General features: G+C 45.8%; 1 protein-coding gene across 1 annotated transcript; it reads right to left on the bottom strand.

Annotated features, from left to right (window-relative positions):
- Nucleotides 1-82007: 82007 nt before the first annotated feature.
- On the bottom strand, nt 82008-252027 carry gsg1l2b (gsg1-like 2b). The gene is made up of 5 exons (XM_080209224.1): nt 251721-252027; nt 250374-250421; nt 217989-218141; nt 86249-86360; nt 82008-82311 (listed from the first exon to the last, which is right to left on the bottom strand). The coding sequence occupies exons 1-5, from the start codon at nt 252019-252021 to the stop codon at nt 82008-82010; spliced, it is 918 nt and encodes a 305-aa protein (XP_080065350.1). The 5' UTR covers nt 252022-252027.
- Between the last annotated feature and the right edge of the window lie 36331 nt (nt 252028-288358).

The raw sequence follows: 288358 nt of genomic DNA, 5'->3' as shown, positions 1-288358 counted from the left end.
TATTTTATGGCTCACTCGTCTTACGTTTGAGCTTCTGGGGATTCCGTGAATGTCTTTATAAGTTTTGCATGTTGATTGATGTCTTTTTTTTCATCCACAGGAGATTCGGTCCGCCTTGTTGTCCAACAAGGGGCATACACGCGATGGGTCGTGCTAGGGCTGCTCTTGGATGTTGCTTCGAGAGTTGCCTAGTGCTTCACGTCGTTAGTGTTTGCTTAAACTGGACCAACTGAAGGGCAACATGACAGCTCAGTGACTATCACTGTTTGCTGTGCAGATACATGGATTTGGGCCGGTGTCTGTGGGAGTTTGCGCATTCTCCCCGTGCTTGCGTGGGTTTTCTCCGGGTGCTCCGGTTTCCTCCCACACCCCAAAAATGTGCTCTTAGGCTGATTGGTGTTAACAAATTGTCCCTAAATTAGGCGTCCCTCAATCTGGTTATGGTTCCTTTATTGTGGAGTCCAATAGGCGTAGACAAAGGTCAAAGGGAGAAGAGGGCATTCACAATGTTAAAATGGTGGCCCGGGCTTGTTGGGCCAAAGGGCCTGTTTCCTGTGCTGTGTTGTTCTTTGAAATCCCCTAGCCGCCACAGTCCGGCGCTTGTTCGGGTACACTGAGGGAGAATTTAGCATGACCGACGCACCCTAACCAGCACATCTTTCAGACTGTGGGAGGAAACAGGAACACCTGGAGGAAACCCATGCAGACATGGGGAGAACATGCAGGCTCCACACAGACAGTAACCCAAACTGCATATCAAACCTGGGTCCCTGGCATTGTGAAGCAGCAGTGCTAACCACTGTGCCACCGTGGAAGGAATTAATGACTAGGGTAAGCGGTGGGAAGTTGAGAGGGGGTGTGAGGAAAGCCTTTTTCGCTCAGAGGTTGGTGGGAGTCTGGAAGTAACTGCCTGAAAGGATGGGGCAGGTATTCTCACAACATTCAGTAAGTATTTAGATATGGACTTGCGATGCCAAAGCAAACAAGACTATGGATCAAGTGCTGGAAAATGGAATAGTTGGATGGTTTAGAAACATAGAAAAACTACAGCACAAAACAGGCCCTTCGGCCCACAAGTTTCACCGAACATGTCCCTACCTACTAGGCTTACCTATAACCCTCGATCTTACTAAGTTCCATGTACTTATCCAAAAGGCTCTTAAAAGGCCCTTTGTCTTTGACCAGCACGGACTTGAAGGGCTGAAGGATCTTCCTTTGTGCTGTACACCTCTGTGAATATTATTGGTTGGTCTGATGGACACTGAACAACAAGCAGCCCCTGATCATTTTGTAACAATGATACAAGCTCCTTCCAATTATCTTTCCCAGAATTTTCTTTTTTACTTACTCTGTTTACATTCTAGTTATTTAATGATTCACTGCGACTTGTTAGTTTCTTCAAAAGGGAATGTTTTTAAAAAATTCATTCAAGAGATTTGGGTATTGTCAGCTCGGTCAGCATTTATTGTCCATCTCTAATTGCCCTTGAGAAGGTGGCGCTGAGCTGCCTTCTTCAACCACTGTTGTCCATGAGGCGTAGGTGCGCCCACAGTGCTGTTAGGGAGGGAATTCCAGGACTTTAACTCAGTAAAGTTGAAGGAACGACGATGTGTTTGCAAGTTAGGGTAAGGAGCGACTTATGGGGAACCAAGAGGACACTTGGGGAGTGCTTAGGTGGTGGGATTAGAGAGAAGAAATTGCAGTTTATCAGTAGCTGGGTGTCTGTCCATGACTGGAGACAACAACTGTAATTGATATTTCCATATGATTAGCAACCCCACCCTCCCTCATCGGCCCGCATTGGAAGAAGTTTCCACCTGCGGGGTTTACAACTGCTCCTCACCAATGGGGGAGGTGGGGATGCTGGGGAACCATTGGAAGGCCAGTGATGGTGGAGGGGGGGGGTCAATGTATCTCCGTACTGATAGATCGGGACATGCGCAGTGGCCCCCTCAGCTCTATGCTGCCGGCCTCTCCAGCGGGACGAGGCCTTGCTTTCCAGCGCAAATCCCTCTGAGATTCAATCCATTAAGTACACCCAGAAAAAGGGGGCGGAAAATTCTCCCGTTTTCCCGCCTGTTGGGCACTGGTCTAGTCTGGCTGTCTATTCGTGAATGGGTGTCTAACAGTGACTTTATGACTATTGGAGACTCGGTGTCTGTCAGTATCCGGGTGTCCGTCAGTATCCGGGCGTCCGTCAGTATCTGGGTGTCTGTCAGTATCCGGGCGTCTGTCAGTATCCGGGTGTCCGTCAGTATCTGGGTGTCTGTCAGTGACTGGGTGTCTGTCAGGAACTGGGTGTCTGTCAGTATCTGGGTGTCTGTCAGTATCTGGGTGTCTGTCAGTATCCGGGCGTCTGTCAGTATCTGGGTGTCCGTCAGTATCTGGGTGTCTGTCAGTGACTGGGTGTCTGTCAGGAACTGGGTGTCTGTCAGTATCTGGGTGTCTGTCAGTATCTGGGTGCCTGTCAGTATCTGGGTGCCTGTCAGTGACTGGGCGTCTGTCAGGAACTGGGTGTCTGTCAGTATCTGGGTGTCTGTCCGTGACTGGGTGTCTGTCAGTATCTGAGTGTTTGTCAGGAACTGGGTGTCTGTCAGTATCTGAGTGTCTGTCAGTATCTGGGTGTCTGTCAGTATCTGGGTGTCTGTCAGTGACTGGGTGTCTGTCAGTATCTGGGTGTCTGTCAGTGACTGGGTATCTGTCAGTGACTGGGTGTCTGTCAGTGACTGGGTATCTGTCAGTATCTGGGTGTCTGTCAGTATCTGAGTGTCTGTCAGTATCTGGGTGTCTGTCAGTGACTGGGTATCTGTCAGTATCTGGGTGTCTGTCAGTATCTGAGTGTCTGTCAGTGACTGGGTATCTGTCAGTATCTGGGTGTCTGTCAGTATCTGAGTGTCTGTCAGTGACTGGGTATCTGTCAGTATCTGGGTGTCTGTCAGTATCTGGGTGTCTGTCAGTGACTGGGTGTCTGTCAGTATCTGAGTGTCTGTCAGTATCTGGGTGTCTGTCAGTATCTGAGTGTCTGTCAGTGACTGGGTATCTGTCAGTATCTGGGTGTCTGTCAGTGACTGGGTGTCTGTCAGTATCTGAGTGTCTGTCAGTGACTGGGTATCTGTCAGTATCTGAGTGTCTGTCAGTATCTGGGTGCCTGTCAGTGACTGGGTGTCTGTCAGTATCTGGGTGTCTGTCAGTGACTGGGTGCCTGTCAGTATCTGGGTGTCTGTCAGTGACTGGGTGCCTTCAGTATCTGAGTGTCTGTCAGTATCTGGGTGCCTGTCAGTGACTGGGTGTCTGTCAGTATCTGGGTGTCTGTCAGTGACTGGGTGCCTGTCAGTATCTGAGTGTCTGTCAGTATCTGGGTGCCTGTCAGTGACTGGGTGTCTGTCAGTATCTGGGTGCCTGTCAGTATCTGGGTGCCTGTCAGTGACTGGGTGCCTGTCAGTGACTGGGTGTCTGTCAGTATCTGGGTGCCTGTCAGTGACTGGGTGTCTGTCAGGAACTGGGTGTCTGTCAGTATCTGGGTGCCTGTCAGGAACTGGGTGTCTGTCAGTATCTGGGTGCCTGTCAGGAACTGGGTGTCTGTCAGTATCTGGGTGCCTGTCAGGAACTGGGTGTCTGTCAGTATCTGGGTGTCTGTCAGGAACTGGGTGTCTGTCAGGAACTGGGTGTCTGTCAGTGTCTGAGTGTCTGTCAGTGTCCGGTACGGTATAGTCTGTAAATACATGATTGTTTCCCTTCTGCCCTTGCAGATTGGTTAATGCAACATTAATTGACAGTAACAGAGTATATTTTGCAGATTTGATTACTGTGAAATTAATGCTGTACTGTGCAATTTCATGTCTCCTCAATGTGTGTGTGAGACAACTGCACATTAGGCATCAGAATTAATAACAAAGAAATATACCAAACCCGGGATGACATTGGTGGCATGTGATTAATGGGCTGACAGATCAGAGGAGGTGAAGAGAGACTCAATAATTGCACTTAAATTCAAGTTCGCTGACAATATTCATGCAAGCTAAACATGCTTTGTTTTGCCAAGTAAAGACATGTCAAATTGATAACCTTAAATCTGGGCTGGGTGTTTTTGTATACAAATTTCTGCAATGCTGTTGGATGTTGCTTCGAAAGTTGCCTAGTGCTTCACGTCGTTAGTGTGCTCTTAAACTGGACCAACTGACGGGCAACACAACAGCTCAGTGACTATCACTGTTTGCTGTGCAGATACATGGATTTGGGTCAGCGTCTGTGGGAGTTTGCACATTCTCCCCGTGCTTGCGTGGGTTTTCTCCGGGTGCTCCGGTTTCCTCCCACACCCCAAAAATGTGCTCTTAGGCTGATTGGTGTTAACAAATTGTCCCTAAATTAGTCGTCCCTCAATCTGGTTACGGTTCCTTTATTGTGGAGTCCAATAGGTGTAGACAAAGGTCATAGGGAGAAGAGGGCACTCACAATGTTGAAATGGCGGCACAGGCTTGTTGGGCCGAAGGGCCTGTTTCCTGTGCTGTGTTGTTCTTTATTCTTTGTCTTTAACTGAAAATGGACACTGGCGAACTGCTATGATGGCTGTCTAGGGTCAGGAGAACTTAGGAACTTCAACGCAGCCTAAACCGTGGTGGCACAGTGGTTAGCACTGCTGCCTCACAGCGCCAGGGACCTGGGTTTGATTCCCAGCTTGGGTCATTGTGTGGAGTCTGCACATTCTTCCCGCGTCGGTGTAAATTTCCTGAGTGCTCCGGTTTTCTCCCACAGTCTGAAAGACGTGCTGGTTAGGTGCATTGGCCATGCTAAATTCTCCCTTGGTGTACCCGAACAGGCGCTGGAATCTGGCAGCTAGGGGATTTTCACAGTGACTTCCTTGCAGTGTTAATGTAAGCCTACTTGTGACACGAATAAATCAATTTTAAACTACCTGAGTTTACTGACAGCTCCTAATTGCATAACCCTGAGTGTGGCCTCCTTTGGTGAATACGGTCTGTGAAATTCACATTTGCCACTGTTTGGGGTTTTACCCAAAACATAAGTACAAACTCTGGGTTAAATTTTATTAAGGGGAGGTCTGGAAAATGCAACGAGCCATTCAAAAGTCCGCTGACCTCGGCAGGGATGGAAAACCCTCCTGGTGGAAAATTCCACCCAGATGGGTCCAACTTGGAAGCACCCCCACCCCTCCTCCCACCCCCCAAACGAGAACTGGGCAGAAACCAATCCATTCTGTTGAAGTGTGACTGACACATCCATTATCGTCATTGTTTAGTCATGCCTAAGCCATTCTGGGTTGCATCCTAGTATTGGTCATGTGGATTGAAACCAGCTGGCTGTGACAAATTTATCTGAGGACCCAGGAAGGTGTGGGAAGTCTGCACAAACCACTGAGAGGTACAGAAACGGTCGCAAAAGACTTTGCCATCTTTACCTTTCTGGATTTGGAGACTACGCATCTTTCAAAGAGCCCCCCACATCCCCTCACCACATTGCCCCTCGCTGCCCGGCAGCCTGGTACTAAAACGCCGAACCCACCTGCAAAGAAATTTGCCCTCCTGATGCAAAGAGACAAGCATTGCGACCTGTTAAACGTTCACCTCTTTGTGAAAATCCCTACAACTATCCAGATATCTGACTTCAGATATTTGACCCCATCTAAGCTTCAATTTAAGGGTAGAAAAAGACCTCCTTCTTCACTGGGTCTGCAGCGACTTCCGTTCAGCTGTGTGGGTGGCACCGTGGCGCAATGGTTAGCACTGCTACCTCATAGCGCCAGGGACCCGGGTTCAATCCCCAGCTTGGGTCACTGCCTATGTGGAATTTGCATGTTCTCCATGTGTCTGCATGAGTTTCCTCCGGGTGCTCCAGTTTCCTCCCACAGTCCGGAAGATGTGCTGGTTAGGTGCGTTGGCCACACTAATTCACCCTCACTGTACCCAAACAGGCACCGGAGTGTGGCAACTAAGGGATGTTCACAGTAACACTGACAAGTAAACTTTAAAACTTAAAATGAACCAAACACAGGAACTATTCTTTTGGTCGGCAACTTGTAAAAGTGTGCTATTTTCCTTAACTGTATCTTTCTTGTGTGTGTGAGTGCTGAGTGGTTGACATTGTGTCTTTCAGGGTGAATTTGTGAATAAATAATCCTCTTTATTTAAACCCCTGGTAACTTGTTGCTGACGTTCACATTGACTACAAGAGCTGTGGGTCATGCACATACCTCCCTTACTAAAACTACAATGAACGATAAGGGAAGGGAATGGTGGTTTCCATTACCTCTCCTTCTTTGTCCATAACCTTACCCCAACCTGGAATGGTCAACTGTTGCCTTGATGGATAGAATCACAGATACCTACAGTGCAAAAGGAGGTCGTTTGGCTCATTGAGTTTGCACTGCCCACAATCCCACAGAGACGGCACGGTAGCACAGTGATTAGCACTGCTGCTTCACAGCTCCAGGGTCCTGGGTTTGATTCCCGGCTCAGGTCACTGTCTGTGTGGAGTTTGCACATTCTCCTCGTGTCTGCGTGGGTTTCCTCCGGGTGCTCCGGTTTCCTCCCACAGTCCAAAGATGTGCGGGTTAGGTTGATTGGCCATGCTAAGAAATTGCCCCTTAGTGTCCAAGGATGTGTAGGTTAGAGGGATTAGTGGGTATAATATGTAGGGATATGGGGGTAGGGCCTGGGTGGGATTGTGTTCGGTGCAGACTCGATGGGCCGAAGGGCCTCTTTCTGCATCGTAGGGTTCTATGATTCAAGACCCTATCCCCATAACGCCATGCATTTACCCTGGCTAGTGCCCCTTGACACTAAGAGGCAATTTAGCACGGCCAACCCACCTAACCCACTCATCTTTGGACTGTGGGAGGAAACTGGAGCACCCGGAGGAAACCCACACAGAGATGGGGAGAACGTGCAGACTCCACACAGACAGTGACCTGAGCCAGGAATCGAAGTCGGGTCCCAGGCGCTGTGAGGCAGGAGTGCTAACCGGTGTGCCACCGTGCCTCCCTTGGGGATCACTGACTGTAATCGATCAAGGTTCCCAAATTTCCACGTGGTTAAGAATTTTGGTGGTTTGACTTAAAAAAGCGGGTCCGCTTTTACAACAGTTGGGTCAAGTGACACTGAAAGGGTGACAAGCGGCAATGTTACTGTCATTGCCCAAAGCGTTTGGCAATAGGAATGTTAGAAGGACATATTATTTTGATAAGTTAGTCTCACAAATCATGAGTAAGTCTACATTAGGCACCATGGTGATGAGAGCACTCCTGAATGGTGTAATATGAGCAAATGAGAATACAATATCGCTCTGCATCATTTTCCCCTCATTTATCTTCCTTCCTGCTCTGGAAGGAAATAATTGATAGCTAGGCTGAAATTCAGATTGATAAGTTCAATCAGTATTCAGAGAAGATGCGTGTGAATAACGAGGATGAATAGTCTGGGGAATTTGTACAGCTGCCCGAGAGTGATGGGGACAATTTGCTGACGTTACTATTCACCCTGAACCCGAAGCTGATTCACTTGGCTGCTGTGTGAGAAATAAAGGAGCAAGACCACCTTCTTCGTTGCGTAACTCACCTTTCCAGAAGAAGGCCAATGCAATCCGTGCACCACGGTGGGAGATAAGCACGTTTCTCCGGCATGTCGCAGAGTCCTTTACAACCAGTGAAGTACTCTTGAAGTTTAGTCTAACTTCAAGATGTGGGTGGCACGGTGGTTGGCACTGCCAGTGCCAGGGACCCGGGTTCAATTCCTGGCTTAGGTCACTGCTTGTGTGGAGTTTGCGCATTCTCCCAGTGTCTGTGTGGGTTTCCTCTGGGTGCTCCGGTTTCCTCCCACAGTCCAAAGATGAGCGCATAGGTGGATTGACCATGCTAAATTGCCCCTTAGTATCAGGGAGACTAGCTAGGGTAAATGCATGGATTTGGGAGAGATTGTGGTCGGTGCAGACTCAATGGGCAGAATGGCCACCTTCTGCACTGTAGTTTTCTATGTTTCTTCCCACCGTCCGAAGGTTGGGCTGGTTAGATGCATTTGGCCAAGATAAATTCTCTCTCAGTGTACCCGAACAGGCGCCAGAGTGTGGCAGCTAGGGGATTTTCACAGTAACTTTGTTGCAGTGTTACTGTAAGCCTACTTGTGACGAATAAATAAACTTTTAACGTAGGAAATAGGATAACCAGTTTGCAGGTTGAAAGGTCTCACAAACCACATTCTGATAAAGTTCAGATAACCTTATCATTGCGATGTGTATTGGTGGATAAAAACATTCATACGAACATGGGAATTAGAAGCAGGAGTGGGGATTCCAGCCCTCCAAGCTCGCTCCATCATTTAAGATGATTGTGTCTGATCTTATCCTGGTCTTGACTCCACTTTCCTGCCTGCTCCTCATGGTCCTTTATCCTATTTTTCATTGGAAACTTATCCATCGCTTTCTTGAATCTGTTGATTGAATTCACAGGAACACCAGGGAGAACAAACCTACCCTACTTCACATTGGGTCCAGGGCATTTTTCATATCCAACTGTAGAATTCTAGGTTTGAAACACCGTACATAGAATCCCTACAATGCAGATAGAGGCCATCAGTCCCATTGAGTCTGCACTGACTCTCTGAAAGCATTACACCCAGACTCTCCCCACCACCCTATCCCCATAACACCAACCCACCCCCCCCCTCCACATTTACTGTGGCTAATCCTCATAACCCACACGTCTTTGGACACTAAGGGACAACTTAGCATGGCCAATCCACCTAACCTGCACATCTTTGGACTGTGGGAGGAAACCAGAGCACCCGGAGGGAACACACGCAGACACGTTGGGGGGGGGGAGAATGTGCAGACTCCACACAGACAGTGGCCCAAGCTGGGAATCGAACCCGGGTCCCTGGTGCTGTGAGGCAGCAGTGCTAACCACTGTGCCACCATGCCACCCCATTCTATGACAGTCATATGGCTGAACTTTCCAGCCCTTCCTGGTGGTGGGATCCGTTCGATCTGTCGATGGTGACACCCCAGGACAGCTTCCCCGGAAGTGTGGCCGGCAAACAACGCAAAATGGAATTGGTATTGGCAGATCCGGGAGATCCTGTCACCAGCCAATGGTGAGCCACCTCTGTTGCTGGGGGAGTAGGGGAGGTGAGGAGATGGGGGTGGTGTGGATCGGAAAATCCCATCCATAGTAAGATCACCATGGTGACAGCTTATATATTGGATGGGTTTGCGAAACTTCAACTCTGGCATATGTGAATTTGCCAAGGCTCTCGCTGCAGAACCATTACACCGGGGACAGCACGGAAAGACACCATGATGAGGTGAGAACAAGCTAAGGTTTGGAAAAAGTGGCAGAATTTTGGATGAATAATAGGTGAGGGAGTCCCATAATCTGAGACCCTGGAAATCGATTTGCCAAGTCTCGTTAGACCATAAGAAACTTACAAAATTCTAACAGGGTTAGACAGGGTCAATTCAGAAAGAATGTTCCCAATGGTGGGGGCAGTCCAGAACTAGGGGTCATAACTTGAGGATAAGGGATAAACCTCTTAGGAGTGTGGTGAGGAGAAATTTCTTCACCCACAGAGTGGTGAATGTGTGGAATTCACTACACGTCGTTGAGGCCAAAACGTTATCAGGTATCAAGAAGAAATGAGATATAGCTCTTGGGGCTAAAGGGATCAAGGGATATGGAGGGAAGGCAGGATCAAGATATCGAATCTGATCATCAGCCATGATCAAAGTGAATGGCGGAGCAGGTTTGGGGGGGCCGAATGGCCTGCTCCTGCTTCTATTTTTCTACGCATTCCTGGAGCTTTTGTCCCCAGAGCCCCACCCACCTCCAACTGATCCGCCACCATGTCTCTCCCATGCGTGCGTGAGCGTGCAAATCTTCACAGTTAGGTCAGTAATGGTAGTCACAATACCCAGAATCTCTGCACTCCAGAAACAGCTCGACCACACGCTTTTAGTAGAACATGTAAGGGGTGAAGGTACGGTGGGGGCGAGGGGTGCGGTTGCTATAGCTGCTTTGATTGATCGGAGTCTCACTGGAGCTAAGCAAAGGATAACCTGTGCATAATTTTTTCTCCTGGCCTCATTAATTCTTGGAGACGAATCTGTAATTCCAGGAGAGTCCAGGTCATGAAGGTTTGGCAACCCTAGATGGGAGAGAAAGAGTTAGCGCACAGCACAACACAATCAATCAACCTTAATTTAAACTTAGTAAGTGCACTGGCAATGTCCAGTTGGCTTCATAGGAATGGGAGAATAAATCAGATCTAAACAAAGAATTGCAGTTAACTCATTTCCCTATTGTGTTAAATTCTGAATCCAAATATAACACTCAATAAACCCAGCCCAAGCTTAAAGCATCTCCAATTATTTTGCTTTTATAACTTAGGAAACTAAATGTAAGTGTGCCTCGCCGCCAATTTACCTAGGGATGGTGCCATGAGTTAAAAAGCCAGTTACTTCTGCACCAAACACAAGATTATTTCTGTTTAGACTGTGATGGGAGTAGATGATTGATTGGTCAAAGTACAAATGTTACAGACTGACTATGTTTACCTTTGCAATCCGTGATCTAAGCTCACTCCTGATCCAAATGGAACATACATTTTGGGAAATCAGCTCTGTGTTTTTGTCGGGAATCAGTGCGACTGAATCTTTAAACATCTGCGGTCTCAGCAGTTCAGAGGGCATTTCACTGACTGTTGGGCGGCGCAGTGGCACAGTGGTTAGAGCTGCTGCCTCACAGCGCCGGGGAGCCGGGTTCGATTCCCGGCTTGGATCACTGTTTGTGCGGAGTCTGCACGTTCTCCCCGTGTCTGCGTGGGTTTCCTCCGGGTGCTCCGGTTTCCGCTGCTGGTTAGACCGTGCTGAATTCTCCCACAGTGTAACCTGAACAAGTGGCGGAGTGTGGTGACTCGGGGATTTTCACAGTAGCTTCATTGCAGTGCTAATGTAAGCCTACTTGTGACACTAATTAATAAACTTTAACATTAAGGTTGACCAATCACTTTCAATGCTGTGCTACAAAACACAAAACGTCAACGTATTATTCCAAGCCTCAGACACTGGCCAAAGCAATGTCACATCTTCCTCCTTAAACCCCCCATGTCTCATAGAAACATAGAACATTACAGCACATTACAGGCCCTTCGGCCCTCAATATTGTGCCGAGCTATGTCCAATCCCAAGATCAAGCTATCCCCTCCCTATCATTCTGGAGTGCTCCACGTGCCCATTCAATAACCATTTGAAAGTTCCCAAAGTGTCCGACTCCACTATCACAGCAGGCAGTCTATTCCACACCCTAACCACTCTCTGAGTAAAGAATCAACCTTGGACATCCCTCCTATATCTCCCACCATGAACCTTATAGTTATGCCCCCTTGTAATAGTTACATTCACCCGAGGAAATAGTCTTTGCATGTCCACTCTATCAGTCTCTCTTATCATCTAATAAACCTCTATTAAGTCGTCTCTCATCCTCCTCTGCTCCAAAGAGAAAAGCCCCAGCTACCTTCACCTTTCCTCACAAGACCCATTCCCCCAAACCAGGCAGCATCCCGGCAAATCTCCTCCGCACTCCCCCCAATGGCTCCACATCCTTCTTATAGTGAGGTGACCAGAACTGAACACAACACTCCACAACACTCATGGTTACAACTTTCATCTTATTTCTCCTTTGATCACGCAAGACGAAATGCCAAGGTCCAGGGTGCAGAATGAGATCAACTCTGCATCATGCCCAACATCCCCTCCACCCCTTCCTCCACCTCTTCTCCCTCCATCAATCTCAACGCCAAACCTCCTGTTGGCATCAAGAGGTGAAGGGTTTCATTCGGAGCTTCAGCTCACAACACTTTGGCTGTAAAATTTGAGTGCCCACGTTTTAGACGTTGTTGGTGCTAATTCGGGTCCAAAATGATGTTATAAGAACATAAGAAATAGGAGCAGGAGTAGGCCATCTAGCCCCTCGAGCCTGCCCCGCCATTCAATAAGATCATGGCTGATCTGAAGTGGATCAGTTCCACTTTCCCGCTTTCTCCCCATAACCCTTAATTCCCTTGTCTATCAGAAACCTATCTACCCGCGTCTTAAATATATTCAGCGAGGTAGCCTCCACCACTTCAACAGGCAGAGAATTCCAGAGATTCACCACCCTCTGAGTGAAGAAGTTTCTCCTCAACTCCGTTCTAAACTGCACCCCACCCCCCTTATTTTGAGGCTGTGCCCTCTAGTTCTGGCTTCCTTTCTAAGCGGAAAGAATCTCTCTACCTCTACCCTATCTAGCCCCTTCATTATCTTGTAAGTCTCTATAAGATCCCCCCTCAGCCTTCTAAACTCCAACGAGTACCAGCCCAGTCTATTTAATCTCTCCTCATAGCTAACCCCCTCATCTCCGGTATCAGCCTGGTGAACCTTCTCTGCACTCCCTCCAAGGCCAATGTATCCTTAAGCAAATAAGGGGACCAAAACTGCACACAGTACTCCAGCTGCGGCCTCACCAGTGCCCTGTACAGTTGCAGCAAGACCTCCCTGCTTTTATATTCTATCCCCCTCGCTATAAAGGCCAACATCCCATTCGCCTTCCTGACCACCTGCTGCACCTGCAGACTGGGTTTTTGCGAATCGTGCACAAGGACCCCCAGGTCCCTCTACTCATGCCACACATCTGGCATGGGTCATGCTGGGCACCATTTTGGGGAGGGCACTGGGAGCTTGCACCGGGATTATGTGGAGGAGGCAGATTGTGATACCTGTCAGCAAGTGATGCTGATTAGACTCTGGTGGTACCATTACCAGCCTCAACACTCCGACCGGCGCTCTCTCTGATTCGTGCGTCTCTGGAACAGGAGAAATCCCCACCCTGCATGATGCACAGGGCTCATCAACTACCTCCAAAACTTGATTGATTCTTGTGGCCTGCGGCCGTATTGGTTGACGTTTTTGGTGGACGGCACTGCCATTTGGGAGGTGGTCCTGCGGGGTGTGACCTTACCCAGTTCGTTTTGCAGGTCAATGCCTGGGGCAGCACGGTGGCACAGCGGTTAGCACTGCTGCCTCACAGCGCCAGGGACCCGGGTTCAATTCCGGCCTCGGGTCACTGTCTGTGTGGCGTTTGCACATTCTCCCTGTGTCTGCGTGGGTTTCCTCCGGGTGCTCCGGTTTCCTCCCACAGTCTAATGAGGTGCGGGTTAGGTGGATTGGCCATGTTAAATTGCCCCTTAGTGTCAGAGGGACTCGCTAGGTTAACTGCATGGAGTTATGGGGATAGGGCCTGGGTGGGATTGTGGTCAGTGTAGACTCAATGGGCCAAATGGCCTCCTTTTGCACCATAGGATTCGATGATTTTATCATGATTTGGTGCCAGTCGAGTGTGCCATCAGCATGAAGGCAGCTCCTCACCATCTTCTCAAGGGCAATTAGGGATGGGCAAGTGATGCCAACATCCCCTGAATGAAGAAAATAACTAGTTTTTAGCCAGTACAAGAAGAGGGTGGTTACTCTTTACCCAGTGACTGACTGGCTTATGACTCTAATGTGCAAACATATGTGATGATGTGGGAATGCCGGCGTTGGACTGGCGTAAACACAGTAAAAAGTCTGACAACACCAGGTTTTAGTCCAACCGATTTATTTGATACTACTCACAAGCTTTCGAGGGGACAGCCTCTTCGTCAGGTGAATGGAGAGAACTCTCCATTCACCTGATGAAGAGGCAGTCCCCTCGAAAGCTTGAGTGAGTATTATCAAATAAATTGGTTGGACTAAAACCTGGTGTTGCCAAACATATGTGGACAGCATGTGTATAATGAGAGCCATGGTGCCACACAAAATACCATTGAGCAGACCCTAGGAATGACCATAGCAGCCTTGACAAACACTTGAGACAAGACTGTTCCTTTCCTGTTGGCGAACACTTCAGCGTTCACGGGCATTTGGCCTCTGACCTTCGGGTAAGCGTTCTCCAAGGCGGCCTTCACAACACACGACAGCGCGGAGTCCCTGAGCAGAGACTAATAGCCAAGTTCCGCACACATGAGGACGGCCTCAACCAGGATCTTGGGTTCATGTCGCACTATCTGTAACCCCCCGTGACTTGCCTGGGTTCGCAAAACCTCACTTACTGTACTGTCGGGAGACAATACACATCTCTTTACCCTATGCCTAATGCTCTTTCCACTCACGTTGTCTGCATCTTTAAGACTTGAATAGCAGGTTAGGTGTAAAGATTTGCATTCTACTCAGTAATCTGTAAACTGTCTGTGCTTTATATGCTCTGTCTGAGGCCAGAACTCTCCATTCACCTGACAAAGGGGCAAACCCCAAAAGCTTGTGAGTTTACTATCAAATAAATTGGTTGGACTTTAACCTGGTGTTGTCAGACTTCTTACTGTGAACACATGAGTAGACAGGAAATAGTAGGATATGTACTACATAGAGGATAAAGGTCTTTAGAATGATGTCTGTGTTGGCACAGGGGTGATGGGTGGAAGGGCCTTTTCCTGTACTGTACTGTTCTTTGTCTTTTATTCTTTATTTAAGTAATGCTTCCACTCCCTGGGCTATTCTCAAAGTCCTGGAGGACTCTCCAGAAGGTTTGGCTTACATCTCGATGGTGTGCTGCATCATTACACAGACTGACCAACAGGAGGTGCTAGGTACGCAGTGAGCAGATGAGGAGGTGGAGGGAGGTTGAGGTAACTCATGCATCCCCTTTCTAGTTGGGCTGCCCATTACTAGCTCATCTGACTGTGGTAGGAGTGAAACCTACCCCGATTTTCGGTACAACAAGAGGCATGTAGTGACTCAGCAGCACGTTTAGTGTTGGTCTGCGTGTAACAGTCCTGTGCTGCCTCCATCGGGAGGGATGGGTAGAGGTTTAATTATACACCCAACTGGGGCGCTAGCCAATTTTATCTCCTTCCTGTTCCATTTTGTAACACCAGCATTGACCTCAATGTGTCTGGTGTTGTGTTCAATTGTTCTGTGCTCAATTATGTGAGTCTGTTTACTATTGATGCTCACTGTGCTTGATTAGTTAATCCTGGGTGTAGACTCAGGGAAAAGTAAAGTTGTTGAGAGAGCTGAAAGCGCAGAGTAGACATTTAAAAACACCGTGAATATTTTTAATTCATTCCTGGGACAAGGTTATCACTTGTTGGCCAGCATTTATTGCCCTTCCCTAATTGCCCGAGGACAGTTGAGAGTGAACCACTCTGCTGTGGGTCTGGAGTCACATGTAGACCAGATCAACTAAAGATGGCACATAGGACATTAATGAACCAGATGGTTTTTTTCTGACAATGATTTCATGGTCATCAGTAGATTCTTAATTCCAGATTTTTTTTATTGAATCCAAATCCTACCATCTGCTATGGAGGGATTCAAACTCGGGTCCCTAGAACATTAGCTGAGTTTCAGGATTAATAGTCTAGTCTACCATTAGGCCATCGTCTCCCCATCTCCACATCGATGTCCAAGTCTCGCTCCAGAGATTTTGTTTTAAGCATGAAATGTGGAGCTGGCAGTCTTACTCTTCAGAGAGAGTGCATCAGTGTCGTTAGTGTACACTTAAACTGGACCAGCTAACGGGCAACACGACAGCTCAGTGACTATCACTGATTGCTGTGCAGATACATGGATTTGGGCCTGTGTCTGTGGGAGTTTGCACATTCTCCCCGTGCTTGCGCGGGTTTTCTCCGAGTGCTCCGGTTTCCTCCCACATCTCCAAAAACATGCTCTTAGGCTGATTGGTGTAATAAGTTGTCCCTAAATTAGTTTCCCTCAATGTGGAATGCTGTAAGCATAGATAAGGTCATGGGTGGAGGGGGGACTGGTAATGTCAAAATGGCGGCGCGGACTCGTTGGGCCGAAGGGCCTGTTTCCCGGGCTGTTTTGTTCTTTGTTCTTAAATTGTCCCTAAATTAGTCTTCCCTCGATCTTCCCCAATAGGGGTAGACAAAGGTCATAGGTAGACGAGGGCACTCATGATGTTAGAATGGCGGCGCGGGCTCGTTGGGCCGAAGGGCCTGTTTCCCGGGCTGTGTTGCTCTTCGTTCTTTGTTCAGTGTCAGTGGTGCTGCCTTTCAGACAGGGTGTTAAATCAAGGCCCAGTCTGGCTTGGCAGTTGGAAGTAAATGGTCCCTTCACCCTCCCTTGAAGAAAGGGAGGCCCTTTCTGCAGGCCCTTGGCCAACCTCACCGATCATGTCTAACACCCTGGCCATTCCCTCGCTGCGGTTTGTGGGAGCTTGCCGTGTTTAACTTGGGTGCAGCTGCTCTGTTCAACCAGCCGACTGCACTATTTCTGTAAAACTGTTTTGAGACGTCTTGGGCTCGTAAGAGTTTCTCTATAAATATAAATGTCTTTTCCCTTTCATCACAAGCCAATCTGTAAATGTGATTAAAAAAAAACAAATTTTGCTCCTCGGGGGGGAAAAGGATAATATTTTTGCGAGTTTCCTTGTAAAATATTTCAACTGGCAATAGTTCTTCTTTTCAATGGCTGTTATTTAATATTATATAAGGAAAGCCTTGTTAGCAGTTTGTGTCTCCGGCATTCGCGAGCAGTGTCCCATTTCTTTCAATCTGCTATAAAATCTGACAAAATCTGAAATAAAAATCATTCCTTAAAAAAAAACCTTTCCTTCAAAATGCTCGTTAATGAAGCCACTTTGAAGTCTGAAGTTCTCTTGTTAATCTGCCTCACTGATAGTCAAATCCAAGTTGTCGGTGTCTCTATAGTGTCATCTGCTGACGACTCTTGGAATCACACCACAGTGCCTTTTTTGAGTCACATCCCAGTCTGGTGTGTGGGGCTCGATTAACTCAATTGGCTAGAGTGTCATGTAGCGTGACACCAATGGCGAGGCTTCAACGGAGCAAGAAGTCTCACAACACCAGGTTAAAGGTAGGGACATGTTCGGCACAACTTTGTGGGCCGAAGGGCCTGTATTGTGCTGTGGTTTCTCTATGTTTCTACGTTAAAGTCCAACAGGTCTATTTGGTAGCACAAGCTTTCGGAGTGTCGCTGCTTCTTCAGGGGAATCCACATCATAGTTCATGGAGCTTGCTGGGTGGTTCTCCTCATGCCGTGACTTACCTATTGTCTCTCTCCAATGGAGCTGGAGGAAGAGAGGGATGCCGACCGTCCTTTGAGGAATATGGCTTATTACTTCCAATTAGGCAAGGAAGGCTCAGCGATGGTTACAAGAAGGGCATAAAAACTCACATCAAGGTGAGGCGGAAATATCAAGAGAGAAGGAAAGTTTGCCGACGAACGGTTTTAGTGAAAAGTGAAGACGTAACGCAAGAATCATACGAACGAGGAGTAGGATTGGGCAGTTCAGCCCCTCCGCTATTCAATATGATCATGGTTGATCTCATCTCACCCCCATCTTCACTTTCCTGCCTGTTCTCCATATCCCTGCAACCATTACTAATTAAAAATCTGCCTATCTCCTCCTCAGATTTACTCAATGTCCCGGCATCCACTGTATGTTGGGGTGGTCAATTCCATAGGTTCACTACCCTTTGAGAGAAGTAGTTTCTCCTCATCTCTGTTTCAAATCCGCCAACCTTTTATCCTAAAACTACGACCTCTCGTTCTAGATTGCCCCACAAGAGGAAACATCCTCTCCACGTCTACTTTGTCAACCCCTCTTATCATCTTGGGCGCCTCAATTAGCTCCCCTCTCGTTCTAAACTCCAGGTAGTAAAGTCTACACTTCTCAATCTCTCCTTTCTCATTATTAATGTGTGGGACGTGGGCGTCGCTGGCTGGTGTTCATCCCTAGTTGTCCGAGGGCAGTTGGGAGTCAACCACATTGCTGTGGCTCTGGAAGCACGTGTGGGCCAGACCAAGTAAGGAGGGCAGATTTCCTTCCCTAAAGGACAATAGTGAACCAGATGGGTTTTTCCCACAATGGTTTCATGGTCATCAGTAGAATCTTAATTCCAGATAACATTTATTGAATTCAAATTCTACCATCTGCCATGGTGGGATTTGAACCCGGGTCGCCAGAACGTTAGCTGAGTTTCTGGATTAATAGTCGAGCGAATACTACTAGGCCAACACCTCCCCTCTTCATAAGACAAACCCCTCATTTCTGGAATCAGTCTGGTGAACCTCTTCTGAACTGCCTCCAATGTAACTTCCTCCCTCCTCAAGGGAATACTTCACTAAGGAGCCAGGTGCAGAGCTTCTTAAAGCAGCAGTAGTTCTGTGGTGAGTGTTATTTAGGAATGGTTCATTGTCAGAGCAAACACTAATTTAGCCTAGGTGAGGTGAATGGCCATTTGCTATTCAGCATGTTTTTCTGGTTCAGGGTAAACTTTGGAATAGGCAAGTTGGCTAAAGAGTGAAAGGCAATGGATTAGAGAAGTGAGCGTTGACAGAGAGAGAGAGACTGTGTGTCCCCAGGCCTCAGTGCTGGAATGGTCAGTGACTTGGAAGCTCAGTGCAGAGTGGTTACATTTGCAGATGACTCCAGATGGGCAGGTCTACTGGATCGGAGAGAAGCAGCCCAGGAATCCCAGAATGAACTAAATCAAAGCATTTCGTGTGGGCGGAACTTGGACTATAGGAACAGGAGTAGGCCATTCAGCCCCTCAAGCCTGTTCCACCACTCAATCAAACCCATGGCTCTGCAGCCGAAATCCAGTTACCCACCTTGATCCCGTATCCCTTAACATCTTTGCTCAACAAAATTCCCACTAACCTCAGTGTTGACATTTTTGGTTGATTCCCTCAGTTCCAGAGCTTTCTGTGGAGAGAGAGTTCCAGATTTCCACAACTCTTTGTGTGAAGAAGACTTTTCTGATTCTGGCCACACTGATGGTCTAACTATAATTCGGAGGTCATGCACTCCTTTATCTGGACTTGCCCCTTCCCCCATTTCCTCAATCCCTCCAGCCAAGGAAATAGTCTCTATCTATCACCATCTTTCATCATTTTAAATGCATTGCTAAGATCACCCCTTAATTCCCAATACTCATGGTAATCTACAGGAATCTGCAGATGTACATGGTTTTACAACATTTGTTATTGTTGGAATCCATTCACCACTGGTGATTTGGTGTTTTCCCCTCCGCAAGGCCAATATATATAGAAACAATGTAGGGCAGGAGTAGGCCATTCGGCCCTTTGGACGTGCCCTATCTATTCATTATCATGGAGTCAGTCATAGAATCATAGGCCATTCAGTCTTCGCCGACAACAATCCCACCCAGGCCCTATCTCTGCAACCCCATATATTCAAACTGTTAATCTCCCTGACCTGAAGGGGCAATATGTCATGGCCAATCCACCTAGCCCCCACATCTTTGGGAGGAAACCAAAGCACCCAGAGGAAACTCATGCAGACACGGGGAGAATGTGCAAACTTCCCACCGGCAGTGACCCATCACTAGAATTGAACCCGGGTCCCTAGCACTGTGAGACTGCAGTGCTAACCACTGTGCCACTCAAGTGTCCAGTTACGATCATGGCTGATCATCCAACTCGATAGTCTAGTCCCGCCTTCCTCCCATATCATTTCATTCCCTTCCCCCACATGCTATTACCAACTGCTTCTTGGAAACTTAATGAACAGGATTTAATGACCTTGGTCATCCTGAAACTGTAAAATCCTGCCCGAGGTTCAATGGACTTTTCCATGGTCTGCCCCTTGCCTGCTCCGATTCCCGTGGCGGACGGGACAGTAAAATTCCGGCCACCATGGTTTGGCCTCAATTGCTTTCTTTGGTAGCAAAATCCATAGGCTGACCACTCTCTGGGTGAAGAAATGTCTCCTTCCTCAGTGCAGTATCAGCATTCAATGCCAAACCTTACATTACAACTCTCCAGAAGTTTATTTCATTGTAAAGCAACTTCCATCCTTTTGTATTGCACCTCCCTTGGAATAGAAACCAACATTTCAATGACCCTTTCAATTATTTTTGCACCTGCTCACTCGCTTTTAATCGTTTTCATTCTCTGTTCTTCCCTAGTTGCTAGCTTTTTATAATTGAGGGAATAGTCTAGTCTTTATTTGTTTCCAAGTGGATAATCACAATATTTCCCACGTGGAACTCCGTCTGACATGGTTTTTCCTCGAACAACAGCAAATTAACTATACTGCAAGCTTTGCACAGAGAACAGAAACACTGTGTGACAGTCTTATTGTCTAAATAGTATTATAACAAAGAACAAGAAGAAAGAAAACTACAGCACAGGCCCTTCAGCCCTCCAAGACAATGTTGCCTGACTGAACTAAAACCCCCTACCCTTCTGGGGTCCATATTCCTCTATTCCCATCCTATCCATGTATTTGTCAAGATGCCCTTAAAAGTCACTATCGTATCTGCTTCCGCTACCTCCCCTGGCAACGAGTTCCAGGCACCTACCACCCTCTGTGTAAAAAAACTTGCATCGTACATCTCCTTTAAAACCTTGACCCTCTTATCTTAAACCTATGCCCCCTAGAAGTTGACTCTTCCACCCTAGGAAAAAGCTTCTGACTATCCACACTATCCATGCCCCACATCATCTTGTAGACTTCTATCAGGTTGAAAGACACCAGTGAGACTTGGTAGACTCAATGTTTAACATATGCAGCCAAATGAGAGAGCCTAGTTGTAAAGACCTCAACAAGACCCATGGGGAGGCAATGGCCTAATGCTATTGTCGCTAGATTATTCATCCAGAAACTCAGCTAATGTTCTGGGGACCCCGGTCTGAAAAGCGAGAATGGGTAACCCATCTTTACTATAGGTCAATCAATTGAATCCCTAAGCCAATGCATTGCTAATTGGTGGGGGTAGAGGAGGAGAAGGGGTCTAGGCATTGCAAATTGTGGCAATATTGGGGGTAACAATATAACAGTGGACAAATGCTTTAATCTCACGGGGAGGCGATGGCTCTGTGGTACTATCGCTAGACTATTAATCCAGAAACTCAGTTAATGTTCTGGGGACCTGGGTTCAAATCCCACCCCGGCAGATAGTACAATTTGAATTCAATTTAAAAAAAAAATCTGGAATTAAGAATCTACTGATGTCTACGAAACCATTGTTGATTGTCGGAAAAACCCATCTCGTCACTAATGCTCTTTAGGAAAGGAAAAGAATAGTTTAAAAACAAAGTTTATTTATTAGTCACAAGTAAGGCTTACTTCAATGAAGTTGCTGTGAAATTCCCCTTAATCGCCAGAATCCAGCACCCATTTGGGTCAATGCACCTAACCATCTGTTGCCCTTACCTGTTCTGGCCTACATGTGACTCCAGAACCACAGCAACGTGGTTGACTGTCAACTGCCCTCTGAAATGGCCTAGCAAGGCACTCGAGGGCAACTAGGGTTGGGCAATAAATGCTGGCCAGCTGGTGATGTCCATGTCCCAGGAATAAATTAAAAAAATGAGGTTGCCCTCTTAGAGTATGAGCTCCCTGATTGAGGTAATGATTGCCTGTCCAATCAGGGAGCCTCACCTGAGTATATATTGGGGAATATCAGGACTATTGACACTCTGGGTTCGGACTGTGCACCTGAAGTACTCTTCAGCGTGGAACTGAGTTTTTAAATAAAGGGAATGTGGTGAAGGGACACTGGCCTCTGAGAAGTTATTTCACGAGTCAACACTGGGTATCTAGTCAAGACAGTAGAGCATGACTGGAGAGATAGTTTGATAAGACTTTACAATGATCTCTCAGATTGCATCTTGAGTGTGGTTCTGTTAGTGAATAAACAAGGTAGACATTGAACCATTGAAGACAAAGTGGAGTACAGCAATGGTTCAGTTCAAAGGTTTGAGGCGAGGGCAAACATTGTAAAGAATTGGGTTTTGCATTTTGAAAACAAAAAGATGCTGATAGAACTTACAATGGTGCAGAGGCCATTGTGTTATATATGTGAGGCAGGTAAAGAAATGGTAATGATAAACCCAGAACATTATTTCAAATCCAAGTTTGACTAGAACAATGAATTCTGCTTTGTAAAACATAAATTTAATAATCATTCAAGGCTCTTTCTCTGAACCTGAACTGTGGTCAACACATCGAATGTGCTGTCAAATAATGTAATGGCAGTGATGTGCTGGTTAGGTTGGTTGGACTATGAAGAGAGACTAAATAGACTGAGTTTGTACTCGCTGGAGTTTAGAAGGATGAGGGGGGATCTTATAGAGACATATAAGATAATGAAGGGGATGGATAGGGTAGAAGTAGAGAGATTCTTCCCGCTTAGAAAGGATAGCAAGTCTAGAGGGCACAGCCTCAAGATAAGGGGGGGTGGGGGGTGGGGGGGGGTGCAGTTTAGATCGGAGTTGAGGAGGTCACTCAAAGGATGGTGAATCTCTGGAATTCTCTGCCCGTTGAAGTGGTGAAGGCTACCTCATTGAATATATTTAAGTCACGGATAGATAGGTTTCTGACAGACAAGGGAATTAAGGGTTATGGGGAGAAAGCAGGAAAGTGGAACTGATCCACTTCAGGTCAGCCATGATCTTATTGAATGGTGGGGCAGGCTCGAAGGGCTCGATGGTCTACTCCTGCTCCTATTTCTTATGTTCTTATTGGCCATGCGAAATTGACCCTAATTTCAGGGGGATTAGCAGGGTAAATAAATGGGGTTACAGGGATGAGGTGTCGGTATAGGCTTGATGGGCCAAATGGCCTTCCTGTGTACTGTAGGGATTCTATGATTCTAGGAAGATTGTACAGGGATTCTATGAATATCGCTGAAATACAGCTGTGCTAATAGACTCTGTGATAAACCTGGGATTACTGAAGAAACAATGAGGCAGGGGCTTCCTGCATTGCTGGATTAAGATGGACCAAGCAGCCTTTCACATCCGTCAAGGCATTGTGATCTCTTGTGCCTGAGATGGACTCAGATCCAAGTAATATGACAGGTTGGGAAATCTCATAAGTACAGGTGCTCAGTTCTGGTCCACCCCTGTGGGTTGTAGCTGCCATTTGGAAAGATTCCTACGTGCAATGAAGTTTGCCAATCTCCATCCTGTTTCCAGGACCAAGGGGGTTTACAGAACAGCACACCCTTACGATTTGGTTTAAATGGAATAGTAAATAAACAGCTTCTCCGAGAGACAGCACAAGCTTATGCAAGGTGCTTATGCAAGCCCAAAGATGTGCGGGTTAGGTTGATTGGCCATGCTAAGAAATTGCCCCTTAGTGTCCAGGGATGTGTAGGTTAGAGGGATTAGTGGGTATAATATGAAGGGATATGGGGGTAGGACCTGGGTGGGATTGTGTTCAGTGCAGACTCGATGGGCCGGATTCTGCACTGTAGGGTTCTATGATTCTAAGGTTTGGAATAGAGTTACTATCCCTGAAAATCCATCTGAGCTCCACTCACCTGATGAAGGAGCAGTGCTCCAAAAGCTCGTGATTCCAAACAAATCTGTTGGACTTTGACCTGAGGTTGTGAGACTTTGCACTGTAAGCCAAACTGACCTGGAAGGTATTGGGGTTACCCCTCTGTGCTACAATTGATGTCATGTTTCTGAGATAGTGTGTTGGATTCTCCAACCTCGCCAGCAGTTGGGAGTCTCCAGTCTCAGTGCAGTGAATGGAGTCTTGGCTGAGTGTCAAATTCTCTGTTCTCGCTGGCAGCGGCAGCGGGGCATGAACAGTCGGACAATCCCACCCAATATGTTAGAGACACATAGTACGAGGGGCCACGGGCTTAAGGTGAGGGGGGAGAGGTATAACACAAATATTGGAGGGAGGTTTTTCACACAGAGGGTAGTGAGGGTATGGAATGCTTTACCAAGTAAGGTGGTGGAGGCAGGCATGCTAGAGTTGTTTAAGAGTAACTTAGACAGGCACATGAGTGGGTTGGAGATGGGTGGATATAGGAGATTGTTTTAAATAAGGTTCATTAACATTGGGGCGTCCCTGGTAAGGTAAATGGATATGGTATGATAATAATGTTTTTTCTCTTTTCATTCACAGGTTTTAAGTCGGTCCGCCTTGTTGTCCAACGAGGGGCATACACGTGATGGGTCGTACTGGGGCTGCTCTTGGTTGTTCGAGATTGGCCTAGTGTTTCATGTCGTTAGTGTGTGCTTAAACTGGACCAGATACTGGGCAAGACGACAGCTCAGTGACTATCGCTGTTTGCTGTGCAGACACGTGGATTTGGGCCGGTGTCTGTGGGAGTTTGCGCATTCTCCCCGTGCTTGCGTGGGTTTTCTCTGGTTTCCTCCCACACCCCAAAGATGTGCTGTTAGGCTGATTGGAAGTAATAAATTGTCCCTAAATTAGTTTTCCCTCAATGTGGATTGTCATAAAACAATAGATAAGGGTCATGGGTGGAGGCGGTGACTGGTAATGTTAAAATGGCGGCGTGGGCTCGTTGGGCCGAAGGGCCTGTTTCCCGGGCTGTTTTTGTTCTTTGTGTGAATGGAGATTCCAACTCTTCCTTACTCACCAATGGGAACATGGCGGCACAGTGGTTAGCACTGCGGCCTCACGGTGCCGGGGACCTGGGTTCGATTCTGGCCTCGGGTCACTGTCTGTGCAGAATCTGCACGTCCTCCCCGTGACAGCTTTGGTTCCCTCCCACAGTTCAAAGGTGTGCAGGTTGGGTGGATTGGCCATGCTCAGTTGCCCCTTAGTCTCCAAAGATGTGTAAGTAAGATGGATCGGCCATGGTAAGTGTGTGGTGTTATGGGAATAGGGCGTGGGAGAGGGCCTGGGTTCTGTCAGAGAGTCAGTGCAGACTCAATGGGCCGAAAGGCCTCTGCTATACTATAGGGATTCTATGAGTGGATGTTACTGGGCGGTAGTCCATAGAAATGTGTGACTGTTGGGCAGAAGTTGGCTGTCTGCATTCAATCCAGGCCCTTGAACGACGGAAGGATACTTTGGAAAGGTACTTATAACAGTTTGCTCCTGTGAAATCTTAGCCCAAGCCTCAGCAATGTGGAGACCCAACCAGAGGAAGACAGTAGCAGGCTGATGGAATAAGGTGTTGCAAGGACTGTGCAAAGTCACTGACATTGTTACTGCTTAATGTGACACCGGCCCTGTGAATGCTACGTGGCAGACGGGAATTGGGAAATAGTCACAGATCCAGGCCACCCATTCTTTATCCTAATGAGCACCAAACTAGTCTTCAGGAATGATGTCTCCTCCAGAGGGGTTTGAACAAAGAGCTAATGGACCTCTAATTGCGAAATCAATAGCCATTACACTGCTGTCACTCTTGCTCTTTATAGATTGTTAAAGCCAATTTATCAAACACTCGATACATAATATATATAAATCTCCAAATAAAAACGTAATGGCTCCCCGCTATTAATGCGTTCGTTTCTAACTGATGATGATTCATGCCACAGGGACGTTTGATGGAGACAGAACATTGCTTCACTGAACTGTTGCTTTTCCTCAGACAGGACAGAGTTTATTGTAATCCAGCACTGAATAAACCAGCTTGGCAGTGAATTTCGCTGCTACGTTTTGTGGAGAAGTGACGGCCCCCTCACTGGATTGAGCTAACAATGGAGAAAGCAGGAGAGAGGACTGATCAGCAATGAATTGGGGCTTGAAAGGCCTCCCCATGGGCGTAGAATCCCTACAGTGTGGTGCATTCGGCCCATCGAGTCTGCACTGACCACAATCCCACCCAGGCCCTCTTCCCGTAACTCCACATATTTACCCTGCTAATTCCCCCGACACTAAGGGGCAATTTAGCATGGCCAACCAACCTATCCTGTTTGGACTGTGGGAGAAAACCAGAGGAAACCTGTGCACAGAGTCATAGAGACCACTTCAATAAGGATTGATTCTGGGTTACATATACCTGTATTTGCACTGCATTTGATGTTAGTTTGATTCAGATTTTAAGTGTACTCATTTCGAATACATCCTGGCTCCTCACAGTTCTTGCAGCTTGAAGGTTCTGCCGTGCCAATGGAGAACTTTCTCATCCAATTCAGGTGCACTTCTCCTGCTCTAGGCTTCAGATGCAGTTGTTTTGGATTGAATTCCTGACTCTGAAAAGTGAGAGTGGATAACCTCCCTTCAGTGTATGCCAATCAGTTGAATCTGAGCCAATACACTGCTAACTGCTGGGGGTAGATAGGGAGAAGGGGTCTAGGCATTGCAAATGTCTCACAGCAGTAATGGAGATAACGCTACAACAGTGGACAACTGTTTTCATCTCATTCTGGACAACCCGCCCTGTCTAAGGAAAGGATTGAAGAATGATCCCTCCAATTATCATGCAAAACTCCATTCTGCAGTGCAGGAGAGATCGGGTCCATGATCACTGTCCATTCATATTAGAATCACAGAATCCCTACAGTGTAGAAGGCGGCCATTCAGCCCATTGAGTCTCTCTGACAGAGCACCTTACCCAGGCCCTTTCCCCCATCGTATCTCCATAACAGAAAGGATATTATTAAATTAGAAAGAATGCAGGAAGGATTTGTTACTAGGACTTGATGGTTTGAGTTACAAGGAGAGGCTGGATAGACTGGGACTTTTTTTTCCTGGAGCGTAGGAGGCTTAGGGATGATTTCACAGAGGTCCATAAAATAATGAGTGGCATAGGTCAGCTAGACAGTCAATATCTTTTCCCAAAGGTAGGGGAGTCTAAAAATAGAGGGCATAGGTTTAAAGTGTGAAGGGACATATACAAAAGGGTCCAGAGGGGCAATTTTTTCATACAGAGGGTGGTGAGTGTCTGGAACAAGCTGCCAGAGGTGATAGTAGAAGCGGGTACAATTTTGTATTTTTAGAAGTATTTAGACAGTTACATGGGTAAAATAGATATTGAAGGATATGGACCAAACACAGGCAACTGGGACTAGTTTAATGGTAAAAAAGGGTGGCATTGACAAGTTGGGCTGAAGGGCCTGTTTCCATGCTGTAAACCTCTGACTCTACCCTATACATTAACCATGGCTAATCCTGTATGACCCACCCATACAACCATAGAAAATTACAGCTCAGAAACAGGTCTTTTGGCCCTTGTCTGTGCCGAACCATTTTCTGCCTAGTCCCACTGACCTGCGCCTGGACCATATCCCTCCACACCCCTCTCATCCATGAACCCGTCCAAGTTTTTCTTAAATGTTAAAAGTGACCCCGCATTTACCACTTTATCCGGCAGCTCATTCCACACTCCCACCACTCTCTGCATGAAGAAGGCCCCCCCCCCTCCGCGCCCCCCACTAATATTCCCTTTAAACTTTTCTCCTTCCACCCTTAACCCATGGCCTTCTGGTTTTTTTCTCCCCTAGCCTCAGTGGAAAAAGCCTGCTTGCATTCACTCTATCTATACCCATCAAAATCTTATACACCTCTATCAAATCTCCCCTCATTCTTCTACGCTCCAGGGAATAAAGGCCTAACCTATTCAATCTTTCTCTGTAACTCAGCTTCTCAAGTCCCAGAAACATCCTTGCGAACTTTCTCTTCACTCTTTCAATCTTATTTACATCCTTCCTGTAACTAGGTGACAAAAGCACTCTTTACGTCCCTATCCACATGTGACATCACTTTTAGGGAATTCTGTACCTGTATTCCCAGATCTCTCTGTTCAACTGCACTCTTCACAGTCCTACCATTTAGCCTGTATGTTCTACTTTGGTTTGTCCTTCCAAAGTGCAATACCTCACACTTGCCTGCATTAAACTCCATCTGCCATTTTTCAGCCCATTTTTCTAGTTGGTCCAAGTCCCTCTGCAAGCTTTGAATACCTTCCTCACTGTCCACTACACCTCTAATCTTTGTATCATCTGCAAATTTGCTGATCCAGTTTACCACATTATCATCCAGATCACTGATATAGATGACAAACAACAATGGACCCAACGCAGATCCCTGCGGCACTCCACTAGTCACAGGCCTCCACTCAGAGAAGCAATCCTCCACATCCACTCTCTGGCTTCTCCCATTGAGCCAATGTCTAATCCAATTTACTACCTCCCCATCTATACCTAGCGATGGAACCCTTCCTAACTAACCTCCCATGAGGGACCTTGTCAAAGGCCTTGCTGAAATCCAAGTAGACAACATCCACTGCCTTCCCTTCATCCACTTTCCTGGTGACCTCCTCGAAATACTCTAATAGATTGGTCAAACATGACCTACCACACACAAAGCCATGTTGACTCTCCCTAATAAGTCCCTGTCTATCCAAATATTTGTAAATCCTATCCCTTACCACACCTTCCAATAACTTGCCAACCACCGACATCAAACTTACTGGCCTGTAATTTCCCGGATTTCTTTTGGAACCTTTTTTAAACAACGGAACAACATGAGCCACCCTCCAATCATCCAGCACCTCCCTTGTGAATATTGACATTTTAAATATGTCTGCCAGGGCCCCTGCAAGTTCAACACTAGCCTCCCTCAAGGTCCATGGGAATACCCTGTCCTGTCCTAGGGATTTATCCACTCCGATTTGCCTCAAGACAGCCAGCACCTCCTCCTCTTTAATCTGTAAACGTTCTGTGACCTCCCTACCTGTTTGCCCTATTTCCGTATACTCCATGCCCATTCCCTCAGTAAATACGGATGCAAAATACCCATTTAGTATCCCCCCCATCTCTTTTGGTTCCATACACAGTCTACCACTCTGGTCTTCAAGAGGACCAATTTTATCCCTCACTATCCTTTTGCTCCTTACATACCTACAGAAGCTCTTTGGATTTTCCTTCACTCTGTCTGCCAAAGTAACCTCATGTCTTCTTTTAGCCCTCCTGATTTCCCTCTTAAGTAGCTTCTTGCATGTTTTATACTCCGAGCATCTGACCTGTTCCTTGCTGCCTGTACATTTCATACAACTCTCTCTTCCTCTTAATCAGCATTACAATCTCCCTCGAGAACCAAGGTTCCTTATTCCTATTTACTTTGCCTTTAATCCTGACAGGAACATACAAACTCTGCACTCTCAAAATTTCTCCTTTGAAGGCCTCCCACTTCCCATTTACACCCTTACCAGAGAATAGCCTCTGCCAATCCACACTTCCCATTTTCCCTTCTCATTTCATCAAATTTGGCCTTTTTCCAGTTCAGAACTTCAACCCGAGGACCAGATCTATCCTTATCCAGGATCAGGTTGAAACTAATGGCATTATGATCACTGGATCCAAAGTGATCCCTCACACTCACATCCATCACCTGCCCTAACTCATTTCCCAATAGGAGATCCAGTATTGCATCCTCTCTAGTTGGCACCTCTATATACTGATGTAGAAGATTCTCCTGTAAACATTTAACAAACTCTACCCCGTCTAAACCTTTAACAGCATGCGAGTCCCAATCTATATGTGGAAAATTAAAATCCCCTACTATCATAACTTCCTGTTTCTTGCAGTTGTCAGCTATCTCTCTGCTGATTTGCTCCTCCAATTCTCGCTGACTATTGGGTGGTCTATAATACAACCCCATTAATGTGGTCATACCCTTCCTGTTTCTCAGCTCCACCCATAGGGCCTCTGTAGACAAGCTCCCTAATCTATCCTACCTGAGAACCGCTGTAACATTTTCCCTGAACAACAATGCCACCCCCCACCTTTTATCCCTCCGCCTCTATCACACCTGAAACATCGGAACCCTGGAATATTGAGCTGCCAGCCCTGCCCCTCCTGTAGCCAAGTTTCACTAATATCTATAATGTCATATTTCCACGTGTCAGTCCACACCTTCATCTCATCTGCCCGCCCCACAATACTCCTGGCATTGAAATAGACACACCTCAAAAGATTATTTCCACCACACTCAACCCTTCCATTTGTGATTTTGCTAACCTGTCTTTTTACCCCCCCTCCACTATCTGCTCTGGCACTCTGGTTCCCATCCCCCTGCAAATCTAGTTTAAACGCTCCCCAATAACACTAGCAAACCTCCCTGCAAATATACTGGTCCCCTCGTAGTTTAGGTGTAACCCGTCTCTCTTGTACAGGTCCCACCTGCCCCAGAAGAGGTCCCAGTGATCCAAGAATCAGAAACCCTGCCCCCTACACCAGTTCCTCAACCACGTGTTCGTCTGCCCAAGCATCCTACTCTTACCCTCACTGGCACATGGTACTGGTAGCAATCCTGAGATTACTATCCTCGTGGTCCTGCTTTTTAACTTCCTTCCAAGCTCTCTATACTCTCTCTTTAGGACCTTCTCACTTTTCCTACCTACGTCATTGGTACCGATGTGTACCACGACATCTGACTGATCACCTTCCCACTTTAGAACGCTGTGCACGCGATCAGAGACACCTTGACACCCAGGAGGCAACAAGCCACGTGGGAGTCTCTGTCCCGACCACAGAACCTGCTGTCCATGCCTCTGATCATTGAGTCCTCTATCACTACCACCCTCCTCCTCTTCCTCCCACCCTTTTGCACTGCAGAACCAGACTCAGTATCAGAGTTCCGGCTGTCACAGCTCGTCCCAGGTAAAGCATCCCCCACGACAGTATCCAATTCAGTATACCTGTTGTGGAGGGGAATGGCCACAGGGAAATCCTGCTCCGCCTGTCTTTTCACTTTTCCATTTCCTCTCCTTACAGTAACCCAATTTCCTGGGCTCTGCTGCTTAGGTATAACTCCTCTCCATTCAAATTTATTGGGGGGGGAAAAAAAACCTTCCCAGGGGTCACTGGGGCTTACTTCCTGTTTTATACTCCCAGTTTAAAAAAAACTTCAAAAAAAGTAAGGTAAAAATCCCTTACACCTTCAAGATTTTTGTAATGAGTCTCCACTCCAACTTCTCTCTGAAAACAATGAGGTTGAACCCTCTAAGGCAAGCTCTTTTTAAAGGGGAAAAAAAAACCTTCCCAGGGGTCACTGGGGCCTACTTCCTGTTTTACACTCCCAGCTTAAAAAAAAACTCCAAAAAAAAGTAAGGTAAAAATCCCTTGTACCTTCAAGATTTTTGTAATGAGTCTCCACTCCAACTTCTCCTCTGAAAACAATGAGGTTGAACCCTCTAAGGCAAGCTCTTTTTAAAGGGGAAAAAAAAACCTTCCCAGGGGTCACTGGGGCCTACTTCCTGTTTTACACTCCCAGCTTAAAAAAAACTCCAAAAAAAAGTAAGGTAAAAATCCCTTACACCTTCAAGATTTTTGTAATGAGTCTCCACTCCAACTTCGCCTCTGGAAACAATGAGGAGAACGTCTTGAGGCAGTAAGGGGAAATTTATCATGGCCAACCTACACATCTTTGGAATGAGGGAGGAAACCAGCGCAGACATGGGGGGAATGTACAAATGCCACACAGACCAAGGCCGGATTTGAACCCGGGTCTCTGGTACTTCATAGTGGTTAGCTGTGCTAACCACCGTGCCACCATGCCGTTCATATTACCTTTGTGCCTTCGTTTGCTAATTTAATGTATTCACTTCTCCTGTTGGCTGCACTAATTGGTCTTGCCATGAGCTATGTAGAAGTGTGATGGCCTGCCTTTGCAGGTTTCGAGTTCCTGAAAGTTATCACGTATTTATCAAAGATTGTGATGCACTTGTGGTGGCGGGGCGATGGGAGAATAAAGTAAAAGTTTTATTTATTAGTCACAAGAAAGCCTTATATTAACACCACAATGAAATTACTGTGAAATTGCCCTCGTCACCACATTCTGGTACCTGTTTGGTTCAATACATCTAACTAGCATGCCTTTCAGACTGTGGGAAGAAACCAGAGTACTGGAGGGAAACACACACACAGACGTAGGGAAGAACGTGCAGACTTTGTACAGACAGTGACCCAAGCTAGGAATTGAACCCAGGTCTCTGGCGTTGTGAGGTAGCAGTGTTAACCGCTACGCCAACACGCCACTTCCTACAGATCTCGAGCGAGGACATGAAAGCTTGAGTGAGAGTTCATGCTCGGAGAGTGAGAGTGCAGAGATGAACTGTGGGTTTTATGATGAATCCCTGAATTGTTCTAGACAGGAATTTAAAAGCTCAAAGGAGTACATCTGTGCTGTTGAACATGTTTGAACATTGGATCGTCATGGAGGCCTGTCACTGTATAAAGGGGAAACTGAAGGAAAGGATTCAATTATGTTTCCAATTCAATTATGTTGAATGATATATTTTGAGAAATAAAAATGGAAAGTATGGAAAATCTCACTTCTGATACAGAGCAATTTGAAACGTTTTCAGGAATTCTCCGACTGTTCATGCACCCCCCCACCCGCAACCCCCCCCTCGCCGGCACTCAGCCAAATCTCTGCAGCCGGACTGGAGAATTCCAGCTGTGGGCAAGGCTGGAGAATCCAACCCATTGACTTTGTTTCTGTGTCCAATGACACTGCCTGACCTGCTGAGCTTATCCAGCACTTTCTCTCCGAATTTCAGATTTCCAGCATCCATGGTCATTTCCTTTTATTTTACATTTCTTTTATATTTTAGACACAAATGAGATGTGAAATTTCTAAGCTGTCAGAAGCTCTTCGAATAGTACGATGAGGTGGCACAGTGATTGGCACTGCTGCCTCACAGTGCCAAGGACTCAGGTTCAATTCCAGCCTCAGGTGACTATGTGGCATTTGCATGTTCTCCCTGCTTCTGCATGGGTTTACTCCGGATGCACTGGCTTCCTCCCACAATCCAAAGACGTGCAGGTTAGAGGGAATTAGTGGAGTAGATATATGGGGATAGGGCCTGGGTAAGGTGCTCTCTTGGAGAGCTAGTGCAGGCTCCGTGGGCTGAATGGTCTCCTGCACTGTAGGGTTTCTATGATTCTATATAGTTAGGAACTTGAACCTGAAGCTGTGAGTCCTCACGGATAAAATCACTATCCTTGAATGGAAAATCCTCAATCTTAATCCTTTTGCAATGGGTGAGAGGTTGATGTTTAACCTTAATAATAGGGTGAGTGTCTCATCAACACATCACAAGAAACCTTGTCATTTTCTATCAATGATAGTTTTCCAACTGTGACAATATCAAAGAATCAAAAAAATAGAGAAAATAGGAGCAGGAAGAGGCCATTCAGTCCTTCAAGCCTGTTCCACCCGTTCATTATGACCATGGCTGATCATCCAACTCAGATGTCTGACACTGCCTTCCCCACATATCCTTTGATCCCCAAGAGCTACATCTGACTGCTTCTTGGAAACACACAATGTTTTGGCCTCAGCTACTTCCTGTGGGATCAAATTCAATCGGTTGACCACTCTCTGGGTGAAGAAATTCCTCCTCATCTCTATCCCAGATGGTCTATCCTGTATCTTCAGACTGTGACCCCTGCTTCTTGACAGCATCAGAAAAGTCCTTGACGAATCTACCCTGTCTAGTCCTGTTAGAATTGTATAGGTTTCTACGAGATTCCCTCTCATTCTTCTGAACTCAAGTGAATACAATCCTAACCGACCTAATTTCCCCCTCGTATGTCAGTCTCGACATCCCAGGAATCAGTCTGAACAGCCTGCCTTGAAGGGATGGAACACTTTGTTATCATTTTTACTCAGCCTTCCACAATGTGAATTCAATTTCACAGCTGCTGGCTAGGATTCCCATATCCTTGCAGCGACAGGGAAGTTGGTGATGCTGACTCTGTAAGTCAAGTGGTTTTTTACAGCACAGTTTGTGGGCCAAGAGCAGTAGGCACACCTCTCCCTTCTGCTGACTGGGGCCTCTCTGTTACAATTGGTACCCTCCAACCAAACCCCCCACCCCCATCTCATCAAACCCTGACCTGTAGCCTGCCTCATAATTGACCATCTAGCATCAATTCCCCCACACCACGCCCCAAACATTGAACTCTATCTAGCCTGTCTCAAGATTATGGTCTCCTGGAACAGGATTTCCTGCCAGCCTGTCCATTTGGCCAGCTATCAGGTGGGGAAACTGAAGGAATGGATTACAGTGAAATTTGGCTTTTAAATGCGGCAGGACCAGTCTACGGTTCTCCCCCACCCATTCCCTGCTTTGCTGCATTTTCACTGCAATTCCATGCTCCCCTGCACCTTCTGGCAACATCAGGACTAAAGAGAATGAATTCCAGTACAGACTAATTAACTATAGTGGATGGCATGGTGGCTTAGTGGTCAGCACTGCTGCTTCACAGCTCCAGGGTCCTGGGTTCAATTCCTTGCTCGGGTCTGTGTGGAGTTTGCACGTTCTCCTTGTGTCTGCGTGGGTTTCCTCTGGGTGCTTTGGTTTCCTCCCACAGTGCAAAGATGTGTGGGTTAGGTTGATTGGCCATGCCAAGATTGCCCCTTTGTGTCTAGGGATGTGTAGGTTAGAGGGATTAGTGGGTATAATATGGGGCTAGGGGCTTGGGTGGGATTGTGTTCGGTGCAGACTCGATGGGCCGAAAGGCCTCTTTCTGCACTGTAGGGTTCTATGATTTCTATAGAACCATTATGGAGCAGGAGGAGACCAGTCTGCCCATCGTACCCACACTGGACACCTCCAGGATTGTACAGCTGCTTAGGCAATTGGAACAAGGCCATGGAAGCAAATGTCACCGCTTCTAAACAGAAAGATGTAGTTTGAATTCAGGTGGCATTTTTGAAACGAGGAGTTGTGGTAATGTAGTTGCTGAGCTGGCTTCCAGAAATGTCACAGCTTCATAAACAATGCAGTGTGGTAATGGTTATATAAGCAATTACAGGCAGCGATTTATGTCAAGATCCCATCTGCAGCATTGAAATTAATGACCAGGTCAAATCAGATTTTGATGGGATTAGTTGAGGGAGAATTTATTTTTTAGCGTAGAACAGCACAGCACAGGAACAGGCCCTTTGGCCCACAATACTGAGCCAATCATGACGCCAAACTAAACTAATCCCTTCTGCCCGCCCTTTGTCCATATCCCTCTATTCCTTGCAGATTCATGTGCTTATCTAAAAGTCCCTCAAACACCCGTATCATATCTGTCCCCACTACCATCCCGGCAGTGCATTCCAGACACCTACCACTCTCTGTGTTAAAAAACTTGCCCCTCACATCTCCTTTAAACTTTCCCCCTCTCACCTTAACTGCATTGCCTCTTAGTATTAGACATTTCTAATATTCTAAAATAGTATCTTTAATCTATTCCATTCTTAAAGTTACAAAGCCAGTGTGCAATGTTGACAGGGCAAATCCTTAATCCATCTTCTTGCTTACTCCACAAAATTCAAATTCAAATTGAATCCAGATCATGGTCCCCACTAAAAAGACAAATTAGGTCCAAGCCAACAAGGACACATGTTACACCTGATCTCGGGCTTGATCCTACACTTCACCTTAGCCACGTTGGGGTGGCACGGTAGCACAGTGGTTAGCACTGCTGCTTCACAGCCGCAGGGACCTGGGTTCGATTCCCGGCTCGGGTCACTGTCTGTGTGGAGTTTGCACATTCTCCTCGTGTCTGCGTGGGTTTCCTCCGGGTGCTCCGGTTTCCTCCCACAGTCCAAAGATGTGCGGGTTAGGGGGATTGGCCATGCTAAAATTGCCCCTGAGTGTCCTAAGATGCTTAGGTTAGAGGGATTAGTGGGTAATAATATGTAGGGATATAGGGATAGGGCCTGGGTGGGATTGTGGTCGGTGCAGACTCGATGGGCCGAAGGGCCTCTTTCTGCACTGTAGGGTTTCTATGATTCTATGTTGGTCAGAGCGGCAGGAAAAAGCATCCTGGTCTTTGTTGAAGAAGATAATGGGATCTGGAGCATGGACAGGCTTAACTTTGAATCATAGAATCCCGACAGTGGAGAGGGAGGCCATTCAGCCCATTGAGCCTGCAATGACTACAATCCCACCCAGCCCCTATCCCTGTAACCCCATGATAGGGGTGTCTGTGTGGGTTTCCTCCCAAAGATGTGCAGGTTTTAGGTTGATTTGCCCTGCTAATTCCCCCCATTTACAAATCTTGGGACACTAAGTGGCCATTTAACATGAGCAATCCACCTAAAACCCACACATCTTTGGACTGTGGGAGGAAACCAGAGCCCTCAGAGGAAACTCACGCAGACACAGGGAGAATGACCCACAGACGATGACCCAAGCCGGGAGTTGAATCTGTGTCCTTGACGCTGTGAGGCAGCAGTGCTAACCATTGTGCCACCGGGCTGCCCATTGAGTTTAATCTGCCGATTGGTGCATCACAGCGTCGGTCTATATTGTGTATTCAAGCTCTGGATTGAGGGGGTCAAGACACAAACCCTGGAGGCAGAACAGAAAGTGTTACCATTGAGCAAAACAGAAACTTTATCCTTGCTCATATAATGTATTGCTGAGGATTTTAATGAGGACATGTTGGTTGGGTGAACCAGTAAAAAGTCTGACAACACCAGGTTTTAGTCCAACCGATTTACTTGATAGTAAACTCACAAGCTTTCGAGGGGACTCCCTCTTCGTCAGGTGAATGGAGAGTTCTGGCCTCGGACAGAGCATATAACAGCACAGACAGTTTACAGATTACTGATTAGAATGCGAATCTTTACACCTAACCTGCTGTTCAAGTCGTAAAGTGGCCGACAATGTGTGTGGAAGGAGCACTGATCACAGGTTAAAGAGATGTGCATTGTCTCCAGACAGCACAGTGAGTGAGGTTTTGCAAACCCAGGCAAGTCATGGGGGTTACAGATAGTGCGACATGAACCCAAGATCCCTGTTGAGACCGTCCTCATGTGTGCGGAACTTGGCTATCAGTCTCTGCTCAGCGACTCTGCGCTGTTGTGTGTCGTGAAGGCCGCCTTGGAGAATGCTTACCCGAAGGTCAGAGGCTGAATGCTCGTGACCACTGAAGTGTTCGCCAACAGGAAGGGAACAGTCTTGCCTGGCGATTGTTGAGCGATCGGTTGGCGAACACTTCCTGTTGGCGAACACTTCAGTGGTCACGGGCATTCAGCCTCTGACCTTCGGGTAAGCATTCTCCAAGGCGGCCTTCACGACACACAACAGCGCAGAGTCGCTGAGCAGAGACTGATAGCCAAGTTCCGCACACATGAGGACGGTCTCAACAGGGATCTTGGGTTCATGTCGCACTGTCTGTAACCCCCGTGACTTGCCTGGGTTTGCAAAACCTCACTCACTGTGCTGTCTGGAGACAATGCACATCTCTTTAACCTGTGATCAGTGCTCCTTCCACACACATTGTCGGCCACTTTAGGACTTGAACAGCAGGTTAGGTGTAAAGATTTGCATTCTAATCAGTAATCTGTAAACTGTCTGTGCTTTATATGCTCTGTCCGAGGCCAGAACTCTCCATTCACCTGACGAAGAGGGAATCCCCTCGAAAGCTTGTGAGTTTACTATCAAATAAATCGGTTGGACTAAAACCTGGTGTTGTCAGACTTTTTACTGTGTTTACCCCAGTCCAACGCCGGCATCTCCACATCATGGGTGAACCAGCCAATGAAAAGGAGAAGGCCATTCAGGTTTGATTTCTGGAAGAATTTCTGTAGTTAGTTCAGGGGCCAATGTTCACATCCTTGATTTGAGAATGTAATTAATAAAAACATACAATCAGATACTGGTCCTCTCAAATTCCCAAATTAAAGATGTCAAACAGCATCCTGTAGACATTGCATATTGAGTGCCTGGTCTAAGATTAAATGGTTATCTCCTCCTCATTTCAGACACATCACAAATTTGAGGGGATTTGTCCATTCCAAATTGTTTATTTTTTGCAGAAGTCAATGTGTTCAATTCACAGCACTGATGTGCAGATGCACAAATGATTATCATGTCTTAAGCTTATGTTTATTTCTTAGTGTCACAACTAGGCTTACATTAACACTGCACTGAAGTTACTGTGAAAATCCCATACCCGCCACACTCCGGCACCTTTTCGGGTACACTGAGGGAGAATTTAGCATGGCCAATGCACCTAACCAGCATGTCTTTCAGACTGTGGGAGGAAACCGGAGCACCCGGGTTTGTGTCCTGATAGAGTCTCCCACGCAGACACAGGGAGAACATGCAGACTCTACACAAGCAGTGACTCAAGCTGGGAATCAAATCCGTGTCCCTGGTGCTCTGAGGCAGCAGGGCTAACCACTGTGTCACTGGGCAGCCCACTCAGTTACTTGCCTCTCACTTTCCTGATTTATTAGTTCTCTGTCTCTTCTTCCAGGCAAAGTCGTGGCAAATGATTCACTGGCTGACTGAATTTAGTACATAATTAATAAAAACATACCAGCAGATACATATGCCCGTAAATAGGGTGACACGGTGGCAAAGAGGGTAGCACTGCTGGTACCCCAGTCCAACGCCAGCATCTCCACATTATGCCCTCACAGTGTGTCAGAGATCCAGATTCAATCCCGGCCTTGGGTCACTGTCTGTGTGGAGTTTGCACATTCTCCCCATGTCTGCATGGGCTTCCTCCGGGTGCTCCGGTTTCCTCCCACAGCCCAAAGATGTGATGGTTAGATGGATTTTCTGTGCTAAATTGCCCCTTAGTGCCAGAGGACCAGCAGGCTAAATATGTGGGGTTACAGAGATAGGGGCCAGGTGGAATTGTTGTTGGTGCAGACTCAATGGGCCAAATGGCCTCCTTCTGCACTGCAGAGTAAATACACCCTGAAATGGATGCCACATTCCAATAAATATTTGTTATCCACACCATAAAAATTCCTACTGTGGGACGAGATATTAAAACAGCGAGACATAAGGCATGGTTAGCACTGCTGCCTCACATCGCCAGGGACTCAGGTTCAATTCCCCGTTTGGGCCACTGTCTGTGTGGAGTCTGCACAATCTCCCCATGTCTGCGTGGGTTTCCTTCGGGTACAAAGAACAAAGAACAACCCAGCATGGGAAACAGGCCCTTCGGCCCAACGAGCCTGCGCCACCGCATCACCCTACACCTATTCTACCCTGCGTGTCTACGAATGGAACCCCTAACTTAGCCAGATTCAGGGGAGAATAGTGTCAATTTGGTAAACCAATCAGCCTAAGAGCACATCTTTGGGGTGTGGGAGGAAACCGGAGCGCCCGGAGGAAACCCACGCATCCACAGGGAGAATGCACAAACTCCCACAGACACAGGCCCAAATCCATGTATCTGCACAGCTAGCAGTGCTAGTCACTGAGCTGTTGCGGCGCCCATCTACTGGTCCAGGATCAAGCACACACACCGACACAAAGTACTAGGCCACTCCCGGAACCTCCAAGAGCAGCCCACGCACGACCCACCGTGTGCATGCCCCTCGTTTGACAACGAGGTGGACCTCCACCTGCGGAATAAAAAGACAAAAACGTTAATCTTACAAGTCTGCTTTTCCGGTGTCTCCCGAGGTTCTAACCTTATTTAGTAGCCCCTACCAGAACCCTCCATCCTCGTTTCACTCATGTGTCTGTCTAACTGAACCTTCAACGAGTCCAACGTTCCTGCCTCCACCACCCTACTGGGTACTCCGGTTTCCTCCCACAGTCTGAAAGACGTGCAGGTTAGGTGCATTGGCCGTGCTAAATTCTCCCTCAGTGTACCCGAATAGGCTCTGGAGTGTGGCAACTAGGGGATTTTCACCGCGACTTCATTGCATTGTTAATGTAAGCCTACTTGTGACACTAATGAATAAACTTTAAACTTAAATAAACTAAGGCCCCATTGAGATTGGGGCACCCTTTAAAATGGGCACCCCATTACCTAAACAAAACTAATCTCCCCCCTTCACGATGAAGGTATCTGTGGAACCTGGCAGTGCCAATCTGTGCCGGATCAATGCCAGGGGACATTGTCAGGGCACCTCCAGCCATGCCCTCTCACCCAAGGGCTATAGTGACCTTTATGCCCCCCGGGGGGGGGGGGCGTTGGGGTGGGGTGGTTTAGAATCTCCTTGACAGTTTCACATTTGGATGAACTTATTTTATCACGTTGGCTACGATACAAAAATCTAGCAAGGGGGGAAGGTCAGGTCGGGGGTGGGGGGGGGTGGTTAATTATATTGAAATTTATTAAAATGAATGCAAATTAGATTCTCGCCCATGATGGGTGGGGACTGATTACATCACTGGTGAGCATCACCAAGAATTGGGATCTGGCCAGTGGGGTTCGTAATATTTGTGTTTCGTTGGATCTAGAGACCCTGCCAGCGATCTTCCAGGCGGAGAGTACAGGCTCAATATCCTATTGGGGGCAAGACATCCAGATTTTTACTAGCCTTTGCGCAAAGATGTGCACCATAGCTAGCACAGACTGGTTGGGCCGAAGGGTCTGTTTCCATGTTGTCTTGCTCTGTGACTCTATGGCCTGACCTCTGATTGGCTCCAACCTGATGCCTCCTTGTTCTGGGCCCTCCCACCAGAGAGTTCCTCTGTAACCAACCCCTTTGATCATTATCACTTCTGCAATTAGATCACCCTTTCATCATCTATATGCGAGGGAGTATGTGACACCCTGGGCATTGCATCAACGTGACACCCTGGCAAAGTGTCAATTCTGGTGAGAAAAATGGAATGGATCTTGCTGCTGGCTCCTGTAATAATTTCTGACCAAATCCTATCATCAGTGATGAAGATTTCCTGGCCACAAGGATCTCACTGAGCCCCGGTGGCCTCTCTCTAATTCACCCGCTTCTGAATTTAATTGCAACACTCAATGGGGAGCTCCATATAAACGGTTCCCCTGTACATGTTCCACAGCGACTGCAGGGAACGGCAGCCTGGAAGCTCGCACCGTGATTCTCAGAGGGAGCCCTCACACACTGCTGGATGGAGTGGAGCAGAAGTGGGGTGCACTTTACCCCCTGCTCCGGGAGAAGACCTCCCACCAAGGTCACCGCCCCTCCCCTGGTTGCCACCTTGATCGTGGCCCCTCCCTGATCATTGCCTCGCCCCCCCCCTCACTGGTTCCCCACCTCGTTCACCACCCCGGCCGATTGCCACCCCTGTTCACCCCCAACCCGTTGACTGCTGCCCCAGCGATCCCCGATTGCAGAGCGCGCAGCTCCCCATGTGCTACCTCGCCTCCAGGCCCTGCCCCCTCCCTTTAGGCCCAGCCCCTTTGCACTGCCTGGGCAGTGTAAGGGTGTCCAGTGGGCACTGCCAGCGTCTCAGGCTGGTGAATCATTAATAATTATTATTAATTATTGTGCTCTTGACCAGCCCCTGGGGGAGAGGGGGATGGCCAGGCAGTGCCCGTCACTGTCCCTTACACAGGTTTATGTTTATTTAATTAATAACAATTAATTAAATAAATTATTAATATTAATTAATTAAAATATTGATAATAATTAATAAACAAATTAATAATTATTAATAAGTTATTGTCTATATATTAAATTATTAATGTAATTAATTATTATAATATAATTATGTTTGTGCCCTTCTCGGGTGTAAGACTGCTGCCAATCCAGTGCCATTAGCAACACAAGAGGCAAGAAACCGGGCGCAAACCCAATTTTACGCACCTCTTGCAGTCCGACCAGCTCACCATGCTGATAACCTTCCCCTATGAAAGGTTAATGTCTGGATATTGCCCTGTAGCTGATCACGATCTCATTGCTGTCTGTGGAAGCTTGCTGAGTGCGACTTGTCCCCTTTCTAACAACAGTGACTGCCCTTCAGAAGTATTTTGTTAGCGGGAAAACTCTTTGGGACATTCTCAGGCCGTGAAGGACACTTCCTAAGTGCCAAACTTTCAGGTTTTTGACGCTAGTGGCTGCCGCAGTCAAGCTGTTGCCTCAGGGGATTCTTGCTTTACTTGGGTCTTTTTTTCAAAATATAGATTTCTCTCTCTCATGCTTTCTTGTCACGTGCACTTTTCTCAAGAGTGACAGCAAGTGACCAGCTCTTGAGGGGGCGGAGGACACAACCAATCTTGTTGACCCTTCCCTCTGTCTCTCTGGGCAAAGGCACTGTCAGCACTGCTGCCTGTTAGAGAGATTTGCTTTGGTTCCCTTGAAACGCAACACGGGGCCAAAGGCAATGCCTCCCAATGCCTATCACTCTGTGACCGACAGCATTTGCCCACCTGTCCTATTTGGCCTCATTTTGAAGAAGTATTTCTTTGTATAGTTTTAAAAGTCACTTAAAAAGTAGCTGAAGACAGGTAAGGGGAAAAAAATTGGCCCGTATTTCATCGTTGGAACTATCTCGAATAAGGGATCAGCAAGTTTATAACCACAAAGGGTAGTGAATGTAGCCCAGCCCATCACTCAAACCAACCTACCGTCCATTGACTCTGTCTACACTTCCCGCTGTCTTGGAAAATCAGCCAGCATAATAAAGCACCCCATGCTCCCCAGACATTCTCTCTTCCACCTTCTTCTGTCGGAGAAAAGATACAAAAGTCTGAGGTCACCTACCAACCAATTTAATAACAGCTTCTTCCCTGCTGCAGTCAGACTTTTGAATGCACCTACCAAAAATTAAATTGGTCTTTTTTCTACATCCTAGCTATGGCTGTAACACTGCATTGTGCACCTTCTCCTTTCCTTCTCCCCGATGGACTCAATGAACAGTATGTTTTGTCTGTGTAGCGGGCAAGAAGGAAGGCTTTTTACTGTACCCCAATACAGGGTGGCACAGTTGTTAGTACTGCTGCCTCGGACCTGGCTCAATTCAGGCTCGGATCACTGTCTGTGTGGAATTTGCACTTTTTCCCTGCGTCCAAAGACATGCAGGTTAGGTTGATTGGCCATGCTAAATTGACCCTAGTGTTAGGGGGATTTGCAGGGTAAATGTGTGGGGTTACAGGTATAGGTCGTGGGTGGGATTGTGGTCGGCACAGAGTCAATGGGCCGAATGGCCTCCTTCAGCACTGTAGGGATTCTATGATCTATTCTATGGGACAATAATAAATCAAATCAAATGACTTGTCTCAAGATGCAACACTTGATTAACTAACTATAGCTGGAGGTTCTTCTCCATAAGGCAATTCCATCTTATTCCACTAGGTGTAGGTAAAGGCTTTTGGATACAAGATAACCACAGAAACTATTGAATTATTACTCTAATCTTACTATGATCAGGGTGGCTGAGATTTACGACTTCTGCTCAATCGAACTGTGCTCAGTCTTAACCTTGGCAATAAATTATTGCCCATCATTACTCTTCATATTTTGTTTTCCATCAAAACCGTTGTCTAATTTAAGAATTACTGCCTTCCCCTGCTACGCTTGGTTTTAGCTTCCCCAATAACGGATTACCACTTGAGAGGAGAAACTTCTTCCTTTATTCTTTGGTGGGATGTGAGTGTCACGCACACCTAACGCCCATCGTCCTTGGACTGAATGGTGCGTTCAGGCATTTCCGAGGGTCTGAAAGAATCATCCACATTGGGGAAGGAGAGCAGGCTTCCTTGCCGAAAGGTTTTACAAAAGTTATGATGGTTGCCACAGTTTACTTTCCAGAGTAATTGAATTTAAATTTCATCAGCTGCCGTGTGGGATTTGAACTCGTGTCCTGAGCATTGGCCCCTGGATTACTAGTCCCGTGACATTACCACCAGCATTGACCCGGGCTTGCAAAATTCTACTAACTATCCTGGCTTGAGACAATTCACATCTCTCTAACCCTGTGATTATCCCTCTCTCCACTTGCACTGTCCGTGCCTGTGAAGGCTTGATTTCCTGAAAAGCCTTGCATTCCCAACCATTAACTTGCAATTATACCTCTGTCTGTATATGCCCTGCCTGTGAAACCTGTCTCTCCGCTCAACTGATGAAGGAGCAGCGCTCTGCAAGCTCGTGATACCAAATAAACCTGTTGGACTTTAACCTGGCGTTGTGAGACTTCTGACTGTGCCCACCCCAGTCCAATGCCAGCATTTACAAGGATGTTGCCTGGATTGGGAGGCATGCCTTATGAAGATAGGTTGAGGGAGCTAGGTCTCTTCTCCCTGGAGTGACGAAGGTTGAGAGGTGACCTGATAGAGGTTTATAAAATGTTGAGAGGTATAGATAGGGTGGATTCTTGGAGGCTATTTCCCAGGGCTGAAATGGTCACTATGAGAGGACACAGGTTTAAGGTGCTGGGGAGCAAGTACAGAGGAGATGTCAGGGGTAAGTTTTTCACTCAGAGGGTGGTGAGTGAGTGGAATCGGCTGTCGCCGGTGGTGGTAGAGGTGAACTCGCCAGGGTCTTTTAGAAGATTTCTGGATGAGTACATGGGATTTAATGGGATTGAGACTTATAGATAGTTCTACGGCCTGGTAAGTATGGATATGATTGGCGCAACTTGTGGGCCGAAGGGCCTGTTTGTGCTGTAGTGTTCTATGTTCTATCTCCACCTCATGATTACCACCACACCATCATCTGCCGGTGAGATCACTCCTGTTGTCTCTTAGTCTCCAAATAACTGAAGTTAAAATGTGATTGCCCCTGTGGAGAATCACATTTGTCTCTGAGCCAATCATTCAGATGATGTTAAAAGCAAAATACTGCGGGTGCTGGGAATCTGAAACAAAAACAGAAAATGCTGGAAAATCTCAGCAGGTCTGACAGCATCTGTGGGGAGAGAATAGAGCCAACATTTCAAGTCTAGATGACCCTTTGTCAGCTCTGGTGAAGGATCAACCAGAATCAAAACATTGGTTCAATTCTTTTAATCCACAGGTGCTTGCAGTCCGCCTTGTTGTCCAACAAGGGGCGTACACGTGGTGGGTCGTACGAGGGCTGCTCTTGGATGTTTCGAGAGTAGCCTAGTACTTCATGTCGTTAGTGTACGCTTAAACTGGATCAGCTACTGGGCAACACGACAGCTCAGTGACTATCACTGCTAGCTGTGCAGATACATGGATTTGGGCCGATGTCTGCGGGAGTTTGCACATTCTCCCCGTGCTTGCGTGGGTTTTCTCCGGGTGCTCCGGTTTCCTCCCACACCCCAAAAACGTGCTCTTAGGCTGATTGGTGTTAACAAATTGTCCCTAAATTAGTCTCCCCTCAATCTGGTTTCCAATGTGAGTGCCATAAGCATAGACAAGGGTCATGGGTGGAAGAGGGGACTCACAATGTTGAAATGGCGGTGTGGGCTCGTTGGGCTGAAGGGCCTGTTTCCCGTGCTGTGTTGCTCTTTGTTCTTTGTAGCTCTCTCCCTGTAGATGCTGTCAGACCTGCTGAGATTTTCCAGCATTTTCTGTTTTTGATTCAAGTAATATTGAGGCTTCTATGACAGACCAGGGCTGAACTGGGATCAGTGTTCTATTAAAACTTCCTATTTCTCATTCTAACACAATTCCCACAGATATATCATTGACCTTTAATGGTTTAGGGGCAGGAGTAGTTGAATCAAATGGAGTATTGGATAACGTTACCATTGGCAACAATGTATTATAAGGGCTGCCAAATCTGTCAGAAACCGCTCATTGAAGCTTCACTCCATCTCCATCTGTTTTAGAAAGCATTTCACAAAAAATATTTTCAAAGTGAAGAGAGGCATAAACAGGTGGTAATGAATGCTCAGAAGTTTCGTGACAAAAAGAGGTCGTGCTGGAAATCTCCAACAAATTATTAAATAGCTATAAAGGCAAGAGAAAGAAAAAAACATTTTACAATCACTCTGAGGAATGGCCTTATCTGACAAATTAACTCGTCCCTCTGCACATGTACACTGGCCTATTGAGTGTTTCCACCATCTTCTGTTTGCATTAGATTTCCTGCAATTTGTTGTTTCAGTGGCTTTTTTCTGTGGAATTCTCAGTTACAAGGGGCACAGGTTCCAGGTGAGAGGGAGGAATGTTTAAGGGAGATGTGCTGGGGAAGCTTTTCATGCAGAGAGTGGTGGGTCCCTGGAACGCGCTGCCAGAGGATGTGCTGGAAGCAGGCATGCTACCAACATTTAGGAGACATCTGGATGGGTACATGAATAGGGAGGGAACAGAGGGGTACAGATCGAGTAAGGACAGAAAGTTTTTTTATCTTAGTTAAGGCATCATGATTGGTACAGGTTTGGAGGGTCAAAGGGGCCTCTGCTGTACTTTTCTTTGATCTTTGTTCTCTTTAGAGCTCATTCATTCATTCAAATATTCAGCTTACATCTTAATCTCCAGTCTGAAAGTATGTTCTCATGTTCCTAATCAGGCTTCAATTAGTATTGTTGACCTTTGGAATGTACACTCTAAAATGAAAGTCACTCCATAGAGAAGATTCTGGTCATTCATAGTATTTTGTCAAAGGATTGTGACTTTTTGAATTGTCCAGACATGTAACTGCATTCCGTGATCTCATGTCCATGGCCATTTTGAGACACTATCTGTTGGGTAAGGTCATTGTGTCCAGATTACTGGATTTATTTAAACTACAAGGTTAATAAGAACATAAGAACTAGGAGTAGGTCATCTGACCCCTCAACATTAGCAAAGGTTAGGTCACATTGCCAAAAAGGCTTTTTTCATTCATCTTGTGATCATATTAGTTCTTATCATTTTTTATAATTAGAATTTGGCTCTGCAAATTAATAACAGATTGTATATGAGAGCAATTGTAACAAGAATAGCACTTGATCCAGTCACATCCTCCCACGGTCCAAAGATGTGCGGGTTAGGTTGATTGGCCAATGCTAAAAATTGCCCCTTAGTGTATAGGGATGTGTAGGCTAGAGGGGTTAGTGAGTGTAACACGTAGGGATGTGGGGGTAGGGCCTGGGTGGGATTGTGTTCGGTGCAGACTCGATGGGCCGAAGGGCCTCTTTCTGCACTGTAGGGTTCTATGATTCTATGAAGTCTGTCAAGCGACCTGGGATATTTTGTGCAATGCAAATGCCAGCAAACAGAAAAAGATCCCACACTGCAGGGAGTGTGGAAAACTATCCCTGAAGCCCTGATTCAATTCAGCATGTCCATGAATATGTGAGGCCATTTTGGCTTCGCCCGGATGAGCTGGCCATCTTTTCAGGCAGCAGCTCAGCATATGACAATCTTTCTGACCTGATATTCTGCAGTAACTCCGTCAGTCTCACCTGGGCACTGTTTAGATGAGAGGACCTGTAAGAGAGACAGTCTACAGAGAGACAGCCGGTTATGAACAATGACATTGAAGTTGTCATCAAGAAGTGTGAGGCACTTCCGGAGCATGTGCCAAGTCAGCACAAAATACCACTGATTCCACAAAAATTCTTCCGATCCTTGGCCCAAAATTGCGTCCGATCTTTTTCATTTCTATGATATTGAATTCATTGACTACTTCACCCAGTACCCCATTATTAAATACAGCACAATACCCCAAGTGCAACTGGTATGCACAATCTAAATGATATTTTCAGTTTATCTGATGTGTCTGTAGAGATCATTATATATAACAGTCTCCAATTTATTGGTAAACCATTTCAGGCTATCGATCACAAACATTAGTTGAGTTTCTGGATTAATAGTCTAGCGATAATACCACTTGGCCATCACCTCCCCTGTAAAGGTGAATATTGATGTATTAGATTGGACAGTAGAAGACAATAGTCTACTGCTCATTACCCCAGATTAACAGCCTAGCTGAATGAATTTTTAAAAACTTTTTTTGAAACTTTATTCCAATCCAATCGAGTCAAATTAAATCCAATTCGGAGTCCCGACAAGTTGGGACATTCCCGATCCAAGCTGACAAGACAGGGCTCTCACCTCCTGTCTTGGGCTTGACCTACACGATCCATGCTGATTGGGGATGGCATATCTGCTCCTCCAGGGCTTGATCTAATTTGCATCTTAGCCAAAAGGCCGAGATGCCGCTCGAAAAAATTGTTTCAAATAAAGCTGAATTGCAACCTTATGACTTCAACCAAGCACAGCATGTCAATACTACACTTGATCTGAATGAATGATTCACACAATGAAATTCCTACTTCTCCAATGTAGACAGTCCAAGCAACATCTACACATTGTAATGTTGGAGTGACACCTTTAACTGCAACTATTCCATCACTAGCTCATGCTTGAAAGGTCAATAGACCTCCTGTTCAGCAGATTGATGTGCTCCAGTTTACCTACTCTTACCAATTCTACTGTCTCGGAACCTAGGAAACAACTTGTGAAACTACAAGAGAAGATGACCAATATGCATGATAAAAATGCAAATCCAGATGCAACATCCAAGAATGACAATCCCACAGATCACGCTGAGCAATTAAAGAAACTTCCAGGCAAGGTAACAAAACCTGGGTGGATCAGCAGATTACTTCGATACCTTAGAGACTTAAAGTGGCACAGTGGTTAGCACTGCTACCTTACAGCGCCAGGGACCTGGGTTCGATTCCCAGCTTGGATGACTGTCTGTGTGGAGTTTGCACGTTCTCCCTGTGTCTACATGGGTTTCCTCCGGTTTCCTCCCACGGTCCGAAAGATGTGCTGGTTAGGTGCATTGGCCATGCTAAATTCTCCCTCATTGTACCCGAACAGGTGACGGAGTGTGGCGACTAGGGGATTTTCACAGGAACTTCATTGCAGCGTTAACGCAAGCCTTTTTGTGACACTAATAAATAAACCGTAAACTTAAACTTGAAGCAAGTATAGAAGTAAAATAAGCATTTCACCTTCAACCGTACGAACAGGGACATGGGTTTGATGTTCTTTGGAATAAAAATAATTAGGTGTTTGTCCATGAGGCTGCCCAATGATGTCTGCAGTGATTTGACTTGAATTTATTAGAAAAAATATGCTTGTCCACGTTGAATGTTATGTAATGACTATCACTGCAATTGTAGCTCAATTCCAGGAAGACCCAATGGACTTTTCTATCCTTTTATTTTCTGAATCTCGTCGATCGAATTGTTGCAATTATCAGCACAGATACCATTGCGGAAAATGACTTGGATTGCTAATAATGATCCAGCTCAAACATCATATTCTTCCTGCAAGTGGGTTGGAATTTTAGTGAAAGTACATTCACCATTAATGTTTTTTTTTATGGGCATCACGGTAGCACAATAGTTAACGCTGCCACCTCACTGCGCCAGGGACTTGGGTTCGATTCCGGCCGTGGGCAACCGTCTATGTGGAATTTGCACAGTCTTCCTGTGTCTGTGTGGGTTTCCTCCGGGTGCTCCGCTTTCCTCCCACAGTGTGAAAGGCGCGTTGGTTAGGTTGATTAGCTGCTCTAAATTGCCCCTTAGTGTCAGGAGGATTAATAGGGTAAATATATGGGGTTACGGCGATAGGGCCTGGGTGGTATTGTTGGGATGTAGGCTCGATGGGCTGAATGGCCTCTTTCTGCCCTGTAGGAATTCTATGAACAAGTGCAGACTTTCTAACAAAGCCAGGCAAAATCACTGAGGGCAGAATTGGACAAATATTGGATTACTTTCATTGTGAAGAACGCCAAATTAATGTCACAGTGGGGAAGACTGACAGTGATATGAACCTCCCAGTTTATGTGTTATAAAGGTTTTTTGCTTATTCATCCGGGGACATGGCTCTCACTGGCTGGCCAGCATTTATTGCCCATCCCTCGCTGTCTGAGGGCAGTCGAGAGTCAACCACATTGCTGTGGCTCTGGAGTCACGTGTAGGCCAGACCAGCTAAGGATGGCGGATTTCCTTCTCTAAAGTGAACCAGATTGGTTTTTTCCGACAATCGACAATGGTTTCACGGTCATCAGTGGATTCTTAATTCCAGATTTTTTAAATTGAATTCAAATTCCACCGTCTGCTGTGGCGGGATTCGAACTCAGGTCCCCAAACATTAGTTGAGTTTCTGGATTAATAGTCTAGCGATAATACCACTAGGCCATCACCTCCCCTATAAATGTGAATATTGATGTATTAAATTGGACATTAGAAGACATCCTCATGATTGTGCGACTGATACTATAGTTCAGTCCACGCACTGATTTCCACCCTATCCTTCTGGATCCTCTTGCTTTCCCACAGTGAACTCCCCAAACTGCTGAATGTTACTTCTTGTGTCTTTTTTTTCTATTAGTCCATTCATGCTAGGATCAGGGATTTAGTGTAGAGACTTCCGCCAGTTGATTCATCCATTGCTCAAATGGCTACAAAGATTGATAAAGAAGCATGCAAAGCGATGTATAACCTCGTCTGGGATGTAACTATGGTGTCAGCTGGGTTATTTTGAAATACAATGGACATCTTATTGTTCCTGATTCACTAGGCTTGGTTTGTATAAGCATAGACAATAGCAACTAACCAGTATAGGGATTAAACCCAGAACCTTGGGGTTATTAGCACCACGCTCTAACCAACCGACCAACAGCTTTAAGAGTCTGCATTGCGCTAATAATTTGTCTTCATCGAACATAACACCAGTCAGGATGGCACTGGAATAAACAATTGCCTGCAGCCACTACAGGGTTCAAACCCATGACCTTGGTGTTATTTACAGCACTCTCTAACCATCTGAGCTAACCAGCCGTGGGCCACAGATTACGAGTACTTTAAATTTCAATGCACAAATGGGTGTATAAAAATGCACTGCTCTTAAATACCAAGATTCAACAAGGGTTAGCTGCCCTGAATTCACTGTGAGGCTAGTCCTAGTGTACTCATAATGGGACCTACATTTCGAATGTGTGAAGGGAGAACACTACCCATCCAGCAAAACCAGTTGGCAGTCTTTCTATCTGGAATGACACAATCATGTGGGAAGGGTTTAACATTCCCAGGATCAGGGGCTGACTATTTCAGGCTGAGATGAGGACTGGAGACATTCCTTCACTTCCCAGGGTCTGAACCTTTGGAATTCTCTGCCCCAGGGCAGGCCTCCAAATATATTCGAGACTGAGATCAATAGGTTTTTCTAAATTGGGCACCAAGGAACTCTAAGGGATAGGGGGGATCAGATAATGAAGTGAACTGAAGTCAAACTTTACTCTGATTGTATTGACTAGTGGAGCAGGCTGAAGGAGCCATGCGGTCTATAGCTACCCTGATTTGTTATATAATCATGTTCTTATCTGGCACCATTCCATAAGAATTTGATAGGGACGGACAAAGTTGAACAAAAAGGTTGCCTGGATACCTGAGAATAGTTAGAAAAGAAGAACTTCTTCAACACTTTGATGAGATGATTATCTCTTGAGTCACACGTAATCTACGTTCTCCCCCAGTGATAACATTCACACCAAAGGATTATTTTTAGTGGCAGCATTCATAGAATCATAGAATCCCTACAGTGCAGAAGGAGGCTATTCGGCCCATCGAGTCTGCACTGATTGATAGAGTACCTTATACGAACCCTTTCCCCCACCCTATCCTCATAACCCCACATTTTTCCCTGGCTGTACCCATCTAATCCTACATGTTATTGGACACTAAGGGACAATTTATCATGGCCAATCCACCCAATCTGCATACCTTTGGACTGTGGGAGGAAACCGGAGCACCTGGCGGAAACTCACGCAGACATGGAGAGAGCGCACTAACTCCAGGCAGACAGTGTGGCTGGAATTGAACCTGGGTCCCTGGTGCTGTGAGACAGCAATGCTAACCACTGTGCCGCCTGCAAGTTTATCAAGAATTCACCTGTCGTTGAATGTCAGGAAGATCTACGGCCAACGTAAGTTATTAAACTGATAAAGGACAGGTTAGATACTTTATCAGAATACTCCCTTCCTCTCAGCTGATAAATAATACACTCTTTGGGTGGAAATTTGCAAATCTCTTTCCATGATTCATTGCCAACTGCAGCCATCTCTGAAAGCTGCTGCCTTACAGAGTTGAAAGCTCATTAACTGCGTGACTCAATGTTTTTTTTCCGAATATTTGTCTTTCAGCTTTATGTTGGGGAAAGGGACATTTTGACACCGCACCGCACCACATTTCAAAACACCTGTTCATCTTTCACGTTAGGTGAATTACTTTGAAATGGGCTATCGCAGAGTAGCCATTTTCCACACACTAAGACCCACAAAAAGCAAGGACGTGATTGGCTTTTGTATTCATGATTTAGATTGGGGGAGGAATATTAACCAGGGTACCAGCAGAACTCCTTGCTCTAATTCAACAAGGAACATAGGAATGGCCATTCAGCCCATCAAACCTATCTTGCTCCAATTCAACAAGGTCAAACTGTAGATATCCACTCTTGTCTTAATGCCTCTTCTTAACAAAAATCTATTAATTTTAAATTTTGTATTAATTGTGGATTTAACGTCATAGATTGGAGAAGTTAGGACTGTTAACCTCAGAGATGAGAGGATTGAGAGGGAATTTGATGGAGGTATTCAAAATCATGAGGGGTCTGCCCAGAGTAGACAGGGAAAAACTATTCCCACTGATGAAAGGTTCAAGAATGAGATGTTTGAAGTGATTGGCAAAAGAAACATGAATGACATAGAATCATAAAATTCCTACAATACAGAAGGAGGCCATTCAGCCCATTGAGCCTGTCCCAACCACAGTAGATCCAGGCTCTATTCCCTTAACCCCACACATTTACCCTGCTAATCCCCTGACACTAGGGTCAATTTAGCATGGCCAGTCAACCAAAGCTCCCAGAGGATACCCATGCAGACACGGGGAGAATGTGCAAACTTCACACAGACAGTGACCTGAGGCCGGAATTTAACTTGGACCCCTGGCGCTGTGAGGCAGCAGTGCCAACCGCTGCGCCACCATGCCACGTCCCCACACATGAGGGAGAACTTATTTAAACAGTGAATAGTTAAGGCGTGGAATGCATTTCTGAGAGTGTGGTGAAGGCAGGTTCAGTTGAAGTATTCAAAAGGAAATCAGACAGTTATCTGAAGAGGAAGAATGTGAAGGGTTACAGGGCGAACGAGGAGGAATGGCATGAATAGACTAGTTCATTCGGAGAGCTGGTGCAGACACAATGGGCCGAATGGCCTCCTTCAGCGCTGTAACAGCCCTGTGATTTGCAAAAGAGAATTTGAAATTTAAACACTCCTTCTTCAATACTCCCTGTAATGTCTCACACACATTTTTAGATTATGCTCTGGATTCCCAAACTAGCAGAAATAGTTTCTCTCTATCTGTTCCTCTTGATGTTTCAATAACACCCATCAAATCACTCTTGTATCTTCTGAAATCCAGGGATTACAATCCTAGTTTATGTAATCTTGCCTTTTAATTAAAACGTTGAAGTCCAGGTATCATTCTAGAACACAGAACATTACAGCGCAGTACAGGCCCTTTGGCCCTCGGTGTTGCGCCGACCAGTGGAACCAATCTAATGACCCTCTAACCTAAACTATTCCAATATTATCCATACGCCTATCCACTGACCATTTGAACGCCCTTAAAGTTGGCGAGTCCACAACTGCTGCAGGCAGGGCATCCCACGCCCTTACTACCCTCTGAGTAAAGAACCTACCTCTGACATCCGTCCTATAATTACCACCCCTTAAGTTAAAGCTATAAGTTCTGGTAAAGCTAGATGGCACTTGTTCCAAGGTTAGTATATATCCTTTCTGCTGTGTGATGCCCTGAAGTGCTCACAATGCTCAAATCGATTTCCCCACCCACCATCGATTGTAATAACTTTCAATCATCAGACATCAAGCTCTGAACAAGCTCTACAGTTCAACATTCACAGCCCTGTTGCCAGTCCAGGGTAGGAGGAGGGTGAAAGTGCTTGGTGATGCCAAACCCAACACACTTGAAATGGTAATTTTTCTTTACTCCAAAATGTGTGAAATTAAGTAGTCACTTTGGAGTGCCAGGCAGTGATGTTTTCACACCAGACATTCTTAACAGCACCTTTCCAATCCCCAGCGGCTTGACTGCGCTAGGTGTTAAATTCCAACCCTCCCTCGCCACGTAAATCAAATCGCTTCTCAGAACAAATCTGTGCAAACTGTCCTCAAAGCAAAACGCACCATTCTCCCTCACCTACCACGGTTAAAAATAAAGTCACCATAGTCCCGTATCCCTTCATCAGCCAGGACATTGAGTATAGGGTAAATGCAGAATGCTGCAGATGCTGCAATCTGAAATAAAACTAGAAGAAATCTCAGCAGGTCTGACAGCATCTGTGGAGAGAGAGTACAGCCCATGTGTCGAGTCTGGATGACCCTTTGGGGGAAGGGTCATCGAGATTCAAAATTTTGGCTCTATTCTCCCTCCACAGATGCTGTCAGACCTGCTGAGATTTTCCAGGCATTGAGTGGGGGAGTTGAGACATTATGCTATACTTCTATAAGCCATTGGTGAGGCCGCACTTGGAGTAGTGTGCACAGTTTTGGTCACCCCCCCCCCTGTTATAGGAAAGTCATTGATAAACTGGAAAGAGTGCAAAGAAGATTTAAGAGGATGTTGCCAGGACTAGGGGGACTAATTTATGGAGAGAGGTTGGCCATGCTAGAGCTTTATTCCTTGGAATGTAGGAATCATAGAAATCTACAGTGCAGAAAGAGGCCCTTTGGCCCATTGAGTCTGCACCACTCACAATCCCACCCAGGCCCTATCCCCATATCCCTACATATTTACCCACTAATCCCTCTAACCTATGCATCCTTGGACACTAAGGGCAATTTAGAATGGCCAATTAGTGTAGCCTGCACATCTTTGGAGTGTGAAAGGAAACCGGAGCACCCGGAGGAAACCCACGCAGACACAGGGAGAATGTACAAACTCCACACAGACAGTGACCCCAGCTGGGAATCGAACCCAGGTCTCTGGAGCTGTGAAGCAGCAGTGCTAACCACTGTGCTGCCCATAGGGGAATGGTGGGTGGAATCATAGAACCCTACAGTGCAGAAAGAGGCCCTTCGGCCCCATCAGGTCTGCACCGAACACAATCCCGCCCAGGCCCTACCCCCATGTCCCTATATGTTATATCCACTAATCCCTCTAACCTACATATCCCTGGACACTAAGGGGCAATTTCTTAGCATGACCAATCAACCAAACCCGCACATCTTTGGACTGCGGGAGGAAACCGGAGCACCCGGAGGAAACCCATGCAGATGCGAGGAGAATGTGCAAACTCCACACAGACAGTGACCCGAGCCGGGAATCAAACCCAGGACCCTGGAGCTGTGAAGCAGCAGTGCTAACCACTGTGCTACCGTGCCGCCCTGGAGGTGTACAAAATCATGAGGCACGTAGTTAGTATGAATACACATGGTCTTTCTTCCAGGGTAGGGGAATTGAAAACTAGAGAGCATGGTTTAAGGTGGGAGGGGAAAGATTTAAAAAGAACCTGTGGGGCACCTTCTTCATGCACAGGATGGTGCATCATTGGAATGAACTGCCAGAGAAAGTGGTTAAGGCAGGTTCAATAGCAACACTTAAAAAGCATTTGGATAAGCACATGGATGGGAAAGGATCAGAGGGATGTGGGCCAAACGCAGGCAATTGGGACTGACCTGGAGTGCACCATTGGTTCCATGAGGTGTTTCTCTGACTCTATGACCGTAGGCTGGTGGGGATTTAACCTGAGGATCACCACACCTCAGGGAAGGAACACTCTTTATGAATAATCTTAGCCCATTGCAGGAATTGAACCTGTGCTGATGACATTGCTCTGCCTCACAGACCAGTCCACCCAGCTAACAGCTAAACTGACCGCACTTTGGGAGTGCTTCATTGACTTAAAGAATATTGGGCTATCCTGAGACTACGAAAGGTGCTGTCCAATTGTCCACTGGTTTGTGTGGGGTAAACTTCGGTTGAGATTCTCCTGCTTATTCACCGTCCACTGAACAGTAGGAGGTGGAGAACGCATGGAGAAGGAAGGGGTGTGGGTGATGCCCTAGTGGTGTTATTGCTGGATTATTAACCCAGAAACTCTGCTGATGTTCTGGGCACCGGCATTCGAATCGAACACTTTGGTGAAATTTGAATACAAATACAATAAAAAATATCTGGAATGAAGAATCTACTGATGAACATGAAACCATTGTCAATTGTCAGAAAAGCCACCTGGTTCACGAACGTCCTTTAGGGAAGGAAATCTGCCGCCCTTACCTGGCCTGGCCTACATGTGACTCCAGAGCCACAGCAATGTGGTTGACTTTCAACTGCCCTCTGAACAAGGGCAACTAGGGATGGGTAATAAATGCTGGCCAGCCAGCGACACCCATGTCCCACAAACTAATAAATTTATGCAGATTATCTGGCTTCCAACATGTCATCCAAGAATTCAGTGGTTGGCTAAAAGAGCCGGTAGCACAGCAGTTAGCACTGCTGCTTCACAGCTCCAGGGACCTGGGTTCGATTCCTGGCTCGGGTCACTGTCTGTGTGGAGTTTACACATTCTCCTCATATCTGTGTGGGTTTCCTCTGGGTGCTCCGGTTTCCTCCCACAGTCCAAAGATGTGCGGGTTGTGTTGACGGGCCATTCTAAAATTGCCTGTTAGTGTCCTGAGATGTGTAGGTTAGAGGGATTAGCAGGTAAATATGTAGGGATATGGGGGTAGGGCCTGGGTGGGATTGTGGTCAGTGCAGACTTGATGGGCTGAATGGCCTTTTTCTGTACTGCAGGATTTCTATGATTCTAAGAGCACCTTCAGAAAGCTGTCCTCTCTGTTCAATTGGTCAGCCTCAGACGTCATCCTCTAAAGGCTGTTTAGTCATTTTGATGGGCTGCTGATTACAGCCAAGGTTCAAAGCTGCATCTTTGAGCCTGGATTTCAGATATTATACCTTGCATTTGAACTCAAAATTAGACATCTGCAGATACATATTCAGTGAAAAGAAAAAGAAAACATTTTATTGCCTGGCAGTTGGTTTAGATGATAGATTAGTGAAGTAATCATCTTTGAACTTTATATCCCCGAGGAAAGATATTCTACATGACAAAGTGTCAATATTACTTTCTTCCATGTTTGTTTTTTTGGTAATAGATTGAATAAAGATTTCCCGGAGTCTGTTACCAGGGTTCCTGGTTTCACAGCACTTTCCTACAACGCTGGGGAGATGAAACTCTGTTTCAGAGTCTCATTCATAGTCTGTACACGTTGGCCAAGGGATTGCATTGTCGCTGCGCTCACACGGCAGTGCCAGACATCCTTTATACTCTCTAGATGGTAAGCCTGCACTGACATACATTTCCTCAACCCACCCCCGACAAGAGTGCTGCTGTGTACTTGGCTGCTGTTGGATTACAGAGCGAATGTCAGCTCCAACCTGACAAACAGAGATGAAAAGGATATTGATCTGCATTGTACAAGTACAGCCGCTTAAGAGCTGAGCCAGTTGCAAGCATTAGCTGAACATGAACTCAGACCAGCTTAAAGTACCTAGTCTCTTGCAGTACACCCATTGCAAATCACAAATTCACTCAGCGGCCATCAGTATTTTGACTGCACCATTATTATGTTACGCTGATTTACAATTGGACTTATCTCACTAGACTGTACTTCAGCCGAAAATCCACATTATAGCGCCTACCTCATACATTAAGGATCTTCAATGCTTCCCTCCCTAGGAAAGGGTGGCACGGCAGCACAGTGGTTAGCACTGCTGCCTCACAGTGCCAGGGGCCCAGGTTCGATCTCCGGCTTGGGTGAGGTACATTCTCCCCATGTCTGCGTGGGTTTCCTCCGGGCACTCAGGTTTCCTCCCAAAGTCCAAAGATGTGCGGATTAGGTGGATGGGCCACACTAAATTGCCCCTTAGGGGGACCCACTAGGGTAAATGGATGGGGGTCTGGGGATAGGGCCTGGGTGGGATTGTGGTCAGTGCAGACTTGATGGGCTGAATGGCTTCCTTCTGCACTGTAGGGATTCTATAGCGTGTTGGAAAACTAGGATCAGAACTTCCCAAATGGTCAGACCGGTGGGATTTTCCCAATCTGCTGCAGTGAACAGAGAAATATCTTGTCTCCAAATTCCACATCTTCGCTGCAGCTGGAACGTGGTGTGAACAGGAGATATTGTCCTAGATGTTGGGCAATAAATTCCTGGTGAAACATTGGAGAGACTTTTGTTTTCATTAACTCTGTCCCCTCATTGTCAATTCCATTCTCTTTTCTAGCCGCTACCTGCGCTCTCAGACAGGTTATTCGCAACCTCGGCGACCCCTGAGCTGACCTTCCTATTCTGTACTCACAACACCAGAAAAACCGCCTTGTTCGACCTCTGCAGCACTGTCCCCAGACTCACCTTCCATCACTTGATCTTATCCAGAGCACTGCTGCTTACTGTTTGGATTGAAATGCAATGATGCACTAAAGGTCTTAGCTGGCTTGCCGTAGTCATGTGGCATCTCCATGAGATACTGAATAGGAGCAGCCAAATAATATTAAGTTCTAATAAAGAGCAAAAAAAAATACTGCACTCCTTCAGCTCATAAATCATACCCTAGCCTAACTCTGCCACACTCACCATCATTGATGGCCGACATTTCCTATGTTAGAGACACACAGTACGAGGGGCCACGGGCTTAGGGTGAGGGGGGAGAGGTATAACAGGGATATTAGAGGGAGGTTTTTCACACAGAGGGTAGTGGAGGTATGGAATGCTCTGCCATGCAAGGTGGTGGAGGCAGGCACGCTAGAGTTGTTTAAGAGTAACTTAGACAGGCACATGAGTGGGTTGGAGATGGGAGGGTATAGGAAATTGTTTTAAATAAGGTTCATTAGCATTGGGGCGTCCCTGGTAATGTATTAGGATGTGGAATGATAATAATGTTTTTCTCTTTTCATTCACAGGTTTTAAGTCGGCCTGCCTTGTTGTCCGACAAGGGGCATACACACGATGGGTTGTACTAGGGCTGCTCTTGGATGTTCGAGAGTAGCCTGGTGCTTCATGTCATTAGTGTGTGCTTAAACTGGACCAGATACTGGGCAACACGACAGCTCAGTGACTATCACTGTTTGCTGTGCAGACACATGGATTTGGGCCGGTGTCTGTGGGAGTTTGCGCATTCTCCCCGTGCTTGCGTGGGTTTTCTCCGGGTGCTCCGGTTTCCTCCCACACCCCAAAGATGTGCTCTTAGGCTGATTGGAGGTAATAAATTGTCCCTAAATTAGTTTCCCTCAATGTGGAATGCCATAATCATAGATAAGGGTCATGGGTGGAGGGGGGCTGGTAATGTTAAAATGGTGGCGTGGGCTCGTTGGGTCAAAGGGCCTGTTTCCCGGGCTGTTTTTGTTCTTTGTTCTTTGGCATTGATCCCAACTTATTACTACTTTGTTTTTAAAACTCAACAAGCTTTCTCTGATTTTACCACCATCCCCTCCCCCAATCTTCCTTGTGTAATGACTTTAACAAGGCCCATCAGGTTGGCCTCTTGGAGTATGAGCTCCCTGATTGAAACCCCGATAAAAAGAGTTCCCTAATTGAGGCCCCCTTTCTCAAAGCCTGGAACACGGTCGCCTCCTGCCGCAGCTCTCCCCCATCAGGAGAAGCGGCTCTCTCGCGTGTGAGAGCCGCTGCTCAGGAATCCACTCCTGCAACTGTACACCTTCGGGTGGCTGGCGGAGAGGAGGGCCGTGGACGCTGGGCTGACCAGGATCGGGGATGTGCTGGGTGGCGGAGGAGTGGGCTGAATGAACCCCACCCCCGGACCCCCCGAGCTCATTGAGTGTGTAGAGGTAGCCATCCAGCATGCAGCCAAAGCCCTCCAAGACCTTAGAATAGTCGTGCTTGGACCTCAGGGCACACTTGACCTCAAGAAGGCACAACTGTGCAGTGGGATCCGTCCTAGGCTGCCTCTGCTTGAACAGCATTTCACATTGGCCCCAAGTCTACAAACCCCCCCCCGGGTCAGGTGCCCCACAGCTTGTGTGTGTATGTGTACTTGTATTTGTGTGAATGGGTATTTGTGTGTGCATGTGTGTGTGCGTGCGTGTGTGCATGTGTGTGTGTGTGCGCGTGTGTGTGTGTGTGCATGTGTGTGTGCATGTGTGTGTGTGTGCGTGTGTGTGTCAGAGTGGTAGCACTGCCACTATTGTGGTGAATGCATACAGTGATTTCTCCAATTACAATCTTACGTATGTGGTAATTTAGTGGCCCTGTTACAGGATTAAGCATCCAGGGGCATGAGTTCAAATCCCACCACAGTTGCTGGGGAACCTTAATTCCTTTGAATAAATAGATCTGAAATAAAAAAAAACTTGGATCAGTATTGGGGATTGTGAAATTACCAGAATGTTGCAAAGACCTATCTAGTTCACCAATGTCCTTTAAGGAAGGAAATCTGCCATTCTCACTCCAGCTCCACTGCGACTAGGTTGACTCTCACCTGCTCTCTGAACTGGCCCTTCTTGCTGATCAATGGTTCAAGGAGGCAGCTCTCCACCAGCTTCTCAAGGGCAATTAGGGATGGGCAATAAATGCTGACCAAGCCAGAGACACCCACATCCCATGAACTAATAGAATAAATACATGCGTGAGATGGGGTACGTATATAAGGGGGAGGAAGCTTTGCTTTATAAGCTGGATAAATAGATTTTTTTTTAAATCAGGGAAACAAGGAATACTTTTCAAAATAGTTGAAACAATTTCAATTCCAGTGAAATGATTTTGCTCATATTGTTCCTGATACTCTTGCATGCACAGGATAAGGAATATAGCTGAAGTCACTGAAGTAGAGCTCATGTTTCAGATTGTTTGTTTGTATCTCCATGGCTTAGTCCTAATCAATTAGGACTTTAGCAAGGCCTTTGACAAGGTACCATATAATAGGTTGTTGCATAAGGCTAAATCTCACGCGATCCGGGGTGATACAACCAATTGGATACGAAGTTGGCTTGTTAACAGAAGACAGAAGATAGCTATAGAGGGTTGTTTTTAAAACTGGAGGCCTGTGACCAGCGGTGTGCCTCAGGGATCGGTGCTGGGTCCACTGTTATTTGTCATTTATATGAATGATTTGGATGAGAATTTAGGAGGCATGGTTGGTAAGTTTGCAGATGACACCAACATTGGTGTCATAGTGGACAGTGAAGAAAGCTATCTAGGATTGCAATGGGATCTTGATCAATTGGGCCAATGGGCTGACGAATGGCAGATAGAGTTTAATTTAGGTAAGTGCAAATTTATGCATTTTTGTAGATCGAACCGGGGCAGGACTTACTCAGTTAATGGTAGGGCATTGAGGAGAATTATAGAACAAAGAGATCTAGGGGTACATGTTCATACCTTCGTTAAAGTGGAGTCACAGGTAGCCAAGATAGTGAGGAAGACATTTGGTTTGCTTGGTTTCATTGGCCAAAACATTGAATACAGGAGTTAGGACATCTTGTCGAAGTTGTACAAGACATTGGTAAGGCTGCTCTTGACATACTGTGTAGAGTTCTGGTCAACCTATTATAGAAAGGATATGATTAAACTAGAAAGAGCACATAAAAGATTTGCTAGGATGCTACTGGGACTTGATGGTTTGATGGTTTGAGTTATAAAGAGAGGCTGGATAGACTGGGACTCTTCCTTAGAGGGTAGGAGACTTAGGGATGATCTTATAGAGGTCTATGACAAACACTTTTATAAGGGGCATACTCAACTTGTTTAAATCACCGTGAGGTCTCTTTACATCTTCCTTACCGCTCACGTTCCCACTGGCTTTGTGTTGAAAGGATTAGTAATCACAAAAGTTTAAACATCACATAAGTTGCTGTGAAAAAAAAGTCTTCTTCTAAGAGTCTTCACAGGTAAGCATCAAGGCCATTAACCTGAGATTTGTTATATCAGGTATCTGGAATGAGGAGAAGGGAGTGATATACAAACACAGGCACAAACTGGAACCATGGATAACTTGTAAAAACAATGATAGATTAAGTCTTCATGCTGATTGGATATTATAATGAAGCACAATTAAGGTGATTGTAATTAATTTTAATATCTGAATGATGTAACCCTTAATCAATAACTCTGAGTAGATAGAGACGACTGCTAAAACATGATTGGTATACACCAGTCAAATTTGAAACTATAATTGCTTGTGCATTTCTGAGCATGCACTCTGATTGGTTACAGACTGTGACTTTCCAGGGTCTGACCTTGATTAGAAAAGCTGTTTAAGAGAACTCTGTGATTTGGTCTGGTTACTTGAAGAGTAAAGATGTGATCAATTAAAAGGCTGACATCAAAGCCTGCCATCAGTGTCATCAGCAATCTTGAAAGTATTACATTTGGTTCCCTCATCCAAATCATTGCTGTATATTGTGAATAGCTGAGGCCCAAGCATAACGCCCTGTAATATCCCACTATTCATGGCTTTCCACTCTAAAAAAGACCCACTGTCCACTACCCAATTCTTAATCCTTGCCAATACATTCCCCTCAATCCTTGTGCTTTAATTGGGGAGGTGATGGCCTGGTGGTGTTATTACTAGACTATTTAGCCAGAAATTCAGCTTAGGCTCTGTGGACCTGGGGTCGAATCCCGCCACAGCAGATGAAGAATTTGAATTCTATAAAAAATATCTGGAATTAAGAATCTACCAATGACCATGAAAGCATTGTCAATTGTTGGAAAAACCCACCTGATTAACTAATGAGCTTTAGGGAAGGAAATCTGCCATCTTTACCTGGTCTGGCCGACATGTGACTCCAAGACACAGCAATGTGGTTGACTCTCAACTGCCCTCCTAGGACGACTGGGGCAATAAATGCTGGCCAGCCAGCAATGCCCATATCCCATGAATGAATAAAAAAAATTGTGCACCAATTGTGCATGGAACATTATCAAAAGCTTTCTGAAATCCGAATACACCACCCTCCACTGGTTCACCCTTATCTATTCTCCCAGGTATGCCCTCTAAAAGCTCAAGTACATTTATTGGACATGATTTCCCTTTTATAAATTCATGTTGGCTTTGTCTAATCCCGTTTATATTTTCCAATTGTACTTCCTGTTTCAACAGATCCTTTTAACGCAGCAAGAAAAATCTGAAATTCCCCTCATCTCCTTCCACCTTGCTAACTTTAACCTGCAACTCTTGGGTATTTGGACACTTCAAAGTTGCAAACTTTTGCCTGAATCAACTTTTACCAAATCCTTTCATAATGTTCCAGTTATTTTGTCTCAGATGGAATATGTAGGATATGCGGATTTGGCAGCCCCTTCCAAATAAGGAGAGTGGTTAGATATTGGGGCACAGTAGTTAGCACTGCTGCCTCATCGTGACAGGGGTCCTGGATTCAATTCTGGCCTTGGACCACTGTCTGTGTGGAGACCTTCTCCCCATGTCTGTGTGGATTTCCTCCGGGTGCTGCCGTTTTCTTCCCACACTCCAAAGTTGGTTGATTGACCATGTTAAATTGTCCCTTGGTGTCAGGGGGACTAGCAGGATAAATATATGAGGTTACAGGGATAGGGCTTGGGTGGTATTGTTATCGGTGCAGGCTCGATGGGCCAAATGGCCTCCTTCTGCACTGGATAATTCTACGATTGGGCAGGATTTCTGCTATCTATCAGTCACTGATGAAGATTGGATTAGCTCCAGTTGTGATACCTTAAATGATCAGCTCACATGTAGGTGGAGATTTACCAAATGGATGTGTTTGATGCCCATGGGGGTTACCTAGGCCAGCATGTGTATCCAAGTATGAGTCAGCAGCTTCAGGGAAACAGATTCTTAATGAAAGGTAAGAAAATTGAGAATGCGACCAATGAATTACTTTAAAAAAATGCTTTATTAACCTTACGGATCATTGCTCAAAAATATACAGTTGTACATAAAAACATTGAAACTTGTTCACATTAATGTTTGATCAATATGCAGTACAGTGATCTGTATTACTGAAAAGTAATCATTTACAATATTATAAACCATATTTAATATTTAGAAAGTACATACAATAATTTATGTCCATAAATATCTGTGGTGCTATTCAAATTTCTCCCCCCCCCACCCCCCCAAAAAGACGTGGTGGTGCAGTTTTTGTATTGATTCAGATAATCATTCTGTTTCGAAATAGAGGGTGGAATCATGGTTCATCACATTTCTCTGATGTGTGTGTCTGGGTCACTAGCTCCTGTGTGGGGGGCAGAGAACAAACAAAGAACAAAGAACAAAGAACAACCCAGCACGGGAAACAGGCCCTTCGGCCCAACGAGCCCGCGCCGTCGCATCACCCTACACCTATTCTACCCTGCGTGTCTACGAATGGAACCCCTAACTTAGCCAGATTCAGGGGACAATAGTGTCAGTTTGGTAAACCAATCAGCCTAAGAGCACATCTTTGGGGTGTGGGAGGAAACCGGAGCGCCCGGAGGAAACCCACGCAACCACAGGGAGAATGCACAAACTCCCACAGACACAGGCCCAAATCCATGTATCTGCACAGCTAGCAGTGCTGGTCACCGAGCTGTTGCAGCACCCGTCTACCGGTCCAGGATCAAGCACACACACCGACACGAAGTACTAGACCACTCCCGGAACCTCCAAGAGCAGCCCACGCACGACCCACCGTGTGCATGCCCCTCGTTTGACAACGAGGTGGACCTCCACCTGCGGAATAAAAAGACAAAAACGTTAACTTACAAGCCTGCATTTCCGGTGTCTCCCGAGGTTCTGACCTTATTTAATAGCCCCTACTATAACCCTCCATCCTCGTTTCACTCATGTGTCTGTCTAACTGAACCTTAAACGAGTCCAACGTTCCTGCCTCCACCACCCTACTCGGAAGCGCGTTCCATACCCCCACAACTCTCTGCGTAAAGAACCTTCCTCTCACATCCAAGTTATACCTCTCCCCCCTCACCCTTAAATCATGACCTCTCGTATTTGTACCCAGTCTAGGGAGCAGTCTCTCACTATTAACTCTATCTATTCCCTTCAGTATCTTATATACCTCTATCATGTCCCCCCTCAACCTCCGTCTTTCCAAGGAGAAAAGTCCCAGTTTCTCCAACCTTTCCTCATAACCCAGCCCCTCCATACCAGGCAACATCCTGGTAAACCTCCTCTGCACCCTTTCCAGAGACTCCACGTCCTTCCGGTAGTAAGGTGACCAGAACTGGACGCAGTACTCCAAATGCGGTCTAACCAACGTTCTATACAACTGAAGCATTAGACGGCAGCTTTTATATTCTATACCCCTTCCTATAAAGGCTAGCATTCCATAAGCCTTCCTAACAACCTTCTCCACTTGTGTCGCAACCTTCATGGATTTGTGAACCTGCACTCCCAGGTCCCTCTGTATCGCTATACTCCTAATCGGTCTACCTTTTATCACGTACCTCTTCTCTGCATTATTCCTTCCAAAATGCATCACCTCGCATTTGTCAGGATTAAATTCCATCTGCCACCTATCTGCCCAATGCACCAACCTATCTATATCCTGTTGTATCACCTGACAATCCACTTCAGTACCCACCAAGAAGGGGGCGAACGTTCAGTGACGAAGGTGAGACTTATCAAACCTAATCAGAGCACGGGGCCATCACTCTGTCCTGTATCAGGGGATGTTAGTAAAGTTCCGATGTGACTTTGTCCGGATGAATTCCACCAGAAAGTTGCTTCTTGCTGAATCTGAAAGCAGCTTCAACACGTTGACAATTTTTTCTGAAAGTAACAAACACAGAAAGAAACGCTGCAAATTTCCTGCCCTTCCCCCCTCCCCCGGGTGGGATCCCACTGACCACAACCCCTTCCCCGACACCAGGATGTGAAAACGGGAAAACCCACCCACAGCAGCAGGACCGGATGATCCAATGCCGGGCCACCTACACTGCCACAAGACACGTCACGGGGTCTGGGGGCAGAGTCGGGGGAGGTGGTTTGGGAGGGGGGGTGTGGGGGGTGTGCAAAGTTTCGCCCAAAGTTTTCCATCTGACATGACCTCACTGTGGCTGGATCAGAATCCTGGAGCTCCCTCCCTCACAGCACTGTGGGTGTACGGGCACCACATGGGCTGCAATGGTTCAAGGCAGTGGTTCTCCATTACCTGGGCAGCTAGGGATGGACAACCAATGTTGGCCTAGTTAGCAACAGCCATAAGCCGCGGAACAATAAAAGCAGGGAAATATACAAAACGTTTTCCAGCCAAAGTACTTTGGAAGTGTAGTCACTGTTGTATTGCAGGGAATGGCAATCTATCTGAGAATACTTAAGATCCACAAGCACCAATGTGGGGCTGGATTGTACACTCCTCCCCCGCATCACTGGCAGGTCTGAAGGCTGGGGGAATATAAAGCCCAGCGGGCACAATACCACCATCCACCCACCCGCCTCTACCCCATCACAATTATGTGAGTGGCAGGGAGCCTTGGGCCTACTTAGATTCCTAAGCAGCCAATTGATAATCACTTAAGGCTCTCGATCTGTCGCTAAGGCTGTTTTACCTGCGTTGGGGAAAGGCCTGCACCAGTCGGAAAGGTGGGTGGTGTGGAACAAGGTGGAAGGGAGGGCAGCCTCCTTTGTGGGTTCCCTGGGCCCATCGGAGGCCACCCATTCCCACTCTGCACATACATCACCCCTTATTCCCACCCCTTAGGCGGTACGGTAGCACAGTGGGTTAGCACTGCTGCTTCACAGCTCCAGGGTCCTGGGTTCGATTCCTGGCTCGGGTCACTGTCTGTGTGGAGTTTGCACATTCTCCCCGTGTCTGCGTGGGTTTCCTCCGGTTTCCTCCCACAGTCCAAAGATGTGTGGGTTAGGTTGATTGGCCATGGTAAGAAATTGCCCCTTAGTGTCCAGAGATGCGTAGGTTAGAGGGATTAGTGGGTAAAATATGTAGGGATATGGGGATAGGTTCCTGGGTGGGATTGTGTTCGGTACAGACTCGATGGGCCGAAGGGCCTCTTTCTGCACTGTAGAGTTCTATGATTCTATTCCTCCCACACTGGCCTCTTGAACCTGGCTCCTCAAGCCTGTCCTGATCCCATCACCGGGGTCTACCAGCCTGGCCCCTGCAACCCTGGACCCCAAAATTACCTTGATTTCCCTTTGTGATGGGACTGCCTGTAGTTCTGGCAGTGGCCACTATTTGCAGTGGCACTGCTGCAACTACAGAGCTATCAACCATCCAAAATTCCTCCCTATGGCAGGACTTACCCTGGAGAGAGGGTCGGAAGTCCTCCCTCCACGATATAACACTACTGCTCGTGTTAATTAGCTGCAGGGCAGCCATGGGAATGGCGAGGAGGCTCCCCCTGACTCTCCAGGTTGGCCTGGCTGGGTAAAAAGGTGCCCATTAAACCCAACCTGCATTCTTGAGCAGGTCATCTGTTTCACTGACATAGGTTGAGGAATAAATATTGACTAGATGTAGAAAACTCCCCTGCTCTTCCTTGGAAAACGCCAAGCGATCTTTTATATTTGCTTAAGAGGTGCCTCAATCTCGTGTCTCATCTGAAAGATGGCACCTCTGACAGTGCAGCACTCCCTTAGTGTTGCACTGGGGTGTCAGTGCAGATTATAGACTCAAGTTTCTGGAGGGGGGCCTGAACCTGCAACCTCCAGACTCAGAGCTGAGACGTCTATTACTGAGCTCTGGTTAACAGATAAAACTCAGCCCATCCAACACTCAGCGACCGGGGGGGGGGAGCGGGCCACCCCTATCTCACTGATATAGTTTCAATTCAATATTTAGCAAGCACATACATCGACATAGTCTGCTCAGGAAACCTTCGTCAGAAGAAAATGATCCCCCCCCCGCCAACCCTTCGCTTCACACTGATGGCTGAAATCCTGAATTCCTGCTAATTTGGAGCTGTCCAGGAATGGAGTAATGCAAGTATGTAAGAGGGTTAAACAATCACATCCTATTATAATGGCAACAGTCTAACAGGTGAGGACTCCACAAAGCTGCAGCATCTGTTGTGCATCAAACAGTAAAAGCCATTGCTGCTACTGAATTCATTTTGGATTACTGATTCACATTTTGGGTATATAACTATGGAGAATTACAATTGAACGGCAATGTGCTTCAAGGCTGTAAGACAGTTGAAGGGTTCTAGACAAATCAGAAATGTTCACGCCCTGTAATTTTGGACAACTCACGTCAATTTCTGTACAGTAAACTGATATGATTAAGCAGTAGAATTTTGTTAGGTATAATAGCATTACTGGTAATGTCTGCCTCTCTTTCTAATACACTCAGTAAAAATCATGTCCTGTAAACTTGTCAGCTCTTACGCAAAGTGTGCGGCCCTGGATTGTACAAAGCTTATCTTAATGAAGTCAATTGCAAAATATTGGTGACTTTTCTGGTCAGATAGCCCTTCAATGACAGCTGTGATACACGAACTTCAGCAGCAGGGCTGATCCAAACTCAAAGGTGAAAGGAAAGAAAAAGGAACATTTCTATGTTTTGTTGGATTGCAATATAGAAGTTCCCAGGTAAGGCATGAGTATCCCACTGTCCTCCAATGGTTCAGGTAGAGGCAGCAATGGAAGTGTGGAATCTAAAACAGTAACTCCTCATCAGTCAATGATGTCCACAGACAAGAGAAGAAACAAGAGGACCTGTTTTTGAAAGTGGATCCATCCCACCCCACGCTGGAGATGTAGCTGGCAGGGCACGGACCATGTTAAGGTCCTTTGACCTTGAGCAGGATTTTCCAGTCTTGGATGAGCGTGGCTGGAAAATCCTGCCCAATGAGTCCAACTCTTCCATTCAAATCCCAACTAAACATCAACCAAAGTGTTCCAGTGACTTCACATTATAATGCGGCTTGGGAAGAACTCCTGGTCTGACATGCTTGATCCGGAGTGGTTCCCCTCAAGCTTTAAGGCCCTGGCGACAAACTAGCGACCTGTTCCAGGAATGATCAGCTACAGAAACAGTTGAAAGTCTGCCTTACTGCACCACCAGATGTGGGGAGAGAATTGGACAGAAATATATTGGGAAAGAAAGAACAATGGATGTACATTTTGGTCTGGGATTGGAACTGTTTTGACAAAGGCTAGCACAGGCTGAAATGGTTGGCTTCTTTAAAACAAACAGTGAAGGAACATCACAATCAGCAGCAGAGGGTAGGATTACACTGTCCAGTACTTAATACCACTCACATATAGTTCTTCACAGATAATCACAAAAATATATTATTTGCTCCATTCTTCTGAAGAAAGGTTCAAGATGTGAAAGGTACAAAAAAACGATCTACGACAGCAAAGAACAGAAAGTTTGAACAAGTAGTCTTATGGAACTGGTGTTTTGCATATGTACAGTATGTCACACCGCCTCAGAATGATGAGACTTAAGAGTAAATGTTACTTAGCCCAAGATGTTCCCAATTTCCATTGGAGCTGTGTTAGGAGACATCTCCCCCGAGGGGCAGATGGAAAATGGTCAACTTGCACAGCCTACATGACCACCCTTAGCATATCGGCCATTCTGCACCATTGATGGGACAATGGGACCCAATTCTGTGGTCTGGAAAAATAATGGAAGATAAAAGGCCCTGTTGGTTATCCAAACCTCTCTGTTGCTCTTTGTTAGACTCATTGGGCAGCATGGTGGCATAGTAGTTAGCACTGCTGCCCCACAGCACCAGGGTCCCGGGTTCAATTTCCTGCTTCAGTTACTGTCTGTGTGGAGTGTGCACATTCTCCCTGTGTCTGCGTGGGTTTCCTCCGGGTGCTCCAGTTTCCTCCCACAGTCCAAAGATGTGCGGGTTAGGTTGATTGGCCATGCTAAATTGCTCCTTAGTGTTCGGGGGATGTCAGGGAGATTAGTAGGTTAAATATGTGGAGTTACCGGGATAGGGCTTGGGTAGTATTGTTATTGGTGCAGACTTGATGGGCCAACTGGCTCCTTCTGTGCTGTAGAAAGTCTATGGGCTCTATGATTCTAACAGGGCATATTCTATAGCCAGGTCCATGTGTAGCCGGCTGTAAACAGACTTTGCACGTGCAACTATTGTCCGGTGATTCGATTCAATGTTCTGAATGTGAACAAAGGGACTCTACCTGTGTGAGCTGCCCTACACCACACAGCAACACAACTGAGAGGCTGGAATTTACTGTTAATTCTGTTCAACGTATTTTCATGAGCAGCTGCAAGGTTTTGGTTTGCGAATGTGGAACAGGCACACTTAGGTAAAAGTTTCCTTTCTCACCAATGGTTGCTGAGGATCTCGCGTCAAATGAGACTGGACCATTTTGAAGCTGCCACAATTCTGCAGCATTTGGCACAATGTGTACGAATGAAATCTCGCTCAGAAAGGCCACGGGTACAGACAGCTTGGCAAGTGGAAAGGTTGAGCTGGCATAGTGAACTCTTTTTTGTGGAGGTTACTGTTTGGACTCTGTCTGAGTAACACAAATGCTGCATTGCATTTAACGCATGCTAACAGTCACCTGGGAGCACAACTCTTTTGCTTTTGCACGTAACAGTTCCAGTGTTGCTGTTCCATTCTTTGATTAGAATACAAAATAAACTCATAATCGCAACAAAGGTTTTGACAAATAATTGCATTCTCAGGAAAGTGAAGCATTATGAAATGTTTGCGTCATTGATGTACCGCTTTCCATTAACCATTTTTGGATGTATTCGATGTTGTAAAAAGTGCGATCAGAGAGATATGGAGCCTCCGTCAAACAGTTAGACAAATTGTTGGGGAGAGAGAAAGAAAAGTATTGGGCTAGGGGGCACAGTGGGTAGCACTGTTGCCTCACATCTCCAGGGATCCAGGTTCAATTTTAGTCTTGGGTGACTGTGTGGAGTTTGTACATTCTCCCCATCTCTGCATGGGTTTCTTCCAGGTGCTCCGGTTTCCTCCCACACTCCAAAGACATGGGGTGGAATTCTCCAGCTGTGTTGGTCTAAAAGCCGGAAACTCCTGCCTGACTGTCAATGATGTTTCACATTCTCTGCAACCAGCCCGCTAAAATTCTAACAGTGGGCAGTGGGAGAATTCCGACTATGCTGTTTAAAGTTTATGTATTTATTTATTAGTGACAAGTCAGGCTTACATTAATACTTCAATGTAATTACTGTGAAATTTCACCTAGTCGCCACAGTCCAGCACTTAAACGGCACATCTTTCAGAATGTAGGAGGAAACCGGAGCACCCGGAGGAAACCCACGCAAACATGAGGAGAACATGCAGACTCCACAGAGATAGTGACCCAAGCCAGGAATTAAACCCAGCTCCCTGGCGCTGTGAAGCAGCACGGTAGCACAGTGGTCAGCACTGCTGCTTCACGGCCCCAGAGACCTGGGTTCGATTCCTGGCTCAGGTCACTGTGTGTGTGGAGTTTGCACATTCTCCTTGTCTCTGCGTGGGTTTCCTCCAGGTGCTCCGCTTTCCTCCCACAATCCAAAGATGTGCAGGTCAGGTTGATTGGCCATGCTAAATTTGCCCTTACTGTAGGTTAGAAGGGTGAGTGGGTAAATATGTAGGGATACGGGGGGTAGGGCATGGGTGGGCTTGTGGTCAGTGCAGACTTGATGGGCCGAATGGCTTCTTTCTGTACTTCTGGGGTTCTTCTGTTCTCCTGCTGGCCACTGTGCTATGTGTTGCCCTGAGGTGCAATTAGATGCATTGGCCATGCTAAATTCTCCCTCAGTGTAACCGAACAGGTGCCAGAATTTGGTGACTAGCGGGTTTTCACAGTAAGTTCATTGCAGTGTTAATGTAAGCCTACTTGTGACACTAATGAATAAACAATTAAAAAAACTTTAAACTTTAGTGTCAGGGAGCGAGTAGTGTAAATAGGTGGGTTTACAGGATAGAGTTTGGGTGGGATTGCTGATGGTGCATGTTTGATGGGCCAAATGGCTTCTTTCTGCACTGTAGCGGTTCTATGATTCTATGAACCTATGATTCTTGACCTTGTGACAATGTGAAGCCACCCTGACCTTAAATAAGCTGCCTACCATCTAGCAATCCCTGTTATATGGACTTTCCCCAGTGTTACTTTGAATCTGCTGCCAAGCTAAGGGGATCTCCAGGCATCCAATAACAGTGATGTCATCAAGCAGAGAAAACAGCAAATCACATTGAAGGATTCCCACAGACAGCAAATCAGCAAGAAAAATGCATTATCTTTCACCTTTAATGGAAGAGCGAAGCAAATGATTAGGACACGCATGTCAGACTGAAGTAGATGCTAAAATATCCTAAACAAATCTAAAATAATTGTTTTATAATTGGGGTGGCCAATTAGTTTGGTTGGCTGGTTGGCAAGCACGTAGATCAAATAAATGGCAATGGCGCAGAGTTCAGTTCCCCTTCCAGCTGAGATAGTGTGGGGGCCTGCCTCCTCACCCTACCCATAGGAAATCAATCGCAGCTCAATCTTTTCACACAGAGTGTGGTGAGTGTCAGGGTCGAGCAGTCAGAGGTAGTAAAAGAACAAAGAACACAGCACGGGAAACAGGCCCTTCGGCCCTCCAAGCCCGCGCCGCCCACTTAAACACTTAGTGAGTGCCTTATTCAAGTCCTTCTTCTACCTACGACTTTTGTCTACATCTAGTGGACTTCACAATGAAGGGGTGCAAATGTGGGGAATTATATGTGCGCCAGATTAAAGGAGATGCAATTTAGGGACAACTTATTGACACCAAAGAGGTGGGTACAATTCTATCTTTTAAAAAGCATTTGGACCGAGACGTGGTAGAGATGGGCATAGAGGAATATGGGCCAAACGTGGGCAATTGAGACTAGCTTAGTGATAAAAACTGGGTGGCATGGACAGGTTGGGCCAAAGGGCCTGTTTCCATGCTGTAAATCTCTGTGACTTTTGATTATATCATAGCAAGTAATTGCCATTTGGCTGGCATCTGAGAAGGAGGCTTTGAAAATGTGATTGTTTTTTTCATCATAAGGGGAAAATTTGACATTTCACAAAGGTCAAATTTGATACTCAGATTCGGAAACAGCTTTCAGCATCAATTATGAAGTTAGCGCATTGACAAAAACCCAGTTACATCTCCGTCAACAAGAGTTTTTACAATGAAACTGATGGCATTAAAGTGTTCGTTCACCTCAGTTCACTGATTTCTAATTGACTGGGAGGACTTCAACAGATTGGCACAGTGGCATAGCGGTTAGCACTGCTGCCTCACAGCTCCAGGAAGCCGGGTTCAATTTCAGCCTCAGGTCACTGTCTGTGTGCAGTTTGCACATTCTCCCCGTATCTGCATGGGTTTCCTCCGGATGCTCCGGTTTCCTTTCACGCTCCAAAGATGTGAGGGTTAGGTTGATTGGCCACGCTAAATAGCCCCTTAGTGTCAGGGGGATTAGTGGACATAAACACATGGGGTTATGGCGATAGGGCCTGGGTGGGATTGTTGCCGGTGCAGACTCGATGGGCCAAATGGCCTCTTTCTATGAACAGATCACCTTCCGAAGAAGAAGCGAAACATTGGTAGCAACTCCTCCATCCCTGCGCAGGATTATGTCAGTTTTGGAGGAATAGTGTTAATGCACACTGACAGTTTCAAAGTTATTATTAATATAAAATGTGGGCTAATATATACATGTAAATCTCCAAGAATAAAAATTTGGGAAGAGTTAGGAAATGTATGGGTCTTTGAACCCAAATTAGCCTGCAACTCTCTGAGACATCTTTCTGGAAAGCTGCATTCATGGTTATTTGAGGACTCAAATGGGGTCAGCTATGGGTGCCTTTAATAGAATAGGGTAGTGGCACAGTGGTTAGCACTGCTGCCTCTCAGTGTCAGGGACCTGGGTTCGATTTTAGCCTCAGGTCACTGCCTGTGTGGAATTTGCACATTCTCCCTGTGTCTGTGTGGGTTTCCTCCAGGTGCTCTGGTTTTCCCCCACAGCCCAAAGATGTATAGGTTAGCTGGACTGGCCAAGCTAAATCTAGCTACAAGTCCTCAAGCAAAGAAGGTGGGTTAACAGCAATACCCTAACAGCGAGAAACTCCAGCAGAGATAAAGCCTCCACGTCAACCTGCTCCAGTTTAATGTTCACCTGAGAACCTGTCTCCAAGCTACTTAACTACAAGATACCTCACACCCTACAGTGAAGTCTTTGCTTAACAAGGCACACAGCGTCAGAGGATCTGGAGAGAAGATATGGCTATGCAGCTGAAGGGCTACACGCTGGTTTTCTTGCTGAATATGACATGCTTACAAATTATTGGAAGATTTTGCCATGTATGTGTGCTTTGTGTGTGTGTGTATGTGTGTCTTTGCGTGTGTATGTGTGCCTTGTGTGTGTCTTTGCGTGTGTATATGTGTGTGTGTGTCTTTGTGTGTGTGCGTGTGCGCGCATATGTGCATGTCTGAGAGATTGAATGGGTAATATTATGTTAATTTGGATCAGGGTAATATACGAGAATAAATAACGTTCTTTATTTTTTAAGCTTGTGGGTCAGGTAGATTGGTCATTCTCAATTGCCCCCTTCATGCCCAAAGGGGTGTAGGTTAGGGGGAGATTACTGGGATACATGTTTGAAGTTGTGGGGATAGGGCAGGGTGTGGGCCTGGGTAAGATGCTCTGTCAGAGAGTTGGTGCAAACTTGATGGGCCGAATGGCCTCCTTCTGCATTGTAGGGACTTCCGCCTACTTTTGGAAGGAAGTCCCAACCTCAAGAACTGTCAGCCAATTAGATTGACCGATAGCTCTGCAACCTGGGCAAGTGCCAGAGGTGGTACTGCAGAGCTCTGCCTGGGAGTAAGTGTCCCGAGGAGGTAAGCCCCCGGGGCTCCTGGAGTGGGAGGGTGAGGGACGCCTGGAGAGGGATGGGGAAGTGGGTGTCTGGGAATGCCTGTTCTCCAGTGACGACACCAGGAAATCCACCTATCTGACCAAAAGGCGCCTGGACTTAAATTGCAGTGGTGGTTAGTGATGGGTCTACAATTGAGCCAGTGTCCATTGCAGGAAAAGAGGTCAATTATCTCTTTCACTCTGCCAGTGGCCTGGTGGTGTTACAGCAAAGTGATTCTCATGTACAATTAGGAAATGTATCAGAGTGAGTGGAGAGGCAGGCTAAGTAGGAGATAGATTTCCTTGTTGCAGCATCAAACGTTACATGGGGCCCAGATGAGTGTGAGTCTAGTCAGGTAGATAAAGTAGTACCAGTTGCAGGAGAACGCCAGTATAGACCACCTATGCGGGGCGGGTGGGGGGCATTTATCTGTCACAGGGCCACATGCACATAAAGGGGTCAAATCATTCTGTCTACTTGCAGGAAAAACTTATGTTTAAGGAAAAAGAATGGGTGTGGACAAGTGGAGGAGTGGCCGGCATACAGATATGACCACTGCAGGGTTTGACGTCCCTGACCTTGCATCCATCATCTTTGACCTCCCTTCAGTAACGCTCGATTCTCCCCCAGGTCACACTTGACCTCCCTGCCATTAAGTTTGAATCTCCCCTTATTCAACCTTAACCTTGCCTCTGCTGTCCTGATCCCTTCCTCTGTCCCCAGTCATCTTTATGCTGACCATGGGTCTGTCTTGACAGACGGAGAGCCAATATCATTTCTAAACCAAGCGACTCAACCTCCCCTGTTCCAGCGACCATCCCCAAGTAAGACAATCAGCTCCTCCTCACTCCAAATCCACCTCAGAGAGATCATCTCACTCGCTCCTCGCTCGATTTAACAGTTGTGAAAGGAAAGACACGTGTTTCCATTCACTGTCTACTTAATCGCAAAGGTACAAGTTAATCTGAACAATTGATTTTTTTCTTAATGAGTTTTCATGAATTGCCAATGCATTATAGAGTCATAGAGGTTTACAGCATGGAAAGAGATTCTTGCAGCTGGATACTGGGACTCTCAATCTGTCTCCACTCCGCCACTCATTTAATTCCGCAAGTTCATCTCAATGTTGGAAATCTGAAAAATCTCCTCCTGTCCGATTAAGTTCCCCCTCCTGCCTCTTCCCCACATTAAAATCTGCTCTACTCTCTTCATTTAAACTTCAACCAAACTGCCCTGATCAATTTTCTTCACTACCTTCACAATCTATCAACCTGAAGATTCCTCGCAACCACGGCAAATCTACCTTAAACTCTTCAAATTCATATCTTTAACACAATAGATCTCATCAAGGCACTTGAAATGTCCCAGGTGTGTCTTGCCCAGTTCTCACCATGTAATTATCCTTTGTGATGCATATCAGTTATGTTGAAAGAAAATTTGGAAAGCACGTGATGATGATAATTTGCTCTGTCAACATCATAAAACTTACTTCCTGATGCAATGCTTCCACAAAGAACTGAGTTCACAGGGACCCGTGTAACTGGAATACAAGCTTGGTGTATATTTCATGGAATATAAGTTCCCCGAATGGATCCTTAATAATGAATTCATCTTTGGTCCCCAGTGGAGCTCTGCATTCTCGGTTTCTGAAAGCATTTGCTTGTCTCTCATTGCAAGCTGTTTTCAGCTGACTTAAGTTTGTCTTGTACAAGAATACGATGTAAATGAACCTCAGCCTCTCCTCTATCTACAGCCTTACAACTCATTGGAAAGGGAATGGTGGTGTCGTGGGAATGACCCTAGACTAGAGGTCCAAGCTAGTGCTCTGAGATTCAAAACCCGCCACGGCAGCTATTGGAATTTAAATTCAATTAATAAAGCATAGAATTGTAGAATCCTACAGTGCAGAAGGAGAACATTCGGCCCATCAAGTCTGCACCGAACACAATCCCACCCAGGCCCTATCACCATGACCCCGTACATTTACAGCAGCGAGTCCCCCTGAAACTAAGGAGCAATTTAGCATGGCCAATCCATCTAACCCGTACATCAGGAAGTAAAAACTAGTAATGATGTCCATGAAGCCATTGTTGTTTTAAAAAACCCATCTAGTTCACTAATGTTCTTTAGGGAAGGAAATGTGCCATCCCTTGCCCCAGGCCAATAGCGATGTGGTTCACTCTCAACTGCCCTCAGAAACAGACTAGCAAGCCACTCAGTTGAAGGGCAATTAGGAATGGGAAACAAATGTTGGCCAGTGGTGTGCACATCCCATGAAAGAAAGTTCCTGTTGGAAGGTCAATCAGTGCTACTAACTGCATAGGCAACCCAATGTTTCACTATTAACCTCAGATTGTCATCCTGTCCAACGCGTATCACTTCCCAAGCAAGCTCAATGGAACAAAAACAGCACTGCCATAAAGGAATTGAGATTCTATTTCCCACGTCACAGGTACCACCATAAGTACACAGCTGTATTGGAGGACAAAAGGTTGATCACCAAATAAGAGTGTGGTACTTTGACTTAGTGGTTTGACTGCTTATCTGTTTCATGTTCAGAATTAGACTTTGACACGGCGAGATTTAATATCAGATATGTCAAAAGAAACTTTGCAAAGTGTGCTTCCCTTTTTCAAAACTGAAAGGGAACATTACTCACAATGAAATGTGGAATAATATCAGAAATAGTAACAAATAAACAAACAGGAAGAAATAAGGCTGGTTCTGACTTTGGAGCTGTGTGGATTAATGGGATAGATTGTTCCTTTTGTAGACCCAAAGATCTCGGGGGTGGGATTTTATAGCCTCGTTCATCCCAAAACTGTAAAGTCCCGCCCGAGATCAACTGACTTTTCCATTATCCGCTCGCTCTGATTCCATGGCTAATGGGGCAGTAAAATTCCTGCACTCAGGTTCTGGACCTGTGCGTGCATGATGTACTCACCTTTGCTCTTCCTACACGCTAATTGACTTGTTGTCAATTTCCAACATTTTCTATTTGAGATTGCCACTTTAAAAAACTTCAAAGTTCCTGTTGGAAGGTAATACAAAATGTTCATTCCGAAAGTCCAGCAGAGAGAGAAAGCAAAGTTCCATCAGGAAGAGGCAACACTTCAGACCTTTGGTCACTGAGTGGAGAGATCAGCCATGACCTGACTGAATGGCAGAGCAGGCTCGAAAGGCTGAATTTGCCAACTTCTGCTCCTAATTCCTATGTTCCTATGTCGACTGAATCTATTAGGAGTGGTCCATCCATTCGTAACTACAGCACAATCTCCAGCTCAATCCTCAGTTACTGTTGGCTATTTTGCTTTTCCAGATGGATTGGAATCAATTTGAGGTCAACTATTGGCACCTCAGCGGAGAACTGACCATTTTTTTCACAGAGCCTACATGTTGGGATTTACTGATGCTGCCGCTGGGATACGCACCACAATGTATTGACAAAATTATATATAAAAAAACTCACCCAGTTTAACTCACAATAAATCTTCAAACTGTTGGAAGGTTATTTCCAGCACCCCTATGGCTGCATTCAACTTGTGCTTAACATTTGCTTCAGAACAGGAGCTTTGTATCCTGATGGTGTATTGATTATAGGGGAGCTGGAGAGGTTCAGTGGGTATCATCCCTAGTCTCTGAACCAGAAAGGCCAGAGTTCAAGCCCCACTCCAAGGCTTGCATGCTGTGGAAGGACCCAAGCCAGTGTGTATTGGTGCTGGCCCTCACTCTGTGTAAATGGCGAGTGTTTTTAGAATCGTAGAATCCCTACAGTGCAGAAGGAGGCCATTCGGCCCATTGAGCTGGCACTGACAACCATCCCTATCCCCATATCCCCACATATTCACCTGGCTAGTCTCCCTGACACTAAGGGCCAATTTGTCAAGGCTTAGCCAGCTAACCTGCACATCTTTGGAGTGGAAACCAGAGCATCCGGGAGGAAACCCACGCAGACACAGGGAGAACATGCAAACTCCACACAGTGACCCAAGCTGGAATTGAACCTGGGTCCCTGGCGCTGTGAGGTGGCAGTGCTATCCACTGTGCCACCGTGCTGCCCTTAAATATTAATGGCAAGGACAGCATTTGGCAGTGTAATCGCTTGCTAAATCTAAATCAGAATGATGATTTATATGAAAGATGACACGAGGAATTGAGTATAGCGATAGGGATGTTTTACTGTAAATGTATTGACAATAAGACCATAAGAATTGGAGCTGCGTTAGGCCATTCAGCCCATCAAGTCTTCTCTGCCATTCAATCACGGCTGATATGATTCTCATCCCCATTCTCCTGCCTTCCGCCGTAACTCTTGATCCCTTTATTGATCAAGAACCTATCTATCTCTGTCTTAAAGACACTCAATGACCTGGCCTCCACAGCCCTCTGTGGCAATGAGTTCCACAGATTCACCTTCTGGCTGAAGAAATTCCTCCTCATTTCAGTTTTAAAGGAGTGTCTCTTTAGCCTGAGGTTGTGCCCCCGAGTTTTAGTCTCTCCCACAGATGGAAACGCCCTCTCCCCTGCCACTCTATCTGGGCCTCTCAGCACTCTGTAAGTTTCAATAAGATCCCCCCTCATCCTTCTAAACTCCATCATGTATAGACCCAGACTCCTCAACAGCTCCTCATAGGACAAACCCTTCAGTCTTAGAATCATTCCTGTGAACCTTTTCTGGACCCGTTTCAAGGCCAGCACATCATTCCTTAGGTATGGGGTCCAAAACTGCTCACAATATTCCAAATGGGGTCTGACCAGAGCCTTATAAAGTGTCAGCAGCACATCCCTGCTCTTCTATTCTAACCCTCTCGACATGAATGCTAACATTGAATTTGCTTCCTAACTGACAACTGAATTTTCATGTTAACCTTAAGAGAGCCCTGAACCAGGACTCCCACGTGCTTTAGATTTCCAAAGCCTTTCCCCATTTAGAAAATAGTCTATGCCTCTATTTTTCCTACCAAAGTACATAACGTCACAGTTTTCCACATTATATTCCATCTGCCACTTCCTTGCCCAATCTCCAAGACTGCCCAAGTCATTCTGAAGCCTCTCCACTTCCTCAACATTACCTGTCCCTCTACATATCTTTGTATCATTGGCAAATTTAGTAATCATGCCCTCAGCTCCATCTTACAGATCATTAACGTCTATAGTGAAAAGTTGTGGTCCCAACACTGACCCCTGTGGAACACCACTCGTCACTGGTTGCCATCCTGAAAAGGACCCCCTTATCTCTGACTTCTGTCTGTCAGCCAGTTTCCTATCCATGCCAGTACTTTGCCTTTAACACCATTGTCTCTTAGTTTAATTAGCAGCCTCTTGTAAAGCACTTTATCAAAGGCTTTCTGGAAATCCAAATAAATCACATCCACTGGCTGGCTCTTCTTTGTCTAATTTCTCCATTACCTCCTCAAAGAATTGTAACAGATTTAACAGCTATGGCCTCTCTTTGATGAAGCCATGCTGATTCAGTTCTATTTTACTATGGGTTTCCAAGTACTCTTCAATTTCATTGCCCCAAGTGTAGAGCATTAGTGAGGCCACATCTGGTATATTGTGTGCAGTTTTGCGATCCTTATCTGAGGAAGGGTGTACTTGCTATCGATGGAGTACAGTGAAGGTTTGCCAGGTTGATTCCTGGGATGGCAGGTCTGACATTTGAGGAGAGACTAAGTCGGTTAGGGTTATATTCACAGGAGTTCAGAAGAGTGAGAGGGGATCTCATAGGGACTTAGGGATTTCCACCTGCACTCGCCATAAGGCTGGAAATTCCTGTCCGAAGCCAATGGACATTTGTAAGGCCCACTTACAATGATTCCTGTGGAGGGTGGGATGGGAAAATTCTACCCATAAAATTCAAACAGGATTAGACAGGGTAGAATCAGAAAGAATGTTCTCAATGATGGGGGAATCCAGAACTCGGGGTCATAATTTGAGGAAAAGGGGTAAACGTTTCAGGACTGAGGTGAGGAGAAGTTTCTTCACCCAGGAAGTGGTGAATGTGTGGAATTCACTACCACAGAATGTAGTTGAGGCCAAAATGTTGTGTGACTTAAAAAGAAAATAGATATAGCTCTCAGGGCTAAAGGGATATGGAGGGGAAGGTGGGAAGAGGATATTGAATTTGATGATCAGCCATGATCAGAATGAATGGGAGAGCAGGCTCGAAGGGCCAAAAGGACTACTCCTGCTTCTATCTATATATTTCTATATAACCAGCAATGTGGCAACCCCATCTAACATGGGAAAAGCCATTGATATAACTGATCCTTTCAAGTTTAACTTCATGATAACCTGCAGTCTGTTCTGCTATCCAGGAATCTAAAACAGGAAATATTCTGAAGGAAGAATGGAAGAGGAGAGACTGAAATATTTAGCATAGAAAATGAAATACAGAATGATGGATGTGTGATCTTATGAATATATTTTGTTACTTTGTTTATATTTTTGGAGCAAGAGTTTCCCTAAAGATCTATATTGTTCTGGGAGATCATTCAACCTTTAGTTTTTGATTCTTATGAAAGGGTCAATATTACTGATGAGATTACTGGTTACCATGAAACGGAACACTATTTCCATTTCAGAGAACCAGCCAGGCTCGAGTTGTGTACGGGGAAGGGAAATTTGCTACTCTGCCTCGGAACAAAGTTTCGGTCACAACCTTGGAAAACACAACCTTCAACCTTCTGCAGCCCGTGGCCTCTCTGGAATCTGGGTTTAGATTTGATTTAGAATTATAGAATCCTAAAGTGCAGAAGAAGGCCATTCAGCTCATCGAGTCTGCACCGACCACAATCCCACCCAGATCCTATTCCCGTAACTCCCTGTACTTACCCTAGCTAGTTCCTCTGACACTAAGGGGCAATTTAACATGGCCAATCCACCTAACCTGCACATCTTTCGGATTGTGGAAGGAAACCGGAACACCCGGAGGAAACACGTGCAGACATGGGAAGAATGTGCAAACGGCACACAGACAGTGACCCAAGCCAGGAATTGAAGCTGGGTCTCTAGTCCCGTGAGGCAGCAGTGCTAACCACTGTGCCACCGTTCTGCCCCTTTTCCAATTTTCCAGCATCGGAAAAACGTGGGTGTTTAGGAGGTCAAGTCCTTAGTGATAGACCGTCCCTACTTTGTGCTTTAGTTATGACCAAAGACAGTTTACATGTGACCTTCACGGAAAGCAAACAAAGAAGATATTGACCGCATAGCCTCGACTGGATTAGAATCCAGCTTCTAGAAATGGAAGACCAGTGACCAACACTCTGTCACTGTTTGTGTGTGTGTGTGTGTGTGTCTGTGTGTCTGTGTGTGTGTGCGCGCACATGTCTGCGTATGTGTGTGTGTGTGTTAGCACTTCCTCCATTGAGGTGAATGGAGCAGTGATTTCCCCCTCAAGTACACTCCGATGATCAGGACTAATTAGGCACCACTGCTTAATATTTTTTGGTGGGTTGTAAAACACGGTATTGAGACAGAACGCCTGGGGATCTCTCTTACACTGTGCCGGAACAAAGTCAGGAAAATCTGCCGCACCTATTGCCAGAGATTCTTTTGCCGATCAAAGTGCAACGGTACGGTTGGTCAGAGAGGCAGAGTGTAACAGAAATACTCGCCGCATCCTGTCATACTAATGCCTGATGTGCGACATTACAAACTTGGAGGAGAAAAGGAAACAGCAAGAGAGAACGTTCCGGAACACACAGGTGATAGCTAGAACCAATCTGGCGCAATGTCCCCGGAATCTCAGCAGTACTCTTCGCCCTGTGCATCCAGAATGTCATTGAGGTCCGCAAAGACGGAGCCACTGGACATCTTGCGGCCATTACTGGAGAGGTCGAGGAACTCCTCTGTGGAGCTGGGCACTGAGCTAATGTATCTGTCCCACACTCGTTCCGCCGGCACTTCGTGCTCAATCAGTTTGGGTTTTGTTTTTAAGCTTCGTTCCAAGTTCTTCCTTTTATGCTTGAACTCGAGGATGGTCTTTGTGTATGTGTTAATTGTGGTCACTGATGCAGCCATACAGCACGTAAATGATCCCCAAGCGAGACTGAGGGAAAATACATATCTTAAAAGTTAATGAATAAAAATAACAGTTCAACACGCGGATCGAAATTCAAAAAACATCTATTAGAAACGGCACATTTTTTAGAAGGAGATTATCAGATTCAACTCTCTCCGTTTCTTCACTATTCAGTAATTATTAATTATTAACCCATTACATTATCTGTATCACATGCTCTTAATACTGATTTTTCAACATAATAATGACTGTGTTGGGCTTGCAGTTTGCTATCCACTGTGAATGTGTTAAATGATGCCGTAAAAAATCCAAAAACGGGCAGCACGGTGGCTGGCACTGCTGCCTCAGGGACTGGGTTTAATTCTGGCCTTGGGTGATTGTCTGTGTGGAGTTTGCACATTCTCCCCGTGTCTGCGTGTGTGGTGCTCCGGTCACCTCCCACAGTCCACAGATATGTACTAAATTGTCCATCGGTGTTCAAAGATGTGTAGGTTAGGAGGATTAGCGAGGTAAATACGTGGGGTTACAGGAATAGGGTGTGGGTGGGATTGTTGTTGGCGCAGACTCAATGGGCTGAAAGGCCTCCATCTGCACTATGATTAATAGCACACATGCTGGAAGGGATTTAAGGCTTGGTTGGGAGTACGCAGGAAGGGGAGTGTTGCTGCACCTCTTGGTCTGTGATAATGGAACTTGTTGGTTATTGATGGAGACTGACAAAGAGGTTTCATGTCCCAAATCCTCTGGGGATTGAGGGTGGGCGTGGGTGGATGAGGGAGTCTTTCTTCTCCAGGCAGCTCCTGTGACCTTTGCCAGAGCTGCTGCAGGTTTCCTTCGCTCCAACAGTGGGGAATGTGAAACAGGAGGCTGGGGTTGTCATTTGTATGTTGGTTCTGCATCGAATGCAGACTCTGCTGTTCGTGGAACCTTTGGAAATATTGGCATCACATTTTGTTCACCCTAATTCTCTTTCCATTACACCCAAGAAGAAGTTACTCCCCAGGAACCAGAAAGAAGAAAATCCACCCTCGTCCATCTCAGGGCTGCAGTGATTAGATTGCAGTGCATGTAAAGACCTGAATTCAACATAATGTTGTGAACTGTGGAATCCAAATGATAGATGGCTGTACGGCCAGCCATCTAGGGAATGCATTCGATTAAAACAGACAGATGATTGATTCATCACAGTTTGCGAGGTCTCACCCAAGCAGTCACTCACTGTAATCAGGAGACTAAATGTAAGAGATCAGGGAAACTGAGGGTCAAACAAAAACAAAGGTCATGGGCTAATGAATGATCAGCTGGCAAGGAATTATTCCAACAGGAATTACAGAAAACAGGAATGAGGAAAGTGGGGCTGGATCGAAGGGGAGAGTAACTGAATTCTTGGAACATTCAATATCATTCACTCTCAGACATTTGATACCCAGTGGCAAATTGAATATGAAGTTTCAATGCTGAGGTGGCTGGACTGGACCTGTGATCATCTTCACAATCAGAGGACCCCCTCACCCACACTTTCCCCTGAGGAGTCATTCCCATCTCCAATCATCTCTTCCCTACTCCCTGTGTCCAAGAGAGGGATTCACTATGAAAGACTCACTATGAAGGGGACTCACTATGAGGGGGAGTCACTATGATGAGGACTCACGTGGGCGGCAAGGTAGCACAGTGGTTAGCACTACTGTTTCATAGCTCCAGGGTCCTGGGTTCGATTCCCGGCTCGGGTCACTGTCTGTGTGGAGTTTGCACATTCTCCTCGTGTCTGTGTGGCTTTCCTCTGGGTACTCTGGTTTCCTCCAAAGATGTGCGGGTTAGGTTGATTGGCCATGCTAAGAAATTGCCTCTTAGTGTCCAGGGATGTGTGGGTTTGAGGGGTTAGTGGGTATAATATGTAGGGATATGGGGGTAGGGCCTGAGTGGGATTGTGTTCGGTGCAGACTCGATGGGCCGAAGGGCCTCTTTCTGCACTGTAGGGTTCTATGATTCACTATGAGGGGGACTCACTGTTTACATCACTGCCATGAGCAGTGCCATTTCTTCAACATATTGGCACATTCTAATGTTTCATGTTCTTGTGGAAATGATCAACGTTTATTGATTGATATCTTCTGTGTCGACTCAAAGAACTGTCACAATCAGGAAAGCTGGAATAGTGTAAACATTGTCAATCTCCTCAAATTAGTCAGTGCAAAATAGTTCAAAATCAGATCCTAACTCCATTAATTCCCAAACGGTCATGGTTGGGGTAGAGAGAGATGAAGGTTTTTGTCTAGTATCTACCAAGGGCATAGGGTACAGGAATCCTTCATGCTGAGACATCAGTAAATGAGACCTTTAAACCATGGTTTTGATTCTAATGTAGTTTTACTGTGCCACCAAGTTTGGAATTTCCTACCATGTCCCAGATCCAAAACTTGGTTTATTTGTCGATTTTTAAAATATGCCTTTGAGAGTTGTTTTCTACATCGAAATCTTGCTGCTGGTCCCATTGCCGTGAGTCTGTAATGTCCATTCTCATACAGGACTCAATGTCCCAAGAATAATTTTAACGTTATCAGTAGTTGCATTACCTCACTCTCACCGGACACCAAGCAGCTTCTGACTCCACCACATCCGCTACTTATCTCTCTGAGTCTTTGAACTGTGGATCCCCAGAACTGTCAAAATGTCTCACGTCTACAGACTTGGCATGAGTTGGCCTATGAAGAGAGACTAAATAGATTGGGTCTGTACTCGTTGGAGTTCAGAAGGCTGAGGGAGGATCTTATAGAGACGTATAAGATAATGAAGGGGATGGACAGGGTAGAGGTAGAGAGATTCTTCCTGCTTAGAAAGGATAGCAGGACTAGACGGCACAGCCTCAAGATAAGTGAGGGGCAGTTTAGAACAGAGTTGAGGAGGAACTTCTTCACTCAAAGGGTGGTGAATCTCTGGAATTCTCTGCCCATTGAAGTGGTGGAGGCTACCTTGCTGAATATATTTAAGTCACGGGTAGATTGGTTTCTGATAGACAAGGGGAATTAAAGGTTATGGGGAGAAAGCGGGAAAGTGGAACTGGTCCACTTCAGATCATCTTATTGAATGGCGGGGCAGGCTCGAAGGGCTAGATGGCCTACTCCTGCTCCTATTTCTTATGTTCTTAAATCTTGTTCGGGGATCTCTGTCCATTTTAAAAGGAGCAGTTGATTCCAAAAGGAAAATTACCGAAGCAAGCATTGAGTAATATAGCTGTGGCGCTGCCAATCATTAGGGAGCAGGAGTTAGCGCTGGCTGAAGTGTTGGCCCCGAGTCCACAGCCAGCTTGCCATCGCTAGCACAGCTGAAGGTGAACTCATGTGTTAACACACTGGCTTACCGTGGGCACTGGGGACTATGGGGGTGAGCCGTCAGCAGATGTGAATAAAGTTGTCTGGGATGAAGTCTCCACTATCTAGTGCTGAAGAGTTTACTGCAACAAGAACATTCTTACAGCTGAATTTAATACCATTGGAACAATGTGATAATGTTCTGAAGCTGCCTTATCATCAAAATATGTACCGTCCCTGAGAAAGGCAGAGAATCAGTAATTATATCTTAAATAAGTTTTCTGCATCTGAAAAAAATGTAATTATCTGTGAATGGGATAATTTTGGAATTTAAATGCATAATAAACAGTATGCAAATGCTGTACACAGCCCAGAGAGTGGTGTGAATGCAAGACTCACTACCTCAAACAAGTGTTGAGGTTAAATAGTGTAGATGCATTGAGAGGGAAGTTGGATAAATATGACCAAGGAAGGTTGACCAGTCGGGTGAAGGAAGGATTGTTTGGAGCATAAAAACACCAAAGCAAACTAATTGGGTTTGTTTTTGTACTGCATTTTCTATGCAATAAAACAGCAGGCATTCAGCTGTCCTTTAACTGAAGGAGAACGGATGTGAACTGTTAACTTTTCACACAGTTTTGGGCAATGTCGCTTACCAGTACGACCATCCATAATCCCAGGTCTGCGGTCGCCAATCTTCTGGGCCGAGGTTGACAGTCATCTGGAACACGGTCGTGTACATCATATGGGCCACCATCCCCAGGAGACCTGCAACACCAAGTCACAAGGACGTCAGACAGCGAGCAAAGCTCAAAAAGCAATACATTAATCATTTATTCTTCCGTTTATTCCAGAATTTAATATTCCGATGCCGCATTTTCTGTTTATCGCAGGCGCATCGAACCAATTCTGAGCAGAATCAAGTGTTTCTCGCAGTCAGGGGCTGTCTGGATTTGGACCATCACAGTGTTTGATGGCAGTGTGGATACAGTCTGTGCATGTGGTTCTCCCACTGTTAACATTGGCAGATGCCTGGATTCAGTCCATCTGCAGTCTTGCTAAGTTAACTGCCTGAATCCAATTCACGTGTGATCTCCCAGTGTTCATACTGACAGCTGGCAGCATTCAAGTCACTGTGGTGTCCCTGGGCTGGTGCTTGGGATCGAAACGCCATGCGACTGACCGATTCAGTGCTGGCAGATGGCTGGATTCACTCAATCACTAATCATGTCCGATTAATACCGAGACCTATCGGAATCCAATTCATATTCAATTCATAACACTGACAGGTGCTGGGGGCTCAACTCACGAGCCTGTGAGTTGATACGGAATTGGGAATATGTACGGTTGACCTGTTCATCCTGGCAGACGATTGGATTAAGTTTCCTGCAACTTCCTGGGGTTCATGTGGGAGAGGTGCCAGGATTACCCTGTGTTAATTCCGACAGATGCTGTGTATCAGCTCATGCATAAACTTCAGACAAGCAGCCGGACCGTCTGAATACAGTTCCGATGCAGTCTCCGGAGGGCTGATATCGGGAGATGCGCCCAGGGACAGAAAGCAGGAGGCGACTGGCAGGTTCTGAAGCGATAAAGAATGCTATAGAAAAAGAGCGGCTAAGATAGAAGGCAGGGGATCAAGTGTGTGAGAAAAGAGAGGAAAACATATTGGAGATGTCTGATAGTCCGATCGGCTGCTGTGAGCCAGGTTAAACTACAATTAAACTTCTCGCACACAAGATTTACACCTGGCAGCTCGATATTTTTCCAATTTACAAAAGAATATCAAGGGCTTCTTTAAGATAATTGAGCATCCGTGGTTAATAGCTATGCTTGTGACTATTTATCTATGTAAATAAGATTCCTTTATATGAGACGTAATCTTCAACGTCCATTGCTTTTGGTGAGAAATCCTGCAAATCCTCTTGCTTTCTTCTGGAGACTGTTATTGGACAATAAGTCCTGCCCATCTACCATCCATGATCCAAATTGGCTCCTGTTCCTCCAAGGCCTCAAACTGATCATTATTATCCTTGTGTTGAAATCCCTCCATCATCTTGCTCCAACCCGTTTCTGTAATCTCCTTCAATGCCAGAAGATCCCTCTCCACTCCCGCTACCTTCTTTTTCCCTCATGCCTCTGAGGCCTTCCTTAGATGATATTGATATGTTAAAGGTGTCAGTGGTTGTTTAGGGGGAGCTTCCTCACCCCTTGAGTTGGATGTTCTGGGTTCTAAGCCCCACATCAAATTATCTCGTTGATCTACACTGTCATTCCTATTCATCAATGAGGGAATTTCGCACTATTGAAGATGCCATTTAGATAAGACTGTGCTCACCCTCTCAGACAGATGTGAAAGATCCTATGCACCCATTGAAAGAGAGCAAGGGAAGCTTTCCAGTCAATTGTATTCATCAACTAGTACCACTTCTCCACCCAAAGCTGCAAGGAACTACAGAAGGTCATGAATGTAGCCGAATCCATCACACAAACCAGCCTCCTATCCATTGACTCTGTCTACACTTCCTGCTGCCTCAGAAAAACAGCCAACATAATTAAGGACTCCATGTACCCCAGACATACCCTCTTTCACCTTCTTCCATCGGGAAAAAGATATAAAAGTCTGATGACATATACCAACTGACCCAATTTCTTCCCTGCTGCCATCAGACTTTTGAATGGACCTACCTCGCATTAAGTTGATCTTTCTTTACACCCTAGCTATGACTGTAATACTATATTCTACACACTCCTTTCCTTCTCTATGAATGGTATGCTTTGTCTGTACAGCATGCAAGAACCAATACCTTTCACTGTATAATAATACATGTGACAATAATAAATCAAATCGAATTGGAATAGATACCTGGACATTTATCTCATTTCTGTTTAATGGATCATGATGCAGACAAATTGTTTATCAACACTACAACAGTACTTCAAAAAATATATTTATTTATCTTGAAATCACTTTGGGACATCACAAGTGTTTATCATAGAATAGATGCAGTGCACAAGGAGGCCATTCTGCCCATTGAGCCTGCAACAGCTCTTTGACAGAGCATCTTATCCAGGCCCTATCCCAGTAACCCCATATATTTACCATGGCTAATTCATCTAACTTACACATGTTAGGACTCTAAGGGGCAATTTAGCATGGCCAATCCACCTAACCTGCAAATCTTTGGAGTTAATGCCAACTGTTAATATATAATGGAGGAATTATACTGCAACTTGTCTTTACTTTCAGCAATTTTATTTAACTTAGAAGTGTTGATCCACCAGGAGGAACTCTTCAGTTGTAGGCAACAAAATAGGACAAAACTTACTTATAAATCAAAGAAAAAGGTTTAATAAAGAAACTTCATTACTCCAACACTTGAGGCCTCACCCTGGGCCTATCCTGCAAACCCCAGCAGCTTTCCACACCATGAAGCAGTCAATTATCCTTCACTGCACAAGTCTTGACTGTTTATGATTCATCTAGTGAGTACTGCAACTTTATGCATCTATGAGAATGCCAGCGGTCTATGTGAGGCATTGGTGTAGTGGAACTCCTGGAAAAGTAAGACAACAATCTTTGATTTCAGCATGTATAGATGCCAAAAATTGCTGTCCGGTTTGCTAATAAATGATGGATAGTCTCACGATTAGTCCTGCCAAAACTTGCAGACTTGGGCGGGATTCTTCAGCCACAAGCATCCCAAGACTGGAAATTCCTGCCCGATCTCAACAAACCTTTAAATGATCTGCCGAATGTTCTGTCTCGCCCACTACGATTCCCGCAAGGTGGGAGATTTTTGGCCATTGTGCGTGAGTTCTACTGGGCTAATACTGTGTACTATCTGTAATTCATTCTGTTATTGCTAATAGGCTAACAGCTCAGAGTCAAAAGATTGTTCTTCATAGTCCCACTCCATTTGAGCGCAAAAACCGGGTTGACACATTGGTACAGCGCTGCGGGAGTGCTGCACTGCTTGAGGTGTGTTTTTCTGATAAGATTTTAATCCAAGGTCTTCTCCGCACTCTCAGGTGGATATATAAGGTTGCTGTTTCAAATGGGAGAGTTCTATCTGATGTCCAAGCCACTACTCATACTTCAGCCAATATCACTGGAAATTAGATTTTCATGGTGTTAGAGGACTTCAAAATACTCTAGACTATTAGATCAGAATGGATTAGCTTAGGATAAGAATCGTAGGCTGCCATATATATATATCTTACAGACGTACTGTCTGCATAGAAACACATATAACCACAGTAGAGAATTTAAACATGTATTTTTGGAGGTGTTAAAGTTTATTTATTAGTCACAAGTAAGGCAGTGAAGATACTGTGAAATTCCCCTAGTCACCACAGTTCAGGACAATGCACATAACCAGTACATCTTTCAGAATGTGGAAGGAAACTGGAGCACGCAGAGAAAACCCACTCAGACATGGGGAGAATGTGCAAACTCCACACAGGCAGTGACCCAAGCCAGGAATTGAACCCAGGTCCCTGGTGCTGTGAAGCAGCAGTGCTAATCACTGTGCTGCCGTTCCGCCGTTATTGTACAGGCATGGATTTTGATTAAAGGTTCTAAGATGTTATGGGAAATAGGCCAGTGAAGTGAATCACATTCCTTATAACAATAAACCCACAGAAGCATGAGTACCGGGCAGCTCAGTGAATGAAGCATTCATTGAGCAAGGACAGACTAGTGATTCCAGACAGCTAATGAATAGGCCGAGTGTGGGACCAGATAAAGAGTTTAGACCAGGTGGCTATGGGAAAGTCTGTCAGTAACCACTAGAACGTATTGTTAGCATGATGTCAGATAATATCTGTGATTGGCCGAGGTATATGACATTCACTAACGATGACCGACTTGTAGTAATGAAGATTGATTCATTAGCCACTGGGGGTGAGCCAGTGGGTGTGTAAAATAACTTTTGGAAATTGTATTGCCAACTTCAGAGGAGAGCTGGAGTGCCCAGCCCTTCTCTCCCGGCATGCGCTGATCGATAAAGGAACGTCTTTCACTAGGATACTATGGTGCGTGTCTTTGTATTTGTTAAAGTTAAGCTCAATACTTAGCCTTTGAAAAAACCTCCACCCATGGCCTGCAGCCCATTGCTATTTGTCATTCCTTGTTATGTGTAAAATTGGCTGCTATTTCCACTACGCTTGCCTACTCTTCACAAGTACTGGATTGACAGTGAGCAGCTTTCGGACGTCCTGTGGCTATCAAAGGTGCTGTATAAAAAACAGACCATGTTCAGAACAAAACAGGTTCTTTTGTCCTGAGCACAGCCTTTTCCATTCTATACAATCTCCAATGGTTCGATGCCGAGGGACATCTAATGCAATATGTGTGATTGAATCTAGTGCCTGAACATTCGTTCAGGGTTACTCCTCAACCTGGGATCAACCCAAGTACAGTCTGCTGGGATTAGTGCGGGGAGCTAACTGAATTCATCTCATGCATGACCTCCCGGAGTGACCGGTGAGAGGTCTCTGGATTTATGTTGGCGCGCAGTCAACCTGGGGTTAGTCATGAGACTGCCTGAATTCCATCCATGCGTGACCTGGCGCTAAACTACCAGCCCCATTAACGCACCAAATTGTCCTCTTCCGGAGAAATGGTTTGCATCAGGTGTTTGATGCGAGGCTGTCCAACAGCCCAGAGGGTCAGGCCTTATCCGTTTGAGCGGTGTTCAGTCTAAGTATCTCTGTACTTGGTAACAGCACAGTGCCAACTAATAGCAAGTCACTCAAGTGTAGCTGGAGCTTTGATCAGGTGGACACTCCTCACTGGCACAGTAATGCATTTGAAGCACATCGCTGTACTTTCTCTGAGAAAACACCATTGGAGCAGCTGAACGTAAGTCAAACTTTATTTCCCCAGTCTAAATATGAAATGAATGCTCCATATTTAGCCTTGAAGGTTCTCTAGCTAGTCAAGGCTTCCTCTTCCCACATTCAGTTCATGCACTGGGATAGGATTACATTAAACTCCCCAATCTTCTTCTGACAAGAATCATCAGAAAATTGCTTTGGGTTGTTTGTGCCAAGGCTGATGCTAATCTTGTCACATAGGAATTCCCTCGCGGAGGAACACAGAAACATCGGAACAGAGGAGCGTCAGAATTAGGAGCAGAAGTAAACAAATTCAGCTCTTTGATCCCGCTCCGCCATTCAATCAAATCATGTCTGATCTCTCCCTGCTTTCAAATCCACCTCCCCACCTGTTCCCCATATCCCCCTTTCCCATTTTTTTTCTTAGCAATATATCTATCTCCTTGAAAGCATTCAACGATCCAGATTCCACTGCGTTATGGGGCAACGAGTTCCAAAAATTCACCACCCTCTGCAAGAAGTAGTTCCTCCTCCTCTCCACCCTCAACCCACTCCGCTCCAAGGTCCTGTGGCCTACTCTGGGCTAATCCCCAGTCAAAGTCTCTCAAACTCTCTCCCTCAAAAGGCAGTGAGAGCAGAATCTTTCAGCAATTTTAAGGCAAAAATACATTGATTCCTGAGGGAGTAGAAGATTATCGGGACTAAGCAGGAATATGGGGTTGAAGTTACAATCGGATCAGCCACGATTTTACTGAATGGCAGAACAGACTCAAGGGGCAGAGTGGCTTCCTCCTGCTCCTAATTCCAGTGTTTAGATGTCAACAGAAGCCTGACCTCCAGATGGGGAGCCTTTCAAGGCCAAAGGTCATACCTACTGTGGTAGAGTGGCCCCTTCAATGGGCAACCCTTCACTGGCCACATGACAGACCAGAACCATTGGAGCATAAGCGCATGAATGGGGCCTATTGGGATCGAGGGTGAGCATTCCCAGGCCTGAGAGGCTGCAGTTGGAGTCAGAGTGTTGTTAGGAGTCGGCCTGTAGAGTTGTGCTGTTAAATCCTTCATTGTGTATCGTTCTTCTCACTCAAACAATCCTTTATTTTATTAGTTACCACATCGAGTTGTCTCTAGTTACTACACCAGTGGCGAGAAAAACCCGAACAGTCATTGAAGGAGCGCACTGCAGAGTTAGCGAGGGAAGAGAGTGATCGCTCACAGTCAAAGTTTGAAGTTCAAAGTTCAGAGGAGAAAGGTTCAGATCCTATTTTTAAGAGGCTGCTGTTTGGAAAGGTAGAGCCATTAGACCTGTGACTGAGAGTTGGGCACAGTTAGGAGTCTCACAACACCAGGTTAAAGTCCAACAGGTTTATTTGTAGCAAACGTCACTAGCTTTCAGAACTGGCTGTTCCTTTGAACATAAGAACATAAGAAATAGGAGCAGGAGTAGGCCATCTAGCCCTTCGAGCCTGCCCCGCCATTCAATGAGATCATGGCTGATCTGTCGTGGCTCAGTTCCACATTCCCGCCCTCTCCCCATAACCCTTAATCCCCTCTCTTATCAAAAACCCATCAACCCGCGTCTTAAAAATATTTAGCGAGGTAGCCTCCACCACTTCAACGGGCAGAGAATTCCAGAGATTCACCACCCTTTGAGTGAAGCAGTTCCCCCTCAACTCCGTTCTAAACCTCCCCCCTCTTTATCTTGAGGCTGTGCCCCCTAGTCCTACTATCCTTTCTGAGCGGGAAGAGTCTCTCCACCTCTATCCTATCCATCCCATTCATCATCTTATACGTCTCAATGAGATCTCCCCTCATTCTTCTAAACTCTAACGAGTACAAGCCTAGTTTATTCAGCCTCTCCTCATAGCTCAACCCTCTCAACTCCAGTATCAGCCTAGTAAACCTCCTCTGCACTCCCTCCAAGGCCAAAATATCTTTGCGCAGGTGCGGCGCCCAAAACTGCACACAGTACTCCAGTTGCGGCCTCACCAATGCCCTATACAGCTGCAGCAAGACCTCCCTACTTTTATATTCAATCCCCCTCGCTATGAAGGCCAGCATCCCATTAGCCTTCCTGACCAGGTTAGGTGGGTGGGAGTTCCCAACCACTCCCACCCATCTGATGAAGGAATAGCCAGTTCTGAAAGCTAGTGGTGTTTGCTACAAATAAACCTGTTGGACTTTAAGCTGGTGTTGTGAGACTTCTTCCTGCATTTACCCCAGTCCAACGCCGGCATCTCCGCATCATTGAGAGTTGGGGGCAGCACACTGAGAGTCTGCATTTTGTTTTTGCATGGCAGACAAAATAACGTCTGAGGATAAGAGGAGGTGATACCGCTCACAGTCCGCAACCCGCAGGCTTACAACCTGGTGAGGAGGTGACACCCGGACACAAAAAACCTTCAGCCAGTTAGTCAAACGAGCTTTACAATTGTCGACACTTTGACCTGAGCAAGCTATTCATAGTCAGCTGTGATTTAACAGCACAACTCTACAGGCCGACTCCTAACAACACTTTGGTTCTAACTGCAGCCTCTCAGCCCTGGGAATGCTCACCCTCGCTCCCAATAGGCCCGCATTCATTCACTTGCACTCCATCGGTTCTGGTCTGTCATGTGGTCCAGTGAAGGGGTGCCCATTAAAGGGGCCACGCTACCACAGTGGGTGTGACCTTTGGCCATGATAGGCTCTCCATCTGGAGGTCAGGCTTCTACTTACATATGAACACATGCAATTAGGAGCAGGAAGAGGCCACTCTGCCCCTCCAGCCAGTTCTGCCGTTCAGCAAAACCATGGCTGATCCAATTGTAATCCTGGAGTTGGAGCAGTTCAGTCCCATAGAATGGGGTGGAAAGGCCAAATGCACTTACTTTGAGGACTTTGTCAGAAGCTGAGAAGAAGGACTCACAAATCGACAAAGAAAGCCAAGCAGTCACCTACACAGTGAAGATGTTTCACCAGTACAGCTATGTACCTCACTTCACTATTGTATCAAACTACAAGTCATTGTTGGGGCTTTTCCAAGAGGATATGCCAATGCCAACTATTGCCTTGGCCAGGGAGCAGAGATGGCAGGATACAGGTAGGCCTTCCAGGCCGGGAACACAGATTTCACTTTGTCACCTGTCACTGCCACAGACCGTCACCGCCTGTATGGTATTGAGGCAGTAATGGCTCTGTATATTTTGGACACCCTGCCTGTTTCAGCAGCCCACATTAAGTCGTGGACAGATAGGGACCCATTGCTTTCAGAGGCCAAGAAAATAGTACGGACATGGTGGCACTTAGACAAGTCAGAACAAATGAAGCCGTATTTGCAACACAGAGACAGGATAACCTGTGAAGGTGGAGGGCTACTGTGAGGGCCTGTGTCATCGCATCTTCCCCAGGGTGATGGCCACTGCTCCAAGAGTTAAATTATGTCCATCCTGGTCAGAGCAGAATGACAATGTTGGCCAGGAGCCTGGCATTGGCAGAGACATTGAACAAATGGCTGGGCAGTGCATGTGTTGTCAGGCTCAGCAAGCATTACCCCCACCAGCGAACACGGACCCCTGGGCCAACCGTGGGTTCCTGTAGATTTTGCTGGGCCTTTTTTAGGGCGCATGTTGCTGATCTTAGTCGATGCCCATTCCAAGTGGCGGGATATTCAGTTAATGAGATCCATTACTGGTAGATAGTAGGGGGCAGCAACGGTGGCACGGCGGTTAGCACTGCTGCCTCACAGTGTCAGGGACCCGGGTTCAATTCCTGGCTTGGGTCACTGTGTACGCAGAGTCTGCACATTCTCCCCAAGTCTGCGTGGGTTTCCTCCGGGTACTCCAGTTTCCTCTCACAATCCAAAGATGTGCAGGTTAGGTTGATTGGCCATGATAAATTGTCCCTTAGTGTCTGGGGGATTAGCTAGGGTAAATGCATGGGATTATGGGACTGGGTGGGACTGTGGTCGGTGCAAACTTAGTGGGCCGAATGTCCTCCTTCTGCACTGTAGTATCAATCTACTATTGACAAATTGAGACAGATCTTCATGATCCATGGTCTTCCTGAAATGTTAGTATCAGATAATGTAACTGCATTCAAGTGGGCTCTTTAAGGGGGTGATCCCATGCCGGCCATGTGACCAGACTGGAACCGATGGAGCATAAGTGCGCGGACCTGGATCAATCTGGAGTGAGGGTATATATCCCCAGAGCTGAGAGTCTGCAGTTGGAGTCAGAGCGTGGTTAGGAGTAGACCTGTATAGTTGTGCTTCCAAACCTTTTGTTGTATACGGTTCTCAATCAATAAACCCTTTAGTTTGCTGCTCGCCACATCGAGTCGCCTCGAGTCACCGCGTGCATGGGAACTCAGACTTCCCCCTCAGGCCTCCACACTCTTCTCCACGGGAACTGCCATGGCCATTGTAAGAAGTCTGACAACGCCAGGTTGAAGTCACACACTGCTGAGCATTTCCAGCATTTTTCTGGTTCTGTAAATGGCAGCTCCTTTTTCTTTTCTGAAAGGTGGACCTTCAGTTTGTCAACAACTCCAGGGGTGATCACCCCTGGACTGAACTCACTGTGATACTGAAATCCCCTTTGATAAATAATAACTGCAGTGAAGTTGCTCTTCACTGGCATTGATGTCGAGTAGTTTCATCGAAAGCCACTGACCCGATAGAACTCAAAAAAAAAGGATTGTTTTAATTAGAAGGACAATCTCTGACAGTTTGTCCTCTCTTTCATCGCTGCTCTCCCTTACTCAAAGTGATTTTACATCTCTCTGTGTTCTATTTCAATGGATGGGAACTCCCCTCCTGAGCTGTTCTCCTGCCTTGTTCCTTCTTCTTGGGTCCCATTTCCCATTTTCCTACTTTTTTAGCCGTCAGCTTTCATACCTGCGCTGGCCACTAATTGGGAGTAAGAAGTCTGACAACACCAGATTTGAGTCCAACCAATTTATTTGATAGTAAACTCACAAACTTTCGGGGTTTGTCCCTTCGTCAGGTGAGTGGAGAGTTCTCCATTCTCCAGAGCTCTCCATTCATCTGACGAAGGGACAAACCCCGAAAGCTTGTGAGTTTATTCTCAAATAAATTGGTTGGACTCAAATCTGGTGTTGTCAGACTTCTCACCGTGTTTACCCCAGTCCAACGCCGGCATCTCCACATCATGACCACTAACTGGGAGCCCAAAGGTTACGGCCAACCAGGGATCAATCTCTGACGCGTTCTATACCCCGGGCACGCCAGGGGTCACCAAACGCATCACTTTGGCAGCATGCAGTTACGGGTTGGCTCACCCAAGTAAAATCCACTCTCGTGCTGGACGTATTAGCTTCGGCATTTGAGAAAAATGAGGCTGGAATCAGCAATTAACTGTGTGCGCAGACTGCAAAACTGCACGCTTTGCTGAAAAATCACCCATATTATCGAGCACTTAGTAGAGTGGTTTCCATGGAAATGAATCTGAGCCACTATTCTGATGCGTAACACGTTGAGTTAACCTTTCATACAGGTGAACACTCTGACTGTTAAGTGTTTAATCCTGATGCTTTCCATCGCATTCTCCAATGCAGCTTCTTAGAAATCATATTCTGAGAAACGTCTGTTTTGTTGGCGAGAGAGAGAGAGACTGTGGTGGTCACTTTCTGACATCAACAAATTGGATAGTCCTGTAAGTGCTTCCATTAAACCCATGTGTTATTCTGTTACAATTAGTGAATGCTTATCTATATGTCTGTACACGTGTACAATTCCGAGTGCATGTGTACATGTACCTGTCTCTGCCTGTATACAGGTATGGATTTTTATATTTGTAACTTTGTTTGTTGATGCATAGAACTTACATATTTATAGATAACACTTAATACGAACAAAGTTGGAGCTGAACTAGACCATTCTGCCCCTCAAACCTACCCCACTATTTGATAAGATCATGAACTGATATGTCTCTGTTTCAAATTCCACATTCACATCTACCCTGAAAGCCTGCAATCCCCTCACCTAATGCAAATCTATCTCCTCCGCCTTCAAATATTCAATGACCCCCACTTCCATCACCTTGCGAGGCAGAGGGTGGGGTTTTACGGAATTGCTCAGGCAAGGTTGTAAAGTTCCACCTGAAGCCAATGGAGATTTCCGTTCTGGGAACGTCGCCCGCCCCGGAGGTGGTAGAGTTTTGACCAGAGAGTTCCAAAGTCACACAACTCTCTGAGGGTAAAAGGAATCTCCTCAGCTCTGTCCCAAAAGAGTGAACACTAATTTTAAGACAGTGCTCCCTAGTTCTGGACTCACCCACAACAGGAAGCATCCTTTCCATATCCACCTTACCAAGATCGTTCAGGATCTTATACACTTCAATCAAGTCACCCCTCAACCTTCTAAACTCCAGTGGAAACAAAACCAGCCTGTCTAACCTTTCCTCATAAGACAACCCACTCATTCCAGGTATCAATCCAGCAAGCTCCTCTGAACCGCCTCCAATGCATTTATATCCTGTCTTAAATAAGGAGACCAAAACTGCGTAACTGAAGCAAAACATCCTTATTTTTATGTTCAATTTCTCTCATAATAGAGGATAGCATTCAAAGTCGTCTTCATAACTTTCTGTACCTGCAGAGCTAACTTTTTGTGACTCATGCACTCGAACACCTAGATCCTTCTACACCTCAGAATTCTGTCGTTGTTCTCCATTTAGATATGCATATTATATATGTATATTAATACATATATATAATTACTGTAGACTGTCCCATTATTGATCAAGAACTCATTCCTTTCAATGAACTCCCTCCACTTGCTGTCTTAAAGATAGTTAAAAGCAAAATACTACAGACGCTGGAATCTGATACAAAAGCAGAAAATGCTGGAAAATCTCAGCAGGTCTGACAGCATCTGTGGGGAGAGAATAGAGACAATAATTTGAGTCTGGATGATCCTTTGTCAAACTGAGAGCAAAGAGAATCAGCAGAGATTTATATGAGGGTTGGGGCGGGGAGCGGTTTGGAATGGGACAAAGGGAATGTAAATGAGGATACAGAAGGCCAAGAAGGTGCTAAAAAGTGTCCATTAAGTGATCAGAATGTGTGAATGGCAGAATACAGGTACAGATAAAGGTTAATGGACTACTGGGGAATGTGGCAGTTGCCTTGTAGGCATGGGGCGGGGAGGGGGGAGAGGTAGGGGCAAGAAGGAGCGCTGGAATGGAAAGTGGGAAGGTGAGCTGAGAAAGCAGGGTGATAAAATAGATGAATAGGAAAAAAGAAAATAAATGGAAATGGGGTGAAGGCGGAGGAGAGGGTTCATGGTGGGGTTCGAACCCAGGTCCCCAGAGCATTACCCAGAGTCTCTGAATCAAAGCCACTGCATTCCAGTAGTGTAGTGGTATGGACGCTGGCTGTGGGTTGACCGAGGGTGCGTGCTTAACTGTTCCTGACACCTAAAGTTTATTTATTAGTCACAAATAAGGCTTACATTAACGCCGCAATGAAGTTACCTAGATAGAAATCTACGAGATTGTGAGGGACATGGACAGAGTGGATAGTCAGAAGCTTTTTCCAAGGGTGGAAGAATCAATTACTAGGGGCATAGGTTTAAGGTGCGAGGGGCAAGTTTTAAAGAAGATGTATGAGGCAAGGTTTTTTACACAGAGGGTGGTGGGTGCCGAGAACTCGCTGCCGGGGCAGGTAGTGGAAGCAGCTATGATAGTTTAAGGGGTGTCTGGACAAATACATGAATAGGATGGGAATAGAGGGATACGGTCCCTGGAAAGATGTTACTGTGCTGCAATTTTCTTTGTTCTTTGTTTATTCACAAGCTATATTGTACTTAAGAACATAAAGAGTCCTTAGCAGCAAGAGAAAGGCAGTGGGTCCATCAAGCTTTCGTGATAAATCACAAGTCCATTTGCCTATCTCTTGATATATTCTTCAATCCTATCTTCCTTGACCGTCCACGCCAGTGGGATTTTCCCATCCCGCTGCAGTGAATGGAAATTTGGCTTGTCACCGAATTCTCCGACTTGGCTGCTGCAGGAGTGTGGCTTGAGCGGGCAGTAAGACTGCGCCCATCCATTTGTTCCTTTGACATCAGTTCCCTTCCCTTCCTGTTCCCTCTCATTTACCCCTCAAGTCTTGTGTACAATGAGGTTTCCCTTTCTCCTAGCTCCAGTTTAAATTTGTTACTGTGGTGAATGTTTTACTGGCATCAAACTTTGCCAATTCATTTCACTGCAGGAATGCAGGTTTCCTATAACTGGTGACCAAGAACTTAGAACAACAGTGCTTTATTCACGTGCTGAGCAGTTAGTCCATGATTGTATTCTATCCACACTCTGGGAAGAATTCCCCCACTCCATCACATGACCCTTAGTCACATCATCACTAGATCACTCGGTCTATATCGTCCCTGTTTAAGTTGGGTGACGTTGAGATGTGGTGTTGAGATGTAACTGATGATGCTGAGATGTAACAGTGCGCTCGAAGAGTAACTGTGCAAACCATTTTATAGCATAAAGATTGAACGGGTTGACGGAACATAACTATTAACATTTGGTGAAACACATTAAGCTATTGCAGTGGGTGCATAGCCCATCACGTCTCCTGCCAAGAGGTGGGTTTACACCATGCCCAGGCACAGGGCCTCGGCCAGATGGGCGGGCTCCATGTTGGCTGGTGTCTATGGGCAATTCTTGGTCACCAATCGGAGCCTAATGTCACTCTGTTCCCTGTTGATAGGCTCACCAAATACAAATGAGCCTATCAGCGGGCAATGCAGAGTGACATCAGCCTCTAATTGGTCGATTCCCCTTAGCGTGTGAAAACACTGATTCAAAGTCACAGCCAATCACACCAGGAGGATGGAAAGCTTCACGGTGACAGGTCTTGGAAGGCTTTTGTCCACGGTAGAGGGGAAGTGGGCCACCCCATACTCCGAAAGAGCAGACAATCCAGGAGCTGGGACGGAAATGTGACCTGGGGTGTGGAGGCTGCATCAGTGCCCGCAGCCTGACACTGAGGACTGGCACCCAACGCCACGGGCAAATGTACAACCTCATTCAATCTGCAAGGCTGAGTGTCCATCATCACATCCTGGCATCAGTCCTGTCCGTTACACCTGGAATGTCCACATCAATCCACTCCCTGACACCCCACAGCCATGCAGCACCCAACCCCCCCCGACATGGTCCCCATATCCCGCTGGCACCCGCCCAGTTAAGGCACAGCGCCGACATTCCGGTTGCCATCACTCACACCATCCACCAGCGCAGAGATTCACACCTCAGTGGGTGGAATTAGCAGATAGGCTTCAGAGTCGGAGGCACAGGGTCTGCACGCAGTTTTCCTGACTTAGCACAATCTTCACTGGGAGTAATGTGGCTGGAAAATCTTCCCCCACCTCCCCGCCAAGTGTTAATGTTGCGAACAGTTCTTGTTTGGAGCTAAAATCTCTTACGAAGAGCCAGCAAAGAGAAATGGCAGCATCTCTTTAAGTTATTTTGCCAACATTCACGATTGCCAAAGAGAGTCAAGGTGGTACAGCGGTTAGCACTGCTGCCTCACAGTTCCAGGGACCTGGGTTCGATTCCCAGCTTGGGTCACAGTCTGTGTGGAGTTTGCACATTCTCCCTGCATGGGTTTCCTCTGGGGACTCCAGTTTCCTCCCACTGTCCAAAGGTGTGCGGATTAGGTGTATTGGCCATGCTTATTGGCCAATAAACCTAATATTGGCTGTGCTAATTGGCCATTCCTCCCACTGTCCAAAGGTGTGTGGATTAGGTGTATTGGCCCCTTAGTGTCCCAGGACGCATAGGTTAGAGGGATTAGCGAGGTAAATATGTGAGGTTACAGGGATAGGGCCTCAGTGGGATTGTTGTCAGTGCAGACTCGATGGGCTGAATGGCCTTCTTCTGCACTCCTGCTATGTTGGGTTTCTGTGATTGCTATGAGACCCTTTGCAAATGATCGACAATTTTGATCCTGAACCAGAGCTCCCTTTCGTGTCCTGAGTTTGACAGGCTTCTAAGAGGCCAGTTGAGGTCTCAAGTCTGGATCATTTATAGTTTTGAAGTGTATCGCTGCGATTTCAAGCAAGTACCAAGGGAAGCCGATTCTCTACCCTGGATCATGTTTCATTAATATGTCCATCAGGTTAATATGCAGCTGCTGATATTCTCCCTCACAGCTGGCATACTGAATATTGAAACAGGTGGAAGTAGTTTCCAGAAATAACAGGGAAGTTAGAGTGGAAGAAATTAAAAAGTCTGAAGTTATTAAAGTATATTTCCAAATTATGGAACAAAAAGAGACTACTCAGCCCATCTGTATTATTTTGTGAAGTTGTCACTTGAATTGCAAGTTTGTGATGGAGAGAAGGCTCGGGCCAAAATAATAAAATAAAAATTCATCACCCATTCAAATCCCATCCTCCAGCACCTGCTTCACAGCAGGTTTTCTGTCTTACTATCCCTCTCTCTCTCCTCCCTCCCCCTTTTTCTCTCTCTCTCTCTTCTCCCCTCCTGTCTTTCCCTCACTGCTTTCCCCTCTCTCTCAATCCCTCCCACTCGCTTTCCGCTTCATCCCGATTTCCTCGCTATTCCTCCCCTTTTGTATACATATCCCGCAGGAATCGTAGCGGGCAAGACAGAAAACTCAGTGCGCCATTCAAAAGTCTGTTAACCTCGGGTGAGTTGTTTTCATTCCTAGGGTGTCTGGGTGGACAATCCCGCCAATAATCTTTCTGTTTTCCGTGTTCCCCTGTTTTGTCTCTCTGTATTGTAGCAGAAGATGTGAAATGGAGATCAATTCTGTAGAAATGGATGGGAAGGCTGGGGTTTGTGTGGTTCCATTACAGCTACTGTCAACATCTTTTTAACATTCATTTGTGGGACTTGGGCATTGCTGGCTGCCCAGCATTTATTGCCCATCCTTGGCTGCCCTAAGGCAGTTGGGCGTTGACCACATTGCTGTGGCTCTGGAATCATGTGTCGGCCAGACCAGGTAAGGACGGCAGATTTCCTTCCCTAAAGGCCATTAGTGAACCAAAATGAGTTTTTCCGACAATCAGTAATGGTTTCATAGTCATCAGTAAATTCTTAATTCCAGATTTTTTTTATTGAATATTCCGCCAACTGCCACGGTTGGGATTTGAACCCAGGTCCCCAAAGTATTAGCTGAGTTTCTGGATAATTAGTCTAGCAATAATACCACCAGGCCATCACAAGTGAGATAAGACAGTCCTGAGTGTATCAGCAATGAGTGTTAGAAATAATGCAGCAGAAACTGGGGGAGATGACCTGTCCAATTCAGATTTCTTATGTTTAAAGATCACTCCCTCTATCACAAACTTGCAATTTAAGTTTGCAAAATAATGCAGATTTTCCAAAGGATGCTAGCAATTATTTTTACATTTTGTGCCTTTGTACAGTTTTATTGCAATCAGTCTGTGTCATCATGTCTGTCTGGTTTTTGTAAGCAGGTCCCTTTCCAGAAGTATTCTTCCTTGAAAATTTTCCTATTTGTTCCTGCCTCGGTTCTTGCCTGACTGTTACCCCTCAGAAAGCAGTGACTCAGGCTGCAGTACACCCTGCAGATAGTTGCACCATCCCAGTAACTTGTCCAGGTGACCATTCAGCTGATGTGCGCCTGGACAGCAAAGTACTTGTCCATAGGGGAATCGGACAGTGCATGCGGTCCTATCTTCCGTTAACAGCATGGTGTTAGAACTGCTGCCTCACAGCGCCAGGGACCCGGGTTCAATTCCCACCTTGGGTCACTGTCTGTGCATTCTCCCCATGTCTGCATGGGTTTCCTTTGGGTGCTCCCACAATCTGAAAGATATGCTAGTTAGCTTGATTGGCCATGCTAATTTGCCCCATTGTGTCAGGGGGAATAGCAAGGTAAATAATGGGGTTACGGGAGTAGGGCATGGGTCAGGGCAGACTCAATGGGCTGAATGGTCTCCTTCTGTACTGTGGAGCTGCAATGGAATCTATGGAACTGAACTTTACATGGACTTCCATTGTGGTCTGTTAACCATTTATCAGGAATGAAAATCCCAGCCCAGCGTCACTAAGCTCAATAGTAGCCAATCTTTCTGTGTCAATAACTACCCGCCATATCCTGTGGCCATTGCTATTTCAAGTGAAATGTTTCAGGTCAATTTTCTTGGCTGTTTCCTCCTATGCATAGGATGCCCTGGTGATAGAAAACTGACAGTGAGGGCTACCTCCAACTTCAGCAGTCAACTCCAATTTACTGAACTGTTTGAAGACATGTTCCTTCTAAAGGTTACAAGAAAAGACACCAATGAAAAATGGCTGCCATGAGTCACCTGATGTCTGACACCTAAGATTGACTACTTCTCTGGAAGGTCAGTATAAATTACACTGCAGGTCTGTTACATGGAATTTGATATCTGGGAGGGGGGGTAGCAGGTGTAGGGGCTCTATATCCACTTCAAACAGAGACTCTTGAAAGGGAAGCAATTAAAAATGCAAAGTTTCAGTCCACTGCACTTCTATGGAAATGATGGACACTGCTACCATGCCAGTTACAACCCACTAGACACTTAAAAACCCCCATGGAGAAAGAATAACCCGTCTCCTGTTGATATACACTTCAACAAGTGTCAAAGGGTTTCTGAGATAAAAGGTCCACAGACTTAGATCATTACAGCAATGGATGCGAGACATGATAATTGAATTCCTTTTAAGGAATATATCGAAATGAGTTTAATAACTGGTCCTGTAAGCAGAGAGAGGGATAAGCAGGAAAGGAAGAAACATGTCACTGCTCTAAGGAATCTGCGAGGTAAAGCAGGAAAGATCTCTCTCTCTGAAGCCAAAGTGTCTTCAACAGAGTGCAGACCTGAACAATGCCAACTCTGGATTCCTACCAGAAACTAACTTCAACAGGCTGCAACATTCCACAATCTACATCTCAAGGACAAGGAAGGACTTACTTATATATTCATTAAAAATATAAGTTTTGTAACCTTACACCTATGTCTTTCACTATTTTTCTCAGTTGTATTGCTAAGAATAACAAATTCATTCTTTGACCCAAAAACCTAGTTTGATTGGCTTCTTATTAAGAAATTAATGCTCTTGGATCTGTGGAGCAAATCTATTTTTTAAAAAAATAGGTAGAGGGAAGAAGGGCCATTCACGCATCCCCTAGGCAGTCGGGAGAAATGGAGTGGGGGGGGGTGGTTTGCTCCTGAGGCAGTGCCAGCCTAGCAGTGCCAAGGAGACAGGGCCAGTCGGGGACCAGGTCTATCAGTTTGGGGGGTGGGGTGATTGGTGGGTGGTCTCGTGGGGGTCCCACTACCATTCTGCACTGGGATCGTAGGTAGGGAGAAGGAGGTGATTGGGCCTGGCCATCAGGATGGGGAGGGTGGCCAGGGTTGCTGGGTGGGGGCTTACCTGGTCTTGATCCAAGAGGCCAGCGATTTGGGGTGGGTGGAGGGCTTTGCAAGGCCAGCAATGGAGGGGGGGGGCGTTGCTGAGCTGGCCAGTGATTCGGGGTGGGTGGGGAGAGTTGGAGTGGCAGCGATGCGGGGTTGTGGGGCTGGCCAGTGATTGGGGGGCCAGCATTACACAGCCATTGAGCGTGCGTTGTGACCTAACAAGGGGGTTGAATAAAAAGGGGAATCAACTCATCCACCCTCATTAACATTGGCCAAACGCAATAAGGAAATCTAGAGTGCAGAAAGGTCAGTTGGTCAATCATTTTGCTCTAGTTGCCGTCCCTTTCTGATCCATTCTGGTCATCACTTGTTCTTCAGTAAATGCCATCAGGTAACCGATGAAGGGAGATGGGATTTTCTGTGTGAGAATGGCTGCTTTAAGGTGGGACTGATTAGGGATCAAAAAAAAATTGATACGTGGAGCCTGGGAGCATGACTGAGGCATCAAATAAATAATTTACATCTTCACAACTTTACACAGAAACGTAGAAAATAGAAGCAGCAGTCTGCTCTTCGAGCCTGCCCCCCCCCCCCCAATCATTTTGATCATCAAATTTAATATCCTGATCCCACCTTCTCCCACATATTCCTTGATCCCTTTAGCCCCAAGAGCCATATCTCATTTCTTCTTGACATCACATTGTGTTTCGGCCTCAACCACTTTCTGTGGGAACGAATTCCACACGTTCACCACCCTCTGGGTGAAGAAATTTCTCCTCCCCTCAGCTCTAAAAGGTTTACCCCTTTATCCTCAAACCAGGACCCTCTAGTTCTGGACTCCCCGTCTGCCTTTAATAAGGGAGAGGATGTTGCCAAATTCATTGTGGGAGGTGAGGTGGTTGAGTTAGGGGATGGGTGAAAATTTGATAAAAGAGAAGGTTGTGTGTACTTAAAAGTTAAAAGGTCACCTGGATTGGATGGGATGCATCCAAGAACACTGAGGGGGAAATGTGTGGAGGCGCTGGCCATAATTTTCCAGTGCTCCCGACATACAGGTGTGGTGTGAGATAACAAGTCAATGGCAGTTGTCACACTCTTGTTCAGGAAGGGTATAAAGGTATACCCAGTAACTCCAGCCAGCCAGCTTCACCTTGGTAACGGGAGATATTTTTGGAATGATAATCCGAGGTAAAATTAATTATATTTGGAGAAGTCTAGTTTAATTAAGGAAAGCCAACACGCATTTGATCAAGGCAAATAGCGTTTCATCTGGTTGGGTTTTTTAATGAGGTACCGGGATGTTTGCTGAGATGAATGTGATTGATGTGGGGTGGGGGGGAGAGGCGGTTCTCCTCACCCGCTGTGCCGCTGGAGTAGTGTAGCGGGCCAGCGGACGTCAGCGGGGGCCAGCTTCCCGTCACGTCCTCTGAGAGTCTCCTGCCAGAAGATTCCCAGCACTGTCACCTCCGTGCCAGTAATCGACGCAGAGCTGGTTTCAATATGGAAAACCTTCATTTCCTGCTCACTTTCAGCTAGGAGTGGTTCATCACTTTAACGGGGTTTACAACTGCTCCCCATTAATGGGGAACAGGCATCCTGATCCTTCTGGACGGCCATTCATGCGTCCCCTAGGCGGTCAGGGGAAGGGGAGAGGGGGGTTGCTCCTTAGGCAGTACCAAGGAGACAGGGCCAGTTGGGGCAGGGCCTTTTTGGGACCAGGCCTATCGGGGGAGGTGGTTGGTGGGGATGGGGGTGGTCCTGGAGGTCCCACTACCATTCTGCACTGGGATCGTAGGTAGAGAGAAGGAGGAGGTGATTGGGGCCTGGCCATCAGGATGGGGGGGGTGGTCAGAGCTGCTGGGTGGGGGCTTATCTGGTCTTGCTCCAGGAGTAAGAAGTCTGACAACACCAGGTTTAAGTCCAACCTGATAGTAAACTCACAAGCTTTCGAGGTTTCCCTCTTCGTCAGGTGAATGAAGAGTTCTGGCCTCAGACAGAGCATATAACAGCGCAGACAGTTTACAGATTACTGATTAGAATGTGAATCTTTACACCTAACCTGCTATTCAAGTCTTAGAGATGCCGACAATGTGAGTGGAAGGAGCATTAAGCACAGGTTAAAACCCCGAAAGCTTGTGAGTTTATAGTCAAATAAATCAGTTGGACTTAAACCTGGTGTTGTCAGACTTCTCATTGTGTTTACCCCAGTCCAATGCCGGCATCTCCACATCTTGTTCCAGGAGGCCAGTGACTTGGGGTGGGTGGAGGGGCCTTGCAAGGCCAGCAATGGGGGAGGTTTCTGAGCTGGCCAGTGATTCGGGGTGGGTGGGGAGAGTTGGAGTGGCAGTGATGCAGGGTTGTGGGGCTGGCCAGTGACTGGGAGGCCAGCATTACAGAGCCATTGAGCATGCACAAGTCTCAGTGCTGACAGATCGGCACATGCGCAATTGCCCACTCAGTGGTATACTGCCAGCCTCTCGGGCGAGAATAGACCCGCTCCCGATTTTCAGAGTGAATCACACTAGGCACACTTTGCTGCATAGTGTCGGAGATCCATTCTGGAAATCACACTGAAAAAACTAACGGCATTTTACTCCCATTTTCCTCTAAATTTAAGACCTGGAATTGTTTTTGGAGAATCCTGGCCATAGACTTCCTAAAGGTATTAGATAAAGTTCCACGTAATAGCCTCACCAGCTGAGGTGAAACTTATGGAACAAAGTGATCATTGGTGTAACGGATACAAAGTGGTTGAGTAGAAGTGAGTGGCTATTATTTGCACTGGAGCAAAGAATAAAGTGGGGACACTAGTTTTCTCGATTTATTTTTAAATCCATTTGTGGGACATGTGGTCACTGACTAGCCAGCATTTGTTGTCCATCCTTAGTTGCCCCTTGGAGGGCAATTGAGAGTCAACCACATTGCTGTGGCTCTGGAGTCACATATAGGCCAGACCAGGTAAGGACGGCAGATTTTCTTCCCTAAAGGACATTAATGAATCACATGGACTTTTCAGACAATCAACAATGGTTTCATGGTCATCAGTAGATTCTTACTTCCAGGGATTTTTTAATTGAATTCAAATTCCGCTATCTGTTGTGACGGGATTATGAACCCAGGCCCTCAGAATATTAGCTGGGTTAATAGACTACTGATAATACCATTAGGCCTTTGCCTCTTCTCAGACCTAGGATTGGGTGTACAGCTTCAGAATTTGCAGATGACTCAAAACTTGGAGATACTGTGAACTGTGAGGAGGATAGTGAGATTTCAAGAGATCATATACTGATAGATGGAACGGACAGATTTGTGACTGGTGAAATTTAATGCAAAGAAATGTGCAGTGATCCATTTTGGCAGGTGGAATGAGAAGAGGAAATGCACAATATAAAAGGGTGAAATTCCAAAGGGGGATTCAGGAGCAGAGGGACCTGGGGTACACACGGACAAGGCGTTGAATGGGGCAGGACAGGCTGGGGAAGTGATTATTAATAATGCACATGGGATTTGGATTATTTTAATAGAGGCATGGAGCTGAATTTTTCTAATGCTGAGTTAACCCACATAAAGGAGTTAGGTTCAAACTGGAGGCGTGCGTACTCTAATAATATATAAAGATTTAAGTATGTTTTCAATACAGTTGATAATCGGGTTCTGTCCTTAAAAGATAAGTGACCACTATGTTGATACCCTAGTTATGACTGTAACACTACATCCTGCACTCTCTCATTTCCTTCTCTATGATTGGTATGCTTTGTCTGTATAGTGCACAAGAAACAATACTTTTCACTGTATACTAATACATGTGACAATAATAAGTCAAATCAAATCAAGGCATTGTGTAAGTATTCCATACAGTGGAACACTTTATCCAGTGGCTAACGTTCTCTTTTGCATTCAGAGGCACTGAAAATGTGACATAAATCTGGATGCCATTGATGGAGTTTTGCAGTGATTTCAATCCAGAGATGTTTTCAGACTTTGAAAAAAAGCCCAAACAGGTACCAGACTTCTTTGACTGAAACTCCATTAAACCATTGCACAAATGGAACAGTTGGCTGGAGATCTGGTCAGGCAACTTTAAGGCATCAATTGTATTGAACGTTTCAAGTTCTATTTATTTTGCTGTGTAAGAAAGTCACATTAAGAATGCTTGTCTGAGCTCTAAGCTCCACTGATGGATTTAGTGCTGCAGGAGTTATTTATACATTTCTATGTTGCAAATATATTTGATTGACAGATTTATGAGAAGTGAACCAAATGCAATGTTTGGAATGGTTGTTTATTTATTTTGACAGATTAATGAGTATTTGTGACAAGAGAGTGCTTTTCAAAAGCAGTTTCAATGGTCTTATGCTTATTAGTAGTTTTATGAGCTTTATAAGAGGGGCAATTATTTTCAACTGTATTTGAATAGCTGACTTTTAAAAAATTCCTGAACATTTTAAAGATTTCCCAATGATATTGTATCATTATAAACAGAACTGTTTATAATACATACTGGGTAAATGAGTAATGGTGAGGAACATGAGAGTTGAAGGATGCATGTGGGAGTATAGGATGAATGGAGGTATGAAGGGGGCAGGGAGGATGCATGTAAGCATGGAGGGTTATAGGGAGTATATGAGAGGTAGGTTTGACGACTATAAGAGAGCCTAACAATCATGTAAACAGCTGGACCAATATCCATGTGATTGAAGGTGGGCCTTGTAAACTGCTAGCCTCGATATCCAACTGTTTCCATCCCTGCCTTGGGCATGCAATTTGTAGTGGTGACCTCTATATATTTAAGTGGTTGCACGATTGCTTTAAGAGCCGGTCACATGATTTGATGGTGACATCATTAGAGTATTTCACAGGCTCCTGTTTAGTTTTAATTTCTACTCTGTATGGGCAGCGGCTCGTGTAATAAACCTGTTGATGTTATTTTGAATCAATGTGTGCAATCCCCAGCTTCCTCCTTTTGTTTAAAACCCACAATTTCTAAATTGGGACATTGCAGTGGGCAGAGCTGAATTTTTCTAATGCTGAGTTAACCCACATAAAGGAGTCCCAATTTGGGAAGGTGGAAATCCCAGCTGAATGTGCTAACTTTCCAAGATCAGGAACTCAATGTTGGGAATTGGCCCAATTTGGGCGTTGTGGTTTGAAGGAGAAAATTCAACCATAGAATGAAGGAGGGTGGAGATTGGCGAACCTTCATACAACATTGGTTTAGCTTCAGCCGGATTATTGTGTCCAGTCCTGGGACCACACTCCAGGAATGATGTGAGGGCATTAGAGAGGGCGCAGAAAAACATCATGAGAAAGGATCCAGGGATTAGTGATCTCAGTTACGGGGGCAGATTGGAGATGTGTGGGTTAGGTTGATTGGCCAGGGTAAATTGTCCCTTAGTGTAAAGGGGACTAGCAGTGTAAATACATGAGGTTATAGGGATGGGGCTTGATGGGATTGTTGTCGGTGCAGGCTCGATGGGCCGAATGGCCACCTTTTGAACTGTAGGAATTCTATTACGGGGCTGTTCTCCCCAGAGAAGCAAAGGATAACAGAAAGCTTCATAAAAGTATTCAAAATTATGAGGGGAACTGGACAGACTAGGTAGAGAACAACAACCGGTAGGCAGGTTGATAACTAAAGGGCACGTGCTGGTGTGAGGTGATTGACAAACATACTGAAAACAACATGACAAAACATCTTTTTAGGCAGTGGGTTGGCACGGTGGTTAGCACTGCTGCCTCACAGTGCCAAGGACCTGGGTTCAATTCCGGCCTCGGGTCACTGTCTATGTGGAGTTTGCACGTTCTCCCCGTGTCTGCATGAATTTCCTCCAGGTTCCTCCCACGTTCTGAAAGATGTGCTGGTTAGGGTGCATTGACCCGAACAGGCGCCAGAGTGTGGGCGACTAGGGGATTTTCACAGTAAATTCATTGCTGTGTTAACGTAAGCCTTATTTGTGACTAACAAATAAACTGGGTCACTTGGATCTGGAATGCGCTGCTTGCGAGTGGAGTGGAGCCAGATTCAATCGGGGTTCTCAAAAGAGAATCGGATAAGCCAGTGAAGAGGGAACAAGTTGCAAGTCCGTGCAGGAGGAGCTGGAAACTGGGACAAGATGGTCTGATCTTACAGTGAACAAAACGGCTGTAATCACTCTACAATTCTGTGATGCACCGGCCTGCACATAATGACTGTCACCACACTTCTCGCATCCAAGGCAGAATGAGAGGTGTCACCACCACGTAAAGGCAAACGTGATTCTTACTTTACCAGTTGGTGTTCATTTCCCACAGGACGCGCCTGGTTTGGTCGAACAGTGTCACGGCGAGGGACCGGAGCAGTTGCAGGAGGAAGCAAGGTGTGACAGGGAGCAAACGGGTGGCACTTCTCTCTGCGTTACATTTTCTGGCTGCGTCCCAAGCAGACTCTGTGTGGTTGGAGTGCTGCTTAGGGATGCCAGCCCATTAAAGGTGGCAGGCATCATTTAAATTAAACTGCAGGTGTAATGAGACTAGCGCACAGCAGCAGGGAGCTGAGCTCGGATTATCACCTGCGTGCTTCTCACTCATTCAGAGGATGGAAAGTAAGCAACCACATTCTGGTTAATTTACAAATAAAAACCCTGCGTTTTCATTTTGCTTCTGCCTGTGATTTGCCATTTGAGGGTGCTGGTTATTAAAGATCCTATGATTATTTTTTACCAGCAGGAAATCAAACCGAGAATCTGCAATATTTGACCGATACTTGACCCAGCTCCTTGTCCTCCCTGACCAGTTTTATCATTAGTTACTGGAAATATCTTAACCACAGCTGCTGGCAGCTCCTTTTGCCATGGCAAGATTCGCATTCTAATCAGTAATCTGTAAACTGTCTGTGCTTTATATGCTCTGTCTGAGGCCAGAACTCTCCATTCACCTGGTGAAGGGACTAACCCCGAAAGCTAGTGAGTTTACTATCAAATAAATCAGTTGGACTTAAACCTGGTGTTGTCAGACTTTTTACTGTGTTTACCCCAGTCCAACGCCGGCACCTCCACATCATGACTCAATGCAGCAGCAGTCCTGGGGAACTGAATAGTTAAAAGTGGGAGACTTCACACCGCCCAACTTAAATAGGGATCCATCCCTGCTTTAACGTCTATATTTACAGTATTCTGTAAATTGTGTGTGCCTTTATATGCCCTGTTTCTGAGTCAGAACCCTCCACTCACCTGACGAAGGAACAGCGTGTTCCGAAAGCTTGTGGCGATTTACTATCAAATAAACCTGTTGGACTTTAACCTGGTGTTGTGAGACTTCTGACTGTGTTAACGCCTGCAGGTCACACTCACTCACAGTAGATGGGGCTGTTGAGGTACAGGAAATGAGAGATCCCAGAACGTGTCAATGCCAGGGTCCATTGATCCTGACTGCAAGGGTGCGGGTGGATCGATGAGTGACAATTGTGCAAGACATCAATCATTACCACGGAACAGCATAGCACAGAGCGCTCGATAATAAGAGGACAGGAGATAGAAGAAGATAAACTCAAATTTAAAATCACAATTACATAATACTAATGCAAAAAAACCCCATAAATTAATCTTCAAATCAGAACAACAAATCTTCAAACCCATTTATATATACTTAACATTTACAAGCAAGGACATGCATGTATGCAATGTGTTTGATATATATGTGTGAATTTATATATTATGTATAAATACATGGAATTACTTTTCTATATAATGGGTGGGATTTTCCAGCCTTGTTCCTCCTGAAAGTGTAAAATCCCATCCCAAGTCAATGGACCTTCCTATTGCCCATCCCTTGCTCACTCCGATTCCTGTGGCAGGCAGACTGGTAAAATTGCAGCCCATATATATTTATATTTTCTGTATAAAGATACATGGAATTATTCTGATATGTAATATCTAGACATGTTTGATCTGATTTATTATTGTCATAGAACATAACAGCGCAGTACAGGCCCTTCGGCCCTCGATGTTGCGCCGACCAGTGGAACCAATCTAATGACCCTCTAACCTAAACTATTCCAATGTTATCCATATGCCTATCCACTGACCATTTGAACACCCTTAAAGTTGGTTAGTCCACAACTGTTGCAGGCAGGGCATTCCACGCCCTTACTACCCTCTGAGTAAAGAACCTACCTCTGACATCCGTCCTACAATTACCACCCCTCAATTTAAAGCTATGTCCCCTCGTGTTAGCCATCATCATCCGAGGAAAAAGGCTCTCACTGTCCACCTTACCTAACCCTCTGATCATCTTGTATGTCTCAATTAGGTCACCTCGTAACCTTCTTCACTCTAATGAAAACAACCTCAAGTTCCCTCAGCCTTTCCTCATAAGACCTTCCCACCATACCAGGCAACATCCTGGTAAACCTCCTCTGCACCCTTTCCAATGCTTCCACATCTTTCTTATGTATTGGGATACAGTGAAAGTTGTTGTTTGTAATAGACTACATAGGGGAGAAGGAAAGGAGAGGGTGCAGAGTGTAGTGTTACAATCATACTTAGGGTGTATTGAAAGACCAACTTAATACATGGTAGGTCCAATGCTCTACCGGCTAGCCCAGCTAGCTTAGTCAATAAAGCATGAGACTCTTAATCTCAGGGTCATGAGTTTGGGCCCTACGTTGGTGCCATTATTTATGGGCAACACGGTGGCATAGTGGTTAGTACTGTGGCCTCACAGTGCCAGGGAACTGGCTTCAATCTCAGCCTAGGGGGCTGTTTGTGTGGAGTTTACAAGTTCTCCCCATGTCTGTGTGGTTTTCTCCGGTTTCCTCCCACACTCCAATGATTGCGGGTTAGGTTGACTGACCATGGTAAATTGCATCTGAGTATCAGAGGGACTTGCAGGTCAAACAGTGGCTTTACGGGGATAGGGCCTGGATGGGATTGTTATCGGTGTAGGCTCGATGGGCCAAATGGTCTTCTTCTGCACTGCAGAGATTCTTTGATTCTATACGTATATACATATATATGCATATATAAATATATAGATTTGCTTTGATGGAGAAGTATTTCTATATATATGTATATATAAATATTTTCAGGTAATCTACAGAGTCTTTCTATTTCCACACCAGAACTAATAGAAAACTGTTCAGCCTTGTTGACCTGAGATCCAAGACAACAGTGCACCAAGTCCTCAGCAGATCCACACTTGCAATGCCACACTAACATTCCAAATTGTGGAACCCTGAAGTGGGAAATGGAACTATTCCCTCAGATTGGTAGAGTTTGGTTTGACCATCAGCGTCGGGAAGAGAAATGTTGTGGCTCAGGGTATTGCCTTACCATCTTCTATCAGCATTGACAATGTGTCAGTAGAGGATCTTGGTAGCTTCACATATCTGCGCACCACAATTACCAGCCATCTGCCACTTACTGCTGAAATACCACACGCATCGCAAAAGCTGCTGCTGTTACATGCGAGCTGAGTTGCTTCCCAGGTTACATGCAACCTGGGGAGGCAACGGCCCAGTGATATTATCACTAGACTCTTAATCCAGAAACTTAGCTAATGTTCTGGGAACCTGAGTTTGAATCCTGCAATGGCAGATGGTGGACTTTGAATTCAATAAAGAATATCTGGAATTAAGAGTCTACCGATGACCGTGAAACCATTGTCGATAGTCAGAAAAACCCATCTGGTTCATTAATATCCTTTAGGAATGGAAATCTGCCATCCTTATCCAGTCTAGCCTACATGCGACTCCATAGCAATGTGGTTGACTCTTAACTGCCCTCGGGCAACTAGGGATGGGCAATATATGCTGGCCAATCAGCATGTCCCATGAATTAATAAAAAAAAAATGACTGAATATAAACTGTGAGTCTACCAAGCCTGTCTCCTCAATGCATTCCTCTACAGTGGTGGGGCCTAGACAATATATTCTGGGCAAGAGAGTAGGCTGAACAGCTTCCACTTTCACTGTCTCAGACAAGGGAGGTGGTGGCATAGCGGTATTGTCACTGGACTAGTAATCCAGAGACCCAGGGTAATGCTCTGGGGGACAGGATTCAAATCCCACCACAGCAGATGGTGAAATTTCAATTCAATAAAAATCTGGAAAGGTTGAACGTGTGTGAAACCATTGTCAATTGTCGTAAAAAAAAACCCCATCTGGTTCACTAATGCCCTTTGGGGAAGGAAATCTTCCCTAAATGGCATTATCTGGTCTGACCTACGTGTGACTCCAGGCCCACAGCAATGTGGGTGACTCTTAAATGCCCTCCGGGATGGGCAATAAATGCTGGCACAGCTGGCAAAACCAACATCGCGCGAACAAATATAAAAAATACCCTCAGCATCTCCTGGCAGGACAAGGTTACCAATTCAGAGGCCCTGGAGTTAATCCCACCAGCGTACTGTCACAAGTGTGTAACTAAAATTTGATGGATTTGAAAGACAACTGTTTTTAAGGTATATTTCTGTCTTCAACCTTTTAGATTGAGATTAAAAGCTGCTTTCCCAAGTTGGAGTGTGGCGAGACAACAAGGCATCTTTCTGTGTTGTTCAAACTTTGTCAGTCTCTTATCATTCAAACTGGCTACAAAGAGATAAAATAACGCAAAGGCCTCCTCCAGGGATGTCCACTTTATTCTCTAAAGGTGTGAAACCCCTTGGCTTGGTACATTGGTTAGCACTGTTGCCTCACAGCATCCAGGTTCAATTCCCGGCTTGGGTCCCTGTCTGCGTGGTGTTTACACATTCTCCCCGTGTCTGCGTGGGTTTCCTCCAGGAGCTTCAGTTCCTTCCCACAGTCCAAAAACGTGCGGGTTAGGTGGATTGGCCGTGATAAATTTCCCCTTAGTGTCAGGGGGACAAGCAAGGAAAATACATGGGGCTTTGGCAATAGGGCCTGGGTGGGATTGTTGGCAGTCCAGACTCGATGGGCCGAATGGCCTCCTCCTGTGCTGTCTATGATTGTATGAGAGAATGTGGCTTCAAAGGACTGCAGTGGAATTAACTTCACTGCTTGGTGAAACAATGGGTGGAATTTTATCCTGAGTTTCTTACGGTCCCGTCCGAGGCCAACAGGGAATGCCGTCCTCCGAGCCTCACCCGGCCCCGGAATCGGGGCAGGCGTGCCGGTAAAATCCTGGCCAATCACTCTGTGAAAATTCAATTAGCACTGGGAAGTGTTTCTTGAACTGTATAAAGAAGGCTGTAAGATGACAGTGTGAGCAACAATACAAAATGCAGCTCTTGGCCGAAACAGCGAGGAACTCCCGAGAATAACAACTCTGAGAGGTATCAGAGGGGGTTTCTCTCTGCCGCCAGGAAGCAAAGAGGAAGATATTAAGAAATCAACTGCTGTTCTGTCCAAAGAGTCCAAGGAATCTTCAAGTGCTGTTAACTGCAGAAATACTAAGGGACAAGGAACCTTCTCTATCTCTCCTAGGCCTGCTTGATCTGCTGAACCCACCTGAAAAAGATGAAAACTGACTAGTCGACTACAAAAGTCATCGCAGCTCAGAAGCGAACATCAAGTTTCAACCCCTTCACTTCAGGAAGAAGGAATTCAAACAATGAGCCCACACTGAGATCTCACAGAGACTGATTTGAAATCTTATATTTAATTATCCTTTTAGCCTTATGCGTATTTGAATCTTCATATATGTGTATTCTAGTTATCTATTCAACATCATCGCTTTTGCAGAAATAACTTCCTGCAGTAGATTTGTAACAAACTAGCTATGATTTAAGACTGAAGAGTTTTTGCCGGGTTACTTTTAAATTGAACCACTCACAGCTGCAAATGCACTCATGAACGTATGCATACACACACACACACACACACACACAGACACACACACACATATACAGGTGCACAAGCATGCGCACACACCCAGGTGCACACACATGCACATACATGCAGACACACACGTGCACACATGCACACAGTTACATAGACACAAACATATGTACACACGTGCACATAGACGCACACATGCACACATAGTATATGATATACATTATATATATAATATGATAATCTGTGTGCAAAAGTTGTTATGTGTGTCAGCTTGATTCAGTGGATAGCATTTTGTCATGAAGTTATGGATAAGTTCCTTTTATCAGGATTGTGAGTTCACATCCAGGTTGTCAGGCCTGTGGAATAGGAAGGGAACATTGCATTATTAACAATGTGACAGAGTCATACAGTACAGAAGAGGCCATTCAGCCCATCGTGTTACTGTTGTCCTTCAAGTGAGATGTCGCCCCACTGTGGGCATTAAGGATGCTCCCGCATGACCTGATGAGAGACAGGTGACCTCCCCAGTCCCCTGGCCAGCATTCATCCCTCAAACAAATACTCAGCTGGGAACCGGCCACGGAGGTGTGTGTGTGATCTTTCTGTGCAAAATGGTTACTGAATTTGCTCACACAACAGCCCGCTGCGTCGGCGAAACAGCTTGTTGTACATGCGGTGTGAGAGATGTGATAAGGAATTACATCAGTGTGAGCCTCCCTCTTCTGGAGCAAGTTGACTTTCTGATCAGAATGCAAATACTTCAGCCAAACAAGAGTCCGCGTCCTGCTTACGCATGCATAAAACTTCACTCCTAAATATTCTGGTCTTGGTGACGAACAGATATCGTCTGCACTAAAATGTCAAGGGCACAGCAGAGAAAGTGGCCAGCTTTTAACAGTCATTTTTATCCTTTCTCAGCTGGAGTGGAAGCTGGAAAGTGTGTGACAGCAGAGGGCAGTTGCCCTTTTGATTGATTGATTCATTCAAATGATTCGAACACAAGTACAACGCACCACTGTGAGACCAGTCATCTGAAAGATTGCAGAAAAAGTGTCTGTCTCACTTACTGTGTAACGTCTGAGCATTATATAAGGCCACGAGTCGTAAGAATGAGATTTTACCGTAGGAGCTCCAATACACTCCAGATAAGGTTCAGACAATTCTAGCTGATGTAAAGACACAGGTGCTCGGCTAGTGATATGGGCTGCAATGGATGCGGGGCATAGCCCCTTTAAGGGGTCAGGTCGGATGACCCAGGGCGTGGGGATGACCTGCCTGGGAAACCGCTTCTACAGTCACTCGAGGTCTGGACAGTTCACCAATAAACCCTATTATTGCTGAGACTTGCTTGTCTGTGTGACCTCTTTGGAACCACCTCCCTGGTAGTCTCAGACTTAACACAGGTCGGTTCATGCACATCTGGTCAAAATCCTTGGCCGGAATTTTAGCGCTCCGCCCGCCATGGGAATCGGAATGGGTGAGGGGAGGGAGCGGACCATGGGAAGGTCCTTTGACCTCTGGTGGGATTTTATGGTTCTGAGACAAGCGAGGCTGTAAAATCCCACCCCTATACTTTGCCCAGATGCTCACAAAATGTACTGAAGTACCATATATGTTACTCACACACACATTAAACCTGCACAAGTCTGATGCCTGAGTTGTACAGTCTGAACTCAGCACCCAATCTACCATGGTGACCTGCATTTGGGATTAATTTACTGTAGACATTTTTTTCTGAAATCTCTCCAAGATATACAGCACAGGAATAGGCCATTCAGCCCAAACAGTCCATTACAATGTTCATATTCCACTCAAACTTTATCCCATCTTTACTACTTACCTACATCTGTCACACATTCTATTTGCTTTAACCACTTACACTGATAGCGGGTTCTACATTCTCACCACTCCTTGTGTAAAGGACTTCCTACTGAATTTCCCTATTGGATTTCTTAGCCACCGTCTTACAGAGATGGCCTCTAATTATGTTCTTCCCCACACGTGGAAAAGTCCCCTCCGTATCCACGCAATCAAAACCTTTCACGATGTTTAAGACCTCTATTAACTCGCCCCTCAACTCTCTTTTTCAAGAGGAATAGGGCCCAGCCTGTCAACCCTTTCCTGAAATCTACACCTGTGTGCCTTCCTTGTAAATCTTCTCTGCTGCCTCTGCGGTGTCTCCATTATCCTCTTTACAGTATGGCGACCAAAGCTGCACTCAGTGTTCGAAGAGTTGTCCAGTTAAGGCTCCTTTACAGGTTTAGCATGATGACCTGACTTTACAACTCAAACCCATTAGGAAGAAAGCCAAGTGCCGGGCTTGCTTTCTCTCTGACCTTGCCAACCTGTGGCACAACTGTTACAAATGATGTATTTGCACACTGGGGTCTCTCGCCTCTCTTTCCCGCCTCAACTCACACCTTCTGAGTGATAAATTACTTCCTTATTCTTCCTTCCAAAATGTACTACATTTAACTGTGTAGTTTATCTCTGCCAGATAAATAGCCACTGTACTCCAACATCTGTCCTGTTGGTAAAATGTATCCTGGTGTAAACACAGCTGGAAATATGGGTGGGGGGGGTAGAATTTGCACCCATGATAGTCAAGAGTGCAAATGGCCACTTGGGCACAAAATCTCGGAGGGCCGGCAAGATCTCAATTTCAGATTTCCAGAAAGTGGCATAACAAGGTTCCCACCTCACTTCCGTATCTTCAAACATAATCAGCGGGCTTTCCGCTGTCTTGTCCTGCCATATTCGGAATTCTTCCCTCGCCGGTGTGCCATCACGCCACTGAGAGTTTCATCTGGTTTTTGTCAACGTGAAGCAGGAGAAGGGAAACTGGCAGGTAAATATAGCCCCCCACCCCCACACCCCTTCCCCTCACACAACCCCCTCCCCCTGCCTGCAACCCCCCCCCACACCCTTTTCCCCCCACACTCACCCCCCAAAACACCCCCTCCCCCCCACCCCTCCCTCACACATCCCCTTCCCCCAGCCCCACCCCTCCCTCACACATACCCACCCCCCACCCCTCCTACCACCTCTGACCCAAGGGCCAAGCAGTACTACCTTCTAGTGCCTGCCACCTGGCACTGCCATCTGGTAATCTGGCATTGCACCCTAGCACCCCCCACCACAGGGCTAGTGCCAGGGAATGCACTGGCTATGCTAAATTCTCCCTCAGCTTACACACCACACAGGTGCAGAGTGTGGCAAGTAGGGGATTTTTCACAATAATTTCATTGCAGTGTTAATGTAAGCCTACTGGTAACACTAATAAACTTTAAACATTGTGTGAAATGGAAGGTTTGAAGTTGCCAATAAATTTTTACTTGGGTATAAGGAGCACACTATTCAGGTATGCTGAAGACACAAAACGAGTGTGTTTGGCAAATAATGAGGGAGGTATAATCTTCAGGCAGGCGTACAAAACTCATCTCCAAACTCCGTGGCCTGGGGCTTGGCTTATCCTGAACTTCCTAACCCACAGACTGCAATCAGTAAGGATAGGCAACACCTCCACAATCAGCCTCAACACTGATCTACATCAATAAGGACGAAATGGAAATGGTCGAGGGCTTCAAGTTTCTAGGTGTCCAGATCACCAACAATCTGTCCTGGTCCCTCCAAGCCAAAACTATAGCTAAGAAAACCCACCAGCACCTTTACTTTCTCAGAAGGCTGAGGAAATTTGGCATGTCCACTATGACTCTCACCAATTTTTACAGACGCACTATAGAAAGCATCTTTTCAGGTTGTATCACAGCTTAATATGGCTCCTGCTCTGCCCAAGACAATGTCTTAGATTTTCGTACATTGAGAATGCAAAGGATAATAAGGACTGTGAGGGATATTGTGTTGGGGAGTGAAGATTAGAGGCACAAATTATAATGGCATTGATTAATATAGGAAAAGACAGGGATGGTTACAGTGAAGAAAAGAGACAGGTTGCACAGCAGAGTTGATAGTATCAGCATCCGTCAGATACTGTGTTACCCAGCAGTTTTACTCGTGAGCCATTTGAAATAAAAGCCTTTCCGTCACTTGTATTCAATAATATTTTACTTCTAAAGCGCCCCCACTCGCAGTCTTAATAAACTTCACGTACCTGTCTACTATATTGCAACATGTTGAGAGGCTTACTCACCAGCTTATGATAACACCAAATACCTACATTTAATTACTTTTTAAATTATCTTTTCTGATGGATTTTGTGTTCATTAAAGTGAAGGTTCTGGGTGTTAAGGAACTTGCACGAAAATATCTGGCCATAGAGAGGAGTTATAAGGCGAGAAAGTTACTTACCTTGAAATAAGAGCTAAACAATTTGCAACAGTTCATGCTTGTGAAAGGGTAAATACAATTCACAATACCTGACTGCAGGATTCTATACATATAAACTCCTTTGAACAGTAAATAATCAAAAAACACACAAAAACTGCACAGCAGCACATTATTTGGCAAACTGCTCGGTACAACATCGAGGCCCGAAGGCCCTGTACTGCTCTATGTTCTATTAAACCTGCAATGAAGTTACTGTGAAAATCCCGTAGTCACCATGCTCTGGTGCCTATTTGGATATACTGAAGGGGAATTTAGCATGACCAATGCACCGAACCACACGTCTTTCAGGCTGTGGGAGGAAACCTATGCAGACACGAGAGAATGTGCACACTCCACACAAACAGTGACCCAAGTCGGGAATTAAACCCAGGTCCTAAAACATTGTGAGGACGCAGTGCGAACCACTGTGCCACTCATGGTGAATGGTAATTCAAGGCCACATTCAACTGGATATTTTTACAACCTAGAACTATTCATAATCATAAAACACAAGAGTCCTGACGAATGAAACTTGGCCATCTCAATCCGCGCAAAAATGGCTTCCTCAAATCAGTGTTGCCCAGAGCTTGCACAGAGTGTGTAAGTTATATAAATTTCCCTAGATTTACAAAAGGTTGCCCTCAACAGTGAGCAAAACCAAATTTGGAACATACAGGGTCAGAATTTGGCACCATTGTTGGGGTGGCATGGCAGCACAGTGGTTAGCACTGCTGCCTCACAGCATCAGGGACCCGGGTTCAATTCTGGCCTCGGGTCACTGTCTGTGCAGAGTTTGCGCATTCTCCCTGTGCCTGCGTGGGTTTCCTCCGGTTTTCTCCCATTGTTCAAAGATGTGCAGGCTAGGTTGATTGGCCATGCTAAATTGTCCCTTAGTGTCTGGGGTAAAAATGTGGGGTATGGAAATAGGGCCCGGGTAGGATTGTGGTTGCTGCAGGCTCGATGGGCCAAATGGCCTCCTTCTGCACTGTAGGGATTCTATGATAACCTCAGTACAATATCATTCCCGTACATGAAAAATGAGATATGCAGCCTCAAGCAACATCATTAATTTTGAAACAGATATCATTCACTGGACTCAAACAGGTGCCCTTCCAAACACAGAGCTTCAATTGCTGGAGTCCAGTGAAAATGCTTCTCTCCCTAACCAGGTCACTAACTCTGTAAGCTAACACAGTAACTCTAAGCTTCACTCATGGAATTAAAGCAAACGCTACTTTAAAATTGATGGGTCGCCCACTCAAAATATTTTACTGTAAGAATAATTAAAATTCAAAACTGGACTCTCCTCCAGAAGTAAGACTGTATTTTCTCTCCTTTTATGAGAATCTAATTAATGTTGCATTCAACTGTTTTCCACCTGAATTTAAATTGCGTGTTTGCTTCTTTAATAAACATTTCTACGTTTTCAAATTAATATTGTCTCACATGGTCTTCTGTGCTGCCAACTTGACAGCGTGACTCTGTACTCACGGTAGGGGAATATATTATTGAGGAGTAGCAAAGCCGTAATAATATCTGGGATATTATAATCTGTCTTAACAAGGCTATCCTGAGGACATTTATACTGCCAGCTTACTCCTTTCCTATTTCGAGAGGTTAATCAGTCCTTTGGACACATTTAGTTTTGCTTTTCCCAAGCTAAAGTCGGGAGGAATTGAATGAGAGGTATTCCTGATCTGCGATTGTCCCGGAAAGGGGTTAGGGTTATCATCCAACAAATGGGGAATGAATGGGGCACTTTCCATTTCAGGGAATGAACAGTCTCATGTTAAGTATGTTCTTCCCCAACACTGTGTGCCTCTGCCTTAGCCCCAGGACAGCAACAATGGGATATTTTCCACTTCCCACACTCGCAACCTGCAACCTCTCTGGACAAGCTAGCTGATCCTGGATAATCCTGGTTATTTGTCAAAGGGGACAAGGATGGACTTTGGGATTCCTCCAGGCAGCAGGCAGAGGAGGTTCTCGTCCCCTGAGCGTAGACCAGTTACTCTGCTGTTTTGTGAATGATCTATGACCTGACGTTTCCAGTGAGCTATCCTGTGGTCAGATATTCATGGGAATTCTCCTCCATCATCTGTCATAATCCTATTGGAAACCATGGGAAAATGGGGATAATGGCTGCTTCCCTCTGCTTGCCACTGATTTTTGGTGCCAGCTTTTGATTGCCTTGGCTTCTGAAAATTTGTGAATTCATGCACTGTTCCATACACTCTAGGCTTGAACTTCAATGAAATGCTGAGGAAGGGCACATGATGGAAGGTGTCATCTTCTGCAGAAAACATTATGGAGTAATGGAGATAAGGCAGTAAAATGGACCTAGTGAGTGTTAGATTATCCATGGTCTTATTAAAAGACAGAGCAGGCCTGAAGGGCTACTCCAATTTCTATTTCTTATGATCTTAGGGTCTTACCAAGGTCTCATCTGTGCTAAAGATTCCACAGCATTATTCAAGGATGAGCATGCAAGTCCTATGCCAATATTCCAATCAATATTTATCCCCCAAACAACATCATGTTTTGGGTGTCCTAAAATTGCAAAAGGCACTAAGTACCTTTGTGCCTTTTTGCCAAAGATATAAGGAGGTGTGGAAATTGCAGATATCTGTTTGTAATTTCTTGACCAATCAGGGTATAGCTGCCTGGTTTAAATTTCAAAGAATGCTTGACAGTTAACAGTCATTCACCTTCAACTAATGCTTTCTCCATGGCAACATCTCTAGCATTCGGAGTACACTTGCCAACCAATCAACACTCTCTCCTCATACGGCATATACGTTGCTGTTTTCAGCTTGTGTCGATATTGGAGCAAAGCGCCCTGAGGAGTGCAAGATGAAAAACTTCAACATGCCTCTTTTTTTTTAGTCATGGTCAAGTTCTGTACTACCAAGTGACTATGCCTGTCTTTAATTAACTCTGGGGTTGTTATAGTTTTGTGCCAGTCCCACGGGTGAGTACAAGTTACATTTAAAGTAAATAGAAGATAATGGATGGTTGGTGGTGAGCTGGAGCGGTAATTCAATTGTCCTGGTCCAATGGCTTCATCGGAGTGAGAATTCACGAGATTAATGAATATCAGGAGCGCCCTGTGATTGAATTATTCCCCAAACTCAATGTAATTTATTTTGTCATTGTTAGTAATTATACTGTGCCTCAGTTATAATTATAAAATCCCACATAGCACAAACGCAATCTCAAAGTCAAACTATCAGCTCAACCAAGGCAAGAACAAAGCTTCCATTCTGTGCGGCACAGCGTCCAAAGAAAATCTGCTGGCGTTAAGGTGGGAGAGATCAGTATTCTGTTGATATGATCAGATTCTAGTACTTTCTGTGGTACTACTTAAAGGATTTCACACATGATCAGTGAACCAACACGTTTTACATTGTAGATTGTGTACTCTGACATATAATTAGGAAACCTATTCCGCGTCAGTAGTTTTACGCTGTTTTCTATGGTGCTACTGGCTCCCGATGCTGATGGACTCATAAGAACGTAAGAAATAGGAGCAGGAGTAGGCCATCTGGCCCTTCGAGCCTGCCCCGCCATTCAATAAGATCATGGCTGATCTGTCGTGGCTCAGTTCCACATTCCCGCCCTCTCCCCATAACCCTTAATCCCCTCTCTTATCAAAAACCCATCAAGCCGCGTCTTAAAAATATTTAGCGAGGTAGCCTCCACCACTTCAACGGGCAGAGAATTCCAGAGATTCACTACCCTTTGAGTGAAGAAGTTCCTCCTCAACTCCGTTCTAAACCGCCTCCCCTTTATCTTGAGGCTGTGCCCCCTAGTCCTATTATCCTTTCTGAGCGGGAAGAGTCTCTCCACCTCTATCCTATCCATCCCATTCATCATCTTATACGTCTCAATGAGATCTCCCCTCATTCTTCTAAACTCTAACGAGTACAAGCCTAGTTTATTCAGCCTCTCCTCATAGCTCAACCCCCTCAACTCCGGCATCAGCCTAGTAAACCTCCTCTGCACTCCCTCCAAGGCCAAAATATCCTTGCGTAAGTACGGCGCCCAAAACTGCACACAGTACTCCAGCTGCGGCCTCACCAATGCCCTATTCAGCCGCAGCAAGACATCCCTACTTTTATATTCAATCCCCCTCGCTATGAAGGCCAGCATCCCATTTGCCTTCCTGACCACCTGCTGCACCTGCAAGCTGGGTTTTTGCGACTCATGCACAAGGACCCCGAGGTCCCTCTGCACCGTCGCCTGCTGCAGTTTTTCGCCACGTAAGTGATAATCCTTTCTACCATTATTCCTACCAAAGTGGACCACCTCGCACTTGCCAACATTAAATTCCATTTGCCATTTCCTGGCCCATTCGCCCAGCCTATCTAGATCCTTCTGCAGACTCTCCACACCCTCCGCACAATTTGCCTTTCCACCAATCTTGGTGTCATCAGCAAATTTCGACACCCTACACTCGGTTCCCTCCTCCAGATCATCTATATAAATGGTAAATAGCTGAGGCCCCAGCACCGACCCCTGGGGCACTCCACTAGTCACCATCCGCCAATCCGAATAGCACCCATTGACCCCTCAGTCCAGCCACCACGGTAAACCTCCTGAGTCTGTGAGGAGTGCCACGCTGTTTGTTTTTTTTTAACTGGGACTTCCCGGTGTTACGAGCTCCCGTAAGTTGTCCTTGGTGGTGCAAGTGTCAGTATTGTGTGCACCTTCATGTGGCAGTAAGGGAAGGTACAAAGGGGTTCTGAAACTGGGAGTGATGACTAGGGTTTCACTGCAGTCCGACAAACAGGCCACTGGATGAACGCAGGCCCGTGTGTCCCACATAGATATCCAAGGGCCTGGATTTACCAAAGGACATGAGTTCTGTCGCCCACCAAACGCTCTAAAAGTGAGTCAGTGAGAGGAAGGTGTCTGCACTGGACAGCCTTCGCCCATGTGGGACTATGTCCCATGGCAGGAGTAGGGATAGGGACTGTTTCCTGTTGCACAGGCTGCTGGGAAATCACGCCATAGCCTTCCAGTCCCGAACTCATTCATTATCCACCACGGGTTCAGCACCGTGTTCTGCGGCACTGATCCACCGTGGCTGGCATCAGTGAGAGACTCCGTGGAAAACCCCCATTGGTGTAAAACAGGTCTCGCCTTCATATCAGGCCACCATATTCAAAAGGCCCCCAACATCATTGACCCACTGTTGGAGAAAGGAGATAGATCTTCTGAAGGAGATGGATCTCCAGGAATAAAGATGTGCAGGTTAGGTTGATTGGCCATGTTAAATTGACTGTATAGTAAGGAGAATTAGCAGGGTAAATGCGTGGGATTTCTGGAATAGGGCCTGGGTGGGATTGTAGTTGGTACAGACTCGATGGGCTGAATAGCCTCCTTTTGTACTGTAGGGATTCTATGATTCTAACACCATGAGGCTGGTAGATGGACCTCCTCAATGATATTAAACCTGGAAGATCCACCTGTAGATGTTCCCCCTATCCATTGCTGTGGTGTTCCGGGGTCCAGGATTGCTGGCAGCCTCCATCCTGAACTCCGGAGGCAGCACCGTGCATTGTTCAGTTGAGTCCCCATCTCCGTGCTCAACGTTGTTCCAGAGGTGTTCCAGATTGTTGTGTTTTCCTGTTGACGTCACGGCAAACCGGGCGTGGGTGGAAGATTCCAGTCAGATCTCCATCTGCATCCCATGAGCGGGATGCAAGATTGATTTCACACTGGCCTTCAGCTGGTTTCCTGATCCGCTGTGGCGGGTATCAGTGGGAGACCCCGTGGAAAATTCCCATTGGTGTAAAACAGGTTTTTGAACGGAAGGGGATTGGTAGGGTAAACGTGTGGGGTTACGGTAACAGAGCCTTGGTGGGATTGTAGCCAGCACAGACTTGATGGGCTGAATGGCGTCCTTCAGTACTATAGGAATTCTATGATTTTAAAATGAGGTTGCAGAAATATTTATTAATGGAACGTGAGTGGTTGTGCTCCAGTAACCCAGAGGGCTGGCCTAATAATCTGGAGAGTGTGGCCAAGAGGTGGGGCTGGTAAGCAGCCTTTGGATATTATGACTGCCCTGTGAGTTCCGAGATGCCCTCAGCAGCAGTGTGTGTGTGTGTGTGTGTGTGTGTGTGTTGTGGGGGGTGGTGAGTCATGCCAACTGTCATACTGACGAAGGTGCTAGTCCGCATGTAATCAATGTCTGCTAGAAACACGCAGAGCAGACAGATCCTGAAGTGAGTCAGAGTGCAACGCTGATCTGATGTCAGCTCAGTGCTCAACCCAACAGCATCTCTTTGCCTTGTACAGCTGCACATGCATTCGGAGCAGGGAGGATGCTTCACCCCCACCCCCTACTCCCACCCTCTTACCCACTTCCAAGGGATCATCAACATTACTTTAATTCATTCATGGACAGTGGCATCACTGGCTGGGTCAGCATTTATTGTCCATCGCTCGTTGCCCAAGGACAGTTGAGAATCAGCCATGTTGCTGTGGATCCCGGAGCCACATGTGGGCCAGGCCAGATAAAGGTGGCAGATTTCCTTCCCTAAAGAGCATTAGTGAACCAGATGGATTTTTCCAAAAATCTGCGATTGTTTCAGTAGATTCTTAATTTCAGGTTTTTAGTTTAATTAAATTCAAATTCCACCATCTGCCGTGGCAGGATTCGAACCCAGGCCCCCAGAACATTAGCTGAGTCTCTGGATTAATTTTCTAGCAATAATACCACTTGGCCATTACCTCCCCAGCAGCTGGCGGGATAATGTTGGTTGAATTCTTCTGGCTGTTGCTATAATTCCGTAAGTGTTTGGTACTTTCTATGGTTGCTTCGAGTTGGAACGGTTTGCACAGAGGGGTCAGATGGGTGCTGAAGGAGATTTCGCTGACTTCAGGACTCCTGCTTGAATCACTGTGCACAGTATCATTTGAGGAAGCTATAAAGGCATTGGACGCAGTTCAGGGAAGGTTTATCACACTAATACCTGGAATGAGCAGGTTATCTTACGAGTAAAGCACGGACAGGCTAGGCTTGCATCGGCTGGAGTTTAGAAAAGCAAGAGGCGACTTGATTGACACATGTAACATCCTGAAGGGTCTCGACAAGGGGCCGGGGGATGTAGAAAGGATGTTTCCTCTTGTAAGAGAGTCTAGAACTAGGGACAGCTGTTTAAAAATAAAGGGTCACCCATTTAAAACGGGGATGAGGTGAAATTCTTTCTCTTAGAGAGTTGTGAGCCATTGGGACTCTCCTTCTGAAAAGGCAATGGAAGTAGGGTCTATGAATACTTTTAAGGTAGAGGTGATATACTCTTTGTAAGAAGGATGGTAGAGTATGGGGGTAAGTGGGATGCAGATTTCAGGTCACTATCAAGTCAACCATAATCTTATTAAATGGCACAGCAGGCTTGAGGGGCTGAGTGGCCTACTTCTGCTCCCTATTCATATATTGGTACGTATATAAATTTAACTAACCCTCAGTAAAGATAAAACAATGATGTCTTGTGGTGCAGGGGATTGCATCCCTCTTTCTGAGCCTGAAGTTCTGGGTTCAAGACCCACACCAGGACTTAATCTGCCAACTGTTCCAACATTGTTCCAAAAATGTTTGTCATTTTTATAAATGACCTAGATGACGGTGTAGAAGGATGGGTTAGTAGATTTGCTGACGTCACCAAAGTCGGAGGAGTTGTAGACAGTGAGGATGGATGTTACAGTTTGCAGAGGGACATAGATAAGCTGCAGAGCTGGGTTGAGAGGTGGCAAATGGAGTTTAATATGGAAAAGTGTGAGGTGATTCACTTTGGTAAGAGTAACAGGAATACAGAATATAGGGCTAATGGAAGGACTCTTGGTAGTGTTGATGAGCAGAGGGGTCTCGGTGTACATGTGCACAGCTCCCTGAAAGTTGGCAGCCAGGTTGATAAGGTTGTTAAGAAGGCGTACGGTGTGTTAGCTTTTATTGGTAGAGGGATTGAATTTCAGAGCCGTGAGGTCGTGTTGCAACTGTACAAAACTCTGGTGCGGCCACACTTGGAGTATTGAGTATAGTTCTGGTCGCCGCATTATAAGAAAGCTGTGAAGGCAGTGGAAAGGGTGCAGAGGAGGTTTACCAGGATGTCGCCTGGTATGGTGGGAATGTCTTATGAGGAAAGGCTGAGGGACTTGAGGTTATTTTCATTGGAGAGAAGAAGGTTACGAGGTGACCTAATTGAGGCATACAAGATGATCAGAGGGTTAGATAGGGTGGACAGCGAGAGCCTTTTTCCTCGGATGGTGATGGCTAACATGAGGGGACATAGCTTTAAATTAAGGGGTGGTAATTATAGGACAGATGTTAGAGGTAGGCTCTTTACTCAGAGGGTAGTAAGGTCGTGGAATGCCCTGCCTGCAGCAGTTGTGGACTCGCCAACTTTGAGGGCGTTCAAATGGTCAGTGGATAGGCATATGGATAACATTGGAATAGTTTAGGTTAGAGGGTCATTAGATTGGTTCCATTGGTCGGCGCAACATCGAGGGCCGAAGGGCCTGTACTGCGCTGGAATGTCCTATGCTCTTTCTATTCAGTGATAGCAGGTGGTAAGAGCAGGAGAGATTCCTGGTCAGCTAAGTGAGGAATGTGATTGAACCTCTACCATCATAATCCATAGCTCCAGGCTATAACATACATCACTCCACGAGTTACCTGCAACACCAATCCTAAAGTTGATCATGGATCTTTTTCTATTCCATCCATTCTAATTAATGAGATGAAGCAAACTGTTGATTTTGATTGCAATTCTGTAACAGTTCAAACCCAGGCGAGACACAGCCACAAAATGAGGACAGCGTTTTAATACCTTTGCACTGCTCCAAGTCCTGCAATACCGTGTCCTCACCACTCTGTACAAACTGTTCCAACTTGATGCAACCATAGAAAGTACCAAACACTTACGGAATTACAGCAACAGCCAGAAGACATCAACCAACATTATCCTGTCAGCTGTTGGGGAAGTAATAGCCAAGTGTATTATTGCTGGACAATTAATGTTCTTGGGGGCCTGGGTTCGAATCCTGCCACAGCAGATGGTGGAATTTGAATTTAATTAAACTAAAAACCTGAAATTAAGAATCCACTGAAACAATTGCAGATTTTTGGAAAAATCCATCTGGTTCACCAATGCTCTTTAGGGAAGGAAATCTGCCATCTTTATCTGGCCTGGCCTACATGTGGCTCCGGGATCCACAGCAATGTGGTTGACTTTCAACTGTCCTCGGGCAACCACGGAAGGGCAATAAATGCTGACCCAGCCAGTGATGCCACTGTCCATGAATGATTTAAAATAATGTTGATGATCCCTTGGAAGGGGATAAGGAACTGGGAGTGGGGGGTGGGGGGTGCAGCATCCTTCCTGCTCCGAACGCATGGAGCCTGTTGTCTCGCCATTGCACCATTCTTCACACTTTCCAAGGTCAGATTCTCTTGAAACATAACTGCCAATAGCTGTTCCAGCCTCCCTTTTAGGAGTGGCAGGCTAGTTGTCCAAAGGTGTGCGGGTTAGGTTGATAGGGGCAATTTAGCATGGCCATAGTGTCAGGGAGACTAGCAGGTTAATTAAGTGGGGTTACGGGGATAGGGTCTGGGTGGGACTGTTGTGGGTGCAGGTTTATGGGTCTTCCAAGACACTGGCCCCAACACTCACCCTCTGCTGGTACATCCAGCGAACCAACAGTACGATTCATGTTGGCTGGGCACAATGTTCACGGGAAGGAGCAGGTCACATTGAGTTGGCGTGTTCCTACATTGCCATTAATGGACGTGGGTTAATCTCGCATCGGCATCCCCACGTTCGTTTTCAGTCAGCGAATTTAAATGCAGTTCGTAAAAAGCCTATAAATAAAAATCTGGTACAACTAGATTTTGTAAGAAGTCTGACAACACCAGGTTTAAGTCCAACCAATTTATTTGATAGTAAACTCACAAGCTTTCGGGATTTGCCCCTTCGTCAGGTGAATGGAGAGTACTAGCCTCAGACAGAGCATATAACAGCACAGACAGTTTACAGGTAAACCTAGTGTTGTCAGACTTCTTACTGTGTTTACCCCAGTCCAACGCCGGCATCTCCACATCATGACAACTAGATTTTACCATGAAGCTGTTGGATTGCAATAATAGCCCAACCGGTTCACAAATACCCTTAATGAAAGTAACCTGCCACCCTTACCCAGTCTGGTCTATATGTGACTCCAGGTCTATTACAACATGGTTGATTCTTAAATGCCCTTGTATGCCACAGCCAATCACTCAGTCATATCACATCTTCAAAGGACAAAAGAACAAAGAAAAGTACAGCACAGGAACAGGCCCTTCAGCCCTCCAAGCCTGTGCCAATTATGATGCCCTAACTAAACTAAAAAAAACCTTCTGCCCTTATTCTGTCCATAACCTCTATTCCCTCCCTATTCATGCGCCCATTCAGATGCTTCTTAAAATGTTGCTAACGTGCCTACTTCCACCACCTCCTCTGGCAGCGCATTCCAGGCACCCACCACTCTCTGCGTGAAATACTTCCTTCGCACATCTCCCTTAAACTTTCCCCTTCTCACCTTGAACCTATGCCCCCTTTGTAGGTGACACTTGTACCCAGGGGAAAAAGCCTCTGACTATCCACCCTTTCTATGCCTCTCATAATTTTGCTCTATCGGGTCTCCCCTCAGTAAGAAGCCTCACAACACCAGGTTAAAATCCAACAGGTTTAATTTGGAATCACGAGCTTTCAGAGCGCTGCTCCTTCATCAGGTGAGTCACCTGACACAGACTCACCTGAGAAAGGAGCAGCGCTCTGAAAGCTCGCGATTCCAAATAAACCTCTTGGACTTTAACCTGGTGTTGTGAGACTTCTTACTGTGCCCACCCCAGTCCAACGCCGGCATCTCCACATCAGGGCTCCCCTCAGCCTCCACCTTTCCAGCTCAAGAATTAGGCCCATCACCACCTTCTCAGGCAATGACCCTTTGTCAGAGCTAAAAACTACAGAAAATGCTAAACTCTTGAAGAATCAAATCAACAGCAACAGGCGGTAATTAATGATCACTTGTTATTAATAAGGAGGTGGCTGGCAGGTGGACAAAAATATTGCCAGTGATGTAAACCTCCCAAAAATGATTGAAAATTACACATAAATTCCATTAGGTTTGAGTAAATTGTGTTCATTTTCTCTTTTCCATCAGTTTCAGTTGAAGAGAGTGAAAAAAAAACTGCTGAATTTGATTACAATTCTGTTCTATTTCAGCATGAAGTAAAATACAGCCACAAAATGAGATTGGCATTTTAATATCCCCGTTCTGCTACGCTATCTGCTGAGGGTGTGTAGCTTCATTCCAAACCTTGTCTCTCATACTACAAAACAAGTGCTTTATCCCACCACCCCACCTCTCATCCGCTCAGACTGCTGACTCACATTAGTCATGTTCAGGTGGCCTAGTCGAGTCACCACATCCCCTCCCCACCTCGGCACCCTCCCTTCCCCATCGTTTGTGCTGTGCCTGCAGTTCAGTTTGTGGGGGTGGGATGGGTGGGGTGGGGGGGGGGGGGGGGGTACTGTGTAGGTGCAGAAGTCAAGACATCCGTTGATCTTGAGATGGACCTTGAATTAAGGCCCCAGGTATTTCCTGTGGCAGGGCGATGAGGTGACTAATGCACTGCCTCATCAAAGAGCAACAAATAAAGAAAATGACAGCACAGGAACAGGCCCTTCGGCCCTCCACGCCGGCACTGACCATGCTGCTCGACTTAACTAAAACCCCCTACCCTTCCAGGGACCTTATCCCTCTATTCCCATCCTGTTCATGTATTTGTCAAAAGTCACTACCGAATCCGCTTCCACTACCTCCCCCAGCAACCAGTTCCAGGCACCCACAACTCTCTGTGTAAAAAATATGCCTTGTACATCTCCTTTAAACTGTGACCCTTGCACCTTAAATCTGTGTCCCCTAGTGATTCAACCCTGGGAGAAAAGCTTCTGACTATCCACCCTGTCCTTGCCTCTCATAATCTTGTAGACTTCTATCAGGTCTCCCCTCAACCTGTGCTACCAAATAAACCTGTTGGACTTTAACCTGGTGTTGTGATACTACTTACTGTGCCTACCCCAGTCCAACGCCAGCAACTCCACATCATGAACCTTAGACTGGAACGATATGTGAAGCATTTGTACTCGAGTAACGATGGCCTGACTGAAATCTGCCAATTGTAGCAACCACAACTGGAGACTCAGAACAGGTTAAAAAAAAAACTGTATTTTTAGTGCCCATGGACCGTGGCAATGAACCTTTACATATCTGGTTTGATCCAGGCTGGAGCTGAGCTCTGCACAAAACTCCCAGTTTGTAAGAGGGATGCCATTGAAGTCCATTATTCAAAGAGTGCTAAATACATTTTGTTCTCTCTTGCTGGATAGAAGCAGGCAGAGTGCTTTCACAAGGGTTGCAGGCTTCTTCATGTCATTGAGTACAAAGTAAAAAGTCTGACAACACCAGGTTTTAGTCCAACCTATTTATTTGATAATATACTCGCAAGCTTTCGGGTTAGCCCCTTCGTCAGGTGACCTGACGAAGGGGCTAACCCGAAAGCTTGCGAGTATATTATCAAATAAATAGGTTGGACTAAAACCTGGTGTTGTCAGACTTTTTACTGTGTTTACACCAGTCCAATGCCGGCATAACCACATCATTGAGTACAAACACATAGAGGTCTGGGTGCTGAGTGTCGACGCTGCCCATCTCACAATCAAAAGGGATTCCACACTTTCAACGTCCCATTCATAGTTAACTTAAAGGGAGACAGTGGAGCAGTGATATTGTCACTGGACTGTAATCTACACTGAGGTTTGGGACCTGTGTTCGAATCTCACTATGGCAGATGGTGACATTTGAATTCAATTTTAAAAATCTGGAATTAAAAGTCTAATGGTGACAACGAAACCATTTTGATCATTGTAAAAAGCCATCTTATTCACTGATGCCCTTTAGAGACGGAAATCTGCCATCCTTTACCCAGTCTGGATTGCATGATGGCACAGTGGTTAGCATTGCTGCCTCACAGCACCAGGAACCCAGGTTCGATTCCCGGCTTGGGTCACTGTCTGTGTGGGGTTTGCAAGTTCTCCCCGTGTCTGTGTGGGTTTCCTCCCACAGTCCAAAGATGTGAAGGTGAGGTGGATTGGGAACACTAAATTGACCCTTAGTGTCAGGGGGATAAATGTGTGACGTTACGGGAATAGGGCATGGGGCAAGATTGTGGACAGTAAAGACTTGATGGACTGAATGGCCTCCTCTTGGACTGTGAGGATTCTATGGGCTACATGTGGCTCCAGATCCACAGCAATGAGACTGACTCTGAAAGGGGCAGTTAGGAATGGGTACTAAATTCTGGCCCAGCCAGTGACACTCATGCTCTGTAAAATTATTTCTAAAAAACTCATGCCAGTCAACGGGCAGTATCCTGGCAGCAGGTACAATGCCTTCATTCTGTGGCAGTGAACTGCGCACTGTGACCAGTGACAGAACGGCTCCTGGATAACAAGGAGTTTCCATATGGCTCATGAGTGAGGTGGACAGGTCAGAGGCACCTTGCACAGCATGCACTCAATGAAAGCTACCACAGAAAATGGGCCTATTAGTGTGCTGAACCTTAGGCAGGAACGACATGTGAAACATTTGTGCTTGAGTAAGGATGGTTTGACTGAAATCTGCCAATTGCAGACTCAGGACGGGTAAAAAAAAAACTTTTTTCCCTTCCACTGCTTGCATTCCTCTGGTAGACCCTGGAGTGTTCAGCAGAGCAGTGGACAAGACATGTGGCAGGCAGTTGCTCCCTGTACAACCTCGACACCATGAGGCCAGAACTATACAGAGAGGAAGCTGGGGAGCAGATGGAGGAGGAGGAGAAAGAAGAAAGAGGGCAACACAAATAGTCACTTTCTGCCTGCGATGTCCATGAAGAACTCGGCCAAGTGTGATACCAGTGAGTACAACCTCAGTTCCCCACTTACCATCAGCTCTACAGCCTACTGTCCCTCTTTCACCACAGAGTCCGCTTGACCACAATACTAAAATTAAAGCAACCACAAGATAAACACTTCACATCAAAGTTCCAAATCAAATCTTTCCAAATTGCACATCAAATTCAAAAAATCACCTTGATGCATTCCCTGAATGTCTCAGTTTTTGTCTATCCTCATGTTTCCTAAGCAGTACAACCCCAGCATGTTTGGCAGAAGGATAATTGAAGGAGACACTAGTCTTAAAAAAAAAAGCAAAATACTGCGGATGCTGGAATCTGAATCAAGAACAGAGGATGCCTGGAAAACTCATCAGGTCGGGCAGCGTCTATCAGGAGAGAAACACAGTTAATGGCCAGAACTTTATCATCCCGCCTGCCACGGGAATCGGTGTGGGTGAGGGGTGCACAACAGGAAGGTCCACTGGCCTCGGGTGGGATTTTACAGCTTCAGGACGAGCGAGGCTGTAAAATCCTATCCTTTGTGTCGAGTCCATAGACACTTTGTCAGAACTGACGGGAGGGTGATTGTGTTAGAGCTGTAGAAACTGCAACAAAAAGTTTTAAGAACAAAAGACAGATGGCCTGGTGTGGGGGAGGGGGGGGGAAGAGGGACGTTTTGCATTGAGGCAACGTGCAGTCGCTGTGACGGACTCAGTCATTGGCCTTGAGAAGCTCAGACCATAGAAGACATGGACAAGGGCTGCACCATTTCAGCGTGGGGCTGGCAGCAGTCTGTACCGACTGACGAACACTCAACAGCGAGAACACTGGCAGCGTGCAAACGGTGGCAGGGTGAATGTTGTCTGCCTAGGAGAGGCCAGCAAGTTCATTATCCATGGCACTCCTCCAGGACAGTAACCTGTTGGAGGACAGATTGCTAGACTGCTGTGACACACTGTAATGCACAGGCATGTCGGCAGCAAGCTGACCTTACAAGATGGCAGTGGTCTAAGCATGCGCTGCAGAACCCATACCCCTGCAATGGAAACCCAAATATTTGATCACCAGATCCTGCCCCTATATATCCTCTAAATTAGGTTTCAGCTTCTGAGCTGCTGGCTACAAGTGAGAAATCCAGTGATAGCACTGTGTCTTCTTGTTGACCTTACCCTGTGTGGGCAGGTTGCACCATGTGGATATATCAATGGAGACAGGCACATGGATAAGGTTGTAGTATGAGAGATTGGGGTGCTTAGAGATGCCTGCTTCCACCATGTGCAACTCCTAATGGATAAGAGAGTATGGGGTGAGGGGAGGTGAAAAGGAAGATTTGGTCACCCTTATTGATTTCAGCCTCTCTGTCTCCCGACACCTTCAGGAACAGCCATTCCCACAACGGCCGACCCCTGGCTCTTCCATAAAGTATGGCTTGTTGGACCCTGCTGCCTCTGTTTGTACACCATCTTATCCTGCAAGGGGGGGGGTGGTGGGGAGTGTGTCCCTGAGCGTGGTGCAGTCGCTTTGGGTGATGGCTGTCATTGTTGAATAGCTGGCAGTGGGTGAAGTGTGGGTGTGAGGCGATAAGTGTGAGAGGATGTGGGGGGAGACATGTGAATATGAGGTACGAGTCCCGATTGATAGAGATCGTTGGTAGGCAAGTGAGGGTGGGAAGGCTGGGTGGGGGGGGTAGGTGGGCTCAGGTGGCGGTGTGGTGACTAGGGCAGTGGCTAAGGTCAGCGGTACAGTTGACAGGACATGGCATTTCAACATGCACTCAGTAACCTTGACTGCTCAGGTGAATTTATTGAACTTTTTGCAGCACAGGAACAGGGACCCTGGGACTAAACTGCTTCCCTTAACCATGATGTGGAGATGCCGGTGTTGGACTGGGGTGGACACAGTAAGAAGTCTCACACCAGGTTAAAGTCCAACAGGTTTATTTGGAATCACGAGCTTTTGGAGCGCCGCTCCTTCATCACGCTCCATTAAGCATGATGGCTTACCACTCCCAGTGATTCACAGTGCTTGGCTGGATCACCTTCTGCGCCTCTTTGGATACAGGAACACTTTCCTCTCGCCCACCAAGGTCTCTGGTGATGCTTTGGAGAGTCTTGGAGTCCACACGCTACCAAATGTTCCATTCTCCTGTCTTTCCCAGGTCAGGTTCAGCTCCAGCTCCCACAAGACTGCTGGCACCAACTCCAGCCACAGCGCCCCTCAAAGAGTCGGAGGCTTGCTTTATGTTGCGCAGGCCAGCTTTGACTGCTGCTAGCCACTCATAACCGTGTCCAGGGCGGCACAGTGGTCAGCATTGCTGTCTCACAGCACCAGGGACCCAGGTTCGATTCCCGGCTCGGGTCACTGTCTGTGTGGAGTCTGCATGTTCTCCCCATGTCTGCGTGGGTTTCCTCCGGTTGGTCTGGTTTCCTCCCACAGTCCAAAGATGTGTGGGTTAGATTGATTGGCCATGCTAAATTGACCCTTAGTGTCAGGGGATTAATATGGGTTTTGGGCCTAGGTGGGATTGATGTCAGTACTGGTGAGGTGGGCCGAATGGCCTCCTTCTGCACAGTAGGATTCTATGATTCAATGGCATGGTTAGCACTGACCGAACAGTTGGCACAGGAGGTTTGTGTGCTCCAAGCTGGATACAGATTAATCACACTTTGCAGTCCCTGTGCCTGGTTTCCAGGGCAATTGATTTGAACCTCCAGGTCACTTGCACTTGGGAATGCATCTAGAGAGCAAATAAAGGGTTCACTTAATCACAACTGGCCTCGTACTGTGACAGCAGAATTTTACTGAAATTCAGGTTTGCCCAGGAGATGTGTCTGCGGTATCAACATTTTAATTCGTCAACACTTTAACCTGGCAAAATTGCTGATTTCTAAAGTTAGTTTTAAAGTTTATTTCTTACACTTACATTAACACTGCAATGAAGTTACTGTGAAAATCTCCTCATCTCCACACTCCAGGGACGCTGAGGGAAAATTTAGCACGGCCAATGCACGTAACCAGCACATCTTTTGGATTGTGAAAGGAAACCGGAGCACCTGGAGGAAACCCACTCAGACATGGGGAGAATGTGCAAACTGCACACAAACAGTGACCCAAGCTGGGGATTGAACCTGGGTCCCTGGCACCGGTGCTAACCACTGTGCCATTGTATCTTTAAGCCAATTGCAAACAATCGCCTTCCTCAGTCACCAATTGTTCTTTGACAATATGGTCAGGATGCTAAACCAAGGTTGAATTAGCGGTGCTGACTGTGGGAGTAATTCAGCTGGCTTGACTCAGAGCTGCTGTCTCTCAAAGAATTAAATCCCCATGTCCCGTTCTTCCGACAGTCCAGCTTTTTGATGTGAGTTGATATCCCGCTTCGCTCCTCGAGATGCAACCGGTTCCACTTTCAGTTCAACACTCAACAAACTCCTGTCAATAAAATGACTACCAGCACCCAACCAACCACGGCATACACTGGGGATCTACAGGAGTTGAAAGGACTTATCAGCAGAAGGGTTTTGCAGTTTTGAAAGCAATCCCTTTTATTTCTGCTGCAGAAACGCAAAATAGAAGTAGAACGATCTTACAAATCTCAGACAGAAAAGTCAAGTGCTAGGAGACAATAGGTTTAAAGTGTGTGGGGGAAAGTTTGGAGGAGGCAAGCTTTTTACACAGAGGGTGGTGAATGTCTGGATCACGCTGCCCGATGGAGGTGGTGGGAGCAGGAACGATAGCAGCAATTAAAGAGGCGTCTAGACAAATACATGAATAGGATGGGAATGGAAGAATATTGACTCTGAAAGTGTATACAATTCTGGTTTAGATAGGATCACGATCAGTGCAGGCTTGGAGAGCAAAGGGCCTGTTCCTGTGCTGTAATGTTCTTTGTTGTTATTGTAGTCTTACAGCAACTCTGGGTACGAAACAAACCTGATGCATGACAAAACTCCCCAGGGTTGGATCAGAAGTGAACTGCAGATAGCAGGGCCCACTGTCTAGGTACTTGAATCACAGGTGTTGGTTGTGCCTCACGAGCTGTGATACTCTTAATCACTGTGGGAGAATGGTGCGAGCAGCGAGCTTTATTGCCACAAGTTTTATATTTTCACCTTTCTACTTGTGGAATCAAGTGCCTCACCACTCCACACACAGCTTACTCACCGCTTACACATCCTCCCCCTCGCGTTCTACCCACTGCAGGATTTGCACAAGCAGAAACGGCATCTAGTTTTGCCAGCAGCTCCGCGCTCAGCAATCGCCTCTACCAGACAATGGCCTCGTGGTATTATCGCTGGACTATTAATCCAGAAACTCAGCCAACGATCTGGGGACCTGGATTCGAATCCCACCACAGTGGATGGTGGAATTCGAATTCAATAAAAAAAAAATCTGGAATTAAGTATCTACTGATGACCATGAAACCACTGTCAATTGTTGGAAAAACCCATCTGGTTCACTAATGTCCTTTAGTGAAAGAAATCCGCCATCCTTATCTGGTCTGGCCTGCATGTGACTCCAGAGCTACAGCAATGTGGTTGATTTTCAATTGCCCTTGGGCAACTCAGGATGGGCAATAAATGCTGGTCAGTCAGTGATGCCCAAGGCCCATGAATGAATTTTTAAAAATCTGCATCTGAGATGTCCCCGTGTATACTAACCTCAGCAACTACAGTCCAAGCCTGTCCAACACTGGCTCTGGAAATTACTCTGCTGGACACATTCCCTATGTGGTTCCCTGCACCAGTACAGCGCCACCTTACTTCAGGATCCAAACCCACAAAGAGATTCTTCCGATGTTGTATTTGTTGCCTTTGTTTATCACTCAGCACCATGTACGGACAGCTAAACTCTGATCTTCTCTTGGTACATCAGGAATAAGTATTTTTCTGCTGCTCCTTCACCCTAGCCCGGGACCTGCCCCAATAAGATTTTGTTTTTAGAACATAGAAAAACTACAGCACAAACAGGCCCTTCGGCCCACAAGTTGCACCGATGATATCCATACCTACTAGGCTTACCTATAAGCCTCAATTCTATTAAGTTCCATGTAGTCATGTCTGAGAGCAGCCACTCAACCAGCTTTGTCCAAGCTGACAGTCGGATCCATCCCTCCTTCCCCTTTATTCTGAAGTAGCTCACACAGGGAGCACACCTCAATGCTGGTTTGTGACCCAGTTTCTGTCACTGCGATGTATTTTTCTTGTCTTTTGGTTCCCAGATATTGATCATAATCACACTTTGAGCTTGGGAAAAGGTCAGAAACTCTTTGGGGGAGATTTTCCTCCCCAAAAATCGAAGGCTGGGATTTTGCGACCTTGCTCGGGCAAAGCTCGTGAAATCCCGCACAAGGCCAATGAAGAATTCCGTTCAGCGAGCCTCGCCTGTCCCGATTCCAGGGTGGACATGCCAGTAAAATTCCAGCCCAAGTATCCAATGGGTGGGAAAACGGAAGGTTTTCTGGGTGAGCCGAGTCTCGGTGACATACGACTGTGCGATATAGAGACCCAATAAGAAATCTCACAACACCAGGTTAAAGTCCAACAGGTTTATTTGGTCGCAAAAGCCACTAGCTTCTGGAGCGCTGCTCCTTCGTCAGGTAAGTGGGAGTTCTGCTCACAAACAGGGCATATAAAGACACACACTCCATTTGCAAAATAATGGTTGGAATGCGGGTCTTTGCAGGTAATCAAGTCTTAAAGGTGCAGACAATGCGAGTGGAGAGAGGGTTAAGAACAGGTTAAAGAGAGGTGTATGGTCTCCAACCAGGACAGTTAGTGAGATTTTGCAAGCCCAGGAAAGTCGTGGGGGTTACAGATAGTGTGACATGAATCCAAGATCCCTGTTGAGACCGTCCTCATGTGTGCGGAACTTGGCTATCAGTCTCTGCTCAGCGACTCTTCGCTGTCGTGTGTTGTGAAGGCTGTCTTAGCCTTCACAGAGACAGTCAGACGATTCATGCTGGGGTTGGGGTGGTCTAAACCCACTGGAGAGGCCGGCAGCAGAGGGCAAAGGGGGCCATTGGGCACGCGCCGATCTCCCAGTGTACTGGAAGATTTGTTGACATTCTATCCTCGCTCAATCGCTGGCCTCCTGATCGCTAGCCCTGACTTCCAATGGCCAGCCCTGGTTCCTGATCACCGGTCCTATCACCAGCTCCGCAACCCCAATGCAGAGATCCCACCTTCCCTCCTCTCCTTTCTCCCCCCAGACTGACACTGCCCCAATAGGCCCTGTACAGTGAGGCCCCACCCCTTCAGGCCCTGTTCCATTGGCATTGCCTGGTGCTCAGTGGGTACTGCCAGTGTGCCAGGCTGGCAGTCCCTGGGTGCCAGGTTGGCAGTGCCAGGGTGCCAGGTTGGCAGTGCCAGGCCCCCAAGAGGCACTGCTCCTGACCTTGGGGTCGGGAGGTTCAATGTTCTCCGGTCCCACAAGCGATGCCATTGCATCTGGTTCTTATAGCTATGAACCTTCACCAGCGAGGGTGGAGAGTCAGGTGAGCCTGGACAATCTCATCTGGAGCTCGCTGAAGAGATTAAAATTGGATCATGAATATTTAAATCAGGCTAATCACACAAAAAAAAAGGCCCAGGAGGCTGCCCGCCGAGCGGGAAATCTGATGCTGAATGACGCAAGGATGCTCAGCGCGAATCAGCCCTGCTACAGTCTCCCGGCAGTGGGCTGGGAGAATCACCCCCAATGTCTGCAGTACGATGTGCGCACTGTTTACATTTTAGAAAACTTTGAGCAGAATTTTCCAGCCACGCTTGTCCCAAGACTGACAAATCCCATCAATGGATCGTTGTATGGTCTGTGCCCTGCCCGCTACTATTCCCGGGGTAGGGCAGGGTGGGAAAATTCTGCTCCTTGTGTCCAGTGAGAAGATTATTTATTTGCTTGTCTATAGTTGTGTTGACAACTGAGTGGCTTGCTAGATCACGGCAGAGGGTACGAATATCAAGAACATATCAGCCCAGATCTTTCACTCCCAGTCGTGGAGGGTGTTGAGATGGTTGCAGCTATTATAACTCACAACGGTATGTAAATTTTCAGGAGCTGACTTACACTGTAACCCAGAGCTCGTGGTTTGTCAGAATTGGCTCCATGGGAGGTTACACTGATTGTCCCACTGGGAGCTGGTAGACTATAAATCTGGACTGTTTACTCAGTTACTTCCAATTCCAAATCTCTTCCCACACCTAATGGTACATTAAGACTTTCATCTCTTTCCCTTGCTTAGTGATTCCCAGATCTTGTTATTCTCTTGGCAGGGGCTTAGAGCTTGAGGGGCACCACTCCACTTCAAATATAGCTGAACAGGAGTCTTCCCGCTCTTAGCACCAGCCATTGACATGTTTGGAAGGACTTGCAGGTTGAGACTGCAGGGGACTCGAACCCTGACCTTCTGGCTCAGAAGCAGGAATGCTACCTATTACGCTACAAGACACTCTTACCCAATTATTTGCACTGATTTATTTAGGATGGCTTCTAGCAGACGCTCCAAGCATGCAGCTCTTGTAATCAGAAGGAATGCCAATGCATTGCAGCAATCCAGCAGCACCTCTTTGGCCTGTCCCGGCTCATCTCCCTCCCCACACTTCCTCAGCACGCCATCACCCATTGCCAGGTACCACGGTTCTGTTCACCACACACCTACTCCACTGGCATCACTCACATCCCCTACTCAACCTGGCACAGCTCATCCCACCTCCCCTGCCCCCATTCTGTGCCCTTCCACTCCGCCCAGAACCCCTGGTTCCTCAGTCCTGCCTGTAGAATAAAGGGTTAATATCAGAAGAACATGGTGCTGATGTAGTAATGTTGCAACATGGCCTAATGGAGTAATAGAGATGCGGAGGAAGGAGGAATTCTAACCTTGTACAGAGGTCTGAATATATACATCGTCCCTATAAATAAAGAGCTATGCTTTTCACAAACTATAGTTTTAAGCAGCTTACCTGGGGAAATAGAGAAACCCCAGAGAACCCCGTCTAGACCCTGAACACAGGACTAAGTATGGTGGCAGAGGACAGCAAGTAAAAGGCCCAGAAAATAAATATTCCAAGTAGCCATAGACCTGGCAAGTCAAGATGTCCTTAAAAGAAGGATAAAAGGAACAGGTTCAAAACTCATCAAAAAATAGTATTGCGGATGCAGTAGATGCAAATTGTGACACAGTCACTGTGTCTGGGCAACAGTGAGAACTGACCAGAATCAACAATCACTCCAGTAAAGCAACAATTCCAGGACAGTTAAGCATGGAATTCACATCCCCACTCCCAGATCCGTACTGGAGCTCTGAAGGCTCACAACAGGTCCAGCACTCAGACAGCTGGAGAAAGAGCTTTACCAGACATAGAACCGCTTCTGGTTTGCAGACTGGTCAGCACGCTACTGCAGACAGTCGGAACTATTAACAATGGTGTAATAGTGAGTCGATGAGACTTCAGCTTCTTCTTCCTACATGCATTTGATTCATATTTCAGCATCCACAAAAATGTAATCACGGAAAGGGGAAAATTGAGGGGAGGTGATGGCTTGGTATTATTACCTCTAGACTATTAATCCAGAAAGTCAGCTAATGTTCTGGGGACTTGGGTTCAAATCCTGCCACGGCTGGTGATGGAATTTGAATTCAATAAAAGCATTTCTGGAGTTAAGAATCTACTGATGATGACGAAACCATTGTCGAGCATCAGAAAAATTCACTAATGCCCTTTAGGGAAGGAAATCTGTCGTCCTTACCTGGTCTGGTTTATATATAACTCTAGAGCCAGGGCAATGTGGTTGACACTCAATTGCCCTTTGAAATGGCCCAGTGAGACACTTAGTTGCATCCTCACCACCTTCTCAAAGGCAGCTAGGGATGGGCAATAAATGACAGAGATGCCCATGACCCATGAATGAATAAAAAAATTGAACAGGTCATAGAATCATAGAACCCTACAGTGCAGAAAGTGGCCCTTCGGCCCATCGAGTCTGCACAATCCCACCCAGGCCCTACCCCCACATCATGCTCATGAATCCCTCTAACCTACATCCCTGGACACTAAGGAGCAATTTCTCAGCATGGCTAATCAACCTAACCCGCACATCTTTGGACTGTGGGAGGAAACTGGAGCACACGGAGGAAACCCACACAGACACAAGGAGAACGTGCAAACTGCACGCAGACAGTGACCCGAGCCGGGAATAGAACCCAGGACCCTGGAGCTGTGAAGCAGCAGTGCTAACCACTGTGCTACCGTGCCGCCCCTTTGCTTCCAATTCCAAATCTCTTTCCACACCTAATGGACTTTCATCTGTTTCCCTTGTTAGTAATTCCCAGATCTTGTTATTCTCTCAGCAGGGGCTTATAGCTTGAGGGTGAAAGCAAAGATGAGGTGAGTATATGAATTTGTTCACCAATGATCTATACAGGCTGTCAGAAAATTGTAACTGCAGAATATCGAGGAATTAATTGATTTGTGATTGAATAGCACTTGGAGACTTTTCTGAAACTCTGCCTTGCAAATAAGGGAAGATTTAACTTGAAGGAAGGCAGTATGAATCATGACACAAACTGAGCTCAGAAAACAAAACAGAATGTGTGTAAGTGTGGAAAGTCAGATCCCATGGAAAAGAATGCTTGAGACTGTTCAATACATAGGAACAGGAAAGAGAGAATGTACCAAAGCGTAATTGCCATCTAGAAATGCCCTGGATGTGGTGGTAAACTGCTGCACAAGTGGGAGGAATGTCCACAGGGTGCCACAGCCGTGGTAAAATAGGACATTTTAAAATTGTCTGCTGATCTAAAATACCGATAGCCTGCAAAATGAGGGAAACTGTATTAAAGCCAAGTCACACACAAGAAGAACCACAGAGAAAAGAAATAACTTTCCCAGGGAAAGTAAAGGAAATGGATAACACCTACTGGAGTAGTAAACTTGAAGTGGTGGCACCCCACAGTGTTTAAATTAGACACAGGGATAGTTGTTTCGGTTTTTTCTGACTCAGTGGAATGGGTTTGGGATTTAACACCACAGCCCTTGTCCAACAAGTTTCAGGGAGTTGCCTTTCAATAAGAAGTTACACTTTTAACAAGTCTTAAGCAGATGGGGGAAGTAGATAATCAGTAGGGAACCCCATCTGGACTTCAAATACATGTAACATTGCTGATGATGGAGAAAAGCCAGGAATTCCAGGAGGGAAAGGGATCTATGAATGCAGGGACAGAGCTGGGAGTTGGGAATGGGCGCTGGGAGCAGCAGTGAGCAAAATTTGACTTTTTGAATTACAGGGAGGAGTGGTGAGCAGAGTTGGGAGCAGCGCGCGGGAGCTGGAGATGCTGGTGGGAGAGTGCTAGAATTTAAATCTGAATAAAGTAAACCTTCAAAGTCATGGAACTGAAGGCAGGCCTCAAGAGGCTGCTAACACCAAAGCGGCCGTTTGCTTTGCTTGAATACGCTGTGCCATGAGGCTTCCTGATTCACTTTGAGAAAGGCCCAATGTTGGAGCAATGGAAAGCACATTGCTGCCATGGCTGACATGAAAAACATTGTTACAAATGAAATCATGTTTCACCATGAACAGGAAGATCTGGGCCATTATGTAGCCGGGACAAAGTGTTGTCTAAGCCAGTTGTGGGGGATGCTTCATGACCAGTGCAAGTGAATCAATAAGGGGCAAAGGAATTCACTGAAGAAGAAAGTTCAATCTAGCTGGTTTGATATGGAATGTTTGGCGGTATCTTTGTCTTGCGAGTTGTCTGCTGCTGATTGGGGTATTTGGGACACATTAATATGTCTCCCGCTCATTACTTTTTATCCAAAAGGTGAAAGAGGCATCCAGACGCTGCTGACAAAATACAGGAATAAAATCTAGGTCCAAACGCTTCCCCGAGCTCCCTGAACATTTGCCTGGTTCGGTTTCTGAAGGATGATTGTGCGAACGAAGGAAAGTCAGTCAAAGGAGTGCGTCTACAAAAGACAAATGATTGCCTGTCGGAACATTACAGCCGAGAGAGAGAGAAAGCTGTTCACCTTCTCCAGCTTGGCAGCTTTGTCATGTGCTGGATTTCTGCCCAGTCTAATAGGTGCTGTTACCTTTGAGATAAATCAGCAGGCTCCTGCTTCTATTCAACATATCTATTCGCTTCTGACTACCATGTGTTAACTGGGTAAAAGTCATGATTGGTGTTATTCACATGTGATTTGGCACATTCATACTGAATATCTCTCAGTCCTGTGTTAATGCTCCTATTTACTTTCACTCCTCTGACTTAACCAGGTTAACTTCAGAAATTTGGATGCTTGACATAACTTGGTACTGTGCAGTGCTGAGGGATCATTGCATTGGGGGGTGGGGGGGGGGTGATTTAACTGATTTGATTGATTATTGTCGCATGTATTTGTATACATAAAGAACAAAGAACAACACAGCACGGGAAACAGGCCCTTCGGCCCAACAAGCCCGGGCCACCATTTTAACATTGTGAGTGCTCTCTTCTACCTATGACCTTTGTCTACGCCTATTAGACTCCACAATAAAGGAACCATAACCAGATTGAGGGAAGACTAATTTAGGCAAAATTTGTTAACACCAATCAGCCTAAAAGCACGTTTTTGGGGTGTGGGAGGAAACCGGAGCACCTGGAGAAAACCCATGCAAGCATGGGGACAATGCGCAAACTCCCACAGACACTGGCCCAAATCCATGTATCTGCACAGCAAACAGTGAGAGTCACTGAGCTGTCATTGAATACATTGAAAAGTATGGTTTCTTGCATGCTATACAAAATATGCCATACACAGAGAAGGAAATGCGAGAGTGCAGAATGTAGTGTTACAGTCATAGCTAGGGTGATCAACTTAACACGAGGCAGGTCCGTTCAAAAGTCCGATGGCAGCAGGGAAGAAGCTGATCTTAAGTCAGTTGGATACATGTTCTCAGGCTTTTATGACTTTTTCCCGACAGAAGAAGATGGGGGAAGGTGAGTATGTCCTGGGTGCATGGGGTTCTCGATTATGCTGGGTGCTCTTCCAAGGCAGCGGGAAGTGTAGAAGAGTCAATGAATGGGAGGCTGGTTTGAGTGATGGATTGGGCTACATTCACAACCCTTTGTAGTTCCTTGTGGTCTTGGGCAGAGCAGGAGCCATACGAAGCTGTGATACGTCCAGAAAGGATGCTTTCTATGGTGCATCCGTAAAAATTGGTGAGAGCTGTAGTGGACATGCTGAATTTCCTTAGCCTCCTGAGAACGTAGAGACGTTGGTGGGCTTTCCTAACTATAGCGTCGACGTGGAGGGACTTATTAGCCAGAAGTTTACCATCCCTCCCACCACGGGAATCCGGAGCGGCCGAGGGCTGGACCACCGACAGGTCCGTTGACCCCAGGTGGGATTTACAGTTTTGGGACAAATGAGGCCGTAAAATCCCATCCATCAAGCGAAGACTCCGTACGGCCTCTTAGGAGGGAATATGAGGACCCTCCACACTATCTTGAAGACGAGCTGGGAAATTCAACTTGGTGACCTGGGTAATACTTACCTCTCCGTGAACAAGCAGGTGAATTGATTTAATTTCTACCTGTGGGAGCTTCCAAGTTTGCAAATTGGTGATTGCGTTTTCTACATTACAACAGCGACTACACTTCAACAGTACTGCGCTGCCTGTAAAACACTCTTAGGTTTTGAGAGCTTCAGTACAAATCTTTATCCTTCTAATAAAATGCCGTATAGATAAATTTAGTATTCAGTCATAGGAGAACAGTGATGATCAGAACACTTCCCATTTGCAGCTGCTTCAACACACTTACTTTAATATTTATATCTCATGTCCCGGTGAGACTTAAATGTGGAGATGCCGGCGTTGGACTGGGATAAAGAAGTCTTACAACACCAGGTTAAAGCCTAACAGGTTTATTTTGGTAGCAAAAGCCACTAGCTTTCAGGCCTCTGACCCTTCGTCAGGTTCGGATCACAAACAGGGGACGTAAAGGCGCACACACAGTTTACAGAATACTGATTAGAATGCACGTTTTTACAGTTAATCAAGTCTTATAGGTGTTGTCTCAATACACATCTCTTTAACCTATGCTTAATGCTCTCTCCACTCACATTGTCGGCACCTTTAAGACTTGATTAGCTGTAAAAACTCACAATCTAATCAGTCTTCTGTAACCTGAGTGTGTGTCTTTACATCCCCTGTTTACAATCAGAACTCTCCACTCACCTGACGAAGGGTCAGAGGCCCGCAAGCTGGTGGCTTTTGCTACCAAATAAACCTGTTGGACTTTAACCTGGTGTCGTGAGACTTCGTAATATGAGATATAACCAGAGCAATATTCTACCCTGGTCGCAGGTATGCAGAGCATCTCAAAATATCCATGCGCAAAGCAGGCAGCAAGCCACCTGCAAGGATAATCGAATGTGTTGCATGTTTATATTGCAATTGCTACTAAGAGGTTATAAGCAATTAGTGGATGGTTTAATTAAAATGGAGAAGTCTGATAGATTACCCAGTGGGACACTAATTCCCACTGAAATCTTAGTTTGCAAAAAAACCTCACTTAAAAACTAAAGCGATATCATCCGCATTCTTAAAGGCGTCAAACTTCACTGGAGCTACCCCAGCAGGAGTTTGGGATTGTGCATGTTCAACGATGGGTGGATCAGTGGTTAGCACTGCTGCCTCACAGCACCGGGGACTGGGGTTCGATTCCGGCCTTGGGTGATTGCCTGTCTGGAGTTGCTCCGGTTTCCTTGCACTGTCCAAAGGTGTGCAGGTTAGATGGACTGGCCATGCTAAATTACCCTTTGATGTTGACAAAAAAAAAGGTGTAGGTTAGGCGGATTAGTCATGGGAAATATGTGGGGTTAGGAGGATAGGAAGGGTGTAGGGCTTGTGCAAGATGCTCTTTCAGAGAGTCGGTGCAGGCCCGATGGGCTGAACGGCCTCCTTTTGCATAGTAGGGATTTTATGAATGATGAAATCGAGGACTTTGGGTACAGCTGCAGAACTTGTCATTTTATTATTTCCAGGGTCCTTGTCAAAATGAAGCATACATCCATAATCAAACCCAACTGTGGTTCCTAATTCATCGTATGTTACTGGCCACTGTATGAAGTTCCAATCTTAGGCAGACAACTCCTTGCACTAGATTCAGAGCATTAGAAAGAATCCATACAGTGCAGGAGACCATTCAGCCCATCGAGTCTGCACTGAACAAAATCCCATCCGTGCCCTATTCCCATAGCCCCACATATTTACCCTGCTCATCCTTCTGACACTAGGGTTAATTTAGCGTAGCCAATCAGTCTAACCTGCACATCTTTGGACTGTGGGAGGAAACCCACGCAGACACGGGGAGAATGTGCAAACTCCGCACGGACAGTGATCCAAGCCAGGAATCGAACCCGGGCTAACCATTGTGCCACAAAGCAGAAATGGACACAATGGGCTGTTTTAGTTGTTTGGTGGTGCATCAGAATTCGATCCATTCCTATTCAATTTCCTCATCCTCAATCTCTCTCTCTCTCAACCACATGTTGGCTGGAATTCTCTGGCCGTTCACGTTGGCAGGATTCTCCAGTCCTGCCGACAGCACCGCCTCCCCTGTCCGCAGGTTTCCTGTCATTGGGGGGGGGGGGGGGGGGGGGGGTGATGTCAATGGGAATTCCCGTTGATAGCGGAGGGACCAGAGAATCCTACCGCTACCAAACAATGTGCCACCTCCTGTCGATGGGAAACGTGGGGGCTGAGAGGTGGAGAACCTCACCCATTAAGTTCTGTGGGATACAATCGCCATGATTCTTGTCCAGAATTGGAACAGGAATAAGTCATTAAACACCCACCGAGTCTTCCAAATCATTCCATTAGATCATGGTTGACTTGTACCTTAGATTCATTTCAATGACTTTAATCCAGATCTCCTGGATCTGGCGGCCAAGCTCCAGGGTCCTGGGTTCGATTCCCGGCTCGGGTCACTGTCTGTGTGGAGTTTGCACATTCTCCCCGTGTCTGCATGGGTTTCTTCCGGGTACCCCAGTTTCCTCCCACAGTGCAAAGATGTGCGGGTTAGGTTGATTGGCCATGCTAAGAAATTGCCCCTTAGTGTCCAGGGATGTGTAGGTTGGAGGGATTAGTGGGTATAATATGCAGGGATATGGGGGTAGGGCCTGGGTGGGATTGTGGTCGGTGCAGACTTGATGGGCCGAAGGGCCTCTTTCTGCACTGTAGGGTTCTATGATTCCTCATGAACCAGCCAATTACTGACCACCTAAAGGATGTTTTCTGCCCAGTCTCAATTTTTAGGCTGGTGGCAGAATTTCCTGAGTGTGAGGGAAGCCTGAAAAGGATCAGGTTTAGACCTCGGATGGGATGAGGGATGGGGCACATGTCACTCTTGGAAGCCCCCTTCTAACAGACACCCACCCATTCCTTGGTATCCAGCATCTACCTCCCCCCCCCTCAAGCCTCACTCCAACCCTACTATCCCAGGCCTTCTCTTCTCTGCCTGCCCTGAGCTGCTGAATATTAACTTTTCCATCCTCCTCCAAGATTTTGGTTCTCTTATCTGAGAACCATAGAATAGATAAAGCACAAAAGGCGGTCGTTTGGCCCATCTTGCCCGAGGACGCCCAGGTGTCTTTTCCAATCCCACCTTCCTGCACCCGACCCTGTAGCTTACAGCACTGAAGGTACTGATCTCTGCCACCGCCACCACCACCAACCCGGGCTGCAAATTCCACACACCCACCACCCATTACACTTCTACACCTTCTGCCACTTACCTTGAATCTACATCTCCTGGTTCTAGAATTCTCCACCAAGGGAAACACTTTTATCTTGTCCACTCTATTTCTTTCCCTCATAACTTTGTACAGCGCAATCAAGTCACCCCCCCTCAGCCTTCTTTATTCCAAGGAAAACAACCCCAACCTATCCAATCTCTCCTCATAGCTACACTTTTCTGACCCTGGCAATATTCTTGTACACCTCCTCTGCACTCTCTCCAGAGCCATTACATCCTTCCTGTAATGTGGTGACCAGCACTGCACACAATACTCCAGTTGTGGCCTCACTGGTGTTTTATACAATTGCAACATTATGTCCTTACTTTTATATTCTATATCTCTGCCCAGGAAGGAACGCGTTCCATATGTCTTCATGAAGGTCCACTTCTCGTCTGCTGAAGCTTCTGTCACTGCAGGCACCAGGGAACTGTGGGTCAATCGGATTGGCCGGCAGCTCTCTAAGGCAGGACTTCCTCTCACGCGAGGGGTTGAAGTGCCGTCTGCAGCCAACTGATGCTCAAATGGCAGCGAGGTACGCAGTGCCGGCGGGGATGTATTCTCACCAAAGTTCTGGGTGACTGGGTGGGAAATCTCGCCATCCCCCTGGCCTTTATAGCGAGGGGGATAGAATATAAAAGTAGGGATGTCTTGCTGCAACTGTACAGGGTACTGGTGAGGCCGCAGCTGGAGTACTGTGTGCAGTTTTGGTCTTATATCCTTGCGCAAGGATATATTGGCCTTGGAGGGAGTGCAGAGGAGGTTCACTAGGCTGATACCAGAGATGAGGGGGTTGGACTATGAAGAGAGATTGAATAGACTGGGTCTGTACTCGTTGGAGTTTAGAAGGATGAGGAGGAATCTTATAGAGACGTATAAAATAATGAAAGGGATGGATAGGGTAGAGGTAGAGAGATTCTTCCTTCTTAGAAAGGATAGCAGGACTAGAGGGCACAGCCTCAAGATAAGGGGGGGAGGGGGTGGCAGTTCAGATCAGAGTTGAAGAGGAACTTCTTGACTCAAAGGGTGGTGAATCTCTGGAATTCTCTGCCCATTGAAGTGGTGGAGGCTACCTCACTAAATATATTTAAGTCATGGGTGGATAGGTTTTTGATAGACAAGGGAATTAAGGGTTATGGGGAGAGAGCGGGAAAGTGGAACTGATCCACTTCAGATCAGCCATGATCTTATTGAATGGCGGGGCAGGCTCGAGGGGCTAGATGGCCTACTCCTGCTCCTATTTCTTATGTTCATCCAAAATATCCCGATCGTGGTCCTCACTTCCTGACACAAACATCTGCTAAACTCCAAACCTGTCTGGGAAAAGTTGCAGGAATTGGGCCTTTAATAAGCCTATAACATGGTTAATTGGCCTCATAATAGGCATGGCGAGTCTATTCCCAGAGCCCTGCTCTCTTCTTTTTTGTTATTTATTCATGGGACATGGGTATCACTGCCTGGTCAACATTTACAGCTCAATCCTAGTTGGCCTTGAGTAGCTTGCTAGGCCATTTCAGACAGCAGTTAGGTCAACCACATTGCCGTGGCTCTGGAGTCACGTGTTGGCCAGATCCGGTAAGGACGGCAGATTTCCTTCCCTGGAGGACATTAGTGAGCTTGACGGATTTTTCTGACAATTGACAATGGTCATCAGTAGATTCTTAATTCCGGGAGTTTTATTACTGAATTCAAATTCCACCATCTGCTGTGTCGGGATTCAAACCTGGTCACCAGAACATTAACTGAGCTTCTGAACAGATTAATAGTCTAGTGATTATACCCACTAGGCCATCGCCTCCCCCTGCTCTCAGGTATATTGGGGAGGGTGGGCACTGAGGTCGGATATCTGGTCACGAGGTGTCACTGCTCATTTTTCTTACTGGCCAAGGTTCTGGCCCAACTCACATAAGAACACAACATAAGAAATAGGAGCAGGAGTAGGCCATCCAGCCCTTCGAGCCTGCCCCGCCATGCAATAAGATCATGGCTGATCTGTCGCTGCTCAGTTCCACTTTCCCGCCCTCTCCCCATAACCCTTAATCCCCTCTCCTATCAAAAACCCATCAACCCGCGTCTTAAAAATATTTAGCGAGGCAGCCTCCACCACTTCAACGGGCAGAGAATTCCAGAGATTCACCACCCTTTGAGTGAAGAAGTTCCTCCTCAACTCCGTTCTAAACCGCCCCCCTTTTATCTTGAGGCTGTGCCCCCTAGTCCTATTGTCTTTTTTGAGCGGGAAGAGTCTTTCCACCTCTATCTCACCATAGCAAAATGCAGCCGGTGCGGAGAAACACAAACACACGACAGAGACACTGGAATTATCGAAGATACAAGCAATCATCAAGGAGACAGGCTGATAACAAGGAGAGGGAGAGATGAATATAGACCAGAACTAAGCAGAAAAGACAGAGGCCGAGCCAAACAACAGAAGAAGTTATACATCAGAGAGAGGGAGACACGAAAGCAACAAGATGAATTAAATTCCAGCGGGGGAAAAGAAGAAAGTCAATGACAATAAAGAGAATGAGAGATGGAAATCATACAAGCAAAAAGCAGAGACATAAAAGGAAAAGAAAATCCAACAACAGAGAAGCTGTTTTCAAATAAATACAATTCTCACAGAGTCACAGAATCTCTGCAGTGCAGAAAGAAGCCATTTGGCCCAAAGAGCCTACACCAATCACAATCTCAGCTAAGCTCTCTCCCCGTAATACCAAATATTTACCCTGCTAACCCCCTGACACTAATGAGCAATTTAGAATGGCCAATTCACTTAACCCACACATCTTTGGAGCGTGGGAGGAAACCAGAGCACCCTGAGGAAAGCCACACAGACACAGGCAGAACGTGCAAACTCCACGCAGTCAGTCACCCGAGGCCGAAATTGAACTCGGCTCCCTGGTGCTGTGAGGCAGCCATGCTAACCACCCAGCTCCATAAAACTTACGAATACCATCAGATCTTATAGGTCCATCCTATGATGTCCATCCACGGGTGACAAATGAAGTTGCATTGCCTCCTGTCATTTACTGGGTCAGATTAGGTTATCAGCATTCCCCATTATTGGGCACTGACTTTGAGAATCTGCACATATGAAGATTGAATGTGGAAACCTGGAAATTGCTATCGGACATCACATGCCCCTTCACAAGCTATCTGCCAATAAAATCAGCAATAGGGACAAAGTAGAAAGGGTCAAGAGCTTCAAATTTTTAGGTGTCCGGATCACCAACAACCTGTCCTGGTTCCCCCATTCTGATGTTATAGCTAAGAAAGCCCACCACGCCTCCACTTTCTCAGGAGACTAAGGAAATTTGGCTACAACTCTAACCAATTTTAAGGAAATTTGGCATGTCCGCTACAACTCTAACCAATCCTACAGATGCACCATAGAAAGCATTCTTTCTGGTTGTCTCACAGCTGCTCTGTCCAAGACCACAAGAAACTACAAACGGCCATGAATGTAGCCCAGTCCATCACGCAATCCAACCTCTCATCCATTGACTCTGTCTACACTTCCCAATGCATCAGAAAAGCAGCCAGCATAATCAAGGGCCCCATGTACCCCAGACATTCTCCCTTCCACCTTCTTCTGCAGGGAAAAAGCTACAAAAGTCTGAGATCACATGCCAACTGACTCAAGAACAGCTTCTTTCCTGCTACTATCAGACTTTTGAATGGATGTACCTCGCATTAAGTTGATCTTTCTCTATGTCCTAGCTATGACTACATTCTGCACTCTCTCATTTCCTTCTCTATGTACGGTATGCTTTGTCTGTATTGTTCACAGGAAACAATACTTTTCACTACGTACTAATACATGTGAGAATATTAAATCAAATCATTGAAATCAACATAAGGATGTTGCTGTAATTTTGAGGTTTCTAAGATAGGCTTGCCTTGGGACTGTGTCCTTAATTTGAGGTAAAAATAAAGGGGGGGTCATGTGACTTGATCTGCACTCTACCTGATAGCAAGCCTGGGTAATTTGATTGTTAGAGATTAAACCCAGATTGTTTTACTGGAAAGGATGCGCAAGGTATTTACAGTCAGAGACAATGGCAGCAGCCTGTGTGCTAACAGTGAGAGCCTCCAACATCCCAGAAAAGAGCTGAGAGTATCAGATGTTTTGTTTTAAATGCCCATTTGCTTCCAAGATAAAGCAATATTGTGGTCTCAAGAATAGCTGATCAGAAATGTTCCACCTGGTTACAAGGCCCATGTGATTTGCTTGACCGTAGAAATGGGCTTTGAAAAGGTTAATAATCACGCAAGTTTAAAAATCACATAAGCTGCAAGCTGAACCTCAGTCATACAGGGAAAGCTACATGTAGAAGGCAGGCTTTGATTAAAGTAAACCCAGTTAAGAATCAAGGGCCATTTAATTGAATAATGTGCAGCTACAGCTCCTGTTTCTCCATTAGAACACGGAAGAATGGAAAGAGGTTGATGTAGCATTGGTCAGATATAGCTATCATTTCTTTATGATATAATATGCACAAGTTTTAATTGAACAGTATATCCTTATGTATGCATGATGTAACCTTAATTAATAATTCTGATTGGATAGAGATAATTCCTTACTTTAATTGGTATATGTTAATTACTTGTAATTGAAGTTGAGTCTATAATTGCTAATGTATTTCTAAACTTCTCGCTCTGAATGATTTCATTCAGAGTCTTACAGCTGTGGTCTTTTAATAAATCCATCTTGAAACTACTTTGTAACTTTGCCTGGCTACTTGAGGGGAACAATGGTTTTAAAGACAATAAGAAAACCGTCGTAACAGTCCCAAAGCAGGCTTTGAGAGGGGGAAGGTCTAAGATAGCTCTGAAAACTCACACACAATGTTAGTCTACCAGGATCTGAGAGAGGGAGAGAAGCTCGAGGCATAAAAATGCTTTTATTCACCACATATAGAAATGCAGCAGGGAGCTTGTGCCCAGATTAAAAACAGGAAGAAATTCATGAGGAGTGAAAACAAGGCTGGAATATTTGCTTAGTTTACATCAGAGGAATCATCTTAGTGGGGGGAGGAGGCATGGAACCTCAATGTAAAGGATAATTCCAAAATCAAAAGTTCCCAGTCTGAGAAAGGAAAAGAAAAAAGAAAGTAACTTCTCAAAAGCTAAGAATTATCTTGGGCTGTTTCCAGGAGAACTGAATGTCCATTTAAAGCACGGTGCCAAGTAGATCAATGAAACGTGTTCTCACTTGTGTTGGGAAAAAGGGAACATCAGTTTTGTGATTTAACGTACAAGGTGCCTACAAAGATGGTGGCCAGGATTCTCCAATCACATTCATCCCACTGCCAGCAAAAATGGGGAACTTGGCGCTCAGCCAAAACTCTATTTACTGCAGCGGGAGCAGAGAATTTCGCCGGTGTGAACGGCCGAAGAATTAGATGGCCAGCATATGGGTGGGATTGTTCACCCCACTGTAGCTGCCAGTGAGAACGGAGAATTTGGCGCTCAGCCAAAACTTCATACCCTGCAGCAGTATCCTAGCCACGAGCGAGATCATTTAGTTGATGGTGCTTTTAGTCCTTTGTTACAGTTAAAAGGTGAAATCTTGCTGCGTCATCTTCTGACGCCAGATTCAGATTCAAGGGTTTGAGGGGCAGGCAAACCCAGGCAATTGTCCAAGGCTACAGAACATGGACAGGAGTCTAGCACCAATTGGCCAACGCTATCAGCAGGAATGTTCCAGATTATGATTGGGTGGGTTGCGGGGGCGGGAGGGAAGAGGCCGATGTTTTATCCGCATTTTGGGAAGCACTGGGGCCTAAATCGGAAGCTGAAACTTGTCCCTAAATCTAAATCTCACAACCATTAGAAATAGCTGGGGCTTTTTTTTTCTGCTAATATATTCCACTCCTTGTCCTCTGTCAGCGTAGTAATTGCACACAATTTTACATTATGGTCGTGCCTGAATGTTTTAATTATTTTCAGTGATATGCTTGTTATGAAAGTGATATCTGCATAAAACATTTCCAAAAAAAAAATCAAAGTAATTAGATATTTTACTCAAAATTACTTCATTTGCGAAGCGGTGATTGATCAGGTTGTTTTCTAAGCAGATGAATTACAGAATGATGCTCATTTGCCGTCACACGGATTCGAGCTGGGTCACATGCTTGATGCAATTAAATCACGAGTGGATTTTTTTTTCCTCTCTTCGCCGCCTGAATCTGAGCTTTCTGAATCAAAATTAAGTTCGAATTAAACCAGGATCTCCTTGTGAGCGCAACATCAATTTGAAAACAGAAGAGAACTGAAACAGTATAAAGAAAATTCACTCAAAACTAATCTGATTTTTTTTAAACACTGGGGGGGGATTTCCTTGCCATTTTTGGGGGCTGAAATTAGTCTTGCAGGGGATACAAAACCAGGACTAGTTCTCACCTCTTTTACATGTCTCTGATTCGACTCACATTGCAGCCAAAGGCCATTCTTGAAGAAAAGAAAAACGTTTGATAAGCTCAATTTAGCTGCAATCGGGGTGCCTGCAATTTGCCGGACTTGCCTTCCTATTCCACGTTCCTTTTTACATCACTGAACGACAGAGGTCTTTTTTAAAAATTACTTTTTTATATTTTGGGGAAACAATCTGGGGTATTGTGCCCCTTTAAGGGGCAAGATCTCAGGGGGGTCATGTGACCTCTTTGGCGAATCAGGCCACAGCGCGCTGATCCCAGAGCTGAGCGTGTGCTTTTCTTGACAATTTTGTAAATTGAGTGTGTGTCTTTATCTGCCCTGTTTGTGAACTGAAATCCCACTCACCTGATGAAGGAGCAGCGCTCCGAAAGCTAGTGGCTCGTGCTACCAAATAAACCTGTTGGACTTTAACCTGGTGATGTGAGACTTCTTACTGTGTTTACCCCAGTCCAACGCCGGCACCTCCATATAGAGGCAATCATACTCCACGTCTGTGTGGGGTTTGCGCATTCTCTCCATGTCTGTGTGGGTTTCCTCTGGCTTCCTCCCACAATCCAAAGATATGCAGGTTAAATTGCCCCTTAGTGTCCTAAGATGTAGGTTAGGGGAATTCGCAGGGTAAATATGAAGGGTTATGGGGATAGGGTGAGGGGAGGGGCTGTATAAGTGGGGGTGGGGGTGTGCCTGGATGAGATGCTCTGTCAGAGAGTTGGTGCAGAGTTGATGGGCCAAATGGCCTCCTTCTGCGCTGCAGGGATTCTGTGATTAAGATACACCACCCAATAAAAGGAAACAGACTGTTTTTCCAATGGTTCAGGGGTCTGGCATGAGGTGGGGGGGGGGGGCACAGGTGGAGGACTGAATGTAGGAGATTGAGAACAGAGAGGGAAAGAAGCTATTTATAGGCAGGGAGTACAAGACAAGATCTGTCATCTTGTGTACAAGATGACAGATCCACAGGGCAGCTTACGCTGGAATTGGAATTCAATAATTAAAATCTGGAATTAAAAGTCTAATGGTGACCATGAAGCCGTTGTCCATTGTTATAAAGACCCACCTGGTTCACTGATGTCCTTTAGGAAAGGAAACCTGCCGTCTTTACCTGGTCTGACCTACATGTAAAGTTTAAAGGTTTTATTTATTGGTCACAAGTAGGCTTACATTAACACTGCAAAGCAGTTACTGTGAAAATCCCCCAGTCACCACACTCCAGCACCTGTCTGGGTACACTGAGGGAGAATTTAGTATGGCCAATGCACCTAACCAGAGCATATTTCAGACTGTGGGAGGAAACTGGAGCACCCGGAGGAAATACATGCAGACACCGCACAGACAATAACCCAAGCTGGGAATTGAACCCGGGACCCTGGCATTGTGAGGCAGCAGTGCTAACCACTGTGCCACCGTTCCATCCCATTTGTGACCTCATCTGGTTTTGGTGTCTCAAACCAATTTTTAAATGATGATTGAGCATTGAATTTTATACGATTCTTCCTTGTCCTTCGCTAGGTTTTAGAAGCGCATTTTCCTTCTCTCTTCTCAACCTCAGAGATTGTCTGGCTGATAGCTCCTTTGGAAGAAAAAGGTCCATTTCGACATTAATTAACTTGCTGATGCTCCTGAAGTGATTCAGTAGCTTTGCAGCAGCGTGGCGGTAAATCAATTTTCAATCTTAAGCCGGGAGTTAATTAATGTCACAGCACTAAGTTAAGGCAATGGCTCGGTGTAATAACACAGAACATTCACACTTTGAAGTAGACGTAACTGATTCTATTCGGCAGTGAACTCATTCCTGCAGGATTTGCTGATCTGGGTACATTTATTCCCAAACTGTTTCCACAAATTCTGCTTGTAAACATCTTTGGAATATTGGCAAAGTAAAGGTGAAAGGTGTCTCACACAATAACGGCGATTGTGATAGTCCCCCCTTGCGCCTGTTCAGTCAGGATGAGTATTTAGGATTGACTATGTGTTCAGTAACAGAGGTGTATTGTCGGGTCTGTTAAAGGACTTCATGCATAAATCAAACGGGCAGTAGTTTATTAGTCTTTTGCAAAGATAAATCGGCTCGATAAGACCATAGGACGTGTCACGTCAGCAGTAAACCATACATGCCAGCTTGCAAAAGTTAACCAACTGCTTTAGAATAGCTGTCTGAAAAGTTATTGCTTTCAGAATGATCCTGATTATAAGCCGAAAGTACGCAAAGACAAGCAGTCACATGGGCTTTAAAACTTGGGCTGTTGGCTGATCAACCTGAGATGCAGTGGCGTAGTGGTATTGTCATTAAGGTGAGCAATTCAGAGACCCAGTGCCATGCTCTGGGGATCTCAGTTCGAATCCCACTACGGCAGGTCAGATGGTGAAATTTGGATTCAATAAAAATCTGGAATTAAAAATCTAATGGCGACCATAAAGCAATCATCGTAAAAACCCATCTGGCTCACTAATATCCTTTAAGGAAAGAAATCTGCCATCCTTAACTGGTCTGGCCCATATGTGACTCCAGGTCCACAGCAGCGTGGTTGATTCTTAAATGCGCCCAGCAAGCCACTCAGTTCAAGGGCAATTAGGAATTAGGGGCAACCATATCATTGAAACATAGAACAGTACAGGCCCTTCGGCCCTCAATGTTGTGCAAGTCCAAGATCAGGCTATCCCACTCCCTACCATTCTGGTAATAACATATCTGCTAAAAGAATAAAATGAAATTCTACACTCACATTGGAGGAACAAAAGATTCCAAATGAAAGTTGGAGAGGAGAATTCCAACTTTTGGAAGCTTTAATTCATGGTACATTTCTCAGGAGTTCTCGGGGAATATATTCCTGGAAATTTCCAAATGCTGCATTCTGATAAACCTGAACCATCTCTCTAGCTCACAACTGCAATTTGCAGTCACTCTGTGCCTCCCCACTTGATGCCAGTGCCCCCATCCCTCATGACCCCACAGCACTCGCGCAGGCTCTTCTCTGAACCAACCCTGCTCAGGGGCAAAATGTCTCCACAGCTTCCCCACTCCCTCAGCACCCTGAGCCTGGGCTTTTGCAAATCCTTCCTTTCCTCTCAGTGCTGCTCTTACCCGTAAACCAGCCCGAGAGCAAAAGGGTCTGGTCTCAAAGACGTGGGCACTGTCTTTGGCTGCCAGGCACTGACCATCCTCGTCTGGTGTCTGTCCAAGGCCACAAGAAACTACAAAGGGTCGTGAATGTAGCCCAATCCATCACTCAAACCAACCTCCCATCCATTGACTCTGTCCACACTTCCCGCTGCCTCAGAAATGCAGTCAGCATAATTAAGGACCTCACACACCCCGGACATTCTTTCTTCCACGTTCTTCCACTGGGAAAACGATACAAAGGTCTGAGGTTGCGTACCAACCAGCTCAAGTACAGCTTCGTCCCTGCTACTGTCAGACTTTTGAATAGACTTACCTTATATTAAGTTGATCTTTCTCTACACCCTAGCTATGACTGTAACACTACATTCTACACTCTCTCCTGTCCTTCTCTATGAATGGTATACTTTGTCTGTATAGCACGCAAGAAACAATACTTTTCATTGTATACTAATATGTGTGACAATAATAAATCAAATCAAAAAATCAACAGGAACTTCCACCATTTTAGTTTACATGCTGTATGGAATCCACTTCACAAGGAAGGATTAATTTGTGGACGGCACAGTGGTTAGCACTGCTGCCTCAGTGCGCCAGCGACCTGGTTCGATTCCTGGCTTGGGTTAATGCTTGTATGGAGTTTGCACGTTCTTCCTGTATCTGCATGGGTTTCCTCCCACAGTACAAAGATGTGCGAGCTAGGTTGATTGGCCATGCTAAATTGCCCCTTAGTGTCAAAAGGATTAGAAGGGTAAATATGGAGGATTGCAGGGATAGGGGCTGGGTGGGATTGCGGTTGGTGCAGACTCGATGGGCTGAATGGCCTCCTTCTGCACTGTAGGGAGTCCACGATTCTATCTCTTAGGGTGGCATAAAATGCTCGAAGGTCCAGCCTCTGTTGTAATCGTGATAATTTAACCCAGATTTGCAGTCTAGATGTACAGATGGATTCAATTTTTTTGAGCAAAGTTGGTGAACAGGGGAAATGTCCTCTTTTCTTCTTTGAACAGACTCCCCATGTCTACAAGACAAGGCACAAACAATGGAAAATAAAACTGGGATCACTTCCGAAGGATCAGCTACATATTTCGCCATTCTGCGAGGAACTTACTGGGAAGACAAAGAGCAAGGCGTCGTGTCCATCTGGAGGAAAACATCTTATAGAAAGACCACGCAACGTTCGAATGGTGAAATGCTGCAGATGGTGGACGTGGAAATAACTCAACTGGCCGGACATTGTCTGTGGAGACAGACACTGAACCCTCTCTCTACATAGGCTGCCTAATCCTCCTAGTATTTCCAGCATTTTCTCTTCATCTTACCAAGTACTTGAAGATATCAAGTTCAGAGCCGATCCAATACAACTAAAACTGCATTTCCCCAGTTTGGCTCACTTCCAGTTTGGTTTTTATCCCAATCATACTTCCATTTGTATGATTATTTTGCTCAACAGAAGCATTTTGCGGGTCTCTGTGGCTGGATAACTGTTGGGTGGCACTGTAGCACAGTGGTTGGCACTGCTGCCTGACAGTGCCAAGGACCCGGATGGTGATCCGCCATCAATTTCCAGCTTGGGTCACTGTCTTGTGAAGTTTGAACATTCTCCCCATGTCTGTGTGTTTCCTTCGGGTGCTCCGGTTTCCTTCCACACTCCACTAGGGGGCGGCACAGTAGCACAGTGGTTAGCACTGCTGCTTCACAGCTCCAGGGACCTGGGTTCAATTCCCAGCTTGGGTCACTGTCTGTGTGGAGTTTGCACATTCTCCTAGTGTCTGCGTGGGTTTCCTCCGGGTAATCCGGTTTCCTCCCACAGGATTATTACTTACGTGGAGAAAAACTGCAGCAGGCGACGGTGCAGAGGGACCTCGGGGTCCTTGTGCATGAGTCGCAAAAACCCAGCTTGCAGGTGCAGCAGGTGGTCAGGAAGGCGAATGGGATGCTGGCCTTCATAGCGAGGGGGATGGAATATAAAAGTAGGGAGGTCTTGCTGCGGCTGTATAGGGCATTGGTGAGGCCACAGCTGGAGTACTGTGTGCAGTTTTGGGCGCCATACTTACGCAAAGATATTTTGGCCTTGGAGGGAGTGCAGAGGAGGTTTACTAGGCTGATACCAGAGTTGAGGGGGTTGAGCTATGAGGAGAGGCTGAATAAACTAGGCTTGTACTCGTTAGAGTTTAGAAGAATGAGGGGAGATCTCATTGAGACGTATAAGATGATGAATGGGATGGATAGGATAGAGGTGTAAAGACTCTTCCTGCTCAGAAAGGACAGTAGGACTAGAGGGCACAGCCTCAAGATAAAGGGGGGGCGGTTTAGAACGGAGTTGAGGAAGAACTTCTTCACTCAAAGGGTGGTGAATCTCTGGAATTCTCTGCCCGTTGAAGTGGTGGAGGCTACCTCGCTAAATATTTTTAAGACTCGGGTTGATGGGTTTTTGATAAGCGAGGGGATTAAGGGTTATGGGGAGAGGGTGGGAATGTGGAACTGAGCCACGACAGATCAGCCATGATCTCATTGAATGGCGGGGCAGGCTCGAAGGGCTAGATGGCCTACTCCTGCTCCTATTTCTTATGTTCTTATGTGCGGGTTAGGTTTGGTTGGCCAAGCTAAAATTGCCCCTTAGTGTACTAGGATGCTTAGGTTAGAGGGATTAGTGGGTAAAATATGTGGGGGTTTGTGGGTAGGGCCTGTGTGGGATTGTGATTGGTGCAGACTCGATGGGCCAAAGGGTCTCTTTCTGCACTGTAGGGTTCTATGATTTCCAAAGATGTGCAGTTAGGTAGATTGGCCATGCTGAATTTCCCCTTAGCGTCCAGGGATGTGTGCAGGTTCAGGGAATTAATAGGGTAAATAGATGAGGTTAATCGGACTAGGGTATGGGTCGGTGCTGACTCGATGGGCCAAATTGCACTGTAGGGATTCTAAGATTGCTCGCTGACAGGACTGAATGGTCCATTAGGTCCACAAGAGCCTTATGATTCTATGTTCAAAATAAGCCGTGCAACATTTAGAGGGCAGGTTTTTCTATTGTAACACCATTTCCTCTGTCGGATAAAACGAGCCTGTCTCATGGTGGTCTCGGGAGAGGCAGCCTCCTGATCATAGAATTGGACCAGTAATGCAGAGTCCTTGAACCGAAAGCCCACCATGGTGAGTTGAATTCATTGGTCACTTAGGATCAGAAATTAACAGAGCAAGCTATTGGCTTGTTGTAATACTCTCACTTCAGGGAAGGTGACTTGCTCCATTTAGCTGGTCAATGGCTCCAGCCTCACTCTGTGGTTGCAAGTTAATGTTCTCAGAGCACAGAGGCCTGGGCAATGAATATGGGCCGCGATTTTCCCAGAAAAGGTAGCACAATGGTGGCATGGTCTGGACTGTAATCATCCCAGTCTTAGCCATTTTTTTGGGAGAGTGGTGAGTTACACACTGGTTCTGGCGGGGGAACCAAACCATGCAGGCGAACCTGGCTGCAAAGCAATCGGGTGCCATCTTGAAAGGAGGCCCTGATCTCACAGTGCACTGGGAGACCTCCTCCCTCCATCGGGGGCATGCTTTCCCACCCCCTCCCCGACACAGGTCACAGGCATGGGGAATCACAGCCTTCCCAATGGGTCTCCCTTCAAAGTTCCCGATATGTCACCCCTTCAGTCAGACTAGCTGTATGAAGCAAATCGCCTTGCCTGAACAAGCCAAAAACATTCACTGCTATTATCTACCCCACTTCCTCATGCCCTGTCCCTTCATGACCCCCCTCCCCCCCGCCACATCGTAGCCCCAGCTTGGGTCCCATCCCTACCCAGCCGCCAACCCCTTGACACTGTCCCTGGCACATTGGCAGTGCCAGATGAGCAGTGTCAGTGTGCCAGGTCAACACAGACATAGAATCTTACAGTGCAGAAGGAGGCCATTTGGCCCATCGAGTCTGCACCTACCACAGTCCCAACCTGATCCTATCCCCATAACGCCAATGTAATCACTCTAGCTAGTCCCCAAAGCACAAAGGGTCAAATTAGCATGGCCAATCAACCTAACCCATGTATCCTTGGACTGAGGGAGGAAACCCATGCAGACATGGGGAGTATGTGCAAACTCCACACACACAGCTGAGAGGTAGCAGTGCTAAACACTGCGCCACCGTGGTGTCTACTAGGTGCACACTGCCAAGTGGGAACTGCCAGATGGACACTGTCCAGCCAAGTCCCTGAATGCGTAGGGACTTCAATGGCCCTCGAATCCCCCTGATATGGCCATCACCCCTGGTCTCTACAAGTGGAGGTTAGTAATGATTCTCACAGATCTCACCTGAGGATCAGGGGATCCTGGGAGCTGGGTGAATCCGGTGCTAAATGAGCGAAACCTATTTACATGCTTCAATTAGCCTCGAGCATTTTCAGGGCCAGTAGAAAGGGATCGGGACAACTGGAAACCATTGGGCGCCTGGCGCAAAACCCATTCTAACCCCAATGTGCAATTTCCCAGGATCATGCACCAGGAGTGACGAGGCTGGAAAACTGCCCCTTCGTCTCGCCGGTCATGTCTACAGCCCCAGAGAAATAGAAACATATTCCACAAGCTCTTGTGTATGATCACCTGGAGGGTAGTGGGGTTAGGTGGACAATCTGGTTGGGTCGGGGGTGGGGGGGGTTAGTTAGGTCAGGGGTTGCAGTCAGGTCAGGGGGTGTAGTCGAATCATGGGGGTATTTGGGTTGTTGGATCGGGGGAGGGGGTGGGTGGTCGGTTAGTCAGGTTGGAGGGTTAGCAGGTTGGGGTTGATGGATAGTCGGGGATGGGTAGCTGGATTGTGGTGGATGACGGGAGAGACAGTCAAGTCTGCTTGGAGTGGGTGATTTGCAGTGCTTAAGTTCAGTCATGCTGGTTAGTCACTGAGTTGGGTCAGGTGTTCACCAGTGCTACATTTCCAGGCTGAGTGCCCAGGTATAGCCTACATACCCGAGCTGAGTGCCAGAGACCTTCACCGAGGATCCCAGGCAGCACAGATCAATTCAAGAGAATTTCAGTGCAAGCGTGCACATCATGGGTTGGATTTTCCGAGCTTATTTGTATTGGATTTGGAGCCAAAACTCCATTCACTGCAGTGACACTGGAGAATCTGAGCCATGGACAAGGTCAGAGGTTGATGGCACAAGATTTCTGCAGAGTCCCGACACGCAACAGCATTAAGACCAGATCTCACTGCTCAGATCTGGACCATTGTGTTGACAATGGTGCTGAAGATATCGTCTATCAATAGCTAACATTCCTCTGAGATGGTGTCAAAATGTTCCATGCCGTTCCCAACATTCTTAGCATTTCCTTACATAGGAGTCTCCCAAGTCTCTCAGAATTCTGCATGGATAGAATGGGTTGACTCTGCGTTTTCCTTCATTTAACTCACTTCATTCTTGGAGTCAAAGTGAAGTTAAAGTTAATTTATTAGTCACAAGTAAGGCTTGCATTAACATTGCAATGAAGTTACTGTGAAATTCCCTTAGTTGCCACACTCCGGCACCTGTTCGGATCAATGCACTTAACCAGCACATCTTTCAGGCTGTGGGAGGAAACCAGAGCTCCCGGTGGAAACCCGTGCAGACATGGGGAGAATGTGCAAACTCCACACAGACAGTGACCCAAGCAGGGAATCGAACCCGGATCCCTGGCACTGTGAGGCAGCAGTGCTAACCACCGTGCCACCCCATTGGTAGAGGTGAAAGTAGGCTGCATGCTGAATGAGCATTCAAGATGAGATGCGCTGCCCTGACTCGGAACCCAGCCCTGCCACCGCCTGCCTTGAAAATCAGTTGAACAGGAGAAGACGGCAATCGATATAGAGAGTAGGAAGAAAGGAGATCAGAGGATACAAAAAGTAATTAGTTAGATACCGGGAGAGACACTCTTTTACAGAGACTGAAAAGCACCTCGGATAGCAAATGAGAAGGAGAAATTGATCCGGGGGCGATAGGAAGAAAAGGGCTGGTGAAATTAAAAAGTGAGTGAGCTGACAGGAGACAAGGCGAATAATTCATTACTGACAGGGAGAGTTACACAAAGATACAAAAGAAAGGCAAAGGCTGAAGAGACCGTGATTCACGGAAGGGCAACAGAGTTATAGCAACACACAATCTGAGGCATTACAAGCTTAAAAAGAGTCTGACAGATCACCAGGTTTTAACAGTTTTCATAGAATCCCCACAGTACAATGGAGGCCATTTGACCCACCAAGTCTGCATCGACCACAATCCTGCCCAGGCCCTATCCCTGTAACCCCACATATTCATCCTGCGAGTCCCCTGACACTAAGGCACAATTTAGCGCGGCCAAACAATCTAACCCACACATCTTTGGACTGCGGGAGGAATCCAGAACACCTGGAGGAAACTCACACAGACACGGGGAGGACATGCAAACTCCACACTGACAGTGACCCCAGACTGGAATCGAACCCAGATCCTTGGCGCTGTGAGGTAGCAGCACTAACCATTGTGCCACCGTGCTGCCCAGTAGGTGGGCATCGCCCATAAAGAAAAGCTGGATTCTCTGCCCAGTGACCAAACATGAAAAATTGTTTTTACAACATCTTGGAGGTCTTATGTAACCAGAATTGCGAGAAGTAATACGGCAAAACAGGACGTAACAATTGACTTGAAGGCAGATTCAATCACGGCACTCAGAAGGGATAACTTTCTGAAATGGATAGATTTGCAGGGCCTCAGGGATGGGTGGAGGGAGTGACACCAGCTGCAGAAAGCCAGTAACAATATCATGGACCCATGGCCTCCATTCAATGAGTTTACACCAGTTTAAAAAACTGCAATGCATTACCACAAATGTACCTTAGCTGTAAATAAAATCACAGCTAAGTCACACTCAATAAGGGCACTGCAATAATGGCTCCTGACGTGGGGTACGTAGAAACACAGACATACAAAAAAAATTGATGACATAGGAGGCCATTCAGTCCCTCTATGCCACCAGAAAAAGAGCGGTTTGTTTTTATTCCACGTTTTCACTGTCAATCTGTCGCCCTGGAGGTGAAGGCGTTTCAACTGCATATCCAAAGAATATTAAAATGTGAAGAGGGTTTCTGCCTTTTGCACCCTCTCATGCAGTGAGTTCCACGCCCCGACCACCCTCTGGATAAAATAATTCCTCTCAAGTCACCTTTGATCACCAACTACTTCAAATCTGCCCTCTTGAGTATCGATCTCTCTGACAAGTGAAGGTACGGTGGCACAGTGCTCGGGACCCAGGTTCAATTCCGGCCTCGGATCAGTGCGTGTGTGGGGATTGCACGTTCTCCCCGTGTCTGCGTGGGTTTGCTCCGGTTTCCTCCCACACTCCAAAGATGTGCCGGTAAGGTGGATAGGCCATGCTAAATTGACCTTCACTGGGGATTACAGGGTAAATATGTGGGGTTATGAGAATGGGGGTTTGGGTGGGATAGTGACGGGTGCAGACTCAATGGGCCAAATGGCCTCCTTCTGTACCGTAGGGATTCTATGAATTAATGAAATATAGATCCTTCCGATTGGCTCTTTATTCATGTCAAATCTACCCTCAGATTCACTGCTCCAGAGGACGGTTAGCTCAGTGATAATGTTCCTCTTTGGAACATTGCCGTGGGTATTTTTTTTTACATCTGCCTAAGAGAACAGAGTGTTTGTTTTTAATTTTTCCTGGGATGTGCGTGCCGTTGACTGGGCCTGCATTTGTGGTCCATCCCTATTTGCCCTTGAAATGCCTGACTTGCTGGGCCATATTCAGAGGGCAGCTAAGAGTCAGCCACATTGCTGTGGGTCTGGAGTCACATGTAGGCCAGGTGGGGTAAGGACGGCCGATTTCCTTCTCTGAAGGACACTAGTGAGCCAGATGGGTTTTTCCGACAGTTAATGATAGTTGTCATGGTCACCACTACGGAGGCTGGCTTTCAGTTCCCGGTTTGTTAATTGAATTTAAGTTCCACCAGCTGCCATGATGGGATTTGAACCCATGTGCTTAGGACATTAACCTGGGCCTCTGGATTGCTGGCCCAGTGATATTATCACTGTGCTACATCTCCCCTGCAGTCTCATCCAAAAGCCCAATATGGTGACCAACCCTCTGTTCTGTACGTCAGTCTTGATTTTTGTGCTCAGGACTTGAATCCACAATCTTGTTACTGAGAGATGAGAGTGCGACTGACTGAGTCATGGCTGAGACCACTCCTGATAGAGTCATAGAAGTTCACAGTGTGGAAACAGGCCCTTCGGCCCAATTTGTCCATGCCACGCTTTTTTAAACCGCTAATCTAGCTCCAATTTCCTGCGTTTGGCCCATATCCCTCTATATCCATCTGACCCATGTAACTGTCTAAATGCTTTTTAAAAGACAAAATTGCACCCATCTCCATTAATGTCTCTGATAGCTCGTTCCAGGCCCTCACCACCCTCTGAGTGAAGAAATTGCCCCCTGGACTCTTTTATGTCTCTCCCCTCTCACCTTAAACTTGTGCCCTCGAGTTTTAGACTCCCCTACCTTTGAGGAAAGATATCGGCTATCTAGCTGATCTATGTTCCTCATTATTTTATAGACATCTATAATATCACCCCTAAGCCTCCTACGCTCCAGGGAAAAAAAGTCCCAGTCAATCCAACTTCTCCTTATAACTCAAACCATCGAATCCCGATATCATTATTGTTACTTTAAATTCTTTGCATTAACTATGAGAGGAAAGTGTCCTGTATGCCTTCTTACTTATCTGTCCTGTTATCTGTGAATTCTCTGCTCCACTACATTTCTCAACAAAATACTATGGCTACCAGAGCAGGTCAGATGCTGGGAATTCTCTGGTGAGTAACTGACCTCCTGACTTTTCAAGGCTTATCCACCATCTACAACTCAGGAGTGCAATGGAATATTCTCCACTTGCCTGGATTGGTGCAGTTCCAGCAACACACAGGAAGATGATTACAAGGGGCCTGTACAATGAGGTGAGAGATTCCACAAGCTGGCCAAGGAACTATGTTGTGCTTGTAACTCCTGTTGATAACTCCAAGAACAAAAGGCTGTAGTCATGTGACTTGTAGCAGCCATCTTTCCTTGGTTCAGCAGAAAGTCCATTTTTTTATATTAAAAAAAAACCAAAATAATAAAAGTTTGGATTTCTTTTTATGGACCCTAGCAGTTCCTTCACCGTCACTTGTTCAAAATCCTGGAACTTCTTCCCTAACAGCACTGTGGTTGGACCTACACCTCAGGGAGTACAGCAGTTCAAGAAGGGATGGTTAGGGATGGGCAATAAATGCTGGCCATACCAACAATACCCACGTCCCATGAATGAATAAATTTTTAAAAACCCTATGATTTAATGTGTAATCCTTAGCCTTATTAGCTGAGTTTATTTTTAATTTATTTTATTAGTGCCACAAATAGGGTTACATTAAAACTACAGTGAAGTTATTGTGAAAATCCCCTAGTCGCCACACTCTGGTGTCTGTTTGGGTAACATTGAGAGAGAATTTAGCACAGCCAATGTACTTAACCAGCACATATTTCAGACTGTGAAAGGAAACTGGAGCACCTGGAGGAAACCCACACAGACACGAGGAGAACGTGCAGACTCTGCACGGAGAGTGACCCAAGCTGGGAATCGAATCCAGGTCTCTGGCACTCTGAGGCAGCACTGCTAACCACTGTGCCACCCTATTTGAGCTCCTCAAATGCATTACCTCACACTTTCCTGGATTGAATTCCATTTGCCATTTTTCTGCCCATCTGACTAGTGCATCTACTATGGACAGCAATGGACTCAATATCTGTGGAACACCATTGGAATCAGCCTTGCAATTGCAAAACTCTCTCTTCATTTTCTGCTACTATGCCAATTTTGGATTTAACTTACCTTTTGACATGGTAAAGGTAAAGGGTGGCACGGTAGCACAGTGGTTAGCACTGCTGCCTCACAGCTCCAGGGTCCTGGGTTCGATTCTTGGCTCAGGTCACTGTCTGTGTGGAATTTGCACATTCTCCTCACGTCTGTGTGGGTTTCCTCCGGGTGCTCTGATTTCCTCCCACAGTCCAAAGATGTGCAGGTTAGGTTGATTGGCCATGCTAAGAAATTGCCCCTTAGTGTCCAGGGATGCGTAGGTTAGAGGGATTAGTGGGTATAATATGTAGGGATATGGGGGTGGGCCTGGATGGAATTGTGTTCGGTACAGACTCGATGGGCCGAGGGGCCTCTTTCTGCACTGTATGGTTCTATAACATTAGATCTCATGGATATGTCTTTTCTCACTAGTCTGTCGCCTGGGACCTTGCCAAAAACCATGCTGAGATCCATGTAGGCTCCATCAACTGTACAACCTTCATTGACTGTCTATGAAACCTTCCCAAAAAATTCAGGCAAGTCAGTCAAACATGACATTCCCTTAAGAGATTTGTGCTGATTGTTCTAGATTAATCCATGCCTTTCCAAATGATGATCCACACTAACACTCAGATGATTTTCCAATAATTTACCAAGCAGTCATTGACTCACTAGTCAGTAATTATTCTGTCTGTTCTCTCTCCCAACTTAAATAACATTAATAGTCCTCAAATCTTTCATCACCATGCCTTTAGCCAGAGGGATTGGGAAATAATAGAGCATCTATTATTTTACACTTGTCTTCTCTGAAAAGCCATGGATACATTTCATTTTTGCCTGGCTATTTATCTACCTTAATATTTCCTGTCCATATTTATTTCATGCAAGATTTCGCACTCCCCCTCTTTAAGCTACAATGTCAGTCCTGCTCCTCTCATTTACAATAGAATCCTATAGTGCAGGAGGCCATTCAGCCCATCGAGCCTGCACGGGGGGGGGGCATGAGTCGCAAAAACCCAGCCTACAGGTGCAGGAGGTGGTCAGGAAGGCAAATGGGATGCTGGCCTTCATAGCGAGGGGGATTGAATATAAAAGTAGGGAGGTCTTGCTGCAGCTGTACAGGGCACTGGTGAGGCCGCAGCTGGAGTACTGTGTGCAGTTTTGGTCACCGCACTTACGCAAAGATATTTTGGAGGGAGTGCAGAGGAGGTTTACTAGGCTGATACCGGAGTTGAGGGGGTTGAACTATGAGGAGAGGCTGAATAAACTAGGCTTGTACTCGTTAGAGTTTAGAAGAATGAGGGGAGATCTCATTGAGACGTATAAGATGATGAATGGGATGGATAGGATAGAGGTGGAGAGACTCTTCCCGCTCAAAAAGGACAGTAGGACTAGGGGGCACAGCCTCAAGATAAAGGGGGGGCGGTTTAGAACGGAGTTGAGGAGGAACTTCTTCAAAGGGTGGTGAATCTCTGGAATTCTCTGCCTGTTGAAGTGGTGGAGGCTGCCTTGCTAAATATTTTTAAGACGCGGGTTGATGGGTTTTTGATAAGAGAGGGGATTATGGGTTATGGGGAGAGGGCGGGAATGTGGAACTGAGCCACGACAGATCAGCCATGATCTTATTGAATGGCGGGGCAGGCTCGAAGGGCCAGATGGCCTACTCCTGCTCCCATTTCTTATGTTCTTATGAACACAATCCTATCCAGTCCCTATCCCCGTAACCTCACCTATTTACCCTGCTCATCCCCTGACACAAGGGTCAATTAACTTAACCTGCACATCTTTGGAATGTGGGAGGAAACTGGGTCATCTGGGAGGAACCCCACACAGACATGGGGAGAGTGTGTAAACTCCACACAGAAAGTGACTCGAGGCTGGAATTGAACCTGGGTCCCTGCTGCTGTGAGGCAGTAGTGCTAACCATTGCACCACTGTGCTGCCCTGTGAAGAGAGATGTAAAATTTTCATCAGGAATCATTGCCACATTTTCCTCTTCACCCATGGGTTACGGTTTTGTCTTTAGAGGGCAGCACGGTGGCACAGTGGTTAGCATTGTTGCCTCACAGTGCCAGGAACCTGGGTTCAGTTCTGGCCTTGGGCAACCATGGTACTCCCTCAAAAACTCAATCAAATTAGTTTGACGCGACATTCCCTGAAAAAGTCAGGCTGATTATTTTAGATTAATCCGTGTCTTTTCAAACGATGATCAACACTAATGGGCGCCGCGGTAGCGCAGTCGTTAGTGCCAGGGACCGGGGTTCAATTCCAGCCTCCGGTGACTGTCTATGTGAAGTTTGCATGTTCTCCTCGTGTCTGCGTGGGTTTCCTCTGGGTACTCCGGTTTCCTCCAACAGTCCAAAGGTGAGTGGGTTAGGTGGACTGGCTATGCTAAATTGACCATTTGGGTCAAGGGGTGACATTAGCAATTAGCAAGGGTAAATACATGGGATTATGGGGATAGGATCTTTGTCGGTGTGGGCTCGATGGGCCAAATGGCCTCCTTCAGTACTGTAGGGATTCTATGACTGTGTGGAGTTTGCACATTCTCTACATGTCTGCGTAAATTTCTTCCAGTTTCTTCCCACAATTCAAAGATGTGTAGGTTAGGTGGATTAGCCATGCTAAATTGCCCCTTGGTGTCCCAATATGTGTGGATTAGGGGGATTAGCGGGGTAAATTTCTGGGGTTATGTGGAGCGAGCCTGGGTAAGATACTCTGTCAAAAAGTGGGTGAAGACTGGATTGGCCAAATGACCTCCCTTTGCCGTGTAGGGATTCTATGAAATTTTAAATTAATTATCCACTTGTTCCTGATATATTCCTTGCACAACATCTTTAGATTTTCCTTGATATTATTTATTAATATCCTTTCGTGCCATTATTCTGCTTTCCTACTTTCCATTTCACCCTGGTACTTTCAGTCTCTCAGTACTGAGTGCTCAGTATAAGACATAAGCTTGCATTTTTTTTCTAACACTGTATGATCTTTGACATCCAGGAATAACACCACAAGGCACTGAGCAAATAGCTAATCTCACACCTGTAACACAGATTGTCACAGGCATTGCTAAAACTTGAGATACACAGCACAGAAGGCATCTGAAGATGTCTCAACTAGAGTGTAACATTTCACTGATATGAGTTTCCCTTCTGGAATTAATCTGCACTACTCGCACAAATTTTACTTTGAAGGAAAAATCTGTTAATTGTTGAAAAGCAAACTTTTGATTGATGATACATTAAGAATTTTCCAACACAATGACATTGTGTGTGCTCCCAATGTCTTAACTCACAAACCTCCTCCACTCAGGAATTCACACATACAACCTCTCCTACTCCGACCTCGTGTACAAAACGGGCGAAATTCTCTGGCCTTCCAGCCACGTGGTTCCCGCCAGCGGGAGGTGGCGCGTTGTTTGCTAGCAGCGGGATTCTCTGGTCCCGCCACTGTCAATGAGAATTCCCACTGACGTCACCCCACACTGGCAGGAAACCCGTGATGTGGAGATGCTGGCATTGGACTGGGGTAAACACAGTAAGAAGTCTCACAATACCAGGTTAAAGTCCAACAGGTTTATTTGGTAGCGAACGCCACTAGCTTTCGGAGTTCTCTCCGCTCACCTGACGAGGGAACAGCTTTCCGAAAGCTTGTGGCGTTTACCACCAAATAAACCTGTTGGACTTTAACCTGGTGTTGTGAAACTTCTTACTGGGGAAATCCGTGGGCAGGGGTGTGGGCATTGCCGGTGGGACTGGAGAATCCCGCAGGTGTGAACGGCCAGAGAATTCCAGCCAGCATCCTTCCCTCATCTCTGCCACCACCTGTGTCTGAGGACTTACTCCCTGGACTTTCATCTCTCTGCTCACTTTCAAAAATCAACTCAAAGGCTATTTTTCTGAGAAGCTTTGTCCAAAAAGTTTTCGTCAGTGAAGCATTGGCCAAGTTAAAGTCTTAGGCAGAAATGTTGAATTAGCTCCTGTTTGGTGCCAGTTTGGTAAAAGGGTTGAAGACAGCATGAGATGCAGCCACCCAAAGATTAGATTTGATTTATTATTGTCACATGTATTAGTATATCGTGAAAAGTATTGTTTTTTGCGTGCTATACTGACAAAGCATAGAGAAGGAAAGGAGAGGGTGCAGAATGTAGTGTTACAATCATAGCTTGGGTGTAAAGAAAGATTAACAATGCAAAGTAGGTCCATTCAGAAGTCTAATGGCAACAGGGAAGAAGCTGTCTTTGAGTCATTTGGTACGTAATCTCAGACTTCTGAATCTTTTTCCCGACGGAAGAAGGTGGAAGAGAGAATGTCAGGGGTGCGTGGGGTCCATGATTATGCTGGCTGCTTTGTCAAGGCAACGAGAAGTGTAGACAGAGTCAATAGATGGGGGACTGGTTTGTGTGATGGATTGAGCTACATTCACAACCTTTTGTAGTTTCTTGCGGTCTTGGACGGAACAAGAGCCATAGCAAGCTGTGAGATAACCAGAAAGAATGCTTTCTGTGGTGCATCTGTAGAAGTTGCCAAGAGTCGTAGCTGACATGCCAAATTTCCTTAGGCTCCTGAGAAAGTAGAGGCGTTAGTGGGCTTTCTTAACTATAGTGTCGGCACTGGGGGGACCGGGACAGGTTGTTAGTGATTTGGACACCTAAAAACTTGAAGCTCTCAACACTTTCTACTTTGTCCCCGGTTCATTAAATGACTGATTGGCATGAGGAACAATTGCAGGCACATATTCAAGAGACTGATCTGCATTCTTAATCTTCAACTAACATTCACTCTGAACAGCAATCGGCCAATGCAGAGTGGCAACATTGTGCAAACTTTATGCAAAGTTAGCACCGATTTAAGTTAGCCTGAACTTTTTAAGACCAATGTGTGTCGCTTAAAGGGAGGTGCTCTTCGGCAGTAGTGGACACTAGAGGTCAATGGGAAGGACGTTCTTAAGAAGGAGGAACTGAAGGAGGTGGGGCAGAGCAGAGAGAGAGGGCTCATAGATTTTCATCACAGCTCAAGGGAGCTGCCACAATACTCCAGTAGTTGGCGCTGCAGCAGGAGGGTTGAGTCCCCATCCCGAGGAGGTGGCACCCACTCCATTGGGCACCAAACTCTACTGTTACTGTTCCCACTACAGCCACTCCACCAGTGCAATTATTGTTGGCTCTCAGCTACTCCGGTGCTGAGAAGCTGCAGTTCAAGACTGAGACCTCAAAGGCCCAGAACTGATGGAGCGCATCCGACAAGACCGTCTGCAGTCTTCCCCAATGCCAGTCAGCCTCACCAGCCACGCTACAGTGACTGGGGTACCACTGTGTAAGAGCATTCAGCCAGGTAAAGGCATCCACAGGTGGGCACTGGGGGGGATACACAAGGGTGAACAGTTGAGTATTCCATATATTATTAGAAAACTTGTTGGATATTGTAGTATGGAATTTTTTTTATTTCAGGATTCTGGCCAAGAGGACACAGAGGTTTTGATTTGATTTGATTTATTATTGTCACATGTATCAGGACTGCTAACATTATACTCCATCAGCGAGTGGGCGAGGACCTGGCAGATGGAGTATAATGTTAGCAAGTGTGAGGTTATCCACTTTAGTAGAAATAGTAGTAGGAGGGATTATTATTTAAAGGGCGAAAAGCTGCAGCATGCTACGGTGCAGAGGGACCTGGGGGTCCTTGTGCACGATTCGCAAAAACCCAGTCTGCAGGTGCAGCAGGTGATCAAAAAGGCGAATGGGATGCTGGCCTTTATAGCGAGGGGGATAGAATATAAAAGCAGGGAGGTCTTGCTGCAACTGTACAGGGCACTGGTGAGGCCGCAGCTGGAGTACTGTGTGCAGTTTTGGTCGCCGCACTTGCGAAAGGATATATTGGCCTTAGAGGGAGTGCAGAGAAGGTTCACTAGGCTGATACCGGAGATGAGGGGGTTAGCCTATGAAGAGAGACTGAATAGATTGGGTCTGTACTCGTTGGAGTTTAGAAGGATAAGGGGGGATCTTATAGAGACGTATAAGATAATGAAGGGGATGGATAGGGTGGAGGTAGAGAGATTCTTCCCGCTTAGAAAGGATAGCAGGACTAGAGGACACAGCCTCAAGATAAGTTGGGGGGGGGGGGGGGGTGCAGTTTAGATCAGAGTTGAGGAGGAACCTCTTCACTCAAAGTTGGTGAATCTCTGGAATTCTCTGCCCGCTGAAGTGGTGGAGGCTGCCTCGCTAAATATATTTAAGTCATGGGTAGATAGGTTTCTGATAGACAAGGGAATTAAGGGTCATGGGGAGAAAGCGGGAAAGTGGAACTGATCCACTTCAGATCAGCCATGATCTTATTGAATGGCGGGGCAGGCTCGAAGGGCTAGATGGCCTACTCCTGCTCCTATTTCTTATGTTCTTATGTTATGACTCAGTGAAAAGTATCGTTACTTGTGCGCTACACAGACAAAGCATACTGTTCACAGAGTACACAGGGGAGAAGGAAAGACGCAGCATGTGATGTTACAGTCATAGCGAGGGTATAGGGAAACTTAATATATGGTAAGTCCATTCAAAAGTCTGATGGCAGCAGGGAAGAAGCTGTTCTTTTGACAGTTAGTACGTGATCTCAGACTTTTGATTCTTTTTCCGAATGGAAGAAGGTGGAAGAGAGAACGTCCGGGGTGCGGGGAGTCCTTGATTATTCTGGCTGCTTTACCGAGACAGCAGGAAGTGCAGACAGAGTCGATGGGTAGTAGGCTGGTTTATGTGATGGATTGGGCTTTGTTCACAATCCTTTGTAGTTTCTTGTGGTTTTGGTCAGAGCAGGAGCCATACTAAGCTGTGATACAACCAGAAAGAAATGTCTTCTGTAAAAGTTGGTGTGAGACGTAGCAGACATGCCAAATTTCCTTGGCCTCCTGAGAAAGTGGGAAGTGTAGAGCAGCGATGATCTGTGGATTCCTTCAGGGAAACAGGAGTCTGAGAAAATATTCACAGGCAGCCTATCCGGAGCGCTGATGTGCTGCCAGCTTTCTTCATTCCTCATTTTTATCATCCTTCTCCTCTTCCTCCTCCTGAGTTGGTCACCGGTGTCCGGGTGGAAAAGGCTGTGTCCTCTCGATGGCCAACCTGTGGAAGACGCAGCAGTGGTGTGGAGATGCCGGCGTTGGACTGGGGTAAACACAGTAAGAAGTCTCACAACACCAGGTTAAAGCCCAACCAGTTTATTTGATAGTAAACCCACTAGCTTTTGGAAACACAGGTGTGTGGAAAGTTCTGATACAGCAGACCAGGATAAATTGGGAGACGTGCTCCCGAGAGTACCAGAAGGTTCCTTCGAACAGTCCAGACAGTGGAACTAATATTTCAGAAAAGCTAATGGTCTGCTTCACAATATTACTAATTACAGGATGCCTGTCCTTTCAGGATCACAGTGCACCCGTGATCAGGAGGTGGAGGGGAGTTATTAGTCATGCCCTAGTCACAGGCCATCCTCTGGTTCAATATAGTGGCTCAAAGTCAGCTTACTGACTCAGCAGTACTTCCTGATGCCTGCCAGTAGTCATGATGTGGAGATGCCAGCGTTGAACTGGGGTTAACACGATAAGAAATCTGACAACAGCAGGGTTAAGTCCAGCCGACTTATTTGATAGTAAACTCATAAACTTTCGGGATTTGTCCCCTCGTCAGGTGAATGGAGAGTTCTGGCCTCAGACAGAACGTATGTCTGTGCCGTTATGTGCTCTGTCTGAGGCCAGAACTCTCCATTCACCTGACAAAGGGACAAACCCCGAAAGTTTGTGAGTTTACTATCAAATAAATCGGTCGGACTTAAACCTGGTGTTGTCAGGCTTCTTACTGTGCCTGCCAGTATAACAGGCATTCACCAACATGATGGACTGTGTGTGCTCACATAGCAGAGGGAACCTTTGCGATTGCAACATGGCTTTTTGTTGAGAGCTGGCTCCTGAACAGCCATGAGTGTACAGCCTATAGCTCCATATAGCATTGGGAATCCTGCTACTCTTGCCTATCTCTTAGTGAGAACACAATGACAGTGCCACAATGGCAGTGCCATCCTGGCACTGCCCCTCTGTTAGTACCACTATGGCAGTCCCAACCTGTGCCACGTGGGAGCCTTATCTCGGAAGGGGGGTGGTGGGGGATTCATGCGTGCTGTTCATATGTGCTGTTTGGTCATGGGCCGAGAGTGGGCAGGTGAGTAGTGGATGCCAGGATGCCAGCGATGGCCACTGTGGGGGTGGGGGTGGGGGTGGGGGTGGTAAGTGCTGGGGCCAACTGTGAATTGGAAGAGGCCAATGATCGGTGGTTGGGGTGAGAAGGTGTTGATGATTGGGGTGGTGGTGGGGAAAGGGGGTCGTTGAGAAGTGCCAACTCCGATCGGGAGGGGGGGGTTTCTGAGACCTTTAAAAGATGATGCCCCCGTCTCTGTGCAGCCAGAATTTGCTGGGGGGGTTTAAACCCCGCCCCCCCACCCCACCCCTCCCTGTATAACGGCATCAGAACACATCCCCTCACAATCCCAAGCTTTAATCTTGCCGTGTAAAATCCACAACCCCTAACGTAGGACATTGCACTCACTTTCGGACGCACGTCTAAGAAGGAGCGTTAACCGCCAACGAGGTTCAAAATGGCAGATTGGATGTGAGATCAATGTGGGGCACTTCACGATGTGGCCAGCTGCATGCCCCCCGACAGGTGTACGGGGCACCCAGGTTATTGTGCTCTGCAACGTGGTGGCAGCCTGGAGTGGACCTCACCATTGATTTCATTGATGGCCGAAACCGAGGGCTGTTGCAGCCCAGTTGCGTGACTCGTACCTCCGGGCAAGCTCAAGTTACGATCATCCGTAACTGGGATCAAAACCAAGTGATAAACGCGGTCATTTAAACCGACATGTCTTATTAACGCAGCACCCGTCGAGCTCACATTTCCCCCCGTTGGCCAAAATAACCCCCGGCGTCTTTTCCTCTGTGAAAAGTCCTGGAACACTTTTGAAACTTGTCATCCTAAGAATATAAATTCTCCAATTATAGGAGACGTTTATGAGTTTCTGTTCCTCGGGATCGCTGTGCCCGGAGTCACAGCTTGAATTGCAGCTCCGATTAGGAAACAGACAAAATATTGAGAGAGTGCAAGAGCTGGGAGCTGCAGGCTGCACAGTCAGAGCATCACATTCCCGCGTGCCTGTCAGCGTGTAACACTGGGTTAGGCGCTGGCACTTTTCTTTCATCTGTTGTTATCTCAAGTATTGCTGCATTAAAAAGCAGAGAACTGGCACCTCTCCTGAAGTGTCTGGGAAGATGTGATATCTCACACTTTCAGCAGAGCTGTCAACGCTGGAGAAAGGCCAGGTGTGGAGCTCTCGACTTTGTAATAAGCCCTAAATCTCGCACTTCTGACTAAAGTGAAGCTGGAGGTGACCAACTGTGTCTGTCGTTTGGTCTATGGGAATGGCCAACTTCTCTCCTCTGCATTTTCTTATCCCCGTTTCCTGGTCTCTCACCTCTGGCTCCTGATAAAAAAGCGATCGATGAGAAAGATGTGCAAGTTAGGTTGATTGGCTGTGCTAAATTGACCCTAGTTTCAGGGTCAAACTAGGATCTGCACTCTCTCATTTCCTTTTCTATGAACAGTATGTTTTGTCTGTGTAGCACACAAAAAAACAACAATAATAATCTGACAATAATGAATCAAATCAAAATCAAATCAATGTGAGTGTTTTGTCTGGGATTCTGATTGGGATGCTACTGAGAGAATTACAGTAATCAATTGTAGGATTGATTACTACTAATCAATAGGCTGGGTATGTGGGATTAGGGCCTAGGTACGATTGTGGGTGATGCAGACCTGATGGGCCAAATGGCCTCCTTCTGTACCGTAAGGATTCTATGAATTCTAGGATTATCTCGAAAACCTTTCATTTTTTTTTGTCCTGCTCTTCATTTTACATTATGCTACTCACCTCATAATAAAAGTCAAAGGTTTTGTTTGGTCCATGGTGGGGGTGAATCACTCAACTGAGGAAAATGCAACAACATCTGCAACTATGTCATACGTAGAAGCATCACACGAGCAGTGGCGGATGGTCAAATCTCCAGGTGGTCAAATGTCACATGATCAAATCTCCCAAAACCACCAAATCAGAACTGAGATCTACATCTCACTGTCGGTAAGGAGAAACTGTTTGCATTGTCTGCGGGGTCAGTAACAGATGATTACTTCGTTAAGCTGAATCTAGCTGTGACCAGATCACTGCCAAGCCTGATCGCCACTGGGCTTCCTGCTGCATGCCTATGCCTGAGTTTGAGCTTCTTGAATTTGAATGGGGCGATATGGTGCCCCAGTGGTTAGCACTCACAGCGTCAGGAGGCCCAGGTTCGATTCCCGGCTTGGGTCACTGTCTGCGCGTCGTCTGCATGTTCTCCCCATATCTGTGTGGGTTTCCTCCGGATGCTCCAGTTTCCTTCCACAGTCCGAAAGATGTACTGGTCAGATTATTTACCCAAATTTTTCTCTTTTAAAGTAAAATCTAATTCAATCGAACTATGTATTTTTTTTTAGACACTATTATTGTTTATAAATTAACACTTTCACATTCTTCAGCATATTCATACATTTAATGCAAGGGAAAATATTTATAATGAGCATCAGTGAATTTTGTTTTCTCCCTCGGTGTACCTGAACAGGCCCCGCCCGGAGCATGGCGACTAGGGGATTTTCACAGTAACTTCACTGCAGTGTTAATGTAAGCCTGCTTGTGACACTAATATATAAATTTTTTAAAAAAAACTTATTTTTCTGGATCTGAAGGTCTTTTAAGGAAACAGGATGCTGTAATGGCATTTGTAGCAATAACATTTGTTGCTGTGAAACATCTCATTGCACAAGGTCCATAACCGATGCATCTGAATGAAAACTACAGTGGGCTTGTGTTTGCATTAGTTTTTCACACAGGCCACTTGCAGCCCTTGTGAGTGAGTCATTAACTTTCCTTCCAAGGCCTGGCCTTCTGACTGTTTTACTGAGTTACTGAGTCAGCAACAATGACGTGAGAAATCTGCAGCTCTTCAAGTCACCGGCCCATATCCCCATGATCCTTCCACAGTACAGTTCCTACAATTGATTACTGTAATTCTGTCAGTAAAATCCCAATCAGAATCCCAGATAAAACACTCACATTGATTTGAGTTTGATTTGATTCATTATTGTCAGATTACTAGTATACGGTGAAAATTATTGTTTTTTGCGCGCAATACAGACAAAACATACTGTTCATAGAAAAGGAACTGAGCGCGTGCAGAATGTAATGTTACAGTCATAGCTAGGGTGTAGAAAGATCAACTTAATGGTCAGAGTTGGGGAGGAACTTCTTCACTCAAAGGGTGGTGAATCGCTGGGATTCTCTGCCCGTTGAAGTGGTGGAGGCTGCCTCGCTAAATATATTTAAGACGCGGGTTGATAGGTTTCTGATAGACAAGAGAATTAAGGGTTATGGGGAGAAAGCGGGAAAGTGGAACTGATCCACTTCAGATCAGCCATGACCGTATTGAATGGCGGGGCAGGCTCGAAGGGCTAGATGGCCTACTCCTGCTCCTATTTCTTCTGTTCTTATGTTCTTAATGCAAGGTAAGTCCATTCAAAAGTCTGACGGCAGCAGGGAAGAAGCTGTTCTTGTGTCGGTTGATATGTAATCTCAGACTTTTGTAGCTTTTTTCTGATGGAAGAAGGTGGAAAAGAGAATGTCTGGGGTGCATGGGGTCCTGAATTATGCTGGCTGCTTTGCCGAAGCAGCGGGAAGTGTAGACAGAGTTAATGGATGGGAGGCTGGTTCGTGTGATGGATTGGGCTACATTCGTGACTCTTTGTAGTTTCTTGTGGTCAGTTTCGAGGGAATAATGGTGTTGAAGGCTGAGCTGTTGTCAATAAATAGGAGTCTGACATAGGTGCCTTTGTTATCTGGGTGTTCCAGGGTTGAGTGCAGGGCCAGGGAGATAGCGTCTGCTGTGACCTGTTGTGGCAGAAGGCAAACAAGTAGATCCAAACAGTTTTGGAGGCCAGGAATTGATTCATGCCATGACTAGCCTTTTGAACACCTCATAATAATGGATGTCAGAGCCATCGGACAATAGTAATTAAGGCACACTTCTTGGTTTTTCTTTGGTACCGGGGCGATGGTCATCTTCTTGAAGCAGACAGGGACCTCAGATTGTTGTAAAGAGGGGTTGAAGATGTCTGTGAATATCCCCTGCAGATGATCTGCTCAGGATCTAAGTGCTCGTCTGGGTACCCCACCTGGCCAGTCGCTTTCTGTGGGTTGACCTTTGAGAAAGCTACAATGGTGATGACAGATTCAGGTTCATCCAGGACTTCCAGGGTGGAGGGGCATGCTCTCGCTGACCTCTTGCTCAAAACGGGCATAGAATGCATGGAGATCTTCAGGGAGGGGTGTGTTGGAGCCAGCAATTTTACATGCCTTCATCTTGTAGCCTTTTATGTCTTGCAGACCTTGCCATAATTGGCGGGGGTCCGTGTGGCTAGCCTAGGACCCTAGCTTGGTCCAGTACTGTCTTTTAGCATCTTTGATGGGTCTCCTTAGATCGTATCTGAAACTTTTAGGCTGATATGTGACAAGTAACACTTGCACCACACAAATATCAGACAATAACCATCTCCAACAAGAGGGGATCTAATCATCGCTCCTTGACTTTCAATGGCATTACCAACACTAAATCCCTCACTATCAACATCCTGGAGGTTATCATTGGGCGGGATTTTCCAGCCACGCTCATCAAGACCAGAAAATCCCACCCGAGGTCAACGGACCTTTGTACATAAGAACATAAGAAATAGGAGCAGGAGTAGGCCATCTAGCCCTTCGAGCCTGCCCCGCCATTCAATAAGATCATGGCTGATCTGAAGTGGATCAGTTCCACTTTCCCGCTTTCTCCCCATATCCCTTAATTCCCTTGTCTATCAAAAACCTATCTACCCGTGACTTAAATATATTTAGCGAGGTAGCCTCCACCACTTCAACAGAATTCCAGAGATTCACCACCCTTTGAGTGAAGAAGTTCCTCCTCAACTCTGATCGAATCTGCAACCCCCCCCCCTTTATCTTGAGGCTGTGCCCTCTAGTCTGTTGTGATTCCTTTAGTGGATGGGATGGGAACATTCTGCTCGTTGACTGGAAACTTAACTGGACCAGCCACGTGAATACATTGGGTGTGATCTTACCAGCCGTTCATGCCATTTCCCACTACAGTGAGATCAGAGAACATGACGGCCAGCCAAATCTCTGTTCACTGCAGAGGAATGGAAATGGTGATAAGGTTTTGGCTATTAGCCGTAAAAGCAGGCCAGAGACCGGGAATTCTCTGAGTAACTCACTTTCTGACTCACCAAAACCTGTCCACCATTTACAAGGCACCAACCAGGATTGCGACGGGATAACTTCCACTTGCCTGGATGATCGCAGCTCAAGAAGCAATCAACTTGAAGGCAAGTTGATGAATGGGATGGATAGGATAGAGGTGGAGAGACTCTTCCCGCTCAAAAAAGACAGTAGGACTAGGGGGCACAGCCTCAAGATAAAGGGGAGGCGGTTTAGAACGGAGTTGAGGAGGAACTTCTTCACTCAAAGGGTGGTGAATCTCTGGAATTCTCTGCCCGTTGAAGTGGTGGAGGCTGCCTCGCTAAATATTTTTAAGAAGCGGGTTGATGGGTTTTTGATAAGAGAGGGGATTAAGGGTTATGGGGAGAGGGCGGGAAAGTGGAACTGAGCCACGACAGATCAGCCATGATCTTATTGAATGGCGGGGCAGGCTCGAAGGGCTAGATGGCCGACTCCTGCTCCTATTTCTTATGCTCTTATGTTCTTAAAACCGTCGCCTCAATTGACACTCCATCTTACCACCTTAAAACTGACTGCCTCCACTAGCACAGTTGCAGTAATGCGTGTACCGTTGACAAGGTGCGCCACAGGAACGCAAGGTGCATGTTCCGACAGCACCTTCCAGGCCCATGACGTGTACCACCTCAACGGACGAGGGTAGTACGTGCATGCAAACACCAGTACTTGCGAGTTCCCCTCTGAGCCACACACCGTCATCACAACTCCCACACCCTGACAGGGCTAAAGATTTGGAACCTCCTTGCCATCACGGGATGGGCGAGGTTGCTTCACAAGACTTGGAGCGGTTTAAGAAGTGGCTGACTAACACCTTCACAAGGTCAGTTAAGGGACGAGTAACAAACGCCGACCTTTCAGCAATGTTCGCTTTCCATAAATGAATTTTCAAAGTTCTCAGAGAGGTGATGAGCTGCGCTATAAAAAATAATTTACTGCCCATCGCAATAATGAGGTAATGCCCACAAATGCACTCTCTAAAGTGACCACCAAAGTCAGGGCTCCTGATGGCAAGGTAGGTGAGAAGCAACTTAATAGTTAATATTCCAGAACCTGGCTTTTAATGATAAAAGAGGAGACTCTGCATTTCTATAGCACCTTTCACGCATGCTGCAAAATGCTTTACAGCTGATGAGGCACCTTTGAACTGCAGGAGAAAGTGTGGCAATTTATACGCATCAAAGCCTCGCAAAAGGCATCGAGGGAATGACAAGATGCCCGTTTTTTATGGGTACAGTGGCAACAAGGGTGAGCAGAGAGCTATTGATAACAATAATGAATCTTCTTTCATGGTTAAGTGGCCACTTAGAGGAATTCTTAAGTCTCAAACCTGTCTGTCGATTCAGCCCCGCTCACCGTAAAATCCAAGCATTTACACCCATTTGTAATCCATCACTGTTGCCATACATCTGCTGTTTTGACACTACAGCTTGGAAGCAGTGCCACTCCGAAGTATTATGCTTAGCTGTGTCCTACAGGCTCCCAAAAATAGCATAATTAGCCAACAAGTGCGTGCACGATAATGTTAACTCTCTCTCCTGTGTGTCGGAGCTGTATTAAATGGGAAAGACTGGGAATTGTAGAACTTAACAAGTAGCTGGCGCCAGCAGTGCCACTTGTTATTGCCAACTAAATTATTTCAAAAAAGATGTAATTTGGGAGCTGAAATTGATTTTCAATTATGGAAAAATGTAAATGCATCTCGGCAACCCGAGCTTCGTGGCAGTAGGCTGCACATCATAGGAATCATAGAACCCCTACCGCACAGAAGGAGGCCATTCAGCCCATCGTGTCTGCACCAACAGCAATCCCACCCAGGCCCTATCCCCGTAACCCCACTTGCTAATCCTCGCATCCTGGGACACTAAGGAGCAATTTACCCTGGCCAATGCACCTGACCCCGACATCTTTGGGCTGTGGGAGGAAACCGGAGCACCCGGAGGAAACGCACGCAGACACGGGGAGAACATGCAAACTCCATACAGACAGTGACCCGAGCCGGGAATCGAACCCAGGTCCTTGAGGGTGCGAGGCAGCAGTGCTAACCACCGTGCTGCCTTATAACTCTAAAGACAATTATTCACTGCAACTCAAAACACATTCTACTCCTAAAAGTCTGGTGTGAGTAAATTAATGAGGATAGAGCCATTGGGGTTGGTGGTGGCTCTGTGCGATAGTGTAACATGAATTGAAACAGCAGCAAGTTTGACATCTCCACCAATTCTTAATTTGCTCCTGAAGTTTGTTGCACCTATGCTAATAGATAGCAAATTAATTAGAACTAAAATTCATTAAAATCATGATCTTGTCCGTGCAGGTTGACAAGGAGACAACACCATCCCACCTTCCTGCACACAAGCTCTGTGGCCTTAGCTGTCACTGCTCTTCAAATAGGTGACTGAGTACCTTTGGAACATGGTGAGGGTTTCTAACTCACCACCCCTTTTGGGTAATGGTTTCAAGATCCCCACTATTCTGAGTGAAGAAATGTTTCCTCATCAGCCTCTAATCCTGCTCATAATTAGTTTAAACCTGAACATCCTCATTTTTAACCCCTCTGTTAAGGTAAATAGACTGTCCCTATTTACTCTTTGTGGGCAATCTTACTGACATATTCCACCAGTTGACGGGCAGGGGTAATCTCGCACGAGAGGCAGACAGCTGGGTTTGTGCCCAGTTTCTGGTCTCTCGTGATCAAATCAATTTAAATGTTGATTTAAATATCATCAATGAGCCCGGAACGGAACTGTCCACGCTCACTTGCTTTAATGGCCTTGCCTGTGAATGTCCTCGCCGGCGAGGAACCTGTATGATCCCCATCAACGAGGACTTGATGTGATGGTCTCGCCGGTAGGACCAGTGGCTATTGAGGCACCCTGGAAGGTCGTGAGAAAGGGAGGCAGTGCCCCCTGGGCAGTGACCACCAGGAACTGGTAGCCTGGCATACTTTATTTTAATGATATTTAAATTTATTCAAAATTACTGAAATAACGTTCCCCTAAATGGAATTCAGACAGAGAGATTTTGAGGTTCTTGAGAAAATTGACATGGAGTAGGACAATTTATTGGAGGTGAAGGCAACCTTAAAAGAGGATAAATCTCCAGGTCCAGATGAATTGTGCCCTAGGTTGCTATGGGAGGCAAGGGAGGACATTGCAGGAGCTCTGACCCAAATTTTCAATTCCTCTCTGGCCACGGGGGAGGTGCCAGATGACTGGAGAACAGCTAATGTGGTTCAGCTACTTAAGAAGGGTTGTAGAGATAAACCAGATAACTACAGACCAGTGAGCCTCATTTCAGTTCTAGGGGAACGATTAGAGAAACTTCTGGAGGAGACCATCTATCTCCACCTAGGGAAGCAAAGCTTGATCAGGGATAGTCAGCATGGCTTTGTCAGAGGGAGGTCATGCCTAACAAATCTGATTTGTCAGGAGGAGGTGTTTTGAGAAGTGAGTCAATGTAGTTTACATGGATTTCAGCAAAGCCTTTGGCAAGGTCCCACATGGGAGACTTGATTCAGGGTAATTTGATAAAGTGGATTCAAAATTGGCTCAGTTGTCAGGAAGCAGAAGGTGATGATAGGCTTTAGTGACTGGAAACCAGTGTCCAGTGGCATGCCACAGCGATCTGTGTTGGGCCCCCTATTATTTGTCATTTATATAAATGACATGGATGACTATGTGAGGGCTAGGATTAGTAAGTCTGCAGATGACACAAAGATTGGATGGGTGGTGAACAGTAAGGCTGAGTGTCTTGAGCTACAAGAAGATATAGATGGGATGGTCAAATAGACAGATAAATGGCAGATGGAATTAAACCTTGAAAAGTGTGAGATGATACACTTTGGAACAATTTATTTGACAAGAAAGTTCTCAATGAATGGTAGGACACTAGGAAATACTGTGGAACAAAGGGACCTTAGTGTGTTTGTCCACAGATCTATGAAAGTGGAAGGGCGTGTCAGTAGACTGGAGAAAAAGGCATATGAGACACTTGCCTTTATCAATCAAGGCATAGATTACAAAAACAGAGAAGTTATGTGGAAGTTGTATAGAACTTTGGTGAGGCCATAGCTGGAGTACTGTGTGCAGTTCTGGCCAGCACACTAGTGGGAGGATTGTACTGGAGGGGGTGCAGAGGAGATTCACCAGGTTGCCGCCTGGGATGGAACATTTAAGTTACGAAGAGAGGTTGGATAGGCTTGGGTTGTTTTCGGAGAAGACTGAGGGGTGACCTGATTGAGGTGTACGAGATTATGATGGATGTGGGCAGAGTGGGTAAGGAGCAGCTATTCCCCTTATTTGAAGGGTCATTCACAAGAGGACATAGGCTCAAGGTGAGTGGCAGGAGGTTTGGGGGGTGGGGGGGATGTGAGGAAAAATCCTTTTAGCCAGAGGGAGGTGATGGTCTGGAATGCACTGCCTGGGAGAGTGGTGGAAGTGGGATGCCTTACATCCTTTAAAAAGTATCCGGATGAATACTTGGCACAACATAACATTCAGGGTTAAATGCCAAGTGCTAGCAGATGGGATTAGATGGAAGGTTGGGTGTTTCTAGTGTGTCGGTGTGGACTTAATGGGTCGAAGGGCCTTTTCTGTACTGTATGATTCTAAAAGGAGGGGAAAGCCATGAGGTCACTGGTGAGGGGAATGAAAAATCAGACAAAGGAAACTTGGCCGGCCACATTCCTGTTTTCCCATTCTTGAGAGGTTTTTGGGCTGCATTGCTATTTACACTAACAGCTAACACAGCTCAAAATTGTCCCCAGTGTCACAACAATGTGTCGTTTGCAATCTGGAACATTAATTATTAGTTTCCTTGGCTGGAGTGGATTGTCTTTGAAAAAGAAACAGCTGGAACTGCAAAGATATTGGATGGGATTTTCTATCACAGAGACGGGGGAATTTTAATGGAAAGGAACTTCAAGAATCAGAGCTTCCACTTTAGAAAGGGATGCATTACCAGATAAAAGGAACTATTCGCCATAAAAATAACCAGCTTACAATGGATGAAACACTTGGAGTTTCAAGGCCACAATAGGAACTTCAAAAGGTACATTTCCTTTTTTCTTACAGATTTGTACTCTTGACAATTTCATCTCCTCCACCCTGTAATTTAATCTATTTTACATGCTAGCATGTGCGGGTGTAGTGTGTGTATGTGTGTATACATCTGTGTGTGGGTATGTATATATTGTATATCTCTTTATGTGGGTACGTGTGTATACGTCTGTGTGTATGTATGTGTTTACGTGTGTGTGTGTATGTGTGTATGTGTGTGTTTACGTGTGTATGTATATGTGGGCATGTGTGTGTGTGGGCATGTGTGTGTGGGCATATGTGTACATGTGTGTATGTGTGTGTATGTGTGTTTATGTGTGTATGTGTGTATGTATGTGTGTGGGCATGTGTGTGGGCATGTGTGTGGGCGTGTGTGATTGTGTGTGTGATTGTGTGTGTGATTGTGTGTGTGATTGTGTGTGTAAATGCGTTTGAGTGTGGGTATGTCTGTGTATGTATGCGTCGAATGAATCAGGATATGTTTTTATCTTTTCAGTAAGACTTATACTGTTACCTGAGTGAGTTTTAACAATAAAACTAACTTTTTGCTTGTAAACCCAAGAGATCTGGCTGGCTTATTTCTTCAGATAGCTTAACACGCGATCAAGTACATAGTGAATTGAAAAATTATGACTTGTAACAGATACAAACTCTGTTCTAACCAACCTCAAGGGTGGAAAGAGAGGAATTGATTCATCACTCTGGACTTAGTCATGGCATCAGTGATACAGAGTGTGATTAGGACAGAATCACTCACACCCCCAACTGTCTTTTGAGATATGGCTTGTTTAAATTAAAAAAAAACAGTATTTATATGATCTCCACCACCCCAAAGCTCTCGACAGCCAGTATCTTTTTAAATGTAGTCATTGTTGTAATATGTACAGATAGACAATAGCAAATGTCCAGAGGCCCTCCTGTTGACCACTGAAGCTGGGCTGCTCCTGAGTTACTGACGACCTTTTTCTTCAACACATTAGGGCTCCCTGATCTCTGAACAGCGGGGCTTACTGCCATGATTCGTGGGATACGTTAATTTGTTTCCATCAGGTGGGATTCTCCCACTAAGGGGCAATTTAGCATGGCCAACCCACCCAATCTGCACATCTTTGGAGTGTGGGAGGAAACCCACGCAGACATGGAGAGAATATGCAAACTCCACACAGACAGTGACCCCAAACCGGGAATTCAACCCGGGTCCCTGACGCTGAGACACAGCAATGCGAACCACTGTGCCACCATGTCACGAGAATGTGAAGCAAACATGAATATTACAGCTCAAACTCCGCTCCAGAGACCCAAGTACATAATCTAGGCTGGCATTCCAGATGCGGCATCAAACTGGAGCTCCATCTGCCCTGTCAGGTCGACGTAACAGAACCCGTTTCGACGAACATCAAGGAGTTCTCCCTAGTGCCTTGGCCAATATGTATCACTAAAACACACTGACCGCGATTCTCCTCAATCGAGACTAAGAGAACTCGGGTGTTTCCCGTTGGTGCTGGAAGAGTCTGTCCAGGATTCTATGGAGTTTGCACGTTCTCTCTGTGTCTGTGTGGGTTTCCTCCGGATGCATTTTGGTATGAATAACAGCAAAATGGACTATTATTTAAATAGCAAAAAATTGCAGCATGCTGCTGTGCAGACGGACCCGAGTGTCTTTGTGCAGGAATCTCAAGGAGTTGGTTTGCAGATGCAACAGGTAATTAAGAAGGCAAAAGGAATTTTGTCCTTCATTGAGAGAGGGATGGAGTTTTAAAACAGCGAGGTTATGTTGCAGCTGTATAAGGTGCTGGTGAGACCACACCTGGACTACTGTGCACACCTTTGGTCTCCTTACTTGAGAAAGGATATACTGGCACTGGAAGGGGTGCAGAGGAGATTCACTAGGTTGAGAGAGTTGGCTTATGAGGAGAGACTGTGTAGATTGGGGCTACACTCATTGGAATTCAGAAGAGTGAGAGGAGATCTTATAGAAACATATAAGATTATGAAGGGAATAGATAAGATAGAAGCAGGGAAGTTGTTTCCACTGATGGGTGAAACTAGAATTAGGGGGCATGGCCTCAAAATAAGGGGAAGCAGATTTAGGACTGGGTTGAGGAGGAACTTCTTCACACTAAGGGTTGTGAATCTGTAGAATTCCCTGCCCAGTGTAGCAGTTGAGGCTACCTCATTGAATGTTTTTAAGGCAAGGATAGATAAAGTTTTGAACAGTAAAGGAATTAAGGGTTATGGTGAGCAGGCGGGTAAGTGGAGCTGAGTCCACAAAAAGATCAGCCATGATTTTATTGAAAGGCGGAGCAGGCTCAAGGGGCCAGATGGCCTAATCCTGCTCCTAGTTCTTGTGTTCTTATGCTCTTATTGTGCTCCAGTTTCCTCCCACACTCCAAAGATGTGCAGATTGGGTAGATTGGCTATGTTAAAGTGCCCCTTAGTGTCCAAAGATGTGCACGTTAGATGGATTAGCCTTGGGAAATGAGAGAGATTTTGGGGATAGGAAAGGCCCTGAATAAGATACTCCATCTGAGGGTTGGTGTAGACTCAATGGGCCGATTGTTGATGAGTTAAAGGCTGAAAATGGAATTAAATTGTGCCATAAAATAGAAGTCCTGCTTGATGTGAAGTGACAGGGAGAGAGAAATTAACAGCCTCTATCTTCTTCCCCCAGTTTCAAGTTTATACCTTGATATATTTTCACACTGTAATTATGGTAATGATAGTATCCAGGAACCAATCGTGAAATACTTGCGCAATTTCGTACCATTGCATCTATAAACAGCTATCAACTCATTTTTGTGCTGAATGCATAATTATATTAATTTCCATCAAGTGGCAGTGGTTCTTTCTGAAGGTGATGTGCCCTTCATGTTTTGAAACTATTTCGTTCCTCTGTAAACAGACAGACTATCTGCTCTGTAGATGAATCATTTAGATCTGAAACGTTGGCCAGAATTTTACTGCCCTGCCCAGCACGGGAATCTGAGCTGGCGTGTGTCAGACACTGGGAAGGTCCATTGGGCAGGGTTTTACAGTTTCAGGATGAGCGAGTCCGTAAAATCCTGGCCTGTTAACTCTGTTTCTCTCCACACGTGCTCCCAGGCCAGCGTGTTCTGTTTTCGTTTGATTTCCAGCATCTGCAGCCATTTCAGGGTATTTCTGATGCACTGTGAAGACGGGGTGTAAGTTTTAGGGGAGCACACACGATTGTCCCAGCTTAAAGCCCCTTTCAAATCGTTGGATTGCTGTTGGGCCTGAGATTTAAAGGGACCCAGAGACTGAGCTGCTTAGCGCTAAGGTAGCTTCAACTAAGTTGTCCAGGGAGTATGCTAGGATGTCACACAGTGTGTAATGCACCATGGAAAGGCAAAGAAGATGCAAGAATTGCATCCATACATACGCACACATCCTGGGGGCGATCTTATCAGCTTATCCCACCTGTCGATTGAGTGGAGTTCGACTGGGGCAGAAATCAGGGGGGGGGGGGGGGGGGTTATTGGGAGATGGGGACAGAGCTAGAGCAGTGATTGGGGGAGGAGGGGCGATGTGTCTGGAGCAGCAATGCCTGGGGGGGGGGGGGGGGGGGGGGGTGTGTGATTTGGTGATTGGGGGGGGGGGGGGGGGGGGCAATGTCCGTGCAGGGAGTGGGGGAATGACAGATCTCCCAGTGCACTGACAGGTTGGGGTGCCTGCGCAATGGCGTCCCCTAGAACTCAACGCCAGCTTTCCAGTGTGAATAGGCTCCATCTTGCCCCCTACTGGTGAGAATCGCAGCTGGGCTCTTTTTGTTCTAAGTGCCATATGATTGTGCCTGGGAACTTGCTCAAAGAATGGGTGCGATCTTAAACATAGAACATTACAGCGCAGAACAGGCCCTTCGGCCCACGATGTTGCGCCGACCAGTTTTTTTTTTTAAAAAACACTGACCCACTAATCTAAACCAATCCCTTCTCGTCCATAAACCTATCCACAGATCTCTTAAACGCCCCCAAACTAGGCGCATTTACAACCGCAGCAGGCAGGGCATTCCAATCCCTCACCACCCTCTGGGTAAAGAAACTACCCCTGACATCCGTCCTATAACTACCACCCCTTAATTTAAAGCCATGCCCCCTCGTGCTAGCATTCTCCATCCGAGGAAAAAGGCTATCACTATCCACCCTATCTAAACCTCTAATCATCTTATATGTTTCAATAAGATCCCCTCTTAGCCTCCTTCTTTCCAGCGAAAACAACCCCAAATCCCTCAGTCTCTCCTCATATGACCTCCCCTCCATACCAGGCAACATCCTGGTAAACCTCCTCTGCACCCTCTCCAAAGCCTCCACGTCCTTCCTGTAATGTGGGGACCAGAACTGCACACAGTACTCCAAGTGCGGCCGCACCAGAGTTGTGTACAGTTGCAACATGACGCTGCGACTCCTAAATTCAATCCCCCTACCAATAAACGCCAAGACACCGTATGCCTTCTTAACTACCTTATCTACTTGATTCCCAACCTTCAGGGATCTATGTACACATACACCTAGATCCCTCTGCTCCTCCACACTATTCAAAGTCCTCCCGTTAGCCCTATACTGAACACATCTGTTACTCCTACCGAAATGAATTACCTCACACTTCTCCGCATTAAACTCCATCCGCCACCTCGCGGCCCAGCTCTGCAACCTGTCTAAGTCACCCTGCAAACTATGACACCCTTCCTCACAATCTACCACACCACCGACTTTGGTGTCATCAGCAAACTTACTAATCCACCCAACTATACCCTCATCCAGATCATTAATAAAAATTACAAACAGCAGTGGCCCCAAAACAGATCCCTGAGGCACACCACTTGTAACCGAACTCCATGACGAATATTCACCATCAACCACCACCCTCTGTCTCCTATCTGCCAGCCAATTCCTGATCCAAGTACCTAGATTACCCCCAATCCCATACATCTGCATTTTCTGCAGAAGCCCACCATGGTGAACCTTATCAAACGCCTTACTAAAATCCATATATACCACGTCAACTGCCTTACCCCTATCCACCTCTTTGGTCACTTTCTCAAAGAACTCAATAAGGTTAGTAAGGCACGACCTACCTGCTACAAAACCATGCTGACTGTCTCTAATCAATTCATTACTCTCCAAATAACTATAAATCCTATCCCTAATAATTCTTTCTAAAACCTTGCCCACAACAGAAGTAAGACTCACCGGTCTATAATTCCCGGGGAAGTCTCTGTTCCCCTTCTTAAACAATGGGACAACATTCGCTGTCCTCCAATCTTCCGGTACTATACCAGAGACCAACGATGGCCTGAAGATCAGAGCCAGAGGCTCTGCAATCACCTCTCTGGCCTCCCAGAGAATCCTAGGGTAAATCCCATCCAGACCAGGGGACTTATCTATTTTCAAGCCCTCTAGAATATCCAGCACATCCCTGGTTTCAACTGCAATACTTTCAATATTTTCTCCTATGTTTACCCTCGATTTGCACTTAGAATGTTTTGGTAAGATCGTCCTCCCGCTGCCCTATCTTTTTCTCTCCCGTTCTCTGTGTGGGCACACCAACACTTTTATATCTTTTCTAAACACACACAAACTGTCAGAATCAACAGCAGGCTGCTGTGTGGTCTCAGACTGGCACTGCATGTAAATAGGGCCAATCGTGAATTATGTTGGGTTCGTTCCACTTCTGCTGTGAAAGCTGTCAGTTTAATAACGTAAGAAGTCTCACAACACCAGGTTAAAGTCCAACAAGTTTATTTGTAGCAAACACCGCTAGCTTTCGGAACTTGCCGTTCCTTCGTCAGGTGGGTGGGAGTTCTGATCACAAACAGGGCACACAAACGCATAAACTCAATTTTACACAGACAGTGACCCAAGCCGGGAATCAAATCCAGGTCCCTGGTGCTTGTGAGGCCATGATGTGGAGATGCCGGCGTAGGACTGGGGTAAACACAATTAGAAGTCTCACAACACCAGGTTAAAGTCCAACAGGTTTATCTGCTAGCACAAGCCACAAGCATTCGGAGCACTGCCCTTCGTCAGGTGAGTGGGAGTTGTGTTCACAAAAAGGGTATATAAAGACACAAACTCAATTTACAAGATGATATATATAGACACAAACTCAATTGACATGAATAATGATTGGAATGTGAGTCTCTACAGCTAATCAAGTCTTAAACGTACAGACAATGTGAGTGGAGAGAGCATGAAGCACAAGTTAAAAAGATGTGTATTGTTTCAATACACATCTTTTTCAATACACATCTTTTTAACTTGTGCTTCGTGCTCTCTCCACTCACATTGTCTGTACGTTTAAGACTTGATTAGCTGTAGAGACTCACATTCCAATCATTATTCATGTCAATTGAGTTTGTGTCTTTATATACCCTGTTTGTGATCAGAACTCCCACTCACCTGACGAAGGAACGGCCAGTTCCAAAAGCTAGTGGCTTTTGCTATCAAATAAACCTGCTGGACTTTAACCTGGTGTTGTGAGAATTCTTACTGTGTTTACCCCCGTCCAACGCCGGCATCTCCACATCAGTTTAATAATGGTCAAGGTTTAGCCAGGTTTAAATTTCCTAATGGAGAAACCGGACTCTGTGAAGGGTACAAGCACTTTATTTATTGGTCAGAAACCTACACCTGGCCTGCCCTGGACTCAGGATGGGTCCCAGAATGGAAATCTCCTTTGGCCTTGGGCAGGATTTTATAATCTCGCCTGAGCCAGGCGGTAAGATCCCACCCATCGTATCTGCAGCCCATTCAGGAGAAAATTACTTTTTGGATTGAAAAGTAGAATTCCAATAGATGGCAAAGCTGGTGTTGAAATAAAAATCCTCTAATGCTCAGAACTTGTTCAGAAATATCGAAAGCTACTTTCTTTTTGAAAACTGCAATTTTCTGCAGCAAAATTTCATTTCCACTGTATCCCTAACAGCAAAAAAAAAAGATCAAATGCTGAGTGAATCTATAGCTCATCAGAAGCCTTCTGCACTTTCAGTGCACTATGGGTGGCACAGTGGTTAGCACTGCTGCCTCATAGTACCAGGGACCTGGGTTTGATTCCTGGCTTGGGTCACTGTGTGGAGTTTGCACATTCTCCCTGTGTCTGTGTGTGTCCAGATGCTCCAGTTTCCTCCCACAGTCCAAAAGATGTGCTGCTCAGTAATATTGGCCATGCTAAATTCTCCCTCAGGGTACCCAAATAGAGAAAGTGTGACAACTAGGGGATTTCCACAATAACTTCATTGCAGTGCTAATGTAAGCTTACTTGTGATACTAACAATGAAATAAAAATTCAGTGTTAGCTACTTTCTTTTACTGTCAGGGTCATTTTGGAGTTGGTAACACTTCTGGGTGTGTGCTATCTTTTCTGAAACCTTTGATTAGGTGTTGCTGGTCTTCCAGATCAAAGCGTGCAAGTTATCCAAGCAGGGAAGGTAAGATTCATGAGAGTTACTGAGGTGGAATAAATGTATTACTCCTGATGAAAGAATTGAGAAGTAATAAGATATAGATTTGTTCTTCTTGTGCTTTCTTAAATACTTTATGAATTAAAAAGAAAAATCTGTCCTCGGGACATGGGCAATTGTTGTTCGTCTCTAATCGCCTGGTGATGGGTCTCCTTTTGAACTGCTGTGTTGCAGTTTGATATGAAGCCGGTTGAACAGGCAGTGAAGCATGTCTATTTGACCCAAATTCATGCCAGGCTGGGTAAAGATGGCAGAATGTCCTTTCTGAAGGGACATTAATGAACCAATTGCCTTTTTAATGAAACTTTTGACAGCTTCACGTTCACTTTTAGTGCCATCAGCGTTTTATTTCAAATTTCCAATGAATAAAATTGAAATCTGATTCTTTAATTTGCCATGGTGGGATCTGGACTCATTTTCCTCAAATTACTGCTCCAGGTGCTGGCATTACAACACTGCAGCATCTTAGACAGGGGAGACGTCCCACTTTGAAGGGTGCATGAAGCAGATAAATCACATGCTCGTGACTGTTCTCGTGGCTTGCTTTTGCTGGAACAGGTTGCGAGCCATCAGCCAGCAGCAATAGCCTGAGGGGCATTACTCTGTATAAAGCATGGCCTTCCAGGAGACTCACCCACTCTTACCATCTATCGTCATTGCAAGCATTCTCAACTGCCAGTCTGTTTGGCCGCGTTATGAACATACCTCCCATGACCATCAAGTCCTGGGGTGGGACTTGACCCTGGAGCATCTGGCTCAGAGGTAGAGACACTACCCACTGCACCACAAGACCACACCCCCATCCCCTCCTTATGTTTCTTTAACTTTCTCTAGCCCTTTTGTCTCCCGTTTTTTTCCTTTCTTTCCAATGGCAGAACAGGCCTTTAGCATTAGAGCAAAGACTGATGCAACTACCAAGAACCACACACTGATCCAAACAGAACGTACAAAGCAGGTACCTTCAAGCAATAAAGAATGCCCATTCGGTATCCCATCAGAAACATGTGTATGAGATGACTGACAAACTATGAAATGGCAATGAAGTGCACGATGAGATGAAGAACAGTGAACGTGTTTTTGAAAGACAGGCTGGTTAGCTGCAAAGTACCTCAGTGTACCCGAACAGGTGCCAGAGTGTGGTGACTAGGGGATTTTCACAGTAACTTTGTTGCTGTGTTAATGTAAGCCTACTTGTTACACTAATAAAAATGAAAAAAGTTTCATACTGCCAATCTTGTGGAAAACATAGATGCCATCTCACCAACCAAAATGCTTTCCAAGATTCAAATCACCCACTCTAATAAAGTTGGTAACCATTTGTTATGGGTCGAGGTTGATACAGGGACAAGAGTGCCACCATGGGCAACAAGGTGGCACAGTGGTTAGCACTGCTGCTTCACAGCTCCAGGGACTGGGTTCAATTCCCGGCTCAGGTCACTGCCTGTGTGGAGTTTGCACATTCTCCTCATGTCTGCGTGGGTTTCCTCCGGGTGCTCCGGTTTCCTCCCATGGTCCAAATATGTGCGGGTTAGGTTGATTGGCCATGCTAAGATTGCCACTTAGTGTCCTGGGATATCTAGGTTAGAGGGATTAGAGGGTAAATATGTAGGGATATGGGGGTAAGGGCCTGGGTGGAATTGTGGTCGGTGCAGACTCGATGGGCCGAAGGGCCTGTTTCTGCACTGTAGAGTTCTATGTAATAGCTATGTAACATAATATCCCTGTGAATTATTAAACGACGTGTATCCACAGACATAGAGAGCCATGGCAAAACCTAACTACTGCAGAACTTAAGCCATACTAATTCCATGCACAGGCTCCATAATCCTGGAGTGCAAGCACAACCAATCCTCCTGGACATCAGAGATGTCCCACATCATGAAGACTAAAGGCTCAGTGATCGTAGGTGGTGTGCCAGCAGACTATGATCTCATACTAGTGACAAATAATGGAATTAGCCAGTCTTCATATGGTGAATCAACCTCCAAAACCACTCCAATCACCTCAGTTATAGAGTGATAGGGAGATACAACATGGAAACAGACCCTTTGGCCCAACTCATCCATGCCAACTAGGTTTCCTAAACTGAACCAGTCCCATTCGCCTGTTTTTGCCCCGTGTCCCTCTTAATCCTTCTTATCCATGTACCAGTCCAAAATGTCTTTTTAAATGTTGTAATTGTACCCGCCTCTACCACCTCCTCCGGCAGCTCATTCCATTCATGATTTAGCATTGAAATACCGGGAATGTTCCGACAGAATTGGCAGTTTCGGGGGGGGGGGGGGGGCGGCGGTGGTGGTTGCTGCAATGTTACACTTACAGGAGAGTGCATGTCCATCAACTGCTCTGATACATTTTCCACAATGCAAATGCCAGCAGCTACAAGAAGGAGACAGCAAATGATTTCACAGAAACTGTGGAAAACTAACACTGAAGCTTGATTCAACACAGCATGTCCACGAAAATGTGAGAATATCTCAGCTTCACTGGGATGAGTGAGGCACCTCCTGGGGAGTCAATGTTAAAGCAAAACAGGTCATCACACCAGAATCTTTGCTCCTTGATGTTATTCAACAGCTTCACCGCTCATACACGGGCATAGATTGGAGGAAAAGACTCGCAAGAGAGAGTCAATTGGCCAGGTATGACCAATGACATTGGCATGTCAGGAGCATGTGACAAGCCAGCACCAAAAAAAACACTGATTGCACATCAAGTTCCTCTCCATCCATGGTCCAAAACTGAATCTGATCTATTTTATGTCCATAGCACTGACTTCATCGTCATCATCAAGTACTTTACCAAGTGCCTCATCATTTGACAATTGCACAGTACATCAACAACCATCATCATGCACACTCTCTGTGCTATTTATAGAGAGACCATTATGGATCACAGTCAGCAAGTGATTAGTATCCATTTTGATGATGTGTGTGAAAAGTGGTATATTGATCACACTACATTTTCTTTTCATTCCCCTCGGTCCAACAGTCTAGCTAAACAAATGATTTGCACAGTGAAATTTCTAATTCTCAAATGTAGACTGACCAAACGAGAGCTAACCATTGCAATGTTACATACGAGAACACCACCAGAAACTGTCCCATCTCTGTCAGAGCTTACGTTTGGCAGACCAGTACATACTAGTTCACCTACGTTCACCAACTTTTCTTGCAGCAAGTGAAGATGACAATCATGCACAACAAAAATGCGGGTACAGGAATGCTAAATTTACAGTTGGAACAATCCAGGCTCCCACACGAGTACGTGGTAAACCAGCCGAGGTGACAAGGATTAGTTCAAAATCAAGTTCCTGTGAAGTCATCACAGATAAAGGCATAACAATGAGATGTAACTGAGGATAAACCAAATCCATTCCAGCCCCTCAACCATTGTACAGTCTAACAAGGACAAGATTTCCAATGCAGCTCGGAACTCAACCCGAAAGTGACATTCCCAGAAATCACTGAGCTTTTAAAAACACTTCCAGACAACATTGCCATTACAATGTCTAGGTGTGCCAACAGATTACATTCATGCTTCCGAGGCTCCTGGAGTCATTGCTAAACACAAATCTGTATTATGAGTAGCTATGCTATCCAAATACGCGTGGGTTAGGTTGATTGACCAACTAAATTGATCCTAGTGCCAGGGGGATTAGGAGGGTAAATACGTGAAGTTACGTGAATAGGGCCTGGGTGGGATTGTAGTTGGTGCAGATTTGATAGGCCGAATGGCCTCATTCTGCATTGTAGGAATTCTCTGTTAGAAGAGAGGGAGTATCTTTAAAAGGAAAAGGGGATGTTGTAACATTAAGGAATAGCAGCATGCCATCACTTTAAGGGAAATGTGTCATGTTATTGAGCCTCTGTTTCACTTTGGTCTGGTGCAATATCTCTGACATTGTCAACACTTCTCCCCCTTTTTACGTATGTTCACATGTTCCTGTTCTTGAACACACACAGTGTGTGGTTTTCTCATTTTGTAACCACCATGCCCATTGGGAAATAGGTAAGATTGGCTTGTTTTACATTCCTGCCTGATCTTATCCTCCAAACAAATATTGGCCGGAATGTACGACTCATATCCCACCTGATTTGGCGAAGATAAGTCAAAATTACCACCCCCATCCCTGGCAATCGCCCGAAATCAGGATTGCCATTGTTCGTTTCTGAACCCACTCTTTTGCATCAATGTGGTTTTGGAATAATGTACTAGTCTGCATGTAATGGTCTGGAAATTCTGTTTCACTTACAACATGGGGTTGAATGTTGCACTGTGTTCACATGACCGTGTACTCTTGGTGTTTGAGATTTGTACATATAGCAGCTCTACATTGCACAATGTGGGTTCAAACCCTTATGAGCGATCATTATTAACATACACATCAATAACACAGATTGCAGCACTTGGCCTGAAAAGCATGACTGCTACAGACTTAAGAGAAAGAACTGATGTTGGTCTGTTAGAATTGGGGGAGACTGTGGTATCGTAACTGTAATCCAGAGACCCAGAACAAGATCGGGGGGGGGGGGGGGGGGGGGGGGGGGTGGCACGGGTTCAAAACCTATTACAGCACAGGGTGAAATTTGAATTCAATACAAATCTGGAAGTGAGAGTCTAATGATGACCATGAAACCATTACTGATGATGGTAAAAACCCATATGATTCACTAATGTCCTTTGGGGAAGGAAATCTGCCATCCTTACCTGGCCTGGCCGACGTGTGACTCTAGAACCACAGCAATGTGGTGGACTCTCAGCTGCCCTCTGAAATGGAGGGCAGTTAAGGACGGACGATAAATGCTGGGCCCAGCCAGCGACGCCCACATCCCGTAAAAATGAAGTTTTTTTTTTACAATGTCCAAATATAGCATTCTGCCTTCAGCAAGGGTGAAGAAGAAAAACATGTAAAAATCATCCCATCTTGTAAGGATTTCTTTTTTAAGGAGATGTGGCATTGAAAGATGAAGAAACAAGCCTTCTCATCTCCCAAGGACGAGATCATGATTACATTCTTGATTTGCTGCTGTGGTTTTCTTTCTGATATAAACCGGCTCATGCCTGAATGTCAAATAAAAGTTACAAAATAGCTTCAGTGTCCGTGTGATCCTTGACCCTCCACACTCTGAACGCGAGGAGTTTCTACACTAGTGTGCTGTAGCACCTACAGTGTCAATGAAACGACCTCTCGACAATGTAAACAGTCTCGGCCTCGTGCCAGTCCAGTTTGCCTGCTGCTACATCCAGTCAAATACCCGGCATTATTACCCAGCTATCCCGAAATGCAAAACTTTTAATGGAAAAGTTCTAGTTATTATTTGAGGACATCTGCTTGGGCCACGGGGTTTAAACGAGGTAAATGGCCCTTGATGTTGGCTGTTGCGCGCTCACTCCGTACGTGGTGCTGTGGACCATGATTGGGTAGATCCCTATCACCACTCATTGTTTCAAATCCGGACCTGCCGCTGTGCGTTGTCCATGGGGGCGCCTAACCAAGCAGCCTGCCAAGTATCAAATAAGAAGCGGCTATCCAGCTGAGGCAAGTGAGTTGATGTCAGATTAGATATTTAGTTTAAAATCTGCTGAAATTGGTGCTAGCAGTTTCCATCCCGGGGCTGAACTGAGACATCGACGCTGCTGAGTTAAAATCAGTTATTTTAATATCCTGGTGGTTAAAAGTCACTGTTGTTTTTGTACAGTAAGAAGTCTGACAACACCAGGTTTAAGTCCAACCGATTTATTTGATAGTAAACTCCCAATTTTCGAGATTTGCCCCTTCGTCAGGTGAATGGATGAGTGAATCTGACAAAGGGACAAACCCTGAAAGCTTGCGAGTTTACTATCAAATAAATCGGTTGGACTTAAACCTGGTGTTGTCAGACTTCATACTGTGTTTACCCCAGTCCAACGCCAGCATCTCCACATCAGTTTTTGTACAAAGCAGAAACGTTCATCTGGCTGCATCGAAATTCACGTGGGTCTAACAAGAGGTTGTTTTCCTTTCAGAAACTGAATGGGCTGGTGGCACAGTGGTTAGCACTGCTGCCTCACAACACCAGGGACCTGGGTTTGATTCCCGGCTTGGATCGCTGTCCGTGTGGAGTCTCCACGTTCTCCCCCCGTCTCTGCGTGGATTTCCTCCAGGTTCTCCGGTTTCCAACCACAGACCAAAAGACGTGCTGGTTAGGTACACTGGCTAAATTCTCCTTCGGTGTACCCGGACAGGCACCAGAGTGTGGCAACTAGGGGATTTTCACAGTAACTTCATTGCAGCGTTAATGTAAATCTACTTGTGGCACTAACAAACAAACCGGCCACCAACCTCAACCACCATAACTTGGGCCAGATTTTGCTGCCCTGATAGAGCTGGGTTGGGATGGCAAAAAAGAATGTGGCTGGTGGTCCTTTGTGTTTATACAGTGCCTTGTACGGTTTGCAGGATAGTTAGCAAACATTGACTTTAAAGCATGCTGAGAGTTATTAGGACAGGTGGTCGAAAGCTTAGTCAAAGAATTAGACTTTAAGGGCCATCATAAAGGAGAGTGGAGAGGTAAATAGGCTGGTACCCAGGTTGGCGGGGCTGTGCGATGAACAGTGATTAGTTCAGCTGGGCCTGTACCCACGAGAGTTGAGAAGGATGAGAGGAGATCTGAATGAAATATATAGAACAGGGCTGGACAGACGAGTGTGGGTGTTTCCTCTGGATGTGGAATCACGCTATCTGTAACCCCCATGACTTGCCTGGGTTTGCAAAATCTCACTAACTGTCCTGTCTGGAGACAATACACATCTCTTTAACCTATGCTTAATGCTATCTCCACTCACATTGTCTGCACCTTTAAGACTTGATTAGCTGTAAAAACTTGCATTCTAATCATTATTCTGTAAACTGAGTGTGAGTCTTTACATCCCCTGTTTGCGATCAGAACTCTCTATTCACCTGGCGAAGGGTCAGAGACCCAAAAGCAAGTGGCTTTTGCTATCAAATAAGCCTGTTGGTTTTGAGAGACTTCTTACTGTGTTTACCCCAGTCCAACACCGGCATCTCCACATCATGTGGAACTTAGAGCCAGGGGACACATCTCAAGATGAGCGGTCAACCATTTAGGACTGAGATGAGGTGAAAGTTCTTCATTCAGAGGACGGTGAACCTGTGGAACTCTCAATATAAAAGGTTGCCAAGGCCAAGTCACTGACTTGTTTTTATTAATTCAGTCATGGGACGTGGGTGTCATTGGCTGGGCCAGCATTTATTGCACATTTCTAATTGCCTTGAGAAGGTGGTGGTGAGTGACCTTCTTGAATCGCTGCAGTCCATGTGTTGTGGGTTGGACCACAATGCTGTTAGGGAGGGAATTCCAGGATTTTGACCCAGCGATGGTGAAGGAACGGCGAGATATTTCCAAGTCAGGATGGTGAGTGGCTTGGAGAGGAACTTGCAGGTGGTGGTGTTCCCATGTATCTGCTGCCCTTGTCCTTCTAGATGGAAGCGGTTATGGGTTTGGAAGGTATGTATTCAAGAAAGAGATAGATAATCTTATAGATTTCAATGGTACCAAGGGGCATGGGTAGATAGCGGACTTTGAGATTGAGGATCAACCACAATTGAATTGAATGGTGGAACAGGCTCGAAAGGGCGAATGGCTTACATCTGCTCCTAATTTCTACGCAAAGAGGTGGAGAGGTTTAGAGAAGGCATTCCAGCTTTGGGTCTAGGCATCAGAGATACAACAGTGGAATGAATAAAATTATGGATGAAAAATAGGTCAGAATTGCAGGAGCAGAGACCTCAGAGAATTATCAGGCTGCAGGAGATTGCAGAGATATGAAGGGGGAAGTCATGGAAGGATTTGAAAAAAGAACATGAATTTTATGGAGGATGGAGGTCTTACCCTCATGTGGTACAAGGTAAATGGATCCATCGGGGGTTAATTTTGTCTCCTGAATGGGAGTAATCAGTTGATGATAGATCTCATATCCAGTCTGTTTCTGTATCACAGCAACCTTTCAGCAAGACTTCACACCCGGAGTGTAACTGTGCATAATTTATCCACCACTCTTGAATTAACACATCCTAATTAAACTTTTCACCCTACCGGATGCTGGTCAATTGTTAAATAGCTAAATGGCCTAGTTGGTGCACACTAGAAGTGCTGTAGAAATAACATGCTTGAGGTTCCCGAAACATTTGCAGCTTTTTAAGGAACATTAAGCTCTTGAATTAACTGTTCACATAGGAGCTCGTTGCAAGTATCTACCAGTGTGCGGGGGGGAAGTCTTTTCTCTTTCTCTTGCTTGAGGCTAAGTTTAATTTTGTAGCCATGTTCTCCAGTTCTGTGATCACAGTTTGAGTTAAATAACTTGCTCATATTCACGTGTTTTGCCATGTTAAGAGTTGCAGCGTATTTATGCTTAACCGTCATTGCTCCAGTGAAAGTCCTCTGCTTTCTCATTTTGTAACCACTATCTCACTGGGAAACCAGCGAGATTGGCTGGTTTTACTTACGCTCCCGTCTGATCTTATCCTCCAGACGGGGAGGAACATTGGCCGGAATCAAGTAGGACAATCAAATTACCCACTTGTTTCCATAGGTTTCCCACCCAAGAAGATAAGTCAAAATGACACGCACCCCACCCCCCCCGCCCCTCCCCGATTCCAGGATTGCTGTCACTCTTTTCTGAACCCTCTTTCAGGCATCAATGTGGTTTGGGGTAATGTTCCAGTCTGCATATAATGGTCCGGAAATTCTGCTTCACTTACAAAACGGGGTTGACAATTGCACAATCTGTGTTCACATGGCCATGGAAGGTAAAGTAAAATTTATTTATTAGTCACAGGTAGGCTTACCTAAACACTGCAATGAAGTTATTCTGAAAATTCCCTAGTCGCCACATTCTGCCTCTTGCTCGGGTACACTTAGGGAGAATGTCGCATGGCTAATGTACCTAACCGGCATGACTTTCGGACTGTGGGAAGAAACCAGAATACCCGGAGGAAACCCACACAGATACAGATAGGACTTGCAAACTCCACAAGACAGTAATCCAAGCCGGGAATTGAACCTGAGTCCCTGGCACTGTGAGGCAGCAGTGCTAACCACTGTGTGTTTAAGATTTGTACATATAGCAGCTCTACGTTGTTGCGGATTGAAAATGGCATTTTTCTACTATACCTGCATGTACCAACAGAGGGAGTCTAATAGGAAGAGATAATAAAGGATCTATCCATTTTCCTAGGCACTAGGAGACAAGTACTTGAGAGCCATGTTTAACTGCTCAAGCAGACAAAAGTCTGTCTTGGGCTGAATATATAATTGTTCTGTCCCAAGGACTTTACATGCAGGACTTTGTTTCACTTCAGTAACTTAATGGGCTCCAACAGTCATTCAAATGGCTACATTTTTGTTTGCAGCAGAAGGAAAATATGTTTGTGTAGTCAAACTCCTGAAGGATGGAGACGACTTAGAACCACAGAAGTATAGACCCATAAAAATATTATAGTGCAGAAGGAGACCATTTGGCCTATTTTGTCCATGCTAGCCCAAGGACATCCATGTGCTCTTTCTAATTCCACCTTCCTACACTGGGGCCATAACCCTGTAGCTTATAGCACTTACGGTGCAGATCCAGATGCTTTTTAAAAGTGTCTCTATCTCCACTACCAACTTGGGCAGTGAAGTTCAGACACCAACCAACTTCTGCACAAGAAGGTTTGCCACTTACCTGCCATTTACTTTGAATCTATATCCCTGGTTCTCGAATTTTCCACCAAGGGAAACAATTTTATCCTGTCCACTTATTTCTTCTCGTCGTAATTTTGTACATCTCTACCGAGTCACCCCTCAGTCCTCTTTGTTCCAAGGCAATAACCCCAACCTATCCAATCTCTCCTCAGAGCTACACTTTTCTAACCCTTGCAACATTCTTGTAAACCTCCTCTGCTCTCTCTCCAGGGAAATTATGTCCTTTCTGTAATAATGGTGACCAGATCAGCGCACAGTGCTCCAGTTGTGGCCTCGCCAGTGTTTTATACAATTCCAATATTATATCCTTATGTCTATACCTTTGCCAATGAAGGAGAGAATTCCATATGTTTTATATGGGGAGGTGGTGGCACAGTGATATTGTTGCTGGAGTAGTAATCCAAAGACCCAGGATAATGCTCTGGGGATTGGGGTTCGAATCTCACTACTGTAGATGGTGAAATCTGAATTTAATAGAAATCTGGAATTAAAAACCTCTTGATGATCATGAAACCACTGTTGATTGTCATTAAAAAGGAAAACACCTTCCTTTGGTGAAGGAAATCTGCCATCATAGAATCATAGAATCCTACAGTACAGAAGTCCATTTCGCCCATCAAGTCTGCACCAACCACAATCCCACCTAGGCCCTATCTCCTTACCCCCATGTATTTACCCTACTAGTCTCCCTGACACTAAGGGGCAATTTAGCATGGCCAATCCACCTCACTCAAATATCTTTCTGTGACTCCACAGAAATGTGGTTGACTCTTAAATACTTTCAAATGGCCTAGCAAACCACTCAAGGGTAATTAAACACATCCCATGAATGAATTTTAAAACAAACACAGCACCTTATTTACCAATGCAATGCTAGAAATTGTGATGCATGAACTGATGAGCAAACCGCCATCTCCTTCACTTCTGAATGAAACCCACCAGAAAGAACGATGCGTCAAGGCTATGGACACCATCAGTAATTTCCAAAGGACCTGTCTCCTAGTCTCGAAGGTATGGGTAAGTCTGAAGAAAGCTGTAAAGGTAAATCTCCCAGCAGCTTCCTATATCCTGGACACAGGCCATAGTCTTCCTTCATGCTTTATTACTCTTCAGAATTTGCACAGATCTTTACCATGAATTATTACCATGCAGGCAATAATGCAACATGAAAGGTGAAGTTGGCATAGTCCCAGATGACCATAGGCTGCTCTCCCCTTTGATGGGGAGAGCTGACTGGTGGCGATTTAACCTGAGGGTCACCACACCTTAGGCTAAAGTTGAGAAGGCAGGGCCTTCATGAATAACCTCAACCAGTTTGGGAATTGAACCCACACCGTTGGCGTCACTAGCCAACTGAGCTAAATCAACACAGCACAAACATAAAAACGCACAAATGAAACCGTGGTGGGGATTTGATCTAGCAAATCTTTTTAACATTTTCTTGTCACTAATACAAGTTAATTCATTGCAGAATGTGATTGTCTGTTTGATGGGAACTTGCACCACCTAGTATATAAAACCCCTGAACTAGTAGCTAGATTGGCCATGTTACTGCAGGGTAATATTCACACCACACCAGTGCCAGGCAAAAGCCATCTCCATTAAGAGATAATCCAACCACTACTCCTTGACGTTCAATGGCATTACCATTACCAAATCATAGTACCCCTATAGTGTGGAAGGAGGCCGTTTGGCCTATCAAATCTGCAATGACCACAAGCCCACCCAGGCTCTCTTCCCATATTTACCCTGCGAATCGCCCTAACACTAGGGTTAATTTAACATGGTCAATCAACCTAACCCCCACATCTTTGGATCTCTTCACCATCAACGTCCTGGGGACTATGGTTGACCAGAAACTGAATTGGACTAGCCACGTAAATACTGTGGCTATAAGAACAGGTCAGAGGCTGGGAATCCTGGTGGAAGTAACTCACTTCCTGACTTCCCAAAGCCTGCCCACTATCTACAAGGCACAAGTCAGGAGTGTAATGGAATACTCTCTACTTGCCTGGATAAGCGCAGTTACAACAACATTCAATAAGCTTAACACCATCCAGAACAAAGCTGCCCTCTTGATTGGCACCCCATCTACAAATATTCACATTTTCCACCATTGATGCATAGTGACAGCAGTGTGTACCATCTAGAAGATGCACTGCAGGGACTCACAAAGGCTCCTTAGGCAGCACCTTCCAAACCCACAACCTCCACCAGCTAGAAGGGCAGCAGACGCATGGGAACACACCCACCTGGAAGTTTCGGCCAAGTCACTCACCATCCTGACTTGGAAATATATTGCCTTTCCTTCATTGTTACTGGGTCAAAGACATGCAACTCCTTCCCTAACAGCACAGTGGGTGTACCTATACCATATGGATTGCAGAGATTCAGGATGACAGCTCACCAGCACACCTTCTCAAAGGCACAGTGAGAAATCTTACAACACCAGGTTAAAGCCCAACAGGTTTATTCGGAATCACAAGCTTTCAGAGCACTGCTCCTTCGTCAGATGAGTCCCTTCTCAAAGGCAATTAGGGATGGACAATGAATGTTGGCCTTAACAGTGCCATTCACAACTCGCAAATGATTTTAGAAAAAAAACTCTAGAAATCATCAAAATGGCCCTGAGGCACTCAAAGATTCATCTCTCATTTGATGCGTTACCAGTAGGCAAACTCTCTCCAGAGATACAGCAGACCAACCGCTACCCAGGACTTCACACTTCTTTCCGAGGTGGAAGCAGTCTCTCCCACTATCACAAAATTCTTACTGATCTTCGCCACAAAATTGCAGGATGTCCAAAAACAACAATAAGTTTACATGGACTATGCCCAAATCCAAGAACTCTGGCAAGAAGGATGTCCAAATATTGCTCTACTAATCAACAACTTTATAAATATCATAAACAGTGCAGGCATGGAGATCCCAAGGATACATCAAACGGCTTGTGAGATGCTGACTCACCCCCAGATTCAGTACAAGACCACCTGCTCCCACTTAGTAGCCACAAGGTAAACAGAGTGAGTGGTGAAGACACCACAGTGATTCATAGAATCATCGAATTCTACAGTGCAGAAGGAGGCCATTCAGCCCAATGAAGCTGCACCCACCACAATCCCATCCAGGCCCTATCCCCAAACACTTACTCCGGCTAGTCCCCCTGACACTAAAAGGTCAATTTTAGCATGGCAAATCCACCTAACCCACACATGTTTGGAGTGTGGGAGGAAACAGGAGCACCTGGAGGAAACCCATGTCGACAATGTGCAATCTCTGCACGGGCAGTGACCCAAGCTGGGAATCGAACCCAGGTCCTGGCACTATGGCACAGCAATGCTAACCACTGTGCCACCGTGCTGCCCCCAACTCAACCTCTGACTTTGAGCTGACATGGCGATAGAACCAATATAATGTTAATGGTTTAAAACGACCATGACGTAAATAGTTTAAATAAATAGCTGACATTGTTATTAAAAGAGTTGATAGTGCACTTGATTTGATTTATTATCACGTGTATTAACATACAGTGAAAAGTATTGTTTCTTGCGCGCTACACAGACAAAACATACTGTTCATAGAGAAGGAAATGAGGGATTGCAGAATGTAGTATTACAGCAATAGTTAAAGTGTAGAGAAAGATCAACTTAATTTAAGATAGATCCTTTCAAAAGTCTGACAGCAGCAGAGAAGAAACTGCTCTAGAGTCTTTTGGTCTGTGATCCCAGACTTTTGTATCTTTTTCCCAATGGAAGAAGGTGGAAGAGAGAATGCCCGGGGAGGGTGGGGTCTTTAATTATGCTGGCTGCTTTGCTGAGGCAACGGAAAATGTAGACAGAGTCAATGGATTGGGGGGGGTGGGGGGTGGGGAGCGGTGGTGGAGGGTAATGGGTTAATTGAATAGTTACGGTACTAAGTGATGCAGACCACGATGCAGCAATGACCTCAGCAGTCTTGTGCTAGAGACTCTTGTACAGCAGTCAGGATTCAAGAGAGATATGCTGATGTAATTCATTGTCTATGTAGTGTACACAGTGTAAATAAATCCATTTGAAGTACCTACCTGAGTCAAACTGCAGTCTCTCTCAATAAGGTAGACCACACCACCAGCATAATAAAACACAGACGGCTTATCAAAGGATGACGTTATTGGCACACTGGATTTACCTCCATGGTTACTGCAACCTCTACTGCAATCTAACCTTGTTCCTTTGCTTACTTGTTTAAAAAAAAAATCACTGTGTGGATCACTGCTTCCTGGCTTTATTGATGTCCTCATATTAAAAGGGAGTAATTACAGATATTGCCTTAGGTATGAATTCCACAGGCCTATTTCAAGACAGGATCTAATCACTGTGTATTATGGCTGCTCTCTAATTTGCGCCTAGATTTCACAGCAGGAACTGCAATGTCTGCCAGCCTTTTAGATGCTTTCTCTCGCTGCCGGGGCAGGACATGATCAGATTGATTTCCTTGCTGAGAATTTTGTTTCATTCGTGTCTTTGACTTGTCCAGCCCTGCCAGAGATTATTGTGATATCGTCACCTGTAACGTGAAAGGTGTCTGGTGCTTGAATGTTCTCAACGTGGGATTTTGTGCCTGCGTTTCCCGTTTCCCGCTCCAGTGTTTGTATCGAAGCCAGCCATTGTTCCTGGCTTTCTGATGCCCCAATCTGTTTCAATTTCCTTTGCAATAATCGCCATTCTTTCATTGTCACGAGGTCAAAATCCTTGAGCTCCCTGTTACACAGTGGGAAGTTGACTCCCACTCTGAGAGCTAACCACTCAAAGGAGGAGTACCTCGCTTTATAATCTGTTAAAAGTGTGCGAGAAGTAGCACAATCTGTCCTTCAGCAACTTTTTGTCGTTAAATCAAAATAACTACCTGAGATAGTCCAAAATAAACAAGTAACAATTTATTTATCTAACAGTGAACAGGTTAACTAAACTATTAGCAAACCCAATAAAACACTATTCTAATCGAATGCTGTTAAGATAAATGTAATTCTCACTTATTAACAAAAAAAAACTTTTAGTCACTCTCAAAATTACAAGATAATGAAGGGGCTAGATAGGGTAGAGGTAGAGAGATTCTTTCCGCTTAGAAAGGAAACGAGAACTAGAGGGCACAGCCTCAAAATAAGGGTGGGGGGGGGGTGGGGGGAGCAGTTTAGAACAGAGTTGAGGAGGAACTTCTTCTCTCAAGAGGGTGGTGAATCTCTGGAATTCTCTGCCCATTGAAGTGGTGGAGGCTACCTCTTTGAATATATTTAAGTCACAGGTAGATAGGTTTCTGATAGTCAAGGGAATTAAGGGTTATGGGGAGCAGGCAGGAAAGTGGAACTGATCCACTTCAGATCAGCATTGATCTTATTGAATGGCGGGGCAGGCTTGAAGGGCTAGATGGCCGACTCCTGCTCCTATTTCTTATGTTCTTATTTCAACCAGGTTTGTCATCTTCCAGAATCTTCGGGTCTTCTCTGTTCATTTCTTCTGTCTGGACTTCTTTCTTCTCTGCTTTCTTTGGTATCTTCGCTATCGAGATCAGACTTTGACTTAAGACATAAATGGGACTCTTATGCTCTCAGATAGCCATTGCTGTCGCTGCCTATTGTCCCACTGCCTATTCTTTTATATCTGTGGTGACATATCCACATCCCCACAATAGGATTGGTTCTCAGCTTATCAAAACATCAAAGTTAAATCTAATAGGTTGCTTGGTATCTAAGTGCCTAATATAAATTGATTTGTTAAATTCAGAAGCCTGTTCTGATTCAAGTTTTTGAAGCCTGTTATCAAGGCAATCCTGCTGCCTGGCCCTCCAATACAATACTTCCATCTGGTTCTCCATGTACCTTTTTTTAGACTCTAAGTATAGAAAAAGCACCACCTATTAAAGGGACCAGGCACTGCTTTCCATTCTAGCATTTTACTCAACTTTGCGACACTCCCTATTGTGTCAGCATTGGGAACACTCTGCCGCATGGACTACAATGGTTCAACATGATTGCCCATCACTTTCTTCTCAGAGGCAACTAGGTTTGAGTTTAAGTTTATTTATTAGTGTCACAAGTAGGCTTACATTAACACTGCAATGAAGTTACTTAGACCAGGGGTAAAATCTACTTTGGAATGACAGAAAGTCTGCAGTGTAGAAGGAGGCCATTCACCCCATCAAGACTACACCGACTCTTCGACAGGGCATCCCACCCAGGCCCTATCCCTGTAACCCCACATATTTACCCTGCTAATCCTCCTAACCTAAGCATCTTAGGACACTATGGAGTAATTTAGCATAGCCAATTCAGCTAACGCACACACCTTTAGAGTGTGGGAGGCAATCGGAGCACCAAGAGGAAAGCCACGCAGACATGGGGAGAACATACAAACTCCACACAATGACGCAGGCCGGAATTGAACATAGGTCCCTGGCGCTTTGAGGCAGCAGTGCTAACCACTGTGCCAGTGTGTCGCCCCGATCCCGAAATGGGATTGAAGAATTTTGAAATAAGGATAGACATGAGGCCATCAATGTGATGCAAAGATCCTTGCATTGTGGGGTTGGTGGGCTGCCATTGTGCAGTGTTGAATAATGTAGCCTGTCCTATCAGGCTGAGATCAGGCAGACATTGCAGGATTATTCATTGGACAAGCAAAGATCTTCCGTTCTGTGGAAGTTACGCACGTTCACTCATTTCCCACAGGAAATTAAATGTTCGTTTCAGCTGTAGAAGAGCTTCACAGCTTCACTCAATTTTTAATGTGTGCACTTCCTACGAATGCGCCCTGCATAGTTATTAGAAGGGGAAACCTCAGCTCCCTTTTCATTCAGGACTTCGAGGCACCATGAACAAATGGTGCAATTTCCAAGCAGAGGAGGTGAAATTGGAGTGCACTCCATGGCCAGAATTTTACTAGCCCATGGGAATTGGAGCAGGCAAGGGATGGAGCATGGGAAAGTCCGCTGACCTGGGGTGGGATTTTCCGGTTTCCGAACGAAGGTGGTCATAAAATCCCGCCGAACCTGGTTTTCAGGCTGGAATTGGGGTGCAAAGGGGTCCAATTTAGGTGCTGAACCCTCATTGCCTGAAGTGTCAGAAAGAATCTGATTAGAGGCTTTCCTGATGGCTACTGAGCTCCTTAAATAATACCAGTAAGAAGCTGACATCTGTGTTACAACCCAATCCAGAAATTAGTTTGCCCTGAACACATTATTACTCAGTCTATATCTAAACTAACCACCACGTATTAAAGGTCCATTATAAAACTGCTGCCCATTACCAGTCACTGTTTACCCTCCCCACTGAACTTGCCTGTGACCTCAGATACCATTCCATTCATTCAATCATACTACCGCCTACCCATTTGGGACAGTGATTGACTCAGATACAGAGTCGTATCAATGGTTTTACAACAATGTTAACATTGCACCAATCTTTCACGGAGCTAATAACAAGCCTTTAGACCACCTTGCTGACCCAACCTATTGTATCTTTAATGCTTTCTTTTCAAACATTGCAGTTGCTCTCCATTCACTTTGTACAAGTTTAAATCGTTACTTTTTGGGAGTTGATTTTAAGCTTTCCTGATGTCAGAAACACATGAGGTGAGGGTATTTAATGTGCCCTGGAGCTGCTGATTTTACACATGCTGCACTGAACAAGTGGCATGAATTGTCACTCATAAGAACATAAGAAATAGGAGCAGGAGTAGGCCATCTAGCCCTCTGAGCCTGCCCCGCCATTCAATAAGATCATGGCTGATCTGAAGTGGATCAGTTCAACTTTCCCGCTCTCTCCCTGTAACCCTTAATTCCCATGTCTATCAGAAATCTATCTATCCGTGACCTAAACATAGTCTCCACCACTTCAAAGGGCAGAGAATTCCAGAGATTCACCACCCTTTGAGTGAAGAAGTTCCTCCTTAACTCCATTCTAAACTGCCACCCCACCCCCCCCTTATTTTGAGGCCTCTAGTTCTATTTTCCTTCCTAAGCAGAAAGAATCTCTCTACCTCTACCCTATCTAGCCCCTTCATTATCTTGTAAGTCTCTACAAGATCCCCCCTCAGCCTTCTAAACTCTAATGAGTACAGGCCCAGTCTATTTAATCTCTCCTCATAAGCTAACCCCCTCATCTCTGGTATCAGCCTGGTGAACCTTCTCTGTACTCCCTCCAAGGCCAATATATCCTTCTGCAAATAAGGGGACCAAAACTGCACACAGTACTCCAGTTGCAGTCACACCAGAGCCTTGTACAGTTGCAGCAAGACCTCCCTGCTTTTATATTCGATCTCCCTCGCTATAAAGGCCAGCATCCCATTCACCTTCTTGATCACCTGCTGCACCTGCAGACCGAGTTTTTGCGAATCGTGCACAAGGACCCCCAGGTCCCTCTGCACTGTAGCATGCTGCAGCTTTTCGCCCTTTAAATAATAACCCCTCCTACTACAGTCAAAGTAAACTGAGAGGTTGTAAATCTGTACGTGAGGGGGGTTGCTTCTTCTATGGGTGGCGTGGTGGCACAGTGGTTAGCATTGCTGCCTCACAGCACCAGGGATCAGATTTGATTCCTGGCTTGGGTCACTGTCTGTGCGGAGTCTGCACGTTCTCCCCGTGTCCGCGTGGGTTTCCTCCAGGTGCTCCAGTTTCCTCCCACACTACAAAGACGTGCTGGTTAGTTGCATTGGCCATTAGTGTGTCCGAACAGGCGCCAGAGTGTGACGACTAGGGGATTTTCAGAGTAACTTCAGTGCAGTGTTAATGTAATCTACTTATGACACTGATAGAGTTTAAAATCATAGATCATTTCAACAATCAACCTGGATACAAGTTCAAGCTGCCACACTAATTCAGGGGAAGAGTTTTTCTCCCATTTGTCCTCATCCTTCCAGAATATTATTTCCCTGACAACCACCTGGACAAGTCCAGGATCCCATCGCTCCAAAGACCATTCCTGTTAACCTGCTAATCGTTCCCTGTGGAAAGAAGCCTTCCTTTCATAACCCTGAGTCTGTGGCCCCTCATTCAGTGCCTTTGGCATATTTAAAAGCAGCTTTATCGTCCCCATCACTTCATCATATTCTTCCTCATGACATTTATTGTTGAACCTGAGCAGTTACAGCAGTGACAACCAACATGTTATGCGGGACTCCAGGGACTAGCCAAACAGATTGCTGTAAAACTTCAGCATGACTCCTGTCATTTGAAGAGTCATTATCTAGGGCACAATGATTTTTGTTATTCCTACTGTGTGTCAACATTGCTGATATTGTTGGACTCAATAAGTCCTCCAGGCCAGGTTTGCTCAATTATGCATTCTTCGGAAAAAAAGAACAATCCCAACTTGAGTCAAGTCGTATCGTCTCCCCAAAATTCATCCTTTACAAAGTGACACAGTCGTTAGGAAGGATGTGATTGCCCTAGAGGGAGCAGAGAGGAGGAGGTTGCCTGGGATGGAGCATTTGAGCTATAAAGGAGAGACTGGATAGGCCTGGGTTGTTTTCTTTAGAGCAGAAAAGGCTTAGGGGAGAACAGGATTGAGGGGTATAAGATTATTAGGGGCATGGACAGGGTGAATAGGAAGAAGCTCTTCCTCTTGGTTGAGGGAGGGCAATCACAAGAGGGCATAATTTTAGGGTGAGGGACGGGAGATTCAGAGGGGATTTGAGGAAGAAAATTCACTCGGAGGCTAGTGGGAATTGGAAATGCACTGCCTGGGGAGTTGAGGCCAAAACTTGTGAAAATATTTGGATGAGCACTTGAAGTATCTTCATATTCTAGGGTACGGGAGAAGTGCAGGAAAATGGGATTAGCACATCGTTAGTGGTAGATATTGTCAGTGCAGATGGGCCGAAGGGTCTGTATGACTCTATGGGCAGAATTTTCCAGTCCCATCTTCCACAGGAATCGTAGAGGGGGAGGGGGGGGTTGGTGGTGGTGGGATCCATGTTCCTTGACCTCAGCCAGGAAATTCCGGCCTTGGGGTGAGCACGGCCGCAAAATCCCACCCTATGATTCCATTAAAAGTTTCACGATTTGATACTTTCTACCTGCTAACTAAGCAGGAAGAAACTGAATTGGCTCAATGAGGAAGGAATGAGATTGAGTCTGACTTACATCCGTTATTTATTCTGAGGGATGAGTTTCGCAATCTCCACCGTGTTATGAACGGCGAGTTTTATGAGATTGCTCTGTTTGAAAGTGTAAAATGGAAAGGTGGCCTGTTACGAATTCTGCCCAACAATAAGCCTGGGTTAGGTGGTTGCTGTAGGAGGGGCCCTGAGTCAAAAGGTTTGCTGAACAAGTTTTCACACCTAGAAACAAAGGCACGGGGCAGCTGTGCTAACAGTGAATAGACTTTCATCTTCCAGCGTTTCGGCAGAAGAGGAAGTAGAGAGAGGGGGAGAGGACTTCTGTTAGCGTGGTCAGCAGAGAGAAGAAGCTACCCAGTTTTCAACGCAATGTCAAAGATGGATGCTGAAGGGAGAGGTGCATCCTGTGGCCAACTAAACTCCTGGATGCTTTGTCCTGTCAAAGCCAGACCAGGTGGGGGGAACCACTGAGCAAGCTTCACTGTCCGTAGTTGACTTTGAAACATTCCAAACACTGAGGGGTCTTTAGATGTTACCATATTCAGCAAACTGGAGAAATATGAATGCATTGGAAGCTGGCAGTGGCTGTGTACTGTTTCCTATTAGGTCAATAATACCAGGGAGGCATAATGCATGCCTGAGGCATGGGTTCCATGAACGCACTAACAGGGATCAACTTTTCTGTCGTCTGACGATAAGCTAACTGCAAAAATAATCATCAGTCCATAGAACCAGCTCAGAAACAGGCCTTTTGGCCCTTCTTGTCTGTGCCGAACCATTTTTTGCCTAGTCCCACTGACCTGCACTTGAACCATATCCCTCCACACCCCTCTCATCCATGAACCCGTTCAAGTTTTTCCTAAATGTTAAAAGTGACCCCGTATTTACCACTTTATCCGGCAGCTCGTTCCACACTCCCACCACTCTGCGTGAAGAAGCCCCCCCTAATATTCCCTTTAAACTTTTCCCCCTTCACCCTTAACCCATGTCCTCTAGTTCTTTTTTCTCCCCTAGCCTCAGTGGAAAAAGCCTGCTTGCATTCACTCTATCCATACCCTACAGTCAATGTTATATATAACTATAGTCAACTGTATACAACTATAGACAACGTTGCTTTTAGTTTGTTTACCACAGTAAATGCAGAAAAACCTCGAAGATCGGAATTATACCACTGCGCCTGCCTCGGGAATCAGAGTGGACGGGGGAGTGGGGTAGACCATGGAAAGGTCTGTTGACCTTGGGTGGGATTTCAGAGTTTTGGGACAAGCGAGGCTGCAAAATCCAGCCCGACACCTTATTGTCTGATCCTTCATTCGCTGGGAATGCAAGAGTGCTTATTAAAGTTTTCGGTCTCTGTGGGTTCACCCTGAAGAAACAAACTCCTGAATAACTCAAGTGGTTTTTCTCAGATCTAGACATGCCCAGATGAGTCACCAGGTTATTCTCATGGAGACTTTCATGTCCTTATTAAAAGGGGCTCACCTATATCTTATCCTGATTAATCCTATTGACATTGTTTCCCTATTAAGCATTTAAATACACATTTTGACATCATCATTAACCAGTTATGTGTATGTCTTTTTTGAGGGCAGCACAGTGGTTAGCACTGCTGCCTCACAGCATCAGGGACTCAGGTTCGATTCCCGGCTTGGGTCACTGTCCGTGCGGAGTCTGCGCATTCTCCCCGTGTCTGTGTGGGTTTCCTCTGGGTGCTCCAGTTTCCTCCCGCAGTTGGAAAGACGTGCTGGTTAGATGCATTGGCCATGCTAAATTCTCCCTCAGTGTATCGAAACAGGCGCCGGAGTGTGGCAACTAGGGGATTTTCATAGTAACATCATTGCAGTGTTAATGTAAACCTACTTGTGTTACTAATAAATAAAGTTTAGAAAAAAAAGTTTAAAACAAATTTACATGCTAGTCCCAGTGTTTCTGTTAGCAGGGTGAGCCAGGACGCACAATCCTTATTAACTTGTTGACAGGGATGGTTATGCAAACCGCGATTCAGAGTAATCGCTTCAACATATTGCTTTAAGCTGTGCAAAGCTCCGTCATTCCAACAAACACAGGTCATAAATAAGCTGGGATCCATTGTTTTGCGAGAAACAGATACTAAATAATGAAATAATTACCTGATAGGACGGTGAAGATGGCAGCAAAGGCGTTCAGTTTTAAGCCATCGATCACGTTTGTGTAGTGACAGATTTCAATGCACATGAGACTGAGGCCAACTACTAGCAAGAGGATATAAAGAATCTCTGCCACGATGGACAGCCAGAGGACACCTAGAGGAAAAGATAAATGAAACAAATAAATCAAGGTTGAGTATCAGAATCATCTGTGTAACAGCAATGCTTAATAATGAAAGATTTAGGCTTCTAATCAAAGAATTCTTAATCCATTTGTTAAATTATATTGGTAATTGATTTTTTTTCCCAATAACAGCTAAGTTATGGAGTTAATCTTGGCTCCAATACCCTCCCCCAGCCTTATAAACCATCAGCTCTAACTGCTGCCCTGAGTCAAGCCAGGCATAGTGGCACAGCGGTTAGCACTGCTGCCTCACATCGCCAGGGACCCGGGTTCAACTCCAGCCTCGGGTCACTGTCTGTGTGGAGTTTGCACTTTCTCCCCGTGTCTGTGTGGGTTTCCTCTGGGTGCTCCAGTTTCCTCCCACAGTCCAAATACGGGTTAGGTGGATTGGCCATGCTAAATTAACCCTACTGTTAGAGGGTTTAGAGATGAAGGGTTACGGGAATAAAGGCTGGGTGGGATTGCGGGTGGGGCAGACTCGACGGGCTGAACGACCTCCTTCTGCACTGTAGGAATTCTATGACTCATTAAACAATGACCACTTGTCAATGGTAACTGCGACTGTTAAACTGCAGAGCAGCACGGCTCAATGTCACTGCAAAGAAACATCACTGGGAAACGAAAATGTCATATAGTCATTGTGTGACTATAATCTATAATTGTGAGCGGGTGTGGAATTGGGCACACATTATGTAAAAAGCTGATGATTTTGCAACGTCAGCTATTCCTTCTCCATGCAGGCTTTTTAAAAAAATAATTGTAGCAAGTCTAGTGAAAGGGATAAGAGATCAGAAGTGCCAATCTCTGTAGTAAATGGGTTGGTTAAGTGGGGTGGGGTGGATTGCGGGGAAGGGCGGCTGTTGCTTTACCACTGTTCATTTTGTTCAGCATGCGACGTATAAATAATCAGTCACACCACTTGTTTGGACCCCATCGCTTGGCCCAATCCCAGTGTTTTCCCCTCCACGTAGGGAGGAAGGGATTGCTGTCAGGGAGATTAGCAAATCCATCTGTACTGGAGGGATGCATTCCACCTCGCTCAGGGGAGTCAGTCTGCGTCTGCACATACACCGTGCCAGTTCGTGTACGCTGGACCAGCGTGTGGAGAGGCGCATTAGACATTCACCACATCCCAATGTGGGCAACGGGCCAAGGTTCTGAGCCGCGAGCAGAGAAAATGCCTTGGAGCGGATAAGAGTGGCTAATTCACAAATGAGGCACTGCTTTGCAGCTCGTGCGAACGGAGCTTTGGCTTTAAGCTCGTGGTGGGGTTGTCGAGTGAAATCCCGACTTGGCACCGCCTCAGCCAGCCACACTCTCCAGCTCTGAGGATGATCTGAAATGTCAGTTCGAGTTAAAATCACCTCGGTGGGCCCTGGTCTACTTTGAGCGATGTGACTGCTGTAAAAAAGTGCCCCCCCCAAAAGAAAAACGAACCGCGCAGCGAATTCACCTTTGTGTTCTGATTAAAGTTTGCGATTCAGATATCGCTGGGTAATCATTGCTCTCAATCAATCCTATTTTTAATCAGCATTTTAACATTTTATCTGAAGAGCGACTGCTGCGACATTGCCAGGAAACCTGGTTTTAGACAGCTTCTCAGAGGCCAGCTGTTTTGAGGAGCTGAGCTGACATTAAAGAATTAGATAAAATGAACTCGGGGTGCTTCAGCATCCACTGCGTATGTTAATTCAGTCCTCCAGCACAGTTGGCATCGGCCCTCCCCCTCAGTGCCAGGTCCTCTGATAAAATTATCAGTGACAAAGCAAATATATTTGACAGAAAGAAAGGAAGATGAGGGTTACTTGTAATAGTTTGACACTATATTTCAAGACATAATGACAATATGATTCATTCTGTGCAGTGTTTGACTCTGATTGCTTGCAGTCAGCTGAAGTCCAGTCACATTTGTCTCCTCTTACATCACAGCATCCATTTTCATTTGAGTATGTGTGTTGTTTGGTGTCTGTGTACAGGAAAACATATTGACGCCTTGGGGCTGTTGTGTACATACTGTGTGCAACAAACTGTTTGCTAGAAGCTTCCATTTGGAAGCTGTCTTGATCGCTTCTGCTAACTTACCACTGAGTGGTTGGGACTCTTGGGTAAAGGCCAACAGTATATCCTAGGTTTGATCCCCTCTCTGGGTCAAGTGAGCTGAACTCACTTGTGACAGGGATGCAGAGATCATAGAATCATAGAACACTACAGTGCAGAAAGAGGCCCTTCGGCCCATCGAGTCTGCACTGAACACAACCCCACTCAGGCCCTACCCCCATATCCCTACATATTATACTCGCTAATCCGGTGCTCCGGTTTCCTCCCACATCCCAAAGATGCGCTTTTAGGCTGATTGATTGGGTAACAAATTGTCCCTATATTGGACCTCCCTGATCCTCGCACATTAGGCGTAGACTAAAATCATGAATAGGTCACTGAGACAATGGGACGGCGGCGCGGGCTCGTTGGGCCGAAGGGCCTGTTTCCTGTGCTGTGTTGTTCTTTGTTCTTTATAATCCACCTAACCTACGCACCTCTGGACACTAAGGGGCAATTTCTTAGCATGGCCAATCAACCTAACCCGCACATCTTTGGACTGTGGGAGGAAACCAGAGTACCCGGAGGAAACCCACGCAGACACGAGGAGAATGTGCAAACTCCACGCAGACAGTGACCTGAGCCAGGAATTGAACCCAGGACCCTGGAGCTGTGAAGCAGCAGTGCTAACCACTGTGCTACCGTGCCGCCCCTGGTTTATGATTAGGAAGGCAGCTGGGATTCTTGTTCCGAGCTAGCTAGTTTCCTAGAGTTAAAGGATTCCTACAGTGCAGGAGGAGATCATTCAAGGCCATTGAGCCTGCACCGACATCAATCCCAACCAGGCCCCAACCTCATAACCCCTTGTATTTACCTGATAATTGCCCTGACGCTAAGGGGCAATTTAGCATGGCCAATCAATCTAACCTGCACATCTTTGGACCGTAGCAGAAAACTGGAACACCCGGAGGAAACCCACACAGACACGGGGAGAGTGCGCAAACTCCATACAGACAGTGACCCGAGGCCAGATTCGAACACAGGTCCTTGGTGCTGTGAGGCAGCAGTGCTAACCACTGTGCTACCCAGCAGTTCTCTGTTTGAGGTCCGTGTGTACATGTGTGTGAATGAAATTGGGAAAAAGTTGATTTTCCATGACATTCATGGTGAAATAGACCCAACACTCATGGTCAAGGTTATACTTTAATCGTCAACATTCAGGAAATCGACCCTGGCAATGAGCCAATGCCTTCGGAACAGAAGGCAAAAACTGAAGGAGGAAAATAAATTGCTGAAGGATTGACCCTTGGGTTCTAATGGGAGACAGAATGTCAAGGATCCTATTTAACTGGACTGGTTATCTTTCAGAGCTCAGACACTGCCCTAAATGTGGCTCTTGGAAGAAGCTGCTAACTTGTGAAACTCATTTAACACATTCTTAGTTCTTCCTTCACCATTTTTTAATTTCTTGTCCTTCCTCGGAACTTCTGGTGATTTTACAACATTCCCCGCCCAAGTAGCTATATTTCCACACTCTGGTCAATTTCGCTAGCACCAGTAGCAAAGAAACAAGAGGCTCCCTGACTCTCCAGGAGGTCCACTCATCACCCACAAGACATTGCAGTGTTGAGCCACTGAGCTACCTCTTTCACCCGAGTGCCCCTAGACTTATGGAAAAAAAAAGAGGTTTTGCAATGCAGTGGATAGTGTCCCTGCCTCTGAGCCAGAAGCTCCAGGTTTGAGTACCCCCCCCGCCCACCCCCCGCCAGGGCTTGATGGCCAAAGAAGGTGCATTCATAATGCGTTGAGTGTATGTTGAGTGTATCATCCTGAAAATCCTTCCAAACGTGCCGATGGCTGGCGGTAAGAGTGGGAGGGACTTCTGGTCAGCCACGCTTGATGTGGAATGGCGCCCTGCAAGCTATAAGACCTGGTCGACAAACTGGCGGGCTGTTCCAGAAATTCCCATCTATGGAAATCTGCCTCAGTGCACCTCCGGGTGTGGGACGAGATAATAGATGGGACCTCACAGGTAGTGAATTTTCTAATATGTGCTCTAGATAGATATCTGGCACCTCTCCCAGCCGACACACAACTCAAATGTAGTAAACAATTAAATAATAGACTTCAGGAAGATAGACTGGGGAAATCAGCCAGATAAAATTGAATGCAAGTGAAGTGATACATTTTGCTCTGAAGAATGAGGACATGTAATATTTGCCAACTAATAGAAATTAAAAGAAGGTCACGAGGAACAGAAGAATCTGGGGATATATATAGACAACTTTTCAAAGGTGTTTTAGGTTAAAGTTTGAGCGTCACAAGTAGGCTTATATTAACACTGCAATTAAGTTACTGTGAAAATCCCCAAATCACCACACTCCGGCGCCTGTTCAGGTACACTGAGGGATAATTTAACATGGTCAATGCACCTAACCAGCACGTCTTTCAGACTGTGGGAGGAAACACATGCAGACATGGGGAGAACATGCAAGCTCCACACAGTCACCCAAGCCAGAAGTCAAACCTGGGTCCCTGCACTGTGAGGCAGCAGAGCTAACAATTGTGCCGCCCATGTGTCAGGACACATTGTGAAGGTTGTTAAAAGAGCATCCTTTTTTTAAAAATAGACAACAATAGCAAGAAAGCTATGCTAAGCTTTAATAAGACACTGTCTCAGGTAGAATATATTTACAATTCTGGGCAACACGCTTTAGGGAGGATGTCAAACCCTTAGAGAGGGCGCAGAAGAGCTCTTCATTAATGTGGAGAAACTGGTGAAGTGGGTTGTTGTCCTTAGAACTAAGAGGAGACTTGATTCAATGTTGGAATCCAGTCGCTATAAGTGCCAGGAAAGCAAAATCCCAAAAAAGGAAACTTCAATCGCAATCCCAAATGTTTTCCATTTGCATTTCATCACAAGAGAGTATTGAATCAGGAGTCACAAACTCCAATAACACTTGGAGATTTGATCATTCTCTGGGATAAAGGGCTGCTATGGGTGTCTTTTTCCATTAACAATCACTTCTCCTGTGTTCAAATTACCTCTTACATTTAACCTACACACTGATCTATGTTTAGCCTTTTCATTCATTCCATGATTAATACTCTTTCCCACAGTATCTCTTCTGGACAACCGATAACACAACTCTATTACATTAAGGACTGATTAGCCCCTGTGTCTCTTAAAATTTGAACATATTTGCTTACTCTTCCTTGTACACATGGATATTCTTTCCCTTTGCCTATACCCTGTAAACTGACCTTTAAAATTCCCTTGACCACAGATTAAACACATCTGCACTTTTTCAGTTATCATTGGCCAGTGCTGGGGTGCCTGGTGGCCACTGTGGGGTGCCCTGAGGACACTTCCAGGCTGGCACTGCCCAATGGGTACCAGCCTCTGACCACCCGGGGTCTTTAATGGCCTCAGAGCCCTCTGGCATGACCATCGTGCCAGGTCTCCGCTCTTGGAGACCAGTAGTGATTCACGATAGTCTTGCAATGTGCCCGAAGGCCAGAGGATTCCGCGCATTGGGAGTCAAAGGGACTATGCATATTTAAATGCTACTTTTTCTCCAATTGTATAAAAACCATTGGCTTGTCTTGCCCTAGCGTCACAGAGCCCTGAGCACTTTGACTCACAGAAGTCTTCTGAATCTCCATTACTGCAATAGATCTTCTGTTTAACCTCGTTGACCTTGCGCGCCCAATCTTTTAACCAGACAAACACTTGAGCCTCCGAGTGGCACCTCCAGCCTCAGCACCTTCCTTTCCGGCTTGAGTAGAAATTTCCCAGAAATTCCCAACAATCCCTTCTCTTCACTCACTACATTCCTTTCTTTCACCTTCCCATTTCCTATCCTTCCTGGGTTTATGGGCGTGACAGGAAAAGGGTTTAGATCTGCGGACCAGCTCACAGGGGGTGACACTGAGCCCACATTCTCTGTCCATGGGAATGACAGCAAGGGCTCAGGAACGTGAAAATAGCGAATCTCACCGGAGAGGTAGCGATTTCCGACGTTTTGCCACTCCCTCACCGGCGACAGAATCAGGATCCCATCCACAAAGGCCGAGAACTTAATTTTAATGTATTTTAATAAATTTGAATATCATTAGCAGCCCCCAGCATATATTGACACCCTGGCCATATTTTCAAACCTCACCAACGTTACGTAATGTTGACAAGTTTTACAACAAGCTGACTCAGATGTGAGCCTGTCATGGGGATCCCTCCGTGTATAGCGATATAGCCCCCAGCGGAGAGTGACGTGGCCAGTCAGTATCCTGGCACTGCCTCTAACACTGCCACCTGGTACTGCCCAGTAACACTGCCTCCTGGCACTGCCCACTAACACTGCCCCCTTTGCCATTTTTTTGGTAAGATTTTAATCATAGAACCCTACTGTGCAGAAAGAGGCCATTCGGCCCATCGAGTCTGTACCGAACACAATCCCACCCAGGCCCTACCCCCATTTCTTTACTAATCCCTCTAACCTACCCATCCCTGGACACTAAGAGACAATTTCTTAGCATGGCCAATCAACCTAACCTGCACACCTTTGGACTGTGGGAGGAAACCGGAGCACCCGGAGGAAACCCAGACAGACATGAGGAAAATGCGCAAACTCCACGCAGACAGTGACCCGAGCCGGGAATCGAACCCAGGACCCTGGAGCTGTGAAGCAGCAGCGCTACCCATTGTGCCACTCATAGTTATCAGCCATCTCCGCTTCCTGTCTAGTTGTTTCAACCCTCTCATCTTCAACATGTTTTCTAGCAACTGAATAAAATGATTCTTTACATTTTTCCAAGAGAATGACTCCTCTAAGAGCTTCATGTGTTGTCTCTACCTTTAACACCCAGATGCAGTGGTCAAAGTTACTTCGTTTCACCCTCAAACTCAACGTTGGTCTGTTCAGGCTGTTCCCCTACATTTCAAAATTTCTGCCTGTGTCAGGAATCAATTCATCTGCAGTAAAGATTGTTTTCTTTACTGCATCATATTCCACAGATATCTCTTCCAACATGGAAACACCTCATGGGTTCTATCTACCACCATCCTCCAAAAGAGCAATCTCCAGATTTCTTTGCTAACTCAATCTGCTAACTCAACTTAGCCTTAGTCAGGCATTTCAAATGTCCTCTTTTCCATCCCGGAAAGGTCTTAGCACTTGCCATTTTGCAGTCCAGATACTTTAAAATCCCTCAACACCGACTGCTGAGTTTACTGTTCTCCTTGTGTATACATAGTCTTTAGATTCACCAACTCCAAGCCAATCAAGGGATTTTAAATTCCACAAAGATGTCCCACATTTATTGTGATCTGGTCGCTGGTAAGTGCCGTGTGAGCCAAATCCCAAAAAGGGAAACTTGACAAGCAATCACAACTGTTTCCTATCTGTATTTTACCAGGAGTTCAAATGAATATCACAGAACATTTCCCCCAAACATTCTAACTTAGTTAGACTCACAAAGAAACACGTCTTTGGGCAATAGTCTTTGTAAATGTTTTTGCTGTAAAATTCTAGTAATTTTAACACAAGGCACAATCCACAGTTGCTGTAGGGGTGGTATCTGCCAACTCAGCTGCAGATATTCAAGACTTTAAACAAAATCCTGCTTTCTGGAAACTATAGACACTCAAGTGGCTGAAGGCTGTTCACTTCTTCACAGATCTGTCCAAGTACAGAGCACTCTCTTCAGGAAATCTTACATGGCTACATGATAACCCAGCTCCCAACCTCACTTCAGATATTTCTTTCTTTTTCATCTTTTCTCTTTCTTCGAAGTTTACCTTTCCTGGGTCCTAACCACCATCAGTTTCAGGCAAGGTAAAATTTAATAACTCTGCCTTATTGATTGTTGACTTTTACGAAGTTGTAAACTCCTTCTTATCTCCATTTGAAATTCAGCTGCTACAAATCCAAGTCCTCACTTATCTTCTGATGCAAATTTCTACTCAAGTCCTATTTATTTTTAGAACATCAAACTTGGCCCTATCCACTTCAAGTGTCTGCTTTTCATACCTAGCCCCTTTAATATCCTCAACTTTATAGCCACTCAGTCCCCAGCTCATTTAATCTGGTCATGAACAAACAGACATACACACTGACATACAGCGTACCAACAGCAACCGCAACCCCCCCCCCCCCCCCCCCCCCACACCATCCTGCTTTACAGAATACCACAGTACACCCCAGAAACATTAAAACAGCAACATTTTCTGCACATTAAGCATTCAAATCATGATTTGAAGGAGTAAATAAGGGAGAGACTGTCTCCAGTGGCAGAAGCATTGGTAAACATATTGAAGATGATTGACCTTAGAAGTAGAGGGAACACGAGGAAACGTTTGTTACATAGTAAGTTGCTGCGATCTGGAGTGCACTGCCCGAAGGATAATAGAAGCAGATTCAATTCATGAGAACAAGACAGGTAATTTGAAGGGAAATAAATTATAGGGCCATGGGGAAACAGTGTGACTAATTGGATGGCTCTGAAAAAGAGCCAGAATGAGCACAAAGAACTATTTTGTTTTTGTTTATTCATGGGATGTTGTGCTGGGCTAGTGTTTACTGTCCGTTCCGAATTACCCTTTACCTCAGGGCATTTTAAGGGACAACCACATTGCTGTGGGTCTGGAGTCAAATGTTCGCCGGACTAGATAAGAATGGCAGATTTCCTTTCCTAAAGGACATTAGTGACCCAGATGAGTTTTTAATCACAATCAACAATAATTTCATGGTCATCGTTCGACTTTTAATTCCAGATTTTTATTGACTTCAAATTTCACCATCTGCTTTGGGGGGATTCGTGCATTGCAAGAAGTCTCGCAACATCAGGTTAAAGTCCAACAGGTTTATTTGTTTGCTGTCCCTTCGTCAGGTGAGGGGCAGCAAGCGTTCCGAAAGTCAGCGGCTTTTGCTACAAAATAAACTGGTTGGACTTTAGCCTGATGTTGAGAGACTTCTTACTATGTTTACTCCAGTCCAATGCCAGCATCTCCACATTGCAACAGATTTAGAAAATAAGCAGGAGGCGGCCATTTGGCCCTTCGAGCCTGCTCCGCCATTCATTTTGATCATGGCTGATCATCAAATTTAATATCCTGACCCCACCTTCCCCTCCGTATCCCTTGAAGCCTTTAGCCCGAAGAGCTACGTCTACTTTCTTCTTGAAATCACCAACAGTTTGGCCTCAACCACTTTGTGGTAGTGAATTCCACAAATTCACAACCCTCTGGGTGAAGAAATTTCTCCTCACCTCAGTCCGAAAAGGTTTACCCCTTACCCTCAAATCATGACCTTTAGTTCTGGATTCCCCCACCATCGAGAACATTCTTTCTAAATCTAAGCTGTCTAATGCTGGTAGGATTTTCTAAGTTTCTATGAGATCCCCTCCCACTCTTTTAAATTCTAATGAGGCATTTTGGAGTACAGCTCTGGAGATTCCCACATCCCCAGAACATTAGCCGGGTCTCTGGATTCTTAGTCCAGCGAGAATAACGCTATGTCATCACTTCCCCAAATCTTCTGAGCCATTCTACAATCATAAGTGACCATTGGTGATGGGGTGACCTCAGGCATGGCTGCTGGTGAGCCTCCAAACAAGGCTGTCTATGCCTTCAATCTCCACAAGGGCAGTCAGCTGGGAACCCTGGTCAATTCCAAACACCCATCCCTCCCCAACTTGTTTCAATTGCAGCTCATTCAGCATCACTCATACCAGAGTCCGAATCTGACTATATCCAGACTGTGTCCTCACTACTCCACATGGTTAGTAAGTTTGTAGATGACACCTAGATTGGTGGCATAGTGGACAGTAAAGAAGGTTATCTTTGATTACAACAGGATCTTGATCAATTAGGCCAGTGGGCTAACAAATGGCAGATGGAGTTTAATTTAGATAAATGTGAGGTGATGCATTTTGGTAGATTGAAGCAGGGCAGGACTTACTCAGTTAACGGTAGGGCATTGGGGAGAATTACAGAACAAAGAAATCTAGGGGTACAGGTTCATAGTTCCTTGAAAGTGGAGTCACAGATGGACAGAGTGGTGAAGGCGGCATTCGGCATGCTTGGTTTCTTCGGTCAGAACATTGAATGCAGGAGTTGGGACGTCTTGTTGAAGTTGTACAAGACATTGTTAAGGCCACACTTGGAATACGGTATACAGTTCTGGTCACCCTATTATGGAAAGGATATTTTTAAACTGGAAAGAGTGCAGAAGGGATTTACTAGGATGCTACTAAGGCTTGATGGATTGAGTTATAAAGGAAAAGCCGGATAGATTGGGACTTTTTCCTCTGGATCGTAGAAGGCTGAGGGGTGATCTCATAGAGGTCTACAAAATAATGAGGGGCATAGATCAGCTAGATAGTCAATATCTTTTCCCAAAGTTAGGAAAGTCTAAAACTCGAGGGCATAGGCTTAAGGTGAGAGGGGGCAGATATAAAATGGTCCAGAGGGGTAATTTTTTCACAAGAGGATGGTGAGTGTCTGGAATAAGCTGCCAGAGATAGTAGCAGAAGCAGGTACAATTTTGTCTTTTAAAAAGCATTTAGATAGTTAATGTACGATGGGTATAGAGGGATATGGGCCAAATGCAGGCAATTGGGGCTAACTTAGGGGTTTAAAAGAAAAGGGCGGCTTGGACAAGTTGGGTCAAAGGGCCTGTTTCCACGCTGTAAACCTCGACACAAACTGTTTTTATGAAGTGATGATGTGGAGATGCCAGCATTGGACTGGGTTGGGCACAGTAAGAAGTCTCACAACACCAGGTTAAAGTCCAACAGGTTTAGTTGGTGGCAAACGCCACAAGTTTTCGGAGCACTGCCCCTTCATCAGGTGAGTGGGAGTTCTGTTCACAAACAGGGCATATAAAGACACAAACTCAACTTATAAAGTAATGGTTGGAATGCGAGTCTTTACAGGTAATCAAGTCTTAAAGGCACAGGTTGAAGAGGTGTGTATTGTCTAGAGCCAGGACAGTTAGGGAGATTTTGCAAACCCAGGCAAATTGTGGGGATTACACATAGCGTGACATGAACCCAAGATCCCAATTGAGGCCATCCTCATGTGCAGAACTTGGCTATCAGTCTCTGCTCAGCGACTCTGCGCTGTTGTGTGTCATGAAGGTTGCCTCGGAGAATGCTTACGCAAGATCAGAGGCTGAATGCCCATGGCCGCTGAAGTGTTCGCCAACAGCAAGAGAACAGTCATGCCTGGTGATTGTCAAGTGATGTTCATTCATCCATTGTCGTAGCGTTTGCATGGTCTCCCCAGTGTATCATGCCTTGGAACATCCTTTTCCTTCAGCAGATCAGGTAGACAACATTGGTCGATTTGCAAGTGTATGTACCATGTACCTGGTGGATGGTATTCTCACGTGAGATGATGGCATCTGTGTCGATGATCTGGCACATCTTGCAGAGGTTGCTGCGGCAGGGTTGTGTGGTGTCCTGGTCATTGTCCTCCTGAAGGCTGGGTAGTTTGCTGCAAACAATGGTCTATTTGAGGTTGTGTGGTTGTTTGGAGGCAAGAAGTGGGGGTGTGAGAATGGCCTTGGCAAGATGTTTGTCTTCATCGATGACATGTTAAAGGGTCCGGAGATGTTGTAGTTTCTCCACTCTGGGGAAATACTGGACGACAAAGGGTACTCTGTCCGCTGTGTCCCCTGTTTGTCTTGAGGAGTTTGGTGCGTTTTTTTTGCTGTGACGTGTCGGAACTATCGATCGATGACATGAGCGCCATATCCTGTTCTTATGAGGGCATCTTTCAGCACCTGGAGGTGTCTGTTGTGATCCTCATCTGAGCAGATCCTGTGTATATGGAGAGCTTGTCCATAGGGGATAGCTTCTTTAATGAACTCCCACTCACCTGATGAAGGGGCAGTGCTCCAAAAGCTAGTGGCTTGTGCTATCAAATAAACCTGTTGGACTTTATGCAGTGAGACAGTGGTGAGAGTTTTCACATGCATCATTCTTTTTTCTTAATTACAAATCCATTCATTTCTTGCCAGTGGCGTCTAGTGTTACACATTCTGGTTCAGCACCCTTCTGCTGGCATAGGACAGTGATGTATGGCATCATAACTTCTGCAAATGGCCACGGTACTGTCACATAGCGTGATGAAATCAAATAAGCTTTAAGGCATGATCAAACCTACAGGGTAATAATGACAAACTCCTAGCTCATAAAGCATCCCAAACTTTAGAAATATATATGTAACCTAAATATTGGTTTGTGTGCTAGTCTCAGCACCATCAAACTTGTGATCATCCCGGTGTTCTGCCAGTCAGATTGCCCTCTCTCTGCTCTGTTGGAAATCTGTGTCTTGTATTGTAGCTTTAACAATGGGCACAAGCATCCCTCATTCTCTATAGAGGAGCACCCCTCCCCCACCTCCCCTCCATTGTGATATTTGTCATTTATCCATTTCTTGTCACTTGATATTTTTCCATTACTGGAGACTAGTACAAGTCCATTGAATCACAGAATACTACAGTGCCTTTTGGCCCATCTAGTCTGCACCAACGCACAAAAGGCCCTGAACTGCCCACCTAATCCCACCTGCCGGCTCTTGGCCCACAGCCTTGAACGTTATGGCGTGCCAAGTACTCATCCAGGTACATTTATCGAAGACGTGAGGCATCCCGTCTCCACCACACTCCCAGGCAGCGTCTTCCAGACCATCACCACCTTCTAAGTAGAAATAATTTTCCTCAGGTCTCCCACCCCTCACTTATAACCTATGTCCCCTTGTAACTGGCCCTTCAACTAAGCAGAACAGCTGCCCCCTATCCACGTCCCTCAATCAGGTCTCCCCTCAGTCTTCTCTGCTCCAGAGAAAACAACCTAAGCCCGACCAACCTCTGTACTTAACTGATAACTTAAATGTTCCATCCCAGCCTGGTGAATCTCCTCTGCCTTCCCTCCAGTGCATTCACGTCCTTCCTGTAATGTGGTGACCAGAACTTCGTTCAGTACTCCAGCCGCAGCCTCACCGAAGTTTTACTGAACTCCAACTCAAATACCAGCCACAGTTTTCGACTCACTCTTTCACTCATTCTCTTCAGGTATAAGTTAGCTACAAGGAATGGGGCAGCGCCTAGGGAAGCTGAAGAATAATTGTTACATCTACCAGGGCCAAGGGAGAATAATGACTTACATCAACCTTTAGAGATTATAGCTGATTGGCACAATCAAACTGAGAGCTGTTAATTTACATGCAGCGAATGTGAGGACTGGCAGACGTAAAGTTTAAAGTCTAGAAATTTACTTATTACATCACAAATCGGTTGACGTTAACACTGCAATGAAGTTACTGTGAGAATCCTCTAGCCGTCACACGCTGGTGTCTGTTTGGGTACACTGAGGGAGAACTTAGCATGCCCAATCCACCTGGTTTCTCAGACCATGGGAGGGAACCCACGCAGGCACAGGGAGAACAGTGACTCAAGCCGGGAATCGAACCTGGGCCTCTGGCGCTGTGAGACAGCAGTGCTAACCATTGTACTGAAGGCTAATGGTCATATCAAATCACGGCATTGAATAAGAGAGAAATAAGGAAAAATGGGGGGTAAAAAAAAAACTTAGATTTGGAGTAATGAGGAACGTAGCTAATCTCCCAGAGAGAAACAGCACAGAGGTTCACACAATCTGTGTTGGTTTCATAGACAATTGCATGACGTGGCTGAAATTACAAGAAAAAAAGATTAAAATATGTCTTTCTAGCCCTGTGTGAAGAACTGACTAGATTTTAAATTATTAGCTTTTGAACAGGACTGATTATCAGACTCAGCAGGCTACTGGCAATGACCCTTCTTATTCACAGGCACAAATTACAATCAGGGGGTTGATTTTCCATGGGAACAAGGCAGGAATAAGGTGGCCACGGATGATTCAGCAGGCGTTCTGCCCAACGAGGGACAGAGAGATGATTTCAGCAGAGCGCTTTGCTTAACGTGAGCTCTGCTACTTTCTTCTCAATATCCTGAATCATGCAACTTGGTCATCAATAAATATCTTGAGATGATCTAATTTTTATAGCCTCTCGGTCAAACACAATTCTTCTGCATTTTCCTGCTGTTGACCATTATGAGTTTGACGTTTCTGGGTCTGTTTTTAAAGTAAAGTTTATTTATTGGGCACGTGTACTTTACATTAAGACCGCAAAGGGGACGGCACGGTTAGCACCGCTGCCTCATAGTGCCAGGGACCTGGGTTCGATTCCCGGCTTGGGTCACTGTCTGTGCAGAGTCTGCACGTTCTCCCCATGTCTGCATGGGTTTCCTCCGGGTGCTCCGGTTTCTTCCCACACTCCAAAGATGTACGGGTTAGATAGACTGGCCATGCTAAGTTGCCCCTGAGTGTCAGGGGGTTAGTAGAGCAAGTAGAGTTATGGGGTAATGGAGCTTGGTGGGATTGTGGTGGATGCGGGCTGAATGGCTTCCTTTGGCACTGTAGGGATTCTGTGATTCAATAAAGTTACTGTGAAAACCCCACATTCGCCACACTCCGGTGCCTGTTTGGGTGCACCGAGGGGAAATTTAGCATGGCCGATGCATCTAACCAGCACGTCTTTCGGACTGTGGGAGGAAACCAAGCAGACACAGGGAGAACGTGCAGACTCCGGACAGAGAGTAACCCAAGCCAGGAACCGAGCCCAGGCTCCTGGCACTGTGAGGCAGCAGTGCTAACCACTATGCTCCTGTGCTGTCCAAAATATTTGAATTTCAAATTAGTTTGTGAATCAACAGCTCTTCATCAGGGAATTATTAATGATTGCCTGGTTAATTTAACTCAATTTTATCTAAACCATCTGCTGTTAAATTGCGTGCAGTAACCTAGTGCCATTGTACAGTAATCAGAGCACTCATAGTAATCATTAAAAAAGCCGCGTTTTGTGATTTTCTTTCGTTGAAAGATGTCAGAATTTATTTAATATTTCTCTTGCTAATTAAGAACAGAAGCGATTAAAACTTATCTCTACACAGTCCGAAAGCGTAATGCTCTATTCAGAGCCTGGTGAAAGCAATCTGATCAAACTTATCCTTCATGGCAGAATGGTAACACGGTCACCTCTGAATCAGAATGATATAATCAAGGCTGACACTCCAGTGCAGTACTGATGGGATGCTGCACTACTGGAGGTGTCATCTTTTAAACACATAGAAAAACTACAGCACAGACAGGCCCTTTGGCCCACAAGTTGCGCCGAACATATCCCTACCTACTAGGCATACCCATAACCCTCTATCTTACCAAGTTCCATGTACCTATCCAAAAGTCTCTTAAAAGACCCTATCGAATCCGCCTCCACCACCACTGCTGGCAGCCGATTCCACGCACCCACCACCCTCTGAGTAAAAAACTTAGCCCTGGCAACTCCTCTGTACCTACTCCCCAGCACCTTAAACCTGTGTCCTCTTGTGGCAACCATTTCAGCCCTGGGAAAAGCCTGAGAATCTACTCGATCAATATCTCTCGTCATCTTACACACCTCTATCAGGTCACCCCTCATCCTTCATTTCTCCAAGGAGAAAAGACTGGGCTCTCTCAACCTATCCTCATAAGGCATGCCACCCAATCCAGGCAACATCCTTGTAAATCTCCTCTGCACCCTTGCTATGGCTTCCACATCCTTCCTGTAATGAGGCGAACAGAACTGAGCACAGCACTCCAAGTAGGGTCTGACCAGTGTCTTATACAGCTGCAGTATTATCTCCCGACTCCTATACTCAATCCCTCGATGGATGAATGCCAGTACACCATACACATTCTTAACCACATCCTCTACCTGCAAAACTGCTTTGTCCTATGAAGCCAGACCCCAAGATCCTTCTGACCTTCCACACTGCCAAGAGTCTTACCTTTAATATTATAATCTGTCATCCTATTTGACCTGCCAAAATTAATCACCACACACTTAATTGGGCTGAAGTCCATCTGCCACTTCTCCGCCCAGTCTTGCATCCTATCAATGTCTCGCTGCAACTTCTGACATCCCTCCGCACTATCCACAACATCTCCAACATTTGTGCCATCAGCAAACTTACCAACCCATCCCTCCACTCCCTCATCCAGGTCATTTATAAAAATCACACAGCAAGGGTCCCAGAACAGATCCCTGGGGCACTCCACTGGTGACTGACCTCCACGCAGAAAAAGACCCATCTACGATCACTCTTTGCCTTCTGCGCACAAGGCAGTTCTGGATCCACAAAGCAATGTCTCCTTGGATCCCATGCCCCCTCACTTTTTCAATAAGCCTTGCATGGGGCACCTTATCAAATGCCTTACTGAAGTCCATATAAACTACATCTACTGCACTTCCTTCGTCAATGTGTTTAGACACATTCTCAAAAAATTCAGTCAGGCTCATAAGGCATGATCTGCCTTTGACAAAGCCGTGCTGACTATTCTTGATCATACTAGACCTCTCCAAATGTTCATAAATCCTGTCTCTCAGGATCTTCTCCATTAACTTACCAATCAGTGAGGTTAGACTCACTGGTCTATAATTTCCTGGGCTACCTCTTCTCCCTTTCTTGAATAAAGGAACTACATCCACAATCCTCCGGAACCTTTCCTGTCTCCACTGATGATGCAAAGATCATCGCCAGAGGCTTAGCAATCTCTTCCCTCGCCTCCCAAATAACCTGGGGTACATCCCATCCGGTCCCGGTGACTTGATGCTTTTCAAAAGCTCCAACGCATCCTCTTTCTTAATAGCTACATGCTCAAGCTTTTCAGTCCGCTGCAAGTCTGCACTACAACCACCAAGATCCTTTTCCACAGTGAATACTGAAGTAAAGTATTCATTGAGTACCTCTGCAATTTCTATTGGTTCTATACAAACCTTCCCACCGTCACACTTGATAGGTCCTATTCCTTCACTTCTTATCCTCTTGCTTTTCACATACTTGTAGAATGCCTTGGGGTTTTCCTTAATCCTACTTGCCAAGGCCTCTCGTGGCCCCTTCTGGCTCTCCTAATTTCCTTAAGTTCCTTCCTATTAGCCGTATACTCTTCTAGACCTTGAGCATTACCTACCTCCCTGAACCTTTTGTAGGCTTTTCTTTTTTTCTTGACTAAATTCATTACAGCTTTCGTGCACCACGGTTCCTTTAGCCTACCATAACTTTCCTGTCTCATTGGAACATTGCTGTGCAGAACTCCAGACTAATATTCCTTGAAAATTTGTCCCATTTCTTTTGTACATTTCCCTGAGAAAACCTCTTTCCAATTTATGCCTCTAATTTCCTGCCTGATAGCCTCATAATTCCCCTTCCTCCTACACTTCCCTAGTTGTCTGATCATTAAACACTTTCCTGGTTTGTCTGATTGGCATTAGAAAGAGTCCCTGTCTGTTCTCTTCTGATTATACATCCAAAGCGCTATTTGAAGAAGCATATGGGAGTATTCCCAATATCTTGGCCAATGTTTATCCTTCAACCAAAACTAATTACTTTGTCATTGTCTCATTGCGGTTTGTTGGAGCTTACTGTGAGCAAATTGGTTACCCCATTTTCCTGTTATTACCATAGTGACTACTGACAGAATTTTCTGTCTGCCCAAAGTATCTTTCACGGAGGTGGCCCACCATTGGCTGGTGGCAGGATCAGAAAATCCCGCAGTTGTCAATGGGATTTCCCGTTCTGTGTACCCCCTGCCCCCCAGGGAACCCACGGTGGAGTTTCACCGTCACCAAAACTGGAAGATTCCACCGGCGATACCAGACCGGAAAACTTCAATCAATAGTTTTGAAGCTTCATTGGCTGTGAAGAGCTTTGTAATGATGTCATTTAAGATGTGGGCAACATGGTGGCAGAGTGGTTAGCACTGCTGCCTCACGGAGCGGGTTTCCTCCTCCAGTTCAAAGATCTGCGGGTCAGGTTGATTGGCCATGCTAAATTGCCCCTTAGTGTCAAGGGGACTAACAGAGTAAATACATGGGGTTACAGGGATAGGACTTGGATGGGATTGTTGTTGGAGCAAGCTCGATGGGCTGAATGGTCTCCTCTTACACTGTCAGGATTCTATAAATAGTTACAGTTTGTTCTTCTGTCTTTTTTAAGAAATCAATTAGGCTGTAGAAATGCATGTTTTTTCCCCCCCCAAAAGTAGTTTAGCTTTACAGAAAAATGGGAGATCAAATAAGCCCAGCTATACTGACCAGGCATGCAAAACTTTAGTCAATGCAGAGTAGAGAGGAGACCAAAAGGTACAGATGGTCTCTCCCTGCCTCTTGGGAAACACAGGACTAAAAGACACTTCAGCATATTACAAAGGCAACATATTGATTCTTTCGCCCTACCTTGCTTCATGCTCATTCTAGTAGCCTCTTCCTTAACATCTGAAGCGTACCTTCCTTGTCAGAGTGCCATCTATTCATAGTACATGTCAGGAAATTTAGAACTTGTCTGACCTTGGGTTAATCAGCAAAGTAAGCCATTTAATTTAATGGCAGGATGATCGCATATAGCAGCACGGCAGAATGAGAGCTGTTTTAAAACTGCATGCCTCCTCAATAATGCCATTCGAACAAAGGAAATTTGAACATGCAAGTGTCATTATGGAACATTAAGAACCATTGAGTCCAATCCAGCCTCTCACTGCAGCAATCCAGTCAGTCTCATTTGCCTATGTTATCCCTGTAACCCTGCAAGTTTAGTTCCCTCAAATGCTTCTCCGATTTCTTTTTGAAATTACTGATCATCTCTGCTTCCTTGTACTCGGCAAGTTCCAGGTTATTGCTAAAGTTGTTTTCACAAGTACATTAACACTGCAATGAAGTTACTGTGAAAATGCCCCAGTTGCCACACTCCGGCACCTGTTCGGGTACACGGAGGGAGAATTTAGCACGGCCAATGTAACTAACCAGTATGTTTTTCGGACTATGGGAGGAAACCAGAGCACCCGGAGGAGACACGGGAAGAACATGCAGACTCTGCGCAGACAGGGACCCAAGCTGAGAATCAAACCCGGGTTCTTGGCACTGTGAGGCAGCAGTGCTAACCACTGCGCTACCGTGCCGTCCCTGCTTCCACTTGCTGTGGAAGAAAGTTCTTCTTCACATCCTTCACCGAAACCTTAAATCTGTGTCCCTTAATCCCCTGTGCCAACAGTTGATGGGAACAGCTTTTCTCTGTTTACCTTGGGGGTGATCTTGTGCCCGTGTTCACCATCCGTGTGAAGTGTATGAAGGAAAGTGTAACTGATTGAGGATTTTGTATATGTGTGAAAGACTTGTGTAGGAAAGTCAGGATTATCAGAAGAAGGGCTCAAAATCCGGGAATCTCGCCAGCAAAATTGTGATCCCGGATTTTCCCCACTCTCTCTGGTGGTGTCACCAGGTTCAAGTCCAGAATGGGCATGTACCCGCTTTACATCAATTTGAATGGATTTCAATATTAACATACTCTTTCACCATAACATTGACACTGCTCCAATGTGAAGCAAAGTCAATACGGTTCACAACAGGTTCACCTGTGAACCTATCATGAGGGTCTCCCTGGGGGCGTAAAGGTGCGTATAGCGCCCTTGGGGGAGAGGGACATGGCCAGGGAATTGGTCGTTGATTGGGAGAAGGGGCTGAAGATGAGGAGCTGGGTGGGAGAACTCCGATTGGGGGAGTGAGGAGGGATGACCTTCATGGTGGGCTGGTGGGGAGGTTTACTCAGGTTCTGATCGGGACACCCTTTAAAAAGTTGGTACCCTGATCTCAGATGAAGGAGGACCACTCATGCAGCCCACTCACTAGCTGAGGATGCTTATCACTGCTCTACACTTTTTAGAACTGTATCATTGAGTGTGGGTTATCTCTCTCTCTATCCTGCCTGCCAAAATGCACCATCTCACATTTCTTTGCACTAAATTCCATCTGCCACTTATCTGCCTTTTCTGCTCATCTATTTCCTGTTGCAGTCAACTGGTATCATCCTCACTATCAGTTACAGCTCCAAGTTTGTTTTATTGGCAAATTTCAAAATCTTACTCAGTATTTCGATAGCCAAGTCATTTTAATACATCAAGAACAGCAGTGGCCTTAACACTGAGCTTTTGGGAATGTTACAATTAACCATCCTCCAGTCTGAATAATCACCGTTTACCATAAGTCTCAGACATCTATCTTTTGCTCTTTCCAAGCAGACATTGAACATCCTATTCCCGGAATCTAAATTTTGTTAACCAGTCTTTTATATCGTACTTTAAGTTTAAAGTTTGTGTGTTGATTTGTGTCACAAGCAGGCTTACATTAACACTGCAATGAAGTTACTGTGAAAATCCCCTAGTTGCCATAGTCTGGCACCTGTTCGGGTACACTGAGGGAGAATTTAACATGCCAATGCACCTAAGCAGCCGTCTTTTGGACTGTGGGAGGAAACCGGAGCACCCAGAAGAAACCCATGCAGACATGGGGAGAACGTGCAGACTCCACACAGACAGGGACCTAATCCGGGAATCGAACCCGGGTCCCTGCTGTGAGGCAGCAGTGCTAACCACTGTGCCATCCTTTCTAGGGAAGATTGTAAGGTTATGCAAAGTCCTTCTCCTATCTGTGCTTCCCAATTTATTAAGGGAAGTGCGGGATGGAACAGGAGATTAAACTACACAAACAAAATGGGGAGATAAAGGAGAGCATTGATTTCCCGTTAGCGTGAATTGTTTGCAGCTGTCACAACTGAGGACTTGGACAATTTTCCAATTTCCAATGGGATGAGAGCAGGGAAAGTGGGGACAAAAGTTCGAGGCATGGTGAGTGTGAATAGTTCATTGATGACAATAGTTGTAATTTATGGGGTGCCTTCAATGCAAGGAAACATCTGACAAGGAGCTTCATTATACAATTTGACACTGAGTCAAAAAGACGATGTTAGGATGGGTGATTAAGAGAGAAATAGGTTCAAAGGAGCATCTTAAAAGGTGAGAGAGAAAGACATTGAGGGAGGTTATGGAGGGACTTCAGAATGTATAACTGAAGGTACATACACTGATGGTGGTATGATAAAAATTGTGGATGCGCAAGAAGCTGGAGCTGAAGGAGTGGAGAGATCTCAGATGCAGAGGTGGGGGATGTTGAGTCTATTTATTACTGTCACGTGTAGGCTTACATTAACACTGCAATGAAGTTAGTGAAAATCCTCCAGTCCCTACACTCTGGCACCTGTTTGGGTACATTGAGGGAGAATTTAGCATGGCCAATGCACCTAACCAGCAAGTCTTTTGGTCTGTGGGAGGAAACTGGAGCACCCAGAGGAAACCCAAGCAAACACAGGGAGAATGTGCAGACGCCACACAGACAGTGACCCAAGCCAGGAATCAAACCGAGGTTCCTGGCTCTGCGAGGCAGCAGTGCTAACCACTCTGCCACCATTGTGGAGGCCATGGAGGGATTCACAAACAAGGGTTAGGGATTCAAAACGTTAACTCTGTTTTCTCTCCTTACAGATGTTGCCAGGCCTGTAGGTTCATCCAGCTTTCTCTGTTTTTGTTTAATACTCCAGCCGTTGCTGTATTTTGCTTATTTCAATGCAATATTGGAACTTGCATCAGAAAATGGATTACAAGTTTGAGCTTCTGGACAGCTGTGGAAATTTGAGATATGGTGAGCTTGGCCAGCTCAAGAAGCAGAATGTGAGAAATAACATGAGACCCATTGCGGAGGGGAATGCAGACAAATGTGTCCCAAAGGCAACATAGATAGAATAGTGAGCTTCCTACCTGGCCAGTTTGAAGAGAGACTGGTGGGGTTGTGAGAGGGAAGTGTTACAGCTTTGGCATGGGTTGTCTGTACAAGGTAATGATGTAGGGAGAAGGGATATTGGAGTGCTTAAAGACAGCCATGTGCGAATGGCTGGTAAACTATAAGGGAGAGAATATGGTTCTGCAGTGGACTATAACTGTATCCCTTGTTGGAGCCATCAGGAGCACATCTTAGCCATCATCGTCACTTGAGAATAAAGCAGTCGCTTTCTGCAGACACCTCTTTTGGGTTCAAGCAAGTGAATGACCTCCTCCTCAAGAACGATAACTTCTGGTAGCTGTTTTAATAATCAGCAAGGTTTTAATTATATGAATATTATAAGGTTCAAATGAAGGGATTGTTAGAGCTACATACAGAATACAGCATCAGATCACGGATAGGACCTTCATAGAATCCCTACAGTGCAGAAGGAGGCCATTCGGCCCGCTCAGTCTGCACTGACCACAATCCCACCCAGGCCCTATCCCGTAGCCCCACATACTTTACCCTGCTAGATACTAGGGTCAATTTAGCATGTCCAATCATCCTAATCCGCACATCTTTGGCACATGGGAGGAAATCAGAGCATCCGGAGGAAACCCACGCAGACACAGGGAGAACGTGCAAACTCCACACAGTGACCCGAGGCCAGAATTGAACCTGGCTCCCTGGCGCCGTGAGGCAGCAGTGCTAACAATGGTGCTGCCCCTTTTACAGCCTCATTCATCCCAAAACCAACAGAGCGTTTCATGTTCTGCCCCTTGCCCACTCCAATTCCCATGGCGGGCAGGGTGTTAAAATCCCAGCGATCGTACTTTTACTAATTTATTTACAAATCAATTGAAGAACGATAAATTGCAATGCGCTTCAAGTACATTGCAACTTCAAAGTTATAGAGAGATGGGAAATGTAATTTGAATTCTAATATAGAATCCAGCAAAAACTATTGCTCCAAATCAAAAAGAAAGTATTTTAAGACTTCAAGGAGGGGTGTGGTTCCCCCAGCCCACAGCATTGGAGAGTAGCGAAGGAGGCTGAGAAATAGCAACAGGGGGCCTGTTACAGAATTCGCAACCGGCATCCCGCCGATCACAACTCTCCCAGGCCTTTTTTTTTGATGTAACCAACCTCATGCCAGAAATCAGCATGAAGCTAATTATAATCTGGAAATTCACATTTCAATAGGATTAGTGAGCCCAGGACAGCATTCTCTGGGCTCGCTAGTGTCTCCCACTCCACCGGGACAGGATCCCACCATCGTGGGTTAAAGTGATCCCCATCAACGAGGTTCGGGCATGAACACTCAGCTGGTGAGATAGAGGCTATTGAGGCCCCTCCCTGCGAGGTTGGAGGCAGTGGTGTGCCCATTAAGCAGTGCCAGCCTGGAACCCTGACACTGCCTACCTGGCACCATGCAGTGCCAAGCAGGCCGAGCCAGATGGGCGTGGGGCAACGTGCTGTGCACTCTGCAATAGGATTGGTGAGAGAGGGAGCGAGGAGGACGATCAAGGTTGCACATGGGGAGGATCAGGGCTGCACATGGAGTGGGTTTGGTGCTGGCTATGGGGGCTGGGTAGGCCTGTGATCTGGGGGCAGGTCTGGGTTGGAGTTGGATAAGTCGGCAATCGGGAGGCTGGCAGTCAGGAAGCTGGCAACCTCCCCACTGACAGCTTGGCGTACGCTCAGTGGCTCACGCAGTACGCTGATGCCGGATTCTCGGGTGGGATCGGCCTCTCCCCCCACCTCCCCACCACCCTTCCCCCATCTTTAGCAGCATGAACGCCCCCCTCCTGCCCCGGAATCACTCTGTGAAGCACAGAGTGCTGGAGGTTCATTCCACTAGGCATGCCTAACGGGCAGAAAAATCTCTTGCTTTCCCATCCATTGAGAACTTAGCATTTGTGTGGAAGAACTGACCCCCAACTATTTCGAACAAAGTGTTATCTTAAATCCTGGAATGTTTCCATTATCTGTTGCTGGGGCTCATTTTATATAAGTGTCCAGCCCCTCAGCAGTCTGAGAAGCGTTGACCTAAAGGTTTCTGTTCAGTATCCCTGACTTAGCCGACAAAAGGCTTCCAGCTTCCGCTTTACTGATTTAAATTATGACAAATCCATAAGACCTTAAAGGTGCAGGTGTTAACTCTTTGTGCAAACACCTCCCCCTTTTTTATAAGGCCATTATTGAGAATTATTTAATTGCTGAGGATTCCCTTACGATACGAACATTGTGAGCACGTACCTGATCAATGGCCGTTTGTAATATCTTTCAGTCACAATGTCGATAATGTCTTCTACATGTTTCACGTTTTCATGATTTGCATTTTATTAAAAGGGATTGAACTCTTAAACTTTACCGCAGAGTCAGCTTAAGATTCCTGGAGTCATTAAACAATCAAAGCCTCTGTTTTTCTGAAGATCAGCAAAAACTGAATCATGGAATAATAACATGCAATATTCCAATTAAGTTGACTAATGAGATAATAGTTTAAGGAAGTGTTCTACACCACCTAATGTGTGATAGTTAGTTTATTTATTAGTGTCACAGTAGGCTTACATTAACACTGCAATGAAGTTACTGTGAAAATCCTCTGGTCCCCACACTCTGGTGCCTGTTCGGGTACACTGAGGGAGAATTTAGCATGGCCAGTGCACTTAACCTGCATGTCTTTCAGACTGTGGGAGGAAACTGGAGCACCCAGAAGAAACCCACACAGATACGGGGAGAGCATGCATAGTCCGCACAGACAGTGACTCAAGCCGGGAATCGAACCCAGGTCCCTGGTGCTCTGAGGTGGCAGCGTTAACCACTTTGCCACATGATGAATTATTCTTGCAAGATAAAAATACACCCTTTGCATTCCAAGTTGACTTCAGTATACTTTATCATCTTAACATTTATTTTCTTTCAAAAAATAAGTCATTTAGAATGTAAAATTGATCGGGCTTAAAATATTCTATTATTTTCTGGAATATTCCTGTGCTGTGAAATGTGTCCTTTGTGATCTTTTATAACAGCTTGTACCAGTATGTTTATATCAAAGTGAGGCGATGGCCTACTGGTATTATTGCCAGACTATTAATCCAGAAACTCAGCTAATTTTCTAGGGACCCAGGTTCGAATCCCGCCACGGCAGATGGTGGAATTTGAATTCAGTTAAAGAAAACCTGGAATAAAGAATCCACTGATGACCATAAAACCATTGTCGAATGTTAGAAAAACTGTAAACTAATGTTCTTTAGGGAAGGAAATCTGCTGTCCTTACGTGGCCTGGCCAACATATGATTCCAAAGCCACAGCAATGTGGTTGACTCTCAACTAAGAAAATAAGAAATAGGAGCAGGAGTAGGCCATCTAGCCCCTCGAGCCTACCCCGCCATTCAATAAGATCATGGCTGATCTGAAGTGGATCAGTTCCACTTTCCCGCTTTCTCCCCATAACCCTTAGTTCCCTTGTCTATCAGAAATCTATCTACCCGTGACTTAAACATATTCAACGAGGTAGCTTCCACCACTTCAACGGGCAGAGAATGCCCTCAGAGAGCTAGGGATGGGCAATAAATGCTGGAACTGCCAGCGATCTCCATGTCCCACGAATGAATTAAGTGTTTGGAAACTTCTATCTGATGTGTCAAACTCAAAGATGACCCTGTTTGTGTGCAAGTGCTTCCGGTTAAGGTCTGTCTGCCTTGTTCAACAAATTTATTCAATTCTAATATATACCCGAGTTATATACGAATTCAACTTATTATCTATATTTCAACTAACCATCCTGTATTTTCATGACAGTTCACGTTCTCACGAGGAAACTTGAAAAGTTAACTATTCATAGAATCCCTAGGGTGCAGAAAGAGGCCATTTGGCCCATCAAGCCAGCACCAACAACAATCCCACCCAGGCTCTATCCCTGTAACCCCATGTATTTACCCCATTAATCTCCCTGACACCAAGGGGCAAGTTTGTCTGGCTAATCAACCTAACTCACCATCTTTGGACTGTGGGAGGAAACTGGAGCACCTAGAGGAAACCCATGCAGATAGAAGGGGAATGAGCACACTCCACGCAGTGACCCAAGGCTGGAACTGAACCTGGGTCCCTGGGGCTGTGAGGCAGCAGTGCTAACCACTGTGCTACTGGAAAAAGAATAGAGCTAACATTTCAAGCAAAATATTGGCTCTGTGCTCTCTCCACAAATGCTGTCAGACCGGCTGAGATTTTCCAGCATTTTCTGTTCTTGTTCCAGATTCTACCATGTGCAATATTTTATTTTTATCTTGCTTTTTACAGTTGTTTTCCGTATAAAGAAAGCTGGAGTGGGAGATTCCCAATAAGCAAAATGCTAAACAAACATGCACGTGTCCATCTATGTAAGGGAAATGCAGGACTGGCCAACAATCATGATGAGTTACAGAAATTACTCCATCAATACAGGAGGCACATAACTCACAAACAGTGCTGCCAATCCCTGGACACAGAGTCCAGCAGAAACCCCAACCTCTCAAAGCGGATTTGGTTGAAGCTGAGAGGAGCCAAGTTGAAGGAAATTGATTGAAGGAGGGTAGCACTGAATCCAATACAAGAGAGCAGAAGCCCTTCTGGGGGCCAGTTAGGTGGGAAGAGGTAATGGTAGGGTAGGATCTGGACTACATACACACACGCGGGGAACAGGTGGGTGGAAACTATCAGGTAAGGAACAACGCACGCAGCATCAGAAAGAAAAACTGCGTTAGTCAGGGAGCAGATTGGGAGGTTAGGTAGAATCAGATACACGGCATCAAAAGTGTTTGAAGCAACACAGGTATACTGCAGGAACTGGTGGCAATCATTAATTCTAATCCTGTAGGAATCGTCCAGATAGGCTGACACTGCCAGTTTAGATCAACATGAGCAAGTCTACATTGAATTTGCACGGCATTATTTGCAACAGATTTGTAACAATGGGCTAACAATGCGCATAGCTGCTTCATTAAAGACCGATTTGACATCTGTTAAACAAATTAAGACCTCAGTTAAAATGAGAGCTGGGAGAAAATCTTAGAAAGCCATTAGGCTCTGATGTTGGACGGTGCGATTCTCCTGAAGCCTCACACCATATAGACAAGAGTTTATTTCTGACCATAGTCCCCATTCAGATGCATGGCAGCTTGAGAGAGTTGACTTGCAATTTACATTGTCTCCTGAAGACAGCAACAAAGCACAGCGACTCACCATCATTGCTGACCTGCTCTCCATTTCCTTAGTGAGTTAGAGGCGGTTACTAATCCACTTGTTGTTCTGCTTTGAGACAGAAGCGACTGCTTCGTTTTAAAAACTCCTCACTCTCCAGTCAGTTTCTCCAGAAGGAAACTGTCCACTTTAAGCTAAAACACTCATCAACATCTTCTTCTCAGTTTCTCTTTTCAAGCAGTACATTCAGATCATTTAGCCTGTTTGCTGGAATGAACAATGTTTGTCCTTAGGGATGCAATGGAGCACACAACACTCCTTTCAGCCTGAAATGTCATTTGCTGTATATAGAAATGAATTGAACGCGTACAATACCAATCCACCTTCTTAAAGTCCGTAAGATCCTGAAGGCTCTTGACAAAGTGAAAGTGGAAAGGGCATTTCCTCTTGAGGGTGGGGTCCATAAGGAGGGGATACAGTTTTAACCTTAGGAATTCCCTCTTAGGACAGAGATTAGGCTATCTTTTCCTGTCAGAGGGTTGTGCAACTTTGGAACTCTCTGCTTCAGAAGACATTATTTACCATTTATATAGATGATCTGGAGGAGGGGGCTGAGTGTAAGGTGTCAAAATTTGCTGATGACACCAAGATAAGTGGAAAAGCAAATTGTGAGGAGGGTGTGGAAAGTCTGCAGAGGGATCTGGACAGGCTGAGCGAGTGGGCGAGGACCTGGCAGCTGGAGTACAATTATAGCAAGTGTGAGGTTATCCACTTTGGCAGGAATAATAGTAGGAGGGATTATTATTTAAAGGGCAAAAAGCTGCAGCATGCTACGGTGCAGAGGGACCTGGGGGTCCTTGTGCATGAGTCGCAAAAACCCAGTCTGCAGGTGATCAAGAAGGCGAATGGGATGCTGGCCTTTATAGCGAGGGGGATAGAATATAAAAGTAGGGAGGTCTTGCTGCAACTGTACAAGGCACTGGTGAGGCCGCAGCTGGAGTACTGTGTGCAGTTTTGGTTGCCGCACTTGCACAAGGATATTTTGGCCTTGGAGGGAGTGCAGAGGAGGTTCACTAGGCTGATACCAGAGATGAGGGGGTTGGACTATGAAGAGAGGCTGAATAGACTGGGCTTGTACTCGTTGGAGTTTAGAAGGATGAGGGGGGATCTTATAGAGACGTATAAGATAATGAAGGGGATGGATAGGGTAGAGAGATTCTTCCCGCTCAGAAAGGACAGCAGGACTAGAGGGCACAGCCTCAAGATAAGGGGGGAGCAGTTTGGATCGGAGTTGAGGAGGAACTTCTTCACTCAAAGGGTGGTGAATCTCTGGAATTCTCTGCCCGTTGAAGTGGTGGAGGCTGCCTCGCTGAATATATTTAAGTCACGGGTAGATAGTTTTCTGTTAGACAAGGGAATTAAGGGTTATGGGGAGAAAGCAGGAAAGTGGAACTGATCCACTTCAGATCAGCCATGATCTTATTGAATGGCGGGGCAGGCTCGAAGGGCTAGATGGCCTACTCCTGCTCCATGTTCTTATGTTCTTACGTCATTGAATATTTCTAAGGCGGAGGTTCTTGTTGGGGCAAGGGAATCAAAGGTTATCCGCGGTAGATGGGAATGTGAAATTCTCCCGTCTTGCCCACTGTGAGAATCGTAGCGAGCGAGACAGAAAATTTGATGGACCATTCAAAGATCTGTTGAGCTCAGGTGGGAATTTCTTGGGGCGCGTGCAGCTAGAGAATCCGGCCAATGTCAGATCAGTCATAATCTTACTGAATGAAGGAGGGAGCAAAATGTCCTACTTCTGCTCCTGGTTTGCATGCTTGTATGTTCTTACACCAGTCCATATACTCCCCAGCCAATGATGCACATAAACATATCGGCACTTCTGTAATGTTGGGAAAAGCAATAACCAATTTTCACACAACAAGCTTCCACAAATACTATGAGATGAGTGACCAAATAATGATTGAATGGTAGATGTTGGCCAGGACATTGGGAGAGACTCCCCACTTTCCTTTATGTACTGCTGTAGCATCTCTTACAACCTCTGGAAAAGGCTGATGGGGTCTCAGTTTACCGTTACTAAAGAAAGGCAACTCTGTCAGTGCAGTGCTCAGTACTGTACCGGAATGTCTGTCTAGATTATGCATTCAAGTCTCCATAGTGACTCTCTGACTTGATACAGGAGTATACCAGGACTGACACATTAAGAATTACACTGCCTGAATATTAGCATGCAAAATGCTTAATGTCTTCCTATTGTTACAATCCCAGTTGATGTTATTACTGTATGGGAAGATTCCAGACTGGAACCCTAGCTCAAAAGACTGTAACTTCTTAAAATCAAAAATGGAGGAACAGAGGTACAGCACTGCTAATTAGTTTTAACAATAAGAAAATAAAAACATTAAGTAAACATGAAAAATAGATTATAGTACACTATTTATTTATTCCTTCTTTAGTTCAACCAATGCACACAGGTTTTTGAGACTAACACGGATGACGAAGCCCATTTGAAGCTACAATGGTCTCATTATCACACAAAGTTAATGTTTGCAGATTTCTCCTCAGAATCCCCCAGGTGATTGTCATATTAGAATTTGCACTCTCCACTCCCAGAATACACTTTAAAATCTTCTCTCATAGTGGTGCATATTTCAAAACCCAGTCACATTTTCCAAAAGATCCATTCGAGCACAGCTTCCACTCTACTTCCGGCAGCAAATCTGTACCAGGAGGTTGGATTCATCCTGTTAGGTTTTCACTGCTACACCAATCCTGATAACCAGTCAATACTTTATTTGTAGACAATAGTAAGACATTTCAAACCTTAGGATTACTGTCAGAAAAACTTTCTCTACCATCCTCACTAATCAAGTTCTTTGCAGTTTTGTCTGAACAGAATCCCATTTTATTTTCCAGTTTCTCCTTTGTTCCCTTTAACTCCAGACCTTCTGGAAATGTTTCTTCATTTCTCTTGCTTCCTAACTTAGGTCTGGCACTGAGCGTCTAAACTATTAGTCCAGTGTAAGGTTTTGCTTATAGCAAATCTAAAAGAACTAGTTCTTCCCCTAGCAGAGCTGAGGTTTTTTTAATGCTTCATCATCTAACCCCAATGCCTCTAGCTTTCAGCTAAAACTAAAGGACAAAGGAAGCTACTCTTCCCATTACAGAGCCCCTCTCGTTGCTAAGCAACTATCTTTTCTCACACTGTAGCTCTCTAAACACAATTGTATCTCAGCTGGAACTGAAACTAACCCCCACACAGACAAACACTTCTGTCCAACATGAATCCTAACTATGGCTCCCTTCCAGGCACAGAAACATTAAATTAAACCTACCTATACCTTATTTTCAATGTTTGCCCATTCAAATATAAGTCTCTTAAAAGTACCTTTAGTTTCCTAACACTGTGACGTTGCTTCGTTCACTATTTTAATACATTAACATGGACAGAGCTCCAGGTTAATATCTCAAAGTACAGGAGTCAGGTACTTTGCATAAATACATTAAATATTAAATGCACAACATCACCCAGCATAAATTTAAAGGTTTAAATCTAATGGGTCATCTAATGGATTTGTGTTCTCGGTTCTTTGGCCATTGGAAAGCACATCAGGAATTTGGAAAATCACTGAGGGCCAGGTACTCTAGTTCCTGATCTGCATCCCTGGATGAATGAACGTCTCCTAAAATGTACTCACAGCTGGGGGGTACTCAGTACTGGAGGATCTGTTTAATAAAAATATCACAGAATCGTAGAAACCCTACAGTGCAGAAAGAGGCCATTTAGCCCATCGAGTCTGCACCGACCACATTCCCACCCAGGCCCTACCCCCATATCTCTACACATTGACCCACTCATCCCTCTAACCACACATTTCAGGACACTAAGGGGAAATTTTAGCACGGCCACTCAACCTAACCCACACATCTTCGGACTGTGGCAGGAAACTGGAGCACCCAAAGGAAACCCACACAAATACGAGGAGGATGTGCAAACTCATTTTTGGAATGTTGGAATCACTGGCAAAGCAGACATTAATTGCCCTTTCCTTTGCCACCGATGTACACATGGCTGCCAGTGTGCAATCTATAGAATGCACTGCAGCGACTCATCAAGGTTCCTTAGGCAGCACCTTCCAAACCCATGACCACTACCATCCAGAAGGACAAGAGCAGCTGACACATAGGAATACTATCACCTGGAGGTTCCCCTTCAAGTCACCCACCGTCCTGACTTGGAAATATATCACCATTCCTTCACTGTCATGCTGTCCAAACCCTGGAAATTCCTCTCTAACAGCAGTGTGGGTGTACCTACACCACATGGACTTCTGCAGTTCAAGATGTCAGCTCACCACCACCTTCTCAAGGGCAATGACAGAGTGGCAATAAATGTTGGCCAAGCCAGCAAAACCCACATTCCTTGAATGAATAAAAAAGTTGCCCTTGAGAATGTGTGATTAGATAGGAAAAATCCAGGAATTTGACCCAGCAATGGAAATATATGTCCAGTTCGGGTGGCACTTGCCATAATCGGCAACTTGAAGGTGATGGTGCTCTTAGAATCATAGAAACTCTACAGTGCAGAAAGAGGCCATTCAGCTCATCAAGTCTGCACCAACATTCTTACCTAGGCCTTATCCCAGTATTTACTACATTAACCTAACTGGAATATTAAGGAGCAATTTAGCATTGTCAATGCACTTAACCCCACGTTTTGGAGTGTGGGAGGAAACCAGAGCACCCTGAGGAAACCCACACAGACACAGGGAGAATGTGCAAACTCCACATGCACAGACAGCCAAGGCTGAAATTGAACCTGGGCTCCTGGCACTGTGAGGCAGTCATGCTTCACAAAAACTCTGCCACCCTGTGGCCCCACTGAATGGCAGAGCAGGCTCCAAGGTCTGAATGGCCTACTCCTGCTGCTATTTTCTATCATTCTAAATCACTTGGCACCCCGGCATGGAGAGAAATTGCAAACGCCAACAGAGTCACCCAAGCCGGGAATCAACCCCGGGTCGCTGGCGCTGCGAGGCAGCAGTGCTAACCACTGTGCCAGCTCACTTATTCATTCACCTGTTGCCCTTGCCCTTCTAATACGGTGGAGGCTGCAGCTTTGGGCGACAGGAACTGAGACAGGGGAGGCTGGCGGCACAATAATGAGACGTTTTGAAAAAGCTCACAGTAATTAGAAAGGTAACGTGCCGGGACTGGGATATATTCACTCCAGACTGACCTCGTTCCGCAGGCGGCGTCAGGTGAATAAAACTTCGGCATTTTTCCCCTGCGAAGCAAGAAAAAAAAGCGCAAGTCAACGCACACGCAAAAAAAAAACAAGCAAACCATTTGAAAATGTAAAACAGGTGCCTGCAGTTAACAACAGTTTGTCATTCCCGGAGAGAAACGGAATGAGACTGTGTAGCAATTAACTCTCCAGAAATGTTTCCCTCATTCAACCAAAAAAAGAACATGTTGATGGGGGTGGGGGCGTCATTGTAGTTTTGGAGGTGAACTAGAAATTATGGAACTGAAGTTAAACGCAGGCAAATGTTACCCAGGCAGGGAGTGCCCAATCACTGTAACAGTACAAACTGTGACTACTGGGGAAGTTTTGTTTTTTGCTTTCAAAAACTAAATATTATTATGTACTCTCTTTCCGCATTGTTTTATTCCTCCCTCCAGTGACTGTTAGATTATGTTGTTATCACAGGGGATCTAATTTCTGAATGCTGCTTGTTAGAAGGGCGAGCATTTTTATAAATTCTAGGTAGTCCTGTTGGAGAGAGACGCGTTCCGCCCTCGCTCAGTCCATTCATCCCCACCCCCTTACATATTACTATCTCCCAACCCCTCCCCACCCCCTCATATACTACTAGTTCCCCCCCCCCCCACCAAGTCCCCCCTTACACACTACTATCTCCAGCACCGCCCTCTCAGTTGGGGGGTCGTCTCTGTTGCTTGGAGCTTGCTGCACCTCCCCGGGTCTGTCTGAACCCCTCCCCTCCCCAACACAAATCCGCCTCGTTTAACGGAGGGGGAATGATCTGGATTCCTCATTGCCTCATCCTGACCCTCAGACACACATGTGAACAGGTCGCTGTCTTTGTGTCCTCCAGATACGATGTACAGGGAGAGAGGGCTACTCTAAAATGTAGAGAGCAAGCGAGCGAAACAGAGAGGATACTTAGATGGGGGATGGATAGGGGGCACTTTGACTGGGTGGGGGCTTTGGGGGTTAATTTGAACCCCCGAAGCTGGATGAAGCCGCTCTCTCTCTGGGTCCAGATGTAGACCAGCCTCAGCTCTCGGAATCGAGAGCCACGCTTTCTAAACCTGCCGTCAAAGGGGGCCACTGAACTCTTACCCTGGGCTATGATCAGGAAAAATGATCATCTGGGCAACTTTACACCCAGGTAGAGCTGGCCCAACCTGTATCCATTTGGATGAGCGGGATACATTCTTAAATGGATACATTGAGGCAGGTAAATAGTAACAGTGAGAGATTATACACACACACTGACACCCGGATAGACAAATGTTCACTTTAAAAAAAAAACAAAAACCAGCTAAAGCTTTTGCTTACCTTCCCCGCTGATGTTTTCCTCGCAAGAAAACCAGATGCCGGCGTGAAAGTAGCAAATGACATACTTATCATCGCCAGTCTCCCAGCTGTAGCGAACCACGCTGCTGTCGTTACCGTCCGGGCTGTTATACTCGATACAGTTGTTCTGCTTGCCCTTGGCGTTGCTGTTACAGAAAGGCTTCACCACTTTCCTGGTGCCCTCGCACCAGTAGCTGGTGCTGAAGGCGGTGACACAGAAGACTAGGGCTATGAAGTTGAGGGTCAGAGCGAGGGACGTCCTGTGCCTTCTGTCGATGCCCATGTTTTAAAGCAGAAAGATTGGGGGTGAGAGAGAGAGGGAGAACTGGGGGCAATTAATCCGTGCTGCTCTCCTTTCACTGTCCTGTGCCTGTAGCTCAGCTTTGCAGCCACCGTGCTGAAGGTTTGACACTCTCAGTCGCTCCCTGGTCCATGTTGTGTCTGTAGAGGAGTGGGGGGGGGGGGGGATGCAATTGTCTCAGAGACAGGAGGCAGCACCTTCCAGTCTGGGAATCCCAGCCACGTTATCTCTCCTCATCTTCCCCCGGGGCGGGGAGAGGGAAAGGGGGGTTAAAAGCCAATCACACGCAGTTCACTCATTGCAATGAGATGAAGCGGGTAGCTCCTTCCCCAGACTACTGAGATCTACCTGTGCAACAGGTTCCCCCACCCTCCCTCTCCTCTCCTCTCCCTCCTCGCCAGTCCCTGTTCACGGGGGGAAGTGGCTTCCTTGCCACTTGCAACTCGAATTGTCAACTGCGGAGGTGGCACAGATCAGGGACAAGTGGGCACACCGTGCTGGCAAAACATCAGGGCACACACAAGGGTCCCGCGTGGAAGGAGTGGGCAGGACTCCACGGGTCTGAGTGGATCAGATTGGAGAATTCTGTTCCTAACACACATGGAGATTTGTCTGCAGGGGCTTTGGGGAGTTCTGTATTCGGCCAGGTTAACAGAGAAACTGGCGACTTTCACTTTCGACACTGGGTAGTGCTATTCACCAAGGAGGAAGATTAGCACTGTGTGTGTGTGTGTGTGTGTGTGTGTTAGCCACACCGTGGATTTACTGTGTTTCTTGTTCCAGGCAAAACAGTAGAAGTTTTCTGAACGATGTATGTGCGCAAAATTTACACGAACAAGGGTCTCTGCAATGTTTAGAACCCAGGAGCCTCCTGGCACCCTCATACATCTCATTTCGTTGGCACCCCTTTCTCCCTCATCTACTCAACTAGCTCCCCATGGAAAACACAGTGGCACAGTGATGGGCACTGCTGCCTCACAGTGCCGGGGGCACAGGTTCAACTCTGGCCTCGGGTCACTGTCTGTGTGGAGATTGCACGTTCTCCCCATGTCTGCGTGGGTTCCCTCTGGTTGCTCCGATTTCCTCCCACATTCCAAAGATGCGCAGATTAGGTTGATTGGCCATGCTAAATTGCTCCTTCGTGTCAGGGGGGATTTGGAGGGTAAATATGTGGGGTTATGGGAATAGGACCTGGGTGGGATTGCTGTCAGGGCAGGCTCGATGGGCCAAACGGCCTCTTTCTGGATTCTGTGATTTTTTTGCCCCTGTGGTAGCGGGTTTCTGCATTCTGTCTGCCCTCTGACTAATGACCCTTCTCCTGAACTCCTGATTGGATTTCTGAGTGAGTTCAGGGTGAAGTTTGGCTCTGGGAGTCGGGTCAGGCTGGAGTGCCAAGCAAGGCTTGGCATAGAATCACAGAAAACAGGAGCAGGAGTAGGCCATTCTGCCCTTCAAGCCTGTGCAGCTATTCAATATGATCATGGGGCCACACGGTGGCACAGTCGTAGAGTCATACAGCACAGAAAAGGCCCAATGGCTGCCTCACAGCGCCAGGGACGCGGGTTCAATTCTGGCCTTGGGTCACTGTCTGTGTGGAGTTTGCACATTCTCCCCATGTCTGCATGGGTTTCCTCTGGGTGCTCCGATTTCCTCCCACAGTCCAAAGATGTGTAGGCTAGGTGGATTTGCCATGCTAAATTGGCCTTTAGTGTCCAAAAGTGTGTAAATTAGGTGGATTAGCTACTGTAAATGTATGAGGTTATGGAGATAGGGTGAAGGAGTGGGTCTGGGTAAGGTGCTCTTTTGGAGAGTCCATGCAGACTGAATGGGCCAAATGACCTCCTTCTGCAATGCATGGATTCTATGGTTCTACAGTTGATCCATTATCTCAATGCTATAATTACTACTTTCTCCCCATACCCTGGATGCCATTAAAATCTGAAAGGTATGACCTATCTCTTTCATGTGGCGTGGCTGGACACTGTCTAGGGTACTGGCAATACTGAGAGTACACTTCCTATTAATTCTGTTGGGTAGTTGGCTCATCTCTGCTGTGCCAGCAGCTGAGGCAAGCTGAGCCAGAGTTCCCTGGATGGCAGAGAAAAGAGTGTGTGTTGCAGATGTCAGCACTGATAACACAATTGAGAAACAGACTGAAAGTTGGAAGTTCGGAGCCAAAGTGAAAAATTAAATGGAAGTTAAAGTGAGTGGATGAGAAGAGACTGGCAGCCAACATCAAAGAGAACCCAAAAGTCTCCTATAAGCATATACACAACAGAAGGGTAATAAGAGGAGGGGTGGGGCTGACTAAGGAACAAGAAAGGGATCTACACGTGGAGGCAGAGGACATGGCTGAGGCACAAACTGATGACAATGTATCTGTCTTTTCCAAGGAAGAAGCTTCTGCCAGGGCCCTTGTGAAAGAATAGATGGTTGAGTCACTGAATTTATAAAAAGGAGGTATTAGAAAGACTAGCTGCATCAAAGATCGATAAGTCACCAGGGCTGGATCAGATATCATGGAATCATGGAATCCCTACAGTGCAGAAGGAGGCCATTCGGCCCATCAAGTCTGCATTGACAACAATCTCACCCAGGACCCACCCCCTTAATCCCATATTATTACCCTGCTGGTCCCGCTGACGCTAAGGGGCAATTTAGCATGGCCAATCAACCTAATTTCACACATCCTTTAGATTGTGAGAGGAAACTGGAGCACCCAAAGGGAACCCACGCAGATATGGAAAGAACAAGCAAACTCTACACAGTTACCCAAGGCTGGAATTGAACCTGAGTCCCTGGCACAATGAGGTGGCAGTGCTAACCACTGTGCCACCATGCCGCCCAACAGGGACACTCGGGGAATAAGGGACAACATTCTGGAGGCCATAATTTTCCAATCTTTATCAGGTACAGGCATGGTGCCAGAGTACTGGGGAATTGCATATGTTACATCTTTGTTCAAAAAGGGTGCAAGGATAAATATAGCAAATGCAAGTTAGTCTCTTTAACCTTGGCGAAGGGAAAGCTTTCAGAAATGATAATTCAAGACAAAATTTATAGTCACTGGATAAATATAGATTAACGAAGGAAGGCAGGCCTGGATTTATTCAGGGCAAAGAGTGTTGAACTGGATTGATTTTGTTTTTTATGAGCGAACGAAAAGGGTAGATAAGGGTAGCATGGTTTATATGGAGTACATGGATTCCCAAATGATGTTCGATAAAATATTACATAATGTGCTTGCTAGCAATGTGGAAGTCCAGGGAATAACACGAACAGTGGCAGTGTGGCTGTGAAGTTGACCGAGTGACAGAAAACAGCGTGGTGAGGAACAGTTGTTTGTCAGGCCTGGGGAAGGTTTTGAATGGTGTTGCCCGGATGTCGATACAAGGACCACTGATCTAGATTGATGCACAGAACAGAATTGCAAATTTGCAGGTGACACAAAACTGGGCAGTATTTATGAATTGTGGAGAGGAAAGTGATAGACTCGCAAAAGAACATAGATTGATGGAATGGGCTGACAGGCAGAGAAGTCACGTGATATGTTTTGGTAGGAATAACGAGGAGAAACAATGCAACACAGAGCACATTCGAAAGGAGGAGCAGGAACGGACAAACCTGGAAGTATAGATGCACAATTCATTGAAGGTAGCAGAGCAGGCTTAAGTATGTACAGTAGGTGTTGTTAATTAAAGTTAAAGTTTATTTATTTGTCACAAGTCGTCTTATATTAGCATTGCAATGAAACTATTGTGAAAATCCCCTAGTTGTCACAGCCCAACACCTGTTCAGGTACAATGAGGGAGAATTTAGCATGGCCAATGCACCTAACCAGCACATCTTTTGGACTGTGGGAGGAAACAGGAGCACCCTGAGGAAACCCACGCAGACACGGGGAGAATGTGCAAACTCCACCCAGGCAGTGACCCAAGCCGGGAATCGAGCCTGGATTCCTGGCACTGTGAGGCAGCAGTGCTAACCATTGTACCACCACGTTGTCCTAAGTTTTGGAGCTGAGAAAAGGGCGGCACAGTGGTTAGCACCACTGCCTCACAACGCCAGGGACCTGGGTTTGATTCCCAGCTTGGGTCACTGTCGTATGGAGTTTGTATGTTCTGCCTGTACCTACGTGGGTTTCCTCCAGGTGCTCTGGTTTCATCCCACAGTCCAAAGGTATGCAGATAAGGTTGATTGGCCGTGCTAAATTGTCCCTTAGTGTCAGGGGATTAACAGGGTAAATGCATGGAGTGACAGAGATAGGGCTTGGGTGGGATTGTTGTCAGTGCAGACTCAGTGGACCAAATGGCTTCTTTCCCTGCTGTAGAGATTCTATGATTCTATGAAAAAAGAAAAATAGCAATGTGGGCCTGGGTAGTTACCATTTGGAAATGTCTCTGTTTCTGATGCAAAGGCTGAGTATATTTTAGAATCCCATTCAGCCCATCAAGTCTGCACTGACCACAATCCCACCCAGGTCCTATTCCCGTAACCCTACGTATTTATCCTGCTAATCCCCATGACATTAAGGTCAATTAAGGTTGCCAATCTACCTAACCTACACACCCTTGGACTGTGGGAGGAAACCAGAGCACCCGGAGGAAACCCACGCGGACACGGGGAGAATGTGCAAACTCCACATATACAGTGAGCTGAGGCAAGTATTGAACCCAGGTCCCTGACGCTGTGAGGCAGCAGTGTTAACCACTGGCTGGCTACTAATTCAAGTATAGCATGTCAAAGTGGAAAAGAAGATGGACGTATACGCCAAGTATTTGCCAAAATATAGGAGATCTTGTGATGCAATGGGTAATGTCCCTGCCTCTGAACCAGGAGCTTGAGGTTCAAGTCCCAGCCCAGGACTTGATGTCCAAGGAAAGTGCATTCATAATGCAGTCAAACAGGCTGAATGTCAACCTGTAAATCCTTCCAAACATGCCAATAGCTGGCGGTAAGAGTGGGAGAGGTACCTGATCAAAATTTTTAAAGTTTATTTGTTAGTGTCACAAGTAGCCTTATATTAACACTGCAATGAAGTTACTGTCAGGCACGCTCAATGTAAAATGGCGCCCCTCAGATTTCATTTCGAAATTATGGTGACAAACTACTGGGGCAGGATTCTACAGCGTCGCTCGTCCTGAAAGCGTAAAATCCCGCCTGAGATCAACAGATCTTTCCACTGTCTGTCCTTTGCCCGTTCTGATTCCCAGAGTGGGCAGGGCGGTAAAATTCCAAGTGCATGTCTTACATACTAGTACCATATAACTGAGCCTAAGGGATCACGGAGATGATGTAGGCTGTGTTGTGAAGGTGTGTGGGAGCATACTTGAGGTGGCACAGTGGGTTTCCTCTGGGTGTTCTGGTTTCCCCCCAGGAATTACTCGCTATGTAAATGGGTAAAAGTCTGCCTTGGTGTGGGAAGAGAATTGGAATATGCAAAAAACATGATTTATGGGGCTGGAAAAATTGTGTTGTCTTACTTGCCAAGTTGACTTATACACTGTGCTTTAAAGTAATTGAGATTAGTACTGAGGTAACATTGTACTGGTGGAGATTGTGGCGGTAAATTCAGAATTTGGATGACAGCATAACACAGGTTCTATTGGATTAGCCTCTTCCAAATATTAATTCCAATGAAGTTGTGATGATTTCAGCCAGACTTATTGGCTTGCTGGAGTATGAACTATCTGATGAGTCCTCATTGATGGTTAAATCACGGAGCCTCATGCTCCCTATTTAAAGCAGGTATGTCAGACTCCCAGCCTGCATTACAGCAGCGAGCTGGCTGTGTACAGGTGTAGGGTGTAAATAAAGTAACTTGGTGACGGGACTTCCACCTCTGTGGAGTTATTACAGAAACCAAGGGTGTTCTGCATCTCCTCAAGTGAATGTAAGCTCTGTGGCACTAATTAAAGAAGCCTGGGGTAGTTCTCCAAATCTCTTGGTCAACATTTATCCCTCATCCAATAGATGAGCTGCACTGTTGTTGCTTGATGAGCTTGTGGTCCAATCATAGCTACAGGTAAAATTCAGCAAATCGTTGGAATGTTCAGATGAGAAGTTACGAAATGAATGTCATTCTTTGGGGAACACATTGATCTGGATTTTAATCCTAGCTCCCTGATGTGCCTCCAAACCCCCGGCAATTGAGACTTTGCAAGTCCCTCAATGATTGGAGTCAACTGAGTTTCTGCTTACAGCCACCCATTCCTTCATCTTGTTCATGTTCTTCAAAAGAGAAACCATAGATTAGGGGAAGTGACTGGGAGATGCGGTTCCTTCCATCTCCCAGGGGCTCTGAATCAACCCTATCATGACTCCAGTCAATAGAGCGATTTCATATCTTGAGAACGGAACTTAAAGAAATTGAGTATTGATTTATCCTCCGCCTGTCCCAAAGCTCTTCCAAGACAATGAATTGCCTTTGATGTGTGGGGAGGAAGAACGGGAGCGAAGAAATCATTTCACTTGAGCTTAATAGGTAGTTACGGGAAGGATCTCAGTAAGTTCAGTTGACATAAGCAATAACTGAACTATCTGCATTCATATAGCATCTTTAATAGAAAGTTCATCCCAAGCCACGTCACAGATGGGGATATAAAACGTTTAAGAATGGGGAGACGGTGGGGAGGGGGCTCAAGTGAGGATAACTGAAAGCTTGATCAATAAGGTTTGGTTTGGGAAGATTTTAAAAGTAGGAGACAGAGAGAGAGGTGGGGAGGTTTCAGAGGAATCAGAGCGGGCAAGCGGCGGACACCTCAGGTGGGATTTTACGCTTTCAGGGTGAGCAACACAGTAAAATCCTGCCCCACTAATCTGTCACCATAATTTCCAAATGATGTTTGAGGGGCGCCACTCCACATCGAGCGTGACTGACAGTCACTTCATTGCAGTGTTAAATTAAGGCTACTTGTGACACTAATAAATAAACTTTAAAAACTTTGACCAGGAGTCTCTCCCACTCTTACTGCCAATCTATGGAGTAGCATCTAGATTGGATGCTGTGCAACTAAACATGGGGCAAAGGAAGATGGGGGTGAATAATTGGGACATGGTGAGAGGAATGGAGAAATACAGGGCTGGAGGAGATTATAGATAATGGAAAAGGTTGTGGAGCAAATTATGGATGAGGGTTTTGCATTTAGTTCATTGGAAAATGGGGAACCAGTGCAGATCAGTGATGGTCGAACGTGAGCTAATGCAGAGAGGGATTTGGAGTGTTGAACCAGTTGGAGCTTAGGAAGGATGTTGGAAAAGAGAGCATTTGGGTAGTTGCTCAAAACATTGGAACAGAACAGGTCTGGGGGAGGGAGGTGTCAACCTGGGGCTGTTGGAAGTCAAGTTGGGCCTAGGCGGCAGGGTGAAGGTTGGCTCTGCACAGAGTGGGGCAGGAATTGGATCAAGCCTAGGGAGGGGTAGGAGTGGCAGAGGAGTAATGGGGACTCACATGGGGGATTGGGGAGGTAGCCTGGGGATGACAGTTGAGGGTTATGGGGAAGTCCTGTGGATGGGCAGATGGGATGGGGGGCAGGCGGTAATTGGGGGATGAGGGTTCCCATGGGACACAAAGTGCACAAAAAGGCCATTCGGCCCATTGAGTCTGCACCAACAACAATCTCACCCAGGCCCTATGCCTCGAACCCAAAGTATTTACCCTTCCAATTCCCCTGGTAATAAGGGGTAATTTACCATTGCCAAACCGCCTAACTTGTACATCTTTGGAGTGTAGGGGGAAACTGAAGCACCGGGAGGAAACCCACGCAGACACGGGGAGAATGTGCAGACTCCACATACACAGTCAGAATTGAGGCAGCAATGCTAACCACCATTCCATGGTGTCAAGATATGTCACGGTGCTTTATTTATCCAGGAGCTAGAAGTGGCTTTAACCCTTCCAACTGTTTTGGGGTAACTATTGATGTGAGACAGTCAGAACCATCTGAAGTTTGCAATTTATGTCACATTTTCCCAGTGCAGTGCTATTGGAAGTTTGAACTTCTCAGGCACTTGCCATGCATTCCTTATCCAGGAAGCTCCCAGGAACATAGGGCGGGTGGGGTGGAGTACTCCAGTGTATCTGGAGTACCCAGCACAACTCTGGGTACTCCAGGTACACTGCCCAGGAGCTCGGAAGTGGTAGCCCATGTTTTTCCTACCCACTGCAAACCTGATAGCTGTGTCCCCACACCAGTACAAGGAATTCTCCTATGACAAATAGAATCTCGGCATCTTAACTAGCTCCCAGAGGAGTCTCCTGGGTTACTAACTGGAGGCAGGCGAGTTTTCCATTCCTTTCACTGCGTACCCAATTTGAAAGTTGAAGACTGTGAGGGAGAGTTAGAGGTGGCCTCCAGGTTTGTGAGTTTTAAATCATGACAGTATCGGGCCTTTATCCTGCTGGTGAATGGAAATGTGGCCTGTGTGAAGCCAGGGGTGAGCAGGGTGGTCAAAAAGCAGCACTTTTCTGTCCCTAAATTACCTCACATGAGGTTGAGTAAAATACGTCACCCGATCTATCCTTACACGGACTTTTATATCCCGTGAAATGTGGATCGTACATGAGTCAAATAACAACAAGGCTCTATTATTCTTCATTTTAATGCCATACCTGATGCTTTATAAGCATCTCTATGAAATTTTAAAACCACAAAGTATGGTTGCATGACGCTATAAAGCTTAGTTTCAAAAGACTTGAATAAATTGAACTTACACTGAATCTGCACATTGTGGAATAGTCTTAATTTACCAACCAGCACTACTCAAGTAATTCATAGAATAGAATCATCCCGACAGGGCACAGGGAGGCCAATCGGTCCATCGAGCCTGCACAGACAACAATCTCACCCAAGCCTTATCTCCGTAACCCAATGTATTTACCCTGCTAATTCCCCTGACACTAAGGGTCAATTTACCATGGCCAAACCACCTAACCCCCACATCTTTGGAGTGTGGGAAGAAATCGGAGCACCCAGAGGAGACCCACATAGACATGGGGAGAACATGTAAATGCCACACGGACAGACATGTGAGGCCAGAATTGAATCCGGGTCCCTGGCATTGTGAGGCAGCAGTGCTAACCACTGTGCCACCGTGCTGCCCCTCCATTCACTTCACCGATACTCACGAACTTGGACGCAGAACGTAAGTACAGAACATTCGGGAAGTTAACAGAGCTGGCCCCAGTGTTGCCTTGCAGCATGATCTCTGCCTCTCCTTTTAAATTATTAAATCACAATTTGTTAGCTGCTCCAAGGAGAAAAAGAGTCTAAAATATCTCAAACACAGATGGTTAAAAGATTATAGAGGATAGGTTTTTCAACTGACAACCTTCCCATGTCGATGCAAAATACTCGCCAACAAAAATCCTCTCTACGTTTTTCAGTGCCAGCGTTGAAAAATGCATAGGAGACATTTAAAAAACAATTTATATTTACACTGCACTTTAAAAAGAAATCTTTCATGGGATGTGGGTGTCGCTGACAAAGCCAGCATTTGTTGCCAATCCCTAACTGCCCTTGTACTGAATGGCTTGCTTGGCCATTTCACAGGGCATTTTTAAGACTTAGAACCACATTGCTGAGGGTCTGCAGTCACGTGTAGGCCAGACAGTACAAGGAAGGCAGATTTCCTTCCCTAAAAGATATTAATGAACCAGATGGTCTTTTATGTCAATTGATAGTTTCACAGTCACCATTGTGGAGACTAGATTTATATTCCAGATTTGTTAATTTTTGCATGGGTTTCCTCCGGGCACTCCGGTTTCCTCCTACAGTCCAAAGATGTGCAGGTTAGGTGGTTTGGCCATGCTAAATTGCCCCTTAATGGCAGGGAATAAGTAGGGTAAATATGTTGGGTTACGGGGATAGACCAGGGTGAGATTGTTGTCAATGCAGGCTCAATGGGCTGAAGGGTCTTCTTATATAGTGTAGAGATTCTATGATTCTATTTTATGAGTGACTTGAGTGGCATTGATTAGTAACAAATTTAAAATTCCCTCACATGATATAGTGAGATGTGAACTTGTTCCCAGAGCATTAGCCTGGGCCTCTGGATTACTAAGCCAGCAACATTACCACTACACCACTTTGACTTGAATAGTAAAACATGCTGCGGTGGTTTACAGGAGTGTACTTACCTGGTTTCTTTCTTGTTGAACCACCTAATCATTGCCACTGTGTTACTTGCAGTCGCCCCTCTTCCTGCCCCTGCACCATTACCTCTCGAATCCCCCAGGGATCTATCCTCTCCTATTTCTCATCAACATGCTACCCCTCAATGACATCGTCCAAAGTACAACATTAATTTTCACATGTCCACTGTTGTTAAGTTACCATGTTGCTTTTCCAAGATGATCTTCTGACCATATACAGTGAACTGTGAACAGTTTTGGTCCCCTTATCTAAGGAAAGATATACTGCCCTGGGAGGCAGTCCAGAGAAGGTTCACTAGGTTCATCCCGAGTATAGAGGGATTTTCTCATGAAGAGTGGTTGAGAAGGTTGGGTCTGTACTCATTGGAGTTCAGAGGAATTAGAGGTGATCTTATTGAAACATATAGGATTGTCAGAGGGCTTGACAAGCTAGATGCTTATGGGAGAGTCTAGGGACCCCAGAGGACATAATCTCAGAGTAAGGGGTCACCCATTTAAGGCAGAGATGAGGAGAAATAGCTTCTCTCACAGGGTAGTGAAACTGTGGAATTCTTTATCACAGAGGGCTGCAGAGTATGGGTTGTTAAGTATATTCAAGGGTGAAGTAGACAGAGTTTTAACGAATAAGGGAATCAAGGGTTATGTGGGTAAGGTGGGAAAGAGCCTTCTGCATCTCAGAGCTTGACAATCTTTCACTATTTAAATAATAAACTTTTTATTTATTCTTCCTGCCAAAATGGACAATTCCACATTTCCCCACATTATGCTGCATTTGTCAGAGTTTTCCCTACATCCTTTTGTAGCCTCCTGCATCGTATTGACAATTTACATTCCTACCTATCCCTGTGTCATCAGCTAATTTAGCAACCATACCTACAGTCCCTTCATTCAAGTTATTTAGATAAATTGTAAAAAGTTGAGACCCCAGCACTGATCCCTGTGGCACACTGCTCCAGTACACAACCCATTTTTGCCAACTCTCTGTCTCCTGTTAGCTTGCCCATCCTCAGACCATGCCAATATCTCACTCCCCACACCATGAGCTTTTATTTTATACAATATCCTTGTCTGTGTCACCTTCTGGAAATCTAAGTACAGTACACCCACTGATTCCCCTTCAGCCACAGCACGTATGACTTCTTTATATTAAAGGAAACAGAAAAAAAGAAAGACTTGCATTTTTCTCATACTTTTCATAACCTCAGGATATTCCAAAGAGTCTTACAAACACCGGAATACTGTTTAAAGTGTACTTTCCGTTCTAATGTAACAAACATGGCAGCCAACCTCTACACAGCAAGCTCATAAAACAGCAATGTGGCAATAAGTTTAGATGTTGTCTGTAGGATAAAGATTGACCAAAACATCTCCTGAAAAATATAGCATAGAATTGCTACAGTGCAGAAGGAGACCATTTGGTCCATCAAGCCTGCATTGACAACAATCCCACCCTATCCCTGTAACCCCACGTATTTAGTCTGTTAATCCCCCGACACCAAGGAGTAATTTGTCACGGCAAATCCATCTAACCCACACATCTTTGAAGTGTGGGAGTAAACCCAAGCAGATACAGGGAGAACATGCAGATTCCACACAGACAGTGACCCTGAGGCTGGGATTGAACTTGGGTCCCTGTGACACAGCAGTGCTAACCACTGTGCCACCATGCTGCCTTTATCTCAGTGCTTTGTCAAAATAGAACCGTGGGGCCTTTTATATCCACCTGAGAAGGCAGATAGAGCCTTGTTTTAAACTCTCATCTGAGTGACAGTTGACGGCCAACGGTGGGATCTTCTGACAGCTGTGATGCTAGGCAACCCACGGGCCAATGGGGACCAGCCTCCAATGATAGAAAGTCACGGTGGGAGGGGCTGGAAAATCCCTGCTGGTGTCTCAGTGTCAACCCCAGTTGTAGGCTCCAGGCTCTGAGGTGAGGCTTGAACCCACAGCCTTCTGACTCAAGAGGAGAAGGTGCTACTGACAGAAGCACAACATTTTCAAATGACATTCTTTAGCCTGATCATTTAACTAAGGCATTGCAATAGCTGAAGTGAGATGGTCAGTGCTTCTGTTAAAAGACTGGGTGGGGGATTTAGCACCAGCCTGATACCATTGCCAAAGCTAACCTCTGGCCTCTGGCTTTTGAGACATCTGGAAGAAAGCAAGAATTAGATTTGTAATCATAGAATCCCTACAGTGCAGAAGGAGGCCATCCAGCCCACACTGACTCTCCGATGGAGCACTCCACCCAGACCCTATTCCATGTAACCTCAAGTATTGCCCCACTAGCCCCCATAACTTACCCATCTTGGAACACCACGGGGCAATTTAACACAGCCAATCCACCTAACCTGCAAATCTTTGGAGTGTGGGAGGAAACTGGATGACCCGGAAGAAGCCCACGCAGACACGGGGAGAACGCGTGGACTCCGCACTGACAGTGATCCCAAGGCTGGGATTGAACCCTGGTCCCTGGCGCTATGAGGCAGTGTTGCTAACCACTGTGCCACCGTGCTTCCCAGTTTGTTTAAATTACAAATTACAATTACATCATCGGTCCATGCCACACCCTCCCATAATCGCCCCTTCAACATTACGCTTACTAATGGAATATAATTGAAATTTTGCGAGTAAACATTTTGCAATATTTCATGAGGCATTCAAAACAAATGGTGTGTAAATGATCGACTCCAGGGACATTTTGAACTATACTCAAGTATAAGAATTAAAAACAATGCATTAGCGTGCTCAATAAATCATACCTACTTGAACAGCTGAAAGTAGTCATAAATATCTAAATTAATCTGGACTCTCTCTCTCTCTGTCTCTCTCTCTCCAGCTAAAATAGAGGTTTTATGATGAACAGCCAGAGGGCAGCTATTACCATTTTAACTCGTCTACTTTCATCTGTGTTTTGAAATTGCGTGATGAATCTGCGTTAATGTGGTTAGCCACCAACACTCGTTCTGTAATGCAGATCCACTCAGACAAGTTCTCACAGCCTTGTGCTCACACCAGCCTTTAACAGCATTGGCACAACGTCACTGTTTACTGACTGAATTCCTCCAGAGTGAAACAGGTGAGGGGGCTGCAAAGAAAGTGCACAACTAATGTAACCCCCCCACCCCGCCACCCCCAACACCCCCAAGCCAGTTTGCCAACCCTCCCACGGCAGTTGAAATGATCTTTTGCATCCATCGAATAAGAAATAATTTTAATCTCTGTCTTTTGTTCCATCATCTCCCCACGGATGGAAACGAGTTAGGATTTTGATAATCACGGAATCCCTACAGTGCAGAAGGAGGCCATTCAGCCCAACGAGCCTGCAGTCCCACCCAGGTCGTAACCCCGTGTATTCACCCTGCTAATCCCCCTCGATACTACGGGGCAACTGAGCAGGGCTAATCCAACCTAACCCGCACATCTTTAGAGATAACCGGAGCAGGAAATCCATGCAGGCACGGGGAGAACGTGCAGGCTCCACGCAGACAGTGACCCAAGGCCGGAATTGAACCCGGGTCCCTGGTGTTGTGAGGCAGCAGTGCTCACCACTGTGCTTTCCCAAAGACACGTGCATGTCAACTCTGTTTCCTGTTAGCTTGCCAATCCTCTTTCCGTATTACCCCCTACACTGTCGGTTCCTATTTTTCTCATTAAGCTTTGCACCGTCTCACATCCATTCTGGAAATCTAGAACGATAAGCGGGGTAATTAACTGAATGCAGTGGATGTGGAGAGATGGGAATATGGGGACATTTGTATCAAGGTTCTGCCCTTCCCTATAATCACTTAATGGTTCTAACAAGGGGGAGGGGTGGTAATGTTGGCACTTTTTCCTTGTTCCACTTGGAGGTGATTCCTATTAATTTATCCCAGAAAAACCAGTGGCGTGCCTTTTGTACCATTGTGGAGGGGGGGGGAGGGGAGGGGGTGGGGGAGGTATGTGGTGGTGGTGGGGACAGGTGGGAGGAGGGGGGACGTTGGGACAGAGTGCATGTTGTGCGAGCCTGATGTAATTCCCATACAATGGACAAAAGTTGGCTCTCGTGGCAGTCTGCCCTCAGCCTTCAAACAACATTCGATTGATTGTATCTAAGGAAGGATGTGCTGGCCTTGGAAAGGGTCCAGAAGAGGTTCACAAGAATAGTCCCTGTAATAATGGGCTTGTCGTATGAGGAACGGTTGAGGACTCTGGGTCTGTACTCATTGGAGTTTAGAAGGATGAAAGGGGATCTTATTGAAACTTATGGGACACTGTGAGGCCTGGATAGAGTGGGCGTGGAGAGGATGTTTCCACTAGTAGGAAAAACTAGAGCCAGAGGGCACAACCTCAGGCTAAAGGGACGATCCTTTAAAACAGATGAGGAGGAATTTCTTCAGCCAGAGAGTGGTGAATCTGTGGAACTCTTTGCTGCAGAAGGTTGTGGAGGCCAGGTCATTGAGTGTCTTTAAGACAGAGGTAGGTAGGTTCTTGATTAATTGGTGGGGGTTCAATGGTTATGGGGAAAAGGCAAGAGAATGGGGATGAGAAAAATATCAGTCATGATTGGATGGCGGAGCAGACTCGATGGGCCGAGTGGCCTAATTTTGTTCCTAAGTCTTACGGCCTTATGACCAGGAGGCCAAGCACAATGTGTTTTCTGCTGCACATCTGACCAAATTAGTCAGCACCTCCTTGGAGAAAGAGGTAAGGCTGCCCTCTGAATCCCTTCACTCTGTAAACTGGACACCCCTGATGCCCCTTTAATGGTGCAGCTTGAGAGGTTGAGGCAGATATATTTATAATTCGGACACCTCACTCCCCACCAACCCTCACCCACCCCACCCCCTCGCCTCCTCCTCCACCCTCACTGCACCTGTAAATCCTTCCGAGGGCGGCATATTTCACTTACCCTGACGGAAGCGTGAAGGAAAAAAGAATGATTGTCAAGACGTTCCACAGCAGACCCAAATTAAGAGTAAAGTAGAAAGCTTCGGGTGACAAAGATTGATGACTAAATACACCAGGCGCTCGTTCTGCTGGCAACACAGAGATTCTGTTGCCAAGATACGTCAAATTCTGTTCGACTGTGTTTACGACCATTACCCCAAGTGCTGGCAACTTAGCAACAAACTTTATCCCTTCCAATAGATCTTTATCTTTTTCTGGCAACACAAAAGTGTTCATCAGTTATACAGGTCAGGTATCCTTTATCCATGCATCTGGAAACTAAACACAGCATAACTCAAAATATTTCCTTTGTGTGGGAAGTCTGTGACGCAAGCCAACATGAACCTTGCCGACCAGACCTGACCTTTAGTGTAGAATGGATGTTTCATAGGATCATAGGATCTCGCCACACTGCAGAAGTACGCCATTTGGCCCATCGACTGTCTGACAGAGGATCCCCCCATCCCTGTAACCCCACATATCTACCCAAAGGTAGACACTCAGGGTCAATTTAGGTTAGAGGGATTAGTGGGTATAATATGTAGGGATATGGGGGTAGGGCCTGGGTGGGGTTGTGTTTGGTGCAGACTCGACGGGCCTCTTTCTGCACTGTAGGGTTCTATGATTCTATGATGTGCAGGTTAGGTGCATTGGCTGTGCTAAATTGTCCCTCAGTGTCCCATGATGCATAGGTGAGAAGGATCAGCAGGGTAAACGTGTGAGGTTATGGGGATAGGACCAAGGTGGGATTGTTACCGGTGCAGACTCGATGGGTCATGTGGTCTCCTTCTGCACCATAAGTTTCTACAGTTTCCCTTATCACCCAGCAGCATTTTCTTTTACCCCTTTCAAGTATTTATCCGATCCTTATTGTTGTCACACTTCTCAATCTGCTTTCAATGCTCTTTCAGGCAATGTGTTCACAATCACAAGTCACCACGTAAAACCAAATCATGCCACAAGGCAGACAGGGGTGCGACACTCAGTCAAGCCCAATATCCACCTTCGGAAAGTCAACACCGAGGTCACTGACTGGAAGGCTGGACACGGTCAACTGAAGTTGGAGGAGGGGCAAACTTGAACAATGGAGTTAATTACCGATGAATAAGACTCTCAGCAGGTATGAAAGAATTAATTATGTTGCTCTGTAAAATGATTGATGTTCTGACAATGCAGCAACATATGCCCGATTATTCACTAGCACCCTTTCATTCAGGCACTAAACAGGCAACTAAGCATCCAAAATGGTGTATGTTTCTATTGGCATCTGTTTTTATTAAAGGGATCAAGGGATATTGGGGGGGGGGTGCGCTGGGAGGAAGGGTGATCAGGCTATTGAATTCAATGATCAGTCATGATCACAATGAAGGACTGAACAGGTCAATGGGCTGAATGGCCCAATCCTGCTTCGAGTTTCGATGTGTCTATGTAACGGGGTGGGGGCACATGGTCATGGCGAGCTGGGCTTTCTCCTCCGGCCATGCTGGATCGAGCTGCTCTGCATGAATCCATGTCGGAACAACGTAAAACAATTAATTAAATATTTAAATGGGCATTTTCTGACGTTGGTCGGCCCCCAGTATCTAAGTCATCATGGGGTCGACTCGCCCAGCAACTCAGCACTGTTGAAAGGGCTATCCGCTGCCGCTTTGCCTTTTGAACTTTGCTGGCTATTGTTTGATCATTTCTCAGCCTGCTTGCAGACATTGTAAAGCTGCTCGGGAGGTGATTTATGCTGGTGCCTCAGTATTTCTGTTCAGTGATCGGGGACGTTAACTCTGTTTCTCTCCACAGATGCTGCCAGGCCTGCTGAGGTTAACAAGTGTTAGCTATTTTCACTGTAGTGTTTTGTCTGCTTTCTAATCAGAGGAAGAGATGGAACAAGGAGAGCAGCTTGAACAGAAGAGAGAGAGAGATGAGACCATGGCCACATGGGTCTTTAAGGAGCTTGAAGATGAACCTCTCAGAGGAGCAATGTAGCAGATGTCTCTTTTTCACCAAGGAGGCTGTTGCCAAGCTACATCAGCTGCTGAAAGCAGAGACTAAGCCTTGACCCAGGCATTGGGAGCACTGTCAGGGTCCGTGTGACCCTTAACCTTTACATTGCAGTTACCTTTCAGACTGTGACAGCTAACATGAGCAACATCTCAGTTTGCAGTCCACACTGTACAAGGGAGGTCACTGAGTCTCTCTACACTGGAAGAAATTCATACATCTCCTCTTCCATGGACATGTTAAACTACAGGAGAGGCTCTGACTGCACAGCAGGTTTCCTCTGGGTCCTAAAGCGTCATAGCTTTCAGTCTCAGTGCTGTGTCTGCTCCCCTTCAACAGACAAGACAAAGGCATTTCAATCCCACACAATGCCCTTCTGACCAGAGGCAGTGCATCCTGCAGATCTCTAACCTGGTGGGGAACAGCAGTCCTGATTCACTTATCCCTCTACAGGGATCCGTGAAGCTTCACTTTCAGCCACGCAATGGATTGCAAGTTAGCCACTGAGCCAATCACCTCCAGGTATAGGGTGACACAGTGATTAGTACTGCTGCCTCACAGCACCAGGGACTGAGTTTGATTCCCAGCTTGAGTCGGTGTCCGTGTGCAGTCTGCACATTCTCCCCGTGTCTGTGTGGGTTTCCTCCGGGTGCTCCGGTTTCCTTCCACAGTCCAAAACATGTGCTGGTTAGGTGCATTGGTCATGCTAAATTCTCCCTCACTGTACCCGAACAGGCGCCAGAGTGTGGCGACTAGGACATTTTCATAGTAACTTCATTGCAGTGTTAAGGTAAGCCTACTTGTGACACAAATAAATAAACTTAAAACTTTAAATGTTAAAACCTGCCCCAGTAACTTTTGCAGCTGCGGAATCGGCCTATGATGTAAACCATGTGGCCAGAATGAAGTTTAATGGGTAGACTATCCCATCCTGAAGCCACACTGTGATGGCCTGGGCCACTTCTGCAGTGGGGGGGGGGGGGGCACTGATCCTTGCCACTAGCCCAGCAAGAAGTGCAGCAGGAAGAATAGACAGTCTATCTAAGGTTTCCTAAGACTGATATGGTGCAGCTGGGATGACAACAGTAGCTCTTAGAGGCAACCTAACAGGCTATAGAATGCAAGTCCACATTGAGGTCCGAACTTACCAATATGAAGCAGGAAAGGTTAAATTTGAAGACAGTTTTAGCCACAGTCTTGGTGCTGGCAAAGAGAAAGTCTTTGTGACAAATGTGATCGATTGTGTTCAGGAAAAGCAACTTGGTCGCATTTCCTTGGACCCCTCCATGGGCTTTTCAGCAGCGAGCTTTCAGAGTGAAGTGGGTCCACATATTCTGAAGATGGAGCCCTGAGGAGGAGATGCAAAGTCCCCCAGCTCTGCAACCACCACAACAAGCCTCTTTTGACAGAACCTTCCAAACCCATGACCTCTAACACATAGAAGGAAATGGGCAACACCATCACCTGCATATTCTCCACCAATCTGACTCGACACTATATCGCCATTTCTTCACTGTTCCTGGGTCAAAATCCTGGAATTTTCATCCTAAGAACAATATGGATGCACTTACAATTCATGGACTGCAGCAGTTCAAGATGGCGGCTCACCACCACCTTCTCAACAAATGCTGGCCTTACCAACAATGCTCACACTCCATGAATTACAGAATGCACCGAATCCCTACAATGCAGAAGGAGGCCATTTGGCCCATCAGACTCTCTGCTAGATTATCATACCCAGACCCTCTCCCCTGCCCTATACCCATAACTCCTCGCATTTACCACCTAACACGCACATCTTTGGACATTAAGGAGCAATTTAGCATGACCAATCCACCGAACCCGCGCATCTTTGGAATGTGTGAGGAAACCGGAGCACCCAGAGGAAACCCACTTAGATACGGGGAGAACGTGGAAACCTCACACAGTCACCCGAGGCCAGAATTGAACATGGATCCCTGACGCTGTGAGGCAGCGGTTCTACTCACTGTGTTACTGTGCCACTGAATATTTCTATAAAAAGCCACCACTGGGAGGGGCTGAAATTGCAAGACGAAGAGAGGCTATATGTTGATCTATCAGTAAGAAGTCTCACAACACCAGCTTGAAGTCCAACAGGTTTATTTGGTAGCAAAAGCCACTAGCTTTCGGAGCTCCGAAAGCTAGTGGCTTTTGCTACCAAATAAACCTGTTGGACTTTAACCTGGTGTTGTGAGACTTCTTATTGTGTTTACCCCAGTCCAATGCCGGCATCTCCACATCGTGGTCTATCAGAACAGCCAGCTCTCTGTGTGGATCAGAAGGGGTTGCACACGTGCGCTATGCAGTTGATACGCGATGACCAGCAGAGGTAGCTGCAGGTGTACACAAAGTTTCAGGACACCTTTATCCTCCGACAGTGTCACGTCCCTCACAGCCCTCCCTCCTCGCAGACACACTCAACGGGTGGCTTCTGGATACCTGCTAACGGCCTGGCTGCTGATACCAGTGATTCACTCCACCACAGCGGCATGCTGAAGGTATAATCAGAGCCTTCCATCTGCCAACACTACATTAGAGCAATTGGATTGTTCAAAATACACTCCTGGTGCTTTGTCCTTCAATATGACTCAGCAAAGATCTCCCAGATCATCGTGGCGCGTTACGGCCTGAACAATTTGGTATTGGAGAAAGCTGGGGAGTGCCTGGCTCCCTTGGAGGAGGAGGAGGGCCCAGCAGAGTATGGCCTACCAACTGATGCCCACTGCCGTGCAGAGAGAATTCCATGACACCATCATCCAGACATGCCTCAACTGGGTACTATGCTTTCAGTGTTACAGTCTCACCATCCTGACCATGGCTGTGCAGCCTCCAGCACTACTCCCTTCTGACAAACCAACCTCCTCACATTCTTGGCCTTGTATTGTCATCCGTGAGTCTCAACATCTCACCCTGTATTCACGTTCCACACGCAATGTGAAATGGAAGAGAAAAGACACTACATTTATCAGTAGACTGTTTTGTTTGTACTCACTGGAATTCAGAAGAATGAGAGGCAACCTTATTGAGATATATAGGATTCTCAGGGAGCTTCACAGGGTAGATGCTGAGAGGATGTTTTCCATGGTGGGAGAGTCAAGGACAGAGAGCATAATCTCAGAGTAAGGGGTCACCTATTTAAGAAAGAGATGAAGATAAATTTCTGAAGGTATCAGTCCATCACTCAAACCAGCCTCCCATCCATTGATTCTGTCTACACTTCCCGCTGCCTCAGAGAAGCAGTCAGCATAATTAAGGACCCCACACACCCTGGCCATTCTCTTTTCCACCTTCTTCCATCGAGAAAAAGATACAAAAGTCTGACAACATATACCAATTGACACACGAACAGCTTCTTCCCTGCTGCCATCAGACTTTTGAATGGACCTACCTCACATTGAGTTGATCTTTTTCTACACCCTAGCTATGACTGTAACACTACATTCTGCGCACTCTCCTTTCCTTCTCTATATGTGTTATGCTCTGTTTGTATAGTGCTCAAGAAACAATACTTTTCACTTTGTACCAATGCTAGTGACAATAATAAATCATATCAAATCAAAAGATAATGAATCTGTGGAATTTTTTGACGCAGAGTTGTGTAACATTCACTAGAACTAGGGGGCATGGCCTCAAAATAAGGGGGAGCAGGTTTAGGACTGAGTTGAGGAGGAACTTCTTCATCCAAAGGGTTGTGAACCTGTAGAATTCCCTGCCCAGTGATGCAGTTGAGGATATCTCATTGAATATTTTAAAGGAAAAGATAGATATTTGAACAGTAAAGGAATTAAGAGTTATGGTAAGCAGGCAGGTAAGTGGAGCTGAGCCCATGAAAAGATCAGCTATGATCTTATTGAATGGCGGAGCAGGCTCGAGGGGCCAAATGGCCTACTCCTGCTCCTAGTTCTTATGTTCTTATTGCCAGAGATCATGAGGTCATTGAACAATTTCCTGCACTGATTTATATCCTCTGCACCTATTCTGGATCATCTGTGACCTTCCAGCTTGGCCTGCTTGTTGAAGCTGGCTGTCAGCCTCTGGAACAGAGTACTGCAGAATTTCCCCATCCCTGTCTCCACAGGAATCCTAGTGGGTGGGTCACGGATCATGAAAAGTTCCGTGGACCGGGATTTTTGGGTGACCGCAGCCGGAAAATCCCATCCCGTGTGTCCTTGTCGCTCAAGCATCACCTCCGGAGATGTGAGCGTGAGGTGGACCACAGCCCTGCCCCCACTCCCATCCATTCCCTCCTCTTCTTTTGTGCCCCCCATTGACCCAACCGCACCACGCATTGCTGCCAACGTCAGCCCTGGTAGTGCCCTTTCAGATACCCATCCTTCATTCATCCCATCTGCGCTCTCTAATTGGGTGGCAATCCCGGAGGCGGGACCGAAATTGCTTGGCTCCCGCGAGGAGATGCCAGAAAATCTGCTGATCCGTTCCGCATATTCCCAACTCAGGCACGGGCCCGGAGCTTCACCAGAGACGAAAGCGGCGGCAAGGCGGAGGTCCCAGTCTCTGGACCGGCATTCCTCCAGGACCGGAAAACACATCCATTCACCTTGCTGCCTGTGAAGTCTTGCTGTGCACAAAAATGTCGGAACTGGTTTTTATTAACACAGCGGCAACTGAGGCGATTCATTCTTTGTGAGGTCTTTTAGAATCTTGTCAGGGTTGGCTTCATCCATGAGAACTTTTCTCCCTGTGGCTGTCTTTACACGTGCCACCTGATTCAATTGGGACGCCGTTACATTAAATTCTGGAAAACCGAGTACAGTCTCTTAGTGCAAACACAACCTTTCAGGAGACAGCAGCTTCCTAATGATGTTGACTCGGGCTCATGCTGTGGTTATTCTTCTGATGACTATTTTGTTCACGGAGTATAAATTAGCCGCTGCGATCTCATTTAAAGGCAGCCTGATTGCAATTTGAATCTAGTCCCATGGCAGATGTTACCTTTACACCCAAGCATTTCGCGGAGACGTGTAAAATGTTAAACAAACAGCAACTTTATTAATACGCCGTCTTGTGATAAGGGAAACTCAAAAAATAATAGTAATTGCAAAGTTCAGTCCAATGATGAATTGGCCTCTCGTGAATATTATCTCTCGCTTCTCATAAACTTGCATTGTACAGTGGACCCCTGACTGTTGTGGAGTAAATGTGCAGTCATGGCATCCAGATATGAACTTTTCCAACCCAATTAGTTCTCACTGAATCTCTTGTATGGTCTTAAACTACTTGTAGCAATGTGAAAGGCCAATCATTCTGGCTTCAACAATAATTGATTTATTATTAATATACTTGAGGTGGCACGGCGACAGGGACCTGGGTTCAGTCCTGACCTTGGGTTTGCATGTTCTCCTGTGTGGGTTTCCTCCTGGAGTTCCAATTTCTCCCCACAGTCCAAAGATGTGTGGATTAGGTGGACTGGCCATGCTAAATTGCCCCTTATTGTCCAAAGATGTGTAGGCTAGGGGAGTTAGCGGGGTAAATGTGTGTCATTACGGGGATAGCGCAGGGGCTGGGCCAACGTAAGATGCTCTGTCAGAGAGTTGGTGCAGGCTCAATGGGCCCAATGGCCTCCATCTACACTGTAGGGATTCTATGATTCTATAATTGAATATAAAAGCAGGGAGGTCTTGCTGCGGCTGTATAGAGCATTGGTGAGGCTGCAGCTGGAGTACTGTGTGCAGTTTTGGGCGCCGCACTTACGCAAGGATATTTTGGCCTTGGAGGGAGTGCAGAGGAGGTTTACTAGGCTGATGCCGGAGTTGAGGGGGTTGAGCTATGAGGAGAGGCTGAATAAACTAGGCTTGTACTCGTTAGAGTTTAGAAGAATGAGGGGAGATCTCATTGAGACATATAAGATGATGAATGGGATGGATAGGATAGAGGTGGAGAGGTTCTTCCTGCTCAGAAAGGATAGTAGGACTAGAGGGCACAGCCTCAAGATAAAGGGGGGGCAGTTTAGAACGGAGTTGAGGAAGAACTTCTTCACTCAAAGGGTGGTGAATCTCTGGAATTCTCTGCCCGTTGAAGTGGTGGAGGCTGCCTCGCTAAATATTTTTAAGACGCGGGTTGATGGGTTTTTGATAAGAGAGGGGATTAAGGGTTATGGGGAGAGGGCGGGAAAGTGGAACTGAGCCACGACAGATCAGCCATGATCTTACTGAATGGTGGGGCAGGCTCGAAGGGCTAGATGGCCTACTCCTGCTCCTATTTCTTATGTTCTTATAACAGCTATACAAGATAAAGGTTTGACACAACTGCAATATTTGTCAACTCTCTGCTCCTCCCTGGTTCCAACTGAGCTTCCTCTCTGTCCCAGGATGTGTGTCCTTGCTCCCGATTGGCTCGACTTCCTGTGCAACATCTCATTAGGGTCCGGTCCGATCATGTGGATCTCAAGGGATTTCCCCCCTTAAAGGGGCCATGTTACCACACTCCTTCCCTTTCCCTAGGTCCACTGATGAATAAGAGCAAAAGGAACCTTATTGTACATCGGCATCTAGATACAATAACAGATCAGGGACACCCAGGAGAAAAATTTCATTCACAAAGTTAATTGGTCCGGAGACTTCCAGAATCTGGAAGAACATTTCAGCTCAGTACTGGCTCCTTCGGTATAGAATCCGAGCAGGCAAACGCCAAAGACAAACTCATCGATTTGGGATTGACATCCTCCTCCGCAGGTTGTACCTCCTTGGCCTCGGAAACCGTGGCTGCTTCACATTGACCCCTGGATCAGTAACTAATAAGCTCAAGTCTACCTCAGGTCACACTTGTTGGTCCCTCGTATCAGACACAACTCCCTTCCCCAAACGATCCACATTTTTTTATATACCTCTACAATGTATGAGATCGATCCCAAACTTTCCATAATTTTGCCTGTGTCAGTCTTCCACCAAAACTCCTGCTCGTAGCTAACTCATCAACCTGGAAAACTGTGCCCTGTTTTTCTTGAGTTGTGGTTTTCTTTCTGGGAGGCTTGCCTAGCCTCCACCCTCCCTGCCAAATCTGGAAATATCAAGTCCAAAAGTTTTTAAAAATTATTGTCACAAGTAGGCCTACGCTAACACTGGAATGAAGTTACAGTGAAAATCCCCACGTCGCCACACTCTGGCGCCTGTTCGGGTACACTGAGGGAGAATTTAATGCACCTAACCAGCACGTCTTTTGGACTGTGGGAGGAAACTGGAGCGCCCAGGGGAAACCCATGCAGACATGGGGAGAACATGCAAACTCCACACTGACAGTAACCCAAGCTGGCAATTGAACCCAGGACCCTGGCGCTATGAGGCAGCAGTGTTACCCATTGTCATCAGTAGATTCTTAATTTTTTTTATTGAATTCAAATTCTACCATCTGCCTGGGTGGGATTTACATGCAGATCCCCGGAACATCAGCTGAGTTTCTGGATTAATAGTCTAGCAATAATATCACTAGGCCATTGCCTCCCCAGTTTGACTTGGGTTATACCACTGACTCGACATTGTTCTCTGTCCTGCATGAGTGTGCATTGGCATAGCTCTGCTGACTGATATCCAAAGAATGATTACACTATAATGTAAGAATCAATGGAGTCAGTGCTTGTCAAACTCTCTATTTAAACTATTTCTCAGGTGGCCTGTTGCTGCTGGCTCCTTCTCCTTCTCTTTGTTGCTGCAACTGATGTGAAATGGAAGAGGTACATAGAATAATAGAACAGTACAGCAAGGAAGGAAGCCATTCATCATATCAGTACTGACCTTTTGAAAGAGGTATTCAAAGGGTCAGTATTGATACACAGGTGGCACGGTAGCACAGTGGTTAGCATTGCTGCTTCACAACTCTAGGGATCTGCGTTCCATTCCCAGCTTGGGTCACTGTGTGGAGTTTGCACATTCTCCTCGTGTCTTTGTGGGTTTCCTCTGGGTGCTCCAATTTCCTCCCACAGTCCAAAGATGTGCGGGTTAGGTTGATTTGCCATGCTAAAAAATTGCCCTTAGTGTCCTGAGATGTGTGGATTAGTGGGTAGATATGTAGGGATACGGGGGTAGTGCCTGGGTGGGATTGTGATTGATGCAGACTTGATAGGCCAAATGGCCTCTTTCTGTACTGTAGGGTTTCTATGGTTCAATTAGTTCCAATCCTTTGCTATTTCTACCATAGACATGCAATTCCCCTCCTTTCAATTGTTTATATAATTTCCTTCCAAAGTCACTAGTTTCCATCACTCTTCCAGACTATACATTCCAGATTAATGAGAAATCCTCATTTTAGGACTGGCTTATTTGCATTTTACTTGAAATCTATGTACTCCTGCCTCTTTCCATTTATTCTATCAAAACCTCTTTTTAAAACTCTGCCCTCAATCTCCTCCCTTCTCTGTTCTCAACCCCAGCTTCTCCAGTCTCTCCACATAACTGAAGCTTCTCATCCCATTCGGATAAGGTACAGTGAGAAGTGTCACAACACCAAGTTAAAGTCCAACAGGTTTATTTGGAACTATGAGCGCTGCTGCTTCAACAGTTCAATGCTGGCATCTCCACACCATTATAATAAATGATATCTGCTCTCAAAAACCAAAGCCTCGACAGCTTTCTCAAAGCACACTGCCCAGGACTCAATACAGATGCCACAGATTAAGCTGAGTGACTTCATTACTGGAGCTTAGGCAGCGTGTTTTATATCAAAGTGAAACACAATGTGCAAACCTTATCACTATCCTGTATATCCATGTTTCCTTCAGAGAGTGAAAATGCTGGAAAATCTCAGCGGGTCTGGCAGCAGCTGTAATGATAGAAAAGAGCTGATGTTTCGAGTCCAGATGACCCTTTGTCAAAGCTTTGACTCTGGACTCAAAATGTCAGCTCTTTTCTCTCCTTACAGACGCTGCCAGACCTGCTGAGATTTTCCAGCATTTTCTCTCTTTCGGTTTCAGATCCCACAGCAATTTGCTTTTATCCACATTTCCTTTCTGTCCTTTGTTTTCAGCTCCTTCTCAGGATCGGGGCAGTATTCCCTTTATTTTCCTGAAGAAGGACACCTTCTTGAGCTGATAATGATTACTAATAATAATGGTAATCAGTAATAATAATAGTCAATTCTAGGATCTTTACCCCAGCAATCTGAGGGTGGCATGTTGGCACAGTGCAGTTAGCACTGCTGCCTCATGGTGTCAGAGACCTGGGTTCGATCCCGGCTTGGGTCACTGTCTGTGTGAAGTTTGCACGTTCTCCCCGTATTTGCATGGGTTTCCTCTGGGTGCTCCAGTTCCCTCCACAGTCCAAAGATGAGTGGGCTAGGTGGATTGGCTGTGCTAAATTGTTCCTTAGTGTCAGGGGGATTAGTAGGGCAAATATGTGGGGTTACAGGCATAGGGCCTGGGTGGGAATTGTGGCCGGTGCAGAATCGTTGGGCCAAATGGCCTTCTTCTATTGGGATTAGAATCACAGAATCCCTACAGTGCAGAAAGAGGCCATTCGGCCCATTGAGTCTGCAACAACAGCAATCCCACCCAGGCTGTGTTCCTGATTCTATGATTACAGAGGAGCTGTGATATCCATGTTCAAATGTGATGTGCAACTTGGAGAGAGGTGGTGATCACTTTTTAAAGCTGCTAATTTTGTCTTTCTGAATGATAGGGACCTTGAGGCTGACTGGTAGGTTTTGACAGTACAACCTGCAGCCATGCTCCACCAGCACTGAAGGAAGTAAACCCTGAGTTTAACGGTAAATTGCTGACTGCGCTGTTCATCCAGCAGTAAGGATTTTCAGTTGTAAGCAATAAAAGAACAAACTTCAGAAAGTAAATCAAAGACAAAGGTTTAATAATGAAACTTCTTTACTCCAACACTTAGGGCCACACCCTGGGCCATACAAGCTCCTCACAATTTCCATCTGCTTTTTATTTATACCAAGGCAGCTAGTCAGCTGACCACCACATCATTTTTGCCATTGGTTACATTGTCTACCGGGTCAGCTGGTCAGCTGATCCTCACAGCATGTTATCATTGGTTACATTATAACAGGTCCAATGTTATCATTGGTTACATTATAACAGATGCAATGTTATCATTGGTTACATTATAACAGATCTAATGTTATCATTGGTTACATTATAACAGATGCAATGTTATCATTGGTTACATTATAACAGATGCAATGTTATCATTGGTTACATTATAACAGATCTAATGTATCATTGGTTACATTATAACAGATCCAATTTTATCATTGGTTACATTATAACAGATCCAATGTTATCATTGGTTATATTATAACAGATGCAATGTTATCATTGGTTACATTATAGCACCTCATGGTGGCAACCCATGTACTGAGACATAGAACATAGAACATAGAACATTACAGCGCAGAACAGGCCCTTCGGCCCACTATGTTGCGCCGACCAGTTAAAAAGCAATGACCCTCTAACCTAAACCAAACTCTTTCCATCCATAAACCTATCCATGGATCTCTTAAACGCCCCCAAACTAGTCGCATTTACAACTGCAGCAGGCAGGGCATTCCAATCCCTCACCACCCTCTGGGTAAAGAACCTACCCCTGACATCCGTCCTATAACTACCACCCCTTAATTTAAAGCTATGCCCCCTCGTGCTAGCTTTCTCCATCCGAGGAAAAAGGCTATCACTGTCCACCCTATCTAAACCTCTAATCATCTGCAGCAATCCAAAGAGGTAAGCATTTTGATGCCCTCTTAATTTGAGCGGATGGTGAGCTTTATTTACAGGAGTCAGGCAGTGAACAACTTGTCGTCCCCTATCCTGCTCCGGTAGCCACAGTGTTCATGTAGGTGGTTCAGTTTATCTCTGGTCAGTGGTGCCAACAGAAGCACTGGTGATGGTGATGAAGGCGGCTGGTTTTACCTTGTTATAAATGTCGCTGAACACTGTGGAATGAATGGAGAAACAGGACGGAGTTTTCCTGTCCCACCCGCTACAGGAATAGGAGCAGGCTGCACACGGAACATGCAAAGGCCTGTTGACCTCGTGTGGAATTTTCTAGTTTTGGGGCGAGCGCGGCTAGAAAGTCGGGCCCACAATGTTTTCATAGAGGGAAGGATAACATTGGAACTGTTGGTTGCACTAAATCTGCCCTTAAGAACTTCACAATTGCATGGAGGCACATGGTTAACATTGCTGCTTCACTGCGCCAGGGACCCGGGGTTGATTCCCGGCTTGGGTCACTGCCTGTGTGGAGTTTGCATGTTCTCTCTGTTCCTGCATGGGTTTTCCTCCAGCTGCTCCAGTTTCTTCCCACACTCCAATGATGTGTGGGTTAGGTGCCTTGGTCATGGTAAAAATTGCTCCTTAATATCAAAAGATGTGTACGTTAGGTGGATTGCCATGCTAAATGCGGGTAGTTACGGGGATAGGGCTGGGGGGGAGGGCCTGGGTAGGATGCTCTTTCGAAGAGTTGGTGCAGCCTTGATGAGCTGGATGGCCTCTGTCTGCACTGTAGACATTGTATAGTTCCATGGTTAAGTGATTGGTTTTGAACAATGAAGACTTTCTGTACGTCATGACTCCAGCTACGTCACCAATATAATTTAGTTTTTGGGCTGTTTTGTGTCAAAGTCAGTTAAATACAATGTCAGAGTATCTTTGCCAATCAAACGTCAACAGAATTGTAAATTGGCCTCTAATTGGGTGTTTAAATATGCAAATCTTCCTCCATTGAGTGGGCAGCTTCTTGTCATCTGGTCCTGCCTTGATGGTGGAACATGCATTGGGGAGCCAATCTGACCCTGCACAATTTCACACCTGTCCTGCCGTGTCTCCTGCGTGTGCTGCCCTCTGAGGAAAGGTTGGAGAGATTAGGTTTATATCCACGAGAGGTTAGAAGAGTAAGAGGTGACTTGATTGAAACCTTTAAGACCCTGAGGGCCGTTAACAGGGAGGATATGGAGAGCATGTTTCCTCTCGTTAGAGAACCTAGAACTAGGGGGTCCTGTTTAAAAAATAAGCGGTCACTCATTTAAGATAGAGATGCGGAGAAATATTTTCTCCCACAGGGTGGTGAATCCCTGGAACTTTCTTTCCCAAAAGGCAATGGAAACAGACTCTTTGCATATTTTTAAGGCAGAACGAGATGGATTTTTGATTAACATGTAGGTGAAAAGTTATTGGGGTTCAGTACGCATGTGGGGGTTTAATTACAATCAGATCAGCAACACTGAATGCCGGAGTAGGCTCGCGGGGCCGAGTGGCTGACTTAATTTGTATGCTCATTTGTTGATCAGAGCAGAGGTTGAAGAATGATTTGATGATTTCAGTTTTCTGTGGTGTGTTTAGTGGGCAGTGCTGAGGATGATATATTATAATCCCCAGAAATGCCTGTGATTATAGATTCTGAAATATTAAATTGAGATAAACTTGTTAGTGGTTCTAAATGTTCGCAAGGCTCTCAATCAACTTAGCTTATATAAATCCCTAGCAATGTAGGCTTACGAGAGTTGATAGATTTTGGAGGAATACATTTCCCAAATAATGATGATGTTTTTTCACATTATGCTGAAGTCCTTTTAGCTCCAGCTGGCCACCCTGACTATAAAAGGCCTTGACGTTCTGCTATGTGAATATTAAGATACTATTTCAACCTTACCCACCTTGGTAGGATGGGGTATATTGGGATGGATTTCAATTTTACACACTGTCCAATTTTGCTTTCCTTTTGCTTTACTGACCCTGTGTCGGCCATCTGTCTGACAGCGTGGAAAATTGCCCAGCTCCTGAACACTAAAAAAGACAAATCTGACCTAACCAATTACTACCCTAACAGCCAAATCATCAGTAAAGTGATGGAAGGAGTCATCAACAGCGCAATCCAGTGGCACTTTCTTGGCAATAACACTCAGTTTGGATTCTGTCAGCTCATGTTGATCGAAACATAGACAAAAGAGCTGAACTCCAGAGGTGAGGTGAGAGTAACTGTCCTTGACATCAAGGTCACATTTGACTGCGTGCGGTAACATGGCCCCTTTAATGAGTGATCCTTCATGGGTCACATAGCTGGGCCAGAATGAATAGAGTATAACATGTGAACATGGGCCTAGTGGGAGCAAGGGCACACATCGCTGGAACTGGAGGCTGCAATTGGAGTCAAGGCATTGTTAGGAATAAACCTGTTCCATCGTATTGTTAAACCCTTTGTTGTATATAGTTCTTCTTAATCAATAAATCCTTTAGTTTGTTATTTGCCACATTGAGTCACCTCAAGTTACAACATGTGGCATCTAGGTGCTCGAGCAAAACAGGAGTCAATGAGAATCTGGAGGAAACATCTCCTGGTTGGAGTCATACTTAGCACAAAGGAAATCGGTTGTATTTGTTGCAGGTCAGTCACCTCAACTCTTGGATACTGCAGGAGTTCCTCAGGGTAGTGTCCTCGGCCCAACCGTCTTCAACTGCTCATCAGTGACCTTCTTCCATCATAAGGTCAGACGTGGGAATGTTTGTTGATAATTGCACAATGTTCAGTAACATTCCTAAGATACTCAAGCAGTCCATGTCCAAATGCAACAAGATCTGGACAATATCCAGGCTTGGGCTGACAAATGACAAGTAACATTTGCATCACACAAGTACTAGGCAATGACCATCGCCAATGAGACAGTACATTGCTGAGTCCTCCACTATCAATATCCTGGGGGTTACCATAGACCAGAAAGCGAACTGGGCTAGCCATATAAAGACTATGGCTACAAGAGCAGGTCAAAGGCTAGGAATCTTGCAGTGAGTAACTCACTTTCTGACTCCCCAAAGCCTGTCCACTAGTCAGGAGCGTGTTGGAATACTCCCCACTTGCCTGGATGGGTGTAGCTCCAACAACATCAAGAAGCTCGGCACCATCCAGGGAAACAGCAGCCCTCTTGATTGGCACCACATCTACAAACACCCACGCTCTCCATCACTGCCGTATAGCAATAGCAATGTGTACCATCTACAAGATGCACTGCAGGAACTCACCAAGGCTCCTTAGAAAATACCTCCAAACCCACAAGCACTGCCATCCAGAAAAACGGAAGCAGATAACTGGGAACATCACCACCTTAAAATCCCCCTCCAAACCACTCACAATCCTGACTTGGGAATACATCACCGTTTTTTTACTGTTACTGGGTCAAAATCCTGGAACCCGTCCCTAACAGCACTGTGGGTGTACCTATACCACATAGACTGCTGTGGTTAAAGAACACGGCTCACCACCACCTTCTCAAGGGCAATTAGGGATGGGCAAGGAATGCTGGCTGAGCAAGTGAAACCCACATTCCTTGAATGAATAAAAAAAAACTTGAACGAGCAAAATACATCTCTTTAGGATTGATATAGACAAAAGAATCATCAACATACGCAATGGATCATTGGATCATCAGTTCGATAAAGAATTTCTGAAACAATCTCATTACAGCTGTCGAGTGACTGCAGTTTCTGGATTGATGACTTAGTAATTGCTATTAAAAATGATCTTTTGATCTTGTAATCAACAGGATGGGCAAAACATTCCTGCTATTTAGACCATCATATTTCCATGATATTCCTTCTATAAGGCCACATGATTGTCCTGTTGAGGCATGAATTGTTCATGAACTGTCCCCAGTGTCTGTAATCTCTACTGATAATTAACCGTGGCACTAATACCCCACCTTATCAGCAATCTTAAATCTCCACTTCACTTATTCAGAAAGGGTATCTAGTCCTGAGTCTGTTTCTTTCCTCTCATTTACAATAGGCTTCAAATAAAGGAGGTTCCTTTCATCTACATTATCATCATGTGTTTATTTTAAACATCATCTCTAACACATAGGTCTGCTCGCTTTGCAACAGCCTCCCATTAATCTTGCTTCATCCCTGTAAATGCTGCAGTTATCACAGTGTGGAGGACCTTGGCTACTCCTTGACTTGCGCCAGCAGAGGGCCTGGTCTTCAAAATATATTTTCCCCTTGGTGCCAGTGATATTTTATTATCAGGTATTGCTCTCTGAATAGCTGGGAGCCCTTTAATTGCCTTCACTGGTTAATTCACCCATTGAATAGCTCTCACTGCCATTATTAGTAGTAGGTTTCATAAGCCACCTCCTCATTTATTAATTGTATGGTATATCAACAACACAACATAACATATCCCCAGTTGCTGCTTTGCATTATTGAAGTCTTATATAGGATGCATTAATGCTTTCTTTATCCAAAAACAATGACTAATAATGAAAACAATAAGAAAACTAATAGACAGAGAAACCAAGGGCCAGATTCAAATTGGGCCTCAGTGAAAAACAGTGGGAAATGTTAGAAAGATGAGACATTTGTGCTTGAAATAACTCCCTCAGAGGCTGGTGTGGGGATGAATTAATCAGCAAGTTGATGTAAATGGGTATGATATAGTTGGGATTACGGAGACATGGCTGCACAATGACCAGGGTTGGGAACTAAACATCCAGGATTATTAAGTATTCAGTGAGGACAGACAAAAAGGAAAAGGTGGTGGAAGTTATTGGTTAGAGAGGAAATTAACATCGTATCTGAGGAAGGATATTAGCACCGACAATGTGGGCTCTATATGGGTAGAGATGAGAAATGCCAAGGGGCAAAAGACATTAGTAGGCTTTTTATATAGATCGTAATGTTGGTAATGTTGGGAATTATGTTAAACAGGAAATTAGAGATGCATGTGATATAAAAACATCTGTATTTATAGGTGATTGTAATCTGCATGTAGATTGGACAAATCAAATTAGTCACCGGAGCACCTGGAGGAAACCCACACAGACACGGGGAAAGCGTGCAAATTCCACACAGACTGTCACTCATGCTGGGAATTGAACATGGGTCCCTGGCACTGTGGGGCAGCAATGCTAATCAGTGTGCCACCGTGCTGCCCTAATTGTGCTTTGAGCAATTGTGGATGTTGAAAGAAATTAACTATTACAATGATTTTACTGGGGCATTGATTGAATACATTTATTGCCCTGAGAAATATGTTAAAGAGGGCAAATAGATCATAGAGTCATAGAGGTTTACAGCATGAAAACAGGCCCTTTGGCCCAACTTGTCCATACCGCCCTTTTTTAAAAAATTCCTAAGCTAATTCCAGTTGCCCGCATTAGGTCCATACACCTCTATACCCATCTTATCCATGTAACTGTCTAAATGCTTTTTAAAATAAAAAATTGTACCCGCCTCTACTACTACCTCTGGCAGCTTGTTCCAGACATTCACTACCCTCTGTGCGAAAAGAAATTGTCCCTCTGGACCTTTTTGTGTCTCTCCTCTCTCACCTTAAACCTATGCCCTCGAGTTTTAGACTCCCCTACCTTTGGGAAAAGATATTGACTATCTAGCTGATCTTTGCCCCTCATTATTTTATAGACCTATATAAGATCACCCCTCAGCCTCCTACGCTCCAGAGAAGAAAAGTCCCAGTCTATCCAACCTTTCCTTACAACTCAAGCCACCAAGTCCCATTAACATCCTAGTAAATGTCTTATGCACTCTTTCTAGTCCCATTAACATCCTAGTAAATGTCTTCTGCACTCTTTCTAGTTTAATATTCTTTCTACAATAGCATGACCAGAATTGCACACAGTATTCCAAGTGTTGCCTTACTAATGTCTTGTACAACTTCAACAAGACGTCCCAACTCCTGTATTCAGTGTTCTAACCGATGAAACCAAGCATGCTGAATGCCTTCTTCACCACTCTGTCCACCTGTGACTCCACTTTCCAGGAGCAATGAATGTGTACCTCTAGATCTCTTTGTTCTGTAACTCTCCCTAATGCCCTTCCATTAACTGAATAACTCCTGCCCTGCTTCAATCTACCAAAATGCATCACCTTGCATTTATCTAAGTTAAATTCCATCCCTAAAAAACTCAGAGAAAGAAAATATATCATAATTTAAATTTCTCAATCTCAGTTAAAAAGGGGTTTTTGTTTACTGAAGCACCTGTTTAAAATATAGAATTGTAAAGAAAGGTTTGCACTTTCACCTTCATTATGTACCCGGTGGGAAACCGTAAACTAAAATAATCAAATTTACTGAAATTGGTCTCAACTGAAGGAGATACCAGCAAAATTTCATTTTTTGGAATTATAGAATCATGGAATCCCGACAGTGCAGAAGGAAACCATTTGGTCCATTGAGTCTGCATCGGCCACAATCCTGTCCAGACCCTATTGCTGTAACCCCACACATTTACCCTGCTAATCCCCCAACACTGAGGTCAATTTACCATGGCAATCACCCTAACCCATACATCTTTGGACTGTGGGAGGAAACTGGAGCCCCCGGAGAAAACTCATGCAGACATGGGGAGAATGTGCGAACTCCACACAGTGAGTGGACCCAAGGCCTGGATATCTGGTGCTGTGAGGCAGCAGTGCTAACCACTGTGCCACCATGCCATGTTTAACTTAACACAAATCTGATGAATTAAACATGGGTGGCACGGTGGCATGGTGGTTAGCACTACTGCTTCACAGCTCCAGCGACCTGGGTTCGATTCCCAACTTGTGCCACTGTCGTTGCGGAGTTCGCACATTCTCCCTGTGTCTACGTGGGTTTCCTTTGGGTGCTCCGGTTTCCTCCTACAGTCCAAAGATGTGCAGATTAGGTTGATTGGCCATGCTAAATTGCCCTTAGTTTCCCAGAATGTGTAGATTAGCGGATAAATGTATGGATTTAGTGGGATGGGGCCTGGGTGGGATTGTTGCCGGTACAGACTCGATGGACCGAATGGCCTCCTTTTGCACTGTGGGGTTTCTATGAATTAACAGGCAAATGATACTTTAAATTAAAATGCAAATTTCACTTTAAATAGTCAATACAACAAGGATAAGGCTCGCACAATCAGGAACACCGAAATAATTTCCTGCAGACATGTGGCACCGAGTGGCTACACAGTTCCATAATGTGCTCACTTTTATTTATGCAAGGGTGGGCCAGGAGCCCCTTCCAACAGCAAATTTCTATCTCTATGTTTCTTGGGTGCGATTATCATCAGTAAGTCATGCTCCTGTGAACTCTTCGGTTGGGATTTTCCAGCCACGCTTGGTCCCAAAACCAGAAAATCCCACCTGAGGTCAATGGACCTTTGCATGGTCCGCACCCCACTGCCTGCTATAACTCCCGTGTTGGGAGGGATGGGAAAATTTCCCCCTTTGTGCCTTGGGTCACAACAGAGCAAATGATGTAGAGTTCCAGTGTTCCTTTTCAACTTATGGCACCTGGTTTGAACACTTCCAGCAGGGAGGGGGAAAGTGTGCGGCGGAGGGGACAGGTGGGGGGGGAGGGAGTGGGTTCAGAGGAGGGGATGACTACAGGGGAGGGGATGGGTGCGGGGGAGGGGACGGGTGCAGGGGAGGGGATGGATACAAGGGAGGGGATGGGGAAGGGGGCATGGAAAAGGGGGGTTTCGGGGAGAGGAGGATGGGGATGGGTATGGCAGCTCTCTTTAGCATCTATGAGCTACTGTCATGATTTTTCATATGGTAGACCATGTTAGCCAGCACCTGCCTCCTTTTCTGCCAACCAGAAGAACCAAACTCTTCCTGGGAGATATTTGCTTCTCTATCTCACAAAAATGATCGGCACAACTCGTGGGCCGAAGGGCCTGTTTGTGCTGTAGTGTTCTATGTTCTATGTTAAATGCTTTGTGTTCCTTTTTCTATCTTTGTCTCCTTTCTCTCTATGTCTGCACCTGTGTGCTAATCGCTTTAATTCTCCTGCATGTCACCCTCTTTTGGGTCTGCAAGTCTTCTCATTGAATCATAGAATCCCTACAGTGCAGAAGGAGGCCATTCAACCCATCGAGTCTGCGCCAACCACAATCCCACCCAGATCTTATTCCCGTAACACCACATACTTACCTTACTAATCTCCTGATGCTAGGGTTAATTTAGAATGGTTAATTGACCTAAACTGCATATCTTTGGAAAGTGGGAGGAAACCGGAGCACTCGGAGAAAATCCACGCAAACACAGGGGGAATGTGCAAACTCCACACAGACAGTGACCCGAGGTCAGAATTGAATCCGGGTCCCTGGCGCTGTGAGACAGCAGTGCTAATCATTGAGCCACCATGCCTTCTATATCTTAACTTCGTCCCTGTTGCTTCCAGGTCAAGGGTCATACTTGTTATCTAGAAAAATTAAAATGACCCCTCTACAATTGGTGCAAACTCTTAAAAACCCTTTTAACTTATGTAAAAAAATACAGAT

Source organism: Carcharhinus amblyrhynchos, chromosome 21, assembly GCF_965287045.1.
Source record: "Carcharhinus amblyrhynchos chromosome 21, sCarAmb.v2.hapA, whole genome shotgun sequence".
NCBI classification, from domain to species: domain Eukaryota; kingdom Metazoa; phylum Chordata; class Chondrichthyes; order Carcharhiniformes; family Carcharhinidae; genus Carcharhinus; species Carcharhinus amblyrhynchos.
This window is presented reverse-complemented; position numbering and strand designations above follow the sequence as displayed.

What these genes read in the sequence shown, in the direction of transcription:
- gsg1l2b (XM_080209224.1), bottom strand. Translation starts at nt 252,021, where the DNA reads ATGGGCATCGACAGAAGGCACAGGACGTCCCTCGCTCTGACCCTCAAC. An exon ending in CATCTTCACCGTCCTATCAG is followed by an intron (nt 86,361 to 217,988) that starts GTAATTATTTCA and finishes TTGGTGTTGCAG; the next exon opens with GTCTCCTGGGGATGGTGGCC. An exon ending in GATTATGGATGGTCGTACTG is followed by an intron (nt 82,312 to 86,248) that starts GTAAGCGACATT and finishes ATTTTCCCTCAG; the next exon opens with TCTCGCTTGGGGATCATTTA.